Here is a 288,358-nt window from a genome sequence, read left to right as displayed (position 1 = left end):
ATGGGATAAACATTGCCCTCACTAAACTGTGGGTTTCTTTATGAAATGAAACATCTGAACAATAGCTGACAGAGCCAGAAGTGTGAGCTGGAGTGGTGAGAGGACTATCTGCACCAGGTTTGGACCCATGCAAGAACAGACTTCTTTTCAGAAAAAAATGTTCCCTTCCAAATAGAGGGAATTTCTTCTAGTGCATAAACCCAAAATATTCTGTTAATTTCTAGAGCAGCCATTTCTTAAGTTTCAGGGTGGACACTGGATTTAGGTTCTATTTAGAGTTAGTTTTGTGGTCAGGAGACCATCCTTGGAGTCAAACTTCCTGGGTTCCAGTCTTGGTTTAGGAGCTGTGTGACCTTGCACACATACTTTCAAAATAGGGATAATAATGACATCTGTTTTCACGTCAAGATAAAGTTTGTGTAGTGCCTTGCACATAGTAAGCTCTCAATACATAGCAATTATTACCAGAAACATTTAAGATTTATATTCACTAGTGCCATTTAACTCTCTGCCTTTTAACTGTAAATGCTTTTAACTTTCTGCCTTTTAACTGCAGACAAGATTTTTTTCTAAAAGCAGTGCTAGTTCTAGATCAAGGATAAACTGTTTTCAGCGCACAAGAGTAGTCTCATCTAAGAACAAACCACACCCTACTTCCTGTTGCATGAAAATACGGGTACCTTAAAGGGACAGTCAAAACCAGGAACCTATGCAGGACACTAAGATTGCAACAGAGCGCATTCTGGTGTGCACAGCTGGAAGCCAGGGTGGGAGATAATGAGGAAGCACTTTGCCCAGGAGCTTGAAGTTGATTTGTGTGGATAGAAGAAATTATTGCAAGGACTAAGTTTTAAAAAAGATATGATCAAAACAGTTAATTATGGAAGACTACCCTGTCAGTAACACTCAGGACTGATTTAATAGAAAAAGTGACAGAGAAGCCAGAAAAAAACCTGTTTTATCTGTGTTGAGATGAGATCATGGGAGTTTGGGATCACACAGTTAATAAGGGAACCAAGAGGAAAGGATGTATATGGCAGATACTTTGAAGGATGAAATCACAGAACTTAAAGAAAAAAATTTTTGAGTTTAAAGAAAGGAAATCTCATCATCTTATTCCACTTAGATGGATACAATGAATTTCAATACCCACAAATAAGTTGTTACCATCTTCTATTCTAGGAAAGCCTGTAAGGGTAAATAAGAACATAGTATTTACTATGTTGGTTTCTTTGCTTTTAATGAACAAAATCAACTTACTATTAATCAAGAGTTGAAAATTCTAGGTAAAATTGGGCATATTGTCATAAAAAGATGTCACCCAGTGAGCTAGACCTCTTTTGGACCAACTCTGGATTAAGTCAAGGAGGATCCTGAATTCAATGGTTTCCCAAGACACTTTTAGGTTAAAAGAAGTGCTTGACATTTTCTGCCAAGCATTCTAGATGATTCTGTTTCCCAACCTAGTTTGTATCCAAAGAGGTAGACTTAACATGTATTTATCTAATACCAATTTTGCACACAGCTCTTTAATAAATATATAGCAAGTGCCTTTAATTTTCCTTGGTTTATAAACCATGAAAATGTTATGACCATAGCATCAACAAGTTCAAAAGAAGGAACTTTTTATTTAGTCCATCTATTAATCCTTGACTCATATAAGGAATATCTTCGGCCTTCTTGTCTGTAGGTAGCAATTTAATTCAGTCTTTTTCCTTTGTCTTACCATGAAAGAGAAAAATGGCATTGCTCAAATTACCAGATGATCATTTTCTATTTTATAATAGCCACTTCATTTGGTTTATTTTCAAAAATATACTGAGAACTGAATATAGTGAAGGTCTGTGCCATATCCAACTGCGAAGTGATTAAGAAATAATCCAGTCCACTGCAAGAAGGTCACAGCCTGATGAGAGAAAGATGCAGGTATGTCTTTATTCTCATGCCTTTCTTCAAAAGGACTTACAGAAAACAAAGGGATGTGCAACACAGAAAAATCAAGTGTCTTAGCAAAAAGTGAGAAAGCTAAGGCAAAGGGAAAGCAATGTTGGAATTTTACAATAGAAGTAGACTAATACACAAAATAAATACACTGAAGGCCTGTATGTATTTGTTAAGGATCCACCAGGAATTTGGCTCTAAGCTTTTTAGCAATCTCAACAAAAGGAGGAACATGATCAGTTACACAACCCACAGCTTCCACCAGATAAAAGCAGACCAACTTCTCAGGAAAACATAACTAGTCCAATACAATACCAGTGCAATACTATGTGATACACTGAAAAAAAATCCTCAGCAATATCCTTATAGTTAATGGAGTGGGACTATTTCTCTTATAACACATCTCAGTATGATTTATCATCAAAGTCCAGTTCAGTAAAAGCAATTTTATAGGAATTCACTTAAGCAGAAAATTTCACTATAACGTGGAAAGTACAGTGAAAGAAACATGCGTAACATGCTATGGAAGAATAAAGGGGACACATTGCAATTTCATTATTCAAGGTTGGAACAGACATTGTCACCAAAGAGAGATTCTGGAAACTTCTTTCAATTTCCAAAGTAAATAGGTTTTATTTCAACCAACTAACTTTTGCTGAAAGACCTAACTTTCTTAGAACTCAGGTTTTATTATGGATGGAACATTATTTTAAAAAAGCTTTCTCATCACAGCAAAATTCTCATTAAAAATTCAAAATACAGCTTTAACTGAAAGATTCTCATTTTCTTTGTAGTTTACATATCTCAGCTCGCCCTTAAATTAAATATAATGATAATAAATTAAGAAAATAGAGTCTACCTACGTGAGCAGTGGATGTTGAAAGAATCAATAAGAGTTCAGAGTTATATCAAGTTTAAACTGGCTCCCCGGGAAATCCAAGACCACAGAACAAAAGGAGTTCTTTGAGGATTAGTTCTGGTTCCATGTTAAACTGCATTCTAAAATAAGGAGATAGTAAAGATTTACATGTCTACTTAATAATAGAAAAAATAAACTGAAAACAATAAACTCAACATAAAATAATTTACAAATCCGATGCCAAAGAAAACGTCTTAGATTTCTAATCCATTCAATAAAAGGGGATGACAAGATTTGTCTTGAAGGGAAAGAAAAGAACAAAGACTGTAATATGTTTCTATGGTTGGTTTTATGAAGGTAGCATTTAAAAATTTTTTTTATTAAGGTATTATTGATATACACTCTCATGAAGGTTTTACATGAAAAAACGATGTGGTTACTACATTTACCCATATTATCAAGTCCCCACCCATACCCCAATGCAGTCACTGTCTATCAATATAGTAAGATGCCACAGATTCACTGTTTGCCTTCTCTGTGCGACCATTTTCCCCGTGACCTACCACACTGTGTGTACTAAACATAATACCCTTCAATGCCTATCTCCTTCGTTCCAACCGACCCTCCCACATCCCTTCCCTTTGGTAACCACTTGTCCCTTCTTGGAGTCTGTGAGTCTGCTGCTATTTTGTTCCTTCAGTTTTGCTTCCTTGTTATACTCCACAAATGAGGGAAATCATTTGGCACTTGTCTTTCTCCACCTGACTTACTTGACTGAACATAATGTCCTTCAGCTCCATCCATGTTGTTGCAAATGGTAGGATTTGTTTCTTTCTTATGGCTGAATCGTATTCCATTGTATATATGTACCACTTCTTCTTTATCAATTCATCTACTGATGGACACTTAGGTTGCCTCCATATCTTGACTATTGTAAAAAGTGCTGCAATAAACATAAGGGTGCATATGTCTTCTTGAGTCTGAGAAGTTGTATTCTTTGGGTAAATTCCAACGAGTGGGATTCCCAGGTCAAATGGTATTTCTATTTCTAGTTTTTTGAGGAACCTCCATATTGCTTTCCACAATGGTTGAACTAGCTTACATTCCCACCAGCAGTGTAGGAGGGAATGTACATTCTCCACATTCTCGCCAGCATTTGTTGTTCTTAGTCTTTTCAATGCTGACCATACTTACTGGTGTGAGGTGATATCTCATTATGGTTTTAATTTGCATTTCCCTGATGATTAGTGATGTGGAGCATCTTTTCATGTGTCTGTTGGCCATCTGAACTTATTTGGAGAAGTGTTTCTTCATATCCTCTGCCCATTTTTTAATCAGGTTATTTGCTTTTTGAGTGTTGAGGGGTGTGAGTTCTTAATATATTTTGGGTGTTAATCCTTTACTGGATATGTAATTTACAAATATATTCTCCCACACTGTAGGATGCCTTTTGTTATGTTGATGGTGTCCTTTGCCGTACAAAAACTTTTTAGTTTGATGTAGTCCCATGTGTTCATTTTTGCTTTTGTTACCCTTGCTTGAGGAAATACACTCAGGAAGAAGTTGCTCATGCTTATATTCAGGAGATGTTTGCCTGTGTTGTCTTCTAAGAGTTTATGGTTTCATGACTTATATTCAGGTCTTTGATCCATTTCGAGTTTACTTTTGTGTATGGGGTCAAACAATAATCCAGTTTCATTCTCTTGCATGTAGCTGTCCAGTTTTGCCAACACCAGCTGTTGAAGACGCTGTCATTTCCCCATTGTATGTCCATGGCTCCCTTATCATACATTAATTGACCATATATGATTGGGTTTATATAGGACTGTCTAGTCTGTTACATTGGTCTATGGGTCTGTTCTTGTGCCAGTACCAAATTGTCTTGATTCCCGTGGCTTTGTAGTCGAGTTGAAGTTGGGGAGCATAATCCCCCCACTTTATTCTTCCTTCTCAGTATTGCTTTGGCTATTCGGGGTCTTTTTTGGTTCCCAATGAATTTTAGGAAGATTTGCTCTAATTCATTGAAGAATGCTGTAGGTATTTTGATAGGCATTGCATTGAATCTGTAGATTGCTTTAAGCAGGATGGCCATTTTGACAATATTAATTCTTCCTGTCTATGAGCTCAGATGTGTTTCCATTTATTGGTATCTTATTTAATTTCTCTCATGAGTGTCTTGTAGTTTTCAGTGTATAGGTCTTTCACTTCCTTGGTTAGGTTTATTTCTAGGTATTTTAGTTTTTTTGATGCAACTGTGAATGAAATCGTTTTCCTGATTTCTCTTTCTGCTAGTTCATCATTAGTGTATAGGAATGCAACAGATGTCTATATATTAATTTTGTATACCACAACTTTGCTGAATTCAGATATTAAATCTAGTAGTTTTAGAGTGGATTCTTTAGGGTTTTTTATGTACAATATCATGTCATCTGCAAACAGTGACAGTTTAACTTCTTCCTTGCCAATCTGGATGCCTTTTGTTTCTTTGTATTGTCTGATTGCCATTTCTAGGACCTCCACTACTATGTTAAATAGAAGTGGGGAGAGTGGGCATCCTTGTCTTGTTCCCAATCTTAAAGGAAAAGCTTTCAGTTTCTTGCTGTTAAGTATGTTACTGGCTGTGGGTTTGTCATATATGGCCTTTATTATGTTGAGGTACGTGTCCTGTATACCCATTTTGTTGAGAGTTTTTATCATGAATGGATATTGAACTTTGTCAAATGCTTTTTCAGCATCTATTGAAATGAATGTGTGGTTTTTGTTCTTCTTTTCATTGATGTGGTGGATGATGTTGATGGAGTTTCAAATATTGTACATCCTTGCATCCCTGGAATAAATCCTACTTGATTATGATGGATGATCTTTTTGATGTATTTTTAAATTTGGTTTTCTAATATTTTGTTGAGTATTTTTGCATCTATGTTCGTCAGGGATATTGGTCTGTAATTTTCTTTTTTTGTGGTGTCTTTGCCTGGTTTTGGTATTAGAGTGATGCTGGCCTCATAGAATGAGTTTGGAAGTATTCCCTCTTCTTTGACTATTTGGAAAACTTTAAGGAGAATGAGTATTAGATCTTCACTAAATATTTGATAAAATTCAGCAGTGAAGCCATCTGCTCCAGGGATTTTGTTCTTAGGTATTTTTTTTGATTACCAATTCAATTTTGTTGCTGGTAATTGGTCTATTAAGATTTTTCTGTGTCTTCCTGGGTCAGCCTTGGAAGGTTGTATTTTTCTAGAAAACTGTCCATTTCTTCTAGGTTATCCAGTTTGTTGGCATATAATTTTTCATAGTATTCTCTAATAATTTTTTGTATTTCTGTGGTATCTGTAGTGATTTTTCCTTTCTCATTTCTGATTCTGTTTATGTGAGTAGACTCTTTTTTTCTTGATAAGTCTAGCTAGAGGTTTATCTATTTTGTTTATTTTCTCAAAGAACCAGCTCTTGCTTTCATTGATTCTTTCTATTGTTTTATTCTTCTCAATTTTATTTATTTCTGCTCTAATCTTTATTATGTCCCTCCTTCTACTGACTTTGGGCCTCATTTGTTCTTCTTGTTCTAGTTTCATTAATTGTGAGTTTAGAGTGTTCATATGGGATTGCTCTTCTTTCCTGAAGTAGGCCTATATTGCAATATACTTTCCTCTTAGCATGGCCTTCACTGTGTCCCACAGATTTTGCAGTGTTGAATTATTGTTGTCATTTGTCTCCATATATTGCTTGATCTCTGTTTTTTGTTTTTGTTTTTTTTTTGAAGATTGATTATTTCTTTGACATAACTTCTTGTAGAGTAACATAAGCATGTACAGGTTTTAACAAACTACTAATTAAATTGCGTACACACATTAACAGAATAGGAATACAAATACATAACAAAAGCAGACCTACATTTACCAGCCATATCCAGTGAAACCAAGAAAACCAGTTAGGTACCCTAGGCATTTGTGAAAACTTATCAATAATATGATGGATATTGTCTAACTGAATTTGAATAGTTTGAGAAAAATCAGACAAATTAAAACAACACATTCCTGGGAACTGTTCACATCCCATATGTTCTTTTCTTGGTTGAGTTCCAACAATACAGATTCAGTCAAATTTGTTGTTTTACTATATGCACAGGCCATCTTAGCTTGATCTCTGTTTTTATTTGGTCATTGATTCATTGGTTATTTAGGAGCATATTGTAAAGCCTCCATGTGTTTGTGGAATTTTTCATTTTCTTTGCACAATTTATTTCCAGTTTTATGTCTTTGTGGTCTGAGCAACTGGTTGGTACAATTTCAATATTTTTTAATTTACTGAGGCTCTTTTTGTGGCCTAGTATATGATCTATTCTTGAAAATGTTCCATGTGCACCTGAGAAGAATGTGTATTCTGCTGCTTTTGGGTATAGAGTTCTGTAGATGTCTGTTAGGTGCATCTGTTCTAATGTGTTGTTCAGTGCCTCTGTGTCTTTACTTATTTTCTGTCTGGTTGATCTGTCCTTCAGAGTGAGTGGAGTATTTGTTTCACATATGTAGGAGCTTCTGTGTTGGGCACATAGATATTTATAATGGTTATATCCTCTTGTTGGACTAACCCCTTAATCATTATGTAATGAATGTCCTGCTTTGTCTCTTGTGACTTTCTTTGTTTTAAAGTCTATTTTGTCTGATACAAGTACTGCAACTCCTGCTTTTTCCTCTCTATTAGTTGCCTGAAATACTTTTTCCATCCCTTCACTTTTAGTCTGTGTGTGTCTTTGGGTTTAAAGTGAATTTCTTGTATACAGCATATAGATGGGTCTTGTTTTTTTATTCATTCAGTGATTTTATGTCTTTTGATTGGTACATTCAGTCCATTTACATTTAGGGTGATGATCAATAGGTATGTACTTATTGCCATTGCAGGCTTTAAATTCGTGGTTACCAAAGGTTCAAGGTTAACTTCCTTACTATCTAAGAGTCTAACTTAACTCACTTAATATGCTATTACAAATTCAATTTAAAGGTTCTTTTTTTTTCTCCTCCTTTTTCTTCCTCCTCCATTCTTTATATATTAGGTATCATATTCTGTACTCTTTGTCTATCCCATGATTGACTTTGGGGATAGTTGATTTAATTTTGCATTTTCTTAGTGATTAACTGTTCTACTTTCTTTACTGTTGTTTATTTGGAGGAGGGGACCCACCTCATTCAGTGAAACATCTTCCCCTGTAACCACCTTCCCCAGCTATTAAACCTCAGGAACATTCCCATCTGTAGCAGTCCCTCCAAAATACACTGTAGAGATGGTTTGTGGGAGTAAATTCTCGCAGCTTTTGCTTATCTGAAAATTGTTTAATTCCTCCTTCAAATTTAAATGATAATCTTGTCGGATAAAGTATTCTTAGTTCGTGGCCCTTCCGCTTCATTGCATTAAATATATCATGCCACTCCCTTCTGGCCTGTAAGGTTTCAGCAGATCTCCAGAGTTAGGTATTCAGTAGTCTCAGGCCTCCACTCCCTCCCTGCTCCGTTTCTCTTCCTCCCACCAGTGGGCTGGGGTGGGGGAGGGGCTTGGGTTCCTGCCCGGCCACGGCTTCAGTACATTACCCTGTTCTATGAGGTTTATTCTTTTCTCTAGGTGTATGCAGTTTGGCACAGTCCTCTTTCCTGTTGCTCTTTCAGGATTAGTCATATTAATCATAGTTTCATATTATATGCAGTTTTAGGAGGAAGCCTCTGTCTCACCTCTCATGCTGCCATCTTTGGCTAAGTAGATTTTACCAAAGGTAACATTTTTCTTCAGTATTTATCCAGGTCTGAAAGGGAAGTAGCATTTTCCAGTTCTTTATACTGTGACCAGCTTCCTCACCCAAGAGCAACAGAGCAACCTCTGTCAACCATGCAGGTGAGGGGCAAAAGGGGCCTCCCTAGCACCATAATTGGGACTAACTCAAGAGAGCAGAACAAAGGATAATGTTAAATCTCCAAAGATAAAAAATGCACAAAATGAGACTGATCAGCACAGGTGAGAAATCAGAGATGATCCTCCTTGCCAACCACCAGACAGAGGACCCTGGGAAATGTTTGCACTGACTTCCCTATCTCTGAGTACATGTAATTAGTTGCTGAGATTATAAAACAACATTAAAATCTTTACCCAGCAGTTCTTTAGATGTTAAGGTTGACAACATCTTTGTGTGTGTGACAGAAATATAACCAAGTATTTAAAATCCATCTGCCACCCTGCAAAAAGGATATATTTTTCAGCCTAAGGATATTTTGTTTGCTGAGCACAAATGAAGTCATCCTCAGAATTAGAGGCACTTGAAGACAATATTAAGTGATGGGTGAGGAAGAGTTGAGGTGAGGTACATTTCTATGCATGAGAGAGTGGAAAGGTAGATGTAAGGAAGCAAGGAAGGGAAGAAGCTGGAGGTTTTATAAAAGAGAATAAGAGACTTAGCAACTGGGGGTGGGGATAGATTTGGAGGAAAGAAGAGATTTGGAGGAGGGGACCCACCTCATTCAGTGAAACATCTTCCCCTGTAACCACCTTCCCCAGTCTCCATACACTCACATGTACACATATAAACCAGCAGGCACAATACCAACCTCTCAACACTGGTTTATGGGGTGGATTTTCTTTGGGGAAACCAATAGTTGTGATCTATTCTACTTCACAGCTGAAGTGGAGCAAGAACAGAGGCTGCCATGACAGGACAGGCACATTTCTCCACTATGTTCCCCTAATTCTGTGAGGCCCTGAGGTAGGACAGGGACATGGGATGAGCATTATGGTTTTTTTCTGCCTATGATGAAAAATGCTGAGACATAAACCGTATAGTAAAAACAGGAGAGACTCCATCTTAAGGCTAAGATTCCATTTTAAAAACCAGGGAGATAGAAGGTAAGATTGCTAACATACTTTATGGTAATGAGCCAATAACTTACCCTATCTTAAGGCAGGGCAAGCAGTCTTAAATGATAATGTCCTCACTGCTTGAGGGTAACCACCATCTTGGAGAAGAACAGAATCAAGAAACTCCTTGTGTTAAAGTTATCTTACAGAGTATCTAGAGGACAGACTATGGATGGACTCAGCAGAGGCAGACATCATGAGACCATGTGTCAAGCCTATGTCTATCCTGGCCCTTTGCCCTATTCTTTAAAGCATTGACAGAATCCTAAGCCTTTAAGCATGCCTCCTTTCTTTCGAATGTCTACCTTGCCTTAAATAAAGACTTCCCGCTGCTAAACTTACTGTGTTTTGTCTCTGCATCTTCCAGGGGTAAGCATATTTGTTACTTCGATGTTTCACTCAATATTCTAGTCTTAAGCACAAGTTTTCACTCTAGGGGAGGACTACTGAGATCTCTGATTTGGGCTTGCAAGTTCCCATCAGACAGGACTGCAGCTGTACAATCATGCTCTTTAGTAGCCTGCCCGAAAATCTTCTCTTTGCCTTTGCAAAGTTCTCAGAACATAATCTCACTCCATCCAATGCTGTGTGGCTCCCCCAAATCCTGGGGTGGTAGGGGCTTAGTTTCCATGCCATGCAGATTTAAGCAAACACTGGAAGCCAGGTGATTCTGACTTCAGGAGTTGGCAAGGGACCTGCCCTATGTGGAGCAGGAGTTCAATGTGGTACCCTTTCCTCCCTCCATTCTCCCTCGCTCTCTACTGCCTGCATGGCTACTGCCATTCACTGCTACTCTCACTTTAACGAGTTCTTCCTTACCTACATTTGTCCGACCAGTTGGAGAATTCTTCCTTGATCAGAGTCAAGAACCCTCCCCCTGCCCCATCCAGACTGAGGTTTCTCCTAGTGTGCAGGAAGAGACCTTCCCAGACACAGCTGCCCAACAACACTAGTCAAAATAATTGAAAGGCTGAAGGCATCTTTGACTCCACGTCACTCTCATCCACTTTATATATCGAGTTTCCAGATCCTGTGGATTCTGCATCCAGTCTCTCACAAGTTGACCCCTCTCTGTTCTATTTCCACAGACTTTTCTCCCTATATGTCCTTCCCTAACTGCTGGCAGAAAGCAATCTCTCCTACCCCTCCAGGCCCTTCACACTTTTCTGTACTCACTGGGCTGTTCTAACCTACATTTGAATGGTAGTTGACCCTTGAACAGCCCAGGTTTGAACTGCATGGATCCACTTAGATACAGATTTTTTTCAATAAATACATGGGAAAAAATTTTGGAGCTATGTGACAGTTTGAAAAAACATTTTCTTTTCTCTAGTTTATTGTAAGAATACAGTATATGATATATATATATAACATATGAAACAGGTGTTCACTGACTGCTTATATATGTGGATTTTCAACCAATGGGGGGTTGGTGCCCTAACTGCATGTTGCAAAAGAGTCAACTGTATATATAGGAGACACTGTATCCCTGAGGACAGACACAGTCAAGTGAAGGCTGCTATCTCCTTAACTTTGTAGATTGGACAAGCCCTTGTACACAAATAGTGTTTAGGAAATCTTTATCAAAGCAAAAGAGAGAAAACGAAAAGGGGAAGGGAAAGAAACTAGAGAAGAACAGAAAGGAATGGAATGGCATAAAAGTGGAGGGAAAGGAAGAAATGGAGAGGAAGACACTCTGTAGCTTCTTTGCTGTGTGGTATAGAGATATCTGAAGTACAAGTTTAATTTTATTTCCTCTCAAAATCAGCTCTTTTCCTACTCTTTTTCTTTTTTCATATCCAGAACCTTATTTTATCTGGAATGAATGTCTTAGTTTTACCATCTAAGAACTTACGTCACACAGTGATGCCGGGTTCTTGTTTGTGGAGTTGAAGAATGAACTTAGCAAACACCCAAGGTAGGAGAGCCAGCATAGAGGCTTTTGTTAAGAAATGAAGCGAGAGAAAAGAGCTCCTGGCTCAAGCCAGGAGGGAACAAGAGAGCCCGGGGTGGGGCGTTGTCTAGGGGATTTATAGGTGGTTGAGGATTTGGGGGAACTGGGGGCTTAGGGTGTGGACTTGTACCACCTGCCCTGTGCCTAGGGTGGGCTGGGTTGTTGTCTGTTTGCTAGGGCTGTTAACAATGAAGTCAAGGGTAACGCTGCGACACTTCTCTTTATTTGCGGAACACTCAAACATCCCAGGCCAAGTTGCTCCTGGCCTTTGACCTTTAACTGATCTCACTGAAAATGTCTATATTCCTCCTAGTCTGGTGTCTTTACCCTAGAGAATTTGCATGACCTTGACTTTGCATAATGCTTAACACAGAGTTTTGATAGGGACTTCTTTACACTGTTGCCTTGCTTTGACTGTAAATATCCTGCCTTGCTTTTTCCGGAGGCCCTCACCCTACACTGACTACACTCAAGGTCCCTGTCTCATCAGTATTCATACATATTCAAATACCAACGTTTAACACTGCATTTTTCTCTTACTCAAATACCTCTTCTATTTTATCTTTCTTTACAATCCATGTTCTTTACTCTTAAGATATAGAAAAGAGGACTCAATAGTTTAGAGACAGCTCCAAATAATTTTATTTTACTGTGTGTTTCATGTTCCTTCCTGAGTATCTGAGGTATTTCATGGAGGCTAGTATCTATTTCTAAAAGGATGATTTTTCTAATTTCTGTGGTGCAGAAAAAACTGACAGGATCGTCTGCAGCTGCACTGGTGATAGTCTCAGACTGCAATCCCCAGCCAGGTGCAAGGACAATGGCTATCTATTAATATACCCCATGCCAGCTGTTTTCCCAACATGTGCAATGCCCAGGCACTGGGAAGGAGAGCTCAATTTTATCAGCAACCTCCCCTTTTTTTGGTAAGGAATAAACTTTGATATCAGCCTTTAAATAGCTCCTAATGAGTTAAAGAAAACATATTTTGTTTATGCAATATATCTTCCATCGAAAGTACTAGTGATAGATCGTTTTGGGTCATCCTAATGTCAGAAGTAGATATAGACAACAGAACTCAGTTCAGGCTACAAAGGTTATTGGCAAACTGATGTATATGATTTCACAAGAGTCTGCAATGGAAATCAATCCACCATTAAAGTACCCTGTAATTGGATATAACTGACAGAATGAATAGGCAAGACGAGAAACAAGCACACATTGGCAGGTGAGGCTCAAGAGGGGCCAAGGGAATACATGTAAAAGGAATCCAAGAGAGTAAAGCTGGTGATAACTGTCTTTAAATGTACAACAAAATTGTCTATGTACAACAAAAATGTACAACAAAATGTACAACAAAAATGTACAACAAAAATGAACCCCCAACATGTGAGGGGGTTCAGCATGAGAGGGCTCAGCTTACATAAGCTTTACTCTTGGTTCTCTTACATTTAAATTAGTGCCTTATTCATAAATACTTGATGAACCGATTTATCATTATCTAAAATCAGAAAGGTGGCAAAAACCAAAGTATTCTATGTCAGATTTGTTTTTTTCAAAGCTATTATCATTGGGAAGAGACCTTGCAATCCAACCTCCTGTTGAGCCCTGGAATTTCTTCCACAGCATTCTGAGCAGATGATCATTTAATCTTAGCTTGACTTGGGACTTGTTTAATCATTTAGATTTAGCTTGAAATTCCTGTGACAGTGAGCTAAGCCTTCTAAAAAGCAACCTACTAACCTTACTGGACATTTCTGATTCCCAGAAAGTTCCTTTGTTTGTTGAAGTCAGTCTTTCAACCCTATAATTTCTATCCATTGATCAAAGATTTTCTGTCTGCAAGATGCTACATTATAATTTGCAGATGAGTCTGTAGGTAGATAGAGTGACAATTTAAGATACCCTATTTCTAGAGGGTAGGGAATTTTTAAAAGTGAAATAAGCTATATACTTTTAAATCCAACAGTGCTTTGTGAATCAAAGCAAATAACATAACTAATTATGTTAACTTACACTCAAAGTATAAGCAAAGAGTACTGTGGGTAAAATTGCAGTATTTCCAGAATCTCTGGCCTGGCCTTAGTGCACCTCCATTATCAATAGGTGTTTCCAAGGGGTGGAGAGAAGTATCATCTCCATCTCAATAGGTAATTACAAGGGCCTTGGCAAGGTCTTATGAGGACCTGAGAGGTTGGGTGGGGCCTCTTCCTCTGCAGCCCCCTCATGAGAGCAGAAGTGGACTGCTTGTAGGAAATAAACGGGTTTCTCCCACTTTATTTCTCCCTTTGACTGATTTCTGTTTCAAAGGTATTTTGCCCTAGGATTCCCCCTGGCCCCACAAGTTACAAAGTACATACAGTCAAGATTTAAGAGTATGTCACCCTTACATACAATGTGATATGTTTTCTAACTAGACTCAATTGTTATCATTCAATTTCTCATGTTCTAATTTCTGCAATCACTGCAACCTAAGATCAAACAGCTTAAAGACTTTGGGAGTAGGAGACAGGGAAATCATTTTTCCAAGGATTTTTTTGCTGAAAATATTAGGGGAATGGCTTTCTTTTCTGTTTTATTTTTAGCCCCATAAACTTGATATAAAAACTGTCACTGATAATCAGAGACTTCGGAAGACATCTGTGGTGCTCCAGCCTCGGGAAGAACTTACAGCTTTGCAAACAACACTGAAATTCTACCACTTCCCCTGGTTCTGAGGTTAAGAGCCAGGGCTTGCCCTCATTACTCTAGTTAAGATCTTATCTTCTCTTGTTTTTCTTCTCCTGATAGGTTGCCCTGGTACTTTTCCTCCCGGGCAGAATAAAAAATGTGCTTTGATAATTGCTCTCCTTTAGGCTCAGACTGAAAGAAGACCATCAGGGACTTGCAGTCACACACACACACCCTGTCACAGCATCAGTTTCCCCAGGGCCTGGATGCTCGTACTGCCACTGCATTCCGAACTCACCTGCTTCATCTGTGATGGATAAATCACCATGGCCTCTATCTGCTTTGAATTTTTGTAACCACAAGTTCATAAAAGAGATTTATTCCCTTCAAGCAATTAGCTCTTTTTTTCTTCCTCCAAACAAATTTCGAAAGGGATATATTTTAAACATTATAGATTAGTTCTCTCATAGGTTCCTAATAGGCTAAATTCCTTTTGAACAATAATGGAGCTTATACTTCTTTCACAACCTTCAAAGAATGTAGCAGAATGAACTCTAGGAAGCACTCCAGAGCTGTCTTTTGAATCCAATGGCCAAAGTGAGCCAGATAATGCAGAGAACTTTTCAGATATTTAAAAACCATTTGACCTGACACAATAAAGAGATGTCTATTTGATGCAAAACAGTTATTTTTCTCTTTACCTTTTAAGGTCAGTGAAAGAAGGTTCTCACAATTTTACACCTACTTTTAAAAATCGGACTACCTTTTTATCACCCACTTTCATACATATTATGGGTAAAATTGCAGTATTTCCAGAATCTCTTGCCTGGCCTTACTGTGCATCTCCATATCAATAGGTGATCAGGAGAGAGAGGAGGGCATATCTGGATCGCAGTGGTTGGGTGGAGTCCCTTTTTGCAGCCCAGTTGCTAAAAACATGGGTGAGCAGAAGTGGATTTCTCCCACTTTATTTCTCCTTTTGACTGATTTCAGTTTCAAAGGTAATTTGCCCCAGGCTGGAAGACAGATTTTCTCCCCAGTGTTACACATATTTATCCAATTTAATTCTCAAAACAAGGCTGGAGGCATTAATCCGCACATTTCTGCAAAAACGAAACTGGCTTGGCAAGGAATTGCTGAGACATGCCCAATATCCCTGGAACCAAGCTTGAAAGAGTCTCATGACTTGAGAGCCCAGGCATGTCCACTATAAGATAGCCACTCCTGTGATCTGTGGCCTCACTTTGGTCTGCTCTTCCAAATAAGAGATCCTTCCATTTGCTTTCTAAATAGTTACCTTCCAAAGATCATCATCCTAGTAAGTCTTGAAATTTTTCAAGTGGTTCTCCAATTACAGGTGAGTAAGCTAAGTCCTTTGCAGGAGATCTCCAAATATAAGTGAGAAGCAATGGCTTCTAAGACCTATTTTAACTCTAAAACTCATGATTCTGTGAAATTACACATAAAAATAGCAGAGTAAAAGCAAACATATACTTAAATACAGACGGGGTATGTGAGAGTCCTGCTTTGTATAAGACAGAGTCTCACCTTGGACAAATATTAAAATGATCTAGAAATTAAAACAAAACTGTGAGTGGCTCACCCTCAGAGATTATTTCATTAGCCTGACAAAGAGCTCCCAAATTAAAAATTCTTCTCAAATTTCTTTAAAATAACTTCTTTAAAGTTCTTCAGGTAATCCTAAAGTACATCCAGGAGTGACAGCCCTGAGTCATGGTGCATTGGGGGGTGTCTACGGGGAGTTTGGGGAATGGAAGCTGGGCAGAGGACAATTTAATAACTTTCTCCTCTTCTTGACAGTCTACATTTCTGCTTGTGTTAAAGAGACTGTAGGAATAAAATACTACAACCGGCATCCATTGGTTTTAATGGTAAGACTTTTAAAGAAGAGGAAATCTAAGTAGAGTTTTAAAGAGAACAGAGTATAATTTTATTGTAAGAAGAGAGGAGGCAAGACGAGGACAGGGACTTAGAAGAGTAAGAGCAAATTCTGTTCAGAGCTGAAACAGAGATTTCAACTGAGAACAATTAAAGAATACCAAGAAATGCATGATCCAAACTTTGTGTCCTCTGGGCACTCAATAAATAATAATTAAATTTCACAGTAGATGAATGGATTAAGAAGAGGTGGGACATATACACAATGGAATATTATTCAGCCATAAGAAGAAAACAAATCCTACCATTTCCAATAACATGGATGGAGCTAGAGGGTATTATGCTCAGTGAAATAAGCCAGGCAGAGAAAGAGAAACGCTAAATGACTTCACTCATCTGTGGAGTATAACAAGGAAGCAAAACTGAAGGAACAAAACAGCAGCAGATTCATGGACTCCAAGAAAGGACTAGTGGTTACCAAAGTGGAGGGGTGTGGGAGGGCAGGTGGGGAGGGAGGGAGAAGGGGATTGAGGGGCATTACTATTGGCACACATTGTGGGGGTGGGTATGGGGAAGACAGCGTAGCACAGAGAAGACAAGTAGTGACTCTGTGGCATCTTACTATGCTGATAGACAGTGACTGCACTGGTGTTAGTGGGGGAGGACTCGATAATATGGGTGAACGTAGTAACCACAATATTGCTCATGTGAAACCTTCATAAGATTGTATATCACTGATACCTTAATAAATAATAATAATAATTAAATTTCATTGTAATTGAATTGAAATGATTTTAATGGAAATCCATTAAATGGCTTGGATTAAGTTTTGTACCTATCACTGTATCCTGGGTCTGCTCTCAAAGATTTAGAAATATTAAGACCCAGGGATCACTGATCACTCCCCTTCCCACCACTTATTATCTTTCCAGAAGCACAATGACTGGCAATGCACACAATTAGCAACTCCCACTCTGAATTTCCAGCAGATCAAATCCTACCCTGACCCCATCCAATGAAAAATGACTTTGAAATCTTATGAAATTTCCCAGTATTCATAAACACAGTGGATAGCTTTTAAAGGACCTATGATAATGGCCCCATGACCGTGGGGGGCAAAGATTATATATGAGTAAAACATTTCCACAGTATTTTAGAATCTAACAACACCTTATGAGCTATACCTAGTTCTTTTTAAAAAAAAATTGTGAAATATTTCTCATCATGTTTTAAATATTACTTTTGTTTTTAATAGAAAGTAGAGTGAAATATGGATAGTTTGTAAGATACATCAAGGAACTATTCACTGGCTAATTAATTGAAAGTAAAATTTTAATGAGACTTGCTTGAAAATCAAACATGGCCTCCCTGTGATATCTTTCCTTGAGAATTGTGAGTCAACATTTAAAGATCAGCAGCTGGAGCCCCAGCCTCAAATAAGCTTTTGCCAGTAGCCGTCATCCACAGGAAGCAAGACTTGGCAAAATTAAAGAGCATGCTCACCATCTTTAGGTGAAAATGGCACAAGAGATTCTGGACTCATTCATAGGATCTTTGGGAATAGTACAACATCTAATCTTGAAAAATATTGACAGTCAGAGTTTGTCCTTGATGCTACTATACCTGAATCATAAAATCATTCATTCAACAAACACTTCCTGAGGCTGCACAATATGCCAGATGCTGAAAGGGACCAGGTTATTCTCTGTTCTTACTGTTTATGGGGGAAACCCAGTAAACAGGTAAACAAATTTAAAATTATAGTTAAAAGTTGAAAAGTAAATTTTATGAAGGTAATTAACAGCAGGTTACATGAGGGGCTCATGAGAGGGAACCAGCCTTGCACCCACTCAGGAGAAGGAATTGAAGCAGAGATAAGAAGGCTCTAGGTGGGGCTGGAGAGTAAGGCAGTCATGGCCAAGTTGTGCAGCATTTCTTTTCTATTCAGCCCAGATTCTCTTTGCTGCCCAGTGCCAGGAGTTTAGGCTAGCCAGAACACCTTCTCCAGAACCAGGATGAGCCCGGGCCTTACTGTCTCCTTTGAGGGTCAGGACCCTTTTCTGCAGCAGATTTAGCCTTAATCGTGGATACTGTGCATCCTCCTCAGAGTGTGTGTGTGTGTGTACTGGGGTGGATTGTTAGCATAATTCTGGTTTTTTAATAAAGTTAACTCTTTTTTTTCTCCTGCAACTATGAACTTAATTTTTCAAGAGAACTAAATGGGCAATTACTTTTTGAGTATAGCTCGTCTACGAAGCCCAAATGTACTGCCAATGTGGAAGCTTCCGTGGTGAAACCTATGAATGCTCTGATGTGCTGACTTTAGGGGTGAGTGCGAGTTGCATGAGGAATAGAAGTTCCATAGCAAGAGCTTAAAGGCTGTGATGCCTGCCAGTCAGGGAGCGTGTCAGGGGAGCCTGTGGCAAAAGTCAGCCGTGGTAGCTACACCCTTTAGCTTTGATGTTCCCAACCTTTTAAACCCAATGTCTACTTTTGGTAAACATAAAAGCTTACATACTCTGTTATAGCTTGAACCACCTTCCCCCGCTCCCAAAATATGTTGAAGTCCTAATCCTCAGTATCTGCAAATGTGACTTTATGTGGAAATGGGATCTTTGCAGATGATCAAGTTGAGATAGGTCATTAGGGTGGGCCCTAATCCAGTATGACTATATCCTTATAAAAAGTGGAAATTTGGACACAGACACAGTCACACAGGGAAAATGCCATGTGAAGATGAAGGCAGAAATGCAGATGATGTACCTACAAGTCCAGAAATGCCAAAGACTGCCAGAAAACCATTAGAAGCTAGGTGACAGGTATGGGACAGGTTCTCCCTTAAAAGGAACCAATCCTGTTGATACCTTGATCTTGCGCTTCCAGCCTCTAGAACTGCAAAACAATGAATTTCTGTTATTTTAAGCCACCGAGTTTGTGGTACTTTGTTATGGCAGCCTTAGCAAACTAATCCACACTTCTACAGGTCTATTTGAAATTTCAAAGTAAATGGAAAAGCAACTTTCAAGTAACTTTATTTAAAAATGAAAAGCTAAAAAGTGAAGAATCATTCCTAAAGCAGTAAAATATGGAATATGCATTTTAAAAATATGTATTGTAGCCCAGCCATTCCTGAGGATCCTGATATTCATCACAGTAAGGAGGTATCCCACTTTCATACCGCACAGATGGGAGTCATTGTTCTACCTTCTTTGAGTTATTTGGGAGTAGGAAGGTCCCAGCAAGACCTCCTCCCAGCCCCAGAGGAGACCCCCACCAGAAAATGATAATGCAGGGAGAGGGAGGTAGTGGCATCCTATACAATTCCCTTCCCAAAACCTTTACCCGATGATGTCCATAAAATTTTCCAGTAGCAAGCTGGACAATAATGTCCACTCTTAAGATGGATATCTGCAAAAACACCAACTTAACAAGGAGTGGTAACCAGGAAGACCAGGAATGGGGACCAGGAAGATCTTTCACCACATTGGCCTCAATCCTAGCATGTCATGGGGTAGGGGAACTTCATCTTACCTTGGAACTGAAGTTATAGTTATACTGTGTTAGTGTCCTGGGTGACTGTAACAAAGTACCACAGACTAGGTGGCTTAAAACAACAGAAATGTATTGTCTTACAAATCTGGAGGCTAGACATCCAGAATCATGGTGCTGGCAGAGTTGACGCTTTCTCGGGGCTCTGAGGGGGAACTTGTTCCATGCCTCTCTCCTATCTGCTGGTAGCCTGAAGGTGCCTCACCCCACTCCTCTCTTCACATGGCATGCTCCCTGTGTGGCTGTGTGCGTCTGTGTCCAAATTTCCTCCGTATAGTAAGAACACCAGTCATGCTGGGTCAGAGCCCACCCCCACCCTAATGACCTCATCTTAACTTGATCATCTGCCAAGATCCCATTTCCAAGTAACATATTCACGGATACTGGCAGTTAGGATTTCAACCTATTTTGCCAGGGCATAATTCAACCCATAGCAAGTACCAACCTGACTCTTCAGACTGTGAGAGACTGAACAGCATCACTACGGTTCTCAGATCAGGACGGATCCAGCAGGCCCAACTACTCCACCATTGGGGAAAAGTTGCCATGAGGATAGACATTGTCAGTGGGCTCCCTCTGCTGGAGGAGTCAGTGATTATTTAAGACACTCATCTAGTTGCATTTGTACCTGTGTCTCAAGGTAAAATTAGCCAATAATTTTCCTTTCTTATGTGATTGTTAGAATTAAATTTACATTATTCTCCTAACATGAATTGGAGGACTATCCATACTTAACTATCCTCTGTAATATTATGTATAAAATGGAAATTACTTGTTCTATTGCTTGAAGATTAAGTAGAACTTTTTAATAAAACCATTTGGGCCTTATGAAGTATAGTTTTGTTTATAGGAAGACTTTTTAAAACTGATTCTATGTGTGTGTGTGTTTGTCTGCCCCTTTCTCTCATTTCCTGTCTTCTTTTGACTGTTTGGTTTTTGCATGTCCTTTTATTCTTCAACTAGTTTGAAAGTCATACCTTATATTCCTATTACTTGACTGTTCCTTAAATTTTAACATGCTATGGTAGGTTCTGGTCAAGCTTGCTGCACCTAATTGCTCCTCAACTTTGCAAGTCAGAAGACAACTGAATACGTATTGCCAGAGTTAGATATTAGCTTCTGTGCCAGAACCAGATGTTCAATGGCATAACTATAGAAAGGCAGCTTTTGAAACCATAAAAGTTAATTGTGTTGAAACTTGAGAGACTGGGTGTGAGAGGCTTGGTAAACATTGCTTTACCTTAAACAAGCAGAGCAACTTTTGTCTAATTCAGGCATGTCTGTAAAGCCTTTGGGAAGATTCAAGAAGCCATGCTCACTGAGCATCTTCCTGTCTGGTGTTCTCCATTACGCTTAGAGCTTGTCACAGTAAAATGTAACTGTTACACAATCCATTTGCCAAATGTTCATTTTCATCAAGACCTAGAATCAGTCTCTGTAGAACTACTTTATTTGGATGGTTAACAAAATCTAAATCAACTAATATCTTGGACCTCATCCTGGATAGTACGGAATTAGACTACTGATACTCTAAAAATCCCCTTGCAAACCACATGTCACTATTTTCTAGCATTTAATTTTACACTTATTTTTAACTCCACAGAGAGACATTACTATTTGTTTTTCAGATTACTTGTGTTATAACTTTTTTCATATTTCATTTCATTTTTCATCCTGCACTTCAGATTCCTAGGGGCATGAATCTTACAGTTTGTTGTATTTCCTAACTCTCACTCATGGTAGATTACTTCCTTGTTTGTTTTGTAATTTTCTGTGTATACCAGCGAGCTTGTTTTAACAGGCTTTCTCTTTTAGGAATCCCATTCAGCCTGGTTTTTAGGACAGTGCCTCCAAGAAAGTTTTGGGTTTCTCTCTGCTCTGACTGGAGACCAATTTTTATGTTAATGTCTGGATTAGGAGGTTCATGTACCACACAGAGAGTGAGCAAAGAAGCAGATAATAGAAAACATAAGAATTTAATATATGACATGGAAACTCTTAAAAATTCAATGTGAAGAAAAGAATTATTTTTTTTAAGTACCACTGTAGACACAAAGAGGGCAACAATGTCTGGAAAGTAAAACTATTTAGGAGGTAGGGGGAACCCCAGGAATTAATGTATGCAGAACATGACAAAACAGTCTAATCATAGTACAAACATATGAAAGAACCTCACCAAATAAAGTTAGGGGCTAGGAGTTGGGGGAGGTGCTGACTTCAAACTCTGGAAATGAGTGTAGTGTATAAAACTAAAGGGCAAAGAAACTATGCATAAACACTATACTCTAGTTGGTAAAACTGTTTCCCACTGTTTGATTTAGTGATTCTGCTACTTCTATACATATATACTGGATTTGAACAATTAAGCAAATGGATGGCAGGTGGTGGAAGCCTGATTTCTCATTGTGGAAGTGAGAGATTAGAGATAAGCAAGGGTAGGGGGGTACCTCAAATGACTCACATGGTAATGGCTTAAATTTGGAGATAACAGTATAAATTCATGTTTTCTTCAAGTAGATAGATGGTTAGAAATACGCATACATACATGGTGAGTATAAATGCATGTACACCCTTGCACTATCAGCTGAGCAAGCCCAGAAGCAACAGCGTCCTGGTAGCAACAGGCCCATCCACCACCCGTCATACCAAAAGGGCCCACTGAATGTCAAGCAGGATGAATAAACAGAGACACGACAAGTAGCCATCTGCTCCATTCTTCCTTCATGAAAGAAGTTGCTATTCAGCTTCATGAAGTACAGTTAGCTGATGGCCTACAGATCTTAGTGGCTTCAGAATCTACCTTAGCCTTTTAACAAAGCCTTTGGTCTTCTTAGGGAGTCCCCATTGGCTATGCATGGCAGGCACAGGGTTGGCCATTTCTGCCCAGCAGGGGATTCCTCCAGCAGGCAACTGTGTTTCAGAGCTCCTTATTGGGTTGGCCAAGACATGGTTAGATCTGTCAGCTGACAGCCTCACCCCTTTAGTTGCATAAGTATCAAATCTGTGTTATGATCCAAATGCTCTCACTGACCAATCCTTCTTCCTCCTCATTTTATTTTCCCCAAGAATTGCATCCTAATAAATCTCTTCTACTCAAAACACCTTTTCAAGTCTGCTTCCCAGAGAACACCACTGGCCCAGCTATATGTAAAACCATAAAATTTCTGATCTTGAATCATTTTTTCACTTCTAAAAATATGTTAGGAATCAGAAGAATGAGAATCATAGTGACTTCAGACTCATCAGCTGCTAGACAGCATGTTGAAATAAACCAATTTCCACACACTTTGAAAGATAACAGATTTTGTGCCCATGCCATAGTTCTACATTCAAACTAAATGATCCAAAGAGAAAAGTAATACATACACATGAAATCAAAATGTTTGCCTGCCAAATATATATATATATTTTAATTTTTTAAAGATTTTTCTGCAGAGGAAACTTAAAGGATAATAGAGGATGTTATTACTTAAGTCAGTTTTGTTTGCAACAAGAATCTAGGTGAACTAGTTTAGGCAAAAAGGCAAGGCTAGTTTACAAAATCTATCTTAGATTGAGGCCCTAAAAATCAAAGCCTGGAGCAAAAGTTTATGTGCCCCTATTTAATTGGCGCATGCAAACCTACAGAAGGATGAGGGATAAGGAAGCCAAGACTGGAAAGAAGAGCAGCAGTACAAGGGTTTGTGACCAAGCTGGTCATTACTTGGCATCCAAAGAGTAATGTGATGCATCTGCTTTCCAGGAGGTTGTATGAATGTTTGAATTCCAGGACAGTCTATCCAACAGCTCCTGATTTCACGAGACAATGGTCTGTCCCACAAGAAGTTGGCTTCTCTGTACTTCTGGGTTGTACCATCATAAATGGGGTATCACACAATTCCTGAAATTTCTCATGCTACAGGATGAAAAGGGAAGCCCCACGAAGGAGGGAAGAAGAGGAAAGTGAGAGTCAGGCAGCTAAGGCAGGCGGCAGACTCAGTCTGGTTGTGCCTATGTGAAGTTAGGGTCCACCCAGAGCTACTCACTTGTCAGCCAGAACAACACTTGACCAAAGGCTCCAGAGACAAGCAAGGCTGACAGGATCTGCAGTGCACTTTAGAGGTTGTCTGAAAATCCAGGAGTAGGGGTGTAGTTGGGCCTCTGCAATAGACTAAAAACAGTGACTGGGACCCAGGAAGAGCATAACTGCTTCCATTTCTCTTTTTGCTTCTCTGCGTAGGTCAGCTTTATTCTCTCTGGCTACAGATGATCTCTCTCAGAAATAAAGGGTGATTAAAAATACATGAGAGACTATCCTTGACCAACTAAAGATGAGGAGGAACATGGTTAACTCAACTCTGAAACTAAGTTTCCAAAAAATGAAGCAAACAAATAAATAAATAATTAGAAGAGAGACACAGACTACAAATAAGTAGGAAGTCAAATTATGATAAAGATGTCAATAATTTCAAATTAATTTGTAGATTTATGGCAATCCCAATCTCCATCATAATGGAATTTGGAGTAGGATGTTAAAATGATTCTGACTTTTAGCTGGAGGGAAAAATGAGTGAGATTAACTTTAAAATGAAAATCTGTGGTAATGTGAAGAAACTTCCCAGCTATTAAAATATATCCACTTATACTTGGCTTGGCACATGAATAAACTGATCATGACAGATCAATGTACAAAATAGTTTGTCAAGAATGCTCTGGTCATTTTGCAGACATTAAAATTCAAGTTAAGCTGAGATTGAATTTGATATCTCAGTCTGGGGCTATCATAGTTTTAGCTTATGCTTTTTCTACTTTCAGTCTTTGGTATTTAGGAATTTCTCATTCTTTCTTGTGAACACTAGAAAGCATTAAAAATTTTGCTATCTAAATCAATTCTACATGGTGAGAAATGAACTTATAACCCCTTCAACTCAAGAGGAAAGCCAAATAGCCAACTGAGACTTGAATCTCCCAATTCAATCTAACTTGCTCATGGACTGGAGCATGTAACCTAGTTTGGGTCAGAGTTCCACCCCTGATAAAATCCAGTGTAGTAACAAAGTCATATATAGGAACATGGCACCCAAGGAACTGTGACCTTAGGGATTGAGCCTTATGTGAATTATTTCATTTAGCACTCAAAACAATCCTGTAAGATGGGTATTACTATATCCATTGGTAGATAAAGGAATCCAAGTCACAGAGAGGAAACACAACTCCTCCAAAGTCATATCACTACTGAGTGGTTCTGAGCTCAGGCAGTCTAACTCTGCAGACCTTAGCGGCCTGTTTGGAAGCCTGCCAAGTTGGCAATGCTTGGCCCAGAGGTCATACCTGTCAGGTGACTATCAGACCTGTATGTGGGTCTGTGTTTCTTGGTAATGTCAAAATCATGAGACAAGACATTAACATTTACTGGGCACCTACCTCATTCCAAATACTTTACAGGTGTAAAGTCATATAATCTTAAAAAACAAATAACCTCGCAAGCTTGATTGCCATCATTATCCCCATTTTGTACATGAGGAATTAATGCCAGTATAGGTTAAAAATGTCCACAGCTCTAGTGCTAGAGATGAATCTCAGACCTGGATTTGGCTGACACCAAAATACGTGCTTTTGTGATTATAACTGCACCATACTACTTCTCAAGCACATGGTCTTCTGGATCCAGTGAGGTTTTGTTGTTTACTTTCACTGAGTTCTCTCTGAATGGAACTGATGTTACTGAAACATCTGAATAAGATTCTTCATCTTGGGACTTGAGAATACACAGAAATTAACTGAGAGGAATCTAGCCTATACTATGGTTTTACCAACCTTTTAACTTGGGCATATATTTGTGTCCTGCTATCAATAAGGAGATACAGGAGTGGTTTCTATGCAGTCACCACATGCTTTCTCATTAAAGGACTGGTGAGCATTTCTAGCTACAGGTAAAGGGGCATAGCCTCAGTCCTATTCATGGACCTCAGCCTTGCCCTCTCCTGGACTCTAAGCCTGATCTGGCCAGGTTACTCTGTCTTTTGCAGTAGTCATGACTTTGTAAGATTCTCCCCAAATTTCCTTAGGTGTTTTACCTTGCCTCAGGTGACCATGGTTACTTCAATGCTTCTATCTTGTGCCTTCTCCAGGTAGGACTCCTAGTTTTATCTGTGATTTTTGTTCTTTGCTCTGCCTTCTCAAAATTATGATTTATTTCTGCTTACCAGTCCCTAAAGACAGTCTCCCAAGGGAACACACCCTGGCTCCAGGACTACAAAATCAGTAACCTCCTTCTGGCCCTCTTCACCCCCTGGCATGTTCTTATCATCAGCCTAGATGGGATTCCAATCTTTCTCTGGATATCGCCCTAGCTCGCTCAGCTTCTCAGTTCTCAATGTTCCTGTTGTCTTCCAGAATCTTGGGTCCCTGTTCACACCTTCCTGGGAAGAGCTACTTCTACCATCCCTGTGGGTTTTGGTGGGGAGGATTAAGTTCCTTAGGAATAGTTGACTCCTTTCTCTATAGTTGCTTCCTGGATCCCTTTTGAAAAGATCTCTCTTATTCCACAGCTTAAGGGCAAGGGACAAAAGATCTTTACTTAATATGCAAACCTTGCAACCAGGCTTCTAACTGCTTACTCCTGCAGAAAGCCCTTTTCAATACTCAAAAAATTCTTCTACTTTTTTTATGCTCTGTCCCCTTGCATATAGGCTGTGCCTTCCTATCACAATGTTATAAACTACCTAATGTATCTTCCAGTATGTTTAATATAATGGCAGTGTACTAAAAGAGCTGATGCTGCTCTTTAAGCATCTAAGTTAACTACAAAATATAGACTTGAACATTAAGGCTGATAGCAGACACTATTTCCTTGTTATTTTGTCATGAGATATTTATAAGTGTTTTGATAACAAAAAGATCAGTATATCCTTATTCTTAATGCTATTTCCACAAAAAATAAACCCTTTAAAAATTTAAACACAATTCAAGTCCATTAAAATTTCACCATGTATTTTGCAATTGTTCTCTGAGAATAAAAGAAATTGCTTATGTTTAATGAGAATTTACTATATGCTGTGCTCTGCACTGAGCGCCTTACACACATGGTCTCATTTACTCTTCAACAACTCTGAGAGACTGGTGTGATAATAGCAAGTCCCAGTGAGCCAGCTGATGTTCAGAAGAGTTGAATAACTTCAGTAGAGCCCCAGAACTAGGTTACAGGGAGCTTGACTCCAAAGTCCAAACCTTAACTTTCAGGTGACATGGCCCCCAAAACTAGGTAAAGATAAGTGGGTGTGTGTGAAAGAGAAATACATAGAATAAGCCTTTCTTCATCTCAGTATCTCCTACCCTTATCCCCTACTGTAAGCCCTCCACCATGAAAAACAAATGTCACTATAGTTGAGCCTCAGAACATTCCACTTATTTGATAATAGAACGGGAACATTTCTCTTTTCTGACCACGAAAGGGGACTTATCTTTTGTTCTCTCATGAAATAATATCCACAAAGCTTCCTGTACTCATGACCTGTATTTTCAGACTATAAATATACTTAGATTCAAATCTTTGTATAGCCCTCAAAATATGAAAAGTGTGAACGATCTTTCATACTATTTGATTTGTTGAGACATTGCAGACTTAAAAACAGGCTGACATTTTTGTTATCTATAACCTATCACTTACATAGTTTTACAAGGTTACAAGAAAACCTCTTAAGACATACTACTAAAGATCATACCTTTTTGGATTATTTAAATGTAGTCTATGAGGAACAACACAGCAGATGAACCAGATAATCCCTTAAATCCAAATCATGGGCTCCTGGTAAGGTGCCCAAGAAGCTGAATAAAGCTTTATCCGTCAGCCTACAAAATTGCCATTTGGTGTCCTGCCGCTCCAGAGTGACAAGTAGGCAACCACTTTATCCAGGTTCATTGTAAAGAGCGTTGTAAGTGTTAATTGCATTGATAGTGAGTCATTGTAGCAGCAGCAGGAATCTTGATACTATATTTATTCCAGGGAGATGGTGTTATTAAGGCTACAAAACCAGAACAAGTCACATGCTTCTAGTCATCCTGCCACTTATTAGGAAAGAAGCAAATGATTCCTGTTCAGTCCCAAAGAAGCTCCAGGAAGTCCTAATTCGTCCCTAGACTGAGAGTAAAGCAATGGGGCCTCTTTCATCCCTCCCCCACTTTGCAGATCCAGTTCTGGCCCTTAAGAATTTTGGGGCACAATCTGTATTGCCTGGCCTTGCTGTAAGTCTTGGGAGAACTTACTGCTACACCCTGATACTCACAAAAGTTCCTTTCAAGTGCATGAAGGGGCTCTGGAATTCTCAAAGCATACACATACACACACAGCAAGTTATAGAGCATAAGACCTTCTAACTGTGCACCAAGATCTCCTAAATTAATATTACTGCAACTCACAGTCTAATCAAAGGACATACACTCCATTTATAAACCTTGTGATGGATACTGCAGGTTCACTAGTTCCACATTCAACCTATGTCCTTTTGGTAAGAAAGACTGAGAATCTAAAAATGACCCTTTCAAAACTACCTTACATTTACGATTCTGGATGTGAGCTATATTCTGTCAAGTACATGTGTCTTGCCAATGGGTTTCAGCCCCAGGCAAGTTCACTGTAGATTCTATGTGACTGAAGAAATGACAGTTCTTGGGGTGAAAGGGTTATACCCAACTCTATTTCCATGGTGGCAGGTCAATTACTAGAATCCCGACCACTCAGAGCAAGTCTGCATGCAGCAAGCTGGTCTCTGCCTCTGGGCCTCTCTGCCCCTGCAGCTGTTTCAGTCTCTGTCCTCTGTCTCTGTGCTGCCACCACACCAGTATCATCTCTGCTGCCCTGCCTGCAGACATACCACCGTGGCGCCCAGAGCACTGGGAGGAGCTCTATAAGTAGAGTCAATAATGACATATTGCCCACACGCGTGTAGTGAGCTAGCCAACCAGGGCCAGGTGAGAATCCTGGCCATGGGAACCTTCCCTTTATCCCTTTATCACAACATATAATCTTGTGAGCTGCAGAAGGCAGAAATGAGTCAGAGGCCATATTTCTGCCATGTTGTGGTCATTTTTTTTTCTTATCACAATGCTCCAGGGCCTGTTCTCAGCTTCCTGAGTGCCAAGAGAGTTGACATAGCAAAAATGATGCCTTGGTTCCAGGTTCCCAGTCACTGGCATACAGTGGCAAAGCTGAGTTCTTTAACTCGTGGCTCTTGCGGCAGTCTTAGGGAGAGTACCTCCCCTAAGTGTCAGATGCATATCATTTTTGGACCCTGAAAGCAATCCAAGCCTTCAGTCCTGCACCCCCAGATACAGCTGCAAAAATGGTCTGCCCCAGGGAGTGCACATTCAATGCCAGCTCACATGCAATTATTATAATTATAATTATACTATGTATTATTTATATAATAAATCCATGGTTATGCATCAAGAGAGTAAAGCCAGGGACTACGGGGCCCATGGGCAGGGGTGCTCCTCCCAGGGAGCATCCTAGGTCTAACCAAGGACCTCACTTTATTGCCAACACTCAAGTTTTCACAACTCCCCCAGCAAGAACTCATGATTCCCGTTGACCAGTGGCCACCAGGTGCTTTCCTGTCATTCTCTCTTCCAAATGAGAATCTTTGTTGACATTACCCTGTTTTCATTTCTCCATGGAGTTCGGGCATAGATGGAGGGAAGAACACTTTTCTATTCACGTATGAGCCGACAAACCAAATGATCCATCTCCAGCTGTCTGGAGAGGACTTCTCATCCCCCAGAACCCTTGGACTTTCAGCTGGTGGTAGTAACTGGAGGGCAGTTTGAACTGTCTCCTTTAGGGAAGGAATGAATGTGTTCCATGTATGGGAGGAAGAGCATATTTGGAAGCCGAGAGGGGAGAACTGTGGCAGAGGCGAAGTGCACACCAGATCCATTTTTCCCTTTAATGATGGAACTCCCAAGTTCTCAGGGGCATCTGACTGCCAGGGTATTAAATTTATCTCTCAGCAGCCCTACCAGTTCATGTCACCATATTATTAAATTCTCGCCAGTGGGATGCAGATGGAAGTGGCTGATGTCTCGTCACAGTGGTGTCCCCCAGAAGCGAGGCATGTGTCCTCTCCTGACCTTCCCCCTCCCTCCTGTGTGGGAGACGCGGAGCTCTAGGAAGGAGAGGACACTGAGCATGGCAGAGCCTCCCACTGGCCCCGGCCAGACCACATCTGGGCTTTCACATGACAGAATGGTACTGCTGTCTTGTTTGAGCCACAGTGTATTTGGGTAGCTTTGTTACAGAAGCTCATCTTGTACTCTGATATCTGTTGTTTGCTATACTAATGCAGAAACAAATACAAAATTAATGACCAGCTGACCCAATGGCAAAATCTGGCCCAACTAGAAATGAAAATTAGACCGACCTATAATAATTACCAATTTTACCATTACAACCACTGGGACCTAGCATTTCTGTGGCAGCTGTGAAAATCCCTAAGGCATCTTTATTTCTGTCTCCTACTCTCTTTTCAGAATCTGGTGTCCCCATGATTGTTTTATTGACCACTACTCTGAACCCATTCATATAAATGGGGAGTAAAAGACAGCTGACACATATTGAACACTTTCTCTCTACCTAACACTACATATGATGTGAGGCAGACAGGATTATCATCATTATTCCTCACATGAGAAAAGTGCAGTTTAGAAATATTTATTAACTTCTCCTAAAGTCATTTATCCAGTAACTGGTAGGACCTGGTTGAAAATCAGTCCCTCTGACTTTAAAATGTAAAGGCATACAGTTATACATGGCTTTACTAGTGTGGTTTCAGGTGACTTTGAGTTGAGTTTGTTTTTGTATTCTGTGTGGAGCCACTGAATTATGGTACAGAAATGTGCACACACTTCTGAAAGCACATTACCACTTTTAACTTCTTTGGGGGCCTTTAATTAATATAATAATGATGCCAATATAATCCAAGTAACTATAGTGGGTTTTTTCTTGCATTAATTATTAAACACTCCAGGTATTTACCAATGCATTATGAACTCTCTTTCCTTTAGGAGTATCCAGCTCAATGCTTTCCATCCTGCAGATAAATTGAAGGGAGTAAGGTGTCCTAATGAAACTAGTATAATCATAGCCCAGTCTTATCAAAAATAATTAAACAACATATAAGAGAGTATACCAAAAAATAAAATATCAGAGTGCTTTGCCCACAATATAGGTGAGCATTATTTCGTGGAAATAATGTATTAATGTGTGTGTGTGTGTGCACATATATATATATATATATGTATATGCATGTATGTACATATGTATTGGTATACAGTCCTTTCTTGCCTCTTCCTAGCTTTTTGGTGGTTGCTGGCAATCCTTGGTCTTCCTTGACTTGTGTAGTTGTGTAACTCCAATCTCTGTCCCCATCTTCACATGGACTTCTTCCTTTGTGTGTGTCTGTCTTTGTGTCTCTTTTCTTCATATGACACCAATCATTTTAAATTAAAGGCCCACCCTAACCCTGTGTGACCTCATCTTAATGTATTACATCTGCAACAACCCTATTTCTAAGTCAGTTCACATTCTGAAATTCCAGGTGAACATGAATTTATATATATATTTGTGTGTGTGTGTGTGTGTGTGTGTGTGTGTGTGTGTAGTGGGTCAATAAAAAATGCATTTCTTCCTATAGGATCACAAATAAGAAATTCTCTGATTCTAATTGAAGGCAGCATAGCATCCCCTTATCATACCACTGGCAAACTACCACCACCACACATACTGAGCACATCAATTCTAAGAGGATGCAAAATAGAGATGAGAACAGCTATGTGTAGCCCAAACAAACACTCAATGTAACACTCATCCTTACCCTTATTTGACGATAGATGTGCAATTGTCTGGATCACTGAGTGAAGATCATCATAAAATTCTGAATCAGACAATCCTTTTCAAATTACTTTAATAATGGTCTTTACTATGTGTGGGTGAACATCATGAACAGTAATTATTTTGCAGCCACTTTATGATCTTGAGCGAGATCTAGCAGCCTAGAAAGGAGTTTCTTGAGCATCCTGATAATTTAAGAACTTCAAGGATCAACTTAGCCATAGTGTGAAAAAAGGCTTCAATTGTTTGTTTTTATGAAACCCACACAATCAAGCACTAGAAACTCATCGTAAAAAGTAAATTTCAAGGATATGCGTGTTTATTTTTTAAAATCCATTTCACACCAAAGTATCATGTTTGCATAAGCTAAAACGCTTCCAATATATTGCTAATCGAGTTAGAAATTAATTGGGAGAGAACTGAAGCAAATAGAGCAAGATGATAACAAATTTTTGGTGAATTGAACATGGTCACGGCTCAAAATATTCTCCATATTTTCTTGTATGTTAAAAACATTTCTTTCTTTCTCTGTTTAAGAAATCATTTGTGCCAGTGCTATTGTGTTTACTTGGGCTTCGAAGATACAAGGACTAGTTGCCAGGTTTCATTTTCAGAGCCCCTGACCTCCTTGCATGGACACCTGTACAAGCTCTTCCTTACTTGTTCTCTTGCTCTTCAATGTCATACACAGTCTTCAATTTCACCAGAAGGCTTAGACCTCTAGTCCCCATTGTGAGTTGATCTGAATTCTCTGGCCACTCTTCAGCCACTCTGGTTGCTCATTATGGCTTCAAAATGCCCTCAGACCCATTTCCTAGGGAAAATGTGCCTGGGTGCTACCCCAGCTCTGGGGGAGGGGCAGAGCACAGAGGGAATGTGTGTTGTCTGTGGTCCACCCATGAGTGACAGTGGGATATAATAGTGGTCTTCAAACTGCATTTTGCTTCACAACCTAAAGATCTTACATGTTGACACAAAGATATTATAAAACTACGGACCCCTTCACACATGTTAAAACTGATTCAAGGAGTACCTGTTATCATAAGGTTTAATAGTTGCAAGGAATATAATTTCCAGTGTGCATTAAAGCCTGATGCATTTGTTACAACTGTTAGATCACTCTTTTAAAAGTAGCCAATAGAATCTAAGTATCGTAGCAATTTGATACCCAGAGGTATCTGGTTTTTAAAGATCTGAACAAGAAGTTCTTCTTGGCAGTCAGAAATTTTTAGTTTGCTCCTGGCTAACTCCATCTTACCTCGTCTACATAAATTGATCTTGCTGTGTATAATGTATATAGTATAATTTGTAATAAATAATGATGCAGTGTAATATTCTTTGCTTGAAAGTTTTTATAGATCACCATATAATATTATCTGCAACACAAATTTTTCTATTAATCAGATATTTTTTACTTTATGCCTTCAATGCTCTAAATGTTAATATATTCTCTCACTACTACTACATAGTTGATAAAAACAATATCAATATGCTGATGCTTTTGACAGGTAATTATAAAACATAAAAGAATTATATTTTTTTGGAAATTCATCTCTAAATAAGATGAATAAAACTGTTTTATTCCCCCCCGTCTATTCCTTTCTATCTCCAGGAATGTCAAACTGGCTATTGAAAATGCATTTACCTCAAAAGACCTCAAATAATTAAAATAATTAGAGTACAAGTTATACAAGTTAGAACAAAAATCTGATAATTTTTTTCCTATTAATTCAATAAGTATGTTTTTTTCTTTTCCTGAAATATAGTTGATATACAATATTTTATTGGTTTCAGATGTACAACATAGTGATTTGACAATTACATAATTACTAAATGCTCACCATAAGTGTAGTTACCATCCGTCAACAAAGAAATTACAACATTATTGGCTATATTCCCTACACTGTACTTCTATCCCCATGACTAATTTATTTTATAATTTGAAGTTTGTATGTCTTTAACCCCTTCATCTATTTTACCCCCTCCCCTCCCCCTCCCCTATGCAACCACCATTCCAGTCTCTGTGTTTATGAGTTTATTGGTTTTGTTTATTTGTGTTTCATTTTTTAGATTACACATATAAGTGAAATTATAAAGTACTTGCCATTCTCTGATTTATTTCTCTTAGCACAATACCTTCTAGGTGCATCCATGTTTTCACAAATGGCAAGATTTCATTCTTTTTTATGGATGAGTAATATTCCATTGTGTATATGCACCACATCTTCATCCATTCAGCTATTGACGGATACTTAGTTGCTTCTGTATCTTGGCTATTGTAAATAATACTGCAATAAACAGAGAGGTGCATATATCTTGTTGAACTAGTGATTTGTTTTCTTTGGGTAAATTCCCAGAAGTGGAATTACTGGGTTGTATGTTATTTTTATTTTTAGTTTTTTGAGAAACCTTATACTGCTTTTCATAGAGGCTGTACTAACTTACATTCTCACCAACAGTATATGAGCATTTCCCTTTCTCCACATCCTTGTTATTTCTTATCTTTTGGATAGTGGCCATTCTGACTGGTGTGAGGTGATACCTCATTGTAGTTTTGATTTGCATTTTCCTGATGATTACTGATGCTGACCATCTTTGCATGTGTCTGTTGGCCATCTGTATGTCTTCTTTGGAAAAATGCCTATTTTTAAACAGATCATTTGTGGGGTTTTTGATATTGAGTTGTATGAACTCTTTATATATTTTTTTATTTCAGCCCTTTTCCACATATATCATTTGCAAATATCTTCCCCTTTTCAATAGACTGTCTTTTCATTTTGTTGATGGTTTCCTTTGCTCTGGAGAAGTCTTTTTAGTTTGATGTAGTCCCACTTGTCTGTTTTTGCTCTTCTTTCTCTTGCCTTGGGAGACATATCCAGAAAAAAATTCACTAATGAATGGCTCCATTTTTAAAATTAGTTCATACAGCCATCAATGAATGTATTATTACTCAAATGAGATGTAGTATCTTTATTTCCTATTTTTCATTTTTATAAATGCAAAAACTAAGAAAGCTTATTTAGATAAATAGGTATAGGGAGATACAAAAGAGCTTGCTAAACAAAGCCACTCAATTCTTAGAACTCTTTCTCAATTTTGTCAAAAATCACCTGACGATTTGTCATAAAATTATTTTTCAAATTCTATCAGATGACAACTTGATTAAGCTTGCCTTCAATTTTGTTGGAAGAAAAGAATTGGAAAACTATGTGACTCACAGCTGAATTTTTATCCAGTTATTAGGTTTTCACCCTGAAAGCTTCGCCAGGACTTATCAAATGACTGTTAATTATATATGTTACTTTTGACTTAGAGGTACTTTCCAAAATAAGATATATTCAAAGGGGTTGGGAGTATAAAAGTTCTTTACTTTAGTATATCTTTGCATAGCCACAATTTTTAATGGAATTATTTTTATGATATCACATGTTTTAAGTATATTTTTGTCAGAACTTTGATGAACTAAAAACCAGATTTAGTTCAGTGTATTTGTGGAAAATGTTCACCATCTCACCTCATTGGCAGAGTCAGTCATATCAAAATTACTTTCTTCAGAAAAACTCTGACTTCGGTTTGCAAGTACATGTGTCAATATGGATTTTAGAGAATATTAGGAAAACTCTTGAGAAGCAAATCCTGATGCACAGCTCATAAAATACATTGCTAAAAATGGTAAAGTCAAGATTAAAATTATGTAAAAGTAATAGAATTAACTTTCTTATTTTTACAGTAACTTATAACAAGAATATAATGCTGCTTCTCACAACAAATATGTAATGAAATGATGGAATATTAAATGAGTAGAGCATGTCTTTCTCTTTAAAGGGGGAGAAGGACCTCTGGGAAAGGGGATGTCAGAATGAAGAGCCTTCATATGCATGCCAGTCAAATCTCAGGCAGATCAGTTTCAAGTAAGAGTATGCATGGGAACTGAGAACCTAGGAATCGATTCCCTTAAAACCATCTATGCTCATATGTCCCTTGCAAAGTCTTCTACATCCAAGAGTACCCCCATTTGAAGCCTACTGCTACTAAGCAACAAATAACCAGCCTCTGCTTTGACACTTAAAGGAACCAAGCATATAATCAGTAATAATTATTATGCTGAGAAAGGCCAGCTGCCATTAATAGGCCAAGAACTTCCAAAATTCTCATCAGTCATGCTCCCTCATCAGCTTCAGGGGCCAGCCGAACGCTTGTCCCAGCTGGCTGACTCAGTCACCTCAGACGGAACGCATCTGGAATGGGACCCAGCGTCTTCCTCTTAGGCCTGCTACCCAGCCTGTACTTCCTGTCTCAGAGCACGAAATCAACATTCACCTGATCACCTGTGGAAAGTGCTTCCATTTTTCCACCAGTATCCATTCTTCACTAACAGAACCACAGGCAATATATCCAGCTTAAAAACTCCTCTGGACTGAGGGGAGCCATACAAGCTAGCTCTGGCTGACGTGTATTATAACGACAGGAATGGGACATCCAGGGAAGCTCTTGTGAAATAGGTAGACTCAGCCTTTTGTCCTTCATCCTGCTTCATCCAGCCAGGACCACAGATGTGGTGCTGGAACTGGCGCATGCTTCTTGCAATAACAAGATAACAGCAGGAGGACGAAGGTGCACGCCAAAGAAGGCCAAGCACAGAGCTAAGAGGAGCCTCCGACCCTGACCTCATCTCCTCCTGTAGACCCGCAGCAGACTGCATCCTAGCCAAACACAATCCTGATATCCTATCACAACCCAGAAACCTGCCTCTTTCTCCAAGATACGTCTTCTCCCTCACTCCCCATATCCACCTGGTGTCCAAACCCTGATTATTTTATCTCTTTAACATCTCTATCATTTCCATTTCTCCGTCCTTACAACCACTGCCTTCGTGTGAACCCTTGCCTTTTGGTCTGTCCATTTCTAATGGCAGTGTTTTCATATTTGCATATTAGACTCTTAGCTTGCCACCAAAGCTTTAAATGGACTCTGTTGGTTGTAGAATGAAGCACCAACTTCTTCAAATGAAACACTAGGTCCTAGGATATGATCTGGCTGGAGCTTGCCTTGCTAGATTAATTGCTGACCATGCTTCTCTCGCTCTTCACTGCAGACAGATTGAGCTACACTAACTTGTCCATTGTTGTTTGACCTTTCCTCTCTCTCCCCTTTCCCTTAAAATAACCTTCATCTTCATGTCTTCATGGCAGACATCCACTCTCCTAACACTCAACTTATATCCCTCTTGAAAGCTTTCCTGATTCTACCCTCCCCTTGCTGAAACACATAAAGAAAGAAAATTAGGGGATTAATAAAATTGGATTTAATAATCATTTGATCCTTTTCTTAGAAATAGGAATTTAAAATGCTACAATTTCTACATGAATGCAGAAAAATCACTTTAAACTATATATATAGTCAAATATCCATATATATTTAACCCAAACCATGCCCTAAATTAATCCTGTTATGGCTGGCCTAATTATTGATGGATTTCATAGCTTTGTTGAAGTTCATATTTCCATGGACGCTAGTGGTAAAAAGGAATTAGCCCAGTTCTTTCTAAAATTGCCGTCCTTATCAGTGTCATTATTTTGAATGTCTTTAGCAATGTTGTTCATTTTGAATAGTGAATGGTGCCCTGGTGGTTACCTGCCTGATTAATTTGTTTTATGTAGTGTCTAATCACAGCTCCATCAATATGTCAGCATTTAATAAACATTTGGGGATGATAATTGAATACTAACAATGTGAATTGTCCTTTTAATCATAATACAGGCACCAGCATGCCTTATGTGTTGATTATGTACTCAAGAGTTGAGAAGAGATAATGATACCCAGATTTATGTTCATATTAAAATAAACACTGAGTTTGAAACATCTGGCCAGTCTTTGTTTTCCTATAATATGCAGTGATTAGTAACTATTTTTAAAGGCCCTTTCTACAATGCTAGAAGCCCTGCTATGTTATACACATAAAGAAAGAAAATTGGGCTTGAGAAGCCTATTTCCTTAGCTTTGTTGGGCATTTACTTCTAATTATCATGTAATTTATTTAATTGAAACACACCTGCAAAAAGTGACAGGGCACACTGCTCCAGGAATGTGGTATATAAAATAAGGCATCCCCCTGCACCCCTCAGCACACATAGTGTGAAACTGAGGCGAGTGAAGTTTCTTCAAAAAGGCCTCTCCCTTCCAGGATTTCCCAGAATGCCCTTCCCAGCCTTCTTCCCTCCAAAGACAGCCACACTTCAGTGTGTGCCTTCTGTCACTTCTCATTCTCCCACCAAGCACAGTCCCCTGCTTTAAAACTGGATTGTTTCCCCAGAGGCAAGATGTGTGGGATGGTTTGTGGCGGGGGGGAATGGGAGGGGGAAGTAGGGAGAATGGCTGCGTAAGGAGGAGGGTCAGAAAGGAGTTAAAAGAGTAAATCCTCTTCCTGCTAACTCCCTCCCCTCCTTCACCCTCTCGGTGAAGTGAATTTCAAAGATAAGGGTCTAGAAAAGGAGGAGAACTGCCCCGGGTTTGCCCCCTCCACCCAGCATCCCAGCATCCCAGGGCAGCTGCAAACAGGAACTCACCCCTGCCACCTGAGCAGCTGGGATGCTCCTCCCCACACCAGGCACAGGCACAGAAGCCTCACGAGGAGTTAGGACTCAAAGGGGAGACCTGCTCTCTCTGGGGTGCTCTGTTAGGATGACAGTGTGGAGAGAGAGAGAGGGAGACAGACAGACAGACAGGGAGAGAAAGGCAGAAAGAGAGAAGGAAGGAAACAAGGAAAAAGAAAGGAAGGAAGGAAAGAGGAATCTCACATTGTTATGATGTGGGTGGGCAGCAGGGGGGGGAGAGGGTGGGCAGAAGAAAGGGGAGAGAAAGAGACCAGAAGGAAAGGCATGTCTGAGAGCTCTGGGACAGAGGTCACAACTCCAGGGCCCACAGGGCCACCCTGGTACCACCACGGTGGCGCCAGCCACAGAATGGCTCTGGTGATCCTGGAGCTGCCACAACTTGCTCCCACCAGTATTAACCATGTCGTAATCTTGGCTTAGTATGATCAAATCTCCTGTTTTATTTTTCAAGGGAATCCAGGAATCTGTGTTTTGTTTTGTTTTTCTTGAGGAACCTCCTGATTTTTAAATGTCAACAAATAATTCTAATTGTTTTTAAACTATGGATCAAAATGAAATACTTTTCTGGGCCAGGTATAATCCATTAGGTCTGTTTGTTGGTTCGACTTTTTTTCTGTTCACTGAACTTCTCCATATAACTTTGTGGCAGGAACACCTTGTCACTCATTTCTGATATTTTCATTAAGTCTGAGAAAGTGGAATGGAAGAGGCAATCAGGTAAAACTAATTACCTAAAGGAATTGCTAAAATGACACAAATGGCGATACTATCTATCTAGGTTTTTCTGGATGCCTGGGAACATAATAACCATTATTTTTACATTATTTTGGGGAAAAACAAGTTACAGAAACAAAAAAATTGGGCTTTTAGAACTCAACTCCCTCATTGGTTGAAGGTGCCTTATATCCAGTATTTCAGTGGGACATAAACAAAGTTTTTCTAGGAGACATAATCTGATGAGATTTTGGAGAATTCCTGAAGCCCTAGCTAAACTAGCTGATGTTCTTGATATAATACAAGCATCTGATCTTTCAACTAAGGCACCTCAGCCAAGATTAGTACCATTGCTGTGGCCTGTGCAACATTAAACCATAAGATCATGTATCACTTGGAACAGGATGTTGGTATCTGCCAGAAGATTAATGTGCTCTTACTGAATATCTTGTCAGATGTGCTTTAAGCTGAGTACAGAGCTGACTGTTTTAATTTAAACAGGATTTAAAGATGTTGTGATGGTTAATTTTATGTGTCAACTTGGCTAGGCTATGGTGCCCAAACACTACTTTAGACGTTGCTGTGAAGGTATTTTTTTTTTAGATGTGATTAACATTTATAATCTATTGACTATAAGTAAAGGAGATTGCTCTCTGTGATGTGAGTAGGCCTCCCTGAATCATTCAAAGGCCTAAAGACCAAAGACTGATGTTTCCTGGAGAAGAAGAAATTCTGCATCAAGACTATAACACAGAAATTCTGCCTGGGTTTCCAGGCAGCCAGCCTACCCTACAGACTTCAGACTTATCAGCCTCTAAAATCACATAACCCAATTCATTAAAATAAATCTCTCTGTCTCTGAGAGCTTTTCAGACATGCAGTATCTTGTACCATACCCCACACCTACTGAGACACAATCTGCCTTTTAGCAAATTTCCAGGTGATTCATATGCCCTGAATGAAAAATGTATTTCCCTATATATTTCAGGAAAATACATACATACATACATATATATATATATATATATATATATATATATATATATATATATAGAGAGAGAGAGAGAGAGAGAGAGAGAGAGAGAGAGAGAGAGAGAGAGAAAGAGAAATTCTTATGGTTTAATGGCCTCCTCTCAAAGGTAACCACTATCCTAACTTCCAACAGCAAAGATTCATTTTGCTTGGTTTTGTATTCTATATACAGTCATACAGTCTCTGGTCTTAAATCCAGCTTCTTCCCCTCTACCTTTATGTCTGTTAGATTCATCCACATTGTTAACAGAGTTGCAGTTCATTAATATGAGATTCAGAGATTGTAAACCATCTCTTAAACCGAACTATTGGACCAGGTTCACACAGCTGGTATTAAGGAGTAAGCAGCAGAGCCGAAAGTCCAGCCCAGAAGGGTCTCATTCCAAAGCCCATGCCTTTTGTCTGCTGTGCTAATGTTTTTCAAAGCAGCATATGTGACGAAGCTTTAGGAGGTATATGGGTAAATATTAATGTTATGCTTTTATTTTAATGTGTGTTAGGAAAAAAATAACTAGCACTTGAAGCCCAGAATAAAATTCCTTTTTATAAATACAGTTCAAAAGTTAGACATATGCTGGTGATTCTATTACTTTGCATATTATCGCGTCCCGCCACCTAGGGCGACGGCAGGAGAACGATCACCGAAGGCCTGGTTCGTTAAGAATCTTTATTATGGGCGTCCGAGCATCCATCTAGCGAAAGGCAGAAGCAAAAAACAACAACCACACCACTTCCTCCAGGGCAGCAGCTTATATACCATATCCCAACCAATCAGCTGACTGATCACACGCCAGGTTCAGTCTTATTGGAAACATGTGAAAAGCATGCTATGAGCACGAGCACGGAAATGGGGACAAGCCAATCATGGAGACTTCCTTATGCGCTGAGCTGTAGGGCCAGGAAGGGTGGTGTCTAGGAAGCAGGCGCCATCTTTAGGGCATTGTCCAGCTAGAATGGGGCTCAGCCTCGGCCTTAGGCCGGGCCCCCACAGCATATAGCCACCAAAAGAAAAGTACAAGTTTTATTCTTAATAGTCAAACTGTAAACAGCCTAAATTCCCATCAGCAATAAAATGGCTAAGTCAATTGTGGAATATTCATATAATGAAATGCTTCATACTAATAATTTTTAAAAAACCCTAACACTACATACAATAGCACGGATGACCCTCTCAGACATTGTGATGAGCAAAGATGGCAGATGCAATAGAATGCATGCTATACAATCCCCGTCTTATGAAATTCAGGAACAGGCAAAATTCATCTATGGTGATTGATGTCAGAAAGAGTAGTTACTTGAAGTAATATTCACTAGGAAGGGGCATGAGGGAGGCTTGGGGACTGGAAATGTTTTATATCTTAGTATGTGTGATAGTTCTGTGTGTGTAAAAATTCATGGAGCTGTACACAAAATATAATTTAAAATATGCAAATATATTTCCATTTTTAAAAAGTTAATCTAGTTAATCAAAAATTCTAAAGTAAGAGCAATTCCAATGTTCCCTGGATATGGAAGGAACCTGAGGAGCAGGAATCACTTCATAAAAGATGCCTGAGAAACACTGCATGCTACCACAGCAGCCTCAAACACCAGGGAGGCCTGGGGACAGGGAGCAGCAGTAAAGAAACCCTTGTTTCTCCAAGCACAGTCGTGGCCAGTGGTACTGGCACCACCCGGGAGTTTATCAGACATGCAGTATCTTGTGCCACACCCCAGACCTACTGACACTACTGACACACAATCTGCATTCTAACAAATTTCCAGGTGATTCATATGCCCTGAATGAAAAACAGAAGCACTAATAGAGACAAAGATAAGACTAATTGTTTCACATGCATCTATTTTAATCTTCCTAACTAGATTGTAAACTTCTTGAGGACCATGTGGAATAGCAAAGGAGAGCTCAGACTCCCAACGAGGCTACTCCCTGGCTGAGTAACTGTGGAAGGTCACTAGATTGCCTTAAGCCTCAGAATATACCATGAGAATAATGTTATTATCAATACCTATTTCATGTGTGTTGTAAAGATTAAATAAAACAATGTATGTGAAGTGCTTAGTAAATTGCTAAATACATAGTAAAAGAATAATAAATGTTAGCTATTACCTTCATCCAGGGTGAATGAGTTGAAGGACACTTGTTCGTTTATTCAACAAATGTTTATTGAGAGCCTACTACATTGCAGGTATTGTTCTAAGTACTGAAGACACAACTCTGAATAAAATAGACCCCTAAACCCCTAATTTATTGAGGCTTCTGTTCTGGTGTAAACAGTGGTAACTGTATAGCAGATGAGAATGTTAAGAGACCCTCTAGAGAGGGATGCAGGAGATTCGAAGGGAAATCTCTTAATTTAGGGTATCTACCATTGCTGTGTCCTGATTTTTCCTTCTAGACAGGCTGTGGCCACTGGTAGTATAAAGGAGATGTGCCAAGATTTTTTTCACACCTTCCCGGGAGACAGCCTGCACCAATGAAACAGAAAATGTAGCACCTGCAAGTCTCGTGCCTAAAAAAAGTTTTAAAGAAAATCCTTCTTGTTCTTTTGACATTTATGCTTCTATAAATAAGTTGGGAAGAAACCTCTCCATTTGTACCTCAAATAAAGAAAAACTAGGTGAGATATTCACATGGGTCCATGATTTCTGTTCCAAGGGTTGTCATCCTCCCCTCTTTGCTGGGACAGTTGCTCAGGTGGGCAAAACTATTCTGTGTCCACACCCTCTCTAAATGAGCCACATGTGCCCTGGGGTCAATCCCCTCAAAGCACTCCACTTCCACTATGGGCCAAAATCGATGCCGGTAATACTTGAACATTTAGCATTTAATTTGATGGGGAGTAAAGGAGAAGAAAACCTTTCACAGTTCTCTATCTACTGGTGTTCTTTAGTTTTTGTCTTATTCTACTTAAAAGAAACCCACAGTTGAACCCAAGATAGTCTTTTTGTATTTTGGCAGATACTGGAAGAGACGCCAGTAAGTGGATTGGGTGGGGGTGGGGGAGGGCTTTTTCTAGTCTTTTCCTTGCTCTGTCTTCTCCCCTTACGTGAGTCACTGTATACCAAGCCACTGAAAATATCTGAATCCATTCAGACATCATTCTGGGCCTCAGACCTTCATTCCCCATTTATATTTGGGTTTAGTGAACCTTATGGACCTTGTAACACAGCAGGGAGTAGTCAGACCTGGAACCTAAATAATCAGGAGGCTTTGTTTCCACTTTGTTGAAGATTTAAGATTCTGGATTAGAATCCTAGGTTCAAGCAGCTCCCCGGTTCAACATCTCTGAATTACAGAGATGGATACCTTCAACCTCACTGGGTTCACTTGGAGGTTCCCACATACCCAGACAAGGAGACCACTTCTTAAAAAGCCAGCGCTACCAGAGTATTTGCTTCCGTAGTCCTAGGCTTTCTAGCTCCCTGCTCCTCCTCTTTCTCCTGCCGGACACTGGTCTATCACCAACCACGCTTTGCAAGCCAGTCTCACTGAATCGCGACGCTTCGACTTCCAAGTATTTGATAATAAAAGCAAAATGAAAACACTTCGCAAAACCTAATCGTTTTCATAGGAATTTTAGCTTTTTAGGATATTTTCCTATTGTTATCAACATACAACAAGTAGTGGCCTCTGTTAAAAGTTTTTTTTTTTTTTTTTGAGAGGGCATCTCTCATATTTATTGATCAAATGGTTGTTAACAACAATAAAATTCAGTATAGGGGGGTCAATGCTCAATGTACAATCATTAATCCATCTCAAGCCTAATTCTCGTCAGTCTCCAATCTTCTGAACCATAACGAACAAGTTCTTACATGGTGAACGAATTCTTACATAGTGAATAAATTCTTACATGGTGAAAAGTACAAGGGCATTCATCACAGAAACTTTCGGTTTTGATCACGCATTATGAACTATGTTAAAAGTTTTATCAAGCGATTTGAACATTGTATCTCAAACCTTTTGATAGTACAGTTAAGGATAACAACCCCATGTGCCACCAAATAGTCTCATTTTCTAGTAGGAGAAAGAGATGAGCCATAGAAACAATTGCTCTATAAGCATGTATTGTAAGTTTTATGTACATCTTCTCTAGCAATAGAGTATGAATTATTCATATCTCAAAGCGTAGTGCTAGGGAAAATGATAGGCCAAAAATACCATTGCCCTCAAACATGTCACCACTTGCAAATGTTCTAAGAGTCAAAAGTTCACAAATAGCAGAAGTAAAACCAATGAGTCCCTGAAGTAGTACTTACTAAAACTTTATTGTGTATACACCAAAAAGACAGTTTGCAAACCAGAAGCACTGAAACCAAAACATGGGATGAACCTCAGGGGGATATTGTTATAAAGTGGCCTAAACAGTGGGAAAGTGGTGACTGTTTATTCTTCGCAGTGATTGGTTAAAATATTAGTATTTTCTGAAAAGATAGAGAATTGGTTAGCAGTTACCGCATATCAATTCTGGAGAACAATTTAAGTTTTGCTTATGATTTTCAGAGGCATAAGCAAGAAATGATCCAAGTAAGGTTAATCCAAGATACATTTAGTTAGTCATTAAGTGGCCAGAATCATAGCAATTGGAAATCATGATCAACTCAATAAAACACTGACAACACATCATTAAACAAAATATCCTGTCAAAAAGTATGGGAATTCCAACCAGCAGCATGTGCATATGCAACTTGAGCTCTAGGACATGTACCGTACTGAGTACCAGCCTGACCTGTCAGTAGGCTACTGAACTGGTGCTTTGTCAACTCTAAGACATTAGTTTTTTAGCTTACAAATAACTAAGGTTAGTGACTCTTAGCTTTTTACTATTACTAGATTCCTAGTGAGCATTTCTTAGCCCTATGTAAAATGAAAGTCACTTGTCCCTAAGCACAAAAGAAATACCCGGCATGCTTAGATCATTTGGGGCTCCTCAAGAAGACCCTGAGATGACCCCATTTTCTAACCTAAAATATGAAAATAACTGTTGCAGTAAGCTGCTCATTTGCTGCCCTATTCCTCCTGCGTCAGTGTCTCTGCATACACCTACATTGGTGTTATATCCATGACATAAGCTTCTCTTTCTATTTCTACTGTCTACTCTAACCTTTGTCACTTCTCACTCTCAACCCAAAGTTTTGAGGCCTCTCAAAACTTCCAAACCTATTGTCTTTCCAAAATTAACATTCTCCAAACCTTTATCCAAATCTACCATTCCCTCCTCTTGTCCTTTAATTACCTTGGGAATGTTCTCCTCAACAACCACCTACTCAGCTAAGCCTATTTATAGTGGAAAGTTCTATTGGCCACAGTTCTCTGGGAGGACAGCTGCCATCTATTTTCCACCTGCATCACAATGTACTGCATATGTAGGGCTCTAGTTCCCCAGTATGCACAAACCTAAGACTAGATTGTTCCAAATTCACCCTGAACTTTGCAGTTGGGGCACAGTCTGGCAAAGGCTCATTTTTATTTCTCTGTGAAACCTATTCTAAAAATCTGGCAATGAAATGAAGGGTTTGTTATTTCATAAACTACAGGAGCCATGTGTTACCTTTCTATAAGAAAGTATTACTTTATCATCCAAACACCATATAGTAAAAGCTGCCAAAATGCTGACTTAAAAAACAGAAAACCATAGCACTTTGCCAAACCAAAAAACTGTAAGAGCCAACCCATATTCTTTCTTATTAAGTGGTGAGTAACCAGGATACCTGAGCACACTCCTGATGCTCAGAACAACAGCTAAGCTTTTCCACTAAATTCATTCATCCAACCATCCTTTTATGCATCCATTCATTCAACACTGTTTATTAAGCACCTATTATGTGCCAGCAGATAGGTACTGCAGATTTATCAGTAAACAAAAAGACAAAAGTGTCCATAGGATGGACAAAGGTATAGTGGATGATGGGAGGAGAGATTTGGCCTTTAAACAAAAACCCACCAAAAAAAATAACAGACCTCATTTGTAAAGTTGAATCTGGATTTAGTCCTGTGACTTTCAGTAAGCTTTGCTTCCTTCCTTTGAAGTCTGATGTAGTGAGACCTTGACCATGACCACTTCCCCTGTTTGCCATAAATCATCCTTAATCCTCAGTTTACTTTCAGGGCTGCATGAGACAAATAATAACAACAATTACAAACCCCAACAATAATGACCTGCCAAGATGAATTATAGCAACCACTAACATTTTTGAGCGATTATCATATTTCAGACATTGAATCCTCACAATAATTCTAGGAGTTATGTATTATTATTTTCCCCATTTTACAGATGAGGAGAGACTATGACTTAGAAGTTATAAGATTTACCCACTATTCCAGGCCAAGGATCCACTTCTTTGATTTGCTGAGTGTCTCCTGCCTACAGTGGTCAGGTGCTGAACTTTGTGGTTGACTCCAGCTCTAAAAGTCCCTCACTTTCATCACAGGCTCTTGGTGCTAATGCCCTCTCCCCCTTTCTGCAGGTACCTTTCAGCAAGCTCCTTCTCCGTTGATTACAACATTAACAAACAGCAAATATTGAATATATGTGTAGACCGTTTCCTATTCTAATCAAATAATGCATTCTAAAAGGTTAATTCAGCACCTATTTAGTGAGACATATAATTGTTGTTGAATTGCATGGCAATTAGATAAAGTTGTTCCAATAAATTCTGTAATCAGTCCCCAAATAATTGTCTCATGTTTTCTACTCTAATTTTTTAATTTTCCAAGATCTACCATTTTCTGATAGGCTATGCTATCTCTTCTCCCTTTCTTTGTATACTTCCTCTTCTGTTTCTTCAGAACACGCTCACATGAAATAAACTAAGATGAGCCTCTATTCTATTCACAGTGGCCTAAATCCCACATTCCTCAGGGATGAGATCTTTCTGGGCTTTGCTGGCACACCACACCTACTTTCCTGATCCTCATCTCTTCCTGATGATCTGGAGGCTGAAGGATTCAGAGTCAGCAAGAATCAGGCAAAGCTTGCCTTGAGAGGGCCATGGATATATCACAGACTGGGGAATTGACATGACAGAGCCCCTCAACACAGCTGATGACAAAGAAAGCTAAAAATGAACTTGATTTCCTGCATTTGAGACTTGGGAATCTTAGAACAAAAAGATAGAAAACAGTTTAGGAGTAAGAAAAAGGGAGAGATTTTCCAGCTGAATCAGTGGCAAATCAACCTGCTTTTAAATATTATCTTACTCTTGAATGTGTTCTTAACTGCAGCAAATAAATGAAGAAAGTCACCAATTCACAAGGACAAAGAGAATGTGAGAGAAGGCAATAGCTAATGAACAATATCAATGACCTTTTGAGGTTAGAAAACTTATGGAAGAAGAGTAATAGACTTGAGAAAGCTGCCCCCCTAATACCTGTGGATAGGGATGCCAGCAGGATGAGCCAAGTGTCCTCACACAGCTCCCCAGAGGCTCAGAACATGGTACTTCCAGGGAATGCTTAAGGCAGGAGTGAGACGTATGACTGAAGTTAGCAGAATTGGTTGATCAACTGTACATTGAGCTAGTAGAACATTCCCAGGTCCCATCTCCCTCCCCATGAATCCAGACAATTACCCTACTCCCCACTACACAGAGACAAAAGTCAGTCTCTGGGAAAATGGAGAGGAAGTAGTTCCGTACTAGGAACCCCCAGGTATGGTAGGGAGCAAGGATGATGAGCAGAGCTGAAAATGGAGGAGTAAATAACTTCACTGAGCAAGGACTAGGACCCCCAGCCATTTCCCCTGTTGTTTCCAGGATGTCTGCCCCCATGAGATACACCCTGTCAGAAAAAAGCTGAATCTTCTCAGAAAAAACTGGATGGTTTTGGGATATGATGGAAGGGTAATCATTTTGATTTGGGATTTTCACAATGAAAAACTTGTTTACTATTGCATTACATTACAGCAAACCTCACTAGTACAAGTAGGCAAAAACTGCCCACCAGTCTAGAGCTTCCAATCAGTTTTTTAGTGACTCTATTAAATAATAATGGAGAGCCAAATCTCTGGGTGTTTGAGAAAAAAACTCTAGCAAAAACACACACAACAGAGGTACAAACAAATAGCAAAAAGGACCTCAGAAGAAAATAACAATACAGGAATCAGAAGAAAACATCAATGAAACCTTAATTCATAGCCTCACAAAGATGAGGCAAGATAGTCTGCCCTTAAAACAGGAACACTATGCTATTCTTTAGTAAAAGAATTGGAAATTAACATATGCAAATAGAATTTTAACTATTAATTTTAAACAATAAAGCAAAGTAAATCTCTTAGAAAGGACAATGAAAAGAGATCAAAGATATGAAGAGAAAATTAGAAAATTAGAGCATCAATTCAAAAGTGCTCAAAATCCAACTAGAAAGATGTCTAGAAAAAAAGCAAAAACAAAAATAAAGAGGGAAAGAAATCATCAGAGAAATAACGTAAGAAAACTTCCCCAAACTGAAAAACATTAAGTTTCCAGGTTGAAAGATTCAGTCCAATGCCCAAAATAAAAGGCAAAAAAATTATCCCTACCAAGGTACAACACAGCAAAACTTTAGAACACTAAGGATAGAAAAATCCTAAAAGTCTCCACAATAAAGTCACATAAAAATGATAAGGAATTGAGATTCCACCTTACTCCTCAACAACAGCACTGGAAGCACTGGAAGACTGGAAGTTGACAGTCTGCTGATGCTATTTTTTCCATCTCATAGCTCCATTCTCATCTTCTCTCTCCCTTTCTTTCTCCAAGGAGCCATGTCACTCCAGGAATTGCTGGCAGCTTCTTTTTGACCAGGAAGAGAATAAGACTTAGAATGAAATCAATGAAACTAATATCACAGAAGGCATAATGGAGAAACAGAAAAAAAAACAAAAAACAGGATCTTGGTGATATCATTGATTTGTTTGACCAAGGCATCCCTGAAGCCCTGCCTCCCTCTCAACATTCCATTACTTGTGCCAGGTAGGTATTCTTTGGCCATTTAAGACCTAGCCTCAGAAATCATTAGCATCACTTCCACTGTATTCTATTTGCTTAAGCATTAAGAAGCCTGCCCATATTCAAGGGGAAGAAATGTAGAACTACCATTGACTCTAAGAAACGAAGTTAGTGAAACTCCAAAGCAGGCTTTCCTGATACAAAGTACATGCATATCGTACCACAATATCATGTCTAACCTGTGGGCAGAGCACCTCTAAGGAGCAGAGAGTTAGTTCAAAGAATCCAGGAAACTATATGAGCACTAAGCATTTTCTATAGCTAGATGATGTGCCTTAAATAAATAGTAAGTATACTATTATCTTCAAAGTGTAAGCACTGCCCTTATGATTAATAAAATACAAATTCATTTAAAATCTTTGCTGAAGTCATAGAAGCTTTTTATTTTATATTTTTTGTGTAATGTATTTTGTAATATGTATTTTCTTAATTATGGATGCTAAAAGTACAACTAACATGTGGAAGAAATATTTTTATGCTTAAAAGAGGTGGTCATATTCTCCAAGTGGAAAATTACTGTCTTCATAGTCTGACATAAATTACAGAGAATCTCTGAGGGAATTGTTAGAGTGCAATCATACTAGTGGCCCAATCCACAGGCACAGCTAAGGCAGCTCAGCGCACAGTGGCTGTCACTGTAGCCCTAGGCTATGCTCCCATAACCTGTTTGCAGCCACAACTGACTGGACTAGAGGATGTCAGCTGCGCAAATCAATCCTGAAGCTGGGCAGTGACCTATGGTGTGGCCTGGCACCAAAAGTTCTGACATCTAGTGACAAACTGAGCTACTCAGACTCTTTGTATTCAGCAATTTAATCTAGACATGCAGACATACAGTATCTGAGACAGCCAGCAGCAAGAAGTGACGCTAATAAGTCAAAAGAATGAGGGAGTAAACTAAAGCTTAAGTAGAAACTATGAATTACAGAAAAGATAGATGATAAGGCAACAAACTGGAAGCAAGAGGAGAAGCAAATAGAAAGAAGTTGTTCCATAAATACAACAGAGTGATGGTAACAAGGAAGCTCTAACACAGCAAGAAGGGGTTCTTCTCCAGAGCTGCCCATCAGAATCAACCTGGGAGATGCTTCCTCAGGGAAATGCTTGGGCCCCATTCAGATCTACTTGATTCAGAATCTCCAGAGCATTTAGATGTTGAAAAAGCTACAAAAGCTGTTCCAAAGCCCTGGTTAGGAGTCCTTCATCTCCAGAGGCCCTGCCACAGCACATTTCCCTGGGTTGGACTTCAGTGAGTTAACTTATCTTCCTAATTGCCCTGTATACATCCCAATAGTTAATCCCTCTTATCTAGCTAAGGAAGTCTCCATTCCTTCTAAAAGTGTTTCATTAAAACATTCCCCTAGGGTGCCTAACTTGTTTTCTTGGTTTCACTGGATATGGCTGGTCATTGTAGGTCTGCTTTGGTTATGTAGCTGTATTCCTATTACGTTAATGTGTGCACGCAATTTAATTAGTAATTTAAAACCTATACACACTTATGTTACACTACAAGAAGATATGTCAAAGAAATAATCAATCTTCCCATGTTTTCTTCCATCTGCTACTTCTATAGCTTCTCTTCTTCCTTCATAATCACAACCCCTAAGTAGAATTCGTGCCTCATATTGAAATTACCGAGTATCATAATTCTTCCAAGTGGTAAAGATACCTCAAGACAAACGCTGGGCATAGAAGCCACAGGGCATAAATCTGCAAAGAATTAAAAAGCTAACCTTTTCAAACAATATTGCTTCTCTCTCACTTACCAACTTTACATTTCCCTGTATGGCCCCAGAAGATGACTGGTTAGCCAGAGACGGGTAAGATTCCTCAAGGGAGGAACAACCTAAGACAGGCACAGTCGCAGGGGGGCCATCAGGTGAGAAACTGGGGATCAACAGAGGTGAGGCTTAGAACCTCACCCCTCCTGTTTTGAGAGAAATCTTCTGCATCCGTGGATGTTTTGTTGTCCTTGTCTAGCTTGGATTAATACTTAGTCTATAGGCACACACCTGATCATCTACATTTGCCCTCTTACAGCACTAAACTGTTTTCTGCCTTTATCTTGCATCTACCTACCACTTCAGCATTTTATTAAAAATAATAATAATAATAATAAGGGAGAAATGTGGGATTCACATATAAATCAAGTATAAAAATCAAACGAATAATCATAATTGACTTGTTTATAGTTCATGATACGTGATCAAAACTGAAAGTTTCTGTGATGACTGCCCTTGCACTGTTCACCATGTAAGAACTTATTCACTATGTAAGAACTTGTTAACCATGTAAAAAAGTGTTCGTTATGCTTCAGAAGATTGGAGACTGTTGAGAATTAGGCTTGGGGTTGATTAATGATTGTGCATTGAGTCCCCTATACAGAATTTTATTGTTGTTAACAACCATATGATCAATAAATATGAGAGATGCTCTCTCAAAAAAAAATCTACTTGTCTAATTGATAGATATGAAAAAAAAAATTCCCTAAAAGCACTACTGCAGAAACAAAAATTTTTTTAAAAAGTTTTGTTGAGGGTGTTAGAGATAAGCAGAAAATATAAGATAGGGGTTTTCATATGGAATCGTCTTCCAGAAAAATATGGTCATTCCTGGCTACTCATCATAAAAGGCTTCTGAGTGAATCTTCTTTGGAGTTATTTATATCTTTTGTTGGGGAAGAGGAAACTCCAAGATTATTTTACTATAAATAAATTAAAGGTACATGCCTTTCTCTTGACTTTTTCTAGATATATGAGGCTATAAAATTAATGAGTCCAATACCACATAACACAAAGAAAAGCAGGCTTGTTCCTTTGCCAGCACATATGTTTCTATTTTGTCTATCACTCCACAGGCCTTTTTCTCCTTACTGTCTGGAACCATAGGAAGCAACTCAAACACAGGGAAATCTGGGATGTTTGTGTTCAACTAAGATAAATTCCTCATATCAGTATTTCTGTAACTTATTTTTAAATTGTGCCTCTGGGACACAAAGGGGTATTTGGATTCCCTATGAGGGCAACTTAAGGAAATCTGAGTATGCACAAGTGGTAATTTTAATTTCCCAATTAACCATCATTCACTATGAGATGATAAGCTATAATTAAGGATTTTATTATGTAATCTCTACATAAAAATAGCACTGTTATGGAACTTACAAATTAAAGAGACTTCATAATTTGTGCTACTTACCAATTATTTCAAGTAAGTTTTTTTGCAGTTCTTTGTAACTCACTATATTAAGACATGTACTTAGAATTTTTTTCAATCATAAGGATTCAAAATAATGCTCCAACTGTCTTTACCAGCTTCAGCTTTCAATACTACTCTTTCCTAACCTTACCTGCTGATCTCTACCTTTGCAGCAGGCATGATCCTACCAGTAAAGTTCTTCTCCTTCACTCTGCTGGTTTAAGACAAACTTCACTTCATCCCAATTCTCCCTAGAACAATTCATCATTTGTGCACCTGTCTCCCTATATCATTTCCACAAAGCTTCGTCTGTATTTATTGTGCAAATTGTTTCTCTCTGAAGACTGAAGTCTCATTTTATTTATTATTTTGCTTTGCTTTGATAATTCCTAATGCCTAGCATAGTGACTTAAGCTATACTTGTTATGTGAATAATGTCTGTATACAACTGTTCATAATTTCTAATTCCCACCTACCTATATAGCCAATGGTACTCATTACTGAGATGATTAACTGGAACACGGTTTATGGAAAAGAAAGATTATTTTCTCTGTGAATTGGGCTCAGAAGAAATCAAATTTATGATTTTGGATTTTTAGGACCATGAGCCAAATAAAAGAGAACTATGCATATATGAAGGTTTTTCAAAGGAACTGACCATCTCGGATGTAAAGGAAAATGCATAAAACTGTTATCAAGGATGTCAGTGGGAGATAAGAATGCTATTCTGCCAATTTTCTTAGAATAGGAAGTCACATGGACTTTTCTGATATTTATCAAATTCTAAATCATTATGATTTGAAACTTTGAAACTTCCTTTGACACTCCCTGAGAACACTCAATGAAGTAAGTAACGAAGTCATTTTGAGTAACTCTTTCAACTTACTTCACTAGATTTTTAAAAGAAGTTTTAATTACTTGAGGTCAGCCTCAAGTGAGACACATCAGTTTCCCAGATTGCTCTCCTCCAAAGGTTGCTTCAATTTCTTAACCTAGGTTTTTACGAAGCCTGTAAATTGTATGTTTTCTAAGCACTTGATAATAATAATTTCAACTTACTGATACTAAAGGCAGAATTATGAGTACCAATACATCTCAAAATTGAGGTGAAAATCAAACTTGAACCACAACTTTCATATCTGTTACATTCCTGAATCTTCAACTGAGTTCCAGACCAAATTGTCACCTGCTTACAATTTCACCCTCAGCACCTCAGGGTCACTGTGCCCAAATGAATCTCTCCCTAAAACCAGCACTCCTACCCCATCCAATTTCCCCGTCTGTGTTAATGCACTCTTCTCTCATTCACCGAGCCCACATACAGTAATGGATTTTGAGCATGCTTTCTGTACATAGTCCAATGGGTTCATCCTTCAAAAGATCCCTTATATTTGCAGTGAACTTACGTTGTTGCTATATGTTAGCATCCTTTTCTGTGGGGAACTACCCTTCTCCTATTTGAGGCGAGGTTGTGAGCACAGCACCTGCCCCATCTTTACTCTAGAAAAGAGCATGTGACTGAGGCCTATCAACTCTTTGTAGTGCATCCTTCTGACAAATGTGATCGGTCAAACAGGTAGGTTTATGCTGTGAGGCCAGTGAGAGTTCCTTTCTTACGATTCATAACCAGAAATGAGTTCTTTTTTCTCTAGGGTTGTTATTCTAGGAGTATGTGAATTTGCAACGACCAGCAGCTTCTTCCTGGCTTTATGCAGAAAGCCTATTTAGAGTAGAATGAAGAAAGTATGAGAGCTGATATGATAAGGTATAGTTTTGACATTGTATGAGTCCCCGGAGCCAGCCATGCCTAAAGTCCATCCCATCCCTGAACTTGCCAGATGAGTCAAATTTCAAAATCCTGCCTTGCCCACTTTCTAGCAAAGTGAACCTAGACAAGCTATTTAACTTTTCTGAGCCTCTTTTACCTCAACTATAAAATAACAGATAATATTAGTATCTACTTCTCTGGGTTATTTGAGGATTACCATAGTGTTATTATTAAACACCCCATTTAAGTTCAATAAATGTTAGACAAAGAAGTGCCAGTGAAATCTGTTGTTTAGTTTGAATTGGGATCCTGTCACGACAGAAAGTTTCAATTTCCTTAAAAATGTGTTTGGAGTCTCTCCTGCCTCTGCCTTCACATTATCACCACCCCCGTGAGATTCTTGAGCAGTATTTCAGCTGGCTTGTCTGACTGCATCTTCATTCTCAAGTCCACCAGCAACCAGTGCCAGAGCAGCCTTCGCTCAATTATCACTTTCATCATGGAACTTCCCTGCTCCAATTTATTCAGACTCCTCTCCCTGGCCTCCCAGTTTCTACCTTAAGTATCCCATCTGAATCATCTCTTTCCCTAACACTCCACTCATCCTAACATCCTACCTTTCGTGAGGTCATGCCTTGCTAAGACATGTCCCGCTGCCTTACTTTGAGTCATCGGCATCACCCATCCCATCTTTTACCCTCGGGATAATCAGTTCCAATCAGGCAAATTCTGCCTTCTCTACGATACCTTTTTCAGCCATCCTGGCTCTCACTGATGTTACCCTTCTTGAGGTTCAGTATCATTTTCAATTCTGTACCATAGGGTGCAACACGCAATTATAAACAACCCTACATTGTTGGAAATCCAATTAGAAAGTGAAGGGTTTTTTTTTTTATAGAGCCTGATCACAACACTCATCATCCCTACTCTTTAAATTCCATAATTTTAAGAGAATTTTTCTTCACATTAAAATAACTTTTACTACAGTTACCTGATCTTGATGCTAAAATTTGACACTGAGAAGCACATAAAACTTAAATGACAAAATAAGGCAGTAAGACAATTTTAAGATAGTTACAAGTTTTTATTAGACATTTTAATATTCCTTAGGAGAACCAGTCTTCTGTTTGCTTGCTTTCAGAATATTAATATCTGTAGAAATTTGTATAAGAACAATTTATGAAACAAACACACTTGTACCCCCATCAAGCCTCCCAAATGTCTACATTTTCCAAACAGATTCCTGAGGAAAAAAAAATGCTTATTGTACAGTGTAGTCCATTTTCTTTCAAGATATAAAAAAAGGACTTCTAAAATATGAGTCTCCATTTGTTCATAAAGTTCTATAAAAATACATTAAGTATGCTCATATGTTTATCCTGACTTAATATTCCAGTTTAACAGAAATAAAAAATAACAATAGACAAAGATAGACCAACCACATTAATCTTGCAACAATATAATGTCAACATCATCATGAACACCTTGCAAAAGTAGCTCTCCTGGGTATGTAACAATCTTCCTTCGTTTTGCAGCTTTGAGAGTTCCTACCAAGGCTTCAAAGAGGTTGGCACATTTGTCATCTCGGAAGAGGACCCCAAATTTCACACTTAACTTCCCATCAGCATCTAATTTAAGAAAACATAATGTTAGCCAAAACAAAGTCTGTCTCTTGCCCCCACCTATGGCAGATTTACATAATCTTTAAGAAACATCTAACAATAGGTTAACCAAGATTACCAGTGAGCAGTAAACAGTCATAAATTCAACAGTCATAAGTTCAAATACCAGATCCAAAAAGTGATGGGATAAATACAATGTCTTGTACACCCCACAGCCTTAGTAACATCTGAACAAAGACTGGAGTGGAACCAAGAAACGATTACAAAAGGTGAATGTGTTACAGGGTTACTACTGTGAACCAATTCTTCTCTGTCTACATTTCCATTTTTTAATTATTATATTAGTTGTAGACTCAATAAAAGTAAGAAATACAAGAGAAACCCTGGGTCAGGAGCAGCACTTTTCTAAGTGTGTTCTGAACATACTCAGAACCCCAGGGAGGTGACCTTAAAACTGAAGAAATCCATATCTACCAAGGTTCCTAGATTTGAAGACCAGTTTTTCATATAGATGCTAATAATTAAGGTAAACACTAAATGAAATGAGTTGTATCAAGCCATGAAAAGACATGTTGGAAACCTTAACATATTACTAAGCAAAAGAAAGTGAAGAGAAAAGGTTACATGCTGTATGATTCCAAGTACAGAACATTCTGGAAAAGGCAAAACTATGAAAAAAGATGAAGTAAAAAGATCAGTGGTTTTCAGGGGTTGGGGTTGGAGAGAGATGAACAGGCAGAGCACAGAGGATTTTTAGAGCAGTGAAGATACTCTTGTGTGATACTACAATGATAGATACATGTCATTGTAAATTTGTCCAAACCCATAAAATGTACACCACCAAGAGAGAACTGTAATGTAAACTACAGACTATGGTTGATACTGTGTCAATATAAGTTCATCAACTGTAACAAATGTAGCACTCTGGTGGTAGATGTTGATAATGGGGGAGGCTATGCATATGCACAGGTTGGAGGTATATGGGAAAATCTATATTTTTCCTCTCAATTTTATTATAAATCTAAAACAGCTCTAAAACAAAGAATTTCTGAAAAACATAAAGTAAACAAGAGGTGGCTCTTTGCTTAAACTCAATCAACTGAGAACTTGGAGATGAGGGTAATTTGGGACACTTCCCCTTTGTTGGTTAACTCCTTTGATCTACCTGGCTAAACCCTTGACGCCGTTCCCACAGAACTGCCCCATGTCCTGCCTTCCCAAAGCTGTGCCCACTGTCAAGATGGCCATCACAGTGAGATGGACCATGCCTTAGCCAAGGGTTCCTGAGCTCCTGTGCTCCCCTGCTAGAACTTCCAACCTGAGGCTTAGTAGGCTCATACTATGAGTACAGGGCTGTGCTGGCAGCTGGAAGCAAAGAGAAGTGTAGAATCCGTTTCTAGCTTTCAAAGAAATGGCTTCAATTCTCACATGGAAATAAATATACACACAACAAAGCAACAGTACCAAGTGGTGTATGACTGGCTGTGCAGTGAGTAGCAAAGACAACACATCCTCCTACCGTTTGGAGGAGGGCAGGAGGACTGGGCTAGAATGGTAAGGAAAGACTTCGGGGAGCAGGCAGTTCCAGGGCTGGACTATAAAGTAGGGTGTAATACGGAGCTTTTAAAAACCCTGATAGTCTTCAGTTGAAATCTCTGCCCTACTAGTTGTTTGGGCAACTTGCATAAGCTCCCTGAACCTCAGTTTCCTCATCTGTAAAATGGGGATCTTAATACCTCCCACATAAGCTGTTGGTGGACACAGTTCTAAAACACACAATACAGTCCCAGCACACGGTCAGGAACAGAAATGGGGAAGTGCACCAAACCATCAGCACAGGTGAAACCTGTAAGGTGTCTAGCGGAACAGTGACCAGTGTAAGTTACTCACCTCAACTCAACTATCTAAAATAAGGAGGAGGAAATAAGTTTGTAAGGGAAAACAGAGACTCTGACCATGCTTGGCCTGGAAAGCAAAGATGTACCTCTTTCACTTTTTAATTTCTAGCAGCAAAACCCTCTGTTTACAACGAAAATCGCTCACTGATACTAAATGGAGCTGCTGGGTAGCTTTGGGCAGGCCCTTCAAGCTTCCTGAGCTGCACTTATCTCATCCACAAAATGAGGGTAAAAGGATCCCTCATAGGGTTGCTGCAAGCACTGAAAGACAGAATATAGGTAAAGCCTTTCAGAGCGCCCAGCATAGGGTAAATTATTTATTTAGGTGAAGTTTTTTTAAAGGCTCCAAAGATAGACACCTGGCTATCATATTAGAGTTTTTCTGCCCACTCACCCCTCAATTTGACAAGCTTCAGGTGATTCCAGCTTCTTGGTATTGCTGTCACTGTAGTCTCTCCTGTCTATTTAAAATTAACTCCTCACTTTAGGCCCGAATTGTTTATCATGGGGGTAACTGCAAGACTCCTTACCAGCCTCCCTTTCTCCATTTTTGCCTCCCAATACATCCTTCCTATTGGTGTAGAATAAAAAGTGTAGGAGAAACTTTGTAAGATGCAAACCTGATTTCTACTTTAATCTTTCAATAGCTCTCTGTCACCTTCAAACTAAAATGAAGTCCATGGCCTGACAGATAAAAACTCTTCATTCTCTGGTCCTTGTACTCCTCTCACACCTGGTCCCCTGCCATACCATTCCATGCACCTTCTGATCCAGTCAAAATGAATGACTTCCTGTTACACAACGTGACATGAGAGACCCTGTCTTGGTAGTTTTGCCCATGCTGAGCCATCTGCCCAGTATCCCATAGCTCCTTCCTTAACTAAATTCTTTGTCTTTAAAAAGGGACTCAAAATGTCACCTTCTCCAAGAAGTCCTCCAAGATTCCTTCAGTTGAATTAATAACACTTCTTACAAAATCGAGTACACATCTATTAAAGCATGCACCATCAATCACAGTAATGCCAGCTGACATCTGAGCACCTGCTATGTTCCTCAACTGTTCCATGCCTTTAACAGTGATTCAACTCATCTGATCCTCATTTCGTCAAAGTTACAACTGACTGCAAGACACACCGTTATTTTATGTTCCAATTAAACTGCCAATTTTACTAAAGCACACTATGTATTTTAAGGCAATTCCCTATTTTGGAGATTTTAAAGAGTGGGGGGAAAAAGTGTCTTTGAATAACTGAAATAGAATATTATTATATTCAAATAAGGAAACCAAGGCACAAGAGTTTAGTGACATGCCCAAGGCCCCACAACAAGTAGTAAAATAGCTTTCATTCCCAGAGTCTGACTCCAAGCTCTTAACTACTTCCCAATACATGTTTCCAGTGTATTTGTCTTCATGCTACTTAAAGACGCCTGTAAAGGCTAAGATGGAATTTTATTTCCACATCTCCAGCATTTGAGCACAAAGGCAGTATTCAAGGAATATTTGTTGAATGAAAGAATTTAAATCCGCAAATAATCTTTATCCACTTAACTTTTATTCACTGGATGAAAAATGAGAGACTTTAAGGAATTTTATTTCAAAACAGACAGAAAATAAATTCATAAATTTCCAACTTTTGTTCATACATATGTAGTATAAATATGATTAAATCAAATTTACATTAGTCAAAATTATTCCAGACACAATTTAAATAATTAACCATAACCTATTAGTAGATAACATATCTCCATATCTCCAACTTAAAAAATCATCTGTTAGCAGGAGAGGTAAATCAAGGAGCTAAGCTGCAATTCAAATTATTTTCATCCTTATAGAAGTTATGAGAACTACTTTGTAGTCTTTCTGGTTTGTGAAACTGCAAATTTTGATGTGCAGATTCAGTTTGCCCTAGCAGAATTCTGCTGTTCTAGGGATGTAGAGGTTAGAATTTTGAAGGCAATTCAATCTGACTGGGCTGCCCTGGAGAAAGATCTAGGAAAGGAGAAAATCCCACAAATCTTTAGGAAAACATCTTTAATATGTTAAACGATCTAAACAACAGTACTACTCCCAAAAATAACATGACCTCACAGAGCTCCAGAGAAATGAGGTATGTAGAAATGGAGAACTTGGGTAGGGACATCAATACTGAAAATAAGACTCACCAAGCTTCTATGGGAAAGTGGGTGGGAAAAAAATGGGATTAGGAAAGATTGCTCATCTGTTTGGGAAACTAAATAAATTACATCCACCACTGTCTCCTCAGGGTTCCCCACAGATATCCCAAATTCAGCTCATACATTTTCCTCCTAAGCTGATCTGCCCTACATCTCAAAATCCCATGTAAGATTCAAGGCTTCACTGAGTGCCCCCAACCACTACAGCTTAATCTACTTTTCTAGGGCCATACTGAATTGAATGTCAGCACCTCACAATTTAGCATACCATTTTTTCTGATAATTGCCTCATGAGTTTTTTAATCTGTTTTTCTCAACTAAGTAGGGAAATTCTTGAAGAACAAGAACATTACGTTCTTGGATTTACACTGTGCTTTGCACAGATGCAAAACAAATAATAACTGGCCATATGACTCAACTCAGTTGCTGAGTTCAAACCAACTTTCACAAGTCTAGTTTATCTTTTCTCAGTTTATTTCAGTAATGACGACTCAGGTCTGACATAAAAATAAAATGACTAGAGAAGACCAAAAAAGGGAGGTGATAAGAAAAACAATGGTCCCCAGAGTATCATGCCCTAATCCCCAGAACCCATGAATATGTCACCTTACATAGCAACTGGGACTCTGGTGATGTCATTAAAGATCCTGAAATGGGGAGATATTCCTGAGCTATCTGGGTTAGCCCAGATAGCCCAAAGTAATAACAGCTGTTCTTAAAACAGAAAATGGAGACAGAAGAAGAGGCCCGAGTGCCACAATGTGAGGACTCAACCAGCTATTAGCTTTGAAGATGGAGAAAGGGGGCCATGAGCTAAAAAATGCAAGCTGCCTCTAGAAGCAAGAAAAAGGCTAAGAAACAGATGTTCCTCTAGAGGTTCTAGAAAGGAATGCACCCTGCCAACACCTTGATTTTAGCTCAGCGACACCCTATCAGACTCTGCTATAGTCTGAATGTTATGCCCCTGCCCACCCCCACTACCAAATTCATAGGTTCAAATCCTAACCCCCAAATGTTGTTATTAGTAGGTAGGGCCTTTGGGAGGTGCTGAAGTCAGAAGGGTGTAAGGGTATAAAATCGTAAATCATATGGATTAACATAAAAGCCTTATAAATGAGGCGCCAAAGAGATCTCCAGCCCCTTCCACCATGTGAGAATGTAAGAACCCTGCAACCCAGAAAAGGTCTCTAAGCCAACCAGGCTGGTGCCCTGATCTCTGACCACCGGGCTCCAGAACTATGAGCAATAAATTTCTGTTTATAAGCCACCCTGTTTGTGCTATTTTTGTCAAAGTAGCCTGAATGAACTAAGACAATTACTGACCTACATCACTGTTAAGATATTGGATGTGATGTTTCATGCCACTAAGTTTTGGGTAATGTTAGAACAGCAACAGAAAACTAACACAGGGACAGCTGATGCTACTAGCTTAAAGGAATTTTCAAAGTATGCCTTGTTATTTCAAATGATTTGTGATTCATAAGCAGACTGAGCTATGACTAAGAAGAATCAAACTATAATGACAAAACAACTCTAATGAGATACTTTTAAAATCTGCTTTTCACTTACATGACGTAATTTGAAAACTTTGATTTTCAGTAAGTTAGTTGTTGCTGCACATGTCTGTTGCTTTTAAAATTTTCAAGATGCTCCCTAAACTCTTGCTGTCTTGTCTGAGATATACAAATAACTAAAGCCGTAACAGTTACTTTCATTACAATTTAGGAAAAGGACACTACTATAACCAATTTTACATGTCACTAATTCATGGTAGCTGCTTATATGCTGCTTAAAAAAAAACTACCTAAAGGATGGTTTCCTTTAGTTATATATACATAAAAACCTGATTATACAAAACTCAAGAATTTGGAGAAAATAAAGACTTAGTATAATTTCAATCTGAGTTCCTAGTCATCAGTAAGTCTGTAAAATGGTGGCAGGATAAAACAGAAAAAAATGAATTGTAAAACTGTGACAAATAAAAATTTGAACATGATTCAATTACCAGATTTCAATGCAGCCAGATTAAAGAAACATAGCAATTTTCTTCCCATTCAAAGGATAATGGAATACATCAACCATTCTTTGCATCAGAATCACAATACCCCAATAGCTCTGTGATTTCTCCAGAAATCACTCCATGGCTGAGGGCAGTTATTACCTGGGACTGGAGGCAAAGCTGCTGTAACTATGTCCTGAAGCTCCCGGTGACCCCTTCGTGGGCCGGTCCTACCTGTTCTGGGGTGAACTCAGAAAAAATGTTGTATCTGTGTTATAACACTTACTTTTTGAACCCAGACGATGAATTTCCTCCACTAAGAGGTTAACCTCATGATCCACATTCATTGTTGCCTAAGGGAGAGAAAAATAAGTCTGTATTACCATTTCTACACTTCACTAAGCACATCTTACCAAATCCAAGGGCCAGTTCTTTTTCTTTTTTCATGTAGCATTTCTCACTATTAATTTGCTATGCCCTTCTTCCTAAAATTACCTGTGTGATGTACATGACACCAGAGTACCTCCATTGCCTTCTATCTTTATGACTGCCCCTTTGGGCTGGCCCCACTCCGATTCTACACAGTCTACTGGGGAGCATGCAGCCATATTCCTTGCACCCACTATTAATTCTAAGCCCATTGTCTTCCCGGTGCTCTGCTCACCACTAAAAATACACAGGTGAGTAACAGCAGGGCCTGCCTCAGGGAATTCAATGACCAGAGGCAGAGAAAGGGCTGGAATGAATAGCAATGTGACAACACTCTTTAAGTGGTGAGTCCAAGGCATTACCAAAGCACAACGGAGGAAGCCATAGAGGCTTTGGGAGGCCACTGGGGAGAAGCCGACCAGGTAGACAGGTGGGAAAGGATGTTCTGTGCACAGGAAGAGCATATGCAAAAGCAAAGAGGTCAAAAAGAAAAAGCACAGCACACTTGAGGCAAGCCCTAAGCTAGGAGCCGAAGTACCAAGAAGAACGGACGTGCTCCCAACCCTCCCTGAGCCTGCAGTCTACAAGGCAGATAAGTACAAAGCAATCTTAATACCGTTAGGTCAGCACAATAGTGACATGGGTCGCACACAGGGGCGTCATATCCGTCCCTGGACAATGCCCAGTACAACCCAACAGCCATGGAGAGCTTGTGGTGAAGACCACTCATTGTTGGGTGAGCAGGAGTCCAGGACTACCAGGAGCTGTGAGGCTCACCTGGCTCACTAGGTCCTCCACAGCCTGGGTTCTGCCCACCATTCCAGCCTCCTCTATTCTACCCCTTGAACTCTAAGCTACAACTACATGGGGCTTGTTTTTATGCCTCAAATGCCTCTTGCCCTCACTCCTCCAGCCTTCACAAATACTTTTTCTTCAACCCCGACTATGACTATTCTTATTTCTGGGGGTTAACTCTAACACATCCAGTCCCAGCCTTCCCTGAAACACTGGACTAGAAGAGCTCCCTCTATGTTCCCACAGCAGTGCACCCTCTTCCTTTCACTTCCTGGGAATCCCCGGGTCTCGGCTGTCACCACTAGATGGTAAGCTCCTCTGCAGAGATCTGACTACTGCTCACTGCTGGATTGCATCTGCACCAAGAGCACAGGGTTAATAAACACTGGTGTCTCAGACTTAAAGGAGGAGTGAAGGCATGAGAGGGGATGGGACTGCACCTGGGGGAGCTGGCACCCTACGGTGCTGAATTAAGTGGGGGTACAGAAAGGGACTCTCACAGGAAGAGCACTCAGAGACAGAAAAGGGAAGGTAAAGAGGCCTGGCAAACGCCTATAGAAAGTAAGAGGAGAGAAATACCAGCAGGAAATGGGAAATGAGGAGGTGGAGCTGGAGGAGAGAACCCTGACAAGGCGGGGTCAAAGAAGTAAAGGGAAAGTTTCCATAAGTAGGCAGTAATTTACAGTGCAAATGACAACACGAGGGTCAGAAGCAACTGGCAGAATATGTGCCAATTCAGTGTTTTCATGGCAGTTTTCCCAATCAAATAAGGGACTAAAAAAGTGGGGTTGTGTGAACGGTTTTCCCTGTAGTGATGATTTGGGAGAAACAACTTTATGCAGGCAGATTGTAACTAATCCCTTGTAGCTTTTAAAACTAAGAATGACATCTATTTTTAAATGATATTGATTGGGGCCCCAGATTCTCTATCAGCTCATAATTAAAAGCACCACTAACCATCTGTTACATTACGTGTGTGAATATTATAATTTAAGAAGCATGAATTGCAATAAGATGCAACATTTTGGGTTACTGCATCTATATAAAACTCACTACCAAAAATTACAGTGTCCAAATATTGGGAACTTTGGGTTGGTGAAATTTTATGTATAACGTTGTATTCAAGACATAGTTTGAGATACTAAAAAGCTACATTGTACCTGAGGACACAACTCGAAGATACATTATGAGAATAATGGTAGGAAAAAAACTCTTGTCAATCAGTCAGTGAAAAGGACAGCTGCCATTTTTACCTGCCCAGCACCCATTTCCCATTCAGGCACGAGCAGTTTAATTTTTGTTTGGATCAAGTCTTTCATTCCCTACTCTAAACCCATGTACCTTGGGGAGATGCTCACTTTAAATTTCCAGAGTGGTTCAGAGACAGAATAATTTATTTGGGGCATAAGGTAGGTGATCCCATCCTTAACAATGGGGTTTTTATCGGCCCAGGGTTTTTATCAGAACTATTAGTAAAATGACACTCTTCTACTGGGTTCTAAGGTGTAACTTTACAGCCCCTGATATAAACAGTACCATGTGAGAAGAGCCTTCCAGGAATACAGCTAGCACAAAGCAACACGCACCCACGTAACAATGACTGAGCCTGTATATGACCCTGGACTTCCCAGTTACACCAGCCAATCAATCTTCCCTGGTTTTGCTTGCCCTGTTTTGATTGAGTTTCTGTCACATGCATGCTGAAGCTCTTCGCCTCTAAAGTTAGCCTAGGGGAGATCTGATTTTTTTTTTTAATTATGGCTCCTTTTATGTACTTAATGTGAATAGTCTTGTTTTGTGTCTCTCTGTTGGTTAGGATGGGCAGATGTTAATAGAAAGGCAGATTTGAGAGCCTCATAGGAAAAAGTTTGTCAACTGCCTAACAATGAATAAAGTTACATCCTGTTACTGGATGCATTAATGCAGGAATACACATGGATCTCTGAGGGTTGAGGAATTTAGACAGCACTGGACAGAGGGAGAGTGAAATGCCCAAGGGGATTACCACCCTCTCCAATTCTCAAATTGTCTAAAAATTTATCATTTTAACAGGTTCCCCACTCCTTCCACCCACCACTGCAGCACACTGAAGGCATAGCTCTATTTTAATAATGAGACTCTAAGAGGAAAACCCCCTATTAAGTAGTGTGAATACCTGCATCATATTAAGCAGATGTAAGCTGATCCAATTTTAGAAGGCATCCAGCATTTCTTTATAATGAATTACATGAGGCTCCTCATCATGTTAATTCACATAATCTTAAAAACCTTGCAAAGTATTTATTATTCATTCCCATTTTATGGATAATGACCCTGGCTCAGAGGGACTCGCCACAATTAAAGGCTGTTACTACCACATCATTGTGGCTTTTCTTTCCTCCTTCTTTCTGGTTATTATGCAAACAGCACTAAATATAACAGCACGTTGTATTTGTATGAAATATTACATGCTGAGGACTTAGTAAGGCAAAACACTTACAAAGCAAGAAAGGCTCCCTGCCCAGACCCCTACAAGTAAGAAAATAACAGGCTTAGAAACTATGGTTAGCATACATAATTTGGCATGATCTATTTATTTTTATTATTTAGTGGGGACAAAGAGGGGGGGGAAACACCTCATTGTTAAACATTCCTTGGAAGGCCCATGACATTTTTTAAGAGCAGAACTCTGGGACTGGAATAAGCAGGAAGATCAAGAACAATGAGGAGAGGGCATAAGCAGAGCAAGTCTAAGGGGAAGAAAAAGCTGTGTCAATGGGAGGCTCAAGGGAAGGCAATGGCAGATGCTGCTCAGGCCCTCCAATTGTGACTGAGTCTAATTAGGCATTGTACGTGGGAATCACAAAGAAAGCGCAATGTCAGAGGATTTGGGCCATATGCTGAAACGATCCACTATCAATACACACAATATATTTAAGGACTCTCTTATAATTGTTTTTTTTTTTAACTTTGGAAGAATACCTGGAGATTTTTTAATGTTCAAGGAATAAAGCCTGCTGGAGTGGGGACGTCTGGAAATCAGGAGACAACTGTACTCAGCAGCGCTGGCCACTTTTTTCCGGCCCTGCTTCGCAATCCCTGATTAGCAGCTGGTGCGGGTCAGAGATGACTGGGTTCCTTCCTGCCTCCCCGCCGGCGCGCAAGCACTCCATATTTGGTCATGCCTGCCACAAGTTGGGTCGCTTGCCCGGAAGGGGTCCCAAGACGCTGTCCCCATCAGACCATCACTCGGTCACCACCTGCGCTAGCGCAGCGCTGCGGGGCGCGGGGCTCGGCCCTTGCTCGGGGACCGCAGGTGGGCTCGGGGCAGCCTCCCGGGGAAGGGCTGCGTCGCGGAAGCCTTTGTCTCCGCGCTCCCCGTGCGCTCTGACGCGCCTCCAGAGCAAACGCCCAAACCGGACGACGAAAACGGACCCCACCCGGAGGCCCCCGGCCCCCTGGGGTCCCCCTATTACCACCCGCCGCGCACACTACCTGGAGCGTACAGACCGCACCCACCGCCGGCGCAATGCAGTCCGCTGCCCCGAGCCCCCCAAATTCCCCGCGGGAGCCGCTCCCGCTCCTCCAGCCCTTCCCCACCCAGCTTTGCCCGACTGGCTCACTGGCTGCGGCCAAGTGCACAGCGGCCAAGGTGCCCGGCGGGGACGGTCGGACCGCCGCTCGCCCTGAGGTTGCCCATGACCTGCAAATCGTCACGTGGCCGGGCCCGGCCGGCGGCTGGAGAGGAGGGGGCGCGCCCACCGGGTCCCCCGACCAGCTCAGCCGCGTCCCGGTTCACCCCGCCGCGTGCCCCGGCCCCTCCGGATCCCTGCCCGCCGCCCACCCTGCCCCGGCTGCCCGGCCTCCCCCGATACCTTCGTCCGTCCTTCATACCTGGCCGCATCTTCCCAGGGGACTCACTCACCTCTCCGCCTCCTTTTCTCTTCCGATGAAAAACTGGTGCAGCGGCGGTCGGACCCGGTGACCTTAACGCACAGGGAAGAGGAGGCTGAGGAAGGAAGTGACTGAGGCAGAGAAAGGCTGGTGTGGAGGAGGCGGGGGTGCGGACGGGGTGGGATGGGGGGGCGCCGTAAGAGTTTAAGCGCTCGGAAAGGGGCCGCCCACCCTCCCGGGGATAAGCCTATGAGGAGGAAACTCCGGGAAGGAGACGCCCCCAAAGGGGGCGGACTCCAAACAGGTGGCTAAGCGCCGCAGGCTTCTAGGAAAACCGATCCAGGGCTTCGATTACCGCCCGCTCTCCCCCTCGCCACTCAGATCCTATCTATGATCACCAGCCCTCCGCAGCTGATCCTGGGCTTTGGTTTCCTGTCAGATTTTCTCCTAAGAAATAAAGCACCCTCAACATGCTGAATGCTGCAGACTCCTGGGAGAAACATGATTTCGATTCCATATGCCAGGAGCAGAGGACTCCAGAAAACTAGAACATGACAGCAAGATGGTCTGCTTTTTGAAAACCAACTTGTTCTACTGCAAAGAAATTTTACTTGGCGTGGATAAAGTGAAAGTTCCTGTGGTCAGGATTCTCACCTGGCCCTGACTGGCTAGCTCACCACACAGGTGTGGGCAATACGTGGTTATTGACTCTATATAAAGAGCTCTGCCCAGTGCTCTGGGCGAAACGGTGGCAAGGCGGCAAGGCTGCAGGAGAGCGGAGCAGAGGCTGGAGTGATGGCAGCATCAAGAACAGAGACTCAGAGGACGGCTGTGCAGTTAAAAAGGCCCAGAGGCAGAGACCGGCTTGCGTCATGCAGACTCACTCCGAGTGAATGAGATTTTAGTGATTGACCTGACACCGTGGAAATAAAGTTGGGCATAACCCATTCACCCCAAGAACGTTCTACTGTCATTTCTTTAGTCACGCTGAATCCATAGTGAACTTGCCAGGGGGGCTGAAACCCACTGGCAACACGCTTGGACAGAGCTAGTTCTTGATCTTGGGTCAGTATAGGTTTCTTCCCTTCATTACTTCCCACATTTAAATGCATAATTCAATTTATTCATACTCCCTTTATTTTAGTCACTATCATTTTAATCTGTGTGTGTGTGTGTGTGTGTGTGTGTGTGCGTGCGTGCGTGCGCATGTGATATGCTGATATGCTTTCTCTACCTGGAGTCCTTTCAAAAAGGAAACAGAGGCCCACTTAAGAGAAGTGACCCAAACTATTTTTAAGACAAAGGTTGTTCAAATAGCCACCCAAAAAAGCCCTCCCACTCTCATGAGCTGAAGGGGTTAAGGGTGATCATAGAGCCCCAGAACACAGTCCATAAACTCCATCATCCAAAGAGGTGAACTGGAAAACAGTCCCCACTAAACAAGACTCTGATAATTAGGTAAGCCAATCAGATTCTCTCTTGGAAAATGAAAGGGGAGAATACAGAGAGAATGAGCTATCCCACAGAAAGACTGAAGCCAAGGGATGCTTGAAGCTGGAATAGAGAAAATGGGCCTCCAGAAAGTAAAACATTCAACACCAAGCCTCAACCCAAGGGATGAAGTAGAAGGTGGGCAGGGTAGAGTGGTAGAACTGGACTCTAAGAGAAGCTGAGGCCCAGTGATGGAATAAGAGCCACAGAGACCTGCTCCCAGGAGAATATGATCATCCAGGTCCCCAGGGCTGCGCTGACTATCCTCCGCTTCTCTTTCATAGTAAACACCTATCACTTTGGTTGTGACTTTGAATGAGTCTCTGTTCCCTACCACCAAAAGATTACTCTTCAACAAAGGTCTGATTTGGCCTAGGTTCCTCATGTCAGGTGAAGTTTAATGTGACCTCAAGATCATTTGAGGCCTATTTTTTTCTCACTAAAAGGAAGCTGAGAAGAACCATTTTTATATGGTTCAAAATCTACTTAATGCAAAAATAGGAATTCAAGAAAAATATATTAGCAATTTGCCAAGCAGGACATGGCTATTTTGGCTTGTGGCATGTAGTGTACCACTTTTGTTATGACTAATTAGTGCTTCATAGTACTCTACCGATGGGCCAAAAAAGAAATAGCTTACTTTACCTAAATAATAAATGTCCCTGTTTAATGGAAAAACCTTTCTTAATACACATGCTGCAGTAAGCATAGCATAAACTTAGTGATAGTCTTTAAGGAATTGCAATTCAAGAAATTTGTTTTTGATGGAAGAACATATTAAAATTTGGTCAACTAAAATTTGTCATACTCAATTCCAAGTCTTCCAGTTTCCATGCAGACATTTACCATTTCTTGTTCACTTGGGACTATTTGCATCATGTAGGTGAATGATGCGGAATTTTAACTTTAAAAGCAAACAATGAAGTCAATCAAAAAGTAAAGATGTATTTATTAAATATCAGGGATGTGCCAGCAACCATGTGCTAGTACTGGAGGGTACAAAGTAACCTATAGCATGATCTTTATCAAAAAGAACCTTCAGTAATGTACATATAAAATATTACAAGTCTTTATCCATTTATTTAATTACATAGTATAGACCAGCACTGTCCAAGGGAAGTACAATTGTGAGCCACATATGTGATTTAAAGTTTTCTAGTAGCCACCTTCAAAAAATGTGAAATTAATTTTAATAATATGTTTTATTTAACCCAGTATATCCAAAAATATCATTACAACCTGTAATGGCTATTTAAAAATTATTAATGAGATATTATCATTCTTTGTTCTGTACTAAGTCTTTGAAATCTATTCTGTATTTCACTCCTACAGCACATTTCAGGTGCTCAGTAGCCTCACACGGGTAGTGGCTACAGTAATGGTCAGTGTAGCTATAGACAGGTTCAGAATAAAGCATGAATATATGCTAATCATTTTACTTAAGGAATTATGTGTTCCTGAATGAGAAAAATTATAACATATTTAAAAGCTCATGGAAAACTGAAGTGTTCATTTAAAGAATATAATTGTTTCCATTGTAATAGAAAAAAATCATTGTAAAGAATCTTGAGGACAGCAATTCTATCTTGAATATATACTCAACAGAAAAGGTACATCAATTCACCAAGAGATATGACAGGAGTGTTCACAGCAGCCCTATTCATAATATTTCTAAACTAGAACTACCCAAATGCCCAATAACCTGAGAATGGTTAAGAAATTGTGGCATATTCATCTAATGGAAAATTATCCACCAAGGAGAAAGAACAACCAACAACCAGATGCAATGATATGGGTGAATCTCACAAATACAATGCTGAGTGAAATAAGCCTGACTATTATTCCATTTACATAAAGTTTTAAAATCAGGCAAAACTAACAAATGGCATTAGAAGTTAGGATAGTGGTTATCCTTGTGGGGTGGTGGGAGCTAGTGACTCTGATGGGGCATGAGGGAGCCATATGGGGTGCTGATAATATTCTGCTTCTTGTTCTGTGTACCTGTTAAACAGGTGTTTTGTTTTGAGAGTTCATTGAGCTGGACACTTAAGATAATTTTTTTTCCTGTGACTATGTTCTTCTTTAATGGAACATTAAAAAATATATTTTTTAAATTAATCGCTTTAACCAATCAAGGCTTATTCTAGGAATATAAGGATTATTCAAGAATATTCAGAACTTTAATAATCCCCTATAGCCAATAGTCTCTAATTTTTATCTTATTCCTTGAAATGGGATTTCTCATTTAAACCTGCCATCTTAGTTCAGACTATCATCACCTTGTGCCCATGTTAATGTTGACATATTAATGATGATAGTAATATTAATAATGATTACATGTCTTGGACACAAATTCTTGATCTAATTGAGTACTGCTTGAGTGTTTTGGGTGACAAAAGGAAGTAGAAAAAAATCTATGCCCACAAGAAATAATGGGGAAAGGATTATATATCATAAGCAAGTGGGATTTATTCAAGGAATGCAAAATTTATTCAATAAATGGAAACTGATCAATGGAAGGTAGTGTAAAAATAGAATAAAGGGGAAAATCCATATGATCCTCAATTGATGCAAAAAAAGTATTTGACAAAATGCAATACCAAAACATTCAACAAACTAGGAATAGAAGGGAATTTCCTCAACCTAACAAAGACCAACTACAGAAAACTCATAGCTAACTTCATACTTAATGGTGACAGACTGAAAGCATTTTCCATAATGTCAGGCATAAGACAAGGATGTCTGCTAATGAGCCCACAAAAATACTATTAGAGCCAATAAGCCAGTTCAGCAAGGTTGCAGGATACAATATCAACACATACAAATCAATTGTATTTCTATACACTAACAAAGAGCAATCTGAAAATCAAACTAAGATATCAGTTCTGTTTACAATAACACCAAAAGAATAAAATGCTGAGGAATAAGTTTAACTAAAGAAGTGCAAGCTTGTACACTTGTATAAAGTATTGTTGAAAGAAATTTTTTTTAAACCTAAGTAAATGGAAAAAATCCCATGTTCATAGATTGGAAAACTTGATATTGTGAAGATGGCAATACTTCCCCAAAATGATCTACAGATTCAGTTCAATCCCTATCAAAACCCTTTTCAGCAAGCTGATCCTAAATGAAAATGAAATGGATTCAAAATAGCAAAAACAATCTTAAAAAAGAACAAAGTTGAAGGACCTATATTCCCTGGTTACAAAGCTAACTACAAAACTACTATAAATGGTATTGGCTTAAGGATATACATACAGAAAATGGAATATAATCGACAGTCCAGTAATAAATTCATTCATCTATGGTCAGTTGATTTTTGATAAGGGTGCCAAGACCATTCAATAGGAAAAGAACACTATTTTCAACAGCAGTGCTAATACAGCAGATATCCACAAGAAGAATTAATTTGGATCTCTATCTCACACCATCATATATAAATACTTAAAGTGGATCAGAGACCCAAATGTAAGAGCAGAAACTGTAAGACTGACTACTCCAAAAAAGTGCAGCATTTCCCCCTTACTGCTTTATACATTAATTTATTCATTCATTCAACAAATATTTATTGAAAATCATAAAGTGCTAAGCCTCATATATCTCTTTTAAACAGAGATCAAACACCTTCTTGGCTTATTAAACAATATATATCACCATTATTCTAGAATTTACATTAATATGTTTTCCTTACTTTTTCTTTCCTCCCTGTCTTTATTTATTGTTTTCTCTTCTCTAACTCCCAAATTGGAAACAATGTCTTCAATAAAGCTTAGGTAATTATGTCCATTGTAAGACATGATTTCTGCTCTTTCTCTCTGCCTTCCCCTCCCTCTCCTTCCCCTCCACCCCACTTCCACTACATAGTATCTAGTCTCCATTCCAACATAACTTCAGGTTGTGTATGTCTTCCCATGGCACAGTCTCCAGCGCCAACCCTACTTGTTCAGCTCACCATTACCAAAGGATGCAGTCTTTCAAGTATCTCAATTCCAGATTTTTGCAAGAGAGTATCTAGTTGACCCAGTTAAGATTATTACCCTCATTTAATATGCTCTGTCTAATACATAAAGCTGCTCTTTCCAAAAGCTGCAAGTGAGATAGTTTCTCTGCAAGGGAAGTGTGGGAGAGGAGTTACCCCAAAATATATCTACCACAGACAACAGCAACTGTACAGATCTGCTTTGTGTAATTAGTAGCTACTAGACCTATATGGATATTTCCATTTACATTTAAAGTAATGGAAATGAAATAACATTAAACATTCAGATCCTTAGTCACAGTAGCCTCATTTCAAGTGCTCAAATGGCACAAGTAGTTAAAGGCTATATTATATTCTAGAGCAAAAATATCTCTATTTTCCCAGGAAGTTCTTTTGGACAGAGCTGTTATATATGGGGGGGAAAAATGAACAAAATCTGGAAAATTGCAATGAATCTTAATAAGATTATAAGCACTATTTAGTTTTTGCAATTCTTCTCCCATCCCTGATCAACCAACCAAAAAATTTTCAAATCACTTTTGTTCTAAACCTCCTATTTTCTGACAAGAAACCTAAATTCTTACGCCAAAATGATTAAACAGAAAGGTAAAATCTGGGACGGCCCCAGTCAATTTAGGACAACTAATCATCCTACCCAATATTACACCCTTCCCTTTTGTGGATTTGTTTCATTTGATTTTCAATTCTTCCACTTTCTCTTTCCTGAGGCTTTGCTGTAGCTCCCAGTAAGAGAGAGGCTACATTATCCCTTTATTGAGCCTGGGCCAGATGGTCAGTGTCGCCAGCTGAGAGTTAAAATTTCAAAATCATTGAACTCAGTCATGCAGGGTTAAATGCTACATGCAAAGAGGAGCCAGACAGGCCTGGGGGGATCCCAGTGGAATCAGGTATCAAGGTGGGCAAGGTGTTATCTAGGGGTTACAAAAGGCTAGAGTGGAAGAAGTTAATGCCACAGAGCCTGACAGTGGCAGTTAATCTGACTGCACATTAGTAATCACCTGCCAACCTCTAAGATGCAGTGCCTGTGACCCACCCAAACCAATTAAATCATAGTATCTGAGACATCTGTGTTTTAAGGTCACAAAGTAACTCTCATGCAGTGAACGTTGAGACCACTCTTCTAGTCAAGACTGTAAACCTGGCAGTCAGAGAGAATTTGTGCCAGCAGTTGCTCCAAAAAATTCAAAGGGACTTTGCAAGCTGCTTTTCAGCTGCAATAGCTCACCATGTCCTTTTAATTCATTGTACAGAATGCAAAGGGTCTGTCCTGGTCTCTGCCCAAATTGTCTCACTCACAGTGTCTCTAGTTAAGAGTATTTCCAAGGATAAGCAGAGGACAGCTGGATATCTAGGTGAGGTAGGGACTCTTCAACATTATAGGATTTGAGGGGCACTCAGAAAGGTCTCCTTCCCCAAGGACACCTCCTTTCTCACCATAATGTATGTTTGGAATTTTTATCAACATAGATAGCTTTAAAACAGATGTTGCAAATTCAAATGCCTTCAGAAACAGGCAAATAATGAGAATGACAGCTGTGAGAATGTGAGTCCAATCTTCCTAGGTCTTACTGTTTTACAAGGGAAAATGGAGATCTGGGTTGGTTTGTTTTTTAACAAATTGCCCATTTTCAAAAACTGAGGCAGATCATTGAAATGGTTTCAAAACACTGACCAGCCATACTAAAACTGGTCTGCAGGCTAGAAAAGTTCCTTCCCAAAATGCAAGTGTCCCTAGGAGCAGCAGCATAGGGTTTCCCTTCTCCCATGTCTCATTGGAGCATTTCTCTCTCTCCAATCCTGTTAAGTCTTCTCATTCATTCACAGTTCCTTCCCTCAGTTCTGCTGTTTCCTTGAGCTTGTGTTTTCTCTTCTTCTTGACTAATTTCTTCAAAGTACGGTCTAAATTTGCTGCTGCTATTCCTCACCACCCACCCTTTATTTCACTACTTGTAATCTGGCTTCTGCCTGCACCTTTTTATTAAAGCTGCTCTTTAAACTAAGGTCACTGTCTTGCCAATGGGTTTCAGCCCAGGAAAGTTCACTATGGACCAAAGAAATGACAGTAGAACTTTCTTGGGGTGAAAGCATTATACCCAACTTTATTTCCACGGTGACAGGTCAATCACTAAAATCTCGTTCACTCAGAGCGAGTCTGCATGACGCAAGCTGGTCTCTGCCTCTGGGCCTCTCTGCCTGCACAGCCGTCCTCTGGGCCTCTGTCCTCGGCGCTGCCACCACTCCAGCCTCTGCTCTGCTCTCCTGCAGCCTAGCAGCCATGCCGCCATGTCACCCAGAGCACTGGGCGGAGCTCTTTATATAGAGTCAATAACCACGTATTGCCCACACCTGTGTAGTGAGCTAGCCAACCAGGGCTGAACCTTCATTTTATCCACAGTCACTAATGACTCCCAGTTGGCTAACACAGTGACCTTTTTGTTCTCATTGTCCTGCAGCTCCCTGGAGACTTGATTGTTCCTAATTTCCTTGGTCATGATCATTCCTAATAAGGGAGGGTACATGGCTCAGGTACACCACCTGTCTGAAATCTAGCCTGCCAGAGATCAGGAAGCAGCAGAACCCTCAGAGTGTTTGGGAGGGAGCAAGCAGGAGGCAGGGGAATGCAGGAAGCAGGGTCAACAACAGCCTCTTGGAAAAGAAGTGATATTCTAAGGCTGAGTCCCCAGGAAGCATAGCTGAAGCAGTTCAGAGTTGGAGTTGTATCTGGAGATTTCAACCCCAGAGTAGAAGAGGGTATGAGATTGTATGCCAGGCACAGAAAGCACTAAGTAAACATTTAATTTATAGAACAGAAACCTCCGCCTCATCCCCTCACTATACTCTGGGTGCTGCAACAGAAGCAGATCTTGCACTGGATCCAGGACTGGGGCCAGAGGGGAGGAATCAGAGCAGGAAGTCAGGGCCCATGCAGAGGAAATCATGGGTCAGACCCCTAATCTGCAGACCCTAAAGCTCTCAGTGGGATGTCGGAGAATACTACCAAGCTGATTGGCACCCTCCCCTTTGGAGGGGACTCTGGAAGATGCTAGAGTCGGCCTCAATTTCTTTTAATCAGCAGTGGGAGGAAAGTAGAATGACTGGAAAACACTAGCATGCATGCACAGACAGGCTGGGAAGGGACAGACAGCACAGGCGCTCAGAACCATTCTTGTATGGGAGGGACAGGGACAGACAACAAGCTACCTTCATGCTTCTCCTGTCATCATTTTTTTCCTTCTCTAATCCTTTCACCAGCCCCTTTTTTGTGCCCTGAGGCTCTAAACAAAGCAAGTCCTCCCACCTCCAAACTTGTCTTCTCGCTTTCCCTCTAGTGGTCCCTCTAGTGTTTCCCTGTGGGATTCCTGAGCACACCCCAGCTCCCTAGGTCCGAATCCCTTAGGGAAAGAGCTTGTTCGAAATGCAGAATCTCAGTCCTACTGGAACAGTTGGCATTGTGTTCAAGTCTAAGATGCCCTGCTGTAATCCTTCACTTTACTGCCAGGTTAATCTTCTGAAAGGACAGCTTTGATCATGTTACTCAAAACTTTTAGAATCTCCTCATGGTCTTTTAAATCAAGTATGTACTTTTCAGCAAGCCTTATAAAATCTTCTACAACTTGGCCCCTGCTACCTTCCAGATTCCTGACCACCCAAACCCATCTGTGAAACCATGAATCAGTCCAATTGAATTCTATCCTCCTCATGGATCTAGTCCAGAGTATAGTGTGGGGGTGAGGTGCAGATTAGTTTTGTTCTGCAAATGTTTAGTTAGCATTTTCTGTCTGCTTTGCATACAACCTTGTACCTGCTTCTCTTCTGGGCCTGAAAACACCAAATCCCCACTCTCTTGCCTTTGCTTGGATTGTTCCCTCTGCCTGATGAGTCTTTCCTTCCCGCCATATCTTTGCCTACTGAAATTCAAGGCCAAACTCGAATGCCAGCCCTTGCACAAAGCTCCATGTGTAAAGTAAGGCAGAATCGATCCAGTTGCCTAGTCTAGTTCCAGTCCTGTCTGAATTTGTTTTTGAGAAAGATATTAAGTTTAGTAAGCTCCAGATTTCCAATCTAAAAATTGGTGGTACTAAAACCTACTTACAGGGTTGTAATGATTAAATAAAATTGTGTCTCTTTCTAAAGCTTCCATCCTCATTGCAGAAGGATTTGGAGGGAACTGAACTAGTGCAGGAACGTGCCCTGCCCTGCTTCTGTTCCTTCATTCCATCCACCTCTGTCCCCTCTGTGTCATCATCCCTTCTTGAGAGTCCTCCTCTTTGGACATCTGTTCGGACAGCTATCTGATGCCATCTTATGAAATGCAAATATCACCATCATCTCTGAAGTTTAATAAAACACACTCAGGTTCACTACTCCAGTCTTGCAGGAAGTCCACAGTTCTTCCTTTTATTTTTGCAAATATTCAGACTTACGTTTTCCTGCTTTCCACTGGTTCTGAGTTCTCTAATCTTAATTGCAGTTCACGTTTCATTCATGTTCAACCATTTCCACCCAAAACAGACATGGAAGTTCTCCATTTCTTTAACTCACACCCCGTACCAAATCCTTCCCCAAACATCCCCCCAGAAATTTACTTTTGGCATACGTGGTGAATGTCAGGTACATCCATAATTTACAACATGATGTGAATTTTTAAAAAATACATATAAAGATTATTTAAAATGGTTGCAAAACAAATACAGCGGAAATGGAAAACTATAGCAATTTGGTGTTTTTTTCCAAAGTAATGCAGTTGTGAAAAGCATTTTTACACATATTCACATTTGACCTAATTGTCCAAGGATGGCTAAATCCTTGTTTACAGGTTCTACAACCACACATACAAATATCCCTGTATGTAGATATTCATATGTATTTGTATGTACTTACACATATTTGTTGTTTTTCTATGTATAATTAACTTCTGTTAATTAGTAACTCATCTTCATTTTTTTTCTTGCATTACTACGCTGATGAACAGTGACTGTAATGGGGTATGTGGTGGGGACTTGATAATCGGGGAAATCTAGTAACCACAATGTTGCTCATCTAAGTGTATATTAATGATACCAAACAAACAAAAACAAAAATGTGGATTTAGTTCCAGTAAGAGTACTAGTGTTCTCAAGATAAGGTTTAAGGGTGAAAGCAGTTTACATTAAAGCAAAGCAAGCAATTTATAATGGAACATGAGGTATCCAGTTTAACTGCCCTGCCTCTGGAATTGCTCACTGGCCCCTCTCCCTGAAGCTCCAGCCTCCCACCTACTGCCAGGCGCTATCCTCACATCTTCCCGTCTGTTTCCAAGGTCCTGGTTCTCAGGCTCCAGAAGCTCCAGTTCCCTCCTTTATTATGCAGAGGAATTCAGCTTTCTAGTCCGAACTCCAAAGTCTCTCTAGTGAGCTCTGCTGATAAAAACAGCCTCTTCTCTGACCCTTGAGCAGCTTGGGAAACCTGGCAGAGGCTTGAGAATTTTCCTTTCTCTTTCCTTTTCTTTCCTTCTTTTTTCTCTTCCCTCTCTACCACTAATGTCTGTCAGTGAAAGTAAACTTACAGCAATTTCTTTTCTGTACTGTGAGTTATGACAACCTTATTAAGAAAACAAAAGTTGCTACAGTGAGTTGTTTTAGGTAACACATTTATTTAAATTCATGTTGGAACAGGAACCATGTTTGTTTCCTGTAGGAGATTATGAAGTTCTTGAGGGTGGACAGTGTCTCATTCATATGGTGTCGTTTGCAATGCTTGGCCGCACGCCTGGCTGGGAGTGGGCGCTCAACAATTGTTTAGCTGAATAGGCTTGAGGGTTGACTATCTAACCTCTTGACTCCTTTCAGGGCTTTTTAAAATGAAAGATGACGCATACAAACCAATTATCTTAGCCATTGTGAACTGAAGATCTTTTTTCAATTTCTCCAAAATTTAAACAAGTTTCTAGGGAAAAGGTAATATTAATAAGTGTAGTATGTATTGAGCACATATAATTATCAGCATTTCTACTCTATTTCCACTGTCTTTTTATTATGAGATAATGTCTAGTATCTCAGCCCTCAGTATCAAGGTCTCCAAATAGTATTCAATTTAAACAAGCCACTAGGATATGTAAAAATTAGTTGAGTACATTTTTTAATGGGATAATGTGGCAATTAATCACAACAATAAAAGTTCCACTGGTATGGTAATTTACAACATGTGAATTTGAAATGTTATTAATTGCATGTGAAATTCTTCACAACAGCTACCTTTTAGCTGTCAGTTATTAGTAAATACTCATAATACACATTTATTAACTCTTCCTGAGAGAAATTTCAGACAAAGATAGCAGAAATGTGGTTTGATATTTTGTCAGCATAAATTTAAAAGATCTGTCTACAAAGGTAAATCTTTAGGGTCTTTTTGGCAGTTGCTTTATATATTTGATTAATGAATGAAACAACAAAAATATGTGGGGAAGGCATAAATACCACATTTTCTTCTTTCTTGGTCTTAGCAGTATTGATTGAAGCTCTTTGGGATATTCTAACTAAGCCACAGGAATTCTTTGATAAATAGAAATATCTTTTCTAGGACTAATTGCAATCTATTCACTAATATCTTAGGAACTCAGAACGTGGTTTTTATTGCCACAAATTTCCTTAAAATAGCTAATTACTGCCTTGGACTTTTAAAATTTGATTGAGTTTGACAGGTTATGCCATTCAAATGTTTAGATTTCAATTTAAAAATTCCAACATCCAGATGTTTCTAGATGATTTCTCTTCTGAGTAGTTAGGTGCCTTCAGGGTGCTCCTTCAGCTATGACACATGCCTGGCTAACTAATGTTAGCTAAGTATATTGAAGAAGATTATATTTGAAATATCAATATTATTATATAGTAAGAATTATAACTGTACAAAAAATTAGACTAATTATCCACCTAGGGACATCTAGAATTTACAGATAGATTGCTGTACTTACAAAATCAGATTGCTTTTCACAAAGTGGTTTTTAATAATCACAGAAATAAAGACAAAACAGTTTGTATTATGCTAGAGGTTATCTAATTCCTGGCACATTAATAGGAATTCAACACGTATGAGAATAAAGAAAGAAGAGGAGTATGGATGTTATGGTAATGCAGGACTTTAGTACTAATATTTTGTCAGATCACACAGTTGTATTTGTCTTTGGTAATTATAAGCATTAGGCAAATATTTATTGAGTACCTACTATGAACTTGATAGGCCACTCCTTTCTGTAATAGGGATTTTTGATCTGCTTCTTAGGACTATTCATTCTGTTGGGGAAATGTCTACTAGATAATGCTTAGCTGAAATTATGTAAGTCTTTTATGAAACACCCCCTTTTCAGTACTTTACAATGATCTTCAGAAGCTTGTTTGTAGTTGTTCAATTATTACTCTGTCTCCCATGATTACAGAGCTGACTAACTAAATCCAGGCTTATTTTCAAAACAATTAAGGATAGAGAAACCTTATGTACACATGGGACATCAGGGTGGTAAAATTAGACATTAGAAAGACCCACTACTAAGAGTACTTGTTGCCATGCTATGTTTCAGAGAACCAGCTTAAATCTCCAGGCAAAGAGGTGGAATTTAGCTGTATCAGAAAGGTCACTTTGTTTTCAATAAAATTATCTTGTGATGATTCTTGTTTTCAGTTACTGTTATTCTGCTTTTCAATGAGCATAAATGTATTACTAAGTATATTTATGATTAATTAGAAATGACTTTTAATTTAGTACATTATTAATTTAGTGTCTATCACATATTTGTATCAGTTTTATTTCAAGCCCCATAATTTTCTAATAAACCATTGCCAAATGTCATGAACTCCTGAAATTTGCTGTTATGTTAGCCTTTAATTAATTACATGCTACCAGTGCACCTATACTATGAAAATAACTTCCATCATACTTACTAAGTTAAGTATAATAACTCACTATATTTCTTTATAATTCATAGATCATTGTTTTAGGATAATAAATTCCCTATATGTCTTTATTCTCTTATAAAGAAAGTTAAATATTTCAAACCAGTTTGCTGTAGCTTTTTTATTCTCTCCAAATTTCTATTATTCAACAGTTCTTTTTATACTGGAAAAAAAATGGACCCAATGAAGCAGATGCCTTCATCCAACACTGGTAAAACACTAAAGCTCTTATTTTTGTGCCCATCAGGCTGTGGAGGGAACCCCAGTCCTACCACTTAATGTATATGCTTGGGTCCAATCTCTCTAAGACCCAGATCCCTCATATTTAAAATGGGAATAATTACACTTTGCTTATAGAGTAATTATAAGGCTTATGTGTACCTAGTCCAAAGCAATCAATCAATGAATAGTAACCATTATTACTATGTACAGTCTGATTAAATGATGGCACTTGTCTGTCTAGGCCTTGGGAGGCATTTTGTCTAGAGTGAGACAGCCTCTTCTGGATTGGTGGGCAGGATGTGTGTGTTACAGCCTGGGTTCAAGATAAGAAAGTGGGTGCCATGTCACTTCTGCTGACTTGCATTTTGTAGGGATCCCGGAAGCTGAAGAAAATTGTCCCCGGGCCTCCTGCCCATCAGCTAAATGAGGCACTCCAGGACTTGCAAAAGGGTCTCTTTCAAATCGTATAAGGTGTTCAAGAGGACAAGTTCTAAGAGTGTCGTAAACCCATAAATCTGAACCCTCATAGTTACCTGGCATATCACCCAGGGCCTGACTTTCCAACTTTGGAACAGAACACAGAAAGTTCTTCCTCTGAAACTGCCAGAAAGTTCCAGAAAATTAATCTGCATGGTAACTCAAAAGAACTTGATGGGGATAATTTACAGGTAGGCTTACTTGGAAACAGGGCAGTGCTAATAATAACCTGAATCTTGTCCTCAGGCTCAGGGACAGAGTATGAATCTGCCACTTCCATTTGGTGAAGTGAGGGGAAAACATAGCCCTATTGAGGCGCTGGTCCAGGGACAGGAGTTGGCCTAGACTCCATGTAGGGCAGGAGACAGTCAGGCTGTAAGAGAAGGAAAAGTCAAAATCATGCAGGATAGCCTAAGTCCAAAGGGAAAAATGTAAGAAGCAACAAATCTTGGTCAAGTTCAAAAAAAAGGCAGGTAAAGTAAGAAAAGGCAGAATATAAGCAAAGCAGAATTAAACATGGTAGAAGGGTCCTTAAAAGGAGAGAGAGGGGGATGGTATCTCTAAAAATGTTTCTAGAATATTAATTGACATTTATAGTTTTTATTTAATGGGTGGCTGTGGGAGACTGAAGAGGTATTGGTAGCAAATGGGTGTGTGGGTGAGCACAGCTTAAACAGCCTGGGGGTAAGCAGACAGGTTACAGGGAAGTCAGTTACTATCTCAGCCAGACTGATTTTAAACTTCTTTGGCTCAACTCTTAATCAAATATGGGGAACTTCCCACCTCTCCTGCCTATCCCCAACCCCAACGAAGAGTAGATCCCTTGATCTTTTCTCTTGGATTTATTGATTCTGGGTCATTTCAAGAGTGGAGGGGAGTCCAGCTGGGTAATCACATGGGGAATAAGCCTGAGTGGGCTCCACTCCGCTGGGCAGTACCAGGTGTGGACAGGAAAAAGGGTTGGTTTGGTCTCTGTTCTGGGCAAGGGGTTTCTCCAGACAGGGGTTCTGAGACTTACGTCTGTTGGGACCTCAAACAGTGGCCCCCTTGTGAGGTGAGGTCCACTCACCCTACTCTTCTTGAGCAATGGCCCCAATCTTGTAGGCTGCTTCTCTAGGGTCCACTCCCAGGCTCCCAAGGTGCCCTCTGGAAAGGCCCTCTCACTGGAAAAGCCCTCCTCTTCTTCTTCTTGTTTCCCTCCGAACAGCGTTATTTTCCTTCATGTTGCCTTTTTCTCCTATGGCATTTTCACAATAGACTTTGCTAATTTAGAAATTAATTTAATTAAAAACTGAAAATTTTGTTTTTAAGGAGAGCTTCACTTCAAATCCTCTATGGAAGTGAGATGAAATATTTGCAGTCCATCTTTCTGGAGCAGGCAAGCAAGGGAAAGCAAGGCTTTCATGTAAGCACTCTGAAGGTTCACAAGCTACTGCAAAATGTTCACATAAAGGGGATCAGAGGCCTCAGAAGAGAACCAGACATCCTCAAACTAGGAACAAAGCCAATTCAGGAATCAAGGTGGAGGGTAGAGGTGAAGTACATAGGTACAAAGTACATAGGCCACAGGAAAGAAACTGTTAATTAGTATATATTTGTTTCCTCCACTATGCTATAAATTCCTCAAGGTAATGATCTGTTATTCATGTTCTGTTCCCAGCATCTGATACAGTCATTAACACATAGTAGATGCTCAAAATGTTGGGTTGAAATTAACTAGATTTACCAAATTGTTTTCCTAATAGGAATTTATAGGTATGTGCAAAGCCCCCAGGATATCTTAAAAGCCCTATACATCTCAGACAACTCTCGAACCTTTAGAGGGTTAGAGATATATTGAAACATTAAATGAATGCATATCAATGAAGGTCCTAGAAAAACTGAAAAACAAACATAAAGGAAATAGGCAGAAAGTACCTGGGCATAAAAAAGTAAATGGTAACTCTCCTATTCCGAAACCAGTCACATCAAACAATTCCTTCAATTTAATTCCTAGATCTAATTACAGCAGACTTAGAAACATTGAATAATATTCTTATTTCACCCCCCAAAAAATTTTTTCTCTCAAAATGATGAAGAAAATGGAGCAGGAATTACAAAAGGGAAAATGTCAAGAGAATTCTGGGGTCTGAATGGTGTGGAGAACCAGGCATTAATCTCAGTTGAGCCTGGTCAACATAAGGTCAACACAAGGGAGAATACTGTTGTTTTCATTTATTGTGGTAAGGACACTTAACATGAGTTCCACCACTTGCCAAACTTTTAAGTGTACAGTATAGTGTTGCTAAGTGCACAGATATGTTGTACAGAAGATCACTAGAACTTGCCCATCTTGGATAACTCTCTTTCATCTTAGTCTTCTTTTTTCTTTCATTTACCTTTGCCTTAAACATCACCTCTAGTTCCAATCTCCATTTCCCCATTCCCAATGACCTAATCTGAAACATCATTGCTTTAATCTTGTTACCGCTCATGTGTCCTATTCTACCTAAGTATTGATAATCACCCTCTAGTCCCCTCCGGAAGAAGGGGTCAAGAGGAAAAGGTTAAATCGAACTGTCTTCTCACCAGGTCTGGGTTGGGCAACTTCTGTATGTTCTAGGAGTGATCTACTCCCCTTGTTTAGACCATGCACCACACTGTACTATACCACTCATTTAGTCATAGTAAATGTCACCTCACTAGCTTCTTACCTATTCAAGGGCAAGAAGTGTTTTCTTCAAGTCCTCAAACTTAGCAAAGTGCCTGACATATAGTAAGTATTTAATAACTGATGAATGAAGGCTAGGGAGGAGAGAAAGGAGAGCAACGGAAACAGGAAGGAAGGAAGGAGGACTGAAGTTGGTTGGGTAATTCTATTCATCAAAGAGGAGAGTGTGATACTGAGTTTGTGGAAACCAATTATTCACAGGCTATCTTAGAACAAAATCACTGTAATGCTCCTCAGCCTAGTCACTTGAAATGACCTGTTTGATCAGGGAGCATATCTTGAATAGGTGGAAGGAGCCAACTTCACATGAGAAAGGGATGTACCAGCCTGCAGAGTAAGGTAAAAAATTAAAGCAAATTTTTGTTTTTTTAGGGGTCCCAAATTCTGCAAACACAACCATTAACAACACACACTAAGCCAAACTAACCAAGTGTATAGCAAACTTCAGTTCGGTTCTTAGGCAATTTCAGGGATACTTTTAGTTTTGAATGTTTAGCCACATTTGTCTATTTTTCTTATTTCTCTTCATTATCTTAATCATTGCCTTCCTCCCAAATAACCCTTTGAAACTCATTCTCTTTGAGTGAATGAACTAGTTTATTGAGTTACTTTGGTAAAAATAGCTTTCTGTCTTTCAATCCAAGTATTGTTCCAGGAAACATGGGTATTGTGAATCCTTGGGAGCACAGAGACTGAAACACAGTGTGCTTATCGACTCTGTTGTTGACCTTTATGAGTTTCTTTATTCTATGCTACCGAAAGTAGCACATACTTAGTTTTTTATAGTTCTTAGCTGAAATAAACTTATCATGGTAATGCCAGTTTTCTTACTGAACAAGGAATACATGTCACAATGATAACTTTTTTAAGAATTTAAAGAGAACATAAATCTATTTTTAAATAATCCAAGAAAGTAAACTTACCTCTATCCTGAAACTTAGTTACAGCTGTTTTTAAAATAGCTACAAAATGCACATTTAAAAAAATGATGGCAATTAAAAATTCTCAATGCAATGGATAAATTCCTGACAAAAAAAATTATTCAGCAAGAAAAAGAAAATCTGAATAGACCAATAATCTAGGCAGAAACTGATAAATTTGGCAAAGAAACACCACCCAAAAATGCTAAATGGTTTTATAGGTAAATCATTCCCATGGTAAATAGGAAAGGACTATTCAGTTAATTTGGAAACTTGAACACACTCTTGATGGGGAACTGGCAATAGTATGATTCCAGTGACAGAAAGATGTGATGTAAGATTGATTGACTGACAGAGAGAAACCTAATCTAAAGTAAATCTCCTGGGTACTTGTGTTCATTTTTTGTTAGTTATAATATATGTGGCTTAAAAAGACAATTCATTTTACATGGCTTACTCATTATAATGAAAAACAATGGACTCTTCCATCAAGAGGTAGGGTATAATTCTCTTCTCATTAAATCTGGGCAGACCTTCATGACTCACTTATAGTCAATAAAATGCACTGAAATGATGCTGCATGCTTTCTGCCTTGGCCTCTTAGAACACTTGCACTTCAGATGCTCCCTTTTAAGACCCAGACAACAATCTGTAAGAAGCCCAAGCAAATGGAGAAACTGTGAGATGCACCGGGAGATAGCGCCAGATGAGCTCCAGATGACAGCAAGCAGTAACTACTCCATGCGAATGAGTCATCTCAGATATCCAGCCCAGCTAAGCCTTCAGACGACTGTACTTAAGATATCACAAAAGACAACTGTTAAGCCCTTCCCAAACCTCTGATACACAAAATCATGTTTTATGCTGCTCAGTTTTGGGTTAATATGTTAGGTAGTAATAGATAATCCACTTGCCAAGACCAAAGTCTCAGTTCTAAGAAACCACCCATCATTCCCTCATCCCCCAACCCACCCCCTCCCACTAAGTTCTTATCTAGAATAGTGGAACTACTAATGGGAGAGTTGGCGGATGACAGAAACCACCAAATACAGAGACTTAAAGGTTGGAAGTTAAAGGCTGTAAGTGATTTCATGATACCAGCCTGTTGCCCCAGAAGACAGGCTAGACTGGCTAATTCTGAGGATACCTCAGCATAGGTTTAGGGATCAGGCCATACCAGTCGCCTTGCAGTGTAACCAGAGGACAGCACAAGGACACCTGCCTGTAGAGTTGAGGTCCCTTCTCTCTTGCAGTCAAAAAATCATACAAGCTATCTCCATCCCTCATACCTGTATACCTTTGTGACATCTGGAAGAAGAGCAAAGAGGAAGAAATATGAAAGGCTGAGCATTTAAGCAAAGAGACTGAATTACTTAAATGATTACACTTCAAACAGAAAGATCCTGAGATACAATAACTGACAAAATTAAGTTCAACACCATGCTGCTACTAATGAAAATTATATTCATTCAGGAATAGTAAAAAACCACACTGTGTTTAAAATGTTTGATCCCACTAGTACACTTATGTACCTGTATCAAAATAGTTATTAAAAAGAAACTGTAAGCAGATTGAAAGCAGTAAATCTTACTGGCTATAATTCATTGAATGTACCCAAGTCACTAGACACAGGTTGGTTCTTTATCCAGATTTGCAGCATAGTTTACCAAGAGACTAGGAGGAAACAGATATGATAGGTGATAATGACACATTGTCCATAGGTTTTTATATCTTCATAAGGTATATCCTTCCTGGTTGTTGGAAATATTTGAGCAAAGAGCAAGAACAAATAAAAACAATCCAGATTTTAATTGATCATGTTTGTCATTGATAATAGCTGCCAGCTGTTCAACAACAATTAGATAACAACCTTTTACATTCATTTTCTTTTGTTCTTATGTTGACCAAATAAAACATCTCATTTTGCAGAAGAAAAAGGGGTAAAACTTTCCCTAGATTGTGTGGCTAATAATTCCCAGAATAGGGCCTCAAACCTAGGTGTATTTGACCTCAAGCTAGGACTATTCTGTTTCTGTTATAACTTGATAGCCATTAAGATTTATATTCATTTTATACATTTTTTAGTTTTAAGGCTGCACAGAGACAACCTCTAAGCATCCTCAGAAAATGAAATCTTGACATAGCATGATATAGGATTAAAGTGGAAAGTGATTTCACACAGCAGAAAAACTGTAGCTCTTAAGCACTGTGGAAGGTCTGGAAACCATGACACTAAAATATTTTCACGGCAGGGTGATGGGGAGTTAACAGGAGCTAATAAAGGTTGTAGAAGCAGGATAAGGACAGATTATTTTGTTTTATTTTTGTTAAATTAATTGTTTAAAAAATTGAAATGTTTGGAGATGACCCTGCCCAAGTGCAAAGTTTTTGCTTTAGAAAATGCTACTAATGGCAAGAAATATGCATTTAGGATTTTTTATAACTACCTCTGCATGCTTCAGTGTTATAAAGAATAAGGAAACCATTTTGACTTTTTCCATGTTAAAAATTCAGAATATTGAAAGTACACTAAACTGAGAATGTTTACAAAGGAAACTTAGGGGGGGAAACTACCTTGCATAGAGTAAATAATCAGTATTTGTTGGTTTGATTTTTATCTGGAGAAAAGTGCTTTTTCAACTATTGGTTTATCTATCCTGAGAATTCTATTTATATAAAGAACTGATTTATTTTTGCTGTGCCAACAATTTTTATAATTTTTCTGTGCCTTTGGTCCCAATGAGCCTCATGTTAATATGAGATCTTAAATTTATCTGGCACTTTCTGTCTTGGTATTAAACCACTGATTTACAACTGCAATATCCAAAAATAGTCACTTTATGATTTCCCTTCTAGTTATGCAATAAAAATAGATCTCACTGGTAATATAGTGTAAGCTTGCCTCAGTGGTTTCTAGAGGATACAGCTGTGTTTTTTAAGTTAATCTAATTATATCATCTCTGTTGATGACTCCAAAAGAGGAAGAAGAAATAATATTCATATTAAGTTAAAAGAAAAGGACAACTCCTTTACAAATACAAATACAATACATAGTTCAGTGTAAAGACCTGCTACAGAAGGTATTATAAAGAAGTAGACTTACAATATCAAACAAATGAATGGATTATAAATATATATATAAAATATGCAGTAATATATATAAATGTACCCATTTGATATATTTCATTATATAATATAGTAAGGTGTGTATATATATATATATATATATGTAATGTGTATGTGTGTATATATATATATAAAATACAATTCATCTGCTTAATTGATATTATATTCCTATCTTTTTGTGTGTATTTTAAACAAACAATGTCAAGAAGCATATTCACCCAAAGGTTAATAGAAGTTGCCTGTGCGTACCAGGATTACAGGTAATTTTTATTTTTTTCTTCATTTTTTTCATAGTTATTTTGTGTTTTTATAATGAGGGTGTATATATATTTTTCAAATAATTGATTTCAAAAATAGAAAGCCAGAAGTTTGGATTACTGGTAAGAAATGATCTCCATTTCAAACTCTACATCAATTAATCCATCAATCAAACAAGAAGCATGCATTGAATATACTATGTGCCAAACACCTGAACACAGTTTTGTTTCTTTCCAATGCCAAGTCTTTCTCCATGAATTGCCATTATCATATCTTCCCAAAGCATCATCCTTGGTTTTCACAGAAACAAAAACCATCTTTCTGTTTCCATAATGAACTTGTTTATGTAATATTCAATCCAACTATAGCTATGGCAATAATAAGCACAACAGGCTGGTAAGCACATATTAATTCAACTCAATCGGCACAGAAATGTGTGGGTGGTGTGGGTTGGGTTCCCCAGGAAACACACTGAAGTGAAGATTTGGGTACAGGAAGTTCACTGATAATTGCTGTCAGGAGCAACCCCATAGGGCATGAGGAAAACCCATGACTGGGCAGGGGAGAACTGCAGCGTCACAGCAGAGGCCACCCCCCAGAAGAGCTCTGGAGCTGAGATGGCTCTTCAGAGTCGTCCCCAAACACCTCAAGCCTGACTCATCATTAGATGTGGGCTGCCCCTAGCAGGGGTGTAAACTTGGGTGGCGCACTCTCCTTCTCACAAGGGCAATTTCTGGAAGGGAGTCAGCTGTGAGCCCCTGACATTGCAGCATTCCCAACACCTGGAAGAATGTGCACCTCTGTCCTGAGGTGGTGGCCATCTGGAGAGCAGACCACAGCACCCCACAGCCCATACTCACGCTACTCAGACCCTCTCACTCCGCGTTGATATATCTAACCCTACGGGAAGGATTCCACAGGAGTCGGATGGGCCTCATTTCCTAGACAATTTTATAAGAAGAAAGCCTGTGGAACAAACTCTATCTGCCAACATTGTACTTATTTCAAGGCCACATCTGCTGCTCACTGTCTCTTCTCTACTTCCCATTCTAGGTTCTCCTCACCCTCAGCAGACAGCTCTGCTGTTCCAGGTGGCTGACCTTGGGGGGCAGCACAGACCTTCCCTTTGAGGGGTCTGAGGCCCTTGTCACCATGCCCTTCTCAGATTGGGGCAGGTACCCTTGTCCATTTGCCATCAAAAGTGAACAGGGGAGTGCCAAGGGAGACCCCAGTGGATCTCCTGTGTATGAAGCACATTCTTTCCTGCTTCAGTTGTATAAAATAAGAACTATTATTATTCCTGGTTAGTAGGTTCACTTATACTCCAGGGTGTTGTTTCTCTTGTTGTCTACTCTTCTATTGGCTATTGGCACATGGGGCCCTAAGTGACTGTGTAGCATTTGTGGCTTAAAGGTTCATTGTACTGACAATAAACCTCCTAGTGAAGCACTCCCCGTCCTGTCAAGAACCAGGATCTCCAGATGCTCATAACCTGGAATTCAACCCCAAATGGGTTGCTGAGAGCAAAGACAAGTCGGGTCAGTTTTACTTTTACCTCTTGGTTCCCTAACCCAGGTAGTCTACCTACAGGGGACACAGTAGTATATAAGGCCATTAATTTAGAGTGCATACTGTGACGTAGAGTATGGGGTCTCATTCACAGAATATTGTCTCCAAGCTGACACATCAGCTGCACCCTCAAAATGCCATTCTCTACTCTCTGAAGTCAGCGGCTCTGACTAAGGTGGCAGGTCAGTGGATCCTTCGGTCATGTGTCTACTAATGCACTTCTCTTGGCCTGAAGTGGGTTTCTTGGTCTGAAGTGACATTATGCAGATTCTAGGTTGGTGACAAAAATGCTCTTAGACCCAACAGTTATCTCTCAGACAGTGGTTCTGGCTGAGGTCTTCTGCACAGGAAAGTAAACTTATGTCCAGAATATATTTGATTCAAATAAAGATACATTGACTTGTCCGACTGGTCTCCTCGTGAAGTGATGCTGCATCAGAAACTCAGCCTGATATTGCCCTGACACCAGCTGAGCTGAGCTGAGCTCAGCTGTGGCTGGTGCACAGGACATTTGGCCTTGGTAAGTGGAAACCCAAAATGTGGGGCCCACATAGACCTTCCACTTCTGCCACCATAGCTATTCATTCCCTGAGCTAATATGCCAATACTGGGGTGGCTGCAGAGGCTGCCTGACATCAACTAGCCAGGTCAGTTTTTCTGTTTGGTTTTCTTGTGCTTCCCCTGCAGTGGAAGCTTTCTGGTAGGTGTGAAAACACAATACAATGATATTCACACTTCATGCTCCTTCCCACAGGTTCAACCACATGCTTTCCCCCTATTACTACTTCTCCGTGATCTTCCAAACTGCCTGCTTCCAAGCTCCTGTCCTGCCAACCCATGCATTTGTCACTCTTCGGGCCACCTCTCTTACACAAAGTGAATGGCCAAGTGCACTAACTGCACCCTCTCCAAAAAATTTCTGCTTGCTTATGTCTTTTAGGGCCACCTCTGAGTTGGACTTAATACGAATTTTAGCAATTCTGTTCTGCAAAAGATACTGCTAAGTGAATAAAAAGGCAAGCCACAGACTGTAGAAAATATTTGCAAATCATGTATCTGACGAGCTTATATCAAAAATGTATAAATAATTTTTAAAGCTCCATAATTAGAAAAAATAAAAACAGCCCAATAAAAAATGGGAAAAGTTTTAAACAAACACTTCACATCATATCAGATGCCAAATATGTATGTGAAAGATGCTCAATATTATTTGTTGCTGGGGAAATACATATTAAAGTCACAGTAGATACTGCTACATACCCAATGGAATCACTTTAGTTTGTAAGGATGTAGAGAAACTAAAATATACTACATTGCTGGTGGAAATACAAATGGTAAAACCATCTTGAAAGCAGTTTGGAAATTTCTTTGAAAGTTAAACATATACTTATGCCATGACCCAACAATCCCACTTCTAGAAAAAAAGAAGACTAAGTTCACACAAAAATCTGTACACATGTTCAGATTTATTTATTTACTTGCCCAAGGAAACAATGAAGACCTAACTTCACAAAAAGTCTGTACACACATGTTTATAGTGTCTTTATTAATAATCATCCCAAATTGGAAGCAACCCAAATTCCCTTCAACTAGTGAATGAACAAATTATAATCATTCATACAATAGAATACTATTTAGCAATAAAAAATGAACCACTCATTATGGTGATAGCTGGTACCTAGAATTATCATGTATATAAATGTTCAATCACTGTGTTGTACACCTGAAACTAATGTAATACTGTGTGTCAACTACCCTTCAATAAAAAATAATTATCTAAAAAAAAAAATGAACCACTCATTATACAAGTAAAAACATGGAAGAATCTCAAATGCACTAAGCTATGTGAAGAAAACCCAGATTCAAAAGGCTACATGCCATATGATTTCATTTATATGACATTCTAGAAAAGGCAAATGCATAGAAACAAAAAAACAAATCAGTGGTTGCCAGAGGCTGAGGCTGTAGGGCAGAGTTGAGTAAAAAAGGGACAATGCAAAGGAATTTTGGGTGGTCATGAAATGGTTCTGCATCTCGATTTGGTGGTGGGTACATGACTGTATGTATTTATCAAAACCTATAGAACTGTATAGCAGAAACAATGAATTTCACTGTATGTAATTTATTTTAAAAACCTAGAAATTTCTAGTTAAGGAACAGTTGATGCATTTGCTGGCAGGAAGCAACTACTTGATCTTACCTGAAAATCAGCATCTTTTAAATTTGTAGCTATATAACATAGACCATCTGTTTTAAAATAGCTTTCTCGTGATGTCACTTTAAAATTGATTATGTCTAGAAATGCACAGGAGAGAAATTAGACTTGAGCTCAGAGAACTCACGTGTTAAATTTTATTTCTTTCCTTTTATACCTGGAAATATAAATTTAAGTGACATAGAGAAAAATTGCTTTCATTTTTGAAACTGTCAATCATTCTGCACCAAGCCCACCCAGGTGTGCAGCTGGGAGCCAAGATGGCAAGCTCCATCGCCCCTCAGCCCCATGCAGGCCTCCTCAACTTCATGAGCTCCTTCCTGCCTCTGGGGGAGTAGGTGCTTGTTTGGAGAGGCTGTTGCACATAGCGGTCCTCACAAGCTAAGTGATGTTCAGGGCTCCTCTGTGGGCTGAGGCAGTGGGTGCTGGCAGTCGGGGCTATTCAGCTGCTTCTCAGTAAGCCGTACAGGACAGGGTCTGTCTTTGTTGTTTTTCTAGAATGTGTGGTCCCTGGGACTTTTTGTCCTCAACTTCTTATTTGGTTGTCAACAGCAAAACTCCCACTCCATGTCCCGTTATTTTAGGAAGGTCTTACAGAGCAATAGGACCAGAAGCAGAGCTCCCCTCAACATCCTGTAACTCACCAGTTGTGGCCCATTCAGCATCAGCATTTGCCAAGGGAAGGGCAATGAATTCATGAAAGAATCCAGAGTGATAGCAGAGTGCCCTTGACATGGCTGACAACAAGGTACCTAGACGGATGATTCCTGGGAACAAGATCATGCAGTCTGTTTTACATTGGCACAAGATGCTCAAAGAATATTTTTGAATACATGAAATATGTGTTGGGATTAAGAGAGAAGACCTGAAGGTTATAATGAGAAGGCTTATTCAAGGAATGTGAAACCAGAACAAAAAAGATAGCACGTTGTAATGACAAGGAAACTTCAGAATCCCCAAATGTGGAAGTGAAGCAAATCTGTAAGTATGTTAGGTTGCTAAAGAAGAGTGGAGTTGGAAGATACAGGAACCAAACCAGGAGACTAGGGTATCGATGGTTTCATCACATTATTAGCTCATTTCTTTATTCATTCATTTAACAAATAATTCTTGATGAGCATTACGTGCCAGTCCTAAGCCTTGGAGCCATGGCAATGAAAAAATATTTTCTGGCAAATACAGAGATGGAAGCTGGAGGGACTTAATAAACATAAGAAAGGCTCTGTAAGGTCATGATTTGAGAGTTGAAACTACTTGGGTTTTGAATCCCAGATCTAGACACTTAATAGCAATAGATTTCAAGTTGCTTAACCCACTTGTGCCTCAGTTTCCTCATCTGTAAAATAAAAATACTAATAGGATTTGACTACTTCATAGGGTTGTTGTGATTAATGTGGTAATTTAGTGTGCCTGAAGCATAGTTAAGTACTCAATAATTACTATTAAAAATGTAGATAGGTATATATTGTTAAGCAGTGAAAAGTACTGTAAAGAAAAATAATTGAGATAAGGAGATAGAGTGTGGTGGTAAGGCTGTTTTAGATCAGGTGCTGAAGGGAAGGTCTCTCTGAGGAGGTGATATATGAACAGTGACAGGTTTGTGAGAACTGGTCATGCACAGGATTGTGGGAAGAGTGTTTCAGGTGGTTGGAAACAAAGTTACTGGGGTAGGAAAGACCTTCAAGGACTAGGAAATGTGGTGAAGAAAAAGATGCCGTAGGCAATTGTGAACCAGTCCCTACCCCTGTACTCCTCCCATCTACACCTTTGGAAGACAGGCCTTCTGTGGGGCTCTGATCACCTCCAGCAGTTGCTTTGTGGAGGTATGTGTGGTGGCACTGTGACAATAGAAAGTTTCACAGAAAGAGAAACTTGAGTTGATGACATGTTATATATGTGTCCACACAAAATGTTACTAGTAAGAGTTAGAAAATATTTACAACTCCATAGTTCCTTATCTTTTTTTTTTTTAAAGAAAGGTAATACAATACCTGTAACTGTGTATCTATTCACATCCCATTAAAGCCTGGAGTAAAATGAATAAATAAATTGACACTAAGTGGAACATAAAGAGACTACATACAAATGGCCTGCAAGTTAAGATGTTGCTTCCAAAGGAAGTAGGGCAAGTTTTGCTGCCCAAGTGTCACAAAAAATCTTTTGGGTTTTCAGAGCTCTTTGAATTTTAGAATTGCAGATAAAGGGGATTGTGAACCTGTAACAATTTCTAACTATGGGCCCTTGGTATGATCAGCACTCTGGGGAGTACATGTAGAAAACAAATAAAAACCCAATTTGGAAAATCCATATACTTCTGCCTTAGCTGCCGTTTTTAAAGTATTTCCTATTTGCTAAGTAAAAACTCTTAAGATATTCTACTAGAGCTATTTTAAGAATCTCCTTTCTCAGAAAGGCTCAGATTAGGACAGTGCAATTCATGATTTTTATAAAGGAGGAAATTAGGAGGAACAGGACTCCTTGTGTTCTGCCTAGGGCCTACATGAGTTTATGAAGTTGATAATATAAACTCCTGGTGACCAGAATGACTTTGTACAAAGAAGAAAACTTTGCCAGTTTTCCCGCAGTCAGCAAATTCTGTTTCGCAGGTAAACATGGCTTAGAGCAAAAGCAGGCGTTAAGTTGCAGCGTTACTGTCAGTGATGAGAGTTCCGAATGTCCATAGTCCTTCAGAGCACGCAGGAATGTTGAATTTACGCTCATTTACATCTGCCACCTAAAAGGTATAAAAGATTATAATAATAACCTGAACAATGTTCTCCTTGTAATCAATGTTTATTAAACGTTTGGTGCCAGAAACTTTGAAACAATTTAACTGCAAAGCGTTGCAACCCGTACTTAAGTTCTCTTGGTCTTAATGAGGGGCGTGCTGTCCCCCCACCCCTTCCGGGACCCGCTTCCCGGGGGCTCCCAGTTGCTGCCCGCCCTGCGCTCAGGGCGACTCGCCCGTCCGCCGCGCGGCTCCGGCCACCAGGGGGCGCTGCGGCCCCTCTCCCGGGAGCGGCCGAGCCAGCCCGGTGGGTGTTTCTCTCCCTCTCGCGCTCTCTCCTCCCGGCCTCACATCCGGGTCTGGAGCGCGGCCGCGGCTGTCAGTGTTGGTGCGGCCGCGTCGGGGGCCGGGCCGGGGCGCAGTAAATGGCGGCGGAGGTAGGCGGAGCGGCGGCCGCGCTCAGCCCAGAACCCCCAAAACTTTAGACTTGAAGCCTCACAACTTTCGGGAAGTGCTGCCGCTCCGGGGGCGTGGACGGAAGAGGAATCGAGGCGGGAAGCGCCGGGGAGCCTCGAACCCGCGGCGGAGGAGGTGGCGGAGCCCGTCTGCCTCGCGCCGCCGCGGCCCCCGCCTCCTCCCGCAGCCGCCGAGCCGAGCCGCGCGCCGCGCTGAGCCTGGGGCTGCGCGGGGCCTCTCAGGCGGCGGCGCGCCGAGCCCCCTGCTCGCGACCTCCGGGCCCTGTTGCTCGGGCGCACCCCGCGCGCGTGAGGCCGGGACTGGGGCTCCCAGCGGCTTTGAGGGGAGAGGAGGACGCCAGGCCGCGTGCAGCTCTTGCTGTCCCGGTGTCGTGGGGCCGGGCCGCGGGTGTTGCATGCGGGGCAGGGCGGCCGTGAGCCGGAGGCGAAGATGGAAGGCTTAACGTTGAGCGATGCGGAGCAGAAATACTATTCGGATCTCTTCTCCTACTGCGACATCGAGAGCACCAAGAAGGTGGCGGCCAATGGTCGGGTGCTGGAGCTATTCCGGGCCGCGCAGCTGCCCAACGACGTGGTCCTCCAGGTAACGCCGCCGCCCGCGCCCCCGGCCGCGTCCAGGGGCTGCCTGCGGCCGAGGGGCAGCTTCCCTACGGCCCGGGCCTCCTACCGCCCGCCTTCGAGGGGTGGGAGTGGGCGCCGTTTCCAGAAGGGCTGTTGGTTGCCAGGGTCCTCCGGGCTCCCCCGCTGCGAGCAGGGGCCGCAGGTGCCTGGGCAGCCGGGACTCGTGTCGCGGTGTTGGTCGGGGTGGGGCTGGCGGGGTTGCGTTTAGAGGACAAAAGTCATGCAAAGACATATAGTGAGAGGAGGGAGGGTCTGTGTATTCTCTCTCTCTGAAGAGCCTAAGCCCTGTATCTCTCGGCTGCCCCTCAAAATCCGTATTTTTCAACACCGAAGAGCAACTTCAGATGAAGGATCTTGTAGTGTTACCATGTCTTTGGATCCTAGATCCTGGGGTATACAGAGCTCCTCGGATATCCTATAGAGTAGTAAAGTTATCAACATAGGTAAAATGTTTAATTCTTGAATTAACTGAGGTTACACGATAAAGTTAATTTTACAGATTTAGGAATCGAAGCAGGTTTTTTTAAGGAAGCCAAATTCTTAGGGAAATAAAACGTTTGAACTCTAGCTAGTACTTTGCAAGTAGATCTGAAAGTAACTTGTAAATAGCTATAGAAGGTGTAGCTGATGTAAACTGAAGTTTAACATTGGCGTTTGGAAACATTTGGTGAAACTTGTGGATTTGGAGTTAGGAGTTAAGTATTGAGCTTTTGCTATCTACCTTGATCAAATCTAGAGGTGCAAACAGAATAAATTTTAAGCTTTATCACATGTTTTAAAAATAGGCTTCCCAAAGTTCTTACCTAATGTATGTGGTGATCATTAGTGTTGCTCTGTTTAATGACTCATAATTGCTAGTAAGAGTCTTCTAAATTGTATATGAGGAACAGGTTTGAAGCTTTCATCTTTATGACCATCCAAGCCAGTTACCCAGATCTCCAAAACTTAAAGTCATATGCATAGTTATGATGTGGTGTGCTGCAGAAAGCACTGAGTTGGGAGTTTTGAGGCCTGTGTCTCTGACTCCAACCTTAACTAGGTGCGGGACTTTGGGCCAAGCATTTTAACTTTGCAAAAGCATTAAGTGTACTCATCTATACAGTGAGAGTCAAGTTCATCCTAACAGAAATTCTGGGAAGTATAAAAATGTCCACACAGGCCTCTCTCTGATTTAGGAGTTACCTATGCATGAACTACGATTACCTTGAATGAGTTGTGTCTTTTTGCATAATTTTCTGTTTAATATTGCTTTTTTAAATCTTGGGAGTGAAAATTGGGTGTCTTACATACCAACAACTAGGAGTGTCAAATTCATGCTGCTGAAAGGAACAAAGAGTATTTTTGGTTTTGCTCATCATATACAGTATCTCGAATATTCTTTGTTTTTGTTTTTACAACCCTTTAAAAATGTAAAAACCATACTTAGCTCAGGAGCCTACAAAACGACCTGTTGTTTGCTGACCCCTAAAGAATGGTGGTAACAGTGTGGGGGTACTGTACTCTCTTCATGTGGCTTTGGAATTAGACTTACAGAAAGAGATCTGGTCAGATCATGCTCATTAATGATACTCTTTTTTGTAGAAATAACAAAACATACTTTCAAGTCAGTTGGAACTAAAATTACAGAGAAACCTGCCATGTTCGATTTTGGTTTATGTCTTTGGGATGGGAGGAAGCTGAAATAAACTGACTTTTGTATTTTTAATGGTGAACAGAGACTTTAGGACTTTTAATATGTTATTTAGGATAACACATTATCCTAATAAATTAGTGTTAACCTTTGTCTAAAATATGGTTAGTGTAATCCTTTGGTTGAACATGGTTAGTGTAATCCAAGTTATTTTCAGATTTTGCTTAATTTTGTTAACATTTACAAATTAGTTTTTATTGTCTTTTTGTACAAAGAGCTTAAACAGCATCTTCAGGATTCAGTTGCAGGTTGGAAGCTGTAGGAATCCTGAAGCAGGATTCTTTCAGTGATATATACTAAATAGCATTCTGGGCATCTTGAAAGCAATTCAGTTAAATTTGGCCTAAGACATAAAATGTGAGACAAAGGGGAATATGGACTTAATTTCCTTTGAAGAGTTTTGGATTGTCTGCAAACACAACCCTCCATTGCTAAATTGGAAAAATTTGGGTCAATTCATGTGTGTTATTGCGTTATCTACTTAGCACTGGGCTGGGCATTGCAGGGCATCAAAAGAGAAGAAGCTCTCAAGGACTTTGTAAACTACAGGAATACACAGGTGTAACACAAAGCAGAATGTGAATATCATAGGAGAGGTGTGAAGGAGGTATGATCAGGAAAGGCTCCTTGATTTAATTCAGATGGTTTTCAAATTAGTATGGAGGGAGGGCAGTGGGATGAAGAGGACTTCCAGGCAGAGAAGAACGCATGACCACAGGTGAAAAGTGTAGGAACCTTTTCAAGTACTAACAGATTTGCTGAAGCTGGAGTATGTTTTGGAAACAATGGAACATATAGTGAAAAGAGACCATATTGGGAAAGACTAAAGAGCAGGCAGAAGATTTCGTATTTCAGTAGGTAATGGAGACTCATTGGTAGCTTTTGATGTTGAGTGAGAAAGAAAGTAGGTGCACAGGGAGGAAGCTTGTGCAGTGGTCTGAAACAGATGCTGAGTAATGGACATCCAAACCAGGCTGACAGCAGTAGACTAGCAAAGGAGCTGGATGAACAGGTCTGTTACTTGCAGGGCTGCTGGGTAGATGCATGTGAGGTGCTTTGTGGGATAATGTTTAATTGAGGCCAGATTACCAAGGCTGGGTGGAGAGCTTTGAGTTAATTGTGAAGTAACAGCGAGTTGTAGATGTAAGAGAAATGACTCATAAAAGTAGTGCTTTACAAGATCAGTGCAACAGGAGTTGGAGGGAAACTGGAGATGAATTTGGGGACAGATTACTGCAGGAAGTGGGAGGACGGGGGCCATAGTACTCAAATGTGGGAGTGGGGAAGACAATGGCGAGGTGATTTTGCCCCCCATGGGATATTTGGCAATGCCTGGAGACATTTTTGCTTGTCATAACTTGCGGGGAGGGAGCAGTTCTACTGGCATCTAGTGGATAGAGACCAGAGGTGCTGCTAAACAATCCTGCAGGGCACAGGACAGTCCTCTCAACAAAGAATTGTCTGGCCTAAAATGTCAGTGGTGATGAGATTGAGAAATCCTGACCTGGACTTCAGTGATGACAGTGGAACAGAAAATGAGGCAGAGATTATGAAGGTAGACCTGATATTTAGATAAGAATAGGGCAAGGATTACTCTCTGTTGGACACCACTCACAATTAGAAAAGGGGCTAGAAGGAGGCCTGGTTCTTAAGGAGATAATGATGAGTTTAATTTTAATCCTTTTGAGATGGCACTGCAAATCTCCCAGAGGTAGTTGGAAGCCTGGGGAGATTTGCCTACCCTGAGTGCTGGTCTTTGCAGTGGAAGTCAGAGGTGTGGAGTCTCTTCCTCTGCCCGTCTTGCCTGTGTATCTTGGGGGCAGGGAACAGGTGGCTTCTCACACTGTGGGCATGCGTGTACACATCAGGACTTTGATTGATGCAGTAGTTGTCAGTATTTGTTAATAACAGTTAGGAGAAGGCTGAGTCATCTGGGGAATGAGTTGAGAGAACAAAGAACAGAGGCCCCAGAATTAAGGGAGGAAGGAGCTGGCATTCATTGAGTGCTTGTTATGTTCCTTTTACCAGGCAAATCATTTTCATGCTAGGACTCATTTGATCCTTGCAGCAACACTGTGAAGTGGGTATTCTTGTTTATTAACTAGGAACTTGATAGGCAGAGAAGTTAAATACTTGTTAGTGAACAGAGCACCTCTCCTTTACCATTATTTCTTGACATTCTCAGATCTTTCTTTCACTGTTGAAGTGATTGGTGTGCCCACAGTTCTTACGAAGAGTAGAGATTTAAAATTGCTTTAATTTTGAGTTATATTATGCATTTCCTCCTTGGCATGGTAAATAGTTTATGTGTAGTAATGTCTGGAAACACAACCTCGTAAGAGAAATGGGAAGATTCTTGTAGTTGGTATCCTGTGCACAATTTTATGTTACCGTAATTGTCAAACATTTTACAGTATATTCATTTGCTTGTTTTGGAATAGGAGGGTAAAACCTGTTATGAGTTTAAGAGTTTGTTTTTGGAGACAGTATGTCAGTAGACAAAGTGAATAGCTCAAGTTTTATAAACTGTGCTTTACAACAGAGAGAAGAGGACTTGGAAGAATTTTGGCTCATAGGATTTAATCATGAGAAGTTTTGCTGTTTGCTGAGCAAGAAAATAGGGGCTTAAAAATCACCTTTTTTAGAAGTAATTCATTTTAGTTTTTAAAGATTAAGGGAAGGTATGCTATTTACCACACTAATCAGCATGTTTCTTAGCTTTTATTTAAAACTTTTATTTTTGGAAATATTTTAAAACGTACAGACTTTAAATGTATAATAGCTTGATAAAAGGTTCTAACTGTTCTTTTATTGAAAGTTAAAAGCAATGTACCCTATTAATGAAGCTAAAAAAATCTTTTAGATCATTTGTGTTGAGAAACATCTTGGTAGAATATTTAAATAACACATTAATGGGGGGATGAGAACAATGAAACAAAGCCATTTTGTCTTGAAATTTGTTCAATTGTAAGATTTACACATTAGTGATAGTATTAAAATAGGGAAGCAGAGCCTTGTTTATGCCTTGAAAGTTATAAGCAATATGAGTGAATGTCAGGTTTGTTATTCTAGAGTAGTGATTTTTTTAGGTTTGTAATTTCAGAATCACTAAAATAATTATAGAAAAACTACAAAAGTAATCATGCTAATCAGTCACTTTTCTATATTCAGTTGAAATACATATACTGTTTGTGAAAGAAGTCTTACCTAATGGCTTTCTGTAGTATCATATTTACTTTTAAAATTTCTTTTTCCATGTATCATGTAGTGCTAATTCTAGTGTTCTCTTTTTCTTTTTTGTTAAACCAGTAGCCCAGCATTAGAATCTTAGAGTTTTGTGAACTCATGCTAACCATTCTGATGGAGCTGTATAAAAGAACATGAGAAGTTGGTATAAGGAGCAATAAATGTGGGAGGCAAGTTCCAGACCCGTTTTTAACTAGCTGTGTGACCTTGAACAAATCACTTGATGTCTGGGTTTTAGTTTTCACCACATGAAGTGATTGGATTGGATTTTTCAAACCAGAGTGTTAAAGTGTAAGAATGGCCAGTCTGTCCAGCCACACCCTTAAGAAATCACAGACTGAAATTAAGTTGCTCCACTGTTTTGACACTAGAACTGATTTCTTGTACATTCTTTGAATGATCTGAAGAGGAGAGTCTCAGCCTAGATTGCTGAAGTGACTATATATATATAAGAGGGAACTGATAAAAGGGTTGTAAGGTCCATAGTTCTTAGATCTTCAAGCTGTCTGGCCGATGAGGATTTGAAGTGGATGATAAAGTTTGGTATTTCCAATGTTTGCCTTTATATATGTTTCATTTTCTGTAGGCTTTCTTGTAAGGAATTTATGTCTGATGGGTTGCATATATAGGCATGACATAAAAATCAGGACATAATAAGAACTTTGGCTCAGAAATCCTTTTTTGAGTTCATACTATATACCAAATTTCATTGAAATATGATAAATTATAAGACTTGGTCTTTAACAAAGATATTGTACCTCTTCTCCATTTTATTTCAAGAATTGACTTTATATTGAGTTTGAGTCTGTCTTGTTAAATGAAGCCAGAATTTATTAGATTGTGTGTTGCCTTCTGATTTCTTTTGGGTTGTGGATTCCTTTGAAATTCTGGACATACTGGACATCTGCTTATATATAGTTATACAAAATTTTGAATTTGAAGCATATCATTTGAAGCTGCCAGCTTTCTCCCAACCTAGTCAAACTCATCCCATGGACATCTGCCATAAAGTTTTAAGGAAGAGCAGACACTTGTGAAATGCTGAACACAATGTCTTTCTTAAGTGAGTTTTGTGTATTTTCAATAAATATTTCTTCATGGCTACTATTTATATTCAGGGTGTATATGCAGTGGTGAAAAATTAGACATCTTCCTTGCCTTAATGGATTATAACTTGTGCTAATGTTAAAAAGGAAAAGAACTGTGTGCAGTTAATAGAGAATTATAGGAGACTGTGGGGGCCTACATAGGTGTAAGTAAGGGAAGACCTCTCTGAGGAGACACGGATGGGGTAAGGGAGAGAGAATGAGGTGTTTCACACAGAGAGAAAGCATGTGAAAGGCCTGGAGCTTGATAAGCTTAATGTGTTTGAGGAAATGAGATGTCTGAGCTTTTTGGGCAGGATGGGAGAATGGCAGGGACCACTTACTGCAAGGCCTTGTGCGTGGTAACAAGGAGTTTGGATTTCAAAATACAAAAAGCCTCTATTCAGGGGAGTAGCATCATCTGAATTGTATTTTTAAAGATTAACCTGTTGTATAGAGAAGAGAATACTGGGGAAGCAGAAATCAGATAGGAAATGATGGTGGTTTAGGTCAGTGAGGTGGCAGTGGGATGGAGAGGAGTGAGATACTTTTGGGTGGTAGAAACAGGAGGACATGATAACGGATTGGATATGAAAGATAAAAGAAAGGGAAGAACTCATGGATGTTGCTGGAAGTCACCAGTACTGGATGGCTTAAAGAGGAATAGGTTTTTGAGTTTTTTTGTTTTATTTTGATGGAGGAGGGGTAATGATGAATTCAGGAATTCCGTTTTGTCAGTCTTAACAGTCTTAGGAGCCTGTTAGACTGTCAAGTAGGCCTCCACCAAAGGATCAACAGATCTTGAGGAACTCAGAAATATTTGGGTTGGAGATGTCAATTTGAAGATTACCAGTGTATTAGTGATATTTCAAGCCATGAAAGTAAATATCACTGAGGAAGAGACTATAGAGAGGATAGAAAGATTGTCATGAAATAGAACTCTGAGCAGTGCTGCACATTTCTAAGTTAGATATACTCTAGGAGGGAGGCTAAGAACAGCTGGAATGGTCATAGGGAAACTGAGAGTGTATGTTGGATCATACTGTGCTGCCAAATAATGAAAGTATTTCAAGAAAAAGATAGTTAACAGAATTGAGTTTGACTGAGGGGTTGGAAAGATACGGGCAGAAATATGGCCATTAGATTTGGTAATCTAGAGATTGACAGTAACTTTGATGAGCTAGTTTCATGGACTAGTAGAAATGCAAGCCAGATTTGAGTGACTTGGGGGATACATCATAGCCCAGAAACTAGAGATAGAATGGTTAGGTAGATTTTTAAAGAAGTTTGCCTATAGATGGAAAAAGACATGAGGCAGAAGCTGGAGGTATATGAAGGTATAAAGTCTAGTTTTGTTGTTTATTTTTTGAGTATACAAAGTACTGCAGCATGATTTTAGTTATTAAGATTAACAAGGGAAGGAAGGGAGGAAAATGAGAGAAGGCCTTGAGAAATCAAGTATGGTCAGGATTCTGGCTGCACAGAGGGTGGGCCTAATAGGAAAGAGATTACTTCCTCCATGTTAAAAGGAGGAAAGAAGGAAGAACATGGGTATAGAGACAAGTACATAGAGATGCTGGAGGAAAATTGAGTGTCTAGCCTAAAGGCTTCTACTTTTTCTATAACCCGAGGCAAGATTAATAGTTTACTAGTGGGAACAATCTGAATATGATAGTAAGAAAAAAAATCAATGCTTAGTGTCATCAAAAAGAAAAAATGTTTAGGGATAAATTTAGCAAAAGAAGCACCAAGATTTTTATGCTATAACACATTACTGAGGGAAATTTGAAAAGAAAAAAGATTGAAATAAATGAAGAGTCTGTGTTCATGGATTAGAAGATTGAATATTATAAGATGGCAGTTCTTCCCATATTTGTTGGGTCCATGCAATCGACCTCCAAATAACCGGGAGATGCGTGGATGCAAAAGCAAGAGTATTTATTGGGTAGCCAGCATGCTGGGGTCTCATACCCACAGGTGGAGACCCCAAAGTACAAGTTCATTCTTCTTTTATACATAGTAATGGGGTTGTGTGTAGAGCGGGCCGTGCACAGAATGGGCCGTGCGCAGACCAGGCCCAGATATGACCTGATCCTCACCACAACCAACCCACTCTTCAACCACCTGGACCAGTTCCCTCCAGGTGCAGCGACACTCCCGACCGCCGGTGGGCGAGCCATCCACCTTCCACTGGCCGGGAGCATCTGGCCAGCCCTGACAACTGCGTTGGCTAAATCCCTGCAACTCCTGCAACCTCCCCCCGACGTGACCCTTCTCTCACAAAATAAAGTCACCTACAAACTGGAACAGCATTAGTCAGAACTCTTCATATTGATCTGTAGATTCAGCAAAATCCCCATCAAAATCCTAGTAGACTTTTTTGTAGAAATTGTCAATCTGATTGTAAAATGTGTAAGGAAATGCAAAGGACCTAGAATAGCCAAAACAATTTTGAAAAACAAAATAGGAGACTTACCCTACCTAACTTTAAAGCTTATTATGATTTATACTAATCAAGATGGTGTGATTGACATAAGGGTAAATATGTAGGTCAGTGGAACACAACTGAGAATCTAGAAACAAACTCTTACATTTATGATGGCTTGATTTTTGAAAAAGTGCCAGGATAGTTTATTGGGGAAAGGATAGTCGTTTTTAGCAAATGGTGCTGGGACAATTTGGTATCTGTTTGTTTAAAAGAAAAAAATGGACTTAGATATATTTTTGTATATATATATTTTACAGCATACACAAAAATTATCTCAGAATAGATCATAGACTTAATTGTGAAACTTAAAACTATAAAAATTCTAGGTGTTAACATATGGAAAAATTTGTTATGACCTTGGGTTAGGTAGAGTTCTTAGGTTTGACACTAAGGGCATGAAACAAAAGAAAATACTGGTAAACTAGACTTCATTAAAACTTCTAAAAACTTTTACACTTCACAGGATACTTAGTTTTAAAAAGGCCTCAAAATGGCAGAAAATATTTGCATATTACAAACATGGTAAAGGTCTTTAGAATATGCAAAAAATTTTACAATTCAATTACAAAGAAAAAGACCAATTAAAAAATAAGCAGAAGGTTTTAATAGATATTGTACCAAAGGAGATAATATAAATGGCCAATAAGCATATGAAAAAATGTTCTGCATCATTAGTCATTAAGGAAATGCAAATTAAACCACAGCGATATGCTGTCATACGCCCACTAGAATGACAATAATTAAGAAGACTGGCATTACATGGTATTGGTATTGTAGAGAAACTGGAATCCTTATACACTGCTCTTGGAAATGTAGATGGTACAGCCATTTTGGAAAACAGTTTGGCTGTCTTAAAAAGTTAAACGGAAGCTTACCATACAAATCAATTACCATACAAATCAGATTCTTAGAACTCTAACCAGAAGAAGTGAAAATGTGTATGCACAAAGAATTTTAAGTGTCCGTTCACGGTGTCATTCACACTAATTAAAAACTGGAAAGCAATCCAAGTGTCTGTCACATGGTAAATGCATAAACAAAATATGATTGGATGGAATGCTGTTCTGTAATAAAAAGGAGTAGATTACCTACATTTTTATTTACCTACTAAGTTATCTTAAGACTCAGTGAATTATGGAATGCTGTTCTGTAATAAAAAGGAGTAGATTACCTACATTTTTATTTACCTACTAAGTTATCTTAAGACTCAGTGAATTAATTGTATACTTACTATAGTTGAATTTTATGGTATATAAGTTATACCTCAAAACTGTACATTGAAAAAAACAATTTGGGGGGTGAAGGGAATGCTTGAAATAGTCCTCTTAGAGGCTGTGTAGTATAGAGTAAAGGACTCTTTTCTGTCTATATAATTTAATCACAATACCTCAACAATGTAATCTGGCATTTTGATAAGGGACTTACATTTTCAATATCATATGAAAGGTGATATATTGATAATTCATATATGATCGATAATATGTTCTTAGAATACTCAACTTGCAGAATGGTGATACCCATTAACAGAAATAAAGAAGTGAGAAGGGGGCCTAGTTTTGAGGAGAAGCAGTGTGCTGAATTTTGCATGTGCTGAGTGAGATGCCATGTTCAGTCCATCTGGGCAGCAAGGGTTCAGTGGGCATTTAAAAAGCTTGAGGGAACAGGTGGGTGGCTTTAAAGCTTGTGCGGACTTGGTGGTGATTCCTGAATGAGGCCATTCGCTAAAAATGAGGGATGCAAACTTAACTTCATTATATTTGAAATGTCCTTTCAGAGTAAGTTGTAAATTGTACCTTTGTCATAGAGATTTAGTTATTCTCACTTACGACCTCGAAATTCTTCTAAAACTTTAAGACTGTTAGGAAAGCAAGGTGGATGCATAAGTATGATGTGTCTCTTTATCTGAAGTTAATCCAGCTTCCAAAAAGTTGAACCTTGGATGTTAAACCCAAAACATCCCTTTAATGTTAAACCCAAAAGGCATGTGCACATTTAATGTAAGAGATTTTACCTATTTGTAAGCAACCCCCCAAACCTTCCACACATAGTAACTTCATTTTGCTGAGAAATGAACCTGAGCTACAGGAGCCTTGCATACCCCTTGCCATCAGTATCTCATCACAGCTTTGTGCTTGTCATTTGACTCAGGATCTCAGTTCATCCTTTTAATAAGCCTGTCAGGTATTGTTATTCCCATTTCATTAATAAGAAAATGTATGTTCTTACAATACTCAAGAATTGGTGGATTCTTTGAGGCTTGTGGATAAATTCCTTGAAAGTAAGTTATCCTTACCTCTCACTTAAGTACAGCATAGCTGTAACATTTTTTCAGGACTGGTTCTATTGAATTCTACTCTTCATATATTCAGAATATTTTTTCCTAATCGCTATCCTATAATTACATTTTCCATTAATTCAGTAATCACTATTCAACACCTATTATGCACTAGAATATGCACCCAGGGCACTGAGTATATATGAGTGAGAGAGACATGGTTCCTGCCCTTCTGGAAAACTTCATCTTCTCTCTTAAGCACCAGGAATCTAGCAGGGGTAACTGTGCCTGTCTGGTTCACAGCTGTATCCCTGGCACATTTTTGGTAGTTAAAAAGTTGTTGAATGAGTGTTGAATGTTGGATAAATGAGCATAAATTTATCTTTTTTTCCCCCAAAAGTATGTTTGCTTATCACTAACTTTAATAGGCATTGCAACCAACTAAAGTAATGATAGTAATAAATGCTGATGTAGTGCCCATTAAATTCCAGATACTGTTTGTGCCCCTTTAAAAATAACTCATTTAATTCTCAGTGTTATAAAGTGGGTACAGTATATTATCTCTATTTTTATAATGAAGATACAGAGAGGACAAGTAACTTCTCCAAGCTCACAGAGCTAGTAAGTGGTAGAGCTGGGATTTAAGTAGTCCTGTTTCTTTTTCTTTTTTTTTAATTGAAGTATCATTAATATACAGTCTTACATTGTTTCAAGTATACAACACAATGTTTCAACAATTACGCATGTTATTAAATCCTCACCCTACTAGGACAGTTACTATCTGTCAACATAGGTAAGTAACTGCTGTGCTTTACTTCCTTACTCTTATATGATTAATACTTATTATCCCACTTCCATGCTCATGTCTTTGCCCTCTAACATATTTCTAAAATATTCTAAATCCCCAAATTTCTTCTTTAAAATTATTTGAGGGCCTTAACAGCTGCTTGCAGTATATGCTTGCGCTGCTGTGAGTCCTTTTGGAGTCTTAACAGTTGTAACAGGTGCTCTTCACCCATGTCTTTGTGGCACATGTCTTGAAACACTTTGTAAATAAAAGTTTAAAACTTAAAGACAAATAATATTCTAGAAAATAATTTGTTAAACCAAACACTTTTTTCACTAAAGCCAATTTAGTTGAGGTTTCCAATAAGAAATCTGGATAACATTCATTTGTTTGACTTTCTGAGGGCTTGCTTAGCTGCAGAGGGCCGAAACTTGGGAGAAAGTTCATGATAACACAGCTTGGATCTCTTTGGCATAGAGATTTCTTTATGCTATAGATGGGAGTAAGATTGGCCAGGGCAAAATTGTTGAGTGAAAGAAAGGAGAGAAGTAGCAGCCTGACCTAAGCTGTTTGAGGCATTGGAGGGCCATGAGCAGAAGAGCAAGGAAAGAGTGTCATGGAAAGAGTAGTCTGTCACGTGCTACAAAACTTCATGCTGGGTTTCACAGAGGTGAGAGAGTGCAAGTCAGATTGCTTCCTGACAGATTTGCACGTTACGCTTTCAAAACTCTTTTTTAACGTAGACTTTTGATTAATTCATACTAGATTTTTCTTTTACATTCGCTACATTGTTACCAAGGTTTTATTTATTCTTGCTTGGAATCCGGAGCAAACCCTCGTCACAATGAGTTCTTTTATATATTGAGATATTTGCAAGCTAACTCATTTTTTATAGTCCTTTGGTTTCCTTCATAATTTGTATCCCAGGCATAATAATATTTATCTAAATAATCTGAATCACCAAGAAACATTTCTCTAATGTTGCACTGTCTTTTGTGGAGTTAGGAAGGTATTTGAAATAATAATTCAAAACTTTAAAAAACACCACTCATGTTTTTTGTTTGTTCCTTATCCTACATCTTTCTTGAACTTATCCCTAAACATGTCAACCAGATAATTGGGATGTCTTCTCATGCTTTCTGTATGTTTGCACTTGTATAACTTGTAGTTTTAGCCTCCTATTCATGTGCATGTCTTCTTTGCTAGGTGGCAAGAAGCTTGATGGCAAGTGTTGGCTTATCCTTGTTTGTTTCCCTTATATCACTTTATTCATCATAGATAGACACCCAAAACCAATTATACTGGCTGATTGGTGTTTCAGGGCTTCACTCCTCATCAGTAAGTGCATCGACAAGTCCTAGCCTAACCTCTTCATTTTATCATACTTAAAAAATTTCAAATGACAATGTGTCTTTTTGAACTATTATATAAAGCCTCCGAGACCAGATTGTATATATATCTTTCAATTAGACTGTGAGTATGTTAGCTGGTACTTTCGAAGTTGTACAGGTGACTCTAGTTAGATGTACTGAACATGCATATTAATGACTTTTATTTAAGGTACTGCACCTCAAGTCTGTTCTCTTAATTTTTCTTTTTTAAAGATACCATGGTTCACTTTAGCAGGAAACTCACATGAACTTCTCTGCCCTTCAGAGGTATAATTTCCAATCCTTGAACTTGACCATGAGCAAGTAGTGGTAAACAAGTAATCTAAATAAGGAAATGGGTCAGTAGTTTCACATTTAGTTTAGTTGAGTCTTTTGGAAGGAAAGCATAACATTCTTATAAAATGCATGGTAAGAAGGAAAGCTATGAAATCTTCAGTAGTCATGCTTACCCAGCCTTAAAAGTTATCTACCAGTTTACCCTCACATCTCAGTCTTGTTTCTGATTATTCTTCTGGCATGGACTTTGTGTTCTAACCTAGCAAATCTGTTTTGTTTCTCACAGTTACTTGTTCCTTATCAGTTTCTTTTCATTGTGCTACTTTCTCCATCTGTAATACCCTGCTCCAACTCTCATCTTCCATCCTCCCCCTTTTCCGAAATGTGACTAGGCTTTCGTCGACTTTGGAAATCTAGTTTGAACAACAGCTCTCTCACTCTGAGACTGTCATTTGCCTCCTACCTATCCTGTTGTATATGTTCTGTATGATTTTGTTTTTTGTTCATTTATGTCATTGTTTAGCTGCTTTTCCAGTATACTTGCATCGTAACAATATTGTAAGTGAGCTGAATAAAATTAAGGTTCCTTTTCTTTTATCACCTCATGATGTTGAGAGCAGCAAAAGCACAAAGTAGATGTTTAGAAAATAGCCAGTTTTTGAGGGCAAGCCACTTGCTTAGTCCTGCTATTGCTGTGCATTCAGACATGATTGGGATCACGAGTTGAGGCAGTTCTGGGCTCCTTACCCAGGGAAGTAAAAAGTGGGGGTGGCGAAGCTTGCAGCCTTGAATGTTCCACTGCTAACATTATGGGTTCCCTCTGTCTCCGCCCCAATCAACATTCTGGGCATGAGAGAAGAAGAGGAGGCGGCAAAAACAGGAACATAGAATTTTCAGAGCTCTGACTCTGCAGCACTGCTGACCGACGTTGCAGTTCCCTCCGCCTTTTCAGAACCTTATTTTCCCTATTCCTTTTTTTTTTAATAGCAAAATGACTGCAGAAAGTTTAAAAAAAAACAAGTAGGAATTTATTGGCTGATAAATTACAGTAGACTTTGGATATTTTGGCACTATATCTTATACTTTCTTTTATAAGATGCAGTAAAGCATAACTTCTGTCAAGTTCCAGTCTATCTGGCTGAAAGTGGAAGACCACAAATCTATTTATTACAGATAAGGGTGCTGGGAACACTCACATATCACACTGGGATAGCTCATTTTCTAGCACAGTCCGATGAGACTTGTACCACATTAGAATTACAGATTATACCACTTGTCATGATCCATATAAATTTCACAGGAGTAGTAAGAACTGCCTGTGTTAAACCTTTGAAATCCAGGAGCCTACTGTATTATACTGTGCCTACCTTAAAAAAGCTAAGAATAGAGTAAGAGAGTTTATGGTTAGGTTTTCTATTACTACCCACAGTTTTGAACCCCTAAAAAGAGAAATCTTTTACTTATCTTAGTCACAGGTTTTGCGATTCCCCCTAAGACTTGATTCTGGAATGAATCCAAACTTGGTGTTTCTCACTTGCAGGTAACATGGCAAAAGCAGGATTGTCATAGTTACTGATGTGTATCATAGTTTTTCTACATTGTGTTCCTTTTCTCTTCCTGTGATATTCATTTGACCCTGCACACCCTTCTCCCTGCCTTCCCCTCTTTTTTCCCAGGTATTTTTCCCCTCTAATAAATATTTACAATCCATAGTAACCTCTTTCTAATTCTTATAGTAACAAGTCCTAATGATGTAGCATCTGTTATGGGCCAGGCATTGAGCTATTTGACAAATGTTTGATTTTAAACTTAGAGAACAGTTGTATTCGTTTTATAGCTGAGAAACCTGGGGCTCCAGAGGCGTCATGCTGGACATGATCTAGGATTCAAATCCATCTCCATTTGACAGCAAAACCAATCATTGTGGTGTGTAAGACCTTATATCATGGCTTATCTTTTTCAGTTGTATGTTATTTTGTCAACTAGGTTAGAAGTTCCTTGAGAACTGGGAATGTGTGTTAGAACTTCGTGTGCCTTTCAGGGCCCACTATGTACTTTGAACACTGTGTGTGAGTACTTAAGAGGAGAACATTTTGAGGAGGTGCTCCAGTAGTGCTACCAATTACAATAACCAGTCTGCCTCCTTTTTGTGTTAGAGCATTTTCTAGAAAAATCTCTAAAATTGGGTACAAGGTAGATTGCAGACATGACTACATACTTGAATTAGAGCCCCCTTATGATTTGTTTCCCCAAGTGTAGAATATGTACCTGACAAGATGTAAAACCACATAGTAAGAAAGCTATTCCTTTTCAGTCATTTTTCAAATCTGAATGAGAAGGTTTCAGTTTGGTACTAGTGAGTTTTTAATATCTTTCTAATACAGGTTATCCTCTTAATAAAGAACAGGTAGGCCTTGGTGTAGCCACAGGCATATTTTACAGACAGTGGTATTTGGCCATAATTAATAAGTTTTTTTTTCATTGAATATACTATTGTTTTTGTTATCTTCTATTTATTTCAAGTGATACATCTTTTCTAGTTGTATCACAATGCAAGTTCCATTTAAAATAAATTTATAAAAATTTTAAAAACTATTTTGATGTAAAGAAGAAATACTGAGGCCATAATAGCACAAGCGGCCCATGGACATGGCAGAATTTGTGAAGGTGGTATACAAGTGTATGAAGTTTGGGAAACATTGATATAATGGAAAAAGCCAGGTTTTGGAGTTTTACAAAGTTAGGTTCATATTTTGGCCCTGCTGAGTTTTAGTCTATGACCTGGGGGCAAGAATTTTCTCTTCACCTCACTATTCCTATTTGTAAAATGAATATAATAATGCCTACTTTTTAGAGTTGAGGATTGCTTAAATAAGTACTAGTATACCACTCTATAAATGGTAGCCTTTTCATCAATTTTGTTATTTTTGTTATTCTTTATGTCCTTATTTAGTCAAATAAAAACCTTTGATATAATTTTAAAGATGTAACTTAATTCCTAGGATTTCTTACTCTTCAAATATTTAACTCCTCTGGGCCTTAGTTTCTCTAGGCATTAGTTATTTCATCTGCATATTGGGAATAATATAGTACCTGCCTCATAGGATTGTTGGGGACTGAATTAACTTATAAGATAACTGGAGTAGTGCCAAGTACTTGAAATAATGCTATGTAGCCATTAGCTATTACTGTTATTATTTCCTTGGGAAGATGTAGCTTTTTGGAAGATTATGAGGCTTTTTTTCATTTGTTCTTATCATCCTGAGTTAGGAAAATAAGTTGTTCTACCGTATTTGCATATATTCATTAAGCACGTACTGAGTGTAAAGCAGCATTATTCTGGGATCATATATAAATCAGCAGTTGAGAATAAGGAGGTCATCAGCAAAACTAACCTCAGCTATCCATACCCTACAATTATTGCAACATGCAGTTAAAGAAACTTCAAGAAAGACTAATAAACCCTAAGAGACTGAGGGAACTGACATTAATCATTGTGAACTTCTGTTCATTATAACATTTTCTAATTAAGTAAAATGACACAGAACATTTAGTGTTGATATATGTATTTTATCAGCTTTGAAATACTATCATGTACTCAGTAGCTGCAAGGTTACATTTACTGCTGTTTCTGTTCTTCAGTCTTTATCTGTTTTGTAAAATACACCTGGTTTCAGGACACATAGTGTTCTTTTATTCTATTACATTTCTATTACATTTCTAAAATGTTGGTTATAAAACAAATGTGGTAAGCCAAATCACTTCCCTATTTTTCTCTGGTAATTGGTACTGATCTTATAGAGGGGAAAATTGACTCTAAGACATAATAAAGAACTAGAGTACAGAAAGCTCTTCGTCATCAAATATTTAATGCAAAAATCTGATAAAAGACTCATTTACAAAATAAAAATACTGGTGCTTGAATTTTACTCCAGATAAATTATTTTTCCTGTGGAGCTAGATTTATAAGACAAGTTTTAGCAGTTGATTAATTATTCCCACTTAAATCCCCAACACAGTGAATTTAATTCCTTATAGCTTTGCCCATCATAACAATTCATATTTAAATATACATCTGTGTCATTTTTAAAAGGGGGCACAGAGCTAATAATTTATGTCTGGTACTTTGGCAGAAATAGATTTTTAAAAATTAAATGTTTTCAGAGAATAGTTTGTATTGTAATTATAGACTTTATATGAAATTTGCATTCAGAGAAATAATACTGCACAAGAAGGGATCTTAGAGGTAGAATTCAACCCTTTCATTTTATTTAGAAGGAAATGAGATATATTATAAGACCTATCTGTATTCCCATAAGCACTTAATTATCAAAACTTGATTCTGTGGCCTACCCACTAAAAACTAACAACTGTTGTTTTATCATATAACATAGTAGAACTCTGATAAAATACAACTTGCATGAATTTATATAATTCCTTGCCATATGTGGTTTAAACACACACACGCACAGACGCACACACGCACACACACACACACACACACACACTGATTAACAGCATGGGTTTCAGTCCAAGTTCTGCTGCTACTTGCTGTGTGTCCTTGAGCAAGCTTACTAGCATGGCAGTTTTCTCATCTGCAGAACAGTACCTACCTCATAGAGTTGTTAGGATAATTATATTAGTTAATGTGTTACTGAGCTTGGAACAGTCCCTGACACATTGTATATACACCATTAATGTTAGCTGTTATCATAATTATCATAATCATTATTGTCATCATCCTCACTCTCTAATAACCTGCAACAGCCCGTAGCACAAGTTAGAGCATTACCCTAAGTGGGGAATGAATGGGTTTCTCTTTACCACAAGTAATAGAAATTTCCTAGGCCCATGCCTTGCTATTGCCTGACCACTGGTAAAGAGTGTGTTTCAGAAATTATATCACAAGTGCTTAATCCCATTCACTTTTAGACATTTGTAGACACTTCAGAGCTCTGCCCTATTCCATGCATTTATGAAAAATATAGGCTCTCAGTCCTCCCACTAAAGGAGCAGTAGCGATGCACATAGTACAGGATGCAAGAACATGTTCTGGGATCCGCAGCTTCCCACTTACTTTGACCATGGGTGGGTGGGTTAGTTAACCTCTCTGTGCTTTAGTTTTCCCATCTGTAAATTAGGAGTAAAAGTTCCATGATGAAGACTAAGCTAATTTGTAAAGTGCTTAGAATGATGCCTGGCCCACAATATTTAAATTTTTAACTTCTATTACTTTTCTAAAATTTTGATAAACTAGGAGTTGCTGTGACTCTAGAATAGTCAGGCCTGCGTGTAAGAAAACAGAGGGGTTTGATTACTAATACCTGGTTCCTGAAAAATATCACTCCTTAGTCAAAAATTATTATTTAATGTGTGTATTATAAGTGAACAGGTTATAAGTATTGGCTTTCCCTGTCACCTTAAGAATTTTATTGGCTAAATGGGATCATTTATCTTTAAAGATGTTTTAGAAGGGCCGTTACAAGTCTGAGTTTGCTTGAGACAATCCTGGCTTCTGCTTCTTATCCAGGCATAATTATAAATAGTGCCTTCTTTGACACTTGCAAGTGTCCCAGGTTGAATGTAAATTTTATGGTCACTCTAACTATAGTTTACTGGCTGGATTTATTTTACTACATTATCCCCACTCCCCAATAATATTTTCTAAAGATAAATACTGTTTTAAGCTTAAATTTTTAATGGTTTGTCTTAATTTTTCAAACCACTTTTACATTTTTATTGTTTTTTTCCTTTCTCACCTTTAGTCTGTATTTCATTTTTTTTAGGACTTTTTTTGTTAATGTAGGTAATACAAAAATTATTTTGATTGGGAATTTAGGATTTGAATTACCAGTTAACTTCTAGAAATCATGTCACTTTTCATATCAGAGTTCTTATGTTTTGAGGCTATCATAAGTGTTTTATTTGTTTAGATAACTAACAGCTGTGATACTGATAATAAGCAGTAAAGTATTTATTGGTCTGTAGGTACTAGTCTTATCATAGTAAACTGTCAGTGGGAGTTTTATTGCCCAAGGCAAGTAAAATTTATGTTGAAGAGTCAGATGTTGCTATAAGGAATCTCCTTAATCACAATATTATCCAGAAATTCAAGTCAAAAACTCCATGAACTTTGAAAATTTACCTCAGTCTTCTTTTATGCTGGTTATTTAACTCAACAAATTCTTCATGGTTCCTTTCTTTAGCAGGTAGAATAAAATCTGCCCTCCAAATATTAAGGTGCTTTTACTTCCTATAGCATAATCTATATTGCTACAGTGTGAATTTTAATGAATTTCTATGGTAATATTAGTAGGGGGAAAAGAAAAGAACATATATTTTAATTTCTGCTGGGAAGTTATAGGAGACGTTTGCAGTTTTTCTTTGTATTGAAAAATACACTTTTTGCAAAATACTTGTAATTTAGGAAAAGGATTAATACTTGTCCAGTACTTTTCTATTATTTCAGTGCCTAATAATAGTAAGGACTCAAGAATTAACTCTGATATTGCTGTTTAGCTATAGTAGTTATGACAAACTATACATATATTATTTTTGAGGTGGTTTGTAAAATGTGTGCTATTTGTCAACAATGTATTATACACAATTTTTTATTTTATAAGGACATACTGTTGGGGAAAGACTTGGAGATCTCATCCTTAACTGAGATAGGAAAGTGGTAAAATGTCAAATGGAAGTAATGCATGAGGGTATGAGTGAAAAGAAGGAAAGAATCAAGAGAATGCCTGTTTATTTATGCAAGTGTTAAGATATAATCACAGCCAGAGAAAGCAAAGAAGCAATGTAGTCTTGAACTGCAGGCTTGAAATCAAAGATCACTTGGGTTGTGTAAGCAAAGCAATAACCTTTCAAAGATAAGAAAGTAACTTAGTGACTGAGGTGAGATATTTGGTGTAGGACAACTGCTAAGTATCTCAGAAGGGTTGTTAAGATTGCATTTTACTTTAGGATGTGCATTTCTTAGGGAATTGGTAGTGAAGTTGGTCACAAAATGATAGCTAACATCATTTAGGAAAGCAAACATCCCTCATGAGTGTAGTAATTGTTACCTACTAGTTTGTTGGACTGTGCTAAGTATTTTAATTGTTTTTGTGACAAAGGGAAATACTAGAGATTAGTGTATCTGCATAGCTTTTAAATAAGCTAAACATAATCTGTTGGCAGCAGTGTTTGAAAAGAAATTAAGTCATATTGAAATGACTGGGATTTGATGTATGTCCTTATCTTTTTTTGCCATTGCCTTTTTTCTTGACCTTTTCTTCTTGCCACAGTGTACTTCAGTGGTGAAGATGAAATGCAGGTGTGCATGGATCATGTGTAATGCAAATTACCTTGACCAATGCAATGTTTATTATTAGAAAATATTTAATTTTAAAGAAATGGTAAAATGATCTTTCCAAGTAAGAAAGATTTAATTCAAATGAAGACTAACAATGAATTTGGTAAATCGGGAGGTGTGGGGACCATGGGGGAGCAGTTCTCTTTAGTACTAAGTGCCTACCATGTGCAGAGTACACTGCCAGATCTGGCAGTGGATTCTAGTATGACTAAGTCATAGTTTCTGCCCCCAAGGAGCTTAGTGGATGGAGGGAGTCAGGAGTGTGTGGTGTGATTAACATAATTACGCAGATAACTCAAATACCTCAAATGATAGAAGTTGGAATATTTGTACAAAGAAAGAAAAAGTCATTTGCTTATGGAATAGAAGGAATAGAAACTGTTACGGGAAGCAGGAGGCTCTTAAGGCATAATTATAATAGGCAGACATAGGTGGGAGAATGATCTGGTGAGAATGAAAAGTAAAAGTATGGAGATAGGAGAACCCAGTCTAGATTGGCCAAAGTAAGCTTGGGAGAAGTTTGGAGCCATATTAAGGAGACTATTAAATGCCAGTATTAGAAGTCAGTTCTTTAAAAAATAATAAACATTATTTGGAGCTATACCTTAGAGTTGTTAATCTGGTTGTCTTTATATAGGAGTAGAAAGAGACTTCAGTAAAGTAGATTCAAAAACATTTCATTCATTCATTCACCCAGCCAGCAAACATATATTGATACTGTGCATCAGGACTTGTTCCAGGTGCTGGAAATATTTGAGGTCTTCCCTGTTCTGTGGATTCTTCATTCTTTTGGGAGATGTTGACAATAAATAGGGCGCTCAATGAACACCTGTGAAATTACGGTACGTGAGCTGAGACCTGAGAGCCAGAAGAAGCCAGCCAAACGATCTGAGGGGAAAACATCCTGAGGATACAGCAAGTGAGGATACAGAATCCCTAAAACAGGAGCAGTCTTGACTTACTGAAGGAAAAGAGGAAGATGTGTTTTAGAATTCTTGTATTATTTATACTCTGGGAATATATATGAAAGGACTATATCTGACACAGCAATGAAAGATAAGACATTTTCTTTGAATTAATTTCCCTTGTTTACTCTTCAGTTGTCTCAGTACAACAAGGTCTTATATAAAACCATTATATATGATGATTCATTAGTAATGATGTGTGAATAATTCTCTGGGGATCCATAATATTAGACAGTTGAAATAATTTGACTACTATGTAAATAAAACAGGTTAATATGCAATAATGCCTGTAAATATGGTTATCCTTTACGAAACTTGGTCTCACTATTTTCTACCCTAGTTGCTGAAGAATCTGAAGGGATGTTATTCCAATTTTTGCCATTTATTTTATGCCATTTTTCTGAGTAGTAATTGTAGAATACCCTCTGGGACAGAATGTGTAGACAGATAGTCCAAGCGTTTAAGTTGGTCTGCATATTTTAAAAAATCTGAGTCCACTTTAATTAGCATTTAAAATTGAGAAAATAGGATTTCCAGCTTAAGGAAAATGTGGAGATGGCATCATTTGGCAGGTCTTTTTTGCGGCAGTTAGCTTCAGCTGAATAGCGGCTGCTCCTTTCACACCTGCCCTCCTTAGTTCACTACATCCCTCCACCTAGCTTGTTTCACTAAACTTTTGTTACTTGCTTGCATCTATAGACACTGATTTCTGTGGCTGCTCTAGGCGGGGAGTGTATTAGCATTGATATCAAAGCAGGAAGTTCTATCACTGTTCTGTTGTCACTGAGGAAGAAGAAGGTGTGTTCTGTAACAGCATTTTACAGAGTCCTGGTCTATGAGATCACAGTTATTTCCATAATACTAGGAAGATGTTATTTGCCTCTTCTTTTGTTTTCTGTTTTGTTGTTGTTTTTGCTGTGGCTGGGGTTGACATTTGCATCGATAGTGCCAAAAGTGTGGATGAAACTATTGGTCCCTTACCGTCAGTCAGTACAGTGTCACCAAACTGTACTAGTATTGTGTTCTTCACTGCCATGAAGTAGAGAAGCCACTTTGACTTAGAATGTTCTACATGTAGAAAAAAATTTTATTTTAACCTGTGAACATAAGTCATCTTAGTACTTTGTATAATGAAATGGGAAGCATGCATAAAGCATTTCTGCTGCATACTGAAGTACGATGGTTGTCTTAAGGAAAGGTACTTATTTTATTGAATTGTTAACTGTACTAGCCATTTTTTTCATGGAACACCATTTTTCTTGAAGGAAGGGCTTACTTGTGTAATGGATGGCTATTTTCTTGAAAATGGAGAATGTGTTCCTGTCACTTAAAAAAAAAAATAACTGATGCTGTTTGTTACTAATGATACAATTCAAGTTTCTGGCAAAAATTAGGATTTTGGAGCACTTTTATCTGCAACCATGTGCTTGACTGCTTCTCAATATTTAAGCCTTTTCTCATGAACTCAGTGGTGATATTATTAACAAATGTAAATTTTATAAATTATAAATACTTTATATTTATATATAAATATAAATAATAGATTATAAATTATAAATATTTAATAAATTATTCCAAATGTTGACACATTTCAACATTTGAAAGATCTGCATAATTCAGGGAACCAATAGTTAATAAATGACCAAGGCAGTATGCAATGCATGACATAATACCAATAGGTCTTGCTCTAGCAGTATGCAAAAAAAGTTTATTGATGTGGCTTCAGATTTCCATATTGCAACTAATCTTCAAGCTGCTACCACTTGTTAAATTTTGATGTATCAAAAAATAATACCAGAATTATTTGAAAAGGCTATTTAAGTCATCCTGTTTTCCAACACTTACCTACCTGAAGTGAAAATGTCCTCTTATACTTTATACAAAGCAGCATATTGCAGTGAACCAAATATGGAAACAGATAGGAGAATCTTCTCCTAAGCTGGACATTAAGGAATTGGCACTCTTCTCACTCAATTTTTTTTAATTTTGGAAAACAGTTATTTTCATAAGATTTTGTTACATGTAATAGGATTATTATTGTATTTAAGTGAATTCATAGACACATTTTTTGAAATTTCCCAGTTTAAATTCTAATGTGGTAATATCAGTAAATGTAACCCATAAAAACACAAGCTTTGAGGGTGTCCTCAATAATTTTTTAAAACATATGTAAGGAATCCTGAGACCAAACAGTTTGGGAGAACCACTGCTCTAACGTCTACAGCATTGATTCCCAGAGTGTGTTATACCGAGTAACTGGTGTATGGACCACTACTTCTGAAGCATTTTAACAGACACTAAACCCAAAAGGGGTTTGTTTCTAGACTGTAGGATTTTTTAGTGCCTCTTCTGGGCTAAAAATGCATAATGAAGGTTCCAAGGGGGCTGTAATGTATCTCAGCTCATTCAGCTACAGAGCCTTTAACTTGGCTGGTGTTCTTCGTAGTGTGTGTGGTACTGCTCCATAAGCACTCCAGTGTCAAGAGTACTGCTTAGCTATCTTAGAGGCAGTTGGGAACAGAGAGCTTTGGACTCAGACTATACTGGCTTTGAATCCTGGCCCTGCTACTTGTTAACCTCTGTTTCCTTTCCTTCAAACTAGAGATAAGGTAGCAAACATTAGAGGACTGTTCTGAACATTAAACAAATAAACAGCCTTCCTAATAACAGGTATTCAGCATAATTGTTCCCAGCTTTCTTCTAATTTCTCTAGTAAATGTGAATCTCCATCCCAAGTATTCCCATGTTAGTTAAGCAGAGTCACAGAGAGGAAGGTGTAGGGATTAGTCTAACCAGTTAATGGGACAATAGACGTGTTATACTGACTGGGTAGCCAGTGTTGTGCATATGTAGACCAAACTGTTGGGCTTTTAAGTCAGCAAAAATATAGTCAGCTTTTCCAGTGACCCAGTCCCACTTAAACTGAAGAATGTTTATAAAATTGAAAGCAGTGGAGTCACTTTATCATTTTTCACCTGATAATGATCATAAAGGGAGCATCTTAATTTCTCTTATGTTTTATCATATTAAATATTCATAACATTTCATGTGGAGAGAATATTGACAGCTTGCAGGGTGATTCTCAGTATTATGTATAGTTTAAATATAATCCTCATTCTGTTTTTTTGGGATCTTACATTTTGTGACTCAGCTTATGGATTCAGCTCCAATATGTGATTCTAATAATTTTTTAGTTGTGTCAGGTGTACTTTTTATTTTTATTATTTATTGAAGCGTAGTTATATATACAATATTGTATTGGTTTTAGATGTACACAGTGCATTCAACAATTACATACATTATGAAATGCTCACCAAGGTTAAGTGTAGCTACCACCTGTCACCATACAAAGATACTACAACATTATTGACTCTTTCCTGTGTTGTGACTGTTTCATCCCAGTGACTTGTTTCATAACTGGAAGTTTGTACTTCTGTCCCCTTCACCTATTTTTCCTGTCTTCCTACCTCCTTCCCCTATGGCAATCACAATCAGCAGTTTGATCTCTGTATTTAATAATCTATTGCTTTTTGTTTTATTTTTTTAGATTTCACAGATAGGTGAAAATCATATGGTATTTATATTGCTCTAACTTATTTCACTTAGCATAATTAATACCCTCTAAGTACATCCATGTCGCAGATGGCAAGATTTCATTGTTTTGGATGGCTAATATTCCATTATATATAAATATATATTACATCTTCTTTATCTGTTTATCTACAGTGGACACTTAGGTTGCTTCCATATCTTTTCAAATTAGTGGTTTTATTTTCTTAAGGTAAATTTCCATAAGTGGAATTACTGGATCAGTTGTTATTTCTATATTTAATTTTTTGAGGATCCTCTGGACTGTTTTCCATAATGGCTGCACCAATTTGCATTCCCACCAACAGTGCACAATTGTGCCCTTTTTTCCACATGTTCATCAACACTTGTTATTTCTTGTCTTACTGATTTTAGCCATTTTCACTGGTATGAAATCACACCTCATTATGGTTTGTGATTTGCATTTCCCTGCTGATAGTGACATTGACCATCTTCTTGTGTGTCTGTTGGCCATTTGTATGTCATCTTTGGAAAATTTTCTATTCAAGTGCCTTGCGCATTTTTTAATCAGATTATTTGTTTTTTTGCTGTTGAGCTGTATGACTTCTTTATGTATTTTGCATATTAACCCCTTATTAGAAGTACCATTTGCAAATACCTTGTCCCATTCAGTAGTTTGCCTTTGTTTTGTTGTTGGTTTCCTTTGCTGTGCAGAAACTTTCTATTTGAATGTTGTCCCAGTTGTTTATTTTTGCTTTTGTTTCCCTTGCCTGGGGAGACATATCCAGAAAAATTTGCTAATGCTAATGTTCAAGAGTTTACTGCCTATGTTTTCTTCTAGGGATTTTATGGTTTCAGGTCTCATATTTAATCCATTTCAGTTAACTTTTTATTTATGGTGTAAGACAGTGATGTAGTTTCATTCTTTCTCATAGCTGTCCAACACCATTTATTGAAGAGACTGCCTTTTCCCCATTGTATGATTTTGCCTTCTTTGTCATAGATTGACTACATAAGCACGGGCTTATATATGGGTTCTCTATTGTTTTCCATTAATCTCTGTGTCTGTTTTTGTGCCAGTACTATACTGTTTTGATTACTGTAGCTTTATAGTCTGTAGTGTTTGAAGTCAGGGAGGATGATACCTCCAGCTTTGTTCTTTCTTAAGATTGTTTAGGCTATTTAGGGCCTTTTGTGGATCCATACAAATTTTAGGATTATTTGCTCTATTTCTGTGAAAAATGCCCTTGGTACTTTAATACGAATTGCACTAAATCTGCAGATTACTTTGGGCAGTATGGCCATTTTAGCAATATTAATTCTTTCTGTCCATGAGCATGGAGTAGCTTCCTATTTATTTATGTCTTTCGTTTCTTTCATCAATGTTTTACTGTTTTCATAGTATAGGTTTTCACCTCCTTGGTTAAATTTATTCCTAGGTATTTTATTCTTTTTGATGCAGTTATAAATGAAATTGTTTTCTTAATTTCTCTTTCTGCTAGTTCATTATTATATAGAAACACAAAAGATTTCTGTATATTGATTTTTGTATCCTACAACTTTACTAAATTCATTTATCAGTTCCAATAGTTTTTTTGTGGAGTCTTTAGGGTTTTCTCTATATAGTGTCATGTCATCTGCAAATAGTGACAGTTTACCAGTTTGGATGCCTTTTAACTCTTCTTCTCATCTTATTACTGTGGCTAGGACTTCCAATACTATGTTGAATAAAAGTAGTAAGAGTGGGCAGTCTTGTCCATTCCTCATCTTAGAGGAAATGCTTTCAGCTTTTCACCATTGAGTATAACATTAGCTATGCATTTGTCATATATGGCCTTTATTATGTTGAGATATGTTTCACAGTACCCACTGTGCTGAGTGTTTGTCATGAATAAATACTGATTTTATCCAGTGCTTTTTCTGCCCCTGTTGAGATGAGCATATGGTTCTTATTCTTCCTTTTATTACTGTGGTGCATCACATTGATTGATTTGTAGATATTGAACTATCCTGGAGTAAGTCCCAATTGGTTGTGGTGAATGATCCTTTTAATGTATTTTTAAATTCATTTCGTTAATTTTTTGTTGAGGGTTTTTTGCATCTATCAGGGATATAGGTTTGTAATTTTCTCTTTTTGTAGTGTCTTAGTTGGTTTTAGTATCAAGGTGATGCTGGCCTCATAAAATAGATTTTGAGGCATTACTTCCTTTTCAGTTTTTTGGAATAGTTTGAGTAGGATAAGTATTAACTCTTAAACTGTTTGGTAGAATTCACCTGTGAAGCTCCTTGGACATGAATTTCTGTTTCTTGGGAGTTTTTGACTTCCAATTCAATTTCATTACTAATAATCAGTCTGTTCAGATTTTCTGTTTATGTCTGGTTTATTGTTGGAAGCTTGCATGTTTCTAGGAATTTATCCATTTCTTCTAGGCTATCCAATTTGTTGGTATATAAGTTTTCATAGTAATTTCTTATAATTTGTATTCCTGTGGTGTCAGCTGTAATGCTCTCATTTCTGATTTTGAGTCTTTTTTGATTGTATATAGTTAGTTATTTAGTTTGATAATTTTCCTTTCAGAAAAGCAGCTCTTAGTTTCATTGAATTTTTGTAATGTATTTTTAGTCTGTATTTCATTTATTTCTGCTCTGAACTTTACTATTTCCTCCATCTGTTAATTTTGGGATTTGCTCTTGTTTAGTTCTTTTAGTTATTGGGTTAAATTATTAATTTGAGATTTTTTTTGTTTCTTGAGGTAGGCCATTATCACCATAAACTTTCCTCTTAGAACTGCTTTTGCTGCTCCCAAAGATTTTGAGCTGTTGTGTTTATATTTTCACTTGTCTTCAGGTAGTTTTTTATTTCCTATTTTATTTTTATTGACCCATTGGTTGTTTAGTAGCATGTTGTTTAACCTCCATGTATTTTGGTTTTATCCAGTTTTTTTCTTGTAATTCATCTGTAGGTTCATATACCATTCTGGTCAGAAAAGATGCTTGATATGGTTTCTTTCTTCCTAAATTTATCAAGACTTGCTTTATGGCTTGACGTGATCTATTCTGGAGAATGTTCCATGTGCAGTTGAAAGGAATATATATCCTGCTGTTTTGGGATGGAATGTTCTGTGTCAGTTAAGTCCATTTGGTCTAATGTGTCATTCAAAGCCACTTTTTCCTTATTTTCTGTCTAGATGGTCTATCCATTAATGCAAGTAGAGTGTGAATGTCTCTTACTATTACTGTAAGTACAGTATTGTACTGCCAATTTCTCCCTTTATGTCTTAATATTTGGCTTTTTATATTTAGATGATCCTCTGTTGGATGCATAGATATTTACAATTGTTATATCTTCTTGATGGATTGAACTGTGATCATTATGCACTGTCCTTTGTCTCTTGTTATAGTCTTTGTTTTGAAGTCTGTTTTTGCCTGATATAAGTACTGATAACTGCAGTTGTTCTTTCATTTCTGTTTGCATGGAATACTTCTTTCCATCGCTTCAGTTTCAGTCTTGTGTGTGTCCTTAGGTCTGAAGTAAGTATCTTGTAGACAGCATAAGTTGGGTTTTGTTTTTATCCATTCAGTCAACCTGGGTTTTTGATTGTAGCACTTCTTAGTTCATTTACATTTAAAGTAATTGTTGATAGATATGTATTTACTACCCTTTTGTTAAATGTTTTTGGGCTTTTCGTTGTTGTTCTCCGATCTTTTCTTGCTCTCTTCCCTTGTATGTGATGATTTCCTTTAGTGTTATGGTTGAATTCCTTTCTCTTTATTTTTTGTGTATCTTACAGGCATTTGATTTGTGGTTACCAGAGGTTCATAGATGACATCCTGCATATATAGCAGTCTACATTAAGTTGATGGTACTTACAAATGCATTCTATCAGCATTACACTTTTACACCCCCTTCTTTTATGTATATGATGTGTGTTTTATGTATATTGATGTCTTATTTTACACCTTTTTATTTTGTGATTCCCATAACTAATTTTTAGATATAATTGAGTTTATTATTTTTATCTTAAATCATTCATACTAGCTATTAAGTGATCTATACCTTTACTATTTGTTTGCTTTTACCAGTGAAATTTTTCATTTCATCATTTTCTTCTAGTTGTAGCCTTCTTTTTCCTTCTCAAGTCCCTTTAACATTTCTTGTAAGGCTGGTTTAGTGGTGCTGAACTCCTTTAACTTAAGTTCATCTGGAAATGAACATGAAGTTTTTTTTTATTAAGGTATCATTGATATACACTCTTATGAAGGTTTCACATGAAAAAAACGATGTGGTTACTACATTCACCCTTATTATCAAGTCTCCCCCATACCACATTGCAGTCACTGTCCATCAGTGTAGTAAGATGCCACAGAGTCCCTACTTGTCTTCTCTGAGCTACACTGTCTTCCCCATAACCCCACAAACACCATGTGCACTAATCATGATACTCCACAATCCCCTTCTCCCTCCCTCCCCACCTGCCCTCCCTCACCCCTCCCTTTGGTACTGCTAGTCCCTTTTTGGAGTCTGTGAGTCTGTTGCTATTTTGTTCCTTCAGTTTTCTTTGTTGTTATACTCCACAGATGAGGGAAATCATTTGGTTTTTGTCTTTCTCCACCTGGCTTATTTCACAGAGCATAATACCCTCAGGCTCCATCCATGTTGTTGCAAATGGTAGGATTTGTTTTCTTCTTATGACTGAATAATATTCCATTGTGTTTATGTACCACATCTTCTTTATCTGTTCATCTACTGATGGACACTTAGGTTGCTTCCATATCTTGGCTATTGTAAATAATGCTGCAATAAACACAGGGTGCATATGTCTTTTTGAATCTGAGAAATCATATTCTTTGGGTAAATTCCTAGGAGTGGAATTCCTGGGTCAAATGTTTTTCTATTTTTAGTTTTTTGAGGAACCTCCATATTGCATTCCACAATGGTTGAACTAGCTTACATTCCCACCAGCAGTGTAGGAGGGTTCCCCTTTCTCTAATTCCTCACCAGCATTTGTTGTTCCTAGTCTTTTCAGTGTTGGCCATCCTAACTGGTATGAGGTGATAGCTCATTGTGGTTTTAATTTGCATTTCCCTGATAATTAGCAATGTGGAGCATCTTTTCATGTGCCTATTGGCCATCTGAATTTCTTCTTTGGAGAACCGTCTGTTCATATCCTCCACTCATTTTTTAATAGGATTATTTGCCTTTTGGGTGTTGAGGCATATGAGTTCTTTATATATTTTGGATGTTAACCCCTTGTCGAATATGTCATTTACAAATATATTCTCCCATACTGTAGGATTCTTTTTGTTCTGCTGTACAGAAGCTTTTTAGCTTGATGTATTCCCATTTGTTCATTTTTGCTTTTGTTTCCCTTGCCTGAGGAGATGCATTCAGGAAAAAGTTGCTCATGCTTATATTCAAGAGATTTTTGCCTATGTTATCTTCTAAGAGTTTTATTGTTTCACGTCTTACATTCAGGTCTTTGATCCATTTTGAATTTACTTTTGTGTATGGGATTAGACAATAATCCAGTTTCATTCTCTTGCATGTAGCTGTCCAGTTTTGCCAACACCAGTTGTTGAAGAGCCTGTCATTTCCCCACAATGAACATAAAGTTTTATCTCTCCTTCAATTCTGAATGATAACCTTGTAGAGTGTTGTTGGTATAGGTTTTTTTGTTCAGCACTTTCTCTTCAGCACATAACATACCACCTTTGTTGCCTGTAAAGTTTCTGCTGAAAAATCAGCTGATAGGCTTAATAGGGTTTCCTTTATACATACGCATTGCTTTTCTCTTGCTGCTTTTAAGATTATCTCTTATATTTAATTTTTGACGTTTTAATTACTTTGAGTCTTATTGTAGACCTCCTTGGGTCCATCTTGTTTGGGGCTCTCTGTGCTTTCTGGACCTAGATATCTGTTTCCTTCCACAAGTTAGTGATGTTTTCAAATTTTGTTTTCTTCAAATAAGTTTTCCACCCTTTTTTCTTTCTTTACTCCTTCTGAGACTTGTATAATGAGAATGTTGTATATTTGATGCCTAGAGGTTGCTTAACCTTTCCTCAACTTTTAAATTCTTTTTTCTTTCTGCTCTTCAGCTTACTGTTACCCTGTTTTCCAAATTGCTAATTCATTCTTCTGCATTCTTGATTCCCTCAAGAATTTTTTAAGTAATTTAAAAATCTCTCAATTCCCTCAAGTATATTTTTCATTTCATTTACTGTATTCTTCAACTCTGACTTATTAAAAAACATATTTTCTATATCTGTTGAAGTCTTCCTGTGTTCATCAGCTCTTCTCTCAAGTCTTGTGAGTGCCTTCATAACCATTACTGTAAATTTTTTATCAGGTACATTGCTCCATTTCATTAGTTGTCTTTATGAAGTTTGTCTTATTTTGTTTGGAGCATATTCCTCTGTCTCCTCATTTCGTTTGACTTTTTGTGTTTGTTTCCCAAGCAAAACAGCTACCTCTTTCCAGCCTTGAAGAAGTGGTCTTGTGTAGGAACATCCCATGGGTAGATGGCATGCCTGGCAGTTTTGGCTGACTTGCTGAAGGCTGGGAGAGCACCAGTTGGGGGTGACTTAGCAGTATGCTGGTTGGGAGCCTGGGAGACTGGAAGACCTGGAGCTGGAGGCTGGAGGGCCTCAGGCAGGGGATGTCCAGGTCTGTGCTGCACTGGTGCTGCCTTGGTTAGACTGCTGGATGTAAGGGTGGAGGCACTACCTCAGGGCATGTCTGGAGCTGCTATGGGTGTCTGGACCCTGCTTCCACCTGCTATCAATGTTTGAGGGGGAATATAAATAGCCTTAGTTACTTGACCAGTCTAATTCTCTTTCTCTGTAAAATGGTAATACCAATTCTGCTGCATTATTTTCAGGATTGGGTGGGAACACCTTGAGTATTTAGCACTGTGCTTAGCAGTTTGTGTGCTCAGTAAATGTTAACTTCTATCCTCTCCATCCCCCAACCACTATCATGTCGGTATTTCTGGAGGTAAAAAATGATGATCATGTAGTTCACTCATTGCAGAGCTCTTTGAGTCATTGTTAAAGAACTGTTTATTCTTGTTTATACAGTTTTAAAAGGTTGGTTCTATTTCTACACTGTGGCATATGAGGTAGAGGGCAACAACTAGAAAGATTGCTGATAGAGCATAAATGACAGCTTGACAACAAGGAAGAAGTCACAAATCATTAAAAAGAACAGAAATAAAACAGAAACTCTATTAATAGCATTACTCCATTAGGTGAAAGAAAAATTCTACTTTTTCTTACAGACCCTGAATATATAATTGCAGTGTAGTACAATGTACTAATTTCTTCATAAAATCTTCTTTGTCCAAAACATATAGTCTGTGTTTAGTATATCTTTTAAAAGTATATGCTTTTAGTTTTCATCAGAATAATATATTCATATGTTTAGAAAAATCAAAGAGATTGTAAGGGTTTATATAAAAAGCAACAGCTTCCTTTCCTCCTTCCCCTTTCCTATAATTAATGTTCTTTCCTACAGAAACCACTTTGAACTATTAAGCTATTCTTTGATGATAACTTCCATATTCTTTTTAAAAATTCCCACTTTATCTTGGCTTATCAACTTTAGACATTATCCTGCTGTAGTGAGTATAAAGATTTCACTTATTTAAGCTACATCATTCCTCTTTGCCATCTTTAGTTTTTCCCCTTTGAAACTTCATATGCCTATTTCTTGTTCTATTAAATCTTGCCTTCAGTTGAGAATATGAACCCATGCCTTTTTTTTTTTCTAAATAGACCTTATTATATAGAGCAGTTTAACATTCACAGCAAAACTGAGCTGAAGGTACCAACATTTCCCATATACCACTTACCCCCACACAGGGATAGCCTCCACTATTACCAACAGACTGGTACATTTCTTACAATTGATGACCCTACATTGACATAACAACCCAAAGTCCACAGTTTACATTAGGGTCACTCTTGGTGGTGTACATTCTGTGAGTTTGGACAAATGTGTAATCACATGTATGCATTGTTATGGTATCATACGGAATATTTTCATTGTTCTGAAAATCCTGTGTGTTCTAATTATGCATTCCCTCCTCCATCCCCTGGCAGCTATTGATCTTTTGCTTTCTCCAGAGTTTTGCCACTTTTTTCCCCCAGAATGTTATAGTTGGAATCATACAATATGTCACCTTTTCAGATTGGATTCTTTCACTTAGTAACATGCATTTAAGGTTCATAACAGTGTTTTTTTGTGGCTTGATAGCTCATCTCTTTATAGGTCTACGTAACATTCCATTGTGGGACTGTACCACAGTTTATCCTCTCACCTTCTAAAGGGCATCTTGGTTGATTTCCAAGTTTTGGTAGTTATGAATAAAGCTGCTTTAAGCACCCTTGTGCAGGTTTTTATGCGGACATAAGTTTTCATCTACTTTAGGAGTATGATTGCTGTATGGTATGGTAATAGAATATTTAGTTTGGTAAGATATTTCCAAATTCTACCATTTTGTATTCCCACCAGCAATGAATGAAACTGCCTGTGGCTCTGTATCCTCACCAGCATTTGGTATTGTTAGTATTCTGGATTTTGGCCATTCTAATAGGTTTGTAGTAGAATCTTAATTTGTGTTTCCCTGATGATAAATGATGTGGGGCATCTTTTCATATGTTTATTTGCCATCTGTGTATCTTCTTTGGTGAGGTGTCTATTAAGGTCTTTGGCTAATTTTTTAATTTGGCTAAGTTTTCTTATTGTTGAGTTTTAAGAGTTTTCTGTGCGGGTGTGTATTTTTTCCCCAGCATAGAGCTCAACGAATTTTGATATGTATGTAGTCTTTGTACATTGTGGATAAGAGTCCTTTATCAGCTAGTTGTTTTGCAAATATTTTCTGTTATTCTGTGATTTGTCTTCTCATTCTCTTGACCTTTATCTTTAAAGAAGCAGAAATCCAGTATCAGTTAACTTCTTTCATGGATTGCGACTTTGGTATTACATCTAAAAAGTCTTCCTGTACTCCATCCAGCCCATCTAGGTTTTCTCCTATGTTCTAGGAGTTTTATGGTTTTGCGTTTTACATTTAGGTTTCTTTTCCATTTTGAGTTAGCCTTTGTAAAGGTACGACATGTACTTTTTTTTGGCATTCATCCTGATTGGTGTTTTCATAGCTTCCTGGATCTATGGTTCAGTTTTTGGCATTAATTTGGGGGAATCCTCAGTCATTGTTTCAAATATTTCCTCTGTTTCTTTTTTTTTTCCCCTTCGTGTCTTCCTCATTACACATATGTTACACCTTTTGTAGTTGTCCCACACTTCTTGAATATGCTGCCCTGTTTTTTCCCAGTTTTTCTTTCTTCCTTGCTTTTCAATTTTAGAGTTCCTATTGCGATATCCTCAGCTCAAGGATTCTTTCCTTAGCCATGACCATCAAAGACATTCTTCATTGCTTTTACATTGTTTTTGATATCTAGCATTTTGCTTTTTTTGATTCTTAGGATTTTCGTCTCTCTGCTTACATTGCCCACCTGTTCTTGCATATTGTCTACTTATTCATTAGATCCTTTAATATATTAATCATTGTTTTAAACCTGGTCTGATTAATTCCAATATTCCTGCCGTATCTGAGACTGGTTTTGATGCTTGCTCTGTCTCTTTGAAGTGTGTTTTTTTCCCTTTTAGTGTGTCTTGTACTTTTTTTTTCTTGCTAGCCAGACATGATGTGCTGGATGAGTGAACTACTATAAATACACCTTGAGTAATGTGGTGGTAAGGCGTAGGGGGGCAGGGGAAGCATTCTGTATAGTCTTATAATTATGCCTCAGTCTTTAATGAACCTGTGCCTCTGGCCTACAAACTTCACTATTACTTCTCAGTGCCACTTGTTTTTACTCTCCCTCCTTAGGTGGGACAGGATAGGTAGAATGAACTGGAGTTGGGTCCCTTCCTGTAGGTCAGTTAGACTCTTATAAAACATGGGCAGGTTAGGCTTTGGTTAAATAGTTTCTCCTGAGGACAGGTCATGGCCCTGGTGGATTTCAGAATGGTTCCTTTTCTCCTCCCATGCCAGAAGCACAAGGGGATTTTTCTCTGGTATTCACTATGAGAACCTGGTAGTACAACTCCTGGAGGTGAATCTCACAGTATTGTGGAGCCACCCCCTCCTCCCCTTATAACTTGGTCTCCTCTTAATTTTTTATCTCAAATTTGTACACTTAAGCCTATAGCAGTTAATTCAGTTACAGCTGGTCTTGAAGAGGTTGATACTGATGGGTTTCTCCTCCAGTAAGTTGTGATTTTCTGTATTTGCCTTCTGTTCTCAGTTTGGGAGGCAGCAGTTTGCTCTGTGACCTTACTTCTCTTATGGATCTAAAAAGAGTTGTTGATTTTTCAGTTGGTTCAGCTTTTTGCTTGTTAGGATGGAATGTTTGACTTTCAAGCTTTTTACTTGCTAGACCAGAAACTCATGCCTGTTCCCATCACTTTTCTTATTCCTCTCTCTCTCAACTTGTTAGCTATATTTACATATTTAATATTGATGACATTTACATCCTATTCTAAACCCATAATTCTTAATTGTTTAATATGTTTTGACTTTAGGTTGAATCTGAGAATAAACCAAAGTATTTATATTATGATGAGACAAATATTTTTATTGCAAATCCATGTATGATACTATGATTACATTCTCATACAGCTTTTCTCTCCTAGTCTTTCTCAGTTGCCTTTCTTTTTTCTTGCACTGTTTGCCTTAATATCCATTCCTTTCCCTTAATTTTTTCTGAAATATTCCTTCTGGAGCCTTCTGTCATTTTACTTTAACTGGACTGGTTGCTTTCTGGGCCAGTTACATACTTATCATCCCGCAGCTTTTATTTCCTTACTTTCTTAGTGTGTATATACTTTTTCCTGGATGTTCTTTCTCTAAATTTTGGTGAATAACATCCTCAGATATTTTCGCAAGTAAGATTTTATAGGAGATAAACTTTTTTTATTTGTGCATCTATGAAAATGTTAGTTCTTTCCATCATCTTGTCTTGATGCTAGTCTGGATAAAGAATTTAGGTTGAAAATAATTTTTTTCTTAAAATTTTGAGGATGTTGCTTCATTATTTTCTGATATTGATGGGAAGTCTGATTCCTTTCCAGTTAATATTTCTTCTAAGTAATCAGTTTCTCTCCCCCTTATAATTCTCCCAATGCCTATTCTTGGTAATTTTAAGATCTTTGTTTTATCTTTGCTGTTGTGAAGTTCCATGATAATGTGTTTAGGAGTTCTTCAATCTGTTAACGTTGAAAACTCAGTAAACTTTAACATCTGTCTATTCTTAGACCAGGCAGCCAGGATTCTGTGCTGGTCAGGAAGATGTTACAGTCTTTCAGAGTTTATAGTACTTGACTCTGTTACAGTTTAAAGCATATTCCATATGAAGGAATTTGTCATGCAGTTGTACAAGTGCACAAAGCTACATGCACAGTAATGTTTATGGCATTGTTTATATTAGAAAGCTGGAAAAACCAAGGTGTCCATCAATAGGGGATTAATTTGTAATAGATACACCCATGCAGTGGAATGCTGTGTAAAATGGAGACCTATGTATATTGATATTTAAAGATATTCAAGTAATAGTGAAAAAAAAATCACACAGTATAGCCTATATATAGGACATTTGAGAAGAATTTTTACTTCTTTTGGGGATCGTAAGAGCTTTTACTTCTGTGTCCTTAAGTACCATTGTATTTATTTTACCATGAGCACGTAGATTTTATAATGTTAAGAAAATAAAGCTTAATAGTTTTCCATAGCAATCAGTATACCAGCAATCACTAGCTGCCCCTTGGTTTCCTAGGTGAGTTAAAATCTAATGGAAGGGTCTGGAAATCTGTATGATAACAAGGGTTTTAAATGGTTTTCACAGTCAGACACCTGTGAGTGTGTGCACAAATATGCATAATATAGACTATAGAGAAATTACTATAAAGATGATTAAAAGAATAAGACTACTTTGGATAATGCTGAACTAATAATAACATTTAAAATTTGAAGGTAATAAATGATTTTCTAGGAAGTTATCAAACATTTTGGAGATAAAAAACCTAGTTTAGTCCAAGTAACATAGAAGAAACTGAGGCACATATCAGAGACACTGCCCAGTCTGTGTCATAGGTGAATTCTTCCGAATTTTTAAGGAGTGTGTAGTTCCAAATCTTCTTTAGGTATTTTAGAGCATGGAGAAAAAAAGTAAAGCTTGTGAGTGCAAAGTCAACGTAACACCAATTCCAAACCTTGCAGATACCCTTTTTTTCTTAAATTAATCATTTTAAGGTTGTAGTTAAAATTTTATAAATACTATTTGAAACAGTAATACCCCATGACAAAATTGAATTTATTCCAGGGATCAAAGGCTGGTTCAATGTTAGGAATTCTATTAAGAGAATTATTAATAGACCAAAAAGAAAATCATGATCTTAGTTTTCTGCCAAAAAATGCATACAATAAAATTAACATCTAGTTGTGGTTTTTGAAAAAACAAAGCTAGAAGAGTAGAACTTGCTGAATAATTTCTTAACAAAAGTATTGCAGAGTGTTAGTCAATACCCTGCTGATTGAACATTAGAAGCAGTCTTATTAAAGTTAGGGAAAACACTGTAAATAGTCAGCCCAATTAACATCTCAATTTATTTTGATAAATGATTTTAAAGATTATTCAGAAGAATAAGTAATGTGAAAGTAGCCTAGAAAATTGTGGGAAAAAAAATTGAGAGCTGGGCTTCCCTATTAAGTATTTAGATACTATAAAGCTAAATAAAGTAACTGAAACAGAATGTTACCGTTCAGGAATTGCTGTATAGAACTGTGTAGCATAGAGTCAGAAAAAAATACATGTAAATGTATTAGTGGCTTTCCAAGTTACAGGAGAAAAGAAGAAAAACAAATATACTCATATTGACAGTGAGAGAAAAAATTTCAGTAACCTTTTTGAAACGGCAGTTGGTAGTAGCTAAATGTGTTTTTGAATATATATGTATACTTTGGTCCAGCAGTTCTGCTCCTGGAAATTTATTCCAAGTATTTCTTTAAAGACAAATTGTGTCTAATTCACAAGACTATGAAGATAAATCATATTTCTTGATACTGTTTTATCAGAAATTATTTTTGTGAATTTGTATGTCAAAGCTCCTTTCTTCCCCTACTACTTTCAGAGGCTCATCGCCTCTCCAGTTTGGGCTAGCTTAGAGTAGTCAGTGACACATATGCGTGACTTGGACCTCAAAGTGAGTTTTTTAGGTGATGCAGCCAGGATCAGTTGTAGAGAAATAACTGCAAATACTTTGAGCCCTTTATCTCCCCTTTCAAAACCTCCTTCTTGTTTTTTTGAGGGATGGCCCTTTGACATACAAACTCTTAAAATTTTGTAATGTCTGATGCAGTAGAGAGATAGTATTCCTCCTTGCTTTCCTGCTCTCCACCCTGGCCCATGGAAAGAGCTTTGGGTTTGGAATTAAAACACTTGGTTTCTAGAGCCAGTTCTTCTGCTAATTAGCTCTGAGGCTTAGAGAAGGAGCAAAATTGCCCTTCTGAACTTACTGTCTTTCAAAGCCAAGCATCTTAACTCGTTAAGTAGCATCTTGACCACTTCGGTCCCTCCTGTTTGTTCCTTGATCAGTTGCAAACCAAATTTTATTCTGCCACATCTCTACAACTGCTCAAGCAGCAAAAACTTCCTAATTGCAAAATAAAGAGAACAGTTTTTCCCCTTTTTTATTTGGTCCCACTAATTCCCATTTTTTAAAATTACCAGTTTTCTGATTAAATGATATAACATATTTTTTATGTTATACAGACTCATGTAAAGAAAACAGAAATATCCCTTGATCTCAGCATCCAGAAATAAACAGTGGTATATTCAGTACCATTTATATGTACATGTCTTAATAAAATTGATATACTTATGTATATACTGCTTTGTATCCTGTCTTTTGTTTTTATAACATTAATACTGTAAGCAGTGAGTTTTAAGGGTATGTAGTTTTCTCATTATTTGGTTATTCCATAATTAATTTTATCTGTTTTATTAATGTGGTAGGTTTAGGTTGCTTCTCATTTTACCTTTGTACATAAATCCATATGTGCAGTGATCATTTTCTTGAAGGCTTGCTCCCGCCTTCCAAAAACCTCTTTCCATTCTTGGTTCCCCATTTCCTACTGGTACTTTTCCCCCACTGCCTCTTTCATAGGCTCCCTTTTACACCTGCTCTTTAGGCTTTGGTGTTTTTCCATTTCCCTTCACTGCTCTGGGATTGTGGTGATCTCATTTACTCCCCAGCTTTAGTCATCACCTATTGTCAAGTTCCCAAATATGGAATACGTCTCCACAGCGTGTGTTCTTCTGCACTCTACCTCTGCATTTCTGACTGTTCTTGGGTATCTCCTCCTGAATGTCCCACAGGCACCTGAAACATTTATAACGAGGATACGTAAACTACATTTGATTTCCTTTGAGGTCTTCCCTTTATCTAACACATACCTGGCATATTTTAGATGCTTTGTTTTATAAGCAAAAGTGTTTAAGAAGTGCAACGATCCCTTAAGGGTACCGAGTGGGTGGAAAAGGGTAGCAGATAAGGGCAATAATCATACAAAAATTCTTGCAGAACCTGCAAGGTTGTGTGGCCCTCCTTTTCTTCATAGTTCCCTTAATGTCAACCTGCCTCTTTATCCTCCTTGCCCTTTTAAATTTCACACAGAAGTGATGCCCCTTAGTGGCAGAAACAGGAACTGCTTCCAGTGCTGATAAGTCACAGTAAAAATTATTGTTACCTTGTGCGTGTAAAATAAGTAGTTAGTGTTATTGTGATACACTGCTTAACCATTGATAGGTGCTTTTTTGTAATTCTCTTTATTTCTGACTTAATACCATAACATTGAGGTACCTTAATCTTTCTTTGAGTGTTTTGGGAAAAACAAAAAAGACTAAATATGCTCCCTTTCTACAAGAATTTGTGTTTTTTGAGAGGTAGAGACAAGGATACTTAGTGCTTTTTAAAATTTTGAATACTTTATAATGCCTGTATAATAGATAGTACTCCAGCGTCTGAGTTAAAATTCAATCTTGTAACCTAAAATTCTCTTTTTTTGTCTGATACTTGTAGTAGCCAGTCTAGAAATGCTTGTTGAATGACTAGAATGATCTGTGTACGTCCTTGAAAGCCTTAAGGCTTTAAAAACAGAAATGAAAATTGTTGTTTTTAAGGAAAGTGGTATAACCACATTAAATACAATCTGGAAAATAAAGAGGAAAAAATCCTCCTCTTAATCTCACCTACAAAATTGCTAATAGAAATTTTATATATCTGTTTATTTTCAAATTTGTGTTTATGTGGTTAAAATTATGTCACCTGCTTTTCCCCCCATAATATGTTGTTTTATGACTTATTTTAAATGGCTCCATAATAACCTACTAGTTGCAAAAACTTTGGGTCCTGTTGTATGCACAGTGTTTATAAACAAGAGTGAATGTTACAATGTTTCCTTAAAAATATGACTCTTAAGAAAAAATACTATTCTAATAAAATAAAATTGTTATCACATGGACTTTAATGAGTAGAAGAATTATAACCTTCAATTGTAATGTCAGTACCTTTTTATTTTCAAACACATAAATCTGGAACTTAAGGGAGTTGGTCACCAGTTGAGAGTCACATACCATATATCAGCTATGTATTTTAGAGAAGTTATAAGCAGAAGTTATACAGCTGCTTATTTGGAGAATTATTGTCATAAATCTTAATATTAACATGGTGTTCTTTTATAGATTATGGAGCTTTGTGGTGCAACAAGACTTGGTTATTTTGGAAGAAGTCAATTTTATATAGCTTTGAAACTTGTAGCTGTTGCCCAGTCTGGTTTCCCTTTAAGAGTGGAAAGTATAAATACAGGTAAATATGGAATATATTAGTAACTGAAATAAAAATAGACTTCTAATCACAAATGAAGTAAAGTCAGAACTGTTGAATCTCTCTGATATTATAGTGGCATTTGTAAACGTCATGAATTTATTTTCACTACTATGCTTTTTCCATTTGTGATATTAGAAAAATGTATCTCTCTTAAATCTGTTGTGGCATATATGTGCTTCATAGATATCTGATGATAATATAAAAACTGTTAAAGTGGCAATTTTTTTTTCCAGAATTAATTCACTAAAAATTGCCCAGAAAGAATTTAGCTGAAAAATTTATCAAGGTAAATGATGAATTGTAGTGACCATTTTCATATATACCTTCCTTATACTCTTAATATAAATATAATTCTTAAATATAAAACATTGTACTTTGTGTTGTCCTATATGGGAAAGCTTTTAAAGTTCCACTTGAAATTAGAAAGTATTAGTTAGCCAAACTTTCTGAATGATACAGTATAAAATACCAGCAGACTAAAACCTATTTATAGACATCTGACTGCCTTATAAGTGTCACCTGGGGTAATTTGTTTTTCTGTTATTTGGAGGTTTGTTGATGTTGAAGGATATAGAAATTCTGTACATATAGGCACTTAAATGCAGAGTTCTGTTGTTGCCATAGGGAAAGGGAGAAAGAGAAAACTTGAGATTTTCTGTTATATTAAGAGTTTTTCTAGTTTTAAGTACTAGATCAGCTTATTAGTCATCTGGAGCTTTTTATTGTGGACTTACGGTTTGCCACACAACATTCTTCTAGATTTGAGAGTTTTCATTCTTTTCAGGTAATTTTGAATTATTTTACATAAATACTGAATCTTAATATTTCCCCTCCTTAGTGTGAAGATTCTAAAGAAAGAGGCAGATAATCATAGTGGAAGGAAGTACACATTCTTCTAAAAATAATTCTACTAGTGTATTGTTCTAGTCTAAAAAAATGAGTTGTGATTGACCTGCAGAGAAATTCTCAGTCTTTATCTTCTCCGTTTAAACCGACTGTAGAATGTCTGCCTGTTGGAGTGTCATAAACGAGACTGAAGTAGATAGACACAATGTCTTGTTCTGTGTCCTTGGGAGATGAACAGTGAGACATTTTCAGTAATTTCTGCCATGAAAACATTAATGTAGCCTCAAATGTAGTGACATGTTACATGTTTTACTCAGAACTGTAACATCTTTAGAGAAGTAGTATGAGTAGAAACAGTCTAGGTTTGAGGTCAGACTGACCTGGGTTTACATCCTAACAGTCAGTTACTAACTTGTCAGTGACCTTGGCATTTTGGAGCCTCAGTTTCCTTATTTGTAAAATAGGGACTTTGCAGGGTTGGTATGCTTATGAGGTGAGGTAAATAAAAAATCAGTTAAGGGCCAGCCATGAAGTGGGCACTTAATACAGCAATTAGGACCCCTTAGAAGGACATTTGGTGTTACTACTACTTTCGAGGTAATAGTCTTTCTAAACAGTTAGACAGAGATGATGGTCTAACTTTTGCAGTGATAAACATTTTCTGTCTGTTATTCCTCCATCAGTTTTTGCAAAAATTCCTTCTAATAATCTAATTAGTCTCCTTTTTCAGTTTTTTGAATGTGTGTCATTTTTCATTTTAAATTCATAATTCTTTGTGTGGTTAACAGTAAAGGACCTTCCTCTGCCAAGATTTGTTGCTTCAAAGAATGAACAGGAATCTCGCCATGCAGCCTCATATTCTTCAGATTCTGAAAATCCGGGGTCTTATTCTGGTGTTATTCCCCCACCACCTGGCAGGGGGCAAGTGAAAAAGGGGTCTGTGAGCCACGATACTGTCCAGCCTCGCACATCTACAGATCAGCAGGTAATCAGGTGCCTGTAAATGTTACCAGTTGATGTCCTGTATAGATGGTATACACTCAGACATTTATTGAGTACCTCAATAATGACAATGTTACCTTAAAATTTAAATTTTAAAATAATACTCTTTCCAGGAACCTGTATCTCCTGTAGTTTCGCCACAGCAGTCCCCACCAACTTCTCCACACACATGGAGGAAGCACAACCGTCACCCCAGTGGGGGAAATAGTGAGAGGCCTCTTGTAGGACCCGGGCCATTTTGGTCTCCCTTTGGTGAAGCACAATCAGGTATCTCAAAAGTCTTTAGAAGTAACTGTTATTTACTAAGGGTTGTAAATTGAAAGAAACTTGATAGCATTCTTTTAAGAGTTGACTCCAAGAATTTTTAATTATAAGTGATTTAAATAGAAGCAAAAGCTAACTGAAAATTTGTAGGTAGATATAGCATTTGAGCAGTAGTAATTGTGTTTTCTTAAGTCTATGATGTTTAAACAAAATTTTATAGATACCAGGATCTCTGAAGATAAAATGAATAAATAATTATTTCCCAGAATATTAGATATATATTAGTTTCAGTTTTGATGAGGAAAGCAGAGTAATAATTAACAAGATTTAAATGAGGTGTAATTTTAAATTGACAGAAAATATTCTAATTTGGAAATAGTTAGCATTTCTTCAGAGTTAGAGTTTGAAAGGACACTTTCCATATTATGTGTGTGGTGATTTGTTACAATAAAGAAGCTGGTGACTTCATTTTTTTCTTCGAAAGTGAGTTGACATGTTTACCCATTCTACTTTTAGGTTCATCTGCTGGTGATGCAGTCTGGTCTGGCCATTCTCCACCTCCACCGCAAGAAAATTGGGTCAGTTTTGCAGATACTCCACCAACCAGTACTCTTTTAACCATGCATCCTGCTTCTGTCCAGGTGTGACATTTTATTGGTATTGCCTTTTTATTTGCTTCATTAAGAGTATTGCTGCAGTCATTGTTTTTACATTTTGCTATTGCAACTTTTATAAATGCAAGTTCACTCATTAAAAAAACAGAACTCTGCCTTATGGCTTTAAATCCATTATCATTGGAATGTTTCATTAAAAGTTTTGGCTGATATTCTTTCTAACTCCTTAGTGAAGTTTTAAAAGTTTTCTGCATCTAGGAATATATTTGCTTGGCTTACTTAGCACATTTTTCATCACTTTTTGTTGCTTACATATTGCTATCATTCTACAAATATATAATCACTTCGCAAAAACATTCATTAACATGGTCATAACAAATATGTGGTTTGCTGATGAGTTTGTGAAGATTTCTTCATATTTTAAACATTCACAGAAAGTAAGTTTTACTTTCAGAGATAAGTAACTTAACAATCTTGGTCCATATAGTCATATAGATAGATGCTGTACTGAGGAAAAAATGTTTCATTACAGGACCAGACAACAGTACGAACTGTAGCATCAGCTACAACTGCCAATGAAATTCGTAGGCAATCAAGTAGTTATGATGATCCCTGGAAAATAACAGATGAACAAAGACAGTATTATGTAAATCAATTTAAAACCATTCAGCCTGATCTAAATGGATTTATTCCAGGTGAGTTGTTAAAAACAGAAATTCTTCTAGATGGGGCAGGACAAAGTCTCAATTTCATAGTCTCAAAGACTTGGTTTTACTGGTCAGAGATTATAAAAAATAATTAATTCTCAAATTGTTTTAAAGAGTTTATGTTCACTGGAGAGCAAAAACATGACATCTATAGATGTTAAGGTTACCGTCTTAAGACTCTTACCTCATTTTATTCTTGGATCTGTAAGTACAGAATTACATTAAACAACACTGTTTTAATATTTCAGGATCTGCAGCTAAAGAATTTTTTACAAAATCAAAACTTCCTATTCTTGAACTTTCTCATATTTGGTAAGTGCAGTATATCATTAGTTGGGTAATGTGGGTTGTTTCATAGGAGTTTCCAGCAGGTAGACATTTGAATCTTAAAAAATAAACTATTATAGTAACCTTTTCAAAATGGTTCTCTAACAACTCAGTATTGCCTTACAGTAGTCAGCTTCTTGCTTACTCTCTGAAAAGAAATGAGTATACAGTAGTTCTTCAAAAAATGCTAAAATTCTTTAAGTTGTATCAACTGTTTCTTTGCTAGCATGATGCATGGAATAAAAGCTAGTTTGCTCATATATAGTTACGTTTATCACACTGGGTTTTTAACAGGTTTGTTAAGTCCTGTATCAAGTTATGAGCTTAAGAACAGTGCTTAGCTTCCATTTAAATAAAAACTAAGACTCAGGATAGCTGCTATATGGTTGAAATTAGCCATTAAAACATAAATCACATTCACAAACTACTTTTTGAAAGCAATGATCATGTAAATATAGTTTCCATTTTATATTAATGTATTTCTCTGTATTCTAAATTATTTTGTTAGTAGGGTTTTTAGTAGCAGAGGAGGTAGGTAGATAATGCCAAAGACTGAAAAATCAAGAATTGGCCATACATACCTACTGTTTGTAGTTTAAGGTGATAAATACAAAAGTGGCTGCCTCTGCATCTAGAAAATGGAAGGACAGTGGGGTGGGGCTGCTGTTTTCTGTATTAAGCCTTGTAATCTTATTGGATGCTCTAAAGTGCACACATATAGAACCTTTGATAACAATAAAAACAGGTTTAAAAAATTTCAGTGACTTATTAAATGAGCCTGACTTTAACTAAACCGTTACTAAGAATGCATGCATGTTAAAGGTCATTTTTTCGTGACCTTACTTATTGGGGCTATTTTTCAGCATTTTATTAGAATAATTTAAAGCATAGAGGAAAGTTTAAAGAATTGTGCCCTGAACATCTATCTGTATGCTCACTGCCTAGATTCTACAGTTAAACAGTTAGCTATATTTATTGTATAACAAACCTTTCCATCTATGAGATTTTTAAAATTATTCCTTGCACTTTTTTCTGGAAAAGGATTTCTCTTCTTGTTGCGATGTGAAGGGATCCAAAGCAGAATATGATTATATTCATAATAAGTTTGTCTCCTTAGGGAACTCTCAGACTTTGATAAAGATGGAGCATTGACACTGGATGAGTTCTGTGCTGCTTTTCATCTGGTAGTTGCTAGGAAAAATGGCTATGATTTACCGGAAAAACTCCCTGAAAGCTTAATGCCCAAATTGATTGATTTGGAAGATTCAGCAGGTAAGACGATCAAGAGCTGAAGAGACCTGATTGCATGCCTTGTAAATAACACTTGATTCTTAAAGCAAAAGCAAGATAGATGTTAAAACTTATCTTGATAGCCTGGGCATTTCATTAAGAGCATGTAGATTTGCCATTGGAATAAGATTTTCAGACTGAGCTTGGATTAATGATTTGTCTTATTTGGTCAACTTTAAACAATGAGATAAAGAATATATGCCAGTATTTCATTTTACGCTTGTGACTTGCTGAGATTTGGAGAGCATTTCAAAGTATCTTGTTCTTTGCCATCCTTTCATTGCATTACATATTGTCTGAAATGGGTAAAGTAGCCTGTATTCACTATCAGCATTTTTCCATTTAATGTATCTTAATTTGTTGAAGAGAAATGTCTGGTTTATCATTAGACCTTTGCAATCCATAAGCATTTCCCTTTAAAAAGCCAAGCTCTTTTCTTGAGATGCCAAAGAAATCTGCAAATTTTGTGTTTGATTGTAGATAACGCCATTTTGTTACTGTCTTTACAAGAATGCCTTAATAAAAGCTCATACATCCTGGCAGCTTTCTTTAAAGGGAAACAAGAATATAGGGGATAAAAAGATGAGAATATTTTTCTTAAATTCTGGCTGAATAAAAAGAAATCTAATGTTAAATTCTTAATGAGTCTCATTTAAACTAAATTACTATTTTCTATTTTCCTATCTAAATTCTTTTTGGGATATTATTTGGAATAATTTTACAAAAGGAAACAGTTTGGCTCTCAAAAGGTCATTTATCTGTTAGGCAGTTTCAGTTGAGCCCAGAAGTACATATGATCTGACTCTATTACCTAACTTATACAGAAGGAATCATATGCATATCATTAGGGTCACAAAGAGAATAATGTCCTTGGAGTTAAGAATCAGTGTGCTTCTAGTTTTGCTAATGACTCCTGGACCTTGGGCAAGTTATAACCATTTAACTGTGTTTTTTTTTTCCTTCTGTTTCTCCACCTGAAATGTCATTCATGTTTCTAGACCTGAATTGTACACTGACCTTTTATTGACCAATAGATTGATTTAAAAATTTAGCGTTAATTTAGTGCTTAGAAGCATTATCCAATGAGATTCCTAGGATTTTCTTGATCATCTCATATGATTATTAGTAATCAGATAACCTATAACTTGAGTTGAAAGCTAAGTATTTTTGTGAGGTAATTTTTCTTCAGAGTACTTTTTTTAGGATTGTCTTAATTAAGAAACAAGCAAAAGAACTTCTTTGTTAAGCTTATTTGATAGTATAGCCAAAAGGGAAGAAATTGTTGTAGCTACATACTGCTGTATCATTGATTTAAAAATTGGGCCTTTACTGTATCTGGAGCTTTTCAACAACTTTAATTCTTTACAAACTGATAGCATACTAATATAAGAAAATAATTTAAGTTAGACATATTCTGTTGTATGTCATTTTTAGAGACTTGTGTGATTCTGTTACCTGTTGCATTCAGATTGGTGGATCTGACTTTTTGATGTAGTCAGTGAAGTTTTTTTTTCTTCTCCTTTTATTTAATTTAAATAAAATCAGGTTCCTTGTTAACTTGATCTACTGCCTGAATTTTAAGGCTAATTATTCAACAAGTTCTTTTCTGGACATTTGTCTTTTCATACCTGTTAGATCTGTTTAGCAAAGAGACTGATTTTTGCTTGTGTATATCGTGCACTAATTGCTCCAACTATAATTTTAAAGGTATCAAAGACTCAGATAGTTTTTTCCCATTCCAGCATAATATTATATGGCTTTCTGATCAAATTTATTATAAGCATTCTTTTTGTTGTTATCATTAACCTACAATTACATGAAGAACATTATGTTTACTAGGCTCCCCCCTTCACCAAGTACCCCCCCACACACACACCCCATTACAGTCGCTATCCATCAGCATAGAATCACTACTTGTCTTCCCTGTGTTGCACAGCCCTCCCCATGTCCCCCCACATGCTAATTATACATGCTAATCATAATACCCCCTTTCTTCCCCCACCCCCCTTATCCCTCCCTTCCCACCCATCCTCCTCAGTCCCTTTCCCTTTGGTAACTGTTAGTCCATTCTTGGGTTCTGTGAGTCTGCTGCTCTTTTGTTCCTTCAGTTTTTCTTTTTTCTTATACTCCACATATGAGTGAAATCATATGATACTTGTCTTTCTCTGCCTGGCTTATTTCACTGAGCATAATACCCTCTAGCTCCATCCATGTTGTTGCAAATGGTAGGATTTGTTTTCTTCTTATGGCTGAATAATATTCCGTTGTGTATATGTACCACATCTTCTTTATCCATTCATCTACTGATGGACACTTAGGTTGCTTCCATTTCTTGGCTATTGTAAATAGTGCTGCGATAAACATAGGGGTGCATCTGTCTTTTTCAAACTGGGCTACTGCATTCTTAGGGTAAATTCCTAGAAGTGGAATTCCTGGGAAAAATGGTATTTCTATTTTGAGCTTTTTGAGGAACCTCCATACTACTTTCCACAATGGTTGAACTAATTTGCATTCCCACAAGCAGTGTAGGAGGGTTCCCCTTTCTCCACAACCTCGCCAACATTTGTTGTTGTTTGTCTTTTGGATGGTAGCGATTCTTACTGGTGTGAGATGATAGCTCATTGCAGTTTTAAGTTGCATTTCCCTGATGATTAGTGATGTGGAGCATCTTTTCATGTGTCTGTTGGCCATCTGAATTTCTTCTTTGGAGAACTGTCTGTTCAGCTCCTCTGCCCATTTTTTAATTGGATTATTTGCTTTTTGTTTATTGAGGTGCATGAGCTCTTTATATATTTTGGATGTCAAGCCTTTATCAGATCTGTCATTTATGAATATATTCTCCCATACTGTAGGGTACCTTTTTGTTCTATTGATGGTGTCCTTTGCTGTTCAGAAGCTTTTCAGCTTGATATAGTCCCACTTGCTCATTTTTGCTTTTGTTTTCCTTGCCCGGAGAGATATGTTTATGAAGAAGTCACTCATGTTTATGTCCAAGAGATTTTTGCCTATGTTTTTTTCTAGGAGCTTTATGGTTTCATGACTTACATTCAAGTCTTTGATCCATTTTGAATTTACTTTTGTGTATGGGGTTAGACAGTGATCCAGTTTCATTCTCTTAACATGTAGCTGTCCAGTTTTGCCAGCACCATCTGTTGAAAACACTGTCATTTCCCCATTGTATGTCCATGGCTCCTTTATCGTATATTAATTGACCATATATGTTTGGGTTAATGTCTGGAGTCTCTATTCTGTTCCACTGGTCTGTGGCTCTGTTCTTGTGCCAGTACCAAATTGTCTTGATTACTGTGGCATTGTAGTAGAGCTTGAAGTTGGGAAGCGAGATATCCCCCACTTTATTCTTCCTTCTCAGGATTGCTTTGGCTATTCGGGGTCTTTGGTGTTTCCATATGAATTTTTGAACTATTTGTTCCAGTTCATTGAAGAATGTTGTTGGTAATTTGATAGGGATTGCATTGAATCTGTATATTACTTTGGGCAGAATGGCCATTTTGATGATATTAATTCTTCCTAGCGAAGAGCATGGGATGAGTTTCCATTTGTTGGTATCCTCTTTAATTTCTCTTAAGAGTGTCTTATAGTTTTCAGGGTATAGTCTTTCACTTCTTTGGTTAGGTTTATTCCTAGCTATTTTATCTTTTTGATGCAATTGTGAATGGAATTGTTTTCCTGATTTCTCTTTCTATTAGTTCATTGTTAGTGTATAGGAAAGCCACAGATTTCTGTGTTAATTTTGTATCCTGCAACTTTACTGTATTCCGATGTTAGCTCTAGTAGTTTTGGAGTGGAGTCTTTAGGGGTTTTTATGTACAGTTATCATGTCATCTGCAAGTAGTGACAGCTTAACTTCTTCTTTACCAATTTGGATTGGTATTTCTTTGTTTTGTCTAATTGCCATGGCTAGGACCTCTAGTACTATGTTGAATAACAGTGGGGAGAGTGGGCATCCCTGTCTTGTTTCCGATCTCAGAGGAAAAGCTTTCAGCTTCTCGCTGTTCAGTATGATGTTGGCTGTGGGCTTATCATATATGGCCTTTATTATGTTGAGGTACTTGCCCTGTATACCCATTTTGCTGAGAGTTTTTATCATGAATGTATGTTGAATTTTGTCGAATGCTTTTTCAGCATCTATGGAGATGATCATGTGGTTTTTGTCTTTCTTTTTGTTTATGTGATGGATGATGTTGATGGATTTTCGAATGTTGTACCATCCTTTCATTCCTGGGATGAATCCCACTTGGTCTTGGTGTATGATCCTTTTGATGTATTTTTGAATTTGGTTTGCTAGTATTTTGTTGAGTTTTTTGCATCTACATTCATCAGGGATATTGGTCTGTAATTTTCTTTTTTGGTGGGGTCTTTGCCTGGTTTTGGTATTAGGGTAATGTTGGCTTCATAGAATGAGTGTGGGAGTATTCCCTCATCTTGTGTTTTTTGGAAAACTTTAAGGAGAATGGGTATTATGTCTTCTCTGTATGTCTGATAAAATTCCGAGGTAAATCCATCTGGCCCAGGGGTTTTGTTTCTGGGTAGTTTTTTGATTACCGCTTCAATTTCTTTGCTGGTAATGGGTTTGTTTAGATTTTGTGTTTCTTCCTTGGTCGGTCTTAGAAGATTGTATTTTTCTAAGAAGTTGTCCATTTCTTCTAGGTTTTCCAGCTTGTTAGCATATAGGTTTTCATAGTATTCTCTAATAATTCTTTGTATTTCTATTGGGTCCATGCGTGATTTTTCCTTTCTCATTTCTGATTCTCTTGATGTGTGTTGATTCTCTTTTTCTCTTAATAAGTCTGGCTAGAGGCTTATCTATTTTGTTTATTTTCTTGAAGAACCAGCTCTCGGTTTCATTGATTTTTTTCTATTGTTTTATTCTTCTCAATTTTATTTCTTTCTTCTCTGATCTTTATTATGTCCCTCCTTCTGTTGACCTTAGGCCTCATTTCTTCTTCTTTTTCCAATTTTAATAATTGGACGTTAGACTATTCATTTGAGATTGTTCTTCCTTCTTTAAATATGCCTGGATTGCTATATACTTTCCTCTTAAGACTGCTTTCGCTGCATCCCACAGAAGTTGAGGCTTTGTGTTGTTGTTGTCATTTGTTTTCATATATTGCTGGATCCCCATTTTAATTTGGTCGTTGATCCACTGATTATTTAGGAGCATGTTGTTAAGCCTCCATGTATTTGTGAGCCTTTTTTGCTTTCTTTGTACAATTTATTTCTAGTTTTGTACCTTTGTGGTCTGAAAAATTGGTTGGTTGGATTTCAATCTTTTTGAATTTACTGCGGCTCTTTTTTTGGCATAGTATGTGGTCTAGTCCAGAGAATGTTCCATGTGCACTTGAGAAGAATATGTATCCTGTTGCTTTTGGGTGTAGAGTTCTATGGATGTCTTTTAGGTCCATCTGTTCTAGTATGTTGTTCAGTGCCTCTGTGTCTACTTATTTTCTGTCTGGTGGATCTATCCTTTGGAGTGAGTACTGTATTGAAGTCTCCTAAAATAAATGCATTGCATTCTATTTCCTGCTTTAGTTCTGTTAGTATTTGTTTCACATATGCTGGTGCTCCTGTGTTGGCTGCATATATATTTAGAATGGTTATATCCTCTTGTTAGACTGAGCCCTTTATCATTATGTAATATCCTTCTTTATCTCTTGTTACTTTCTTTGTTTTGAAGTCTGTTTTGTCTGATACTAGTACTGTAACACCTGCTTTTTTCTCCCTGTTGTTTGCCTGAAATATCTTTTTCCATCCCTTGACCTTTAGTCTGTCCATGTTTTTTGGTTTGAGGTGAGTCTCTTATAAGCAGCATATAGATGGGTCTTGCTTTTTTATCCATTCTATTACTCTGTCTTTTGATTGGTGCATTCAGTCCATTTACATTTAGGGTGATTATTGAAAGATATGTGCTTATTGCCATTGCAGGCTTTAGATTCGTGGTTACCAAAAGTTCAAGGTTAGCTTCTTTAGTATCTTACTGCCTAACTTAACTCACTTATTGAGCTATTATAAACACTGTCTGGTGAATCTTTATTTCTCTCCCTTCTTATTCCTCCTCCTCCATTCTTTATATGTTGGGTGTTTTATTCTGTGTTCTTTTCTGTTTCCTTTAACTGCTTTTGTGGGTAGTTGATTTTATTTTTTGCCTTTAGTTAGTATTTGGTTGGTCTGTTTTCTTTGCTGTGATTTTAGTTTCTCTGGTGACATCTGTTTAGCCTTAGGAGTGCTCCCGTCTAGAGCAGTCCCTCTAAAATGCCCTGTAGAGGTGGTTTGTGGGAGGCAAATTCCCTCAACTTTTGCTTCTCTGGCTATTGTTTAATCCCTCCTTCATATTTAAATTATAATTGTGCTGGATACAGTATTCTTGATTCAAGGCCCTTCTGTTTCATTGTATTAAATATATCATGCCATTCTCTTCTGGCCTGTAAGGTTTCTATTGAGAAGTCTGATGATAGCCTGATGGGTTTTCCTTTGTAGATGGACCTTTTTCCTCTCTCTAGTTGCCTTTAAAACTCTGTCCTTGTCCATGATCTTTTCCATTGTAATTATTATGTGTCTTGGTGTTGTCCTCCATGGGTCGTTTCTGTTGGGAGTTCTGTATACTTCTGTGGTCTGAACAATTATTTCCTCCCCCAGTTTGGGGAAGTTTTCAGCAATTATTTCTTCAGATACACTTTCTATCCCTTTTTCTCTCTTCTTCTTCTTCTGGTACCCCTATAATGCAAATATTGTTCCGTTTGGATTGATCACACAGTTCTCTTAATATTGATTCATTCCTTGAGATCCTTTTATCTCTCTCTGTGTCAGCTTCTATGCGTTCCTGTTCTCTGGTTTCTAATCCATCAATGGCCTCTTGCATCTTACCATTCTGCTTATAAATCCTTCCAGAGATTGTTTCATTTCTGTAATCTCCTTCCAGACATCATCCCTTAGCTCTTGCATATTTCTCTACAGCTCCATCAGCATGGTTATGACCTTTATTTTGAATTCTTTTTCAGGGAGATTGGTTAGATCTATCTCCCCAGATTCCTTGTCAGGAGAGGATGTCTGGGTTAGTCTGGTCTGTATCAAATTCTTCTGCCTTTTCATGGCAATAGAGGTAGTTGTGGGTTGCTGGCGCGTGTATTGGCTGGGAGAACGTCCCTTTTTGCTAGTGTGGCCTTCCTGTCCTGGGAGAACAGCGGCCCCTAGTGGCTTGTGCTGTGCTGGGCAGCTGGGCGCGGATGGGGTTTCTAATTCTTGTCCGGCCGCTGTGAAAGCAGCTCTGCCCTGCTGCCTCAGGCTACTTCTCCACTATGGCGGAGCCGCGTCGGAGGGGAAACAGGCGGGAGGCTATTTATCTCTGTGAGGTGCCTCCGAGCGGTGCTGCTGCCCAGGGGTTAGGGCGCCTGGAGTTCCTCAGGATTCCCAGCTGCTGGGCTAAGTGTCCCAGGACTCTTCCGTCCAGCTGTGGGGTCACTGTCCCTTTAAGACTTTCAAAAAGCACTTTTCTTTGTCCCGGGGTGCTGGCTATGGGGACCTGCTCACAGGTCTTACTGTCCTGTTCCCCTAGTATCCAGCACCCCACGCATGCACTGTGTGTCTGCGTTCTGGTGCGGATGGCTAGGGCTGTGTGTTTAGCTGTCCTGGGCTCCCTCTCCCTCCCTGCTCCGACTCCTCTCCTCCCGCTGGGAGCTGGGGTAAGGGATGCTCGGATCCTGCCGGGCCGCGGCTTGTATCTTACCCCCTTTGCGAGGCGCTGGGTTCTCGCTGGTGTGGATGTAGCCTGGCTGTTGTCCTGTATCTTCTAGTGTCTCTTTTAGGGATAGTTGTATTTGCTGTGTTTCCAAAAATACATATGGTTTTGGGAGGAGATTTCCACTGCTCTACTCACGCTGCCATCTTGGCTCCACCTGCCTATTGTAAGCATTTTTACCATACTGTGTTAAACTCTGCTTTGCTTCCTTATAAATGATAAATTTGGAGTTCTGTTAATTTGGGGGTGGGAGAACCAATTAATCTTTTTTCTCCTACCTGTCATAAGCCTGATATTTACATGACACAAAATACTTTGAACATAGAAATTGTCATGTGACATTGGCTCAAACAATGTCAGTAAAATGGTTACTGAAAAATCAGTAAAAATGATTTTAAATAGCATTTAGAAGTTCACAGTTAAAGGGGAACTACCCAAACAGTTTCTTTGGCTGACCTGAGGTTTTATTATAAATATCCTTCTATAGATCCTCTCTGACTTGCAAACAAAGGTGATTTCTATCTTGTCTGATCTCTCATAGCATCTCCTACATGCTATTTATTATGGCAGACATCACACTGAATTATGTTCTTTTTTTCTCTTCTACCACTATACTCTCAGCTCCCTAAAAACAGGATATGTATCATATTCATTGTAATGTCCTCAGGACCTAGCACTTTGCCAGGCATGTACTAAGTTATTCAGCAAATAATTATTGAGTGAATTAATGTTAAATGTGTGCCATCTTAAAAGTAGGATATTTTTCTTAACACATTTCTATCTTTGAAAATATAGTCATTTGTTATAATATTGTGATGTTGGGATATACTAAAATATTAGCTCCACAAATACTCTATATTTGCAATTTAAATAACTTACAGAAAAACAGATGATGGATAGTGGTGACTTGAGTTACAGTTGCTCCCAGTCATAAGCTAGGCATTCTATAGGCATGCAAATATAGAGTCAAGTACATATTAGTTTTTTCTGAAAATAATTTGAACAGGTTTACAGGATTAAATAGCAGATAAAACAAAACAACTAAGAATCTTAGATTATAAGTATTTATATGGACCTCCATTAAAATGTAATACTTAATACCAGCATTGAATTTGGCAGCTAGAGTAAATAAAAAGGGAAACTTGGTTTTCTTGTCTTACCCAAAAAAAGAATGTAAGAATTCATTCACAGAAAGGGTTTTGTGAAGTTGAATTCAAAAAAGAATATTCATCTTCTAAGAATAGTTATCTTCTAAAAAAAAGAAAAAAAGATTAAGGTGACCTGCTAGCCTACCACAAATACTCTATTTTAAAGAATAAAACCAAACGTTGAGATTCTGTGTATGTTAAACTCATTTTCCAAAGAATTGTCTTTGTACATTTGCAATTTTACATTTTTATAGTGGTTATTTGGTAAATCTCTCTCTTCAACTAGACTAGAAGCTCCTAGGCAGGTATAACTGGATTGTAGTTATGTATTACAGCACCTAGCAGGGTGCAAATTGAATACATAAGTAGGCATTCACATTTTTGAAATGAGTGAATGGCTGGGCCCATAAGCAACTCATAGTATCTAGTTGAGATGCTTAAAGAGGGAGAGGAATTTGCTCCCTGTTCTGTTTCCTCCTCCATAATCAGTCTTTATACAGCAAATCTGAGCACATTTCATTGATACAGTTATATAGCATAAATCCCAAACTTCTAGCAGTACTTCTACCATGAATATTTTTTAAAAGCAAGAGACTTTCTATGAATGGTTTACCAATAAGTCCACACTTGAGACTAGCTTAATGTGAGTTAATCACTGTTGAGTTTCTTACGTTCATCCAGAAAATTTTAACATATAAAAAAAGCGTATGCAAGTAACACATGTAGATACCTGTTTTTAAAGAACAACAATCGCACTCTTGATATTTTTATTATGATGTTGGATATCTTTGCACTTTGTTACATAAAAAGCTGTCACATTCTTTATCATTCAGAATGTTTCATCATGTGGATGTGTCTTACTTTAACCAGTCTCCTATTGAGAAGATTTTTCGGTAGTTTTCTAACTTCACCTTTAAAAGAGTGCTACAAAAGAAGGTACACGTATCTTTGTTTGGTATAAGCTAAGGTTTTTTTTTTGTATAAGTAGTCCCAAATCTTTGTTTTTGAAAATTCACTCTCCAAGTACCTTTAGTTGCAGAAGAAGAAATATGAAAATATGCATCTATTCATAATTAACTTCCCACTTATAGAATTACTTGTCAAGGCCCCCAATATGCACACACAATGCATTCTTAACACTTCTCTTTCCAAATAGTTGGGTATTATAACTAACAAATAAGTACAATAAAATATTGGCCAAAAAATGTACCATTTAATTAGCATTCAAAATAATTAGAACTCAAATTCCTGACAAAGATACTGTCAAACAACGCTATAATACTTGAAGAAGAAAACTTCTACAAGGATGACACAGTAGGTATGTTTAAATATTGTGGTTTAAATATCAGAAGGTTAGTAGGAGTCTGTTAGAATAAATAATGCTCCCCCTTAATTATTTTTTGGAGAAATGACCTTTTTCTTTATGATTGTGTTATGAAAGTCAGAAGTGAAGAGAAGGTTGTCTTATTTTCCTGTTAGAGAACTCCATGGAAATATAGGGGAGCTTTGTCTTCCTTGCTTCATACTGTATCTTTATTTACTCTGTTTAGGTACAGGTCCTCAGTAAATGTTCACTGACTGAATTCATGCTTTTATTAATTTTAGCAACAAATTACACCTCAAAATTTTAATACCTTTCATTCTTTGTTCTTTATACTCATTTTCACAAGTGTCAGTTTTGAAGACAAAGGCTCCAGTTAAATTGTTGTTCTCTGAAATTTTAGTCCTTACTTTAAGTGGATTAACTTTAAATGGGTCTTGTTCAATTTAGCTGTCCTTATAGTAGGAACCTCCTATATGCCTGTAGGTTAATATTCTTGTAAGTATGATAGTTGGGTCAAACAATAGTGGATAAAAAATACTGATCAGTACTGCAAAAAACAAGCCAACAGGAACAATTTAATTAGTATTGTGAGTGAATGTTTTCAAACTTTGTTGGACACATTTTTACGTTTTTTAAATGTTTGGTTTCAATTTAAAGCTGATAAACTTACACTGAGTAAGTTTACATTTTGTGGAGTGTTGAGAATTGGCATTCATTTTGGAAATCGAACATATTTCCTGGATTTGCTTTGCTACTTGAAAGCAAAGTTTTAAACCCTAAGATTTCAGGGAATACATGTTTCTACAAGCTTAATAATAGCTGGCAGTCATTTTTAGCACAGTTTTTTAGTATATTGAGTGTAATACTAAGAAAAGAGAAATTTAAAGTGATAGGTTTAAACCTAGAATAAAACTGAAGCTCTTTAAGAAAGGTTCAGCAGGTACACTATACTAAACTGAATCTGTGAACTTCAGTGTTTGGAGGCTAAAAGGATGAAAACTACTGACAGTGTTTTTATTTCCTAGTGCATTCCTGAAAATACGGTTTGCACTCATTTAACATTATCATTACTAACTTTAAATGTAGATTGACAGTACAGCAGTATGATCATACTGGGTTGTGTCTTCCAGACACACTTTTATACTTGGAAATACTTTTTTTGCATAAAAGCCCTCTTGGGGTTGACTTTAACAAATAATTGAGGCTCATGCTCTTCTTTTTCAGCCCTGATGCTCTGATGATGTCAGGGGCAGAGCAGAACCCTCAGGAGGGAGGCAGGGTTGGCACAGTGTTCCAGCAGGAGGCTAGGTTGGAACACTGCATCAGGTAAGAGTAAAACTGTACCCCTGCCTCCGTAAGGATACAGTCTTAAAGACTAACTTTCGTGGGTGGGCCTGAAGCTCTTTGTTGGAGTATTTATAGTGAACCAAGTTCAAGAAGGTGCAGTTTATTTACAGATCTAATGCTTCTCAGATTCATGACTGTTAGTTCCCAAAACATTAGGTAATTTGCTCTTTTTCTACTGCCATGTGTTGTTCTATATATGAAGTAGGAAAGAAGCAATGTATAATTTTGCTGGCTTATTCCAGAAATAACTTTTGTATTTTCTAGGACAGTGATTTTTCCAAATTTTTTATAGGAACCTTTATATTCTTTTTTTTTTTTTAGGAGAGCAAGGCAGAGGCTTTTATTTAGAGAGAAAGCAAGAGGACAGAGCTCCTGGCTCAAGCCAGGAGGGGACAAGAGAGTCCCCAGGAACCTTTATATTCTTAAAAATTATTGTGGACCACAAAGAGCCTGTTTATATGGATTGGATCTATCATAGTTACCCTCTTAGAAATTAAAACTGATGAATTTTTAAATACTCATTGCTTTATTTTAAAATAATAACAAACCATTTCCATACTAGCATAGATATTTTTAGGAAAGTTACCATTCTCCAATAAAAAATTAAGAAAAGTGGGGCATTGTATATTTTTGCAAATCTCTTTAGTATCTGGTTTAATAGACGATAGCTAGATTCTCACGTTTGCTTCTGCATTCGGTCTGTTGGATATGTAATTTTATTGGAGGTATATCCGGGATTGGCAAACTAAACCCCAAGAGCCAAATCCATTCTGCTGTCTGTTTTTGTATAACTCACAAGCAAAGCAAAGAATTTTGAAAAAAAAAGAAAGAAAAATAATAAGACACATGAAAATTACATGAAATTCAAATTTCAATGTCCATAAATTAAATTTTATTGGAACACAAGCTAAGCGCCTATCTCTATGAATTATTTATGGCTGCTTTTGCACTACAACAGCAGAGTTGAACAGTTGAAACAGAGACCATACAGCCGGCCTGCAAAGCTTAAAATATTTATAGTCTGGTCCTTTGTAGGAAAAGGTTGCCAATCCCTAGTATGTGAAGAAAATCTGGCCTCACATAGTAAAAGGAAGACTATTTCAAATAACTGTGGGTCTTTGGTACTACACCACAACTCAGCAAATGTTAATATCCTGAATTGAAGCCATTTCAATGCATTGTTATACTGTTACATTAAAAATCCACAGGTCTGTCTTGCACTTTGAATGAATCTTTTACCTATGCATGGTTCTGTGACATAATTCATTGATTGATTGTAAAATATCAGTTCATTGAGTTGTACAGATCTTTGAAGTGTTGGGGCATTTTATTGTAAATATCGAAACGTATCAAAGACTGTCTTATCAAAGAAGTCTAAGTAATGGGAAACTCTTGAGCTTATGGACATGGATACACATTTTCCAGAATTCTAATTTTTGCTTCAATAACTTTGTTATTAGTAACAAATACTAAAGATGGTTTTCCTTGAAGTGACAGGTTCACTTAACACATTTTTGAGAAGATGCCTAGTACTCATCTGAATTACTGTAATTTATGAGCTGTGACTTCAAGAAAAATGATGTGCAATGAAAAAAAATGGCCTGTTCAGCTGACAGCTAAGTCACTGAATTACTTTTCATTGAGACAACCATTGTGTATACTGATATGGAGCAGAAGTGCTTAATACATATTTCCATTTTTGCCACGTAGAGTATTAGAAAAAAATGTGTTTTCAGGGTGGAGATTTAATAAAAATTATTTTCACTGCTTAATTGTGAACATTGTTTATTGAAATTGCCATGCATATATATTTTAACTGGTTTGCCTAGGTGTGAAGAATACAATGGTTAATAATGTATTTTGAGGCCACTGCCTTGATTCTTGCTGATAAGCCAGGAGTTTTACCCACTGCTGCTTTTGCACCATCAGTGCAAATGCCAGCACAGGAAAAAAAGCATTAGTATTATCACAAAAATAATTTTTACTTTTCAGACCCCTTAAAAGAGTCTTGAGGAGTCCCAGGAGTCCATGGAGTCCATGGTTCACAGTTTGAGAATTGCTGCTCTGGGAAAATAACTGTATTGGAACAGTTATGAAGTATAATTATTTGGGTGAATAATGTTTCAAGCTATTAGCCTTGAGAGGCTGGACTCACTGCATCCTTGTACCAGTGAATCAGAGAGGTTCCCAGAATCCCAAATCATAACTGCTCTGAGGTGGGGGAAGGGCACAGTATGACCCTAGATTTGTCAGTAGAAGACTGACATAAAAGCTGAGGTCTAGAAAGCCAAACCAGAGCCCCAGTTTGCCCTAAAATGACCTTTCAAACCTTATAATATATAATCTGACTTTAAATAGGTTCTTTTGAAAATTGATCATCCTATAGCTAATACTATTTTAATTCTGTTCGTTTTTCTTCTTTTAAATACCTGCTTTGGGAGAACTCTTAAAGACATTTCTTCATTCTCTATCCTCCTGACAGAGTTTAACTTCCAGTTGACTTTCAAATTTATAGCCGTTATCCTCCTTTCCGTAACTTCCTCTCTCTTTGTTATCACAGTAAAAGAAGTCCATAATTTTGTTCACACTGAAAACCACAGGCAATCTCCATGAGAAATTTGCTGCTACTATTTTTTGTAAATAACTGTTTCATTAGTTTTGAGTTAAAGTCTTCATAGAACATTATCTAAAGCATTTCTGTCTCTTACTGGTTCTGTACCACTGACACATTTATTGAGAAAGGGATAAGATTAAGAAAAATAGCAACTATTCCTGATCTTAGAAAACAAAAATTTCTAACATATGCTGAACTGCAAGTTAGAATGTGCAGTGTAATATGACTATAAAGAAATAATGTCAAGATAAGTAGAAGAGAAGTACTGAGGTAGATGTATAAAGAAACAGGTGAAGAGAGACATGAAGAGAAACAGAATTTTTTCAAAATAACAATTTCGTTCCAGGAAAATAACAGTAAAGGATAATGAATTGAAATGAAAAATATAAAAAGCAGCTTATTCAATAAATATTCAACTGCCTAGCATGTATTAGATCCTAAATTAGGTATTAAAATGTGAACAATTTGCTTATGAATAGGTTGAAAGCTTAAAACATATTTTTAAGTTAAGGTACAGCTGTCTATTTAGGAATTTGTACTGCAGTGCTAACATTCAATGGCAAATGTCTTTCTGATGGAGAAACTCAGGTGCTGTCTTTCTCAACTTGCCCATGGTCCAACTGGGATAGTAACAGATACTAGAATCATGTTTTTGATATAGGTTCTAAACAGAATAGGTACTTCCATTAATTTGATAATTAATGTGATTTTCAGACAGAGTGTATTCAAGGCCATGTAACACTTGCGAAGATTGGAATGAGAATTTAGTTACCACTGAAATTCCTTGTTCTTAAATTATGATTTAAGGGAGTTCAAAGCTTAACTCAGTAAAAGTAGAATATGCTACCACGAAACTTTTAAAATCACTTGAAATGTTGTCATGGATTTGCAGCTATCTCGGTTAAGTCTGTAAGTGCCATGGAGCCTAATAATGAATTTGTTTCATGGGCGCATTGATTCTGTTTTTTGCCCATGCCTGGGACTTTTCCTCTCCTTTTGCTGGCTGCCTTGCAAATATGTGCTGCCTTTTGGTAACAAGGGAGACTGGTAGAGAAAATGTGAGTGAATTAGTTATAAATTAGTAGTTCCCAAAGTATATCCCAAGGGAATACTGAGGGGTTTTATTTGATTAAAAAGGCTTGTTTTCCTGGAAAAACTGATTTAAATAAAGATTATTCGCTCTAGGACATTACAAGTCTTTGATATGGAAATGTGTATGGGGATGCTCCAACAGGGGGTTATAGTATTCCCAAATTTATTTGAACAGAAAACCTAATTTTATTAAGCACCTTACTGATTACTATTCCATGAAATACACTTTGGGAACTGATACAAATCCAACCCTCTTATCAGAAAATGATTCAAAGCATGTGCCTTATTGCATTTTTATGTGTAACACTCTTTTTTCCATTTATTCCTAACTAGATTTTATTTTCATGGAAAGACAATAAGTGGAAGGAAAAAGTATTGCCTGATTGTAGGGAAGGAAATTCAGATTATAAATTACTTCTTAATGAAAATCTATTAGGTTTTTTTAAAAATAAATATTCCTAAACTAAAATACATTGTTTATAGAGCATTTTCTCTATTTTTAAATTGCAGATGTTGGGGATCAGCCAGGTGAGGTAGGTTATTCAGGCTCTCCTGCAGAAGCGCCTCCGAGCAAGTCACCATCAATGCCGTCATTAAACCAGACTTGGCCTGAGCTGAACCAGAGCAGTGAGGTTAGCAAAGCTTTCCTTTTCTTTCATTAACATTAACATTTTTAAGGTAAGAAGTTTCAAAACTTGGTAAATTCAGTATATATGTAATTTCAGTTATTACATATATTTCAGCATACATGCATAGTTGAAAGGACATATCATTTATGACTGTGATAAATGTATCACGTGACTCTTCGATGTTTTAACGTACTTATTGATTTGGTTTCCAACACTCATTCTTACTAAAACCCTGTGAATTTGACAGGGTAGACACATAAAGTTAATAATGAAAGGGGTGAATGTCTGGGCCAACGTATCTCATAGCCAGTGAGGGACAAGAGCTAAGATTTGAACACAGATGCTTTGACATTCTGGATTTCTGCTACCACATTCACTGTGTCATGCTGCCTTCTGATTCCTGTAAGCAAGGTACATACTAATATATTTGGAATCTTAGCATTGGAAGTGATGTGAGAAGTAACTAGTCCAGCTTTCCGAATGAAAAAAGTATTTTCTACAACCCAAGCTCTTTATAACAATTAAGTTTCATTCAATACAACATGGAATGATTTAACCCTATTAAATACAGTGGATAAAGATAGTGTCATAGAAGACCAAGCACAGCATGCAAAATAGAATATGAGGCAAATGCACCATCCCTCCCATTACTTTGGAACAATAAAAGTAGGGCCACTCTGCTTAGAATAAGGGAAGAGGGCCTGAGGCTCTGCAACGCTGCAGCACCACGAGGCCCTTCTGTTAGACCTTAGTGCTCTGGAGAACTCCAGTTGAAAAGCACTGGCCTAGCCTGTTAGAGCAGTTCCTGGTGAACAAGTTACATTTTTTTCTTAGTTTTTTATATAGCTTTTAGGTAGTGCTACAAATATAAAAAAGTTACTGACTTTCAGGAAAAAAATCTAAGCAGCTCTGCTTTCCATGTCTTTTAAAGCCAGAAATAATGAATTAAAGAGATACTAGTTAATTTGGGGCAGTTGAAAACCAGAGAAGTAACCGGCAAGCTTAAAGTACTTGCTGCTGCTTTATGACGTAATCACAGATACCTGTGTCTGAGACTTAATATACCACAAGTTGTACTGTTGGATGTAAAACCATTCATATTAGTGTTTTTCTAGAGAGAGGAATTAAGCCTAGAAAGAATTTACTAGTAGAGGGGCTTTAAAGAGAGTAGGATCATTGTTCCTAAAACCACTGATTATGCTGCATTTATTCATTTCTGTCTTTTTTTAAGAGCAATATGAGATTAAAAGTATTTTTTCTTTCTAAAGCATCTCAATTCTATAGTCCATCTTTCATTCTAAGTAAAATCCTGTGTGATCATTGAAGGCTAGGAATGGAAGTCCCTTCCAAATTCTGATTTCAGTAGTTGCATTTTCCCTTCGTATATATTCCTAGCAATTTTCATTTTATAGTTTTTGATAATAAGGTCCTGAATGTCTTTTTTTTTTTTTTTTTACTACATGTGGAAAGTCAAAATGTTAATACAACTAACAGTGATTTTTGAGACATTTTAATAGTACTTATAAAAAAATACATACTTAGGATATGGCATTTAAGTTCCATTTTGATTTTCTACCACAAAGCACTAATATTTCTTTGAGCAAATACTTATTCAGCACCTGCAACTATGAATGCTATGAATGAGGTACTGTAGGGGATAACACTATTAATAATAATAACACTAATAATAATCCCTAACATTTACTGAGCACTTCTGACGTGCCAGTTCTAGTTAGAAAGTGCTTTACATATATTAACTACTTACTTCCTCAAAACAATTCTATGACGTAGGTATCATTAATCTCATGTTACAGGTGGTGAAACTGAAGCACAGAGAGGTTAAATAACTTGCCTAAGGTTGTAGAGCATAACTAGGATTCAAGTAGTCTGGTTCCAGAGCCTGTGCTCTTACCTATTCGTTATAGAGATAAGATTGTCTTTCTGCTCTCCAGGTAGCTTACATAGAATTATGTAAAACCAACTAAGATTTCATGCCACCAAACAGGTGAATGCCTTCTTTTTGGCAAAAATCTTCTGCATCTTAACTTTTCTCCACTGTTAGATAATTAGGATTTTTAAAAGTCCTTCTTTGCAACAATAATTACAGAAGAAATTAATTATATTGGTAAGTCACTTTCCTAAGTGATGTCCCATGATAATAGTGAATTATTGTGGGTTTTCTTTTATTCAAGAAACATTTGCAATGTATTAGTATTTCTTAGCATACCTTAATTTTCATGATTTTAAAACTAATCTGTAGGTAAAGTTGTTGACTGTATTAGCCATTTTTTGTAAGTTAAGTTTCATCGATGCATTTGCTAATATTTAATTTCTACATGTCTTCTCAAATTAATATCAAGGTTTTAAATAGTTGAACTTTGAAGCATAAAAATGTATACTCTTTCATACTGAATTATAAAAAGGATTTTGGTTAATGAGGTAGATGTGTCTGTGTGTAAACATTTTGTGTGTATATATTGTATATGTGTGGATGTTTCTCCCTCTTCAGAGGATAACTGATAATGTTTAAGAGCCAAATTTTAGGCACAGTGTTAATAAAATTTTGATATAAAAATCCTATACTATTATGAAGTATTCAAAATAAATTGAATTTACTAAAATTGATTTACCATTCTACCTATTTTAAGAGGTATATTGATATTTGTGTACCTCTTTGAGAAGAGTAGTGTTTCATATCAAAATACATCTTCTATATATAACACATACTCAGGTGCTTTATTTGCTCTCATTGTGGCCGCATTCTGATTTTTCTAGCATGGGGTCGGGGATGGGTGCCTGATTGGCAATTCTGTCTTGTGATCTGGCATGGCCCTGTTTGTAGTGCTGGTTGCAGGGGTTGACTTGCTACAGATTGACATAAGCTCAAACATATATTAATTCCAGAATTCTTTGCATTTTACAATTATATTAAATTTCTATATGTATGTATAAAATATGTGCACGTACATAATTGAATCATCTTTCAGGGGTCGCACTGGCAAGTCACATTGACTTGCTTTGTTTTGACCAAAATTTTGGGACTCACGATTCATTAACATCACTAGATCAATACAGTACATTACTCTTAGAATTTTAAAAGAAGATTTGAAGGAATTCTTTCCTAGTCAAGACAAAACCCTTTACATTCTTACTTTGTCACCATTTATACCACCTAGACTCTTCCTACATTGTGTTTTGAATTTTAATTCTGTGAGACTTTGAATCTCTTCCATAGAGATTACAATAAATTACTGTTATACATTTGATTGTGAAGCTACTCACATTACAAGGTAACTTAGCATAATAAGCATAAAATGTTATGGAAAAATAGAAATTATGGAATTTTATCAGGGCTATGAAACACAACTTGCAGTGCAACCTCTGAATTACTTTGCTAAATCTTCTCCAGTGATCTTTTACTCCATCTTTCTCATCATGCTGACTTGTCTCTCCTCTGTCTGTTCAGCAGTGGGAGACATTTAGTGAACGCTCTTCAAGCTCACAAACTCTGACCCAATTTGATTCTAACATTGCACCAGCTGATCCTGTAAGTCAATCACTTAGCTTGCTTGTTTGAAATTAATTTTATTAACCCAAATTCCATTCATTATGGTGTTTAGCTGATAACGCATGATTCAGTGGAATGCTTAGAGAGAAATGGTGGCAGGCTTTTCAATTTTTGTGTGCTTAGTTGTGGAAAGAACATTTTTATCATTCTCTATTTAGTTATTTTGGTGAGAAAAACTAAGGTTTTAAATCTGGTACATGTGTCTAAAGTAGCATTCTGTGAAAATCAATTTAGTTGACCTTGTTTTCATTTGCTAATTGTGTTTTATTTTATTGAGCATTTACTGCTTATTTCAGTACAGTGACACTTAAATACTATTTTACTTGTATGCTTACACATCATGTAATATGTACTATGTATGTAAATATGCAATGTCATCTTTTAACAGTCCAGATGATAGTATTTAGACTTAATTTGTTGAGTTCTGTTAAAGAGAATCAAGTTCAACAAAACAATACGGAGTTTTTGCTCAGATTTCTATTGTGCAAAGGAGCCTCTGTCTTGTCTTCCTGTGGTTTACTGTGTTGCTTTGAAAATGCTACAAAGTTCACACCCTGATTTCAAAAATAAATTATATCCCTATAGAATTAATTTCATATATACCCACTTGTCCCTCAAGTTACTTGAGAACTTAAAAACCTTAGTCGTTAATCATTATTCTCAATGTTCACTCCTGCTTTTTCTTTTAATGAGAAGGACATGCTAATAATAAGTACCTTTCCAAAAAAAGAGGAAGTAAGTAGGAAGGGAAGAAGAGAGTAAAGGTAGGATTTTAAAAGATGAGTTGAGTGGAAAGATGGAGAAAGTGACCCAAAGTGTTCTAGAATCTTAGATGTTCCTGATCAAATGCAGCCAGCATTTATTAATTAAATGTAAAAATGACTTGTTATGTAATCTGGATTTGGGAGAAGTGGCATTTAAAAATAGTAGTACATCGCCAACAGTTGGAATTCATGGATCTTAGGTGTGTTTAATTATTTTAAAGAATTTATATCTATTTGAAATATGGAGGATGCTATTTTGAAATCAAATGGATAATGGATGGAAAAAAGTGTTTTAAGTATCTATTTTATAGTCTATTATTCAAAGGACAGTTAATGTGTAGATTATCTGTGCCTTTTGCTTCTCTATTCTTGCTACTTTGAGGGCATTAATCTTTGGTTTTAATCTATGAAGAATGAAGAAGAAATAAAAAAGGCAACACTTAAAATATTTGCTGTTTATCAACAGCTATAATTCAGGTCTTTTGGGAAGTGACCGGTACTGTGAACTAAAAGAAAGTCTTGCCTTTGCTCTAAGTTTCATGTCTCCATATTATTATTATCTCCTACTTATACAATTTAGTTTTATTAAAAGTACTTAATAAAAGTACTTTATTGGGAAGGAAGGTTTGATGTAGGAATGAAGAAACTCTCTATTCCCTAACTCTTAAGAGAGAGGAAAATAATCATTCATGTATGATTCTTTGTCAGGCCATGAAAGAACCTAGATATTATGTATAAAAACCTAGAACTCAGAAGCAAAACAAATTGACTTTTGCCTAGCAGGAAATACAACAAAATACTTGACTTAATAACAATGATGTTTTTATAACTTCTTGGAAATAATACTCAAATTTATGAGCTGCAGTTGCAGTGTTTAAAATAATATGGCTCAGTATTTTCTTTAGTTGTCTCTAGGATGGCAGGAGGCAGTAGGAAAATTTAAAATGATAGTTGACATTTTAAACTTCAGTTTAGACCTCTGAATTTGATAGATTTTATAATATAGTACCTAGAAATATCTTTTGGCTTTATGGTGGCAAACTTAAATGTAAACTTTATTCTCCAAGTAGTAATCTCACTTTAAAATTTTCCATTAGGAGAATGCCCTGCCCTCACTGAGGATCTGAATTTCTTAGCCTTCATTTAATACTTAAGTGACATATTGTTTGTCTACAGAACATAGTCTGTAGCCACAATCCCAAATGATCTTTTGCAAGGTTTTTATAAAGAAGATTATAATAAGGTGCATTCAGAATAGAAGAAAATCACCTAGGAGAAAAGAAAACACTGCAGTTTTAATAATGAATTTACATACCTTACAGTGTTGGAAATACTTAATGGTATATGTTTTAAAAGCCAATATTTGATAATTAGCCATTTGCTCAGTAGAGTGGAAGTCTGTGAAAAGCTCCAGTGTTCCATAGCACTTAGAAACAGCTATCACACAGTGTAGTGTGACCTCACGTGCAAACTGAGATGGTTAATTATTAGGCTCCCAGAACTGTGGTGAAATTGAATTTCTGATATCTCTTTTCCAGAAACTTGATTACTTTTGTTCAGCTGCTTATCAGTTAATAGCCTCTTGTAGAAACTATTTCTGCTAAGAAATTCTAGACTGATAGGAAGTGTAATACACTAGTCTTTGTCGTGATTTATGCCTGATCTTGAGTGCTGTAGAACTTCTGAGTAATTCAGGGTATGAAAAGAGGGTTGTTAGCTTGATCACTTACATGCCCAAACGACTCAACCTGCTTTGGTGGAGCCTCCTTCTAGGAGCCTGTGATATTCTCTAGGAATACAAAGATGTCAAAAACAAATATCCAGTCTTAAGTAAACCACAGCTTAATCATTATAAGTTGATGATGGTAATGTAGCTGATTGTGATAATTATCGTAAATAGCCATGAACAAAGCAGTGGGCTATGAACTGTGGGATAACTCAGCCCAGTGTATTTAGGAAAGTTTTCTCAAATGAGGTTATGTTGGTATGCTGAGTTTTGAATGACACTATGAATGGGCAGAAATGGACAAGGGCATTGTGAACAGAATTTCATGAGCAGGGTCAATTTAGTGCAGTGGGAATATAGGGTAGACATAACATGGGGCAATTACAGGGCCTGAAGAATGGTTGAAACCAGAGGGGGAAGATCTTTGTATGCTAGACCAAGGAGAACAAGGGTATCACAGACCCTAGGAGCTAACAAGTGGTGCCATGACAAGATGAGGAAGAGGGAGCTGGGGAAGAGTGCTCAGACAACAATGTGAAGCATGGACGGGACAAGAGAGAGATGTGAGCACCTGAACTAAGTTAGTGACACAGTAATACTTAGTAGGCAGGGATGAATTCAGACAGACAGGATAATGGGATTTTAGGTAAGTAGAAAATATAGTCAAATGAGCATAATACAATGTTCAATAAAGTACTAAATTGTATAAATTCAGGTGCCCAAATATATGGTACACATATGCTATGAATGATTAGGAATGGGTTTCTGGAAGGCTTTGGGTGATTTGAATAGGTAGAAGAGAATGGGCAGAGCTTGCCAGTGGGTCTTTATACTTTTTTTCTAAATTTTTTAATTTGAGGATGCTAGTTTGCAGCAGGGAGAGTGTTACTTTGGCGTCTTGTGGCTCAGGACTCAGAAGCTTAGAAGCATTCATGACTCTTTACTTGGCTATTGAAATGCTTGAAGTCAAAGCTCTCTTTATCCTGCTGTACATTAGTCACAAACAGAACTTCTCATACACTAGCCTGGGGCTAGGCCTGGTCACTGGTGGTGGGTGGGTTTGCCTTGTCCTGCCAGCAGCAGGAGCCACTGGAGTAAAGCAGTTGCAGGCTCATAGCAACCAGTAGTTGAAGGTATGCAACAGAAAATTCATTTGTTGGTACACAGACTTAGGCAAATTACTTGAAGAATGAATAGAACATCCATGATTTTCTTATCTTGGAGTCACTATCGTGACTTCCATTTATTGTGCTGGAAATACATGGAAAGTCTACGTAATATTTCCAACTGTTACAGCCTTTATAAGTGTGATTTTATATACACAGAATATATATTAGATGGATATTATGAGTTAAAGCATCTAATGTTTTCCTTGCTTGTTTCTTCCTCCCTTCAAGTTTGGAGTAAGAACTTTATGTCTCATGAACTATTGTTTCTTTCTTTTTTGATCTTGCCTTAACAGTGTTTAATTCCAATTCTCATAGTAGTTATTTCTGCCATTCTAAGTTAATAGTAGAGGTATTCTCAAAGCCATGTTTTTGTAACATAACAAACAGCATCTTAGTGTATTGTTATATTTTCCTGAGAGTAACTCTTTATTACATGAGAAATCTAAACTTCTATCTGTAATCTTCATCTTTATAATTTTAGAGTTTTAAGGGAAGTTTAGTTTAGGTTTATGGAATAATACATGAACTATGTCTAGAATATCACTATTCTGAGGGGAGAAAATTACTATGAAGGGGTTTATCAGTATATTGCAATAAAGAATTCATTTGTTATAAGTTGTTTAAATTTAGAGATTATAAGACTAAGCCGAGAACACCTGTCAAACAAGAGGTGGTATGCTGAAACTTCACTTTCTCCAGCAGAGGTTTGGTGTTACTGCATACTGTCACCAAAACGGCGTCTGAGTTCAACTGAAAGGCCATTATCCTTCACACTAAATTATAAACTTCACTCAGTACTTGATACTTGAAGTTTAAGGATCTCAAGTTAAGTCTTTAGCAGTGGCATATATAGATTGTGAACCGACTCCTAGAAGGAGTTGAACCTGCCTTGCAGTGTTTTCTGAACAGGGCTATTGCTATTAAGCCAAATGCTTGATCCTATTCTGGTTGTTCCCCTGGAGGTCTCAGCAACTGGGCCAGGCCTGTCTGTGTACACAGGTGCGCCTCTCTCTTTCCCTTCCCTTTCTGAGAGGCTACCATTTGTCTGGATCCTCTCTTCCTTTTGTTGCTCTCTTTATTCATTTCAGAAGTGTATTCTGCCAGTTACTTGCTTCTAACTAGACGTGCCACTCATGAATTTTTGGAATGTCAGATTATTACAGGGATGAAAAGTATTATACATGTTAGAGTAGGAGTCTTAGTTATTCCTCTTAGAAAATGGATTCCTTTATGAAAGTTTTCATGCTAAATTTTAAACAGTTCTATAAAACTAATTCGTAGAAAGTATCATGCTACTGTTACAACAGGTATCTCATTAACTTTGTCCTATATATGAAGAAGAAAAGTGTGACATTTTATTGAGCAGTTTAGTGAAAATGAGTTCAGTCTGTTACTTAGTCTTTAAGATTCTCATGAAATAGTTAACTTTAATCTCAAAGGTTCAGATTTGTAATTTCATCAGGCCATTTCACATTTTGCTTTTGAATAATATCTTAAATCATATTTTTATAAGATCTTTTTTTCACTCAAAAGTTAAAATGTACTTTTTATAAAAGAAATCAGACTACTAGGCATATATAGTGGACCTGATTTTTAAATATAATTCTACAGCTTTTAAAAATTTTCACACTTGCCTTAATTTGAATGAGAAAGTCTATCCAACAGTTTTTAAAGTGTTGTTAATTTGATTATTTTGTGGTATCAACTTGGCATTTTTAATACAAGTTCTGTATTTCCTCCCATTTGTCTCTAGGATACTGCTATTGTTCATCCAGTTCCCATTCGGATGACTCCAAGCAAAATCCACATGCAGGAAATGGAACTTAAGAGAACTGGCAGTGGTAAGGATGCTGCTGCAGGCTTGTATTTTAGATTAGCACCAAACTAAAATACACAAGTAATTATTCTGTCAGGGTTCACATTTCTTTTCTAAATGCTTATTTTTTAACACAGTATTTTCCACAAGTATGCATATATATATATATATATGTGTGTGTGCTTGTATATCTATTTTAATGTTATAGTTTTAAAAAGGAAATTATTGAATTTATAAAGTTTTAAAATAAGGACATTTGGAAACTGACTTTTCTAATATCATGTGGGTTTTTATGATCACTGTGAATTTACTTTCAACTGAAGAGATGTAAGTTACAATAAATTTTGGCTTCAAAATTGTATGTTCTGCTTGAACTTCTGAAGCTTCTCCTCATTTGGATTACACATTTTAGTTAGGGTTTCTCAGAGGTAGATTTATTTTCCGTGTAAGTCAATTATCATAAATTACTTATTTTATAGCCATTTCTCTGGTGTTTTTGTTTAACTAATTGCCCTATAGGGATGAAATTAACAAAGTGTGAACATGCAAATTCACTTTTTCAGTATAGAGTATCTTCTGTTGTAGCAGAAAACAAAATTCTCTACCAATAGGTTTTTATTTGTTTTTATTAAAAATACTATTTTGTCTTATATCCCCTGGATTTACCTGCTGCTACTTTGAATACCTAAATAAAGTATTGTACTCCGCAGTTCATAAATTTATTAGTTCAAACACTTGTACTTTGTATTTTTACCTATTCTCTACTAGATCATACTAATCCCACTAGCCCATTACTTGTGAAAACTTCTGACCTTTCAGAAGAAAATAAGATAAATTCATCAGTGAAATTTGCTTCTGGAAATACTGTAGGTAAGTGAAAGATTGCATTACATCTTCCATTTGAAGTTTATTAAGTCTGGATTTAGAGTCTGAGTAACTCAAATGTATAGCTATTTAATATTATCTTCAATGAATAAAGTAGAGATTAGTTGACCTTCTTCAGTACTCTACCCTCTGTATGAATACATGGTTGCCCATTGCCACCTGAATGTGTTCAAGGTATGCCTTCCGTTTTGCCATCCCTTTCAGTTAGCCAGATTTTAATTTTAATGGACTCAATTAGCCAGAGTCCATTGCTCTTTCTCACTAGCTCCTTTCTTTTTCTCTTACGAGAAATTGTATATACTTTCATTCAGCCAGTGTTAATTGAATACTGTTGTCAGGCTCTGTTCTAGACACTGGGGGAATTCAGCAGTGAACAAAACAGAAAAAAAATTTTTTTGCCCTTATGGAGCTTACATCTGTAGGAGAGATAAGAGAAAAAGGAAAAAGAAAGTAACTCGTATCTTAGGAGGTAGTCAATGCTGAGATAAAAATAAAGCTGGAAAAGGGGAGAAGGAGTGATGTTTTAAATAAGATGGTCAAAGACAACCTTACCAAAAGGTGACATTTGAGTTAAAACTTGAAGGAGTTAAAACTTGAGGAATTTGGTTCCATGAATATCTGAAGGAAGGACATTTAGACAAAGGGACTAACAAATGTGAAACCCTGATTTAGGAAACATGCCTTCTACTGGAAAAAGCAAGCAAATACTGAAATAGAACTAGTTGGTGAATTTGGCAGGCAGAAGTAGCAAGTGGCACAGTACTAATTGGGGGTCAGTGTAAGACTGATGGAATGAGATGAAAAATTATTAGAAGGTTTTGATGGAGAAGTGACAAGGTCTGACCTTCCTTTTTTAAACAGGGTCACTCTAGTTGCTATATTGGTAATGGGCCAGAACAAGGCAAGAGACAAAGCAGGGGAAGACCATTTAGGAAATAGTTATAGTAACACAAGCAGGCGAAGATGGCTTGACCTTGGGCGTCAGTGGTAGAAGTGCAGAGCAGAGGTCAGATTCTGGCTTAAGCTAGGCTGCAGGAAAAGGCTACAAGATTTGCTTACCTATGTGATACAGGATCAAGAGAGAAAGGAGTTAGGAGTGATTCAAGGGATTTTGGCCTGAGCAATTAGGAATTGGGGAAGGCTGTGATAGGAGCAGGTTTGTTGAGGAAAAATAGTAGTTCAGCTTTGGGCATCTTAAGTTTGAGATTCCTATTAGAACATCCAAATGGAAATACGTTAGTTCCAGCACCCTTCTTGTACCAAATAAGTAATTCAGTGATTTGACAAGAAAAAGGAAAGAGATGCATTTGAAATGAAGCTAAACCAAATAATAAGTCCCCTCAATTTATAATTCTTGAAAGTCTGCTGTAGTAGTCCTCCAAATAGAGTTTCTATTTTAAAACTTCTTTATTATTTCATAACCATTACCTGTCTGGTATGCTCTGCTCCTTCACTTTTAGAAAACTGAAAATGATATTTCCTCATTAGTTTTCTTTAAAATATTTCTAATTTTTTCCTTAAAAATGACTTCTTTCATTACCAAAGTGATTCATACTTATTGTAGAAATATAATAAAATAAAATTTAAATTATTCATAGTCTCACTATTCTAATAATGGTCGTGATTAACATTCATTGTCAGCCTTAGTCTGTGTTCTGTGCATGTATTTTTATGTGACATGAAATGGTAACATATGTACTATATTACAATCTTCTATATTTCCTTGCCATTAAATATTAACTTTTCTAGATTGTAACATGTTCTGTGTATGTAGTAATTTGCTGTATAAATATGCCACAATTTATTGATTTATATATTAAATTTTACAGTTAATAGCACTAGGATGAATTGTTAACCTGTTAGCCAGTCCTTGAATACCTCTGATTTGAAATAGTAATTCAGTTATTATTTGTTTGGGGTACATAGGGTAAAAAGTAAAGAAATGGTTATTATTAAATAGACTATATCCCTTTAATCAGCAGATGGTTACAGTAGTTCAGACTCTTTTACTTCGGACCCAGAACAGATTGGGAACAATGTAACTCATCAAAGGTCAGTATTTCTGTCAATAAAAAGTTCATTAAAACATCTCATTACATTTTAATATTTAGAATTACTTAGAACCAAGTATAAATTATTCTTTTCTATTCAGTTCTTTGGTTCTCTGAAGGCTGTTGGGTTACTTAATGATTTATATAAAGGAAATAATTTTAATTTTTTCCAGCTTTAACAGGAAAACAAAAGGAACCCTTATTATCTTCATGGTATCCTATGCAAGAAGGTTCACAAAGAGCTGATAACTTCTTGTTAGTAGTAGTACCTACAGTCCTTTTAGTAGGTAAACATTGAAAGTCTGTTTCTGTAATAAATGTGCAGATTTCTGTTATAGCCTTATGGCAAGAAGCAAAAGAATTCTGTTTTAACACTCCATCTAGAACTACAGCTTAGTGTTGGCTGCCTCCTCACCCTGAAGATCTGCATTATGTAGAACTTTACAGGCACAAACAAAAAAGGAGTGGGAGAGGGTGAGGATGGCAAGGGATTTGTCTGCAAGGGCTTTATCATCCACTGAAAACTGTGTGCAAGACAGAAGCATCTTTTTTCCCTTGCTTTTTATATGTGGTGAGTAACGTTTTGCCACATGCCTAGAAAGATATAAAGAGAGACTAGTAATATAGAGTCTCTAAAAAACTTAAAGAGTCAAAGGGCTGCTACTTCATGTAATAGTTCTTGTGTTACTTAGAGGTCTCAGTCATCTTAGGTCTTATTCTACATTTTATCCCTTTAAGTGAGGGTCAGACTGCCAAAGTCCATGAGACTCTTTACAGAATTTAGAAGACATTGGTGGCAAATAAGTAAATCTCTAGGGCTAGTGGAGCAAAGGTATGTTGCCTCTAAAATAAGATGGCCTTTGTTGACACAGGAATCGGACCTCAAATAGTTGAGCCACATTCTCCCTCAATTTACCAAACATCAAACTTGAAATAAGTTAAAAGTTACCCATATCTGGGGAAATGACAGTCTCTTCAACAGATGGTGCTGGCAGGACTGGACAGCTACATGTAAGAGAATGAAACTGGATCACTGTCTAACCCCATACACAAAAGTAAATTCAAAATGGATCAAAGACCTGAATGTAAGTCATGAAACCATAAAACTCTTAGAAAAAACATAGGCAAAAATCTCTTGGATGTGAATATTAGCAACTTCTTCATGAATATCTCCCCGGGCAAGGAAAACAAAAGCAAAAATAAGCAAGTGGGACTATATCAAGTGGAAAAGCTTCTGTACAGCAAAGGACACCATCAATAGAACAAAAAGGTACCCTACAGTATGGAAGAATATATTCATAAATGACAGATCCGATAAAGGCTTGACATTCAAAATATATAAAGAGCTCACGCTCCTCAACAAACAAAAAGCAAATAATCCAATTAAAAAATGGGCAGAGGAGCTGAACAGACAGTTCTCCAAAGAAGAAATTCAGATGGCCAACAGACACATGAAAAAATGCTCCACATCGCTAGTTATCAGAGAAATGCAAATTAAAACCACAATGAGATATCACCTCACACCAGTGAGGATGGCCACCATCCAAAAAACAAACAACAACAAATGTTGGCAAGATTGCGGAGAAAGGGGAACCCTCCTACACTGCTTGTGGGAATGTAAATTAGTTCAACCATTGTAGAAAGCAATATGGAGGTTCCTCAAAATGCTCAAAATAGACTTACCATTTGACCCAGGAATTCCACTTCTAGGAATTTACCCTAAGGATGCAGCACTCCAGTTTGAAAAAGACAGATGCACCCCTATGTTTATCGCAGCACTATTTACAATAGCCAGGAAATGGAAGCAACCTAATTGTCCATTAGTAGATAATGGATAAAGAAGATGTGGTACATATACACAATGGAATATTATTCAGCCATAAGAAGAAAACAAATCCTATCATTTGCAACTACATGGATGGAACTAGAGGGTATTATGCTCAGTGAAATAAGCCAAGAGGAGAAAGACAAATACCAAATGATTTCACTCATCTGTGGAGTATAAGAACAAAAGAAAAACTGAAGGAACAAAACAGCAGCAGAATCACAGAAGCCAAGAAGGGACTAACAGTTACCAAAGGGAAAGAGACTGGGGAGAATGGGAGGGTAGGGAGGGATAAGGGCAGGGAAGAAGAAAGGTGGTATTATGATTAGCATGTATAATGTGGGGGTTGGGGGAAAGGGGAGGGCTTTGCAACACAGAGAAGACAAGTAGTGATTCTACAACATCTTACTATGCTGATGGGCAGTGACTGTAATGGGGTTTGTGGGGGGGGGGGGACTTGGGGTAGGGGAGAGCCTAGTAAACATAATGTTCTTCAAAAAATAAAAATAAATAAATAAATAAGTGAGTAAGTAAGTAAGTAAAAATATGTGAAACCAAAAAAAAAAGTTACCCATATCTGAAAGTAGAGTTTCTCTTTTTTGAAAATTGTTTTTCAGATTAATTTTATAATGAATGGGAAAAACTACATTAGGTTTGCAGTCTACTTGAATTCATATTAATTACTTTGTTTTCACGTTTGTTGAAATTTTTTTAAATGTATAATTATGCTTTATAAAAACAATTATTTGCCACATTAACCACTTGTTTTGTGCATATCATAAACATTACTATATTTATTTATTGTATTACTGGTGTACCTACTTGAGAAAATGTCACACCAATAAGATCCTTTGCTGCTTAACCAACTTTGAATGCTTAAAAAATAAAAGGCTCCAATATCAATAGTACAACCATCTATAACAGGGTGAATTTTGCAGGTCTCATTCGGGAGCATCACCTGATAACACTGCACCACCACCTCCCCCACCAAGGCCACAGCCCTCTCATTCTAGATCATCGTCTTTAGATATGAATCGGACCTTTACAGTTACCACAGGTAGGGTTAGAGAACCCCACAGTATTTATTATCATTTGATTGTAAAGTGAAAGACACAACATTTTGTTTAATTTTCTCTTAATATATCTTATTTTTTGCTGTTCATCTTAAGAAATTAATTGAATTTAAAAGTTAGCAGATGAGAGGACATTTTTTTTAAGGACTATCCAAAGTATATTTGAGTTCAAATGATAAAGGTGGGAAGCTGAGAGATGCTACAAGAAATTTTAAAAGAATGATATGGAGATAACAGGAAAGGAAAGCCAGTAAGTCTTAAATTAGCTTTACAAAAGAGAGAGTCATAGCTTACTCCAGGGTTTCAATTTTTATATAACTGGTCATATGGTTATTATGTTGTTCAGAAATAGAGAAGTTAGGACAGAGGGTGATATTCTGTTTCTGGACATGAGTTTGGAATGATGAGGAAAAGGAAATAACAGGCCATTGGGCTTATGGGCTAAGAATATTTGATGCATTATTTGAGAATCATTTATGTAGAAATGACAGAGTGAAGTATTAATTGAAAAGGGAAAACTTAGAGGTCTTCATATTTGATAGCTGAAGAACAGTCAGAAATGTGGGAAAACCAAGAATGTACAGTATCATGCAAAGAGAAGAGCATGTTGAGAGTGCAATAGAACAAGAGAAATGAGGTCTGAGAAAAGGCTGAGATTTCACAGCTAGAAAATTCCGTAAGAGAGTATGTACCTTCTAATACTTAGCAAACATTCTTAGAAATCATCATTTGATCACATTCCTCCAGCCTGTTTGTTCTGCTGGCAAAATAATTATGTATTTGCTAAAAAGAAGTCTTGTGTATTTACACAGGACAACAGGCTGGAGTTGTTACCCATCCTCCCGCAGTGCCTCCAAGACCACAGCCTTCGCAGGTAATTTTCCAATGTATTCATTGTTAAACACCAGTTATTACTGTCCCCATGACCAAGTTGTCAATTAGGTATTTGATTCTATCCTAGAATTATTATGAAGATCAGGAATGGACCTAACTGTCCTTCTTAAGGAGCATTTAATTCTGGGAAGCTAAGTCTTATTTTGGAAGATAAGAATTCCAATAATGACTCGAATTAGTTTTTGAAAGAACCTTAAAAGTGAACCAAGAGATAATATCTTGGAAAGAGTAATGGATTGGGAGTTAGGAGATAGCCATTTATGTCCTGGATCCAGCAGTGACTCCAAGTGACCTCAATGCCTCTCTAAAGCCATCTGTAAAGAAAGTGTTAAATGGCCTTTGCATCCCTACCAGGTTGATGGCATTTTGATCTGCATTAAAACTATTATATTCCAAAATAGATTTTGGATTATAACTAATAGTTTTATGTGACTGACTACCTTTTACATGATTGAATTTGGTTGATTTTTCTTATATTCTTATAATGTAACTGATTATTTGTGTTTAAAAAGACAGTTTCTTAATCATTGGAAGATACTAAAATTTGAATATTTCAGTATTTTATCTACAGTGCCAACAAATATACTTCAATTAGATTAAGGTGTGAAACCCAACAAATTGGTCTCATGACTCAAGAACCTGTCTAGTGGGGAAGGCAGACCTATAAACAACAATTACAATAGAAGGGCTGCAGCAGATATATTTATAAAGTGCTTTGGCACAGCTTCACTAGCTAATAAAGTCCGGTCAAAGGTGTAAGTAAATGAAGGAAGTAAGACTTAAGCAGAGATTTCAAAGATAAAATGGTATTTCTTGGTGAGAGGGAATTCCAACAAGAAGGAATGGCATCCACAAGCCATAGAGGTGTGAGGTGAGCCTGGCATATTCCTCAGGTAAAAGCAGGTTAGTTCAATACAACTGTAGTGGTGGGAAATGAAACTGAAGAGGTGAGGAAGGGGCAGAGCATCTCATGTATCATACTAAGAAGAATATAATTCTTATTGAACGTTAAGAATTTTTAAAGCGTAAGCACGGAAAAGACTTCATATTTTTTCCATAGCATCCTCTACTTTGTCATAAAATGTTTCGTACTGTATTTTAACTTCCTGTTCACTTATCTCTTATCCTGTACTAGACTGTGAGCTTTAGTAGGGCAGGAACTTATTTGTTTGTTCACTATTAGAATCATAGTACTTGGCTGAAGTAGATACTCAGTAAATGTGTTTTTAGATTGAAGATTTTAGAAGGATTGGTCTGGCAAAGGAGTGGAGGACAAATAGAAGGGAATACAGTAAAGTGTTGGGAGAATTCTTAGAGCATTGATTTTAACCAATTATTATGCAGTAACCCAGTTAAGAAAAAATAGATGAAGTAGAGAATCAGAGTAGAGCCAGACCCTCCCCTCTTCACAAGAATTTTGTGAAAGTATCTTTTTTATCGGAGATTTGTCTTGTCATCTAAATTTTTAGAGTATCTCAGCACTTCATTTACAGTTTTTTAGAGCTAAATGTCACTAGCTCACCTCCTTGAATTTAAGGATAGTAAAACAGCATCTTTATATTTTCAAAAAAAGTAAGCCTACTCTGTGACATGATGCAACAATAAAAATGTTTGTTCCTTTTTTAAACCATTGTATAGGCCCCTGGTCCCGCTGTGCATCGCCCAGTGGATGCTGATGGCCTAATAACTCACACCAGTACCTCACCTCAGCAGATACCAGAACAACCGAATTTTGCAGATTTCAGCCAATTTGAAGTATTTGCTGCATCAAATGTAAATGAAGAACAAGATGATGAAGCTGAGAAACATCTTGAGGTCTTGCCGGTCAGTTTTCAAGGGCTTATGTCATTTGCTGGGGATCTTCTGCCACATCATACTCATAAGCCTGTCTGTAAACACAGAAACGCCCCAAAAATGAGATATTAAAGGGGACATCTGTGAGTAATATCTGCTGCTGCTGCTTTTAGAGAATTTGTTCTCTGGGTCTGTGCTTCTCAGTTTTTATATTGGCCTTAGACACCTGCTGGTTGCAGAATAATGCTTACTAAGAATCATAATCTGGGTGGGGGTTAGCTGTCATGTGAAAAGACACTAGCACAACTGTCTGGTCCTGGCTGAAACCCTGGCAGGAGGGTGCATTTTACTGCTAAGCATCTGATTGTGATTTGGTGAAGATTTCCATGTCATAAGAGGCTGTGGTTACTATAGCTACACTCAGTTTGTATGAGACTAAGTCACTTTAGTTAGACTTACAGGCTACAGGATGCCAAAATTTAATCTTTGTAGACAGTGTTCCAAGAGACTATTTATTTCTAGTGGCAAGAACCTCTCTAGGGACCCCTGACCTCACTAAACATAAATGTGGGGATTGAGGGACCAGAGCAATTCTAAAATTCTCTGATTGTTTCAACCCATATTGAGCCTCTGACAGATCCATAAATCCATTTTTATTTGACTGGCATAATTTAGCTAAAGATTTCTTACAGACCTGATCCATGGGAAATTTTCTATTAGCCACTTCTTTGAATGTGTGACTTTCTGCCTAGCCCTGGGGCTAGTAAGGGGATGGGCTGCCCCTTCAGGAAGGCAGGAGGTGGGCCTGAGGTGCAGGTATGCACAGGGTGCTGGTACCCAGGCCCCTGGGGTAGGTGCACGCTCCCTACTTCCACCCACAAGGGCTTCCCCAAGTGGTGTCCCTGCTCCCTCAGAGACTCAGATTCCTTACTGTCAGAATGAATATTTTCTTAACTCTCTGATTTGTTACATACATATTTATGTGTAATTGTAATTATATAATTAGTAATGATAGTATGTTCATCTCTAGGTTGAAAAAGCTTCTGATCCTGCAAGTTCTCTTCGAGTTGCCAAAACAGATAGTAAAATAGAAGAGAAGACAGTTGCCTGTGCTCCCACCAATGTGGTATGCGAAGACTTTCATAAAAGTATTCATTTTTACATATAAAATGCTATATGAAATCACTAATATATCATAAGATTTTTAAAAATGACAAAATTTTTAGGAATACAGTTAGCTAGAGGTCATCTAACCCATCCCACTGCCTTTAACTGTAATACATGTGGTCTGTCTCAGAACAAGATCTATTTAAAAATTCTAAGAGATGAGAGCCTATCATTTATATTAGTGCTTGCCATGGGTTCTCACAGTTTATGTAGTTATTGTATTCCAAATATTGGTCAAATTCAGTTTCTTTTACTACAGTCTTAAATATAATAGGGAAAAAGTATCATTTGTCTAAAGTTAATGTTATACTCTGTGCACTTTTTCTTTCACTGTTTTAGAGATCATTTTTTCCCAACATTTTATTATAAAAATTCTTAAACATACAGAAAAATTGAGTTTTACATTGTATATCAATAAACCTACACCTTGATTGTACCATTGATATTTTACTAGGCTGCTTTGGTTTTTCTATCTATATCCTTCTTACCTGTTTTTTGTGTTTCAAAGTAAATTACAGATAAGAGTATACTTCTCTTGAGAGAAAAATTTAAGTAATTAAAAAAAATTGGGTTTTTTTTTCTGTTTATTATCCAGATATTCCCAATAATTACTAAAACATATATTGCTGAAGAAAATGCTTAAATTCTACTTGCTGGACACTTTCCTTTTACTATATTAAGTAGTCTGTGATTTTTAATAGTGAATTTTATTTTGTCACCCACAGCTACAAATTAAAAATTGTACTTAACCAAAGAAATGTCAGTTAACTCTTATTTTTATTTATTAGCAGGTCAAATCAGATTATGGCAAATATCAAAATACCATATTTGATTCTGTTGAGGACAGATTCTCAGTTTCCAACAAAATATCCACTCATTTTCAAGGGTTACAATTACTGTGCATCTTAGTGATAGTTCAGGAATTGCCTAGCTTTCCACTTATATATGAATTGCTTTACTCATTAAGATGGTATGTCTTAGTATTTTTGAGTAGGAAATAGTCATAATGGAGACTTCCTTTTATATTTATTAAATAGGTATATATTAAGCAATATGTATCATGCTTATGTTAAAACTGAATATTAGTCTTGAGTCAGATTCAGGCCTACAGGAGCTTATGTTACCCTTTTTAAAAAAGTTGTCTAATAGATACAGTTTGAATTGTGATGTCAACTAGGTATTCCTTTTCCTTGTTGCTGCAAATGTATGAATCGTTCTAAAGTTGGACAGGTGACTATTAATTTTTGGAGCATAAGAAGCTTAAAGCACATGATATTGGCAAAGTACCAACTCTAAATGTCTTCAAGAAATACTCATTATTAATGGAATTCTTGTCTTCTAGAGCAAGGGTACAACACCTCTTGCTCCACCACCTAAACCTGTTCGAAGAAGATTAAAATCAGAAGATGAGTTAAGGCCAGAAGTTGATGAACACACACAAAAGACAGGTGTCTTAGCTGCTGTTCTTGCACCACAACCTTCTATTCCTAGGTAATCAAGTTTTTCTAAACACCCTTAATTACTTGGAACCAAAAGGATGACAATTAAAAATATCAAACTGAAAGAAATTGTGGTCAGATTAGTTCTTTAGTTGAACACAGGTTCTTAATTGTTCCTCTTGGAGAGTTTCTCATTTATGAATAGACAGAATATTATTCCCACTTTTTTCTCTTCTATTAAGTTCAATTTTATTTTAACACCCTATTGCAAGCCCTGAAAGAGATTTTTAAAAAATTAATTGGTATAGAATAACAGTGATATTTTAATTATGGTTGTTCTAGACCATGAATTGGCAGACTAGGGTTTATGAGCTAAAAAATCATCCCATGGCCTGTTTCTGTGTGGTCCATAAGCTAAGAATGGCTTTTATATTTTTGTAAAAGGGAGAAAAAAGAAAAAGAAGAGAAAAGAAACAAAGAACAATATGTTGCAGAAAACATATGGCCACAAAGCCTAAAATATTTACTATCTGGCCATTTATAGAATGCTTGTTCTAGACTAACTTAAACTCAGGTGATTCTACAGAAGAATAGTTAAGACAATAACAGTAATACTTAAGCTTCTGAAGCTCACATACTTCTGGTTAACCATTGAAACTGAGCAAGTGAGGCTGAGCTATGCTAATAAGACAAAGATGCTCCCTTGACTTTCTGGGCTTAGAGGTAGATGAGGGAAGAATGGAGAGAATCTAAAGATGAGAAATTAAGGTTATGGTTTTTTGTCCTTTTTATCTTCTCAGGTCTGTTGGGAAAGATAAGAAAGCTATTCAGGCATCAATTAGACGCAATAAAGAAACCAACACAGTTTTGGCCAGATTGAATAGTGAATTGCAGCAACAATTAAAGGTATTCTGAATCTTTACTTGGAAAGCTCCATGGACTCAGAGCATCTCAAGAGTTGAACTGAAACTTACAAGTGATCCGGGAATTCCTATGCTAGTATGAAACTTTCCATGTAGCAAGAGAAATATGTATCTAAGTGTTCTATAAACCTTTGGTATTAATATTAAAGGAAATTTTACATAGAGAAGAAATTTTATATTCTATTCTGGTATGATTGCCTTATCCTACATATATAAGGTATCATCATTTCTATAATGTTCCTTAACTTCCATAGTGAAACCTAAGAGAGGAAAGGTTATGACCTCTGGTACCTCCAAGATCACATACATGGCTCTGTACACTCTTATTTAATTGTAAAGTGATTTGAATATTGTTATTTTATCAAAGATAACTCATATTCTATTACAGGGACTTAAACAGGTCTAAAGAAGAGAGATTGGGAGCAATTTAGATCATCTTGCATGTGGAAAAGAAAAAACAAGCCTTTAAATAGAAATGGTGCTTATGGCCAGTGTGTACTTCTGTCATCTATACTTGAGAGGAATGGGTTTCTTGTTTCTTTCTTACTACTGACCATGATTTCTTTGAATCCCTGCGAATGAATATGAACAGCCAGAATCATTTATGATTCACCAACATTAGTAAGCATTCATATCTTATAAACCATTGGTTCTCAAACCTTCATGTGTATACAGTTAATCTGGGGTCACATTAAAGTGCAAATTCCAATTCATGTTAGGAATGGAGTGGGACCAAGAATTCTGCATTTCTAATAAGCTTCCTGGTGATGGAGATGCTGCTGGACTGTTGGCCTCACTTTGTGTAGCAAAGTTGTAAACCACAAAGATGAGAAGAGAGGCCATGGAAATGTAAAATAAATAATTAGTTCATTCCCATAACATTCTGTTCATTTCCCTCATCTAGCATCTGTCACACTGTCCAGGAATTATCTGTGGCACATTTGTTTCTCTGTCCTACTAAACTAAACTCACTGAGGGTAAATCCTGATCATTCCTGTCACTTCTGTTTAGGATGACCATATATTGTCCAGAACAAAATACTTGTGAGAGAAAAGAAGGAGGGATGTGTTATTATTTAGGCTAGGACATCAGAGGTAAACTGAGACTGTCCTAGGTAAACTTGTAATGATCTTGTCTCTGTCCCCAAAACCTAGCATTTAGGCATTTGACAAATGTCTATTGAATGAACCATATGCTTGTGTAACCCTTTGATCAGAGAAGATATTCATAGTTGTTCTATGATTAAGAATTTAGCCCACTGAAAAGGAAGAATGGAAAAGTAAGGACAAGCTTGCTAATACCCTACATTGAAGATGAAAATTTCGTTAATGCGTATTTTTCTGAAGAACTAAGAAAAACCATAGAATAGTATATAGGGGCTACTTTAAAAATCATGTTTCTCTTTATTTCTCAGAACAGGAAATAGGAGGTATAGTCCTAAACAGGAACAGGTAGTTTTGGTTAAAACATGATGCTATCAGTATAATGGAGAAAAAGAAGATAAGAAAGTAGATAATTTAAAATTTGCTGGCTATCTGAAAAGACTACTCAACATCAACAATGGTTAGAAATTCTAATTGCAAAATAAATGTACTCCTTGTGAAACTAAAACTTAAAATGGGGTTGAAGAGTTGCTGGGACCAGATCTAATTACCAGGGAAAAGAATCTATATTAACTGACTTAATCTCCAGTTACTGCAGTAGGTAGGCATCTGCAAAACTTTTGCATTAATAGTCATCATTTGCAACTATTGGCTTTTCTAATAACTCAAAAATATTGTATTACCCCTTATTTATGTAATAAAAAGAAAATATTTTAGTTAAGATCAAATTCTAATATATTTTAATATTAGATATATAAAGAAACTACACTTCTAAAGTGAAGTATTCTTTTAAAATATGAATAGCTGTCCCTTCCTTCTCTTCACAAATTTACATTGTTGTCTTGATACAGAGCTGTTTGTTAGATGTGCCTTCCTTTTTATATACTTTAAAATATAACTTGGCTTTCCATCTTTTTTAGGATGTTCTTGAGGAGAGAATTTCCCTGGAAGTTCAACTGGAACAACTCCGACCATTCTCTCACCTATAAAGCCAATTGCCGTTAACTGTGAACATACCCATTTTTAGGCGGTTCTGGGTTCAAGCCAATTTGGAGACCCAAACATTCAGCTCACTGCTTAATTCAACATTAAATTTTATGATTCTGTTTTGCCCTATATGTTCACCATTGTATTTAAGTGTCTTTTATTTTTTAATTTCAACAATAAAAGGGTCAGGATGACTTTTTCTGGAGGGTATATTGTGTTTGTTGGCACAGGCCACCCTTGTTAACTCCATAGCACCAGGAATACATAACATTGGTCCATTATACTTACATGGCCAAAACCTCACACTGATTTGATTTGTAGAATGGGCTTCTCAGTTACATCTCAAGCACAGACTCAGAAATATTTGCAAAAGTAGACAAAATCAAATTGTCAGTTTGTCTTTTAGATTTTATATTTTACATACAGTATCTATATTTGTTTTGTAAAAACCTTTACAATGAATTTCCCATTTTTTTATTTGAAGAACTATGTTGGGCAAGGCTTTCTTTAACCATACACTCTGCAGCAGTCCAGAGTTCTTGAGGATTTGTGCAGTTCTTCCAGACTTTGCCATGTCAGCTTGGGGAGTCAGATTTTCTGTTTTCCTTGTGAAAATTTTAGCCATTTTATCAGTGAATTAAAATGTTTTGTATGAGATTTTACTTCAGCAGTCATGTAAACTTATGAAATAGCTATGAAGACAGGCCTTTCTTAATTGTTCCCTAGAAGTGAAGGGAAAGTGTTGAAATCACAAACAGCATAAGTACCATTCACTTGCAAACAGCACCATTTTTGTATGATTTATGCACTTAACTCAGTTTATGCTCATCAGTCTCTTCAGAAATAATTTTAAAGTATATGATTTAAAACTTATAAGGATGTTAATTATTCAGAGAATAAATGGAAATTTTTTAAGATTTCTGGTTTACCTTTAGTGGCCTTGTCACTCGTTCCTTTGCCACATAGACAGGTTTTCCAGTTAACAGAGGTTCTGTCGTGCACCCTCTTCAAGGTGATATATTGTCTTAGGATTTGTTTTATATCATATGATATATACATTTTGATCACATTTGTGAATTTGCCTTCATTGCTGACTAACAGCAGATATTTCTTTTAATCATTTATTCTGTCTATGGGATCATGGATGTTAAACTGCATGGATATATCATAACAGAATCAGAAGTGTGCATTTACACTAATAAAACAGCACAAATATTTTAACTTTTGTATATTTTTTAACAAGAATTTAAATTTTTAAGTAGAAGGAATTTATATTTTCCTTGTTGAAAAAACAAAATGTTTAACAGAGCCCACTTCACAATCCTAGATGGTACTAGTAGATTTCCTTACCAAAGAATAATAGGAAGAAAGGAAACTGGCAATGGAAGGTTTTCAAGGCTGATATTTACCATTAAGCAAGCAAAAATAGTATGTTACTGCATACATCAGTTTCCAAGTGGCTAGTAGCTGATGGCTTCAGTTCGTTAAATAATTAAATGAAGGCTTTAAAGGTCCAGAAAACTACTTAACACTTATTTTGCTGTATTTCTTAAAATTGTCCCAATTTCTTCATTTTTATTCAGCTAAATTCCATTACAGGCAAGTTTTGCCAGGCTTCCATTTTTGTATTACAGAAGTGTTTTTCCCCCAAACAGCCTTCTAATTTTACAGTGTCACAAATTTGTAAACCTTCTTATTTGGAAAGTCTAAGAATTAAATTTTGCAACAAAAGAACACTTAAAAGTTACAGAAAATTTTTTAGTCTCTGTAGTGGTATATTTTTAATGCTCTCTGGAGTATTACATTCCTATTGAGGATATATGTGACAAGTTTTTGAGTAAATTGCCACTTATGTTTCTTATACATATTTTTAAATCAGTAATTATTTCATGAAAATGTTAAAGATGATTGGTAAATCACAACAAATTAAAATATTTCTCTAGACTGATCATTGAAGAAATACCTTTCATTCTGATTTTATTTTTGATCATAAAACAAAACTTTGAATACACAGTCTTTGTTTTGCTTAGGTTTTATCAGTCAGATTACTCTAAATTACACTGTCCATGAAAAATAACTACCAAAAGAAGTATTTTAAAATTTTGGACTCCAATTGTTCTTCTTGTACATTTCATATGATTAAGTATAGATGTTAAAGTTTACGTTAGGAAGAACCGTTATGGGTCACCCTAGTTCATCTTCCCAGCATCCATGACACAATCGTTCTGTTTCTTACTGGGTCTTCTGGAACAGTAAGTTCACACTGTCTGTCTTTGCTGGGGAGAATGGGCAGCCCTGATAACCTTCCTCAAGCCCAGTCTCACTGCCCCGTACTACTTCTGATTGTGTTTTGGAGTGCTGACAACCACAGGAACTTTTCATCCTCAACCTCTGTAGCACAAATCCATTCACATTTTGGACCTCGAAGAATAAATGCATTCTTGATATCTGTGAAAATATTTGAGGTACGTTAATTAATCTTTGCAGGTAGCAATCAGAAGAAATGGAGAAAGTATTTTGAAATTCAAGTACTGACCAAGTCATCTGTAAGAGTTTTTTGAAAACTAAGAGGGATTCAAACAAATCCAAATTCAATTTAGAATATAACTTCCTTAAACTACTGAGTAATTCAAATATAATCTTGTCTTTGTTTAATTGTAATTAGCAATTATTTTTAAAGACTCAATGATCAATGATATAATATTATTTCTTTGTCTCAGCCATTCCAGAAGGAACTAGAAGCATTACAGGTCTAAGAGTGACTTTAAATAGAGATGCTGAGAGGTAAACCTAAACAACCTTACTATGAGAGCCAATGACAGAGTTAAGCCACCTGCTTAGTGAATGCTCACTATCTATTAGGTTACAGAATGATGTTTTAACGTAGGGTAAGTATAGCCAGAGGTTACAGGTAACCTATTTTACCTGAGTTTGCTTTCTAGGTGGAAATACTTATTCCACAGTTGTTCATTTTTCTTAGGCTCAGATTTAAAATGGGATTGAAGCCAGTGGGAAACATCCCTTCTTAGATTAGTTCCTTCTCTGAGATCTTTGTTCCAGTTTTACCTTAAGTCCTGCCTTTACATGCAGTGAAAAATGTTGGAATGAGAGGTGTCGCATGCAGATTGTCTGGCCCAATGGAAATACAGGGAAGAGACAGGGATCTTACAGGCAGGGGAGGTCGAGTGTAGGAGACTAACTAAAAACAGGCACAGTAGTTTTAAGGATTTGTTTTTGTAATAAATGATACTTCTGTTGAAGTTATGAATGAAATGTTTTTTACTAAACAGTCTTTGCAAATCTGTTCATCCTCTCAAATATGAAAAATGGAAAGGTACAGTCGAATCTGTAATAATGAGTCCTAGTATAATGGAAAAGTAGTGGATAAAAAATCTAAGATTGTAGCATCTACAGGCAGTATAGAGAGTAGTGGTTAAAGGCTCCAGCTGTACTGTCAGACTGCTTCAGGGAACTCGCAGTGGTGTGGAGTCATGCCTCCCTTTGTGGTTTTTGAAAGCTATTCTAATGTCTAGGGTATATGTCTGACCATGCCAGAATTCCTCTCTTCTGCTGCTTTAGGTAGATGAAAGTTTACATTAATGAAATCCTAAAGATCTTTGGGAAATTATTTGCAAATTGGCAAATTATAATTCCAGTCCTTTTCTTACTCTACTATTTTACTAGTTAATGAGCTTTATATAATAGAGCTTTCTAAAGATATTTAACTCTAGGAAGGAAACGAATACGTACATTTGGAATCTGGAATATCTTCTACAAGTAACCTATGAAGGGCCACTGATGCAATGAACACATAGGTTGATTTTGAAGTCCTTTGAAATGGAGTATGAGATGTGCCCCGACTAGAAACAAGCAGTGCATCGTTGAAGAGGAAAAGCGTGAGATCACGGGTATGTTCATAGATCCTGTGTTAAAACGGAGAAGGGGCTGTTTTAGAAGGGTTATTACATAGGCATACCTAAGTGTTAGATAATTCACCATCTTTACATTGATAAACCAGTAGTCAAGACTTCTGTCCCACTACAGACCTTTTGAACGCTCACTAAAGTTCTCGTATATTTTTCCTGCTGGTGTGAGTAGACCCTTCTCTGTCTCAGACCAGTACTGTGGGTGGGCCTCAAGGTTCCTGGTGCAACGGTTTGAGCTTTCCTGCTGGACAAGTATTCAATGTGGGAACAACAAATGTTGAATTTCTCCTCCTTTATGACATGAATCATGCTAAAGCTGTGCTTTTAATTTCTTGCCAAGTTTGGTATTTTGTGTTTGATATATTTGGGTGATCTGGGAAAAGTAAATTTTTGGGTTTCATCTTTAAGGGTAACAGATTGGGATAGAGAAAGACACAGAACCAGTGTGGTACCTGAAGTCGAAAAGCACAGCAATTAACTACTAAATAGGAAATAGAAAATCTTCTAATTGGAGAGATTTTGATAGGTAATTTTGATTGGAGGGAAATTGATAGGTAAATTAATATACTTTGTCAATATGAAAGGTTGGAATTAAGTAGCTCTTCATCTATGGTTGCTGTCATGGTCAACTATAGGGGTATTTATCAACAGGCAAAATGAGGTGTCCTCAACCTCCATACAGAGCCTCAGTGTGGTGGAGCTGGTCACTGGGTGAGGCAGGTAGCCCTGAACGCCAAGCTGGGCCATCTGGTGCGAGTGCCCAGTAGAGCACTGAGTGACGCTGTGTTAGGGGGGCACTTGGAGGAGTGCCACCCCCCACATACCAGGAGTGGCTGAGTGCAACAGGCTCTGTTTTGATGGAGAATAACCAAAAAATTTTTTTTCTCTGGTAAGTATCAAGCAAACTTTAGTTATTCTAGGGAAGAGAATCAATTTACAGGCTTGTTCAGAGGAAGTCTCTTATTTTTTATCTTCAACATCTTTAATTTTTAAATTGTCTATTTAGATACACATACAGTTTTACTTTAATGCTAATGTGACATCAGTCCATACCATTGGGTTTTCTATGTGTACTTCTTTTTTGGTTTTTGTTTTTCTTGGCTCACCCCTCCACTCAGGTCACCCAAGCTAGGTTCTATCTACACTTTTTTTTTAACCTGCTCAGGTAATCACACACGTAAGTACATGTATACGTATCTATTTACAGGTAGGTTGAAGGGCCCCCACCAGTAAAATGGCAAACTTCCAGCTTCTCTTCGGGGACTTCAGTACCCGCCGGTGCCACCTGAAGCCCAATCACCTCTCGCCCCCCTCCCAATCCCAGCACCTAGCCAACAGCCACCAGCCCCGTAGAAGTGACACCTCAATCAATTCATACCCCTTCCTATATAACCCAGCACCTTTCCCTAATAAAGCGGAATTCTCCGGTGAATTGCTGCTGTGTGTCGCTCCTTTCCTTTCATTGGTGCCGAAACCCGGGAGACGGGACACCCCAACTGGGCCCGTCTTCCCCCCGACACCAGCAGCAGCTTGCCCTCGTCCTCTTTTTCCGGCGCTGGCTCATCACACTCACCACTCCTCTCTGGCCTTTAGGTAAGTTTTCCCCCTGGAGTGGGCCACTCTTCCCCGAGCTATTGCAGCGCCATTGACCGTGATCGTCCGGCAAGGCCCTGACGCTCGGGGATGAGGAGGGAACTCTCCCCGCCTCAGGCCCTCACGGCTGCAGCAGACTCTCAGGCCCCCCTCCAACAGCCATAAACGAGGTGACTCCTTTGCGGATGAGAACGCTCCCTTTCCCCGCCCCCTCCTCCTTCTGTTCCGTCCGCCGAAATCTGTTCTGTCTGCTGAAAATGCCTAGCGCTAGGTACCTCGGGACTCTGGCACTCTGCCTTCTTAGGGAAGTCTGGGTGACGACCCACACTTCCTAAGAAATTCCAACTCGTATATGAGTTTCCGCAGACCACCAAGGATCATCGGGGACGCCCTTTGTCGCCTTGCGGTCTGCTTCCAGTCCGAGGATCTCCGTTCGTCTTCCCCTGTCTGCCTCCTTCTCTGTCCTTTAGCCATGGGAGCCTCCTCATCCCTCCCTGAATGTTCACCTCTTGAATGCCTGCTTAAGCATCTGGCTACCCTCTCCCTGACGCCTGATATAAAACCAAAACTTCTCCGTAAATATTGCTCCCAAGATTGGCCGACATACCCCCTAGACAATAACAATCAATGGCCCACAGGGGGGACTCTTGATCCTAACATCACTCGCGATCTTTTTAACTACTGCCAGCGCCTGAAAGAATGGAAGGAGATTCCCTATATCGAAGCTTTCCGCCTCCTCTCCCCCGCCCCCTCCCAAGTTCTCCTAGCCTGCAAGCCGCCGCCCCCACAGAAGCCTCCCGTTCACGCCCCCTTCTCCTACAACAGCCCTTCTCCCTTCCTTCCCAACCATCTCCTCCCCCATCTCACCTCCTCCGCCTTCGTCCCCCGCAGATTAAGCCTGAGCCTTTCAGCCCCCCCTTTAACTAGGTCCCAGGAGCCTCCTCCGTCTTTGCCCTCATCACCTATTTCTCCCCTGTTAGGGACCGCCTTTGTCTTCTCACATGTTTGTAGAGAGAATGGGAAAGCACCTTCCCCCATGTCTGAACGCAGCATGTTAAAGCACAAGCTAGAGAACAACCGGTGCAGTCCTTAGAAGTTATCTGCCCACAAAAACATATCTTGCCAAGACTCCTCACTCTGAAAATAGGGAGACCTTGAAGATGTGTAGAAACACCACCCCTGCTTCTAGCTATGCCCTTCCCCCACTTGCCCATGTGGCAGGAATGGAGAACAAAGAACATTCTGTTTACGCATTCCATAAGCAACTAACTGGAGCCCTGCTGTAGCTCAGTTAGTAGAGCATGGGACTCTTAACCTCAGAGTCATGAGTTCAAGCCCAACTAGAGCGGCAGAGGCAAGCACCTGGGCTGCTAGCTGGTGACATGTGGGTCCGATTCTATCTTTATTTTCTTTGCCCCCTGTCTGCACTTCAGGACCTGCTCGACTAAGCATGGCTAGACCATGTCACTCCCCCACAGACTGAGCCAGAACCCTTCAGTCCCCCTCAGACTCGGTCCCGAGGGCCTCCCAAAATTATCGCCCCCCTCTGGGAGGTAGCAAGATCCAAAGGCATCGTGCGCGTTCATGTCCCTTTCTCCTTAAGAGATTTAGCCCAACTAGAGAAACGCCTAAGTTCCTTTTCCACTGATCCCACGACATACATCAGGGAGTTTCAATGGACCCTCCAGTCTTACAGCCTCACACATCATGACATTTTCATGCTCCTGGCCAATACTCTCCTCCCTGAAGAGCGTAGACGAGTTTGGGGACTTCGCCCAAACGCACGCTGCCGAAACCCACAGGACTGACCCCACCTATCCCCCTGGCCCCACTGCTGTCCCCGAACAAGACCCACACTGGGATTTTAACACCGCCGTAGGTCTCCGCTCTCGAGATATTTTTGCCTCCTGCTTAATAGCAGGTCTGAAAAAGGCAGCTCGTAAAGTAGTCAATTTTCAAAAGCTCCAAGACATAATTCAAAAGAGAGATGAAACGCCCTCCGAGGTCTTAGACAGACTCACTCAAGCCCTATTACAGTATACCAGCCTGGACCCAGAAACACCTAAAGGAAGACATGTCCTTATGACATACTTCCTAGCTCAAAGCTACCCCGACATTAAAGCTAAACTCAAAAAGTTAGAACAGGGCCCGCTACCCCACAGACTGAGATCCTAACAGTGGCCTTTAAAGTCTTCCATAACCGGGAGGAGGAGAAAGAACGCTGTAAACAAAAGGCTGATCAGGCCAATTTCCAGATGTTGGCCCAGCTGATAAAACCACAACCTGGGCGCCCCTCTACAAACAAGCCACCCCCCAGGAGCTTGTTTCAAGTGCGGAAAAAAGGGACATTGGTCAAGGGTATGCTCTTCCCCCAGATCTCCTACCACCCCATGCCCCAGATGCCACAAAAAGGGCCACTGGGGGTCTGATTGTCCAACCACCCGAAGGGGAGGCTGGACGAACAACTCCCATCCTAAGCCCGCCATAGTGGGGCTGGCAGAAGATTGATGGGGCCCGGGGGCTTCTCGCCCGACCATTTCCATCACCAAACAGGAGCCCAGGGTTACTTTAACAGTAGACGGTCGCCCCATCTCCTTCCTCCTAGATACAGGAGCCACCTTCTCAGTCTTGCAAGAATACCGGGGCCCTACCACGCCAGCCATTACTCCTATAGTCGGGGTAGGAGGTAAACAGATTTTCCCATTCAAACCCCCCCCCTTTTATGCACAATCCTAGACAATCCCATACCTTTCTCCCACTCCTTCCTGGTTATGCCCCAGTGTCCCATCCCTTTACTAGGACGAGACATCCTTTCCCTCCTCCACGTTTCCATAACTATATCCACTCCCACAGCCCCCAGTACTCCCTCTCTGATGGCCCTCATAGCCGACGACCCCCCTCTACACAATGAAAGCTCCGGTTCCGCCCTCATACACCCTGTAAATCCCAAAGTTTGGGAAATTACAAGCTCCTCCGTGGCCCTATGTCCCCCTGCCTCTATCAAATTACGTGACCCCTCTCAGTATATCTGTCAGGCACAATACCCCCTAACCACTTCAGCCCTCATAAGCCTCCAACCCATCATTCAAGATCTCTTAAACAAAAATTACCTCAGACCCACTCACTCCCCATTTAATACCCCCATATTAGCTGTTAAAAAAACCAATGGATCTTTCCGCCTTGTCCAAGCCTCATCAACATGGCCGTTGTCCCTATCCATCCCTTAGTTCCAAGTCCATACAGCCTTTTATCGCAGATCCCTGCCTCAGCATCCCACTTCTCAGTCCTAGATCTCAAGGACCCATTTTTCTATCCCTCTAGACCCCTGCTCCCAAGATTTTTTCATCTTCACCTGGACGGACCCATACACAAGACATTCTGAACAACTCACTTGGACAGTTTTGCCACAAAGCTTCCGAGATAGTCCCCATATTTTTAGACAGGTCCTAGCTCAGGACCTCAAACAGTTTCATCATGATCACTCCAAGTCCACCTTATTACAATACATCTTCTACTCTGCAGTCTCTCGTGGGAACAGTCTCAACTTGACACTGCCTCCCTACTTAACCTTCTAGCTTCCAGAAGTTACCGAGTATCCCCCGTCAAAGCTCAAATCTCTTCCCCTCCTGTCACTTACCTCAGATTCCTTCTATCTCAACAAAGAAAGTCCACTACCTTAGACAGAAAATGGCTCCTCTCTGACCTGCCCATTCCCAAAACCAAGACAGAAATCCTTTCCTTTCTAGGCCTGGCTAGATATTTTAGAGCATAGATCCCTAACTTCTCCCTGCACCCTGTTGGCAAGACCCCTATACGACCTCAGCAAGAGCCCCCCTAAAAAACCATTATCCTCCTCACCCCGACACTCCTTCATTAAGCTCCGTCAAGCCCTTGTGGAAGCCCCAGCTCTCCATCTTCCTGATTTGTCGAAGCCCTTCTCATTATACATTCATGAGAGGTCCAGTCAAGCTCTAGGAGTCCTAGGCCAATATTATGGCCCATCCTTTGCCCCAGTAGCTTATCTCTCCAAGCAATTAGACCCCACAGTTCGGAGATGGGCCCCCTGCCTACGAGCATTAGCCGCTAGACAGCTCTTGCAGAAAGAAGCTCATAAACTGACATTCAGGGCGCCCCTTACCATTCTGTCCCCACATCACCTAAAAGATCTCTTAACCTACAAAAGTTTACAGACTCTCCCTCCCTCCAGACTCCTCACCTTACTGTCCTCTTTCCTCCAAAATCCCATTCACCCCCTTTGCCATCCATACCCGTATCATGACTTTTTCCTCCTTTACTGCTCTCTCGCTTTTTTTTCCTCATTCCTATTGTCTTCCCCACCACCCCAGGCTCCTTTGTATGGCGATTCAAAGTCAGACAGACTTACACACAGCATCAGACAAAAGTTACTGCCCTCATTGCCACACCAGACTGCCCTCTGAAAGCTGCTCTGAGCCTTTATACCTCCACTTTCCTCCCTCCACCGAAGTGTTCACTAGCAGCTACCCTTATTCTCCCTACCTCTGCTTCCTCTATGACCAAAAACAAGCCTATTGCAGGCGACGGCCAGACACCTACAGGAGATGTCCCTACTGGTCTTGCGCCATTCACTACATGAGTAACTTCCAGTACCCACAGTATTACTCCTCCAACCATTTCATGAAATATCCCAACGGCTCATTCTCCTTATCAATCCCAGATCCCTGGGACTCTCGATGGGCCGCCGGAGTCACAGCCTCAGTTTACTACAGGGGGTCCTTGACCGCCCACGGTACCCTTCATATCTCTCGAAAGTATGTTCCCTCTCATTCCCAGATCTCTCAAGTTGCATCAGATAGCAGACATTCCGAAAAAGTCATTATCCAAACTCTTGACGGCGCCTCTTCATCTTCTTATCCCCGCCCCTCTTCCCACGTCTCCTACTCTTCATTACAGCTCATTCAGGACACCATCTTTCTCAACCACACCCTTAACACCGCCAATTGTTTCTTGTGTGCATCACTACAGCGTCCACTGCTGGCTGCCTTGACCCTTAATATTTCCAACTACTACTTCCATGCAGAAAGACAACCCCTCTGCCCCCTGGCAGACATACCCCTATGAGAACCAGAATACGCAGATAATCTCACCATCCACCACTGTGTAGGCCCAACTCTACCCCCCTCCAGTGCACTTCACTGCCTCTCTATCTACACCCCTATCTCCAGCTCTAAGATTTTTACGCAACCGGGACACTTCTTTTGGTGTAATGGCAGTCTTTTCAACTCACTTGCCTCTCATCTCCGATACACCCTGCATTCTCGTCACCCTAATCCCACAGTTAACACTTTACAGCATGGCAGAATTCCTTGAGCTCCAACCTCCCTTGCTCTTGCGCACAAAAAGAGCTGCTTTCCTTCCCATCATGGTCAGTAGCACTTTGATCACCTCACCCACTGGGGCAGGGTTTTCGGGAGAAGCCTTGGGTCACTCTCTATGGGCAGTTAGAGATCTCAACGCCAAACTTGAGGGAGCCCTGACATCCACTGCCGATTCCCTAGCCTCTCTCCAAAGACAGGTCACTTCGCTAGCTAAAGTCACCCTTCAAAACCGGGGGGCCCTAGATCTGCTTACAGCCGAGAAGGGCGGCACCTGCATCTTCCTCTGGGAAGAGTGCTGCTATTACATCAACGAATCCGGCATTGTAGAAACTGACATCACCAAACTCACTGACCTTGCCTCCAGTCTCCACTCTGCTTCCAATTCCAACCCATTCTCGTCAATACTAACAAACCCCCTCCTCACCTGGCTCTGGCCCATTGCAGGCCCCATAATAATCATTCTTCTCGCCTGTCTCTTCTTACCCTGTATAATAAAGTTCATCAAATCCCAAGTCAGAAAAATCTCTAATCAAGCTTTCAACCAGCTTTTACTCAGGAACTACCAGCTTCTGGCCACAGAAGATCCCTCACCCTCACGTGACCTCCTCACCACATGCTGAGATGGACCTCTCTCTCCACTGGAAACTGTTCCTGGAAACAATAGCTGCAGACGCCTGGCTCCTGACACCCATATCCTCTTGGCACCATTGGAATCAACAGGTCCTCAACCTATGGTTACAGGGAACCTTCATTGATTTCCAAACCTGAAGAAGTCCACATCTACTCATCCTTACTGTGGGGAGTCCTATCAACCCTTTCCTCCCAATCCTCAAGCCCTCACTCCCTTCTCCACCCCTGTTCAGCAGGAAGCAGCCAGAGAGAAAGCAACGTCCACAACCCCATAGAGGAGAAAGCGGGGAATGAAGGGCCCCCACCAGTAAGATGGCAAACTTCCGGCTTCTCTTCGGGGTCCTCAGTTCCCACCAGCGCCACCTGAAGCCCAATCACCTCTCGCCCCCCTCCCAATCCCAGCACCTAGCCAACAGCCAACAGCCCCCTAGAAGTGACACCTCAATCAATTCATACCCCTTCCTATATAACCCAGCACCTTTCCTTTCATAGGTTGCCATTACTTTACAAATATAATCAACACTTTTTTTTCTTGTTTTCTCATCAGCAGAAACCACTTCAAGTTAATTGGTATGGCGTTCATTCATTCTTAGTGGCCAAATGGTACTTCATAGTGTGAATGGGCTATCATTTATTAAACTCTTCCCCTTCTGACAGGCATTTGCCTTGTTTACAGACCTGGGTCTCTTTCTTCCCTTCCTCTCCCCCTCTTATTAGTTCATTCTTTATTGCCACTGGACCAATGTTAGAATAGATTGATCCTTACATATAAAATTCCTTACACGTGCTGCTGTTTGTATCAGGATTCCTAAGGGTACGATTGATTGCTCAAAGGATTTATATATTTTTTCAAGGACTTCAAGTTGTTCTCCCCATAAAAGCTGCTGTAACTCACACTTAGAATTCACTTTGTATAATAATAGCTCTGATTTGTACATAGTACAAATCAGAATTACCTGTGCATCTGAATTACCTGGAGAATTTGTTAAAATGTAAATTCTGATTCAATAGAACTAGAATAGCCTGAGAATCTGCATTTCTAACAGCTCCCTGGTGATAATGATACACAGGCCACATTTTGGCTACAGGAACTCAAGTTATTTATTAGTTAAAACCATGAGCTGGGCAGAGGACTGGATAAGGGAGTTAGACATTTTCGAGGAGTTTTATACTTAAGGTTCAGCTATTTGGAGAGTGTTACGGAGTACAGATTGTGTTAGCTGTGTGGATAAACAGAAATGCAGTGGTCACTCAACTGGTAGAGCCAACTTCTATTTCACACATTTCCTCCCCTTCTCTGTGTGGTTATGGTTTAGGCTGGAAGGAATGGGATGCTTCGCATATAATGATATCCTACAAGAAATAATGTAGATCAAGTTGGTAGGTTATTCTGACAATGAAGCATAAGGGAAAGGAAGCAAGAAAGGCCGAGGTTACATTTTTAAGTATGTGTAGTGGGCTACATGTAGTGAGTGGCCGCAATTTAAATAAGCAGAAAAGCTCCCCCATGTTCTTGTCCCCTTTTTTGGCAGAATATCACTGATGGAAACAATTATTTCCCCTACTATACCAGTTTAGAAAATGTTAAAGTAATAATAAAACTGCCATTTTATCTGAACTATCAGGGAATGTGCCTTATAAAGGGTGCTTTAAAGAAATGCTTTTGAAAAGGGTGTTTGTTTTGGTAAATAGATACTCAGTTTTTTTCCTTTGGAAGGGACAACATCAAGAGTAGAGGTAAATGAAAAAGAATTACAGTTTTGTGACCCACTTTGAAGGTATGTGATTGGCCCAGGGAAGGGAGGGAGCAGGCATATTAACTCAGCCTTGGAGTTGAGACCACCTGTTATCAGAGGAGATAAATACACTCAAAGAGGCCTTTGTCATTTCAATCTGATTATTAGAGTGCTATTTAAAAATACATATAAATCTTAGTTTTATCTAGAAAACATTTTCAGAAGCCATTTATAAAATTAAGCCTCCCAGGATCAACAATTTTCATTCAAAGACAAAAAACCCCAGAATCTTTAAAAAAAAATTTAACAATTATTCTACATACGCAAAAGCAAATAATTTCACCTTTTATATTTGATATAATGGAGCAGCTGAAGTGGAAACTATGGATTCTACTAGGGTTCCAGAAAGCTACTTCTCACATACTAAAGAGCCAATGCCAAGGGTAGTTTTTTTCCCTGAATTTGGATAGAATTTCTTTTGTTACAAATATGTTCAATGACTCGGCAAAATGGAACAGGTCTACTATAGTTTAAATTGGTAATGCTATTCTAGAAGTGCTTTATTGTTTAACCATGGCACTACCCAGTCCAAAAGTCAAATTACCCAATTTATATAAATACATAAAACTTCAAAAAGGAATTTCAGAACACAACCTTTGACTTGGACAGCATTATGTTCTGTGAACTGATCTGAGCCCAAACGGTTTATCACTTAGCTCCCTCTACATCCACACTCTGATTGGTGGTCCATAGTGGCTTTTTGGGTCCCCAGGATAAGAGTCAGTTCAGAGCCAGAGTCCAGGATCTCTGAGAACTCTGGGTATTTACCTTTCCCCAGTGCATACATAGCTGGCCTGGTAAATGATTGTAGGTCCCTTTGAATATGGCTAAAAGTTCACAGTATGCATTTTTGGCAGCATAGTAGGGTTTTTCCTGAAAAGGTCTCTAGGACTGAGAAGTGGATGGCTACATTTGGTGATTCAATGTTGTGCCACCATTCACCAGTCCTGGAGCACTCCACTGTTTGCACCTTTGCACCAAGTGTGAGAAGGAGGAATAAAGAGCATGCTTAAAACAAGTTAAGCATGAAAATAGGTGTTTCTGAAAAAACAATACTATATAAGTTTGAAGGTATATAATGTATTATAAAAGCTTAACAAACCCCAAACTCCATGGGCTATGTTCACAGAAGGACAAATGCCTCCAAATTTCCAAGCTCTAAAATGCTGACTTCATCTCTACCCCAGAGTAGACTTTTCCATTCCTAATATAAATATCAACTTGTTTTTCTGTGTCACAGCTCTTGTTTATGAGTAATTTGTTTAATACTAGCTGCTATGTTAGGGAGTTTATTATGAGGTAGGCCTGGTTCATCTTTCCACCTGCTGGTCTAAATCAGTGGGTAGAGCACTAAGACCTGGACTTGAATTGCAGACCAGCACTTATTCTGGTACCTCGGACAACTTACATAAGTCCAGGTTACCACCCAAGAGGTGATTTCAGTCCTACCTGCCTCCCCAAGTGATGGTAATAGCAAATGAGAGAATTTAAAATATATGGTGAACTATAAAGTATAATAGTCATGTGAGTATTGTATATAAATATAAGAAGAGTTTCCTCTAGATTTCCTTGAGAGTCATGGGAATGACATTTCTTGGGTTTTATGTGACTTTCTAAAATGACAGAAAACAAGGTTACAGTCTAAATAGTCTGTAATATCTTTTGGAATAGGACTCTGTTTTGCATTTACTTAATTTCAAATATTAATGTAATATTGTATTTATTGCTTGGCAAGTCACTGAGATAGTGCCTCTTTAAATGTAAGTGTAATTCTCATAATTAAAGTGTGATTTAGTATTCTCCCATTATCCTCAAATTCTCAAATTTACTCTGTTGTCCAAATACAGAAGATAGAAGCCTAAATTCTAGTAATTGAGGCCTCTCATTTCTGGTTGGACATATAAAGAGCTGGAAATCATGACTTCCATCATCACAACAGCAAAGCAGCTGAAAAACTCAGAATCAACAACTCTTCTTAGATCCACCAGAAAATTGAGGTCACAAGGCAAACCAACACCCCAAAAGCTAGAGAGACATGCTGATACAGACAATCACAGCTTACTAGAAGCAGCAACTGCCTGCTGGATCAGCATCAGGTAAGAATACTTAAAGAATAATTGATTGATTGCTAGAGGCGGACTATGTACCAGTTTAAAAGGTTAGAAACTGGAGGCCTAGCCATAAGGGAATCTCCTTTCCCTGCTTGCATAAGTTTAAAACTTAATGAGTTTTATTTGGAGGAGCCCCACCAGGTTCTCACTCTGAAGATGTAAGAAAAATCGCCTTATTCTTCATGATGAAGGGGAGGGGAAAACTAACCATTTTGAATCATGCCCAGAGAGTTCTATTCCCTTTAACAAAGGCCTACTTTCAAGGGAAACTTTTACCAGAAATAACCAATATAGGGAAAGGGAAATACTCAACTCCATCTCCCACTAGCCTTCTTGTCTAATCACAGAGGTTAGAAAAACAGTAATAAGCTAATAGGCATTTTTAAAGGTAGCTCAAAGGCACAGGCTCACTAAGAAACTAAAACCTGATCAGAGGACCATAAACTTCCCTCCTCCACCCCTCCCATCTTACTACCACACCAACAGGACTCCTTATAAAAACAAAGTATTACAGCTAAAAAAACCACAAGGCTCAGCTGGATTTGAGGAATCTAAAATCCACTGATAACAGAGGAGACAAAAACAACGCTAGAGAAAATTGTAACCTCTGACACCACAGGTACGACAAACAGTAAACACAGGCTAACATCTCACCAGATAAACATTAAACCTCACACTAGAAACCTACTTACCTCAGTTCCTTTCATCCAGTACATTGTGTCTAGCTTTCAACAAGAAATTACAAGGCATGCTAAGAGGCAAACACAGTTTGATAATACAAGGCAAGCATCAGAATCAGACAAGTATGGCAGGGATATTGGGATGATGTTATCAGACCAAGAATTTTAAATATCTACAATAAATAGGGACTCTTATGGGAAAAGTGGATAACGTACAAGAACTGATGGGTAATATAAATAAAGAAGAAACTAAGAATTGAAATTGTAGAAGTCAAAAACACAGACATGAATAATGCCTTTGATGGGCTCATAAGTAGACTGGACATAGCCAAGGAAGGTATCTTTGAGGCTGAATATATCAACAGAAACTAACCAAACTGAAAAGCAAAGAGAAAAAAGACTGAAAAAGAAAGAAACAGAGTATCTTGAGAACTGTGGGACAATTGCAGAAAGTGTATATATGTCTAAGAGGAATATCAGATGGAGAAGTGAAAGAAATAGAAGAAATATTTGAATAAAAATGGCTGAGAATTTTCCAAAATTATTGAAACACTAAATGACAGGTCTAGGAAGCTTTTCAAGCAGAATAAATACTAAAAAATTTATACCTAGGCATATCACACTTAAACTTCAAAGTTTATGAGACTTCAAAGTTGATGAGAACTCAATAGCAACCAAATGGAGAGGAACTGACTCCTTTAATTTGTCTAACTCCAATAAAGTGAATAAAAATTGATTTGCCCCTTATTTTAGTGAATATTTCAGCAAAGACAAAGACAAAATCTTGAAAGGACACAGAGAACAAAAAATAAAAAATACCTTACCATTAGAGGAACAAGGATAAGAATTACATAGGATGCCTCATCAGAAACCATGCAAGCAAAAGAGAATGGAGTGGAGTAAGTGTAACTCATTTCTATAGCTACTAACCAAAAACAACAGAAGAAAACAACATCACAATGAGAAAAGTGACACAACTGTGTGATTTAATTTTCATTTAAGATCCATTTAGGTGGGGACAGAGGCAAGGGGACTGGTTTCTTCAAACTACCCCTCTGCCTCTTCCAACTATCCCAACTCCCCTGGTGCCTCTGGGGAACATTTGCTGAAATATTCACTGAAATAATGGACAGACAAATCAATTTTTATTTATTTTATTGGAGTTAGACAAATTAAAGGAGTTAGTTCCTTTCCATTTGGTTGCTATCTGTTGAGTTCTCATCTTTGCCATTAGTACTAAGAACACAGTTTTATAAAGTTTTCTAAAGCAGGGATCAGCAAACTATGGCCCCGCCACTTGCTTTTGTAAATAAAGTTTTATTAGAACAGTTAATTTATATATTGTGTATTGCTTATGAAGACTATTATTTGTTATGAATTGTATCATATATGTACCTGCTTTTATGCTACTTTTTTTGCTATACTTTCCTGCAAAGTTAGGTAGTTGCCACAGAAATCATTTGGCAAGGAAAACCTAGAATATTTACTGTCTGGCCCTTTACAGAGAAAGTTTCCCCATCTCTGTGCTAGAGGAGGAAAGGGGATGCTCGCTGATGGAAACTGGCTCCCTCCCAGCTTTTGTTTCCACACTACTGTGTGCAATGTGGCAAACAGATATAGGGAGACCTTCGTGTAATGGTGGTCTTAATGATGAGACCTTTTAAATACTGACCTCAGTAACTATCTGAGAATAACTGATCTTTTCTTTCTAAAAGTTAGGCAGATCCTTGGTGTGATACCTATAATACTTGGATTTCCTCTCAGTAGGAAAGTGACCAACCTTCAAAATTCCTGCTTCTGCATAGTTTGTGGTTCAGGCAGAAACAATTTATCTTCTCCCATTCTAGCCAGTAGCTGCCTGGAATGCACGTAAGGTGATAAAACACCTTACATTATCTCAGAGGACTGTGTGATGACTTTTCAGAACAACACAAAGATTTATCATAAATTTACAATATCAGACATTGTACTTGATGTCAAGGAAGTGAATGAATTGTTAGAAATTAAGGAGCCAGGCTCTTGTACTGATCTAGCCACAGAGATGATCACTTGGTGTGAATAGTGATTCAGAGATAAAGTTCTATAGACTCTGAATTCTAGTTGATTTAGTCCATATAAGATGAGCAAAACACAGTCATAGGCAGAGGCTAGTTAAATGTTTACCTTAAAGAGAAACTAATTTCCTCATCACAGCAGTGAAGTTGGGCCACATCTTGGACCCTAATCAGGTATCTGTTTACTTCTGATAGAGTCTGAAATCAAAAACAAAATTAGAAACATACATAAAGTTTTAGAAAATAAAACATGTCACTACAGCAGAACCATTTTATATCCTAGAAGATGTAAGTTTCAGCAGATTTCAGTTTGATTATAAAAAAGTGAGTTTTAATTGTTTATAAACCATACTTTCTTTAGAAAGACCACAGAATTGACAATGAAAACTACATTTGAGGGTGTTGTCTAATTTTTTTTTAACTACTGAAATTGTTTTATTTATAAATGCTTTCCTAGGATAAAAAATGGGGTGAGAATGGGTAAGAAGGGCTCTGTCAAGGAAGTGAATGAATTGTTAGAAATTAAGGAGCCAGGCTCTTGTACTGATCTAGCCACAGAGATGATCACTTGGTATGAATAGTGATTCAGAGATAAAGTTCTGTAGACTGAATTCTAAGATTTTGGACTTTTTGTAATTAAATCAACATCACATCCCTTTTCTCTACCAAAATGTGCATATCTAAATTATAACCAAACAATTCCATCTTGCTTCCCTAATTTGACCAAATAAAAATAACATTTCCAATCAATTGATGCTTTAGTTCATATACTGAGCTCCTGCTTTATGCCAAACACTAGAAAAATACTGTAAATCCTAGTTCGTATGTGATGGAGTTGACAGTCTTGTGAATAAAGGACTGCAATTAACTGTGACAGAGATGTTCAGGTGCTACAGAATACCCAGGAAGGGGCAACTCACAGCTGGGAAAGGGAAAACTTTACAAGGAAGATGATTGATCTGGACTTTTAAAATATGAGTAGGAGTTTACCCAGTGGAGTAGGAAAGGAAGCCAGTTTGAGAGAAGGAACAGCCTGGGCAAAGCACAAAGGTGTGAAAAGAGGCTGATGTTACTGGACAACTGTGAGTAGAGCTGCATGATTTGATCATAAGGTGGGCAAGGCAGTAAGAGAGAAGGTAGGGTTGGACCGGATGATACTCTGTAGGTGACAGCTACCAGAGGACTTCTAAGATTTTGTTGAGAGATTCTGCACATGGTACTATGTGCAGGGAGATAGAAACAATGGAAAATATGGCCCCTCTCCTCAAAGGGGGTGGGAATCACAGTAGTATCAAGCAAGGAGTCAAGAGTACAGAAAAGCTGTGGGGTGGGATCTAGCCCACTAGTGCCTCTTCTCATACAGCACCCCTGCAGACAGCAAGGATGTGAAATGTGAGTGCTTGGCAGCACATGATACAGCAGGTCCCCCACATTTAGCTGAGTGGAAATCTGTCTCCTTTGCCAATGACTTGAGGTTACATTCATGAGCATGAGATATAGTGGGTACATCAGAACACGTACAGGGCACCCCCAGATGGTTCTCCGTATGTCTGACAGCTGATCTTTCATGCCGGTGTTTTGCTTCATCTAGAAAACAAAGTGATTTAAGGCAAACTAAAACTGGAAAATTTTTACACATAAAAAGCAGAGTAAAAATATTTTATGGCCTTTGATATGGGGCTTAGTATTTTGATCAGCTATAATAAGAATCTCAGTTTCATGTACCCAGGTTTTAAAGAAGCAAGTGACAAGACTATATTGAAAAAATATCTTCAGGTCATAATGCATTCGCAGTTTGCATTCAGCCTGGATGCCCATGCAGTGTGCACATTGCAGTCATCTTTTCAAAATGGTACTACTGTACTCCAGGCCGCTGAATGCTCTCAGAGAATAATGGTGGTTGCTTACTTACTCAGGCACGAAACAATACATTTAAACATTCTTTCAGAAACAAAGGATTTTACTTTTTTCCTTGTGGTTACCTAGAAAAATCAATCCAAATACCCCATTCATCAAACTTTAATGTTAATAAAGGTTTTTTTGTACTTAATACAGATATCTGAAAACATTCTGTCTCGTATTGTTTGGCTTAGAATAGATGCCCTCAGTGCTCAAAATCACTGAACACAATGATTTCACAGTAAAAGGATGGAAGAACACCACCAGAGGATGAGGTATTTCAGGATCTTTAAGTTAGAATACCACAAAAGCATTGTAACATTTTTAAAGGACACAGACTCTTATCAGCAACCAACCTGATCTATATAACCTTTATATTTTTTTATTTGGCCAATTGCAGTGGTCAAGTCCCCACGGTCAACATGGTCTGCAGGGGTGTGAAGCCTCAGAGCATAGAGAAGATTAATATATTCTTCAAATCTTCGGGATGGGTACAGAAGCAGCTCTGGAAGACTGTAGGAGGCATAGAGAAGGGAACTGTGGTCTCTTTCTGAAGGTCGAGCAATGTCCTGACCTTGGGGTGCCCCAGGTAGGCTCTCCCTCACATCTTACCTCAGCATTTTGGTAACAACGGTCTTATCATGCCTCTTCAAGAAAGCACGGAATGCAGGTATCATTTCTCTGCACTGAAGGTGAGCAATATAGTGTCAAACTTTGCTCTGTAAGACAGCTCTAAAGCCTGTTCTTTCAGGCATGAGTGATCTATGAAGCACTCAAAGCAAAAGGGCAGCATCTACACCTAATCCAAGTATTGTTAGTAGTACTGGCGCTAGTGTATTAATTACACCATAAACCTACCCTATTCATTGCACTTAATCAGTATAGACAAATGAAAACAGACTTTGCAACCAGGTAGGCCTGGATTAGAATTCTAATTCCAACTCTAATTTAGTCCTATAGAATTTTATGTGACCTTGTCAAGTTATTTAACTTCTCTGAGCTTTGGTTTTCTCATGAATGCCACTCCTAACTCTTGTGTGTGTGGTAGTGGGGGAGGAGGCCCTAAAGTGCCTGTCATGTAGTAAATGTAATTTCCATATACTAAGAGACTATTAATGGTATTCACCTGTTAATACTGCTGTTAATCATGTTTTCCATAGTAACATTATAACGTTGATTCACTTAGTATCTGTTTTAAAATATATTCATTCATCACCATTATTAGAGCATCCATAAGTTAACCTAATTTTTCTTATTATGTACAAACCTAAAAGATGCCAGTAGTACTAATTTCTAGAAATCACATTTTCACTGATTGCAATAATATTAATACCTAACATTTATTAACTACTTATATACCCACCATATGCTAGTGAAATAGTTATTATCCATAACTATAAAAATTTTGGTACCAATTTGTTTATGACAATATGTGACACTATGCTCTTATTCTTGAAGATTCTTATCCTAAAGGTCAGTTGCATGAAATCACCTTATCCAGGCAACTGTCACATCATTGAGTGATCCTGCAGTGTTTAAATTCCCCACGTTGCAGGAGGAGTACCACAAAGGGGGAAGTCTGAGGCCAGGAATCACCCAAAGGCCTCCCAGCCCCAGGCCTTCCCTCAGGGCCTCAGTGCATACAGATGGGCACAGCCAAAGCGGACATGGGTGACACTGGCAGAAGTGTGCCACCAGGTTGCAAGGTAGCCTATTTTCCTCTTTTACATTTTTGATATAAATCAAGGAGGGAAGAAAGACAGACCTTATTGCCTTCAGAAGAGATCTAATAAGAGTAACAAATGATGCAGAATGGAGCTGACTATTCCTGCTCAGACTACATATATGGCGTAAGTCACAAGGGGAAAATTTGTTTATAGTGAACTCTTAAAGGAATGTAAGACAAATTCTTTATTTCATAAGGAGATTTCAATGAAGTATCTTTAGTCTAAGAAGCATGAATTATCATTCTTTTTCTTCATAAGAGAGCTGAACTTGTCAAGGCCATGTAGACTGTCATGACAGAGTGGAATTAGCGCTCATAGTCTTGCTTCTACCAATTTGTAAAACATTTTCTTGTAACAGCACAGGGTGTCTGGGACAGATGGAAGTCTGACAATTTGTAGGTTCAGGCCAGTCATCTGTTCCTGGGCCCTGCTGTGTCAAGCACTGTGCTGGCCCCTAGTGACAGAAAAGTAAGTCAGGGTCCCCATCCTCAAAGAGCAAACAGGAGGAGGAGATCTAAAAGCTAAGAGTGGGGAAGAAGTCTTTTCTATCAATTTAGTATTTTGGATTACACACAAAACTTCCTTCAAGCTCAGAAGGTTTAATAAATGCCTGGATGGTAACTCAATCATTTACCTTGTCAATAGTTTTCAGAATAACAGGGTAATTGCTGAAGAAATTGGTATATGTGTTCAACTGGCTTCCAAACTTTATGAATATTTCTCCCATGCAGTGAGCTGGGCCCCATTCCTGTAGTCTGTTTCTCAGGTTATCTAGAAACTGCCTGCAATAAGAGAAAAGCATGATCAAGAAATTTTGGCAGTGATAACCTATAAACTTAAAAAATAAATTAGCTGTCATTAGTGCAGCCTGTTTTAGCCAAGTCATATATGGCAGGGCTTCTGTCAAATACTTTTGCCTGACGCAGAGCAGTGCAGATTTGACAGGAGGAGGTGGGAAGGGAGGAAGCAGGCCACCCTGGGTGGAATCCCACCTCATCTTAGTTCCTTGAGTCAGAACCCCAGACTGGCCTCCATTGGGCTGTCAATACCGGCTTGTCCTGTTCCCACATCACCAGCTGTGCTGGTGGGGGAAGTTTCCTTCCAGTTCTCAGAGGAGAGTGCTCAGTTCATGTCAATGCCATAACCCTCATGCAGCCCATTTCCCATGCATCTAAGAGTATCCCTCACTCAGCCATCACAGACCTTGAAAACTGGAAGGTCTTTCAATCTCTTCATTTATAGGAGCTGGGGCCCATTGAGGATATGAAACTTGTTCCAACTCCTAGAGAGTTACTGGCAGAGAAGCACAAGCTCAGTTTGTCTTACTTTACCATAGGTGCAAGCGATCACTTTTCTCTTTCAACTGTTATGTACTCAAAACATAAACTGTTACCAAGCTGACCCCCTGTAGTGAGTTTTCTAAGTATCCTAGTGATTTAATTCCATTAAATTCTTAGCTTCCTTTCCCACTGCTCAACTAAACAGCTGATTAGAGCTGCTCCATACAGCTCTCCTTCCTATTGTCTTTTGCATGGACAGTATATTGAATACAGAATCCCCAGGCACTGAACTCCGCCTCTTGTACCACGGCTCTGAAGTGAGGCGGGCCTAAGTCCCTGGGAATCATCCCTACTGATTGCAGACCAGTGGCAAGAATCCTCTCCCTTTTGTCAGATGGTCAGAGACCCCAAGAAGGGCAGAGAACGACTGAGTCTGTACAGCTTTTGAAGCAGTTAAGTGTGGGCTCCTCTCACTGCACAATGAATATTTCAGAAATACACATTCAGAGTTTACCTGTTGAGACCTAAAATCCTCAGAATATCAGAGAAAATGATCTGGATATTTGCAGCACTCAGAATTGCTCTATTTGATGACAATGCTGCTTTCAGTGGCGTTACATAAACATCTCTCACAGTCTCCAGTATCTGCACATATTTTCTCTCGCTCTGTAAGAGCTCCCTGACAACTCTAGTTCTCTTTTCGGCTGAGTTCATCTGGAGCTTTCTCTCCTGCAGAAAAGCATTAAGAATTCATAGGGAAAATGACTCTTTCCAGGCTTCTAGCCTCAAAAAGCCTCAAGACAAAGGAGATAGAGAAATGAAAGTACTGAGCAGCCAGGCAGCCCTGGGGGATTCCCGTCTCTCGTTTGTGATGTACAGGATTGATGGGAAGCTTGAGAAGGGACTATGGAGGGCCGTGCTGACCCTCGCCTATCCCCAGTACCATCAAACAGCCCCTCACATCAGGCCAGCCTAATGTCATGGTAGAGATGGGATTTTTAATCTTGGATCCTGAGGAGGGTGGATTGACTGAGATTTGATTTGTATCCATTTATCTGTCCAAATGCGTGTTCAGTGTCATGTGCTAGTTGCCAGCTGTACAACGAGAAGACATGGAGTCTTGCCTTCACGAAGTGACAGTCTAGTGAGGAAGCCTTTGGGTTGTCTGCTGTTGTTCGTTTTCCTATTTCTTGTTCCCAGTAGAGTCTTACTGTTTATCCTGCAGACAGAAGAACTGAAACGGGTGAGCTTTCTCACTGTCAGCTAATTTCCTTCTCACTAGCATATTATGAAACACTGAAACTCATGTTCTTCTTTCAGTATTTAGGAAAAAGTACCTAACTTGGGAACTGTGATCCCATCTTTCTTTAGTTGCTAGGTTGAAAAAGTTCTAAAATTAGTATCTTTACAATAGAAGACAATGATAATTTTTAAATTAAAAAATTTTATAAATTTAATGATCTTATATGTGAGCCCATTAATAGCTCTATCAGTATTTTCAGAATACAATTTCCTCTCTTCACACCAGCCCTAAGTATGCCTCAGACTGCCCCAAATATTGCAGTAAGTAATGCCATGTGACCCTCACCCAAATACGTCAACTAAAATTAAAATGTAAAAATAATTTAAGAAAAAAATCAGAGAACAAACTCTGTGTAAATTACTATAAACACATTGTTCTTGGTTAAGTTTTACTTTCAAAGCACAAGCTTTGTATATAATGTCTATTTAGACTTATCTAATGAATTAAAAAATACATCAGTATCCCACTTGGCAGTTGGCTTGAATCCATATTGTATTTTTATGTGTATTTACACTTTAAAAAATATTGGAATTATCCAATTTTTATTTATAATTATAAGGTTTCAATTGTCAGAACTTTTGTTGCCATCTTGAAACCATTGTCAGGTCTTATTACCAACAGTCAGATGAGATGCTGTCACATTTACTGCACTGTGTAAACACCCTCTTCCTTGGCAATTCTCGAGGACAGACTGGAGATTCACTAGGGATGACTGAGCGCCCGTGCCTGTGCTGCCCACAGCCTGCACGGGCCCAGGGCACTGTGGAGCTGGGAACGAGCTGCCAAGCTGTGCTCGGGACAACACTAGTCATTTTTTTTTCTGTATGACCCTTTCTAAGTGGAAAGGCAGAGTCCTAAAAGTTACATCATTATACTCAACATTTGAAGACATACCATAGTCGGTGGGTCAGTTAGAAACTGTGAGCCTTTATGTCCATGTGTCATTTCTTTAAATGCCATCCTAGTGTTACATTAGAAAATCATGGACTGGCATAGAGATGGCTCTTGCACCCAAAATGTTATACCTCCTTCCTCCTGGCTCAACCTTTTTTCAGACCAAGACTTATTCAAAAGAAAAATCTACCAGTTGGATTCCCCCCAGTTACATTTGTTCCCCCCACCCCCCACCAAGGGAAACATTCAAGAAAAACAGAACTGACCGGTATAAAGGATGAAGCTTTCTTTTTTTTTGGTCAGGGGCAAAACAAATGGAAAATTCTTATTATGTAATAATTGGCTTACCACCTTAACCAGCACCTCAAAATTTGAGTCATTTTTGCTGAGACTTGATTTTGTGTCCTGAGGATTATCTTCTGTAACATTTCCTTCCTGAGGATTAAATGCAGAGACCTGATTATTTGGAGGCCTGCCTTGGACTTCTGAATGCCCAGTCAGTGCTGTGCCCACCGGAGGCCCTCCAGCGCTCTCTGCCGTCAGCACTAACCAGTGCTCCTGAGACGCAGTGAACGCAGCGCTTGACAAGCTTGATGCCAAACAGAATTAAGTTTCATGTTTAAAAGAAAAATAACCATTTACTTCTTAGGAACTACCTTTTACTTGCGGAACCAAATTGAGTCAGCTCCCTTTTTCCCTGCCATTCAGCAGCTTCTCACAGGCTTGAGGGATCCCGCACTCCCTGGGGAAGGGGCCTCTACCTCAGCTTTGCTCTCACTCGTCCTTTAGGGCAAACAGATTCTCTTCCCTTAAAGATTCTAGAATTAAAAGCTCACAGCACTTTATAAAATCACTCCTTTTTTTCACCCAATGAAAACACATCAGAAATAATTCACATGACTCTTCTAGACCTGTCTACTTCCACATTTAAATAGGACTTATTGTTTCTTCATTTTACCTCCTAATTGTTCTTGTGGCTTCCATATAAATTAACGCATTAAACAAATAGTAACAGCAGGCCCGTCCAGTGCTGCCTGCAGCATTCCAGGGTCTACTTGGGCAATGAAAAATGGTCCCAGGTTTGTGCAGAGAGTTAAGGATGAGGGTCATTATTGATGTTCCTTACTAGTAAAAAGTAAAACTGCCCTTGGCAACCCCTTGATATCTAGGGGTGAGAGTGAGAGAGAAACATCAATTTGTAAGACTTTTTGCCTTACTCCACTCACACAGAAATGAATTTTTATTTTGTGTCTGTGGCCACTCCTTAGAGCTGCCTGAAGCCTTTGCGTAAGAGCCCCAGTCCCTGAACTGCAGTCAGCCAGCTTCTCCCTGGTCTGCAGGAGGTCCCACCTGAGCCTGAGAGTCCAAGAATGAAAGTGTCTTTGAGGGGAAATGCTCCAAATTGCCATTCTTTTAGGTGTCAGAGATTCCAAAGGTGGTCTCATCAATAGTAAGGTCTTTTCAAGTGTAAAATTAGCATTTCAGAGGAGAAAGCACTTTGTGTCCCTTTTGCTTTCTTCGAGTTTACTTGCTCCAAAGAGGGGCATTTCTGGGGACTGTCTGTCCAGGATTGGGGACACACACATACTTATGTTGGGGAGGAATTTGGTTCAGAGATGCAGGGAAGTCAGCGTATAAGGTGAGGAAGGAATTCATCAGAGTGAGAGTAGCAGGGAGGGGCAGCTGCCTCACAGGCAGCAGAGAGTAAGGAAGAACAGAGGAAGGAAAAGAAAACTCACTGAACTCCCCTTAATTGCCATAGGGCAGATATGTTGCCAACTCCTAAAGCCAGGGTCACCTGGTGTCCAGTGTCTGCTTGAATCTGCATGGTGTGGGAACTGAGTCCCTACCACCCCAGGATTTGGTGGAGCCACAGAGCACTGGATGCAGTGAGAATATGTTCTGAGAACTTCCCAAAGGCAAAGAGGAGATTTTTAGACAGGCTACTAAAGAGCACAATCATACAGCTGCAGTTCCATCTGGGTCACCCAGGCGACAGAAACTTGCAAGCCCAGATCAGAGCTTTCAGCAGCCCTCCCTACTTATCTGGAGTAGAACAGAGACAGAGTGAAGACCTGTGCTTACTGGAGAACAGAATGAAATAGCAAAGTAACAAAGACTCTTAAACCACTGGAAGAGCGCAGAGACAAAATGTGGTAAGTTCAGCAGTGAGAAGTTTTTATTTAAGGTAAAAGGTGCACACTTGAAGAGAGGGGAGTGTGGACAACCTCAGGGAAGAGATGCCCCTAAGGTTTACAGGTGATTTATAATTCCTTTGAAGTTGTGTTTTAAGAGTAAGGTTATTTAGGTGACTGTGTTGTGTTGGACTTCAGCATTCTTTGGCCACATAGGTTTGCTTACACTTCTGAGGTCTGTCTCCTGCCCTGGTTACAAAGTTAATTGATTAAGGGGCTGGAAGAAAAGGAAGAATGGCATATAGGTTAAGTTAAGGAATAAACTGGGCCTGTTTTGGAGGTTAAGTACATTTTACAATGGCATGATCTAATTGGTACAATGAAGACATGGGTTGTGCTAGGATACTTTTATCTGGGGAATATTGGGACATTCCAAGTTGTTCCTGGCCTTTGGAACTTCAGCTGATTAACTCATTAAACTGTGAGTCCTTTCTGGCTCTCTGGTTTTATCTGGTTAACTCTTTTGAGTCCCTTTTAGTGGGTTCCACTGGCCTTATTCTTCCTCCACTGGCTCATATCTATTTTTCTGTCTAACATATACACACACACAGCCATCCAATTGGTTCTGTTTTCTGGCAAGCCCTGACTAATACATGGTCCATGAGAGTTTCCTGAAAAGACAGATTTAGGAGTGGGGCATCAGAGGACAGGGCTCTGACCTACAAAGGGCTTAGATGTTCCTGGAAATGTGTATTTAAGAGTCTTCTTGGGGTGAATGCTAGTGGTTGGAAAGAATAAAACTCCTTGGGGTAGTGGGTTTAAGCTCAGGGACATGCTCTGGAAACAACAGAGGGGTAGGTCTGAAGGACAGGCCTTTCATCTTGACGAGCAGGTTTGGGGCAGCCTGACAACAGGGGTGCTGCCAATCTATGGTCCTCGTCTGCCCTTCCTGCACTGTGCTCTCCTCTGAAGTCCAGAATATCAGGTTAACAGGACAACAAGTACTTTTCTTTCTAGGGGAATTCTATTCCTACTAACCATCTCTGGTGAGTTGGTGGTAGACTGATAGCCCAAGCCTTTGATCATCAAAGATAGTGATTTTTCTATGGGCATTCATGGTTCTGAAGTGACATTTTCCTAGGAATCAGCTCTCTGAATGACAATGCAATTTCTGGTGTCTCATGAATCCTGATCATTTCACTTAACCAAAAATGTATGGATTCTGAACATAGTACTGACAAAATTATTCTTTTTTGCCTGAAGAACTAGCTTCAAACCCACTTTTTTTTCTTCTATGAATTTGAATCTTAATTAAGAAAAGAGGACCCATTCTTAGTTTTACAAAAAGTGTCCTGGGCTGGAAATGAAAAAAAATTCCCTTTATATCTCAGGACTCAGCCACGTAAGTGACAACCCTTACCCAGAAACCAATGTTACTACAATCAGCATGGTGCAGCTTGTTTATAAGTGGCTTAAATGTCACTCATATTATGGAACTACAAAACAGCCTGTCTATATAATAATCCATGCAAATGGAGTTCTTAGTAGAAGCTAAAAGTTTCCAGGCAGAATTATCATTATTGTTTATTAATTTCTTAACCACATGTATCTAACTCTATGGTGAAACAAAGGTATAAAAATGCAGCAGTAACTTTACCTTCATGAATAAACTTAATGTTGTCTCTGGGTCACATTTTGTCAGGATCACATTTCCTTGAAAATCTTTGCTCTTTTTACTACATTTCTGTAGCAGAAAATATGACAAAAATTCCAGAGGTTTGTCCTGAAAAATTCAGTCCCCCCAAAAAAGAATTCCTATTTAAAATATTCATCTGAAATATAGGTCAATAAAAGTACAACACAAAAGAGAACACAATTTTAATAGAGCTTTAATCTTTCTTACTAATTAATTTAAAAGTCCAGAAAACAGAGGAACTATTATTTGGCTAAAGTCAATAAATGGGGCTTTCTAATTAGTTCTTTAACTGTCACAATCATGTTAGGATTTCAGGGTCTTAATGGAGCCTCTCCAGATCTTCAGGACCAAAGTGGCCCACACCAGCCTCTTGGCCAGATGAGGGAAGGGGACAGCAGGGACCTTGTCTTTCCACAAGAAGTCCTGGGAGACAGGCTACAACACTGGAATTATTGGTAAAAGTACCTTAAGGAGCTCCCAAATTTGGCTCCCTCTTAGGTTCTGGATTTGAGCACCATCAAAATTATATCACACAAAATAATTTTCAAGTAGTTAGGTGGCAATAAGTATACTGAACCTACACCAAACACATTTACTAGTATTTTGGTGTTTCAGGAGACAGTTCAGGATCCTTCAAGGTCTTAAGGCCATTCCTGTGAACATCCTTGGTTGATTTATCAGCAAAGCTCACCAGGGCCGTTGCTCACGGGCTGCCCGAGGAGCTGAGCCTTCAGAGAAGACAAATCATGGCTAACTGCAGCTTCTCACACTCCACACTGGACTAGCCCTGGAGATGTGTGCTGCTTACCCGGAAGCCAAGTTGAAACCAGAGCAGACACAAAAAATAAAGAGAGCATACAGATGCAAAGACCATGTTAAATTTACCCACGAAGAAGAATGGCTCCAGTGGAAGAGAAGGATTTGAGAATCTTCCCTTGAAAAACTGAAGACCTTGTACAGCATCAGGTATGTTAACATCATCCCCACCCCTAAGCTAGTCTCAACTCGCCAGAACCAAGAGCTGCATATTTCATTTTCCCAAAGCCTTCTTGTCTTAGGCAAGGATGTGCTCTGTACACTGATTCGCCTCATTGTTTCCTGATGTGTGGACTGACTTTTCTAGGAGAATATCCAAATTTCTGTTCTTTTGTGTTCTCTTTCTCTTCCTATCTCATCTAGACTTCTTCTCCCATTATCATTTTATATCTGGTTTCACAGTTTCTCAGCTTTTCTGCCATTGTTTAAACTGTTGAGTAATGTTTATATGAAATATAAAGCCACTAACATGTTTTTTAAAGAAGTCACTTCTGATTGAAATTAATCACAAGACAGAAAACAGTACGCAATGTAATGAACTTTTAAATAACCTAGAAGAGTTTTCTGTCTATTGTATGTACCTTACACATCTTGAGTCCAGAATCTCTCAGGGATGTTTTTACAAACAAATGTCATTTCTCAGAGGAATTGTGTCCCCAAAGGGACAAACTGGTAAATAAATAAGTAAATGCAAACTAAGAATATATTTAAGTGTTGGGGTTTTTGTAGTTTGTTTTCTTCAAAGAAACACTTACAGAATTTTCCGTTGAAAGTTCTGTCAATCCATCTGCCAGAGCTTGTACAATTTCTTGGTTATTCAGAATGTTAGCCATACTCATGGTGTCAAACACAAACTGCCCTGTAAAGATTGGCCATATGCCTTGTAATTAATTTATGTAAGTGATATAATCAAGAAGAAAACAACTCAGTCCTCATAGTTGCTTTTTAGTGGATAAAAATGGAAAGAATAAGAATAAAAACTCTATTATGCTATGAGGATTTTCTACCATAATAAAACAAAAAGTGAGCAAAAGCAACTGAATGTGTAGCACATACAAAAAGTACCCAGCCTGGTAAAGCTGATAGTGCAATCTATATATTGGACAACAAGGTAAGAACATGGGAAAATGAACCTTATAAATTTAAATTTTAGATTTTCAATCCTACCAAAAATTCCCCCACACTCCCCTTTGGGAGGAATATATGTATTGAGCATATACATAAATAATATTTTTGTATTTCTATACATATATAAATATACAAATATATAAATATAAAGTAAATATTTATGTATACATAAATATGTAAATATTAAATACTTAGGTATTTAAGTATTTACTAATTACTTAACACTTAAATACCTAAGTATTTACGTATACATAATATGTAAATACAAATAATAAATATTTTAAGTCTATGGGAAATAACATACAAACCATACTTGCACAGACATCTTACACATTTTTAAAATATTTTGAACATACATTTGCATGAAAATAATTTTATTCCATTTGACTTCTCATTACTTCCAAATATCATCAAAAAATATTTCTATCTTGAAAGAGCTAATCTTTCCATTATTCTCCCTAGTCCTTAATATCTATGAAAGAAACAGGAGAAGTAATTTCTTCCTGTTTATAGCCTCATAATTATTTTTAACTATTGGCTGAACATCTGCTAAATGTGGTAGAGTGGGTAGTACATAAAACAAAGGAGACAGACCACTCTTTGGAAGGCACTGATGTAAAGAGATGTAGGACATGTATTGACATAAAATATCTTCATACATATAGTGTGTTACAGCTCTTGTGTTGACAGAAACTGTGTCAATAGGTGTTAAATAAGGAGTGGGCCAGGGAAAGAAGAGGTAGTAAGGCATCGATGAATAATGACTTGGTTTAGAGGCTGTTTTAGTCAGATAGGAAAAGTGAGGGGAAAACTGAACAGCTAGTTAAAGATTAGGGGTGGGTGTGGTGTAATCATCCACCCAGATTGTAAAAAAAAAGAAAAAAAATTCACTTTACAGAATGAACTGATTTAGGTGAAGATTCACTTGACACAGGAAATTGTTTCCAAAAGACTCTATTGTGATGATTTGATATTGAATATGGAGTGTCGATGGGAAAATAAATTCAGTGATGTTCAATAGGCTTATCAGAGGAGCCCATCACCAAATCAAGTATTTTAGATAGAAAATAAATAGAACACAACTGAAGAACAATTTAAGTAATGGGTGCTGTGGTCTAAGCGGTGCTTAACTTAGAGCAGACTGTAGTGGGAGAAGGGCAGAGCTCTCTGGCTTAGCAAAGACTTAGCGAATTTCGTCTAGGTAAGTAATTGACTGGCATCAACTAGTAAGCAGGTAAAATTTGAATATGAACTAGCATCAGCATTTTGAAGATGAATATATTTGGCTTTAGGGAGATTCATTATATTGGAAAGAAGACTAGAAAAACAATAGGAATAAAGTTTTACTGAAGATGTTAAAGAGTCAACTTTTACTTGAGCCATTCCTCAACTTATATCCACTCTGGATATGGAACACACTTCATACATAACTTGCAGCAGAAGTAGCAAGAGTTCTTACCTATCATCCTGTCACTGATGTTCTTCTTCAGCTCCTTGAAGAGAGGACTTAACTGTTTCCTTACTGATTTCAAGGTGTCTTCCAAGAAGTCTGTGAGGCTGGACCACGTCTGCAGCTTTGATTCGCTGAAGTAGATGGAAGGGGGAGGCTTTTCCTGGTGTTGTCCCAGCCAGTCACTAAGAACTGAATTATTTTCTCCTTTTATTATAGCAGATGAGCTCAGATGAAAGAACTCTTTTTGTTTACAACAAAAAACTTAGTTGGAGTCCTAGCAGGCTTATTATCCTTTCTCATTAGAAGCCTAAGATAAACATCCACAGTCTGTTTCCAAAGGTAAAATTAGAAACTCAAAATGGACACAATGAATAATTTCAAATGCCTATCTATTCTTTAATAGATAAGATTAACATATTATATTTGAAATCAAAATTAAATAATTGCTAGATTTGTACCTTGGGAAGCAGAGTAGGCCTCTAAGTAAGAATATTTATGAAATACAAGCAAACCCCACCCTACCTGGTTTCTCCAGAAACCATCCAAAGTCATCCTTGTCATAGCCAAACCTGTATCTTTCTTACATCATATCAGGCTGCTCTCCTCTCTCTCCAAATATGTCTATATGACTGTAGTGGGTGTGTGAGTCCTCTCCTTGAAAAGCAATTACTGAATGATATAGTGGCATGTTAAACTTGATTTCCTGTCTTGAATGGACAGCCTTATTTTATTCTGCTCCGCCCATTTTTATTGATGAACATGTTAACACCTTTATAACATGTTCTTATAGAAGGAGACAAAGAAGAAGAGAGGGAAGGGGAGGATGAACAGGAGGAAGAGGGCACAGAGGAGGAGAGAAAAGAGAAAATGTGTTCCATAAACAACAGGGTCTGGTCTCTGCTATGCTATGCTAGGCTGATGCCTTGCTCCACAAGGCCAAATATGCTCTCATTTGGTTATGTTGCTATATAAAGCAAAATTAACAAGTGACTTCTGCTACAAAACTATATTAGGCCAATGTGCTTTTTGTTGTAACTGCATGGAATCTTTTCCCTTACAAGTTTCCCAGTTATGCCAGCTTTCCCCAGTCTTGAAGACCACTGGCATTTGGGTTTAGGGGGATAGTAATTTATATAGTTTCTACATCATACCAAGCCCCATTTGATAAGAGCCAAGGGGCTTTTAAAGGGGAAAGTGATTAGCATTACTGTAGCACAGCAATTTGGTTCCCTTGTTGGTTAGCTAATGTTATATTTTGAGCCAATATTTGCAGCTTTAGTATCTAAATAAAACTTTGCTTCCAGGTATATTTTATCTTTGTTTTTCCTCTCAAATAATGCAGCTGAAATGGAGCCTGGGCAAGCCCCTTCACCATTTTTTATAGTTGCAGATCATTTTTCCAAATGAAACCATGTTGATTATATTTCACTAAGAAAAATATTTCACTAAGAAAAATATTTCACTAAGAAAAATTATTTGTACTTATTACTTCTCTAGATCAGCAACTATACATCTTTGTTTAACTGTTAAAGATGATGTTTCAACAGTTTATGCAGATGATAGTTTGAAGCAAATACTTGGAATAAATAATCTTATAAGCAAATGACTGAGTGATGGGAAATGACAGTTTAGGAAGTGACAGAATTCCTTCAGAGAAGGAATGGAAGGCAGTAAATGACATCAGGCAGAACCAGTGTCTGTACTTTTGGTGATCCTGGAGTTGGTGGGCATTATTGGGCACTGTGGTCAGCCCCCGTATTCACTTACTGTGTTGGTAATAGCCAGTTGCAATCCCAGTGGGGGCAGTAAATAACGTGCCAGTTAGTTGAGACAGCTGAGAAAGAACTTCTGTTCCTGCCTCTGTACAGTCAGAAATACTTTCATTAGTTTACACACAGATTTTGACACGGAACAGTTAGGTGTTCCTTATGAGTACTAATAATGTGGCCAAGAAAGGACACTAGGAGCTCTCATTTTCAATTCAGTTCCCTTATGGAACAGTCCATAAACACTTTACAGCTTGCCCACCAAGTGCTGAAGTCCAAACAGTTTGTGAGGACTAAACAACAGGGTGGAGAAAAAGGGCATGAAGTTTGACCTGGTGCTTATTTTCAAATTGTAATAGACAGGCCAAAGCAGAGAAAAGTCTACATGTATGTTCTAAAATAGTCTGGGTTTTCTAAAAATGTCCCGTGGGAAGAGAACAGAGTTAAAACTGTCAAACACAACGATCAAAATTTAGCATGGCATTAATTTCACCTCTTCTTCAGTGACACAGCAAAAGATTGGATGATTGAATTCAACATATAGATTGAATTCCTTAAAATGAAACTGATACTTTGAGATTTTAATTCTTTTAGTCCGAGAATCATTACTCCAAATTGCTTCAGTTGCTTGGAATCAGATGTCAGTGGCTGAAATATTTCTGTTACTAACTTGCATCTAATCTTTTAATTGACAAATAGGTCAATGAAATAAAATAGAGTCCATAAGTGTACCTATACATTTCTAGCCAATTGATTTCAACAAAGAGTCTTCACAAGGAATGGTCCTGGCACAATTAGATATCCATATGGGGAAAAAAATAACCTCAGTCCATACCATGAATATTATTAAAAAAATAAAATCAATCAAAAACCTAAAATGTCAAACTTAAAACTATAAATAATTTAAAAGAATACATAGAAGACAATCTCTGAACTTTTGTTAAGTAAGGAGTTTTTAGATATGATGTCCAATCTATAAAAGAATAGATCTATAAAAGAAAAAAATGGAAAAATTTGACTTCATCATAATTAAGAACTTTTCAAAAAAGAAGTTCCGAGAAGGAAAAGATGAGCCATAGGCTGGGATTTAATATTTGCAAATCACTTTTCTGGGAAACATAGAGAGTTCTCAATAGGAAAATAACCTAATTTTAAAAATAAAAGATTTGAGCAGAAGAGTTCACCAAGGAAGGCAAATGAATGGCAGAAAAGCACATGAAAAGATGCTCAGTATCATTAGTCATTAGGAAAATGCAAATTAAAACCACAATGACATACCTCTGTACACCCATCTGAATGGCTAAAATTAAGGAGACTGACCATAGCAAGCATGGGATGCTGGACAACTGTACTCTTACGACACTAGTGGAAATGTAAAATGGTACAACCACATCAGAAAATAGTTTAACCTGTTTTTAAAAAGTTAAAACCTATTATATGACCAAGCCATTCCATGCCTACGTATTTATATATGAGAAATAAAGCATATGTTCACACATATATTCATAGCAACTTTATTTGTAAGAACCTGAAACTGAAAAGAACTCAAATATCAACAAGTGAATGGATAAACAAATTGTGATGTATCTGTACAATGCAATAATTGCCAGCAACAAAAAAGAATGAGTCACTGATACAAGCATTAAATGGATTAATGTAAAATAATTCTTCTGAGGAAGGAAGCCTGATAAAGAAGAATGTACAATGTATGATTCCATTTATAGAAAATTCTGTAAAATGCAAACTAATATGTCATGAGAGAAAGTAGGTTAGTGGTTGTCTCCCATTGGGGGTAGAGAGAAGCAGGAGAGAAAAATTATAGATTGGCGTGAGGAAACTTCTAGGGGTGATGAATTAATTATCTTTTCACACATGTCCACGTTTATCCAATTGTATGCTTTAAATATGTGTACATTTTATTGTATGTCAATTTCACCTTAATAAAGCTATTGAAATATGTTTAAAATAATGCCCTCAAAAGGGAATTTTAGGCTTTTAGCTGGTTGAATGAGGATATTTGAACAGGAATGTTGGGGAAGGGGTAGGTTTGATGCTGGGGAAGCAATCAAGAATTTGTTTCAGATTTATTAACTTTGGGATGCCTATAAGACATGCAAATTAGATATTCAGATAAAGATATCAAGTAGGAGCTAGATGTGAGTGTGCTGCTAAAGAATTCAGAGCTGGAAGCATGAATTCTGAAGCCTCAAGAATATAGATCAAATTTAGAGTCACTGGAATCGATGAGATGCTCCAGGGAGAGAGTGTAGTTGTGAAAAAAGAGAGAGCCCAGGATCAGGCCAAGGGCACACTGAAGGGTCTTGCAAAGGAGACTGAGAAGAAGAGGCCACTGAAGTGGGAGGAGTACAAGGTGGGGGCGGGGCAGTATTAGGGAAACAGAAGGAGAGTTTCAAGGAAGAGTAGTCATCTGCATCCGATGCTGCTGAGAAGTCAAGGCAAGGTGAGGATGGAGAAGGGACCACTGGATTCGGGCATGTGGAAGTCACTTAGAGTCTTCTGAAAGCAATTTCAGTAGAGCTAAGACTATTTGCAGGAGCTCGAAGAGCAAACGAGAGATGCAGAAGGTGGAGGCCGTCAGCATAGACAAGGTGCTCTGAGTGTGGCCCACGATCAGCATCAGTGCCTGGGAACTTGGTAGATGTGAAAATTCTCAGGCCTCATGTCAGACCTATTAAGATAGAAATCCTGCAGGGACTCGGCAGTGTGTATTTTAACAAACCTTCTAGGTGATTCAGATACACACTAGAGTTTGAGAAACACTGATACAGCCAGTTCAAAAAGCAGTGAAAGAAAGTTTATTCTCTCCTTCCCTCCCTCCCTTCTCTCTCTCTCCCTGCAAGCCCCCTCTCGGATGGGGAGCTGTTGCAGGAGTTCCTGATTGGATAGAAATGATTCAGTAAAGAGGATTGAGGCTCCTGGAGAGAAGGTGAGTGCAGAAGTGAAGTCTGGAGAAGGTGACAGGTGGTGGGATAGAGTCCAAGCAGAGTAGCTGACTGTTGAAATGAGCAGGGGCACTGCTTCTCCTGTAACAGAGGGAAGACCAATGATGAAGGTAAGACGGGGAGTAGGTAGTAGATTTGATGGTGGGAGGGAAATTAGGGAATTTTCTTAGGGAAATAAATGGTGAGGTCAACAGCTGAGAAAGAGAATTGTTGAAAGATTGACTAAAGAGGAGAAGGGATGAAATAGTCATCTCAAAGAGTGGGAAGATGAGTTTACCAAAGAAATGTAGGATTGCTTATCACTGCCACAGTCCCTTTGATATTTATGCCATCAGAGTAAAGTCAGATCACATAAGGACAGTTGCATGTCTCTTTCCAACAACAGTCTTCCACTGCTTTGGGGCTGGCAGCCATAGACTACGTGATGGTTGTTTCAATGAGCACTGGGATTTAACCAGGAGAAAGAGAGACAAAGAAGTTCAGATTCTTTGCAAGAGAGCAACGATAATGATGAACCATTAAATCCAAGTTTAACGAGGAAGGAACCACGTGAAGGCGTGGTAATAGTGAAAGTGTGGGAGCAGATGGGAGATCTTCAAGCAAATGATAGATAGAGTGGGACTATTTGAGTATGTGCTTTGGAAATGGTAACTCAGAGAGACAAATGCTTGAGAGCAGCATTTCAGGTGTGCTGCACCTACTGCGAATGCCGAGCTCAAGAGTGATACCTGCAGTGGCAGAAAAGAGATGTTTTGGTCTGAGAAGCCAGGCTCTCCTCACTGAACCAGGGGGTCTTATGGTTCATCCAGGTAAAAATTATATTTGAACAAGAAGTTCAGAGATGGTTTTAGGGTCTAGAATGAGTTGTTTGAGTGCCAGGAAGTTTCACTTGAGGCAGTTTTTATGTCACCAAATGTATTGTGTTTTTTTTTCCCTTTCCCCCATTCTCTCTGCCTTTCAGTACTTTACTTTCCCATATCCTTTCTTTTTCTTCAACTCCAGTTAAAAAATTTGCTTTGCTGTCATTATACAAGTAATACTAGTTCATTATAGAGAGTCAAGGCAAATAAAAAAGGTAAGAGGAAGGAAAACTCACTTATCATCTTATCCAACTACACTTAACACCTTGGTATACGTCCTTCCGAATCTGTTTCAGTACATACCCCACCTCCACTCTCCCCCACACATACACAGGTATTAAACAAAGGGTCACACCATGTTCTGATTTCAAAAGTAGAAAATCTGGAAAACTTACCTAGAGATGGATGCTGTTACTATTTTGCTACATTTCCTCCTAAATTTTTGTCTGCATGTTTTCTACACAGTTAACTATACAACAATATTTTTTACAATAAATCATATTTCATTTTTCTTTTAAATTCTTTCCCATTCTTTTGTTTGCCCCTTCCCCATGGTTGTAGCTGCCAAGGGCATGCTTTGCATTGTACTGAGTAGTCCAGAGAAATTTGAGGATTAAGAAATTTAAAACTCACAGTTCCCTTAAGGAATGGGTAATAAGAAACAGGTTGAGAAAATTTAATTTCACACTCCCTATCCCCTACTCTGCCTGGTAAAAAAAAAAAAAAAAAGACAACAAAGAAAACATAGCCCATGAATGCAGAGCTTTTATTTAACAGATATCTAAAAAGTGAATTTAACTTAATGTTTCTGAAGTTTCCCTTCAAGTACTAAATCAACTTTGAAACATAGTGACTGACACTAGATAGGCAGGTGCTTAAAATTACATCAGTCATCTCAGTAATCACCCACCACACTCAGGTTTACAAAACACTTCACTGGTTTTAATATTCTAATATTATTTATTTTTATTATCTAAGTGTTTACACTATTTTGATATTCACAAGCTCTGTAAGGTAACATGGTTACCCTAACTTTCATGTGAGGACACAGAGGTCCACACACTTGCCTAAGGCCATGGAGCCAAAGTGGCATGAGTGGAATTCAAGTCCAAGGTCTTTGGCCACCAAGTTCACACTCACTGGTTCCAGGTTCAGAACACAGCAGGGAGAGTTTTCTTAGACTGGCTGATTGTGGCTCCTATGTCGGTCAGGCACTTTCCCCTGTATGGTGGAGGCTGATTTTATTGTGTTTTCCTAAAGAAATAGAAATAATGTTCCTGGCTGGTTCTTGCCAATAGTGACTATTTCTGCAGGCACAGGTTACTCTGACCAGTAACACAAACCCACTTCCTCCCTAAATACCTGAGTATGTGAGGTATGAAAAGACAAAAGAAAGAGTAAAGTGTGACTGAATTATCTGAACTGAGGACATTTCACAAATTCACAAAATGTCATCATTCAGAAGGCATAACCACTACCTTTCACACTGACCTGATGCTCCAAGTGGTGCAAAGAGGTCCACATGACCCCCTTCTTCTTCAGGGGCCACATAGCTTCCTAATTTCTCCCAGAAGTCTCTCACCTCAGGGCTCAATAAGTTGTTAATGCCAATTCTATAGCCTGAGGAAAAAAAATCAAAATGTCATATTAGTTTGTAGCATTATCATTAACAGAAACTCTTAGCAGTTTGTGAAAATATAAGCACTACTCAAAAAACCTTTTGATATTCACAAGCTCTGTAAGGTAAGGCACGATTACCCTAACTTTCATGTGAGGACACAGAGGTCCACACACTTGCCTAAGGCCACGGAGTCAAAGTGGCATGAGTGGGATTCAAGTCCAAGGCCTTTGGCCACCAAGTTCACACTCATTGGTTCCAGGTTCAGAACACAGCAGGGAGAGTTTTCTTAGATTGGCCGATTATGGCTCCTGTGTCGGTCAGGCGCTTTCCGTTAAGACCAAGATCTGCATGGCCCCTCTGCTTCAGTGCTGCACCATGTCAGGGTCATAAAAGGTGCCACTGGCCTCCAGCATGGCCACAGTCTCCTTCACATTCTGGGTGTATTGGACACTGTGCACTTCGGTTTAGGACACTGTGTTTCTGCCTCCATGTGCAGCGTGGTGAGGTACCAGGCTCAAAGCAGAATGGTCGGTCAAGTCCTGGGATTTTTGCAACTGAGTTCCAAAGAGAAAAAATGTTTTCCACAGTTGTCAATCAAAAACTAAGTCCTACAGAGCAGAAGAAAGGGTCCCAGAGATGGTAAACATCATTGAAACTCTCAGTTCTTGGGAACTGTGTGTGATGATTCAGCTAATCTTCATGTGTCTGGGGTCCTGGGCACTACATTCCTGAGCCCTGGCAATGAAATGAAAACAAAGCCCGGCACAAGAACCTGGTGGTTCACTCCTTCCCATCAAGATACATTATGGAAGGACCTCTGCAGGCGACTGGAATCAGAGATTTCATTTTGTTGTTGGTTTTGAGGCAAAAGCTTTTGGGGAAAACACCACAATTAAATAAAGGGAACTTTAGTTTTCAGGTATTTTGTTATTGTTACAACTGATTTTTAAAAAGAAGCCAAGGAAAAGGCAGTATTTAGAAACTTTTCTATCTGGAGAACAAGAAGTCTGAGATGTTAGGAAACCCAAGCAGCTCTTCCACTTCTTATGAGGTGAACCTACTACCACAGTATGAATTTTAAAAAAATTTTTTATTAAGGTATTATTGATATATACTCTTATGAAGGTTTCACATGAAAATACAATGTGGTTACTACATTTACCCATATTATCAAGTTCCCACCCGTACCCCAGTGCAGTCACTGTCCATCAATGTAGTAAGATGCCACAGAGTCACTATTTACCTTCTCTGTGCTACAGTTTTCCCTGTGACCCCCCACACCATGTGTACTAAACATAATACCCCTCAGTCTCCTTCTCCCTCCCTCCCCACCCACCCTTCTGCACCCCTCCCCTTTGGTAACCACTAGTCCCTTCTTGGAGTCTGTGAGTCTGCTGCTATTTTGTTCCTTCAGTTTTGCTTCGTCCACAGTATAAATTTGTCATTGATACCTCTCTACCATTTAGAAAAGATCTACAATGTAATTAATCAAATTTAAAGCCCAAATTAATAGTGGCAGTGCTTTACCTGTTGGGGATATATAAAATTGCATGTGGACTACAACTTGCTCCAGGCACATGCAAACTAAACAAGAGCCACAAAATATGGTAAAGCTAAACCAAATGCAGGTAATTCTTATTAATAATAAAATTCACTAAAACTAAATATGCTGAGTTCTAGCCACTGAGACAGCGGTTTGATTAGTGATCCAGGTACTCACTCTGCCATTTTGTGAGTTCCCTGCCAGCTGGATCTTTGACCATACTATTCCCTTTCTTCCCTCTTTTCACAAAGATGTAAGATTTCATGTTAGTAAATCTTAAAAAACAATTCTGTTTTAGGCATAAGCAAGAAAGGATGCAAATTATAGTATGAGGAAGAATAGAAATTGAAAGTTTACTTCTAAAACATTTATCATCTCCTTCCCCCCAAAAAGAATAACCATCAACATTTTTAAAAGATGCTCCCTAACAAGTTAATGATCTCAGCCAGTATTTCCCTTTGTCATATAGGCCATTTGCAAGTATAATGAATGTGGTTAGTGTGCAACTTATAGATCTTGGTATTTGTTGCTATTAAAATTGGTTCACTTTTATCAGACTTAGAAACTTTTATGCATCAAAGGAAGTAATCAACAGAGTGAAAGGCAACCTACAGTGTGGGAGAAAATATTTGCAAATCATACATCTGATAAGGGATTATCTAGACTATATAAAGGATGTCTACAACTGAATAACAAAATAAATCAAATAATCCACTTAAAAAATGGGTCAAGGAATTGAACAAACATTTCCCTAAAGAAGATATATAAATGGTCAACAAACATATAAAAAGATGCTCAACATCACTAATCATCAGAGAAATGCAAATCAAAGCCAAATGGATATCATCTCATGCCCACTAGGACAGCTAATATAAAAACAAACAAAATCCCCCCAAACCAGAAAATAACAAGTGTTGGTGAAGATGTGAAGAAATTGGATCCCTTGTGCACTGTTGGTAGGATTGTAAAATGGTGCATCTGTGAGGTCGAAGCAATTCATCAGTGAAGGAATGGATAAACAAAATGTGGTCAATACATACAATGGAATATTATCCAGCCTTAAGAAAGGAAGGAAATCTTGCCATATGATGCCACATAGATGAAACTTGAGGACATTATGTCAAATGAAATAAGCCAGTCACAAAAAGTCAAATGTATGATTCCACTTATATGAAGTATCTAAAATAGCCAAATTCAAAGGCACAGAAAGTAGAATGGTAGTTCCTAGGGGGTGGGGGTAAAGGGGAGTTGTTTATGGGTGATAGTTAATTTTAAGTGTCAGTTTGACTGGGCCATGGGTACCCAGATACTTAGTCAAATGTGATTCTGGGTGTGTCTGTGAGGGTGTCTTGGAATGAGATTAAATCTTGAACAGGTAGACTAAGTAGATCAGCCCCTAATGTGGATGGCCCTCACCACATCAGTTGAAGGCCTGAATAGAGCAAAAAGGCTAACCCTCCTTTGATTAAGAGGGAACTCCTCCTCTGTGACTGCTTTGAGTTGGGATAACAACTTTCTTAGCAACTCAGAACTTAAATAGTACTATGAAGGTCATGTATGTGGATAAACACTACATGAATGCAAAATGCGTTGCTCTTTCTGATCCCGAGTCTTACCTTGGAGTAAATTGATCTCTCTGCTGTCTCCATCACTGAATATTCCCATACTCTGTGCCCTCTGCCCATCCAGAGCTTTTTCTATGAGATAAAGCAGGCTCTCCAAGGTCAGGCCACTGTGTTCATACACCAGAGAAATGACACCTGCCCTAACACTGTTCACCACCATCTAGGAAATGAAACCAAAGCTGTAGGAACCAAAGCCTATTATTTTAGAATATTTATTAATGAAATAAATACAATGGATATGAAATCTGTGATTTTTAAAAACTTTTTTTCCAAAAATTATGAAAGGAGGAATGTAAGATTTCTCCTTTATGATTTCTTTCTAAATTATTTTATTTCATTCCTTATTAGTGTAAGATGAGAAAATTAAGTATACTTGTAACTCAGTCCACTCAGAGATAAATACTATTAACAAGTGAGGTTACTTTCTTCCAGCCTTTTTATTTTCACACACACCCATGCCTTGAGACATATATACAACTTTTCAAAAATAATAAAATTAAGATCATACAATTTTGCAATGGATATCTTAAATGGATTTAAAGTTTTCCTTTTAATTATGAATTTTTGAGTTATTAATAGATTGATAAATATTCCCCCATTCAAATACATATTAAAACCACTGTTCTTTGAATATAACAACCAATAAAATGTTCATTGTGATAAAGTTAATAATCCATTAGCAGCAGATAGGTTGGAAAGTCATTGAAGTCACTGACCTTTCCCCAAACCTCATGCCACTTTCTGGAGGTTATAGTTCAACTGAATAGAGAACCACTACATGGTTACATCCTGCTTTTTACCTAAACATACCTTATATTACTAATTAAGTAAGTAATTATGGCATAGTCTTATATAAAGAAGACAAATAAGATAATGGACTTATACCAGTTTATTCACTCATACTCTTTCACCAGTTATCCTCTGTGTCCAGCATGATGCCATTAAACAGGCAAACTGTCTGTGGCTCACATGGAGATCAAAACTGATCTTGATTTCATGTGGATCCATTAATCTAGACAGTTGTAAATGATCAGCATCAATTTGCAGGTGCCCAGAAAGAGAAGTGATTTCATATCTTGAAAGCAATCATTTCTGTTACAAATAGGAATTTTCTTGAAAACTTCCTAAGTAGGCCAGTGAATATAGCCTACTGAATGTGTCATCCCTTACATATGTCCTTATGTGTGAATTAATGCATATATATGTACACATATACACATATATATGCCCTCACACATATGTAAAAATATATTTCCTATGTCTTCTTTGTGACCCTTAATTTTTATTATTCATATTAAAAGTAAAATACATAACTTCATTATAGAAACAGCATATTTTAATTCAATGTCACCCTCACTAAGTAGATCACAGAATAGGATTTCTGATATGCTTCTTTTGGGAGATGGTGGTTACATGATATTATTACATTTCTTGGGCATTCCAAAGTAGTTTTAAAGTTCTTAAATCACCTTTCTCTTTTTTTGGAATAAGCAACAAATTCAATTCAGTAAGAATGTATTGGACACCTAATAAATACAAGTTTTGGCCTTCCATGTTTTTCTAAAAGAAACTTTGATTTACGGTAACTGTTGCTTCTGATTTTTGAAACTGTTCTGGGTCTGTAAGTTTCCACTTAGATGATTTTTCCTTTTAGGAGATGAATCATTTCATACACATGGTGGCCAAAAGTTTGCCATATATCCTCTAGTATCAATGAAAAAACCCCAATTCAGAAAAGGGCTGGCTCCTAGCACAATCTGTACCTCATATGCAGGAATCCGAGATGATATTAATATGAAGTGTAGCTGGAAAGCAGATGAAGAGCTGCTATCATTTTTATGAACTCTACACCAATTTTTCTTTGATGATAAAGGGTAGGAATGGCTTCCAGAAATATTACTTCTGTAGGGAAAAAAGGAATAAGTGAAGTGTTAGTTTTCTGTTAATTTAATTTTGATAACTGAGCACTACTATGTACTTTGGGCACATGTTACACAGCCTTATGACTTCAGTCTCCCTGTGGTTTTTGGGGACAGCAGTAATGGGGCTCCTGGGTGAGGTGGAGCCAAAACTGCCCTCTGAGTCTCCCCTTTGACAATTGTGGGATACTGGAAAGGTCTCCTGGAAATTGCTTGGCTTTTTCGGGGGCATTTAAAATGAATGAAATTACATACTTAGGGGCTCAAAACAACATGTTAAAAAAAAACATGAAGAAATTTAAAATCTTTGAAATCACCTGAGCCGCAGGGCTTTCTGCATAATGTTTCCATTCTTTCCATGGCCACCTATCCCCCACATTACCATTTGGATATACTTACTCCATAAGAAACATTTCTGGAAAAATGTGATTTTTGCTTAGTGACTTTATACAGAAAATATACTACATCCACAATATAGCTTCTTTGCCAGATTAAGAATATTCGAAACACAAATTTTGAATATTATATATCTCCTTCAGAAATCATGTTAAAGACCACTATTCTTGAAGATTAAAGCATCACTTCTATTGCTATTTCATAGGATATGAGCCATATAATCACACAGAATCCCTGCATGTTAGTTAAATTATTCTACAGTGACTTCTTGGTGTCATGGGATGGTCCTGAGCCTTCCGTAGATGGGGTTTGCTTACCGCTTGGGCAAAGTTTCTAAGGATGCCAAAACAAGATGTTTCTCCAAAGCTTCCTGTAATTCCACGCAATCCCTCACAGTCTGGGAGAGGCGTGGCTGGCATTTGGATTTTAACAATCTAGAGCAGCATGTTCCACTCACCCAGGGGGGTCGAACTTTGAATAACTCCTCTGAAAAACAAGCAGGCTCAGCTGTTTACTTCAGGCTTCCCCAGCCAAGTCTACACAGATAAAGGCATCAAAAATAAAGCTGTACCAGGGCAATATTCCAAATGGCAATAATTATAGCCGTTTTTACAGACTGGATTTCTTATCCTCTCAGCACTGCGGCTGCTAGTTACCAGTCATTTCAGGTCAAGAAACAAAGCTCAGAGAACAAGCACCTCTTTTCTTGTGGAAACCAGTGAATCAATTTTACGCCTTACTTCTGTTTCTACCCTTCTTAACTTTAAGTAATTTCCCATTTGTGATGATCTTACAGAGGGTGAGTCAGCGCAAAAAAAGATGGGAGAACTCAAATCGCTTTGTTGATTACTTCTACACTGTGAAAATCAGGAGGCTTAGCTGAAAAATGTGTCTTGTCCCTCCTCCCTTTCCATGATCTTTTTTAATGACATTCTTCTGGCTTCCATTCCTAATTTCATTTCTCCTCCTTTTTCTCCAATCCCATTTCTTCTGCCCAGAACCTATTATTTGCTTTGGCCTATGTGCATACTTCTCTCTCCTCCTTGTTTTTGGTCTTATAAACCTGAGAGGAACTAAGACAGCAATGGAGGCACTAATACTTGGCCTTATGTATTTCATTTGAAATATTTGTTCTTATTAATTAACTTGAAATATACAGTGAAGAAAAAAAAAGAGCTTGTTCTAAACATATTTTAGAGAGTGCCATCCATATGCTATCCCAGAAAAACAGCACTGTGTTCTTCTGTGGAAATTTGTATGTAAATCCATTTGTTTCTGCAATACTTGCATAAGATATGAAATTTTAAAATGCTACATACTCTTATGTAGTGCAATTTTCTCCCAAATTATTTTCCTTAGGCACTTTTCTCTTTGTCTCTCCTGCAGCTCCTCATCTTCTGTTTTGGGTTCATTCAGGGTCCCATAAACAGCAGTGGCTTCCCTAGGTGTTAGCCAGTCTAAGTGGGACACACAAGCAATGTAATGGTGCTTCCAGGCACCATACTCATTATCTGTTGGAGTATAGGGCAGAAACCATCCAAACTTAATGCATTTGGGCATCCATAAGCAATCCTTCAGAAAAACAAGCAAGAAAGATGGTTGTAAAAAAAATTTTTAAGGACAGATTCCTACTAGTAATGTTTTTAGGGATACAGATAATTCTTTTTTATTACATTGCAATTTCTAGTGTGGTTGACTTGCCATTTAAACTTGACTCTGAGAAATAAGAAGCATATCTTATTCCACAGAGAAAAATCATCTTAGATGAAAACACATATTATATATAAACATATTTATATTAGTCATCTTTGTACAGTTTCTAATGTGCCCATGGTACTGGATTACTTTAGCCCTAGATTCTTAGAATTCTGCTTCGAGGATGGTGTAGTTTGTTTAAGACCAATCCTGGGAACAACTTTGATTGAACATGATGTTGCCAATATGCAACCAGTTTTGATATAAGAAAATAGTAAATTTCATGTGGCTGAATCTAATCAAGTTTCTAGATGAAACATTATAAAATTATTATTTGAAGGCATGATAAGTCCAATGCAATAAAGACTTGGGCAACCAAGACCCCAGACAGAACGGAAACCCAGAGAAGTAAGCCTAACATTTGGCATCACTTTTCACTTCAAGGCATCTGGCAGTTCCAAAGTAAAGCTTAGGTTAAGAAGCAGAACAGAGAGTTATGGCTAAAACACTTAGAAGTTATGAAGGATTTTAGGCATTCTAAAAGGGAAGAGAGGAAATACATTTAAACTCAGGGCCCACTAAGGGGAAGAGCCGTGGTCGTCACACCAGGCTTGCAGTTGAGGTCCTTTTCAGCAAAAAATGATAAGGTATTAGACAGACTATCAAAAAACTGAAGCTGTCTTTGAAATCTCATTCTCTGGTTGGATTTCAGTGACCTATTCCTAGGCTGACCAAATGCCAGAAGCAAAAGCAAATTCTCCCTGGAGGAAGATATCATCCAGAGGCTCAAATTATCTATCGCATCAAATTTTTTTGCTCAATATCTGGTACTCAGTCAAAAATACCAGGCACACAAGAAGACAAGAATTATTTATTTTTTCTTTTGTCTTTAGTAAATAGAGACCTTTAGAAGATTGAGATGTTGTAATTATCCTACAGGAACTTAAAAAAACCCTATAGTTAATATATCTAAGATATTAAATGACTAGGTAGGAAATTTTGACAAAATAGTCAAATCGACATCTTAAAACTGAAAAATATAATAACTGAAATTTAGAACTCAGTGGACCATTTTAAGAGCAAATTAGAATCCAGCTAAAAAGATAATTAGTAAACTGAAAGATAGGCCAGAAGAAAAATCCAGGCTGAAACACCGCAGGCCAAAAGGATGGAAAAGACGTCTAAGAGAATATAAAAGCTATAGGACACAGTGAATCAGTCTAACATTTAAGTATTGGAATCCCGGAAGAAAAAGACAGAAAAATGGAGCAGAGGCAATCTATGTAGAGATAGCATCTGACAACTTTTCAAAACTGATAATTCACTACATTTCAGATTTACAGTGAAAAATCACTGTAAAACACAAAATAGGGCATGCACACACACACACACACACACATACACACTTCTAGGTACACCATAACAAAATTGCAGAAAACAAAAGAAAAAACTTATAGAAGCAGCTAAAGAAAATAGAAACATTATCTTTAAAGGAAAAACAAAACGTTCTACTTTTGAAAAAAAGCTATGAAAGCCAAGAATGATGGAAAAATTTCAAAGTCTCTAAAAAATTAACTACCAACCTAGAGTTTGAATTCCCAGTGAAAATATCCTTAAAATATGAAGGTAAAATAAAGATATTTTCAGACAAAAACTAAGAGAATTTGTCAGCGACGAGCTGCACTAAAAGATATATTAAGGAGAATTCAGAAGGAAAATGAAAACAAATGGGAACTCAGAGATGCATGAAGGTATGAAGAGCTAGAGAAAAGGTAAATGTGGTTACTTAAATCAATATCGGCTATGTAAAACATTAGTAATAAAGTCTTGTGAGGTTAATATATAAATAAATACTTTGCGTGTCATATGCATGTCTTTATAAAATTAAAATATTTGAAAACAAAAGCATAGAAACTGAGGGGGACTGGAGCAAATGAAGTAAAAGGCTTCCAGGCTCCTTGCATTATCTAAGAAGTGGTAAAATAATCCTAGAATGAGTGCTATAATCTCCATGATAGTCATGAAAGAACTGCTAAAAAATTTATAGTAACAATCTAAAAAACATTTAAGTACTCCAAAATAAGACGAGAGAAACAAAATTTAAAACATGGACTAAACAAAAAATAAAATGGTGTACTTAAGCCTAAATATATCAGTATTTACATAAATGTGAATGGACTAAATTTTACTCTAGGTAAAAGTCAAAGATTGCCAAATGTTAAAAAGCCACCGCCACCACTACCTTTGTTGTTTATAAGATATATTCCTTAAACATAAGAACATAGAAAAGTTGAAAGAAAAGAAACAACAATATACCATGCAAACATGGATTTTTAAATGCTATAAATCCAGGGCTCACAGTTGGCTTTCTGCATGTGGCCCCTTCATAGAGAGCTAGGAATTCTCTGATCAGAATCTAAACACAAGCCCACCCTGGAAAGTTTGTACAAGTTAAAGAAGTAAATTATTGATTTGCATGTAAAGTACGTCTACCATTATATTTCATTAAATCTTTTAAAAGAAAGTGAAGAGACAAATGGGCCAGAGTCAGAATTAATGGCAGAGGATGTTGAAGATCTAGATTTATCTTTTTTCAATAGATGTTAGCCAAAGAGGGATCGTAGAGCAATTTTTGAGATAAGCTATCATGGATAAAATAGTATCTCATAAAAACCAAAGTTTAAACACTTTTTAGAGAAAAAAGACTTCTTTAGCCATGATAAAATGTTTTCTAAATAATTAAATTGAGTATTTAAAGATTATTAAAATCACCTGAATTATTAAAATTGTGTATAACCCCTTACTTACAAAATAAATAATTGTGTTTAACTTATCCTCAATATTTTTCCTTTGGAAAAAGTTAACTATGGTTCAGATACCTTTGTTACTATCTTCAGAGAAGGAAACTACCCCAATTGCCTCATTACAGATTACAGTTGCATACGGGCCCTATTACTAGGAAGTGACAAGTAGTAAACCTGTTCAGTTAAAAACTTCCAGGGCCAGCTGACTTGTGCAGCAGCACACAAATCTTTTGGATTCAGAAAAGAAAAGATATATAGAGAAATGAAGCGTGGTAACACTGTAGAGAAGTCCATTTTGGCCACTGGCATCCTTCCTGAAAACCAGTCTTGGACAAACCTAAAATGAAAGATACAGAAATTTAGTTCAGAACACTAATGTCTAAAATTGACTAAAAATCCAGTATAAATATTGGTCATTGTTCTTTCTCTGATGCTCTACCTATTAGAAAAATTAAATGCTAAATAACATTAGGCTAGATTTAAAAAAAAAAACCTGTATCTACTTTCAGTGACCCATTCTGAAGAGGAAGATCAATAACAAAAATATCTAAAATCCACAGGGAAAAAAATCTGAAATAAATATCATTGTTCAAGCTATACATCTGTGTTGTTTTCCTTTTCCTTCACCCCCAATTCAATAAATCATCAAGTCCTTCCAGCTTTTCAAATATGTATCCTTAAAAATACCCAAATCCAAGCACTTCTCTCCATCTTCACTGTTAGCATCTGGTCCAAGGCACCTCCACATCTCTCCTCAGGATTGCAACAGCCTTCTGATTGTCTCCCTGCTTCTAAACCCATTTTGTTGAGAGTTTTATCATGAATGGATGTTGAATTTTGTCAAATGCTGTTTCAGCGTCTATTGAGATGATCATGTGGTTTTTGTCCTTTTTGTTGATGTGGTAGATGTTGATGGATTTTCAAATATTGTACCATCCTACTTGATCATGATGGGTGATCTTTTTGATGTATTTTTTAATTCGGTTTGCTAATATTTTGTTGAGTATTTTTGTGTCTATGTTCACCAGGGATATTCATCTGTAATTTTCTTCTTTTGTGGTGTCTTTGCCTGGTTTTGGTATTAGGGTGATGCTGGCCTCATAGAATGAGTTTGGAAGTATTCCCTCCTCTTCTACTTTTCGGAAAACATTAAGGAGAATGGGTATTAGGGCTTCTTCACTAAATGTTTGATAAAATTCAGTGGTGAAGCCATCTAGTCTAGGGATTTTGTTTTTAGGTAGTTTTTTGATTACCAATTCAATTTCTTTGCTAGTAATTGGTCTGTTCAGATTTTCTGTTTCTTTCTGGGTCAGCCTTGGAAGGTTGTATTTTTCTAGAAAGTTGTCCATTTCTTCTAGGTTATCCAGTTTGTTAGCATATAATTTTTCATAGTATTCTCTAATAATTCTTTGTATTTCTCTTGTGTCTGTAGTGATTTTTGCTTTCTTGTTTCTGATTCTTTTTATGTGTGTAGACTCTCTTATTTTGTTGATAAGTCTGGCTAAGAGTTTATCTGTTTTGTTTATTTCCTTGAAGAACTAGCTCCTGGTTTCAGTAATTCTTTCTACTGTTTTATTTTTCTTGATTTTATTTATTTCTGCTCTGATCTTTATTATGTCCCTCCTTCTACTAACTTTGGGCCTCATTTGTTCTTCTTTTTCTAGTTTCATTAATTGTGAATTTAGAGTGCTCATATGGGATGATTATTCTTTCTTGAGGTAAGCCTGTATTGCTATGTACTTTCCTCTTAGAACTGTATATAGTTTTGCATCCCACAGATTTTGGTGTGTTGAGTTGTTGTTTTCATTTGTCTCCATACATTGCTTCAATTCTGTTTTTGTTTGGTTAGACCCATTGATTTTTTAGGAGCATGTTGTTAAGCCTCCATGTGTTTGCACGCTTTTTTGTTTTCTTTGCATAATTTATTTCTAGCTTCATACGTTTGTGGTCTGAGAAGCTGGTTGGTACAATTTCAATCCTTCTGAATTTACTGAGGCTCTTTTTGTGTCCCAGTATGTGATCTGTTCTTGAAAATGTTCCATGTGCACTTGAGAAGAATGTGTATCCTACTGCCTTTGGGTGAAGTGTTCTGTAGATCTCTGTTAGGTTCATCTGCATCTGTTCTAATACGTTGTTCAGTGCCTCTGTCTCATTGCTTATTTTCTGCCTGGTTGATCTGTCCTTTGGAGTGAGTGGTGTGTTGAAGTCTCCTAAAATGAATGCACTGCATTCTATTTCCCTCTTTAATTCTGTTAGTATTTGTTTCACATATGTATTTGGTCCTGTGTTGGGTGCATAGATATTTATAATATTTATATCCTCTTGTTGGACTGACCCCTTTATCATTATGTAGTGTTCTTCTTTGTCTCTTGTAACTTTCTTTGTTTTGAAGTCATTTTGTCTGATACAAGTACTGCAATTCCTGCTTTTTTCTCCCTATTAGTTGGATCAAATATCTTTTTCCATTCCTTCACTTTTAGTCTGTGTGTGTCTTTGGGTTTGAAGTGAGTCAGTTGTGGGCAGCATATAGATGGGTCTTGTTTTTTATCCATTCTGTAACTCTATGTCCTTTGATTGATGCATTCAACTCTATGTCCTTTGATTGATGCATTCAGTCCATTTACATTTGGAGTGATTATCAATAGATATGTACTTATTGCCATTGCAGGCTTTAGATTTGTGGTTAACAAAGGTTCAAGGGCCATGTCTTTACTATCTAACAGTCTAACTTAACTTGCTTATTATGCTATTTCAAACAAAATCTAAAGGTTCTTTTTTTTCCCTCCCTTCTTTTTCTTCTTCCTCCACTCTTTATATATTAGTTATCATATTCTGTACTCTTTGTGTATCTCTTGACTGACTTTGGGGGTAATTGAGTTAATTTTCATTTGTTTAGCAATTAATTGGTTTACTTCCTTTACTGTGGTTTTATTTTCCCTGGTGACAGCTATTTAACCTTAGGAGCACTTAATCTATAGCAGGCCCCCCAAAATACACTGTAGAGATGGTTTGTGGGAGGTAAATTCCCTCAACTTTTGCTTATCTGGAAATTATTTAATCCCTGCTTCAAATTTAAATGATAATCTTGCCAGGTAGAGTATTCTTGGTTCAAGGCCCTTCTGTTTTATTGCATTAAATATATTATGCCACTCCCTTCTGGCCTGTAACATTTCTGCTGAGAAGTCTGATGATAGCTTGATGGTTTTCGTTTGTATGTGATCTTTTTTCTCTCTCTGGCTGCTTTTAATACTCTGTCCTTGTTCTTGATTGTTGCCATTTTAATTATTATATATATGTCTCGGTGTTATCTTCCTTGGGTCCCTTTTGTTGGGAGATCTGGGCACTTCCATGACCTGAAAGACTATTTCCTTCCCCAGATTGGGGAGTTTTTAAGCAAATATTTCCTCAAAGACACTTTGTATCCCTTTCTCTCTGACTTCTTTTTCTGGTACCCCTATAATGTGAATATTGTTCCATCTGGATTGGTCACACAGTTCTCTTAATATGCTTTCATTCCTAGAGATCCTTTTTTCTCTCTGTGCCTCAGCTTCTTTGTATTCCTGCTCTCTAATTTCTATTTCATTTAACATCTCCTCAAACTCACCTAATCTGCTTTTAAATCCCTCCATTGTATGTTTCATTTCAGATACTGTATTTTTCAAAGTTTCTGTCTCTTTCTTGAAGTCCTCTGTGAGGTCCTGAATATTTTTTGTAGCTCCATAAGCATGTTTATTATTTTAATTTTGAAATTTTTATCAGGATGATTGGTGGTTTCAGTTTTACTTAGCCCTCTTTCTGGTGTTTGAGGCATTTTGGTTTATAGCAGGTTCTTGTGTGGCTTCATATTACTAATGATTACAATGGAATAATAACTTTTTTTCGGCAGCACCCTCTAGTGCCCAGAAGCTCTACTCTCTGGAGCTTCCCAACCTCTGGAATGATAGCAGGGGACACAGGCGCATGGTACCAGTGCTTGCCATGAGGATAGAGCTCTTTCCTGCTTCCCAGCCTCAGTGCCTGCCTCCACTGTCAGGGCCAGTGGGCCAAGTGCACAGGGAGGAACCTGTATGCCTTATAGCTGCCATAGGTGGGACTGCGGTCTGGCTGGCCTGCCACAATGGTGGGGGCAGCAGGTTTGTGAACCAGTGTTGTCCCAGAGAGAGGAGCAGCAGACTGAGTAGTGCAGGGGGGAGCCTCGGTGCTACATTGCCAGCCAAGGGGATGGAGCGTGGGAAGCTCCTGAAAGTTCCCAACCTGCTGGGCTGAGTGTGCTGGGACAATTTTGTCCACCTGTCCTTTCTCCTGAGCAGCAAACTCTGTGTAATCCTTTCCCCTTTAGCAGCCCTTTAGCAGCCCTCTCACTTTTGGGAAGTCTGTCAAAGTGCATGCCTTTCTTTTGTCCCAGAGCGGCCGATTGTGGGAACCTTTTCTCCACAAGTGACTGGAATCTCAATCTCTTCATGTGTTCCACCTGTCTTTGCTTTCCAACCCCTCTAATCTCCAGAGCACCATGTAATGTGGTTTCATGCTCCTGGAGTAGATCTCCTGGGGTGGGTATTTAGCAGCTCTAGGATTGTACTCCTTCCTCGCTCTGTTTCTCTTCCTCCTGCCAGTGAGCTGGGATGGGGGGAGGGCTTGGGTCCCATCGGATTGTGGCTTTGCTACTCTATCCTTTTCTGTGAGGTCTTCTCTTTTCCCCAGATGTAGGCCATCTGTTGCAGTCTTCTTTCCAGTTGCTCTTTCAGGATTAGTTGTATTTGCTGTATTTTTGTGTCATGTGTGGTTTTGGGAGGAGGTTTCTGCCTCACTTCTCATGCCACCATCTTGTTTAATCCTTTAGCATTTCTTTACTGCAAGTCTTCTGACCAGAAATTTTGTCCATTTTCTATTATCTGAAAATGTCCTTATTTTACTTTAATACTTGTGGTACTATTATGACCTATATTAATTCATTTCAATAATTATCAACCTGTAGCAAATCTGGTTTCTTCTATATCTTCTTCTTCCTTTATTCCCTAGATATTTAAGCAAATCTAAGACATCATATCATTTCATCCATAAATACTTGAGCACATATCATTAAATGGTAAGAATATTAAATATTTTTAATGTTTTATTATTGTATAAGCAATAAAATGCAGAAATCCTAGTGTACAGCCTGATGAATATTGACATGTACCTACCAATGTAACCATCACCCAGATCAAGATATCAAACATTCTCACTAGTTCTTTCTCCCTTTACCTATTTCACCCATCTCCCTACCCTGACAGAGAACTTATTTTAAAAACATATAATATCATCATCATGCCTAAACAAATTTAACAATAATTTCTTTATGTGATATCCATAAACAAAACATTTTTTATATGACATCCCTCAAGAAAATGTCTTACATTGCATTGCATGGCACCTAAGCACAGATTGATCCAGAATGAATAAAAAATCCAAGGCTCCCCCAAAGCATCTTGGGGGTTATATATATCTTAGACCAAAGAGGCATTTCATGGCCCATGAAAGATGCTGGCCTTGCAGCCAGCAACTATAACAAAAAAAGATACTTAATTCCTGATTGTCCTCCTTAGACATATTGGCAGTAAACATCTGTTATATAGTTCCTAAACCACCAGATAGATGGTTATAGTTGAATAAGAATCACTAGAACAAGAACTTCTGGAAGCAATACAGGTATTAGTAAATCAAGCTTTTTCATGGAAACCCTAATCTCCAAATTCAGTAGAATTACAGAAAGTTGTAATCAGTCTCACAGCTGATTGGACACTTTGGCAGTAAGAACCCAACAGACTTCACTTATCTCAGGCAGATATTTTTCTTACTACTACTGTCCTGGTAAAGGTTCCTAACAGACACAGATTAACTCAGTGAAAAAAAAGCCATGACTATTAACAGATTTCAATTCTTCAATGTCTTCTCTGACTTAAATTTCCAGAGACTAGGTCAAACTCCAGAAATTTCCAATGTGACATGGAAGTGGCACATCCAGTTAGGGACAAAGGACAGTTACCTTCAAGAACAGGTTCATGAACACCCTTTAGACCCAGAGATAGTCATGACCACGAATTTACCCAAACTGCTGGCTTAACTGGAGCCTTATTTATAAATCTTTGGAGAAGGAAAAGTCCTACCTTGCAACAGAACACCAACTAATACATATAGAAGGAATTAAGAAATTAGAAAATCACCACTTGGAAGCTCCCACAGTAATGATTACTTCAGGTAAGAATTATCAGTGGGTGCTAAAACTAGTGGGTAAAAGTTTGATGAGGAACAGGATATTTACATAATTCAAAAGGCTTTTTATTAACCTGATTAATTAATAAGTACAAAATATTTAATAATCATCTTAAACAAGTTATAAAGTCAATATAATGAGCAATGGGACAAACTGACAATAATATGCCCCCAGTATGATCCGCTGCAAAGAACACAGTATCATTTCTGTGTCATTCCTGCCAAGAATATATAACCTGAATGTAACTTTGAGGAAATATCAGCCGATCACAAATTGGTAATCCTTTAAAGGAGAAGTACTCTTTAAAAGTGGTAATGGAACAAGGAAAAACTGAGGAATTGCTCCACACTGAATGTGGAAATAGACGTGAAAACTAAATACAACAGGTGACCCTCGATTGGATTCTGGGCCAAGAAAGAAAGGATAACTATAAAGAACATTGTTGGAACAATTCGGAATATCCTAATGGCATCTATGGATTGGATGGTAGCACTCTACCAATGCTGATTTCCTGATATTGGAGGACATACTTCAATTTTTCAGCCGAGTGTCCTTATTTTTTAGGAAACACATGCTGAAATGCTTAGGGTTAATGGGGCATCATGTTTGCAACATACTCGCAAATGATTTGAAATAATAAGGCAAAATGGTAAAATGCTAACAATTGAATTCAGGTTAAAAAATATAAAGTAATTACTATTTTTGCAACTTTTCTGTAAATAATTATTGCAAAATAAAGTTGTAGGGTGTTTTTGTTTGTTCTTTTGGAGTTTTTTTTTTATTTCTTAAAGAGGCTACCTGCTTCATTTCCAAGGTTTAATGATTGCCTATTATTTTGTGTGTTTCACTCTCCCAGCTTTATTTTGAGTCACTGCTCTTTCTTGATCTCTGTCCAAGCAGCCCTGTCACAACCTGAGACAAAACCTGAGGGTAGTTTAAAATGAACTTGCTGGCACACCAGTGTGTGTGTGTGTGTGTGTGTGTGTGTGTGTGTGTGTGTGTGTGTGTGTGTGATAAACAGGAGGCCAAAAAATGCAGTCGTGCATGTACTGACAGCATATAGTATCCACAGACAAAGGTGTCACTTGGAGATCTCAGTACTGATAGAGATTAACATTCAAGCTGAATGAGACCATGACACCATGGAGAACATGCTATGCATCCCAATGCATCACTGACCTAACTCTTCACGGTCCCAGGAGGCTTTACAGTCATTTCACTAGCCCTTGAGAGGAAGTTGGCTCTCATTTGGAATTATAAAACATTTCAACAAAATAAGATGCAAAGCAAAAATGTTTTCAGCCTCCTTTTTAAAGGTGGGTCTCAGTATCTTTGGAGTTTTGTCCCCACTCCTCCTCCCACCCCAGCTCCTACTGTCCCATGCCAGCAAAGCAGAAGAGAAGTAAACTGCAATTATACATATTTTATATTTGTTCCTAGTCTGCACTGCTACAGGACACATTCAAGTATAATAAATTTTAAGCAAGGAAGGAAGATTGTTTCAGTATATTAAAAAAAAAAACTCAGCACATAAGGAACAGAACTAAGGTAGTTTGCAGTAATGACATTGTGGCTCATTGCATTTCAGTTAGTGTTGCAAAGTCAGAAATCTGTGAAGAGAAATAACAACATGTAAGGAGATAATGAACAAAATGTGCTTTGCTCCTTTATTGTGACAAGGATAGCTTCATTTAAATAATTCATGGTACTGCTTTGCAGTGTGCTACTGAATGTACAATGTGTACTTTGCAAAAATAACAAGGCTTAGTAATGTGGAACTTGAATCTAATTCTCTGCTCTTAAATTTCTGTTAAGAAGTAGAAAGAAGCTACAAAACTTGTGATGAAAATAACTGGGAGAACAGCTTGGAGAGGCGGCCTGGAGAGGGGCAAGTGGAGTTAGCAGAAGTCCCTGTTTTCTAGTTGCCTAGGTACACCTTTTAGTCTTGTCTGGTGGCTTTACAAGTACTCTATGGCATGGTGAGCATCTTGTTATGTGGGTTTCCACGCAGCTGCCTTGTCACACAGAATAATGACTGGGTTTTGGGTGTGTAAGGGAAGTGGAGAACCAAGTGCTAAAGTATCTGGTGAATGAGAGAGCAACCAGGAGGGGTGAATGAAGTTTTTTTTAAGATTTTAAAATAATTTATATATTCTGATTCATAGTTATATGGGTGCATATAAGCATAAAAAATTGGGTTATATCTAGGCAGTGGGATTATGGGTGACATAGTTTCCTCTTTTTGCTTATTCACAATTTCCAACAATTTCCAAGCCTGGTGTTACTACCAAATAGACAAAAAGGCGCAAGGCTTTCGTACATGTGGTCCCCTCCCAGTGGAACACTCATCATCCAACTCTTTGCTTATCTAACTCCTACACATCCTTCAGACTCCAGCCTAAATGCCAAATCCTCAGGGAAGGCTGCCCTGTTCCCCTAGATTGGATGAGGTCCCCATTACTTTTCCTTTGTCACTTAGCACAATTATACCTATTTATTTGGTATCTGTTGTGCTGGACAGACCTGCCTTGTCTTTGGATTGTGGAAAATAAAGAACAATACATGCATACAGATTTGGAATTGTTATGTACATTTAGTATTATTTCCCAGGTGTGATACTTATTATTACATAACTTATGGCCAGGGAATATGGTGCTGGGGAAGGAGCACCAGCATGGCGGACCTGAGTTGTGGCTAGTAAAAAGCTATCTTTGTAACAATATAGGTAACTGTATAAAGTGATGATAGTGAATTTTTAGGATAGTATTTCTGGGGTACTGCTAGAATGCCCCCTCCAACAGGCTGACTATTCCTGCTGCCCAAAGATTTTCCTGTGGGAGGCTATGACACTCCCTGAGCACACCATACTTAATGCCACCTCCTATCCTTTGCTGAAACCTGTATCCTTTCCCCTGGATGTGCACTGTTGTGTTGTGTAATCTAAGCACCACTTTGTGTTTCCATATTGTATTGCTGACCCTCAAGCTCAGTCCTTTCTGAGCTTATCATTATTTGAACTCTCTCTTCCACTGGACTTTAAATCCCATAAAAGAAGGCATGGGCTGTTTTGTTTGCTGCTCTGTCCCTACCAGGTGCTTGTAACTTGGAAGAGACTAAATCAATATGTGTATATGAGAGTGAAGAATGAAAAAAAAATAAAAATAGAAAAATAGGGAAAATTAGTTCTTAATGTCCTAACCACCACCAACTTAGCGGCTTAAAGCAATACACATTTATTCTCTCAGACTTCCAGAGGTTCCAGTAGCTGAATGTATTCCTTGGCTCGTGGCCCCTCCTCCATCTCCAAAGCCAGCAGCACAGGCTCTTCAAGTCTCTCCATCCCTGCTACATCACCTTCCCTTCTGACTCTGCTATCTCTTGCATCCCTCAAAGGACCACTGTGATTATGTTGTGCCCCATAACGGAGGCTAATCTCATCTCAAAATGCTTAAACATACCTGCAAAGTCCCTTTGCCGTCTAAGGTAACATTCACTGGTTCCAGGGATTAGGGCATGAATGTATTTGGGGGCCGTTATTCAGCCCATTGCACTGCTCTAAGTTCTGAGATACGGAAAACACCCCAACATATTTATAGTGGTGCTATATTGTACTGTCAAATATCCAGTGAGAGGTATGGACATTCCTTTTTTCCTATTTTAGGACAAGTTTCATTCTACCAAACTATTAATCTCTTATCATCTGTTTAGTGTTGAATCCCATGCCCCCAGAGCTGTGCTTGGTACATAGGAGGCACCAAGTAAATATTTGCTGAATGCTGGGTAAATAGACATTAGCTCTCGCACTCATCATTGACTTCCCCTTCTCCAGGTAAAATAACCTGTTTATCTTTGGTGGTCCAGGTTGTATAGAAGCTGACTCCATCCATGGCTCCAAAAAGCACATAACCAAGGCTAATTCAGTTCATGGGGGTCCACACTGGCCACAGCAAGTGAGCCGAAGTCGGCACAAACCCAAACTAGTCCAATCAGAATGGAGCTCAGAGGAACTCCTTTTTCTTGTGGACACAAATGAGGAAACATAACAATGAAGCCATGACTGCTGACAGCAGAGCAGAGGGACAGATGGAAACAAGTCATTGGTTTACTTAATGAACCTCTGGATCAAGCTTCAACTGCGGCCAAATCTACCTCTGGATTTTTCAATTATGTAAGAGTAAAAAACTTTATTATTTGTGTCAACGTTAGGATCACTCAAAATGAAACATTCTAAAACCACTAAATAACATCATAAGTGAAAGATGAAAAAGACACCTACAGAATCTCAACAAATGATTTTGTTCCGTTGCACTGAGAATAGAAGAGATGGGATACTCCTGTGGTCTGTTTTCCTGCCTCCAAGGGGGAGTACGATCCAGAGGCAGAAGAAGACTTGAGGCCTCCCGGTCCCCCAGGCCTTGTGATTTACACTTGGCTGTCTACCAAATCACCCTGGGAATTTAATAAAAACAGCTTCCTCAGCCTCATTCTAGGTGTGTTGAGGCAAAATCTCTGTGGGTGAGGCTCCTAGTCCGTTTTTACAAATTCCAAGTTACTCTAATGGGCCCACCCCTTCTCACCATCAGTGAACTTGACTTCACATTGATAGAAGGGGCAGCCTAGCAGATCTTGATGCTGATGCCAAAATCAAGTACAAAGCACTGAATATATGCATGGCAGTCTTAGGATTATATATTGCTCCTTTTTGAAGCCCTGAATTAAATACTTATATTCTGCATAAGGGTCTGAAGAGTTCTCTCCTATGTGTAAAGAATATCAGTTTGACTATTAAATGGTTTGTGTTTTTCCAAATCTAGCTGAAAACCAGGTAGTTATGTGACTAGAGAAGTGACAACCAGATGGTCTACTATGGACCATTTTTAAACCTATTTATCTCCTTTTCACTTTCCTTAAATGAGAAGGAAAATCAAGGCAGCTTGAGGATTAGTGAATTCAGAGACTTGATGCCATCAAGGGCAAGGATTTTCCATTTTCACTTTACCTCCTCAATACTTTGTTTTGATTCTCAGGCTTGTCCCCTGCAGTGATTCCCAGATGACTACTGTAAGCACAGATCCTTACAACAGAGACCACAACACAGGCTAGAAGGACGGAAGAGGACATGTCCCTCTCTCAAGCCCCTATTTAAATCCCTTTGAGAGTGAAGAAAAGTCTTCCAGAAGCTCTCTAGGAGCCACTCTCTTATGTCTCCTTGGGCAGAATTAGTATCTAACATGCCCCTTCCTAAACCAGACCCCACAAGGGAGGGGGAATCATCTAATTCTATCCAACCCTGACTCACCCCTGACAGGGGTGGATGACTCACCCCTGGTCATCCAACCTGACTGACCAGCCATCCCTGCAGCACATGATGCCTGGAAAAACAGGAATGGTGTACATGCGTGGGTAATCCACAGTGTCTATCCCACTGAGCAGGCACTGAAGAAAGAAAAGGAAAGATCTATCCCGCCATCTATGTACTCATCTGATCTACCACCTTTACAGATGCCTGCCCTTTCCTTCAGAGCTCTTGTGTACCTCAGTTCTTGCTCCTCTTTACAGCTGAGATACTACTTGGAGGTATTTCTTAAATGGATAAAAGTGGTATTATTATCTGGTAGTGCAACTCTCTTTTTTTCTTTTTCTTTAAAACTTTCTTAGCCATTGTTTATTTGTTTTCCAGGTTAGCTTTAGAATCAGTTTTTCAAGGTTCATGTGAAAATCCTATTGGGAATTTGCATGGGGACTGTACTGAGATTTAAATATTAATTTGGAGGGAATTGGCATCTTTAAACATGGCACATCTATCCATCCATTCATCGAGAGTTTTTCTTACTATCCTTTAATACAAATTTATAATTTCCTTCATAAGCATCTTGCACTTATCTTTTTAGTTTTATGCAACACACACAGGGGAAGCAGAGCTGAGAAAAGGGAGAGAGAGTGCCCTGGTTACACTGTTTTAATCTAAGGACCTAGCCTGGCCTGAAGCTAGATAAATCTATGGCAATAAATACACATTTCTTCTTAAGCTAGTCCGAATTCAATTTTTTTATTTGCACTTGAAAGCATTCTGACCATGACATCAAAAGAATACTTAGAAAGACTAGGAGGAAGAATGACAACCATTCACTGACTGTTACCATACAAGGGCATGCTACATCTGCTGCTCATGCCTGCTAGCCCATTTACGTGTCATGGGTAGCCACTTCTACGCTTATTCTGCCATAACACTCATGGACATTTTCTAAAGAGACTCAGATACAGAATAGAGACAAATGGTCTTTTAAAACCTTGTCACCATTTTCCAATGAATTATCTGTGAATTTGACTCCTTCTACATTGAGGGTAAAAGGACCCCTGGTAGATCTGGAAGCTGATATCATGTACTGTATGAATAACTGGTAGTATTATCAGGGCTGGGGCATTTGAGAAGCTGTGCAATGAACAACTTCAAGAGGTGCCATGGAGTTGAGGGACACAGCACCCTTTGGTATTTTTACTGTGTACAATTCCTTTTGGAGTTGCTTTATAGAAGTCTTGAATTAATTAAATAATGAAAAGTCTTGAATGAAGCAAGGTATTAGGTATCTCCTATATTTGAAATTTATAATATCTTGAAAAATTCCTTCCTCCTAGAGAACTGTCAAATGAAAATTTTTTCTGATTATCTATCTTTTGTAGTTGTTGTAATTAGGAGTGTTGTAGACATCTTCATTCATTTAGCAAGCATTTACTGAGTGGCTACCATGCACCCGGTATTGCTCTAAGTGCTAGGGGCAGAAAGGGTCACCTGAAAGCACTTGCTCTCTGGGAGCTGCATTCTAGTGGGGTGGGCAGACAGCAAACAAATGCGCAGGTACTGTATATAATGTAATGTCAGGTGCACTAAGTGCTATAAGGAGAAGTGGAACATTACACAGGGAGAGTGCTGCCACTTACAGAATGAGAAGTGAAACTTCAGTGCCTGGGCTTTGCCTAATGTAACCAGTGACCTTCCCACCACCCACGCCCCTTTTTGTTCCCATCCCCACCCAATAAACAGCTTTGGGCTTTGGGTTTCACCTTTCTTTCTAAACTCAAGGATTTTCTTTCTTATCTTCATCCACCCTGAAAAACCACCCCAACAACAAATGCGAGTATTTCCTATGGTTGCCCATGACTGTCTAATCTCTGTGGAAGGACAGGAGAACAGGGCTGGGATATCCCGAATACGGGGCTGAGGGAGGGAGAGTCAGGATGACCCAAATCCCCACACCTGGCTTGGATATTCAGAAGCCCAGTGTGTCTCTGCCTGCTTCTCTCTGCTCTCCACCGACTCCACACACAAAGATTTCCCTTTGAAGTGGACATTCAGTAACTCAGAGTGATGAAACTTTTCTATATTCAAAATTAACCTACACGTATGTTGTCTCTGAAAAATTTATACACCAGATTTCCTCACAGTTCACCCCTGAGATAAGACATCCTCAGCTGAGCCCTCGTGGGGGCTGTTTGGAAAGAGTGGTGGGTGTAGTGAAGTGGGAGCTGCAGGGCAGGGGAGGGTGTCCTGTCTTAAGCATATGTTGGTGGGTACATTTCACACACACACACACACACACACACACACACACACACACACACACACACACATTTGTCTCCTGGGAAAGCAGTTGCTTGAATGCTGCCCCAGGGACCCACTGAGAAAGCTGCAAGTTTGAGCAGCTCCAGCCTGGAATGAAAGGCTTCTACATGGGGTGTTATCTGCTTCTGAGCAGAGGCAATTTGAAACTGGTTTCACCAGTGTGGCTAGAGACTGGTGCAAACTCATGGGTGTCTTCAAGTGTGATGGACACAAACAGCCTAGCTTCCTTTAAGGAGTCACAGGGAAGGTCAGCCTAGTCAGGTGGCAGGGGGACAAAACTACTGGAAACCATTAGACATGTGGCCATATATGCATAATGCATTGGGGGAAGTGCCATGAGAAGGGTTTGTAAAAACTTCTGGGGGTGAAAAATACGCAGGGAAAGCTTCACAGGGGAGGTGTCATTGAAATGGAGCTAAGAAGGAGAATTTTGCCAGCAGGACGGTTTAAGAAGCTGACCCTTTGAAAGACATCTTAGATATCATAAGACTCCATTTAAGAAATCTTAAAATCTGAACAATATGGAGTATTAGAACAGAAAAAGAATATCTTAGATATCTGAATATATATCTCATAAAGATAAGAAACTTTTAAAGACCATTATGACATGTTTCTGACCAATACTTCAATATCCCGTTTAAGCTTTATAACTACTTGAATTAAAAAAATATATTCAGAAGTTTTATAACAAAACATCTAAAACAAGGGCTTCTCTGCTTTAAAAATGAAATACTGCACAAATATAGCATAGCTTACATAGAAAGATTTTAGGCATTCAGATAATGCTAAAGTCACTCATGTATTCACAAGCATATTCAAAGTTATAGGAAATCAGGGACTATAGGAGTAAATATGATTCAAAAGAAATCTAATAAAAGTTGATTCACCATTTGACCCAAAAATTCCATTCCTAGTTATACCCAAAGGAATAAGGATAGCCATATAGAAAAACTGTACACAGACATTCATAGCAGCATTATTCACAATAGCCAAAATGTAAAAACAACCCAAATATCCACCAACTAATGAATGGATAAATAAAATATGGTATATCCATACAATAGCATGTTATTTGATATCAAAAAGGACTGAAGTACTGATATATACTCCAAAATGAATGAACTTTGAGAATATTATGATATGTAAAAGTAGCCAGTCACAAAAGACCATGTGTTATATGACTCCATTTACATGAAAAGTCCAGAAAAGGCAAGTTTATAGAAACAGAAAGTGGTTGCCCTGTGCTGAAGGATGGAGATAGCGAGTGACTGCTAATGGGTAGGGAGTTGCCTTTTGGGTTAAGGAAAATGTTCTGAACTTACATTATGGTGATGGTTGTACAACTCTGAATATACTAAAACCACTGAATGGTACCCTTTAAATAGATGAATTTTATTGTATGTGAATTGTATCTCAATAAGATATTTAAAAGAAAGTTACACTTATTTTCTTAACCTAAAAGATTAAATGAGTTGGGCTTTTGGATTTAATTAAAATCAATCACAGCTCAAATTGGATTAGCCTATCGGCACATAATATCTATAAATGTTGGCAGGAGAGAAGAAATAGCTGACGAAAAAGGAAGGGAAGCCAGACTTAATCCGGACTTTGGAGAATGAACTGATTGATGTTCAACAACAAAAACCTTCACCACAAGTCAAAGATGGGTTTAGGGTGCCAAATCTACAGACCAGAAATTGACATACAACTTTCCCTGAAATTAGCAGTCCAGAATATGTAATAGCAGCTTTGTGGACTATAAAATATATACAGCTCTTGACAGAAACAGAGCTCCTTTGAAAAATGCAAAGTAATTTCACTGAACAGATTAGTTCCATTCCTTGTCTCATAGAAAGTATTCAGGTACCAGACAAAGGATGTAATTTCCAGTGACAAAATGTCAGGATTAATGGTAGTGAGCCTCAAAATATACCACAAGATCTCTAATGACCTCCAGTGGTTATAACTAAAATTGCTTCATTTATGATACATGAGACTAGAATACAAAGCAATTATGAATATGGGGGTTTGTTCTATTATTTTCTTGTCTTGAAAGTTGTAAAGTTGGAGTAAAAGGAAACCTAGCTAATAAGTACCATACAAATCCCTTCCCTGATTTTTAAGCAATGACTGAAGAGTCTATTTTTCTGTGATCTGTCTGCATGTTCAACAGAGTCAGGAAGGTGTCTGTCTCCCTCCAGTGACTTAGTGATTCCTTCAGAACAACTGGCTTACAATCCACTCTGCCTACCGATGTAGGAGACAGCTGACGGTGGAGAGGATGAGCCGAGTAGACAGGAGAGACGAAATGGCTGATCAATTGAAAGAGATAGGCAGAAAGAAGTGTAAGAAACAGTAGAGGCAGGTATTGCAAACTGAAATAAGACAATTTGGTCTTGTCCAACTCTCACATACGTTTGGTAGCTACCTGAGAAGCTGGAGGATTACCCTCTCCCCACAGCCTTACCACCAGGTTGTAGTGAAAGCTACTGACATGAAATAATGCCATACTTCAGAGTTTCACTAAACAAAACTTAGTAAATATGCCCAAACCACTTCAGTTTCCTCGGTAGGACTGATGAAGTCCCAGCTCTCTGTCCTTTGGGTAAAAGGTTCACCCAGTTGAGAAAGGACAATGTTCCAGGAACAGGATTCCATTATTACCCTCAAAGTTGGCCTCAGGCTACCAGAAATCCCCAGACTGTCTGTGAAACCATTCTTACACGTACCTGCTACCAGCCTGTCTAGATTTTTCAACCAGGTCCAGGCATGCTGGAAGGCTCTCCAGAATATTTTAGTCAGTTCCACATCTGAATATCTTTAATTTCACCAAAGAGAGGCCATTTCTAACATTCATCTGACAAGTTAACAAGCCACTAGTCGCTCTGATAATAACTAATGTGTGATACTTGCTATGCTAATTAGCAAAGGTCCTAGTAACAACTGAGACACTGAACTTTCCAATACGATGCTACTACCACCCCTAGAGTAGTAATTCCTGATCCTAACACTAGCTGGGCCTGGATATAATTTTTTAAGTAACACATTCAAAAATACTGTCTCTGCTGGAGTATTTCAAAGTACATTTCAGCCATAACAGAAGGGAAGGGTAAGAAGAGCAAGGACCCACTGCCATACAAGTCTTGCCCATATTCCTAGATGTTGCTGTCATGGTCACTTCTTAGACATTTTTCAGATCCATCCATTCATGTAACATATATTTATGGAGATACCTATATAGCAGATATCTACTTGAAATATACTGTCTGTGTGATCATTCCAAGAAGAATTTAATGTACTATGATAATTTAATATGCTAACAGTTAAAATTCCACTGAATAGCTGAAGCTATTTACAAGTTTTGCAAAAACTAAACTTCCCACTGTGGTGTGAGGTGTTAAAGCCCCCATCCCCAGGCTCCATTTCACCCCCATGGGAAGAAGCATCAGTAGGAGAGTCTGTTTTTAAATCTCGAAATAGCAATTGCTTAATGTGTTTTTTCTAAGGAAAAAAAAAAACCCTTAAACATTTTACTGTATTTTGTTTTCTTTAAGAACCAATGAGGGGGAAAAGGAGGCATTATGATTAGCACACATAATGTAGCGGGGGGCACAGGGAAGGCAGTATAGCACAGAGAAGACAAGTAGTAATCCTGTAGCATCCTACTACGGTGATGGACAGTGACTGTAATGGGGTATGTGGTGGCGACTTGATGGGGGGAGTCTAGTAACCGTAATGTTGCTCATGTAATTGTATATTAATGATACCAAAAAAAACCCAGATCAATGATAATTACATCATTTACCTTAACTGTGATTTAGTGCATCGTAAAAAAAGCGTGAATAAGAATTCTTGACGTTGCTTGTTAGTCCAGAGGTCAAACCAATGACTTATAAGGGCAACTCTTTCCTGAAAGAGCTGTAAGGGGAAAAAAATGGCATTTTCCTGTATATTTCAACACATTCTTAGTTGCTAGGCAAGGCAATCCTTAGGCAATCCAACAACCTCATAACTAATATTTGCATAGCACATTACAGTTCACAAAGCACTTTGATATGTGCAGTAGGGGTCTCTCCCTTCAGCTTAAACGGCTTTCATCCGGGGATGCAGACAAGCTCAGGCTTGTTGGGTGGGATGGTGGGAAAGGCTGGCAGGGGATATAATTACAGAGCGGGCCAAGGAGGGCCTCTTTGGAAAACAAAGAGGTAATAAATCCTGGCTCTTGTTTCTACCTAAGCAAATGTGGCCTGGGGAAACAGATTCCAAACATTTCACTTTGAAAACACAAATACAGGCTACATTTGTTAAACTGTGAAAACAGGCCATTTAAAGTAGGTGTGATTTCACTAAAATCCTGTATCTTCATAGCACCCAGCAAAATGAAAGTTAATAATATTGCTAAGCAGCCATTATTACATGTGTCTCCAGGGAAGACATATGCCAAAGACCAGAGTTCCCCCGAACCTGGGTTTCCATCCAGCTTTGCTCAGGTGACACACACTGGCTGTGTGACTCAGCCAGGCTTTGGCCCCAGCCCGGCTACTCTCCTTCCCTTGTGAGAGGGCCTGAAGCACACGTTAGCTCTGAGGATCAGTCAGCCTTCTCCATTAAGGTCGGCAGAGCAGCCCGAGCCCTTCATGACTACTTGCTACATTTCAAAGGAGGGAGCATCCCCAGGCCATCAAACCACACAGTTGGCACAGAAGGGAAGAGAGGATTGAAAAAATACACAGAGAAATACACATTAACACTCTCCATACCAAACACCACCCACTGTCCTCCTTCCCCCTTACAGCACATACTGTGTCCTGCAGGTTTCCACTTTGTCCTTGGGGACTGGGCTGAGACGATGCCATCTTGGGAGCTGACCAATGTAGGTTTTTTTGTTTAAAGTGTCTTGAAAACTAAATTCTTTAGAGTTGTTTTTTTTTTAAGTATGGCAACAAAAGATCCAATATATCACAGTAGAATTAACCTTATGAATTACACTTGTTCTATTCTAGAGTATGTAACTCACCTGTCTATTTAATGACTTGTTGCTAAAAGGTGTCCAGGCACTGAATCTTGTGTGGAAGCTCTCCATTTCCAGGGTTTTCCTGGAAGAATTTCCAGCTGACATCTCAGCAAATTATTTTCTTCCAGTCCTAGGAACTATAGGTTCGTTTCAATAAATGTTAATCAAGATCACCTAGATACATCCATTATATTAATGTTGTCCTTACAGGAATTATGTAATTACAGCAATTCATTTATAGATAGAATTACAACAATTCATATATATCTGCATAAAAGATAATCCATACAAATACACATAGGGAGTTCATGAAATGCTAAGTCATTGTAGCTCATTCTGTCCTCATCTACTTGCCCCCAAATGTGAATCTAAACCAGGATTTTTTCATTTTGCTGGGAAAATGACTCAAATTGGAATGATTCTTTATATCAGCCAGGAATGTTGAATTGACTTTTTCTTTCCCTGGAAAGCAGGTATCTGAAGGACTCAAAGAGAGCACTCTACCTGCCTCTCGTTTGAGGACACAAGACAATGAATATGTAGAGGAAAACATTAGGCTAATGTGTTAGTTATCCATTGCTGCATAACAAATCACCCCCAGATTTAACAGGTCCAAACAATGAACCCTATTATCTCAAAGTTTCTGTGGGTCAAAAATCAACGCATTTTTTATGGAGTACCATATTAGTCTAGTAAGGCTTCCATAGCAAAGTATGACAGACTGGGTGGCTTAAACAACAAACATTTATTTTCTCACAGTTCTGGAAGCTGGAAGTCCAAGGTCAAGGCACTGTCAGGGCTGGTTTCTAGTGAGATCTCTCTTCCTGGCTGTACACGGCCACCTGCTCACTGTATTCTCACGAGGCGTTTCTTCTGTGCACAGAGAGATAGAGAGGGGGAGAGATCTCTGATGTCTCTTCCTCTCCTTATAAGGATACCAGTCCTATTGGATTAAAGCCCCACTCTTATAACCTCATTTAACTTTCATTACCTCTTTATAGGTTCCCTCTGCAAATATAGCCACAGTGGGGGGTTAAAGCCTCAACGTAATGAATTTGGGGGGACACAAGTCCATAACAGGTACCTCTGCTTCAAGGTTTCTCACAAGGCTGCAGTCCAGGTGTTGGCCAGGATTTCTTCTCATCTGAAAGATCCAGAGCTCTTGCACGTGGTTGTTGCAGGACTCAGTTGATTGCAAGCTGTTGGACTGAAGGCCTCAGTTGTCCCTGGATCATGGCTAGAGGCCCCCTTTGCCTACCTTGCCACATGGGCCTTCCAAAAGGCAGTTCATATGGCAGCTGGCTTCTGTCAGAATGAGCAAATGGACAAAGCCAAGAGAGACCACACAAGAGGGAAGCCACAGTCTCTTTGTAACCTGACCTCGTAAGTGATCTCCTAGCAATTTTGCTCTGCTCTGTGAGGTAAAAGCTAGTCACTAGGTGGTAGTACAGCATGGAGAATGTAGTGAATGATTCTGTAACATCTTCCTATATTGATAGATAGAAACCACACTAGAGGGGGTGAGGATTTAATAATGTTAACTGTTGAACCCATATTGAAACCAACATAAGACTGTATTATCAATGATACTTCAAAAAAAAAAAGTAAGTCACTAGGTCCAGCACACGCTCAAGGGGAAAGAATTATATGTGAACAGTAACATAATCCATCACAGTTCATCCTCTGGGTCAGTTCCCTTCTTTTCCCACATGCAGAACATATACCCACTTCTGAAGGGAGACAACCCAAATTTTTGATCATCTCATCAATATTTTTAGCTTATACCCCAGGAGATATGAATGATTCATAACAGTCTCTACAGTTACAGTACAGGTATAGCTCCTCTTGATCAAGAGATCTCGGAACTAAAAAGATGAGTTATGTGGCCTTAGTCCCTATACACAATGTATATAATGGTAGAACAGGGAAAGGATAGCTGCAGTAAATATCCCCATTTGTAATGGAGAAGAACGACATATAAAAGAATCCACAGCAATTCTGATATCCTGCTGTAAAAGCCTGGGGCCCAATTATCATTTTTATTCTCAAACTATCACATTCTTTTTTAGATCTTGTCGATGATTCTTTGCCAATCTCACCTTCTCAAAATCTACCTCGAGTTATTTATTTGATTGTAGGCAATGCTGTATGACACAATTGTCTGGAGACATTTCTCTCTCTGTCTTTCTAAATTTAATTGCAAGTATTTTGAACCAATTAGGCTTCCTTAGGAACAGCCAAACCCCAGGACTCCCTTCCTTGAGATATTTTTCAACTGAAAGTATTTGCTGGGTACCACCTTGTTCCATTCAGAGATCCTAACAATGGTGTGACAGCCATACCCTTGACTTAGTCCTTGCCACTAGGCAGAGTTTTGAGGAGCATTTGTTGCCCTAAGCCATCTTTACAAATTAAAGATGTGGAATCAGTCGCACTTTCCAACCTGGCCAGTACCTGAGTTTTTTAGATGTCTCTGAATTCCTGCATATTCTTGTTTGGAAACCAGCCAAATATTTTCTGAGCGACTCTAGTTCTTGTAATACCTTGGCAAATGCATCCAGTAGTAATGAACTCATTCTAATAACATTAACTTTCTAGCTCTTTGTGTAGTATAACCTCATCAGGTATATGATATGCTCTTTACTCTATTCAAGACTACAGTTTTACAATTTTTTTCCCCTCCATAACATGGATTACCATCTTCCAACTGTCCTATAACAAGTACATGCTGCCAGACTGGATGCTAATGCCACATCATGTGAAATGTGTTGCTGTTGTTATGGCAGCACCCTACTCCAGGAACCAGTATTTGTATCTACCAAATATTTAAGGAAGAAATAAGAGTAAGTTTACACAAAACCATCCAGAGAATAGAAAAAGTGGAAATATTCCCAAGTCCTTTTATGAAGTCACCATAACCTTGATATCAAACTCAACAAGGACCTTAAAAGAGAGGTATATGATGAGTTTATTATAATAAACAGATGCAAAAATCCTAACCAAAATTAAAATACCAAACTCAGCAATATATTAAAAAGATAATATATGACCATCAATTGAATTTACTCTTGGAATGTTAATTTGGTTGCTTTTAAAAATCTACGTATTTCTCCTCATTGGCAAAACAAAGGAGAAAAATTATATGATAATCTCAGTAGATGAAAAAAGTACATTTGGTAAGCTTCAACACCTATTGTTAAGAAGAACAAAAATCTTAGTAAACTAGGACTTGAAGGGAATGTAATCCAAATAAAGACATATTACAAGAAAGATAGCAAACATTAAATGTAATAGGGAAACGTTGAAACTTTCCCTCTTGTGGCTACTATCACCTTTATTCTACATTGTTCTAGAGGTACTGTCCAATGTGATAAAGCAAGAAATAAATTAAATGTATAATAACTGAAAAAGAAAAAACAAAATTGTCATTGTTTATTAATGGCATAATGTGTGTAGAAAATACTAAAGAATCTACAGATAAATTGTCAGATTTAGTGTAAAAAGTTATCAAGGTTGCTGCACACAAGGGCAACATTTAAAAAAATACTGTGTTTCTGTAAACTAACAACAAACCTTTAAACAACAATATATCATTTGCAGTAATTTTTAAAATTCAATTTAAATCAAAGAAAGATAAATATTCCACATAGAATACTAAATATTTTATCAAGAGAAATTTTTAAAGATCTAAGAAAGAGTATACATCTGTATAGATGTTGGTTCTAACAAATTAATCTAATATTGAGTACAATCTCAAAACATGCAGGTATGCAGTGTGTGTGTGTGTGTGTGTGTGTGTGTGTGTGTATATATGGGAATTATAAAATGTACATGGAAATGCAAAGGGTTAAAATAACAAAGACAACTTCAAAAAGAACAAAACGGTAAGACTTACTGTAAGTGACAAGGAAAACTTATTTATTACAAAGCTAATATATATAAGAGCATGAGATATTGGCACAGAAATAGACAAAATAATGGAACAATGAGTCCAGAAATAGACTCACATATATACATGGACATTTAATTTATGACAAAGGTGGGAACACATGGAGTAGAACAACTGTCCTTTTGGGCCCAGTTGACCCTAAGAATCATGAGCAACAATAAAAATTATTATTTTTAAGCTACTAAAGTTTTGGGTGACATTTTATTCAGCAATAACAACTGATACAAAAATGGTGCCTGGGAGTAAAGTATTGCCATGACATAACGTAAAGCATATGGCACCGACTGCAGGAAAGGGCAGCAGATGAAATCGGAAGAGTGGTGAGGAGAGAGTGGGGACAGGAAGAGCGCTGAAGTTGCTACGAAAGGCTGGGGAAAGGGTGACTGGGTTATGTAGTGGTGGAAGGTTTAGTAACATTATTGCCTTCATTAATGTAGAAAATAGAAAATGCACCAAGGAATATGTGGATCTAACCAAAGAGATTCCAAGCAGGATATATAAAGTGTTGATTGGCTTCTTTAGATGCATATGACACATACAGTAAGAGAGACATGAAGTGACCTGAAAGATCTATTTAGTTTTTGAGTAGAGTTTAGTGGAGATAAAGAACAGCTAGTAAAGTATCTTCAGTCAGCAAAAATCTCAAAGTAATAAATGACTCTTTCAAAGACCTCCTTAATAAGAGCTTTGAAAGGTATAAGGTACCACAAAATTGTTAAGAAGATTGTTCTGGTGAAAGCATGACCAGGTTGAAATAAAAGGACCAAGAGACTATGAAATAGTCTCCAAACCTCCAACTTTCTTTGGCAAGAAAGAAGCTGAGAAAGATAGCGCAACTGTGAACACAAGTAATTTATTAATGAAAAGGATAGGTAGCTCAAAGGAGGGAGCCAAGAGTCGCTTAGAGAAGCTTAGAACAATGGATTAGGAGACCACCACCAAGGAACAGACCTGGACCATAATCAAGAAATAATCTGGGCAACTGGCCTGGCTTAATTTCAGAATTGTTATATACCAGCAATTGCCATGTGGTTGATGCTTCCTGACTTTGTGAAGAGGAAAGACTGTTGTGGTTCTCCCTTTTGGGCTTCACAAGTGTAAGCTGGGTGTCTGGGAGACAGCTGAGTTCACACATCTCCATATGAAGAGGAGCCACAGACAAGGAGCCTCCTTTGCAATTGAACCTGATAAAGATCACAGGGGATTGGACTTCAAGCCCTGATATCATAATTGGATGAGATTTTGGGTGTCTTGGGATGGCATAAATGTATTCTGCATTTTCTTACTACACTGATGGACAGTGACTTCAATGGGGTATGGTGAGGACTCGATAATATGGGTGAATGTAGTAACCACATTGTTTTTCATGTGAAACCTTGATAAGAGTGTATATCAATGATACTTTAATTTAAAAAAATGTACTACGCATGTGAAAGGCATGTTAATTGTTACAGGCAGAGAGTGGAATCTGGTATATTATTCATACACACATGGCCAGGAAAAGTGGCTCTATCCCTGTACATGGGTGTCAGTTCTCCCCTCAAGACAAGGAGTCTGTCACTGTCCCTCCCTTTGAGTCTGCCTTAGCATTACCTTGATTTAACCAACAGAATGTTGTGAATGTGAAGATGTTTGACTTCTGGACCTAGGCCTTAAGAAGATTTGAAGTCTCTCTTGTTGCATTCTTGGGATCTAATTGCCATGTAAGTAAGCTTGGGCGAAATTATAGAAAGATGAGAGACCACACGGAGAAACAGGTTGATCCAGCACTGAGTTGTTTCTGCCACCCTAGTCAAAGCACCAGAAGTGCCAGTGAAGCCATCCTGGGTATTCTATTCCAACTCCCAGGTGAATGCAACCACATGATGGACTCCAAACTATAACAGGAAGCAGACCTGCCCAGGTGAGGCCAGCCAACCCACAGAACTGTGAAAAATAATGATTCCTATTTCAAGCTACTACATTTTGGGATAGTTTGTTTTCCAGTGCAGACTGACAAAGCCATGTTGGTGAGCATTCAGAACACTCACATTCAGCTGGTGAAAGTGTAAATTAGTATAAGTACTTTAAAAGACTATTTAGCATTATTTCCTGAAGTTGAACATACATACATGCAATTGGCTCAACAGAAAGACATGAACGTGTGGGCCAAATATATCCACAAGAATATTCATAGCTGTATCAGACAGCTCCAAACTGAAAAAAGCAGAAGCATGTGTCAACAGTGAATGGATAAATATATTGTTATATATTCATGTAATAGAATGCTATATATCATGAACAGTCTGTTACTACACACAACAATATGTATGAATCATATACATAAGACACTGAACAAAAGAAGCTGGAGACAAAATAATACATTTTGTATCACCTAAGTTATATAAGGCTCTATACTATAGTGTTAGAAGCTAGGATTGTGGTTCCCTCTGAAGAGGACAGAGTGTAATGCCTGGGAAGGACGTGTGAGATGATTCTGCGGTGCTGGTACTGATCTAGTGCTGGGAGCCCAGGTGAATTCATTTAATGATTCATTGAGTTCTATACTATGATTTGAGTATTTTTCTGTATTTGTCTATTTAAATCAAGAACTTTAAAAAAGATATCACTTAACATCAAACACTATTACATACTTATGAAAATAAAAGTACAAACTTTATGAAGAAAAATAAAACTTCACTGAAAAACATTTTTTAAAACCTATATAAGTGGAGAGAGAGGCTTTATTCATGAATTAGAGATCAAACATGAAGTCATTAATTCTCTCAAATTGATCTACAGACTTAATGCAACCTCAATAAAAAAATTCCAAGACATACTGTGGGGTGTGTGTGTATGTGTGCATGTGTGTGTGTGTAACTTGAAAAGCTAATTCTAAAATACTTGTGGAAGTTTAAAGGGACAAAACAATAAAGACAGTCTGGAAAGAATAAGGAAAGTAGATGTCTTCGTAGATACCAAGACTTACTATTAAAGCTGGATGGTATTTGTATAGGGACAGACATCTCAACTACAGAAGCAGAAGACAAAGTCCAAAATGGGCTCATGTATACACGGACACTTGTAAGATGATAAACCAAAGAGGAAGAGATGGATTTTCCCATTTATAGAAAACAAAGTGTTTAAAAAGGATAAGAAAAATTGGACCCTTTTCTGCACACACACACTCAACTATCTGAAGGCTTTATATATACATACATATATATATAACCAATTACACATGGTTTGTGTATCCCCAGAAAAGAAAATTAAGAATGGATGATGTCAGAAAGGTAGGTTTTGAAGTGGGAAACAACCACTGCAGCAGCTTTAGCTGTCTCAGGAGGTTATGTCCATTACTGGAGATATTAAAACACAAATTGGATGACCTCTTGTCAGTGAAACTCTAGCTGGGATTCAAGCATCAGAAACGTCTAAGTTTCTAAGCAACCCTCTTGTGCTATAAATTCCGAGAGAACAATGGGGCCTAGAGTAGCTGAAAAAAACTTCACTGGAAAGCCATATTTCAAGAATATGCCAAACATTTGCAGTACCTCTACTCATACTGCACTTCAATCAGATAAAAGCACATTTTAAAAATGAATATATTGGAAAGGCATGTCCCATATTAAGAAAAATTTCTAAATGTTAGAGGACAGCATGACAGCATCACTTTTGGATCCCTGCCCTGATACCCCCAAACTGAAGCTTTACAAGGAAGTTTCTGAGCCTCAGTTTCCTCATGTGTGAATCAAGGCAGTGATGTGTCTTGGCAAACTACAGCATAATAATGTGTTGTTCAAATAAAAACCTCATGGCAATGTGGGAAATTAAATACCTCCTTCTGAATCAACACCAAAACAAATCCTTAGTTTCATAAGATGCCCAACTGTTATGTAAAATCCCTCTAAGAGCCAACATGAGGGATTTTTATTTAGCAAGTTCTCAAAATCGTTATTATCTTCTGTGTTAAGGGATTACTGAGTTACACAATGAGTGGAACGTTACAGAAAGAACTGTTGGTGTCTCTGCTGGTGGGCTAAACAGCACATCATGTATAGCATGTATATTTATAGATATAAATATAAATAGAGATATAAACTTCCTCAGGATTATTTTCTTTCTCTAAGATGTCAACTTTGCTGATCAGTTACTCAGCCCAGGGAGAAAGGGCCGGCTGTCAATCACTACTTCTTTAAATGGAATGATTTATTTTTATATTCAGCATTTTATTTTTCTCCAAGTAGTAACCCCATAAGATATTAACAGGTATTTCCCAGAAAAACAGAATCTATGGTCAAATATGTTTGGAACATTACTGATCAAACAAGATTAAACATGTTTCTTTTTTGTAGGATGTTTCAAATCTTTCATATGTTGACATTCAGAGTGAATCTCCAAGAGGAGGAAATACTACGCAGCATTTCCCTTGTCCATTGTTAGAGGAGCCTATCATAGTGTGTATTGGTTATCTGATGTGGTGATCATGGTGGTTATGGAATAGCTGTGTAACAAATAGTCCCAAAATGTAGTGGCTTAAAACAACAAACATTTATTATCTTACAATTTCTGTGTTGAAAGTCAAGGCATGGCTTAACTGGGTCCTGTGGCTCAGGATCTGTCACAGTCCAGTTGTCAGCAGGGGCTACAGTCATCCCAAAGCTGGACTGTGGAAGGATCCACCTCCAAGCTCATGTAAATGGTTGTTGGCAAGATTCCTTGCTGGCTGTTGGCTGGAGGCTCTCCTCCCATGTGAGTGTCTCCATGGCTTGGTTCACAAATGGCAGTTGGCTTCCTCCCAAGTGAACAAGCAAGAGGGCAAGAGAAAGCAGGCAAAATGGAAGCCAGAGTGTTTGTGTAACATATCTCAGAAGTGACAGACCATCACTTTTTGGTTAGTCAGGACAGGGGTCGGCAAACATGGTCAGCGACATTCAGCCTGCCACCCATTTTTGTAGTTCAATTTACAACGCAGTTGATTACATTTATTTACATATTATGTATGGTGGTTGCTTTTATACTACAACAGCGGAACTGAGTAACTGGGAGAGAGACCATATGGCTCACAAAGCCAAAAATATTTATTACTGATCCTTTGTAGAAAAGGTCTAGCAATCCCTGCATTAGAAACCAGTTTAGCCTATACTTGAGGGGAGGGGATTCATGAGGGCATGAATACCAGGAAGCTGGAGTCACTGGGAACCATTCTAGAAGCTGCCTACCACAAAGTGCCTGCCACTGAGGAGGCATGTGGCAAGTGTTTGCTGAATGAATAAATGAGTAATTGTTCACATCTACCAACTTTCCAAATTCAAGGGCTCAAAAGCAAGTTACTTGCTAAGAAAAAGCCAAATTCCTTCACTGATTATTCGGAGTTGACAACTATGTCCCAACTGTGACAATTTATCAACTTGTGTGATCTTATTAGTAATTTCCACCATTATGTTAAATTAGTTAGATGGTAAAATAAGATTAGAATTGAATATGTAGATCTGACAGATTATTCTTTCATGATATTAGCAAATTGGAGAGAAGAATTTTAGGGTACTCAAGATGAGAATTCACGCTGGGACAAGAGTACTTACTGTGAATTATGTTTACAACAAGGCAATCACGAATGTCTTCTCATGCCAAGAGACTCAAAACCTGAGTGTACAAAACCAAATTCTCATTCATTTTTTGTCTTTTCCCTGTGTTCTTTCTCCAAAAACCAAAATACTGTATTACAAACTTCTTCCGTGATCCCTCAGGATTTCTCCTGTTCTTATACACAGCAGAGCGTCACTCCTGGAAAAGTCCTGGCTGCTGCCTTGTTTACAGCCCAGTTTTCCACTGAATTGAAACTCTAGCATAGGTGATATAAACTGGAGACCTCTTTCCTACCTCACTCTGTAAAACAAGGACTCTAAATATATCTAAAGTTTGTTGCAAGAAAGGAATAAAATAGGAGACCCTATTCTGTGGCTCTTCTCATTTGTAATTGGATCTAACAAACATCAAAGGGGAAAAGGGGCCATCCGTAAAGGCTATACTTCACATCTTACTTTTGTTTGAGTGGCTTCTCTGACTGGTACTGTGCTAGTGTATCTCTTTCCCATACACTAGCTCATTTAATCCTCACATTCACTCTGGGAGTTACATTACACAAGAGAAAAGCAAGTTAAAGGAAATTGTCCCAGGTCACACAGATAGTAATTGGCTACCAAGTTTAAAAATGATACTGGGTTTTTCCTAAAGTATGAGTTTAACTTAAATTGGATATATGCCTTACATGGGTTAATTTGGAAATACAATTTCTATTTCATGGCTGACTATTCTTTACAACTGGGATATTGATGAGGAATTCAGCAGTTGACACTGGCACTTATGCTCAGCAAAGGAAGTGGGGAGCCTCTTGCACAACAAAACCAGATTAAGGGGTGACATGGCTGGGCAATTGCGAGGCCTTACAGAGAGCTAAATAATCACTGTGATAAATCAGAACCATGCTGTCATTAACTGTGTTTCCACAGGTGATTTGTTACACAGCTAGAGAAATGTAAATTAGTCTGGTCCTGCTCCAATGTAGCAAACTGACTTGAAGTGAAAATTAGAAACAAAATATTGTCCCCTGGCATAGAGGTACCTACGTTTGAGTTCTTTAATGATTCACATATTAAGTTATGCAACGATTCTTTTATCTAAAACTTAATCCTTTAAGTGTGTTCTATAGTCTCAGAATTTCAGAGACTGCAAACCCACCCATTTTTGAAATATATACCTGCATCACTTGCTTGAGAAAGGTGAGAAACTTTTAGGTTCTATGCATTGGAAAAAATCTATAGCAATATTTCTTCCTGAAGCATGGATAGACTATTAGGCACAGGTGAAAAAGAATTTAATCCCTTAAATATGCCTCCCAAGAGGTTACCTGGTTCTAGAGATTGCAGAAAATAACCAGAGTATAAGGAAAGTTTGTGTGATTAGTGAAAGAACAAAACAAAACAAATGAAAGACTATTCCATTTAAGTTAAATGTCCTAATGTTCGAGGCAAGTAAAAAGTGACTTATTTTGAACATACACCAGTATGTCATTTTTATTAAATGCACAAATAAATAATGGATAATGGAAGTGATAGCATGTCTTGAGGAAATCCATACTATTGATAGCACAGGAGGTGAGGTGATAGGAAATGCCATATTTTTGAGCCAAAACTGGCCAGCCCCAAATGCTGGATTTGCTGATACATAAGTTTAAAGGTATAATGAGAAGCAACTGTACTATTTAAATTCATTCAGGAAAAATAACCAGTTCTTGTTGACCTGAAACTTTCAAGGCCCTAACCCCTACTTTTCCCACTGATATAATCTTTGGATCATGATTTTTGAGGCTCTGAAGGGTACAAATGTCAAGGTGTGCCTGAAAATAATTGCATGGGTCATGCTAAACTTTAATACAGATGATGTCAGGATATTCTGTTCTGGTATTTTACGGCAAGATTTATTAGTAAGCACAACATTACATGCTTTTAAAAAGACAAATATTTAGAAGTAACATGATTTTAATTATTTGTCCTGCTCACCAAGTCCTAGCATATTAATTCTTAGAACGATACAGTTCTAACCACAAACTCTATTCGCAGCAGATTCTTTGTGCTCGTCCTTCACTAGCCTCCACTCCCCACGTCCCGGACTCCACCGCGGGAAAGCGGGTGAGGCGAGGCAAAGGAGGGCGGGAGCGGGGGTGTGAGCCGGGGCAGAGTCCTCGGAAAAGCTGTTTTCCCAAGTGCTCAGTAACTTGACTTACTACCCCAAATGAGTGCTCTGGAGAAGGCAAGAGTTCACTTGCCAGAGTCCAGCTCACAGCTGACCCTACGCAGGGAGTGGTGGTGTTTCTCCCCACAGCCACTTCAGCCTTTCGGGTAACTACGGACTTGCTCCTGTTGTCCAAGCCCAGCCGAGGGGGCGCCGAAGGCCCGGCCTCAGCGCGGCTCGGGGTCTTCCGAGGCTGCCTCGGGCAGCCAAGCCGACCCCGGCGCTGCGCCCGTGCGTCCCCAGCAAAAGATGCGCGGCCAGAAGCCGAGGGCTTTACCTCCGGGAGGTGGCCGAGGGTCCCCGCACCGCGCGGCCGCTCCTCTTGAGACAGCGCCGGAGAAACCGAGGGCGGGCGCGCGAGCCGCGGCCCGGGAGGAACGTCGGCGCGCCGTCTCCATAGAGGCCCGGAGGCGCGGCCCTGCGCCCCGCCCCGCCCCCCACGTGGCCACGCCGCTAGCCCGGCCCGAGGCACTCGGACGGCCGCCACCCGCACGTCCCGGAAGCCCCGAAGGCCCCGAGCGGAGGGGCCATTCGAGGCTGTGTGATGGGAAAGGTAAGGGCTTCTTCAGCAAATCCTCCAAATATTTTAATTCGTATGATCGCCAGTCTTAGCATTATTCAGAAGATACCAAAACCAGAAAATTCCCTTCCTAATTACTGGTTTCTAATGGTTCTGGTCAAAATGCTTTTACGTACTTATTTGAGGCCTGTTTTTACCTTTTCTATTAAGATGAATAGATAATGCCATGAAAATACGTTCACAATATGAAAACCAAATGAATAGCATGATCTATTTTTTATAAACAAGTTTAAGATGTTTGGAAGTATGTACACAAATACATTAAATGATTTCCTCTGGTAGTATTTTTTTTAAAATTATCTAAAATATGTCTATAAGGAATATGCAGTATCTGTAGGATAAATGATGTCTTATTGTGATAAAGTTTTATTCTAATCCAGGCATCTCATTTTTTTCCTGTTGCCTTTAACATATGTTTAAATGTGTGAAAGGATACAAAATAGTAAACTAAAATTGTTACCTGAGACCTACATAGGGCCCCTTCACATAAAGGACAAATGAACCAAATGAATAAACTAGGTCAATCTGCTGCTCTGTCAATGAATCCACCAGAAACAGCTTTTGCTTTTTAACTCTATCCCAGGACCCATCCCCAAAAAACATGTCACATGGTAGTCTCCTTTTGCCCTGTCAGACCCTAGAAATTTCCCCCTCCCCCAACCTCCTGTCCCTGTTATCTCAACCCAACTGAACAGTTTTGAAGGGTTATTTTCTCATTTTTAAAGGGGAGTTAAAAAGACCAGTTACAAAAATAACTAAAATCAAGATTTTTTTATATCATTCAACATGTTCCCACTCTCTCCACCCCCAATTAAATGCTTGTTTCTGTGTCCTGGAAACAAGGCAGCAGCAGCAGGGGCTGCTCCCCAAGGTGAAGGCAACTGAGGTATGAATGGCTAAACAAAATATGTACATCTGTAAAGTGGAATATGATTTGGTCATGAAAAGAAATGAAGCACTGATACATGCTACAACATGGATGAACCTTGAAAACATGCTAAGTAAAGGGAGTCACTCACAAAAGACCAGGTATTGTCTGATTCTATTTACAGAATATATGCAGAATAAGCAAATCCAGAGACAGGAAGTAGATTTCTGGTGGCCAAAGGCTGAGGGGTTTGGGAGATGGGGAGTGAATACTAATGGCTTTGTTTTTGCAGAGATGAAAATGCTGTGGAATTAGATTATGGTGATGGGTGCTCAACTGTGAATCTATCAAAACCCACTAAAAAGTAGTAATAGTAGACTTAAGAGGGTAAATTTTATGGCATACGAATTATTTCAATAAAGCTGTGTAAAAAGGGTGATTAAACTAACGTTTGCTGAACGTTATTGGTGTCAGCTATAGTGGTAAGCATCTTATACACACTTTTTTACTTCCTGTAACAACCACTATGAGTTGGTAATTTTCTGTATGAAAAACAAAAAATTTCAAAGAAACTGAGTAAGTGTACATGAACACAAAGCTAAGGGACAGAATGGGGACTCAAATCAAGACCTAACTGTAAATCCCAAGGTCTTTTCATTACACCAATATGTAACTGTGTACAAAGAACAAAATTTGGAAGAAAGTTACAGAATCTCAGATTTAATAAACACGGTTTACTTTTAAGGATTGAGCCCTTGTATTCCCTGACTGAAGAAAGACTACAGGTTTCTTCAAAACAGACTATGAAGATTAATTAAAACAATCACTTTATTAAAAATAGCAAATTTCACAAATACTCATTTAACATTTTGTTGTCACGGGCCATTGGAAAACACACCAGCGTGTGTACTGATTGTAATGTAAACTGAAGCTGGGCTGCCACGAAAAGCCTGTGCATCATCAACTTATTATCAACACGGGAGTAAGTTTGGTGAGCTCAGGAAGGATAAATCCTTCAGCCCAATTAACAACACGTAGCACAATGCATTTCAAGTATAACCCATAAGGCAACAATATAAAGCATAGCAGCACAACCTCTGGATCACATTTCCTGGTTAAGCCTTCAACAAGGCCTAGGCTTCCAGTTATGGTGAATTATAGCATCAAATTTATTAAAAGCAGTATGTGAAAACAATCATTGCACTTGCACTTTAATTCCTTATTGTTGAAGATGATTCTGCTACTGGATTCAGCTGGAAAAGTAAAGGATGTTGCTTTTCTTCTAAAGCAACTGCATTTCATTTTAGCTGGTAGAAGTGTTTGGAACATCTTGTGCATCTGCCAAATGGAGTTTTTGTCTGAATTCGTCAGTTAAGATTTGCATTCAATAACAAGTTCTTTTAAATTTCTGGAAATTACATTCAGGAAGCTGAGAGATAAAATATATATATAAAGGGAAAGTGCCTATGTTGCTACTGACAAACCTGGATGTGATGACTAATTTAAATTTTCCATGTACTGAGGTAATTATACTATGTCTAGAATTTGAAGACTTTAAAAAAAAAATCACTGAATCAAAACTTTCTTCCAGGTTCTAAAAGAGCACAGAATTACTTTAATGCAGCAAGAATCTTATTTTCACGGTAAGAAGCTAGCTCATTATAGGCAAATACGAACTGACTGGATTGAAAAGCATTCATTTGAGAAGACACCACTACTTTATCATCCTTTGGAAAATAATTTCTTTGTAAAAGTCAAAAATAAAATAAGATCATCATAGCTCTAAAACCTTTCCTGTAATCCTGTGAATTAGTTTTTAAAAAGACTGGAAATAGGATGGAATCTGCATGTACTCTTCCCTTCCCTTATCATCACTGCATTTTTTTTTAAATAAAAAGAACCAGGAACTACTCCTAAGTCCCCTAATTAATTCCTATCTTACCCATGTTTAAGTCTCTCTTGGCAATAATATCTATCATTGTCTCCCCTCAGTTTCTATGGCTTCTCAAAACTTTATTTTCTTCATCTGTAAAACGGGGAGTGTAACACCCCCTACTTCCAAGAGTAGGACCAAATGAGACAATGCATATAAACCTATTCATAAAAGACTTAGCAAATACTAAGTATTCATTAAAGATTAACTATTAACGTCTATTACTAGATTTGCATATAACCTTCTATTTCTTCACTGTTATTACTTTACAATTCAATTACAGTATATGTTATAGCAATAACAATAAATGTGTGTATATATCCTACAATTTGAAAATTTTCATATGTACGTTTTATTGTAGCAATTACTGCATATTAAGATACTCTGGGATGTTAGAACAGTTTGCCCAAGGTTACATTATCAAAATGTGAAACCAAATTTCAAAAATCTAATCTCTTGATTCTACAACCTGTATCCTTTCTAGTATCTCATTGTTTTGTTCAAATCAAATTACCTCTCAAACTATTTTATAGGCAGGCTCATTTCTTATTGTTCTTACATATCTCACATTATGTCTATCATTATGTTCAAAAATATATTTTGAATAGTTTCTGAAATAACTGCTCTAAATCAAAAGGTCAAAACCTGAATATTTCACATGAGCTTTTGGTGATTTCATTTAAGCTAATCCTGTAGTACAGTTTTTAATGCATCTTAACTATGTCATGAGATAAAATATAGTGTATTGTGTCTACATATCCAACTGCCATTTGGCTTAAGAAACTAAGATTCAAAATAATTTATATGGCAACTAGCCTAAACCTTAATTCTCTTGTTTAAAAAAATTTAAGTTTTTTTAAAGTCCAAAAACAATAAAGCAAAGAAGAACAAACCAGAAACAAAATTTCAGCATACAAAACAACTAAAAATTCCATTTGGAAACCAAAGGAGTTAGAGAAATGCCTCCAGTAAATAATATATCTTTGTTCACTTAATTGGGACTATTCACCAGAAATTAAAATTTGTAAACTTTTTGCTGTTTTATATTAGGCAAAGGATACATGGAAGAATTCAATTCTTCTAGCTGTAACACAAAGAAACAAATTTAATTTTAGTTTTCCTAAGACTAATATCTTAAGTAGATGATTGTTTACACATTTTTAAACTCGTTTTCACTTCAGCTTTCTTTCAATGAAAAAGGAAAACATTAAAGAAAAACTTTCCAAAAGTTTAGACTTTGGGAAACTCACTTATGCAAAATAATTATAAAGTAGCTTTCACATTTATTAAGCATATAAGAAAAGAAATCAGATGATAAAATTGGGGTTTTATTAAGTATTTTTAAAAACAGGCATAATTGTAATAATCTCTAATAGTTTTTAAAAGAAAAAAAATTGCCGTTTTAATGATCAAAATCTTTAAAACCTTTATGGATTACAGAAGGATTTCATATGATATTCAATTTTCAGTGTGAAGTAGAATTAATCACCCCTATTTTACAGAGGAAAAAATCTGGATTACAGAAATGTCCACTAAATTGCCCAAAGTTACAGTTATAACCCAAATGCAGACCCTCAACTAAACAAAGGCTTTCTGGTTCCAAATGTGGTGTTCTTTTTACCATACCACAGTCACTCTCATACAAGTACTACAAACTAAGCTTATATTTGTTAAGAGGAACTGGTAAAAGGACATACTTGCAAGACTAAACATGGCAGATGTGAAATTAAAAAGTGGAGGCTTGAAATTTTTAAAGTATGGGCATATAATTTCTCATGTTTACTTATTCAGATGATAAAAGCAACAGAAACCTTTCTGTGATTGACGAAACTAACATACACTGAATTTAGTTTTTTTTTATTTTTGTTCCAAAAAAAGATTTAAAGAGGCAAAGTTAATGAACTCTTCTCAGTACAAGAATCATACATGGTGTTATGGGCTGAATATAGAGTCCTCCCAAAATTCTTATGTTTTAGTCCTATCTACATATCTCAGAAAGTGAGTCCTTTAAAGACCCTTAGAGACAGGATCTTTAAAGAAGAAAATGAGGATGTTAAAATGAGGTCATTAGGAAGGCCCTAATCCAGTATGACTGGCATCCTCACAGTGAGGAAATGTGGACACAGGCACCCATACACAGGGAGAATGCTATGCAAGCATGAGGAGGGCCATCTGCAAGCCAAGGGGCTAGGCCTCAGAAGAAATCAACCATGCTGACACCTTCATCCCCAACTCTGGGCCTCCACAACTCTGAGACAATAAATTTCTGCCATTTGTATGGTACTTGGTACTTTGTTATGGCACCGCTAGCAAACTAACATACATGGAAGTGTATTACATTACCATAAACACCAACACAGTTTTCTATTTAAAGACAAGTAACCACCACCTTGAGTAAATAACACAACATGTATGAATCATGTCAGGCTCTTATGACATACTAATCTTCTGTTTAGTAAGATCTTATATATACAGAAGTGAATATTTCACATTTAGATTTCCCAGCATCCTTAGAATATATGCTTAGTTTTAGATATAATTTCCTTGGAATGTGTTTCTTTAAAAAAAAGAGTAAAATAAAACAAGGATGAAACTTGACAACATTACACTAAGTGAAAGAATCTAGACATAAAAAGCCATATATTATATGATTCCATTTATATATCCAGAATATCCCATGAAAAATCCAGAATAGGCAAATTCATACAGACAGAAAGTAGATTAGTGGTTGATAGGGGCTGAGGAAAGAGAATTGAGAAGAATAGGGTTTCTTTTTGGAGTGCTAAAAATATTCTGGAATTAGTAGTGATGTCTGCACAACACTATGAATATACTAAAAACCACTGACTTTTATACTTTAAAATGGTTAAAACAGTGAATCTTCTCTTAATAAAAAAATTTTATTAAGTTAAGAATTAAGAGAAAGAACTGTACTTACATCAGACAGAAGCCTATCCAGATTGGAGTCACTGGCTACTTTTCTCTTATCCTCAGGAAGTTCCTCTAACTCCCCATAGAGCTCCAAATTCAAGCGAGCTAATTTCTCCTGCATTCCCCGAACATGTTCCATCTGTTCGATTGAACATTCATTTCCTGGGGGAACATCCCAGAACATTAATAAAGACTAGGGTAGTTAACTAACTGTTTTGAGAAGAGACTTTTAAACTCTAGGAGCTCAAAAGAAATCACTTGCCTGTTTTTTGTAAATTACATCGTTAATGACTGCCTATTTTCTGTGTATAATAACAAATCAATTTTCTGCCCAGGAAAACAATGAAAATTAAGAAATTATCACAAGCACTGAAAAAAAAAGGGGGGGGAAGTTTTTCTTATAAAAACAAAATCATGCCTTAGGTAAAGAAATTTTTTTGATAGTAATAACATACATAGAAGCAAGAGTATCATCCAATCATGTCCAATTTGACAAATGCCATTTGAATTGAGTGACCCAACATTTTATAATCTGAGTGAAATTAAGAGTCCTATAAGAACTTCAACCATGAATTATTTTGCCAACCTATTATGTATTCCTCCTTTAAAAAATATAAGTGAAAATAATACAAAGAATGTTATGAAGCATGAAAAACACAATGTAGTATTTTCAATTATATACTCAGTAGTGCAGACAATTTAACTGCTAAAAGACAGGTCTTATGGTATTTATGAATTAGAGTCCTCTGAGGTGGCATTATTTGTCCAGAGTAACTAATTATTATATATTTTCATACAGCTTATGAAACCTCTTGATACTATAAATTTCTTTTTTTCAAAAAAATCTTTGGTTTTCTCAAAGGTATACTATAGCTCAGCTAAAGTTGAAGTATATATTTTGAGTCAACATGAATTAATGTACAGTATACTATATTTTCCTCTAGCCAGCTTTCTATAATCTTCATAAATTGACTATATTAAATTATAAGGACTACTAATAATTTTGAAGCTAGTTACAGCACCGTCAAAGTCATCCTTTCTTCATAATAAAATATCTCGTATTTCCTTTATTTTAATGGTTTTTCAACAATTAGTAACCTAGGAGGTATTTCTTCAAGAGATATATATGTATGTATGTATACACATATATATTATATACTTATACCTACATATATATCTAAACAGAGCAAGAGTGAGAGAAAACAATATAAAGAAAATATAAAGAGGTAGAAATCGCAAGGAAAAAGAAGAGGTTCAGAGGATGGATCCAGGTGACTTAACATGAGAACAATAGCAGCTCCAAAAGGATAAAAAGGGGCACATGGAAGAGAAATAAATGAACAGAAAAATTTTTCCTTAAGATAAAAAGATGAGTTGGCAGATAAGAAGGTCTCACTGATTCCCAGGCAGGACTGATGAGAAAAGATACAGTCCTAAGCATATCCTAGTAAATGCCTGAACTTTAAAAGATAAAGAAAAAAAATCTTTCAAGCATCAAGACAGAAAAAAAATTACCTGCTATGAAAGAATCCGACTGGCAACTGACTTCTCATCTGCAACATCTATATAGACAGCAAACTGACAAGTGACAGAGACTTCAATCCAAGAATACAAGTCAGATAAGAGTAGGGACAGGAAGAGTGTTGGGAAGAAAGCAGAGGTAAAGTGATCCAAAGATTGTATCTCAAGGATAGGAGAAAAGAAGGGAGGAGAGGAGGAAGTGAAAGTATTTTGAAGATACCACCATACTGGATGGAGTAAAGCAAGGAGGAAGGGATAGAATAAAACATCTCTGTGAAATAACGCGTTCTTAATGTTTTCTTTTCAAATAACAGTATAACCAAAACTGGAAACCCAGAAACTATAAGAAAACAGATAAAGACATAACTGAGTATTAAGAGATTCAAACTTACTAAGTTAAATATACAATCAACAAAATCTAAAGATGTATTAAATTTGGTAAAAAATAAACAAAAACAAAATATAGAGGTCAAAGGATTAGTATCCAAACTATGCAAAGGGCTGTTAGCAATTAGCAGCACTACCAACAAGAAACAGATATATTACCAAATAGAAAATTGGGTAAAGGTCCTGAAAAGAGCAATACCATTACTTAACATTTACTATTCAAACTCAATAGTAGTAAAAGAAATATCACTTTATACCAATAGACTGTCAAAATTAAAAGACCGATTAATACCTATTCTGGTGGAATTCAGAAAAAAGAGTTCTGAAATAAACTGCTGATAAACCCTAGAAGTGCAAAAGCTTTTTTGGAAGGCAATTGGGATACTTTTATTAAAATCAAAATTACATATATGCTTTGATTCAGTAACACCTCCCCCCCCATGGGAGTCCATCCTAAAGAAATAAAAGCATCTGCCTAAGGATATATGTAAAAAGATGTTCACTATACTGTGGTGTTTAGTGGCTCAAAACTGGAGACAAAGTAAATGCCCTTCAATTAGGAAATACTTGAATAAACTAAGATATATTCACAACTTGGAAAATTATGTAGCCATTAAAAGGAAGAGTGAATTAGGGTTATACCAAGTGACTTGTAGATATTCTCATCAGATAGCTCTTAGAGGAAAGCAATACATAAAAAAATATATGTGATACATAAGATAATGAAAACAAAAATCTGCATATTTATATTTATATTATAATCTGGAGAGAAATGGGAAAAGATACACCTGGCTTTTAACATGGTTCTCTGGTTAAGGAGACAGGAGGGGGAGCCAATGGATGGGGTAAGGGAGGGGATACGGAAGCCAAGGAACAAAAAAGTGGGAGAGAGAAAGACAGCACTTAGAAAAGCCAACATGCATGTTGATGAAATGCATCTGTGTGAGATTCTATACATGCACATTCAATAAAATTTGAATTGCTTTAAAAAAATAGAGGAAGTAATTTTGTCATCAGAAAAAGCTTGTAAGGTAAGTTGCAAGCTGAACATGAAAATTGACTTTGTGGACTCATATACAAAAATAACTCTACTCAGGAGTTTTTATTAACAATCAGTTCACTGTTTGTGAAAAAGAAAACCAGATCATTTTATATTCAAAAGTAAGGAATAGTGGGCAAGAAACAAGTTTAGGCTTAACAAGGTAAAGAAAAATGATCTTGAGACTTTCCAAAACTAAAACACTCAGTTTAAAATATTTTAACTTTCAAGATATTTATTTGATAATAGGAATCCTACTTATATTCAACTTCTTAAAAAACCTTTTTTCCTGAAATTGTAGATGGCAAATTATATATTCTATGACATCTGAAATCTAATTTATGCTCTGGACTTTTTTTTCTTTAAAAAAAAAATGACACTTTTAAAAGGAATGGCAGAATACATGTGGAAAATAGGATGCAAACATCTCAAAAAACAGTAAAGAGAAATATATATGGTTTACCGAATGCTTGAAGTTTTCCAGAGTGAAAATCATTCAAGAGGCTGAGAAGCCCTCTCTCCATCTCCTGAACATCTGAGACATCAGTGAGAAAGGAATGCTGAATTGGAGTTGACTGAGCACCTTTGCCTTCTCCACCCTGAGGTTTGGTCTTTTCTTTCACCACTCTGCAAAAATGATGCATTTAAAAACTTAACAGCATATAATGATCTTTTAAGAAATTATGATTATATATTTTCAGGCTGTTCTAGATTGGGGAATCAAAAGGAATTTCCCTTAAAAACACACATCAGAGTAGAATAAATACTAAATAAAAACACTAATTTCAATCCAGAAACCAAAAGAATGGGCTGTGAAAATCTCAAAGAAATGTGTAAAATGTATCTGCCAAGGCATGTAAAATTTTTTATTAATACATTTAGAAAATATGCTAATTCTCTGGACTATAAAAACTCAAAAAAGAATTAGTTAAGTTTTTTTGCTATCCTACATTTCATATTTCATTTCTCAGTAAAACATATTACACCTTTCAGTTCTAAACTTTATCCTTTTTGTTCCCTGAACTATTGGTTGTTCACCAAGAGGTTATAGAGTCCTACTCTGTAGCTGACACTATGCCAGATCCTGAGTATGCACAGGTGCCCATGACATTAGGCAGAGTACTTACTTGGTCTAAGGAGAAAGGCATATAAATTCATAATTACCACATGATGGAATGCTAAAAACCTGTTATCATCTGATTGCTCCAACTTCCTACAGCCCCACATACAGTCATCAAGTCCTATTGATTATACCCATAAATATCTCTCTACTCTCTCTAGTTCTCTCCCTCTCCACTGTCACCATCCTTTCTCTTGACCCAACTACTACAACAGCTTCCCAGCTGGTCTCCCTGCCTCTGTGTATTGTCTCTCCCCACAGAGCAGCCACGTCAATTTTTAAAAAGTAAAATTGGATCATATAATTTAATCAAACCCTTCAGTAGCTTTGGCACTGCCTGATAGATGAAGTCCAATATCTTTAAGAAAGCCTATCTTCCCTTGTTGTTTATGTTCTGGACATTCTGAATCTCTTCTTCCTAGAATTCCATTCTCTTACTCACTTATGTGCTAATCCTCTACCTACATTAGCATCCTTCCCCTCACTGCCATCTTTGCCAGGCTCCCACACGTCCATCAGTCTCAGTTCAAATGTTACGTCTTCAGGAAGGCCTTTCCAGGATCCCTAAACTAAATTAGTTCTTTTTACACATGTCTAGCATATATCAGGCTCTCCAACATTTGAGTGATGGTGCTATACATATCATGATACGGAACCAGACAGAGGAGCTCACTCAACTTAGGAGCAGCTGGAGAAAACTTCCTAAAGGTGACATGTGAGTGAATGTTGAAAGAATATGGAGTTACCTAGGCTTCTTAAGTAAGGAGGGGTTGTGTATTATCTTTATAATCCCAACACGCACTACAGATCCTGATGGACACTTATATTCAATACTTCAACTAATTTCTACGTGATGTTGCATGGAGACATCTTCCTACAAGTGTACTCACCACAATAAGGATAAGATGAATAGGGCATATAGGGTTTGGGGCAGAGGGTAGCAAGAAAGAAATTCTACTCTTAAGAAATCAATTTAGAACACATAGGCTGTTTCAGAGCATGTCAGTAACCATTCTTCATAAAGCAAGATCTATATTAATAACATTATCTAATACCTTGCTACTCAGAGTGCTGTCCAAGACCCAGAGCATCAACATCACTTTGAGCTTATTAAAAATGCTTATCTGTTGGCATGTGCATACAGTGAGACAACGAATTTGACTGGATCTGTACTGTTGGAACTCAACCAGGAGTTGGGAGGGGTGCAAGTTGTAGCACCCCAAAATCTCATGACTATAGACTATCTATGGTTAAAAGAACATATGGGATGTGAACAGATCCCAGAAATGGGCTGCTTTAATTTGTCTGATGGTTCAAGTACAGTTGGAAAATATCCATCATATCATAGATAAATTTTCACAAATGCCTAGGGTGCCTAAATGGTTTTCTTGGCTTCACTGGAGATGGCTGGTAATTATAGATTTGCTTTGTTTATGTCACCGTATTCCTATTATGTTAATATGTGTGTGCAAATTAGTTAGTAGTTTAAAACCTATACATACTTAAGGTACTATACAAGAAGATATGTCAAAGAAATAATCAATCCTCCCAAGTTTCCTTCATATGCTACATCTATAGCTTTTCTTCTTCCTTCCTAATTACAAACCTTAAATAGAATTCGTGCCTCATATAGAATTTACCGAGTATCATAATTCCTCCAGGTGGTAAAGATACCTCGAGACAAGTGCTGGGCATAGAAGCCACAGGGCATAAATCTGCAAAGAAGTAAAAAGCTAACCTTTGCAAACAATATGGCTTCTCTCTCACTTACCAACTTTACATTTCCCTGTATGGCCCCGGAAGATGACTGGTTAGCCAGAGACGGGTAAGATTCCTCAAGGGAGGAACAACCTAAGACAGGCACAGTCGCAGGGGGGCCATCAGGTGAGAATTTGGGGATCAACAGAGGTGAGGCTCAGAACCTCACCCCCCCTGCTTTGAGAGAAATCTTCTGCATCCGTGGATGTCTTGCTGCCCTTGTCTAGCCTGGATTAATACTTAGTCCATAGGCACACACCTGATCATCTGATCATCTACATTTGCCTTCTTACAGCACTAAACTATGTTTTCTACCTTTATCTTGCATCTACCTACCACTTCAGCATTTTATTAAAAATAAAAATAATAATAATAATAGGAGAAATGTGGGATCAACATATAAATCAAGTACAAAAATCAAATGAATATTCATATTTGACCTGATGGTTTATAGGTCATATTGCATGATCAAAACCGAAAGTTTCTGTGATGAATGCCCTTGTACTGTTCACCATGTAAGAATTTATTCACTCTGTAAGAATTCGTTCACCATGTAAGAACTTGTTCGTTATGCTTCAGAAGATTGGAGACTGACGAGAATTAGGCTTGAGATGGATTAATGATTGTACATTGAGCATTGACCCCCCTATACTGAATTTTATTGTTGTTAACAACCATTTGATCAATAAATATGAGAGATGCCCTCTCAAAAAAAAAAAAAAAAAAAAAAAAATGCTTATCTGAAGCCCATTCCAGAATAACTGATTCAGAACCTGCATTTTAAAAAGATCCCTGAGAGATCTATATTCACATTGAAATCTGACATAAACTACTATAAACTTTCAGTATAGCAAATGTATTTTTTTCTTCAAATTGGAAGTTTTATCCAAGTATTTAACATCAGTTCATCATTTAACAACCCTCTCAAAAAAGAAAATAAAAACCTGTTTATCCTTATTTCAGTGTTTTTGATCGTGTCACACTCACTTTGTTAAAACAATTCAACAATAGAAAAGCACTCACTGAAATTATACTATGTGCAAAGCCCTACTGTAAGTACTGTCTGACAAAAAAGGATGATCAACTTAGCCTACATTCTAGAAGAGGGTACAAGGTAGAAAATGACAAGGAGATACAAATAAACTGATATAAGACAATCTGATACTTTATTCAAAGGAAACCCTCATATTAGTATGTTCTTTTCCAAGTGCCTTTGGCTATGTCCCTTTTGTTTCCTTAAAGAGTATAAGATCCACTTGTATTCAACATAGTATTGGAGGTCCTAGCCACAGCAATCAGACAACACAAAGAGATAGAAGGCATCCAAACTGGTAAGGAAGAAGTTAAACTGTCACTATTTGCAGATGACATGATATTGTACATAGAAGACCCTAAATTCTTCCACAAAAAAACTATTAGAACTAATAACTGAATATAGCAAAGTTGCAGGATACAAAATTAATACACAGAAATTTGTTACATTCTTATTATATTAACAAAAAGCTAGCAAAAAGAGAAATCAGGAAAACAATTCCAATTACAATTGCATGAAAAAGAATAAAACACCTAGGAATAAACTTAACCAAGGAGGTGAAAGACCTATACTCTGAAAACTACAAGACACTCATTGGAGAAATTGAAGAAGACACCAATAAATGGAAATCTATCCCATAGGAAGAATTAATATTGTCAAAATGGCCATTCTGCCCAAAGCAATCTACAGATTCAATGCAATCCCTAACAAAATACCAACAGCATTCTTCAATGAACTAGAACAAATAGTTCTAAAATTCATATGGAACCACAAAGACCCCACTCGAATAGCCAAAGCAATCCTCAGAAAGAAGAGCAAAGCTGGGGGATGGGAGGATTATGCTCCCTGACTTTAAGCTCTACTACAAAGCTACAGTAATCAAAATAATTTGGTACTGGCACAAGAACATACCCACAGATCAATGGAATAGAATAGAGAGCCCAGATATAAAATCATACATATATGGTCAATTACTATATGAGCCATGAATATACAATGGGGAAAAGACAGCCTCTTCAAAAGCTGGTGTTGGCAAAACTGGACAGCTACATGTAAGAGAATGAAACTGGATTATTGTCTAACTCCACAGACAAAAGTAAACTCGAAATGGATCAAAGACCTGAATGTTAGTCATGAAACTATAAAACTCGTAGAAGAAAACATAGGCAAAAATCTCTTGAATATAAGCATGAGCAATTTTTTCCTGGACACATCTCCTCTGGCAATGGAAACAAAATCAAAAGTGAACAAGTCAGACTACATCAAACTAAAAAGCTTCTGTACAGCAAAAACACCATCAGCAGAACAAAAACGTATCCCACAGTATGGGAGGATATATTCGTAAATAACTCATCTATAAAGGGTTAATACCCAAAATATGTAAAGAATTCATATGCCTCAACACCCAAAAAACAAATAACCTGATTAAAAAATGGTTGGAGGACCTGAACAGACACTTCTCCAAAGAAGAAATTCAGATGGCTAACAGGCACATGAAAAGATGTTCCACATCAATAAACATCTGGTAAATGCAAATTAAAACCACAATGAGATATCACCTCATACCAGTCAGAATGGCCACTATCCAAAAGACAAGAAAAAATAAATGCTGGTAAGGATGTGGAGAAATGAGAACCCTTCTACAGTGGTGATGGGAATATAAATTGGTGCAACCGCTGTGGAAAGTAGCAGTAGACTAACAGAATAGAAAATAAAAATAGAAATACCATTTGACCCAGTACTTCCACTCCTGGGAATTTATCCAAACAAAACAACATCCCTGATTTGAAAAGACATCTGCACCCCTATGTTTACCACCACCGTTGCCAATAGTCAAGATATGGAAGCAACCTAAGTGTCCATCAATAGATGAATGGATAAAGAAGAGGTGGTACATATACACAATGGAATATTACTCAGCCATAAAAAGAAAAGAAATCCTGCCATTTGCAAGAGCATGGATGGATCGAGAGGGTATTATGCTCAGTGAAATAAGCCAGGCAGAGAAAGGCAAATACCATATGATTTCACTGATTTATGGAGTATAACAACAAAGTAAAACAGAAAGAACAAAGTAGCAGTAGACTAACAGACACCAAGAAGGGATACAAGTTGGTTTACAGGGAAGGTAATAAAGCATGAAGAATATAGTCAATGATTCTGTAACATCTTACTATGTTGATAGTAATTGCACTAGAAGGGGTGAGGATTTAATAATATGGGTAACTGTTGAACCACTGTGTTGTATATCTGAAACCAACTTGAGATTGTATATCAACAAAAAAAAAAAGTCTAAGGTCATCATCAAGGCAGCAATCTCTTCTTTGTGTAAACTCTGTGGCTAGTGCTACAGCACTTCCTTAACTGACTCTCCATGATAAGCATGCAAGTGGAGTAAGTTTATTTAATCATAATTAGAAAGGATTGAGATTATGAAATGCTTTTTCTCTAAAGATGTTATCTTGCTTTCCAAACATTTAACATTATAAAATATATATATGCAGCAGCAATATATGACACATTTAAACTTGTCAATTCTATTCCCTATAGAACCTCAAGACAAATGATGTTCACCAAATATTAGTGATGATTTCTTCTAGGTGGTACGATTTTAATGTTTCAGATTTCTTCTTTTAACTTTTCCTGTGTTTGAAGCTTTACAATAAATGCAAATCATTCCCACAAAAACAATTAAACCACTCTTTTTTAAAAGGAAAAACTACCAAAGCACAAATACTTAGTTTAAAAAAAAAAAACCTGTATATATTTTTTCCTCTTTCTGGCTAACTTGTCAACTTTGTCTAGAAGTTTTCATGTTCTGTGTGTTTTAATATAAGACAAAGTAAGGGCCTTCAGACCAATCATTCACTTTGCATTCTCCAATCCCTATACACTGCAACCTTCATAAATTTTTTTCTAAATCACATATATGTATGTGCCTCATATAAATGTGACATTTTAAAAACTTTTAAAAGTCAAGCCAAGAGAAGAGTTTTAAGAATGACCAGATTTAGTATTTAATAGCATTTTGCCATGATAATATGAAAAAAAGAATTCACCTTTTTAACTTTGGTCTCTGTGACGTTGACTGTGATGCAGGATTTGAAAACCCTGTACTTTTACTAACTGGAATGGCATTTTTTTTGGCATTAACAGCCTGAGTAGAGTGGGCATTAAAAGACTTAGGACTCCTCCTCTTCACTTTCCGCTCCTCCATTGTGTTAAGTTCCTTATCGCACCAAAGCCAGCTTATTATGACCTAAGGAAACACAGAAAAATTAGACATGTATGCTGTATAATGTGCCAAAATGAAAGAGGTTTAAAGACCCACTTCATAGGCTGAAAGAGGATCAAGAATTTCAGAGGCATTAGAGAAAGTCAGAATTAGGATCCCTTAAGTTTAACCTACCATACAATGTACAAAGAGGTTCTAATAAGCAAAACTGCCTGTTAGATAAAAAATTTTTTCACCATTTTCTTCATTCACTCATCCCATAAATATTTACTCTCTTCCATGTGCCGGGTACTGTTCTTGGCACTGGGGAGATGGCACTGAACAAGACAACAAAGTCTCTGACCCCCAAAAGCCTACATGATAGAAGGGGGACAAATGCATAAAAAATGTAACAGCCTCCTGATATTCCCAGCCTGACTCAAGCTTTAGGTGGCCTTTAGGTCTCCCTTTTAAGTTGTATTCTTGGAAGAACCAACTAGATTCAAAAACATGTGTAACTGACAGGAGATACCTGCACTTTAACTATCAACTAGAAACTGTATTTCAACAACCAAGCAAAAACTCAGTTTCTGCTAGGAGTAACACTGATTCTAATTTCCTGATCAAGTGAATTTCTGTAAAGTTAAACTTTTTCCACAACTATTTTGAATATACTTTATTTATTTCCCAGGAAATATGAAGTGTATGATACATGTTTAGTTTTGCTAATATCGAAAAAGTTGCGCTGTGAAGTTACAGCTCGCCCTTCCATAGAGAATATGTGTAAGGCCTTCTATTTATCCAATAATTTCCACTTACTTTACACATTAACCAGCTTTGTCTTCCTAACAGTCATCCATCTAAAATCTTTCTGCATTTCCTTTTTATTTATGCATAATATTAAGTTCTTAATTATATTGTTTCATGTATCAATTATTTGCATTATCAGATTGTAAAGTGCCTTAGATTCATTAGGCCTTTGCTCATACACTGTGCTGAATTTAATCATGGTATGACCATTCAAAAATATCCAGGTCCACTGATGTCACTCCTAAAGTAATTACTTGAGAATTTTAATGAAAACAGATTTTTTGCTATTGTCTGAACTTCATGCCATTAGCAGGCTACCTCTATGGACAGTCGTAACTGGAGCTTTGATAACTCCAACAAAGAAAAAGTTTTAAAAGAAAGGCTCTAATGCCCAGTCTCTAATCCAGATGCCTACTGTAAGTCCGCTTAAATCTTGGCTAACAATTTTTTCTTTAAGAAGTATTTTTAGTAACAACAGACATTTTAGTGTTGTTTCAGCACAAATTAAGTGGAACTTAAAAAAACAACTGAGTAGAAGCAATGGCATATCAGTTTTCCAAAGGGGCACAGATCTGTACAAACTTATGATACACATAATCACACTGGCCTTCGAATTTAATGATGCTAATACGCAAGACAAGACAGAAAAAAACCTAGGAAATAAAGCAATGCAAATAAACCAATAGTGGACTAAAGTAGTGAGACAGGGACCATGGGTATAGTCAGAGTAGGTGAGGGCCTCCAGGAAAAGCAGGGCGGAATATTTACAGTCAGAGCAATGTAACAGTGGGCAAAGAAGTCCCCATTGAAACTCTGTTAAGCATTATGCAAAGCCAAGATCACACTAATTCTCTAGGGAAAGATACCTAAGAATATAGACATCTTCAGTGAGATCAGTTAAAGGTCAAAAGGCCAGGAGCAACTTGGTCTGGAGTGTTGGAGTGTTGGAGTGTTCTGCAAGGGTATCAGCATAACCCATGACTCCGCTGTCAGCCCTAGCAATCAGACTATGACCCAGCCCACCTTGAGGACAGAGCAGGTGATGCAAGTCCACACCCCTAAGTTTTTTTCTTGTTCTCGAAGAATCCTCAACTGCCTATAAAACCCCCTAAACAACGCACCACTATGGGCTCTCTTGTCCCCTCCTGGCATGAGCCAGGAGCTCTATTCTCTCACTTTATTTCTAAATAAAAGCCTGTACCTTGCTCTTCTACATTGAGTGTTTGTGGAGCTCATTCTTCGGCTTCGTGAACAAGAACCCCGGCATCAGTAGGATGTTTTGAGGGGCCAGCGCTCAAAATTTTTTCGTTTTTGGAAGGTAACATCTATGTCGCAAGAACACGGAAATCCTTCTGGTATACCAAGCAGCAAGGAACCTTTCAGAGAAGGCCTTTGTAAACTGCTTGTAGTTAACTCACTCGTTTTTAGATCCAGAACCCCACAGCCGCCAAACAGGACCACTAAGAGTCCCTCTTGACTTCACCTCATTCCCCTTTCCCAATCAGCCAACGCGGTTACCCTTCGCCTCTTCAGAATCCAGCCTCGGCCACAGTGAGTGATGGGAGGGGCCTAAGGGGGACCCTGGGGAGGAATCTTTGCTTCCGCTCGGTACCTGAGGAAGAAGAGAATCGGGGTCCTCTTCCTCAACCTGCAAAGACCTCGGAGTTTCGGAAGTCACCACCGCAGCTGCAGCCGCAGACCCTACAGCTGCAGCTTGTGCCGGGGTCACATCCCGGGGCCTGCGCCTCCACAGCGCCCTTTGTTTACGGAAGTGACGCAAGGAGGCGGGGCCTCCGTGCCACCGACGGGAGCCTCGCCTCTTCCGGCTCCACCAGTGCCTTTCCTGTTTCTGCCCTTGCCAGCACCGCATTGCTTCCTCTGTTTTGCCTTCAGCTGTACCTTAGGTGGGCCTGGACAGGAGAAGCCATAGCTGGGCTTCTATTCTGGGTTCTGCGGCCCCGAATAGAGGAGGGATAAGGGGTGAAGGGAAGGGAAATGCAATACCCTTTCCGGAAGCGCTCTCGGGTGCCCCTTACGGGAGTGTCCGTCCCACGCACTACAATTCCCAGCATGCTGTTCGAGCAAGCCCGGGGGCGGAACCAAGTATCGTCATAGCAACCAGTCCTGGATGGTTTCTGATTCACCGCCGGGATTTAGCGAGGTAAATCAATTTAAACTTGGGAAGCAGCGAGAAAAGCTGTGATTCTGTAGCGACCCGGATGCTGAGACCCTAGATGAGATTATTTTACTCCTATTAATAGCTACTCTGTTAAAGCCCTAGACTTGTTACCTCTATCTCACTACAATTATATAAGGTAGGTGTTAAAATCCCCGTTTTAGAAATCACTCAGAAAGGCTAATAAAAACACGTCTCTTCGTCGCCAAGTCAGTTCCTGCACTAAACATATTGCCTCTGGAGAGGAAATTGAGGCTTGAGGGAGATGGAATTATCATAAATGAAGGGAGAAATCCATCTTTCATTCCCTAGTCTGGATAGCCTTCCCCGCGTGGGGGTTGGGGGTGAGGCGGTTTTAGGTTCATAGATCGTTAATCTGCAGAGACTCTGGAGAGTACCACCTACTTCTGCATTTGCTGATGAGGAAACCGTATCTAGAGATGATATCAAAGCCAGAGAGACAGAGAAAAGAAGACCCAAATCCCTGACTTTTAGTATGGGATGTTCTTCCATCACCACCCCCTCCAGTTCTTAAACTTCTGGAAAAGAAAAACAGTGAACGTTCATGTACCCGCTTTACAGAATGAATGGATGTCCGTTTTGTCATTTTTTATACCTTTAAATGAAAGAAATATATTACAGATGAAGTGGGTGCCACTCTACTTCCCTCCAAGAGGCAACTGTGATCTTAGATTTGCTAAGTATCCTGCTAATGTAGGTTTGCATGTTTTCACTATTGCTATGTATATATAAACAATATATAGAATGACTTTGGGCTTTTGAAGTTTTACATGAATGCTATTATATTTGTGTATTGCTCTACAACTTGACTTTTCACCCAATTCTATGTTTTTGAGCTTTTCTCCACATTGATGCATAGATACATTTGTTTTAACTCTATAAAGAATTCCATAAAAAAATTTTGCTACAAATTATTTGGGCAGTCCCATAGTGGTTGATATATAGGCTGTTACCCATTGTTCACCATTAAAAATAATCCTGTAAGATACATTCTTCCTAGTATCTTTTCTCAATGCCTCTTAAAAATCTCAAATTGTCTTACCTGTAAGCAGAGCTTGCAAGCTGGTGATTCCTATGCTATTTTAATGTTTTTTCAAATTGGTTGCTGACAGTTAATATTGAAGGAATAAAAAACCAGATGTCATTCAATCCATTTGGCACTCCAATAATAATGGAAGATCTGAGTCATTTCTTTTACCTGAGATCTAGAGTTCTTCCCTGAAAGAAATTTTGTTGAGGTTTACTAGATTTTTCTTTAAGCTGTAAAAAGCGTTCTTTTGTATTGACTGTTGAATGCCTACTTTGTGTAAGTTAGTCTAACTAGAAACTTTTCTCCTAAGGATGATAGTTAGAGGATAAGAGCTTTGATCAACAAGACACCTCCCCATACACTAATATACTCTATAATATAGGTGGGCAGGGAGGAGTACAATTGGTGAATCTCTCAGAAGTGACAATGATACAAGTGTACACACCTACAGGCTCTAAATCTACTAAGCTAGAATATTTTAGGGACTCAGGAGTCTCTTTTTTTAAAAAAAAAAAGAAGTGTTTTCCTGTGGAAAATTTTAAACATATGCCAAAGGAGACAGAATGGTATAATGAACCCCTTTGTATGCGTAATCCATCTATTCACTCATAGCCAATCTTGTTTCACCTAAAGCCCACCCCCCACATATGCTCTTCTGTATTATTTTGAAGCAAATCCCAGATACTGTTTAATCCATAATATTTCAGTATAGATCTTTAAATGGTAAAAAAAAAAACCTAACTACAATATCACTATTCTTCCTTAATCATTATTATTAGCTGTCCAGTCAGTGTTCAAATTTCCAATAACATTATAAGTGTCATAATTTTTTTCATATTTCATTTGAATCAGGAATATTTTTCTGTAAGGTCCTCAGGCGATGAATGAGTTTGGAAGCCACTGTTGTACATCCTCATTTGTTGAGACACAACCATGCCTTGTCTTTCCTCTTGAGAAGTTTAAACTGTAAAGAAAAAAGCAGGTATCTTAACCCAAAGCAAATGGCTACTCTACCTCAGTGCCTGCTAAAGAATCATCTTGTTGTCCTTTGTGGTTCTTATAGGGAAGAGGTTTCATTTTGTTTTAGCTTGGAAGCCCATCCACAATTTTGCAAAGTGTTCCTTCACCTACTTATCCTCCCATATCAATGTGTAGGCCAGGCTCAGTGCCTGTTTGCCTAACTCAATGCCTACCTCAGGAAATAGCAAGTCAAAAAGCCCTAAAACATTGTGAACTGGTCTAGATTTCTTGTCTACTTTGCGATGGACATCTTAACTATTAGCAAAGGGCCCCAGAATAATCACATAGGCCCTTATATTTATATTTGACTGCTAACTGCTTTGAAAAACAAACCAGGGGTAAACAGTAGAACTGAAGAGTTACAAAGACTTAGATGTTTACAAAATTCTTACATATGTGATGTTTGAATAGTTTGTCTTCTTCCTTAAGCTGTGAGTTCCTTGAGGGCACATATCATGTTTTATTTAATTTTGTATCTTAAATACATTGCATAGAATATGACAAAAGGTTGGTGCTCAATAAATGTATGTATTATGAATGAATAAAAAGTTCTTTAATTTTATTTATGAAAATAAAGTGACTCCCACAATCCCTTTTTAAACTCCGAAGTCCAAAGATGTAGGCCCAGTCACAGTGTCAACCAGATGGTATCACTAACGTTGAGGCAATTGGACAATTTGTATATTGGTGCACCAGCCTTCATGCCAAGGGGATCTGATGAAAGAACTAACCTAAAGCTTAGGGAACGCAGAAAGAAGGAAGGGAGGGAGGGAAGAGTCAGAAGGGCTCCCATAACACTTTATTTATGTACCTATCTAACAGGGAAGTGTAAAAATGTTATTTGAAACCGTAATTGCTACCATTCTGTCTTAAGGAGTTGCCTTAAAAGTCCTGTGAGTGGAGAAATCAATGTTTATACAGTGGCAGAAAAGGGGTTGAGACTCCAGGTAGATGGCCCACTGTGTGTCATAATACAACAATGAGAATTGGATGTGCACAGGTGGGCAGGGGCTGAGTTTGTGAATATGAGATTGAGAAAATTGAATTGGGATATAATAAAGTGGGAAGAACTGTTTAGTGTGATATAGAGGGTGGGGGTTGTGGACTTTGGGGAAAAAAGCAAAAAAGGGAGCAGAGGGAGAAAGTAGAGTCACAAATAGAAGGAAGAAGGACTTTAATAAGAGCAATGAAATGTGTTAATTCAATTTGTAATTGTTAGTATTCTAATTTTACACAGACACGAGCACGCACGCGCACACACACACACACACATCCTCAAGATAAATCCTCTACAAGCTCTAAGCTTTGTGCAAATTAATCATGAAGTCAAGGAAAAAGCTTTGTATTCTGCTTCTTTGGGAGATTTAATGGAGAAAAAGGGCAGCATGTATGTAACAAAAAAGTCCATAAACTTCATGTCAGATGAAGCAGGAGCTTAGTGTCCACAGTGAAAGGGAAAATTACAAACCTCAATCTACCCTACAATCTTAGAAGGAGGGAGAGATATGAGCTTTCCACTACGTGAAGATTGGGGTTATATTTAATTTTACTTTACTCTTAAAGGGCAGGTATACCTGAGATGACACCTGGTAATCTTTTGGTTTCTGCACTACTCTGTTAGCTGCTCACATCCTTCCTTTATATTCCTAATATTCCTTTATAGTCCTAAAATCTAGCACAGTATCTGGCATATAATAGAAACTTTAAAAGATTTTGTTAAATTAATGAATTGGAAAAAATTAGACTGTTAGGATGGCAAGTGGCAGAATGGCATTATTAATTAAATCAAGTGTTACCACAATTCAGATTACTTATCCAGGAATTAGAAATAGGTTGATTCTTAGTTATACCTGACTCTGATCTCCAGGTGGCAGTATTTTCTCATATTAAATTGTTTTGAGACCAGTTTGCATTTAACTTTTGAGAATTTAAATGCATTAAAATAAAAACTCAGTTCTGTAGCTTATTTCTGTAATTACACAGAGCCAAGGAAGAGATAAAATACAATTACATGAGGTTATGGATTTCTCCCCCAATTTTTATACAAATGAGAATTACTGACAGTTCTCTAATTAAAGCAGTTTCTAAAACCATAAGGTAAATACAAATCAGTATACTTTGTTTACAAAACACGTGTATTCTTTCAAAGAAAGCTGTGTGTGTGTGTTTGTAATAGAGCACAAGAGCTGTAATATTTGTAAAAATAAACCGTCTCCCAACAAATAGGGTGACCAAATTAAATACAAGATGCTCAGTTAAATTTGAATTTCAGGAAAGCAAAGAATACCTTATTTCATGTCCCATGCAATATTTGGTACACACTTACCCTAAAAAAGTGTTCCTGTGTATCTGAAAATCAGATTTAACTGGTTATCCTGTATTTCTCTGCTAAATCTGGCAATTTTATCAACAAATATTTTGTTGTTCTTGTTAATTCCAAAATAAACAATTTCATCAGGTCTGCAGGGCACAGTGGTGTTTCCTTATTTGGAGAGATAAAAAGGAAGTCGCTGGTAGGTTTAGTTTCCTCCTTGTAAGTCTAACTTTACTGCTCTTTGTACTCTACCCATTCAGATTAGAGTTCCTCAGCTGAGTAACTGATCTTCAGGAACTGACCCCTCAAGCAAGTGCAGATGGAATAACCTGAAGTAGCTATCTTATACAAGCACAGTGTTTTATAGCACTGGTTGCAAAAGTCAAACTTTGTGAATAAGCAGAGGAGATCTTGGACCCCTTCACATCTGATTGATACGTTTCAGAAGTACCTGATCCATACCATCTATGTCAACAGAATGAAGTGAATTGCTTATTAAATAAGTCCTATTCCAAAAAAGTAAAGAATTTCTGTTGAATTAAATCATGTCACATCTGCTTTTTTGATATCAACATTCTTTGTCTTCCAGATGAAGGGCACTTCAAGATTTCATTTATAAATATTTCTGAATTCAAAATAAGCTTTTCATAGAAACAATATGAGTGGTAGTCATATCTGCTGGTTACAGAGTAAATTCAATTGATTGTATGACTGAAACACTGTACTGTAGTTAAAGTTTTTTATAAAAGGCCTCTGTAATAAAAGTGTTTTAAAGAGTAAGAAATATAAAGCTCTAAAATACTGAATATTCATGTTTGAGGAAATACCATGTTTATTTGGCTTTTGCTCTGTGCCAGAAGCCATTCTAAGTGCTTTAAATGAATTAACCCATTTAATCCTTTATTTATAATTTATTTTATAATTATAATTTATTATAAATAACCCTAGAAAGTTGGTTCTGTTATGATCCCACTTCACAGATGAGGAAACTGGGGCAAAAATAGCTGCCCAAAGTCACAGAGCTATTAGGTAGCAGATTTGGGATTTGAGCCAGCCTACGGCCACCTTAACTATTGTACAGCACAGCTATGTTAGTTTAGAATAAAGAAGTAAGTGAACTGAGAAGATTCTGAAGACGGGGAACATCTGATCGCTGCCTTGGGCAGTGCACTGTATTGTTCACTGAGCCTAGAACAGGTCAAAATGAATGGCTGGTCTTTCCCTACCACTTTTGTGTTTACCAACCAGAATGTGAAGCTATTTGGGGGTTTGTAAGTGGAGCAAAGGATCTCAGAAAGGGAGAAAGATTTACCTGAGGTAACTGGATAAGAGTTAATAACAAATGGAAGTGGATTAAAGAGTACATTCCTGTCGGGTATGAGAGAGAGTTCTCTCGGGTGAAAATAACTGAGTTGAGATCTGAAAAGAAAAATCAAAGGGAGGAGAATTTGACTTTGCATAATTATCTACATGAATAGGAAAGGAGAAGTGGGAGGGCTATAGCCCATATTGTTAATTCTATTTAGCTTGCTCAACTCTGTGATAACCTGAGGTTGTTCGTGTACCACCCAGTCATGGCAATAGTGGGCTTCCCAAAGGCCCCTGCTCAAGGTGAGAGTCTCTCCTGTGCTAAAAGAAGAGTCGAACTTCAATCCCCAATTAGTTGTCTTAGATGCTCTGTCTACCCTTTATCCTTTCCCAGAGAGATAAGAGGTAGTGAGGGTGGAGGGGAAAGAATTCTGGACTTAACTGTTTGGGGAACAGAGTTCTGACCTCACTACCTAACTAGTTCTCTAACCTTTGGCCCCTGTTTCCTAAGCTGTGAAAATTGAGGAAATTACCCACTTGGTGATGCAAATATTAGCTCTGATCCCATTTCGTCTTCACAGTTCTATGAGGTGATATTCTACTAGGCTCCTGTACTAGGAGGCTCAGAGAAGTGAAGGTGCTTGTTTAACAGCACATAGGGGCTAATATAGTGGTGGAGGGAGGCTCCCTGTCATTTTGCCCTAATGCTGTCGATCAATCACTGAAATAAAATGGTTCACGTTTTTTTTTCCAGAGGGAAAAATTTTAAAAGCCTTTTGCTATGTATGCATCCTGATAAATGGAGAAAAAATAAGTAAAACCCAGAAATATTTTTTTCCTAACAAAAATGGACGGGATTTTTAAAGCAAAATAAACTATTTATAAACATTCAAAAAAGCCTTCAAATTATGAATAGCCACTTGTAGCATTCATTCATTATAGTGACTTTTATTTTAAAATCATTCTGTATTACACAAATAGTACAAGCTGATTCATTCAACATGCATTTATTGAGCCTCCATTATATGCTGCATATTTTGTAGGCTAAGTGTACAGTGCAGACAAAAATCCTTGTTCTCATGGAGCTTGTATTCAAATGTGAGCATGACAGATTATATATGAATTAACCAAATCATTCCTATAGAATAGTTGGGAAAGGGGAATAGGGTTGCGGGTGAGCAGTTACAATTTAAGAATAGATGGTACAAGAACACCTAATTGTGATTAAGAACACCTAAACAGGTGATTCTTGAGCAAGGACTTGAAGGGAGGGAGTGAATCTTCAGAATATCTGGGGAAAGAGCAGAGGAAGGACCAGAACAATGGCATAAGGTGGGAGTATGCCTGGTATGTAAAGACCCTCAAGGAGGCCAGGCAGGCTGGAACAGGAGGAACTAGGACAAGGGCAAGAAGTGATGAGCTGACGGGGGCAAGGCTTTGAGGATGGGAGGTGGGAAGTGAGGGCAAGTCGAATTATATGGGGCCTTGAATGTTATTTTAAGGATTTGGGCTTTTTCCCTTGAGAAATGGAAGCTCCTGGAGAGTTTTTAGGAGAAGAGTGACAGCATCAGGACTGTGTTTTGATAGAGCACTCCTTAGGCTGCTGTTGGGACTAGGCTGCTGGGGACAAAGGGCAGAAGCAAGGAGACCAGTTTGCAGACCACTGTGCAATCTGTGTGAGATGATGGTGCCTGGACCAGATGGCAGCTGGGAAGGAGGCAGGAGGTGGTCAAAACCTTGACCCATTTGATAGTGGATTGGGGGCAGGAGTGAGAAAATGAGTCAAGAATGACTCCCAAGTTTTTGATCTGAGTTACTGCAAGAAGGATTTACCACAGACTGAGATGGGAGACTTGTGTGTTGGGAGGGAGAGGGAGTAGGAAGTTCACTCTTGGATGTGTTATGTTTGAAATAATGTGTAGACATCTAAGTGGAAATGTTGAGCAAACAGTTGTGTATTTTAATCTGGAGCTCAGATATAGCCTGGAAATAGAAATTTGTTCAGCATATAATTTGTACTTAAAACCATGAGACTCATTGAGATCACCAAGAGAATGCAGAGAGAGAAAACAACTAAGGACTGAGCCCTGGGAAAAAAACGAAATAGCGACATCAGAAAATTGAGGCAGAAGAGGAGAAAATAAAAAATATCCACAGATAATGACTACACCTTTCACATTTTGGTTGTTATCATGCCAAACTTTTTCCCATGTGTGAGTATATATTTTGTGTGTATATAATATATATACATATATATGTATATAGCTTCCTTTCTAAAAGTTAATTTTATAAATGTGATCTAACATAGCACTTTATAGATCTCTTTAAAAGTAAATTTTGAATAGATAAAACA

General features: G+C 38.1%; 4 protein-coding genes and 1 long non-coding RNA gene across 22 annotated transcripts; 2 read left to right on the top strand and 3 right to left on the bottom strand.

Annotated features, from left to right (window-relative positions):
• Positions 1-54,997: 54,997 nt before the first annotated feature.
• ABRACL (ABRA C-terminal like) lies at positions 54,998-66,912 on the bottom strand. 3 transcript variants are annotated; one of them, XM_017649403.3, is made up of 3 exons: positions 66,757-66,912; positions 61,915-61,981; positions 54,998-55,562 (listed from the first exon to the last, which is right to left on the bottom strand). In XM_017649403.3, the coding sequence occupies exons 2-3, from the start codon at positions 61,973-61,975 to the stop codon at positions 55,378-55,380; spliced, it is 246 nt and encodes an 81-aa protein (XP_017504892.1). In that variant the 5' UTR covers positions 61,976-61,981; positions 66,757-66,912; the 3' UTR covers positions 54,998-55,377. The 3 variants fall into 3 exon arrangements, with proteins under 3 accessions (XP_017504892.1, XP_017504893.1, XP_017504894.1); XM_017649404.3 differs by having other exon boundaries at positions 66,726-66,905; XM_017649405.3 differs by having other exon boundaries at positions 66,707-66,904.
• Positions 66,913-94,499: 27,587 nt separating this feature from the next.
• Positions 94,500-180,856, top strand: REPS1 (RALBP1 associated Eps domain containing 1). Of its 8 annotated transcripts, XR_012124277.1 has the most exons (21): positions 94,500-95,425; positions 136,377-136,500; positions 138,156-138,352; positions 138,483-138,636; positions 139,150-139,274; positions 139,780-139,942; positions 140,203-140,266; positions 141,399-141,553; positions 157,360-157,481; positions 160,945-161,025; positions 166,459-166,546; positions 167,290-167,391; positions 169,386-169,458; positions 172,221-172,339; positions 173,168-173,229; positions 174,888-175,073; positions 176,074-176,169; positions 177,553-177,701; positions 178,450-178,555; positions 178,961-179,193; positions 180,596-180,856. XR_012124277.1 is itself a non-coding variant. In XM_073219666.1 (20 exons), the coding sequence occupies exons 1-20, from the start codon at positions 95,273-95,275 to the stop codon at positions 180,662-180,664; spliced, it is 2,322 nt and encodes a 773-aa protein (XP_073075767.1). In that variant the 5' UTR covers positions 94,501-95,272; the 3' UTR covers positions 180,665-180,856. The 8 variants fall into 8 exon arrangements, 7 of the variants coding, with proteins under 7 accessions (XP_073075767.1, XP_073075766.1, XP_073075765.1 ...); XM_073219666.1 differs by lacking the exon at positions 178,961-179,193 and having other exon boundaries at positions 94,501-95,425; positions 139,150-139,211; positions 169,389-169,458; XM_073219665.1 differs by lacking the exon at positions 178,961-179,193 and having other exon boundaries at positions 94,502-95,425; positions 139,150-139,211.
• Positions 180,857-181,698: 842 nt separating this feature from the next.
• Positions 181,699-261,369, bottom strand: ECT2L (epithelial cell transforming 2 like). 6 transcript variants are annotated; one of them, XM_073219657.1, is made up of 25 exons: positions 261,220-261,369; positions 258,734-258,794; positions 250,305-250,364; positions 249,978-250,093; positions 249,224-249,357; positions 248,012-248,124; positions 230,507-230,669; positions 227,153-227,405; positions 226,151-226,319; positions 225,282-225,420; positions 223,510-223,678; positions 220,221-220,349; positions 214,908-215,000; positions 213,147-213,329; positions 211,315-211,418; positions 209,705-209,830; positions 206,261-206,347; positions 204,230-204,444; positions 203,070-203,217; positions 201,321-201,394; positions 201,065-201,221; positions 200,331-200,396; positions 198,919-199,007; positions 184,413-184,585; positions 181,699-183,110 (listed from the first exon to the last, which is right to left on the bottom strand). In XM_073219657.1, the coding sequence occupies exons 5-25, from the start codon at positions 249,323-249,325 to the stop codon at positions 182,983-182,985; spliced, it is 2,880 nt and encodes a 959-aa protein (XP_073075758.1). In that variant the 5' UTR covers positions 249,326-249,357; positions 249,978-250,093; positions 250,305-250,364; positions 258,734-258,794; positions 261,220-261,369; the 3' UTR covers positions 181,699-182,982. The 6 variants fall into 6 exon arrangements, with proteins under 6 accessions (XP_073075758.1, XP_073075757.1, XP_073075759.1 ...); XM_073219656.1 differs by lacking the exon at positions 250,305-250,364; XM_073219658.1 differs by lacking the exons at positions 214,908-215,000; positions 250,305-250,364.
• A 44-nt stretch (positions 261,370-261,413) lies between these two features.
• Positions 261,414-264,113, top strand: LOC140845484 (uncharacterized). Its single transcript, XR_012124278.1, has 3 exons — positions 261,414-261,495; positions 262,366-262,551; positions 263,982-264,113. It is a non-coding gene; the product is annotated as an uncharacterized lncRNA (long non-coding RNA).
• On the bottom strand, positions 263,201-279,921 carry CCDC28A (coiled-coil domain containing 28A). Of its 4 annotated transcripts, none has more exons than XM_073219671.1 (6): positions 279,749-279,921; positions 277,172-277,371; positions 270,665-270,828; positions 267,262-267,416; positions 265,385-265,407; positions 263,201-263,798 (listed from the first exon to the last, which is right to left on the bottom strand). In XM_073219671.1, exons 2-6 carry the CDS (start codon positions 277,327-277,329, stop codon positions 263,762-263,764), a joined length of 537 nt encoding a protein of 178 aa, XP_073075772.1. In that variant the 5' UTR covers positions 277,330-277,371; positions 279,749-279,921; the 3' UTR covers positions 263,201-263,761. The 4 variants fall into 4 exon arrangements, with proteins under 4 accessions (XP_073075772.1, XP_073075771.1, XP_073075775.1 ...); XM_073219670.1 differs by having other exon boundaries at positions 263,201-263,748; positions 279,749-279,919; XM_073219674.1 differs by lacking the exon at positions 267,262-267,416.
• Positions 279,922-288,358: the final 8,437 nt, after the last annotated feature.

Source organism: Manis javanica, chromosome 13, assembly GCF_040802235.1.
Source record: "Manis javanica isolate MJ-LG chromosome 13, MJ_LKY, whole genome shotgun sequence".
Lineage (NCBI taxonomy): Eukaryota > Metazoa > Chordata > Mammalia > Pholidota > Manidae > Manis > Manis javanica.
This window is presented reverse-complemented; position numbering and strand designations above follow the sequence as displayed.

Bases quoted from the DNA above. Each gene is read 5' to 3' on its own strand.
- ABRACL (XM_017649403.3), bottom strand. From the start codon at position 61,975: ATGAATGTGGATCATGAGGTTAACCTCTTAGTGGAGGAAATTCATCGT. The intron at 55,563-61,914 runs GTAAGTGTTATA...TTCTTAAATTAG, and splicing joins TCATCGTCTGGGTTCAAAAA to ATGCTGATGGGAAGTTAAGT.
- REPS1 (XM_073219662.1), top strand. From the start codon at position 95,273: ATGGAAGGCTTAACGTTGAGCGATGCGGAGCAGAAATACTATTCGGAT. The intron at 95,426-136,376 runs GTAACGCCGCCG...GTTCTTTTATAG, and splicing joins CCAACGACGTGGTCCTCCAG to ATTATGGAGCTTTGTGGTGC. The intron at 167,392-169,385 runs GTAAGTGAAAGA...CCCTTTAATCAG, and splicing joins TGCTTCTGGAAATACTGTAG to CAGATGGTTACAGTAGTTCA.
- ECT2L (XM_073219657.1), bottom strand. From the start codon at position 249,325: ATGTCAGCTGGAAATTCTTCCAGGAAAACCCTGGAAATGGAGAGCTTC. The intron at 230,670-248,011 runs GTAAATGATGTA...CTTTCATTTTAG, and splicing joins TGCACTAAATCACAGTTAAG to GTTTGTCCAAGACTGGTTTT. The intron at 199,008-200,330 runs GTACGTGTTCTG...TTTTGATTTCAG, and splicing joins GAACCATCTGGGGGTGCCCT to ACTCTATCAGAAGTAAACAG.
- CCDC28A (XM_073219670.1), bottom strand. From the start codon at position 277,329: ATGGAGGAGCGGAAAGTGAAGAGGAGGAGTCCTAAGTCTTTTAATGCC. The intron at 270,829-277,171 runs GTGAATTCTTTT...TCATTTTTGCAG, and splicing joins CAGAGACCAAAGTTAAAAAG to AGTGGTGAAAGAAAAGACCA. The intron at 265,408-267,261 runs GTAAGTACAGTT...TTTGTGTTACAG, and splicing joins TGGATAGGCTTCTGTCTGAT to CTAGAAGAATTGAATTCTTC.